This window comes from Schistocerca cancellata, chromosome 5, assembly GCF_023864275.1.
Source record: "Schistocerca cancellata isolate TAMUIC-IGC-003103 chromosome 5, iqSchCanc2.1, whole genome shotgun sequence".
NCBI classification, from domain to species: domain Eukaryota; kingdom Metazoa; phylum Arthropoda; class Insecta; order Orthoptera; family Acrididae; genus Schistocerca; species Schistocerca cancellata.
The window spans coordinates 733,466,455-733,754,812 of NC_064630.1; the positions used below are offsets into that span (position 1 = coordinate 733,466,455).

At 41.0% G+C, this 288,358-nt stretch overlaps 1 protein-coding gene and 1 long non-coding RNA gene across 3 annotated transcripts; one reads left to right on the forward strand and one right to left on the reverse strand.

Annotated features, from left to right (window-relative positions):
* Nucleotides 1-25,787: 25,787 nt before the first annotated feature.
* Nucleotides 25,788-186,266, forward strand: LOC126187326 (integrator complex subunit 7). Its single transcript, XM_049928344.1, is given in 20 exon segments — nt 25,788-25,947; nt 44,014-44,143; nt 67,592-67,715; nt 68,361-68,521; nt 74,998-75,127; nt 92,372-92,488; nt 100,323-100,560; nt 104,675-104,774; nt 108,178-108,374; nt 111,141-111,265; nt 127,816-127,949; nt 132,069-132,270; nt 133,563-133,757; nt 142,735-142,838; nt 143,502-143,588; nt 148,893-149,013; nt 153,889-153,987; nt 165,622-165,822; nt 185,817-186,011; nt 186,013-186,266. Coding segments are annotated over 20 exon segments (2,835 nt in total). The 5' UTR covers nt 25,788-25,856; the 3' UTR covers nt 186,097-186,266.
* LOC126187327 (uncharacterized) lies at nt 135,071-187,871 on the reverse strand. 2 transcript variants are annotated; one of them, XR_007537709.1, is made up of 3 exons: nt 187,396-187,871; nt 187,052-187,312; nt 135,071-136,351 (listed from the first exon to the last, which is right to left on the reverse strand). It is a non-coding gene; the product is annotated as an uncharacterized LOC126187327 (long non-coding RNA). The 2 variants fall into 2 exon arrangements; XR_007537708.1 differs by having other exon boundaries at nt 135,072-136,351; nt 187,052-187,294.
* Between the last annotated feature and the right edge of the window lie 100,487 nt (nt 187,872-288,358).

Consider the following 288,358-nt stretch of genomic DNA (forward strand, 5'->3'; position numbering starts at 1 on the left):
ATGCACATAAGCTTCTATGAACAGCATAGTGAACACATTATTTTAGCCAAGATAGGCACGAATCCCACGCCTACCACAGTTGTGCAAGTTTATATGCCAACTGGCTCCACAGATGATAAAGAGATTGAAGAAATGTATGATGCAATAAAAGAAATTATTCAGATTATTAAGGTGCCGAAATTTCAATAGTCATTGGGGACTGGAATTCGATAGTAGGAACAGGAAGAGAAGGAAAAGTAATAGGAAAAATATGGACTGGGAGTAAGGAATAAAAGAGGAAGCCGACTGGTAGAATTTTGCACAGAGCGTAACCTAGTCATAGCTAACACTCAGTTTATGAATCATGAAAGAAGGTTTTATACATGGAACTGGCTTGGAGACTCTGGAAGGTTTCAGATAGATTATATAATGGCAAGACAGATATTTAGGAACCAGGTTTTAAATAGTAAGACATTTCCAGGGTCAGATGTATGCTCTGACCACAATTTATTGGTTATGAACTGTAGATTAAAATTGAAGAAATTACAAAAAGGCTGGAATTTAAGGAGATGGTACCCAGATAAATTAGAAGAACCAGAGGTTGTAGAGAGTTTCAGAGAAAGCATTAAGGAACGATTGACAAGAACAGGGGAAAGAAATACAGTAGAAGAAGAATGGGTAGTTTTGAGAGATGAAATAGTGAAGGCAGTAGAGGATCAAGTATGTAACAGGCGAGAGCTAGTAGAAATCCTTGGGCAACACAACAGATAATAAATTTAATTGATAAAAGGAGACGCTATAAAAATGCAATAAATGAAGCAGGCAAAAAGGAATACAAACGCCTCAAAAATGAGATCGACAGGAAGTGCAAAATAGATAAGCAGGCTTTGCTAGAGAACAAATACAAGGATATAGAGGCATATTTCATTAAGGGTAAGATAGATACTGCCTACAGGGAAATTAAAGAGACCTTTGAAGAAAAAATAACCACCTGTGTGAATATCAATGCCTTAGATGGGAAACCAGTCATAAGCAAAGAAGGAAAAGCAGGAAGGTGGAAGGAGTATATAGAGGGTCTGTACAAGGGTGATGTACTTGATGACAATATTATGGAAATTGAAGAGGACGTAGATGAAGATGAAATGGGAGATACAGGGAGCGAAAGGCTATTTACAATTTGTACAGAAGCCAGATAGCAGCTATAAGAGTCGAGGGACATCAAAGGGAAGCAGTGGTTGAGAAGGGAGTGAGACAGGGTTGTAGCCTATCCCCAATGTTATTCAATGTGTATATTGAGCAAGCAGTAAGGGAAACAAAAGAAAGATTTGGGGTAAGAATTAAAATCCATGGAGAAGAAACGAAAACTTTGAGGTTTGCTGATTTTGTCATTCCGTCAGTGACAGAAAGGACCTGCAAGAGCAGTTGAACGGAATGGACAGTGTCTCGAAAGGAGGATATAAGATGAACATCAACAAAATCAAAACGAGGATAATGGAATGTAGTCGAATTAAATCGGGTGATGCTGAGGGAATTACATTAGGAAATTAGACACTTAAAGTAGTGAAGGAGTTTTGCTATTTGGGAAGCAAAACAACTGATGATGGACGAAGTAGAGAGGATATAAAATGTAGACTGGCAATGGCATGGAAAGCGTTTCTGAAGAAGAGAAATTTGTTAACATTGAGTATAGATTTAAGTGTCAGGAAGTCGTTTCTGAAAGTATTTGTATGGAGTGTATCCATATATGGAAGTGAAACATGGACGATAAATAGTTTGGACAAGAAGAGAATAGAAGCTTTCAAAATGTGGTGCTACAGAAGAATGCTGAAGATTAGATGGGTAGATTATGTGACTTATGAGGAGGTCCTGAATAGAATTGAGGAGAAGAGGAATTTGTGGCACAACTTGACTAGAAGAAGGGATCGGTGGTAGGACACATTCTGAGGCGTCAAGGGGTCAGAAATTTAGTACCAGAGGAAAGTTTGGAAGGTAAAAATCGTAGAGGGAGACCAAGAGATGAGTACAGTAAGCACATTCAGAAGGATGTGGGTTGCAGTAGTTACTCAGAGATGAAGAATCTTACACAGGATAGAGTAGCATGGAGAGCTGCATCCAACCAGTCTCTGGACTGAAGACACAACAAGTGTATTGAAGTTTGTCGTACTACGTTTGAACACTTACTCTAATTGGAAAAGTAGAGTAGTATACACCGTGAGCCATGGCCACAGTGGTGCATCGAATTGCCCCGTGTATGTTATGTTAGAGGAATACAGCGTTGCAAAAGGGGTTTCCATTTAGAAGTTATGAAATACTGGCCTGTCCTATCCTCGCAGCATGGAGGTGGGGCTACATGTGCAATTGGATATCCAAAGGCCATTGAGTTGCACGTCGTAAGTTACGATTATGTACCCATTTCTATTCCTCTGATTACAGCGTCATCTGTGGTGGAGTGAAGAAAATGCTTCAGACAAAGAGCATGTAGGTATCGTAGTATGCAATAAAAAACGGGTGTCCCCATTGAAGAATTCAAAGTTGCCCCCTCCCCCCCCCCACCTCCCCCCCCCCTCCCAGGGTGGGGTTGTGGTTCTGTCATGCTATCATTGGATGCCCCCTCCGAGACAAATAAATTGGAATTATAGCTTTTTGATCTGATGTGTAGTTTTCGAGATATTTCAATGTCTTCAGTTAAAATGAACACCATTTATTAACAAAATTTGTGGTATTTTTGTATTTTCTGCTCTCTTACTGATAAAGAAATACAGAGACCTGGAAGCAACATGACTGAAAAATATTTCAGAGTGGAAAGGTCAAAGGAAAAATTCTGTAACTTTATGGGGACTTGTATAATTGATTTCATCTATATAAAATAATTGACCAGATTTCTAACAGATAACATTTATTGTACTCACATAAGACAAAACAGAAAACGAATAAGCAGCTGTAACTATGCTGACTGTGGCAAAGATATTTCTGTGTAGTCGTTGATGAGTTCACTCACTTACTGTGGCAGAGTGGATTAGTGATGTCACCACATCACCCAGCCCTCTTTCTTTTAAATGGGAACTCCAATACATGAGGAACTTGCTCTTGATTTGTCTGCTAGGTGTCGTGAAAAGGATTGCTTCTGTGCTGTGGCTGTCACTCTGGTGTCCACTTCTGGTGCCAACTGCCTACAGAAATGTGGAGTGTGATCTCGTGGGTTCAGTAAAGGGGGCACCATCAACGATGTACGATGGTCTAAGCCATACAGTCGAGACTGTCTCGCGTTTACAGTCCTTTTCCTCTAGCAATTACCCTGTAGGGTCCAGAACGCAGCGAAACAGGTGGACACGTCATCCCTGAGCCACATGAAGCACTTTTTTCAGGTCTCTGTGAACGAAAATCCTCTAGTCTCCATGTCTGCCAGGACTGATAGGCTGAATGTTCTTTGTCCTGATGCTGAGTTGTTGTGCAGACTGTGTACGTAGCTCAGGGACAACCGACAGTGCAGATGCTGGGGTGATTAGTTCTCCTATAAACCTTAGCTGTTCACCATAGACCAGCTGTGCGGAAGAACATTGTATGTCCTCTTTCACCATCGTTCTTGATCCGTGTAAGACCAGGGGCAGTGCTTCGGATTACGTGGTGAGGTACACACTAGGGCAGATTTGAGCATGCAATGAAAAACCTTTCCACTATTCTACTCATGTTTGGATGGTAACTTATAGTGCGAAATTGGCCTCAGCCATACAGAAGCAGAAGGTCGTTGAAAAGATAGTCTTATGATGACTTCTGGCCACCTGGTAACACAATGATCGTGAGCAAATAACGTTGCACCTCAGAGTATGTTAGTGAAACTACAGTTTCGACAAGTATACGCGAAAATCTTGCCGACAGCGTGGGAAAGTGAACAGGGGTACAAAGACATATCTGCTGATCTTATTACATTTGCACATCAGGCATACAAATTCCCAAGTGCGACGATCTTTTGGCACTTTGGGCCACACGACTTTGGCAGAAACTAACTTGGCTGTGGGTTGGACTTCAGAATGTGTTAGGTTAATCAGTGCATCGGAAACCTCAAGACGATATTGCTCTGGTATGTAGGGTCATTGCTTCCCTTTTGCTATGTCGCACCAAATTCTGACCAGCATATTCGGGGCAGACACACATCTGAACTGCAACGTTGTTCGCTGCTCCTCTGTTAGACGGTGCTACAGAGGATCCCCTTTTTGTTTCGAGGCTAACTCTGTCCAATGAACGGAGTTTAAACAGGCACAGTTCCAACATAAGCAATCTGTGACAGGGTTGTCTTTTCCTGCTATGTTGTCAGTTGTCAACAGTCCGATGTACTCTACCTGCTTGCACTGACATTGTGAACTCAGATCTGTATCTTACTGAAAAATGGCTACTAACGGTTCGTGGTGTGTAAGAATTGCAAAGCGTTTTCTTTCAATATATGTTTGGAAATTCGATAGCTATATATACAGCAAACCACTCCTGATCAGTAGCACACCATTTTTGCTGTTGTTGAGACTGGCTCTTAGAGAAAGGGGCAAGTGGCTGCCGTTTGCCATCATCTGTTGCAATGCTGCTCCCACTGCTGCTTGGCTCGCATCCACCATAAGTGCCAAGAGGGGTTCAATCTTGGATTTCCCAGCAGCCTTGCCTGTGATAGATGTTTCCTCAGGTCATGGAAAACTGCTTCGGCATCTGAACTCCATGGGATTTTACGATGTTCTGTAATATTTCTGCCAGTAAGTAATGCTGTGAATGGATCTTGAACAGCAGCTGGTTTAGACAAGTGACACCAGTAATAGCTCAGAACGCCTAACAACCTGCAAAGCCCCTTGTAAGTTGTGGGAAGGGGCATCTGTTGTACCGTTCAGGCAATGGTGACAGGCCTGCTGGGCACACCAAGTTTCCCAGAAATGTAACCTCATGTACTCCGAATACACACTTTTCTTCACGCTGTAGTCTTCTAGGTGGCGGAGAAACTGCCACAGGTGTGTGACATTCTGTTCTAATGAAGCAGAAAATACCAGAGTATTGTCCATACAGCAAAATACAGGTGGTAATTCTTGAAGCACGTCGTGCATGACCCTCTGCTGAGGCCAAATGGCATAAAATTATACTCAGACGAACCGAATGATGTGATTACTGCTGTTTTTTATGTCAGATGGTGCCTTGGAAATTTGGGAAACGCCTTGGCACAGTCTGTCACAATGAATATTTTGACGTTGCTGATGGCACTGTTAATATCTCATATATTGGGTACAGGGCAATAGCCCCATATCATATGGGCAGTGAGTGCTTTATATTCTGGACATAGTCTACAGGAATTATTTTTCTTATGAACCACGTGAGTTGGGGAGGCCCACGGACTATCGGGGCCCAATCACAATAACGGGTTTCAGAAGTTAGAAAGTCTCTGTTTGTGCTGTGAGTAGCCTCTCTGGAGCCAGGCATAATTGGCAGAATGCAACAGGTTGACCTTGTGTCATGTGGATGTGGCGTTGAGAATTGTGCGAGCGTTTAGTGGTGGTACAGATTTGCTGAGTAATGGAAAGTCATTAAGTAGATTAAGAAAAATTAGCTCTTCAGAAAACTCTATATTGACCACAGTAGACGAATTGTTGTAACTCACAGGGTTCTTCTTGTGCGATGCACATGTGTGCACTCTGCTATGTTCAGGGTGATACCGTAGAGGCCATAGGCACATTGCATTGAATTTGACTCAACTAGGATGATGCAGTTGGCAATATCCTTTCTGTAGGTACTGGCACCAATCGGCAGTTGATCAGATCAGACATAACTTGAGAGTCACATAAAGAGGTCCACTCCAGTTATGGGACTAGGGACAACTACAACGACTATGCACATTCTGGAATCTCTGTCGTGGTAGTCGTTGATGCCGGTACAAGCGGAAACTTCACATAACCTGCCTGCAATGGGGCCTATCTTTTCATAAGTTTTACAATGGAAAGTCTATTTGTGCAACAATGATGGTATGGATGGTGGCTGGAAGTCTACAAAGTCATAATACGTATAAAGATTGTTCAAGTAGAAGTTCAGGGCCTGCTGATGTGTGTAGAACTATGAGTACATGTGATGTCTTGTCACCCATATTTTACCTGTGAAAATTTTTTGAAATCACAGCTCCAATGACAGTGTGTAATACCCTTTGAGAGCTTCTTTTAGCACAGTGTAACTTTGTAATGGCAAAGTGTCTTCTGTTTCTTCCATCACTTCTAAATCAAGACGTTAGAACACAATATTAAACCTAACAGCGTTATTCAACACCCAACGCTGTTGATATACACATTCAGCCTGCATGTGACGGAGCTGAGGTCACTTTGAGCAGAACTTGGGGAGCTTAGCATTTCCATGTAGCACTAATGTATTCCAACCTTGTGTTTTCATCCATCATTCCATTTTACAGCGAGTTCATGGTTGTGGATAGTGATCCTGGGTCAAGTGATAAGTATTGTTCTCTCTTGATTCAATTTTCTAGTGCTTGTGCGAACAAATCTGTTATTCCTGATGATATGTTTACAGTGTTATTCTTTGTTTTATTTTCTTGGGGCCACCTCTACGGCGACTTGTCTACTATACTTCATCCACATAAAGTAAATGCTGAGTTATCAAACAAATAACATTGATTGTACTCACATAAGATAAAAGAGAAAACAAACAAAAAACTATTAACAACCATAACTATGCCAATGGCAGCAAAGATATTTTTGTACAGTCAGCAATGGTATCACTCACTTACTGCGTAAAGTGGATTACTCATGTCGCCAAAGCTGGTTGATAGCAGACTTCAGAAAGATAATTAAAAATCCCACAATACCCAGAAATAAACTAAACAATTAGCTCATTGGAATACCTATAATTTATTAGAACATACAGAAGTCCAAACATATCTAAGAATGTAAAAATGTTATTTGTAGTTTGTCACAATTGATATATTACAGATTTGATGTACTTTACTTCCTTTCACCAATTTCTCTGCCAGGACAACGAAAATAGCTTCATATGTGTTGGGTAAAATTTCAGACATTACTTGTTTTGAAAATGCGTTAGAAAATTCTACATCTTCCTAACTTCTTGCTGTTGTCAGGAATCTTAACGTTGACATCAGCCCCTTATGTGGAGAGACTGCTGTTCTCATACATATATTTTGCCACATTATACAAGGACCTACAACTGTCAAATAATAATTACTTTCTGTTTTGTCAAAAACGGATATTTACTATTTTGTCGACAACTGATATTTTGAGACAGTAGCTATACACAAAACACAGGTATATTCTTGCAGAGCCACTTTTAGTGACGTTATTTATTCATGTAAATTATCTGTGTTCAAAGCTATCTGCAAATAATTACGCCAGTTGTTGAGTTTGCTCTGCAACTCGTGAACTAAATTTATGTATAAAAACTGCCTCCATTTAAGTAGCTAGTCTCATATCATTTGTATTGCTCTTTCTGCTTCTTACAACTTGTTAGCATTTTTTTTAATTTTGCAATACAAGTTGTGAACACAGATCATAATCGTATTTCTTCCATTATGAGTTCCTGTACAAATTGAATAAGTTTTGAATTTTTAATATCACAGTTGTTTACTTGTCAAATTTATTTTCTACATTTGGAAGTGATTGTCGAGCAGTAGACTGAAATTGTGTTGAGTGAACAGACCATATTTGTGGGGACTAACAGTGTACACAGATATTTACATAGATATCTCTGCAGACTGGTTGTTGTGTGTGGACCAGTCATTAGTCCAGTACCAAATGGTGAAAACTAGACTATGAGATATCCACCATGATTCAAAAAGTCAGAATATAATTTTAGGAACAAGTAATGACGAAGTTCATTAATAGCCAAAGCAAACTTCATAAAGGGTGTTTTTGATAAATTTTATTTGGCAAACTGCTGAGAAGCGGAACAACAGGAAAAGTATTGTCCAAATATTTCAAAACCACTACATTTATTTGTTATCGAAACTGTATAAATATGAATGAATTAAATAATGCTTCCAAGGTGACATATAGAACCAGTCTAACGTTTCCTTCATGTTTTTTTTCCGTTCTAAGTACCAAATAATATGAATATAACAGTATTTTTTTCACCTTCAATAAAATGTGCTTCTGTCTGTTAGTAAAATAAAAACTGTCCACTTTTTTTTAACAATGAAAACTTCTATATATTGATAATTGGTTCTTTGTTGGGGTGCACTTTTGCGACACAACATGGACTTTTTCGCAGCTGCAAGCTTCCAATTGAACAAAACAGTGCTTATTATTGTTTCACTTCCACAGAACGCCAAGGGAGTTCCAGAAATATAAATTGAATTTTGCCCTATGTTTTATCACAAAGAAACCGTAAAATGGATATCTAACCACTGAACTTCAGATCGAAAAATTATGGATTGGCCTTTTCTGAATGCTTCCTACTATCTTTCTCTTACTGAGTGCATGAGGTTATTGACCACACAGGTGGTATGCACATTGGGAAAAAGTTTAACGAACTAAGTTGATTCGGAATGGACAATTATTCACAAAATGCAGCATACTCGTGAATCAGTAAACATTTATCACATATACCATCATGGTTCTATAAGAGTAAACTATTTGTTTTTATATTAATCATCATTATTCAGCGAGGCTTCGATTGTCTAAGGAATACCACTTGCACGCTCATGTTCTAATACACAAAGATTTAAACATTTACACAGTAACAGAAAGTGAAACTCACCATTTTGTAGGAAAGCAGAACCGTTAAAACCGTCTTATGACTCACAGCAGAAAATCAAAACTTGGCCAAGATCACGATGCATGAACTGAATCATGGCCAGATAAAGAATAACTCCAGCCTCACCCGAGTCTAATTAAACAACAGTTAAATCATCACTTGCGAGAACCCCATAACGTTACTAACAAATAGCATTAGAAATTAAAGTCCGTTCCTAATAAGACAATCTGGACTAACTCCCATCAAAAAATCGCTGTGTAATTGCGCACGGAAGTGGCATGCTGTACTCACCTGACCACTGAACTGTGACTGATTAGCCCAGTAAAAATTCCGATCTGCGTCGCCTCAGAGCACAGAGGCTGAAGAAACCTTGGAGGGGGCGAACTGTCGAATCGACAGGACGAATTTTTCAGAAGTACAAGCCACCTCTTCCAAACTGAAGATGGGAGGGACAATGCCTAATTCCCTCCCTCAAACTTTTCCGTCGTTTCAACAGCTAAAATTTGAACTAACATGTCACTTGTGTGCGTGGCTGAAGAAACCAGTCGTGAAGCCGCATATTAGGAAAGCACAGGGAGATAAGTTCCTGCCAGACCAGAGCCTCAAGCCAGCTTCGAAAATTAAACTCACCGTCCATTTCCAGGCTTCTACTGCAACGCTGAACCAAGAGAGTTCACCTGACTTCACCAAAGTTTGTGCTTTTGCAATTGCACTCACATTCGTACATTGTAGCAGTTATCCATGTTTAGGAAAGACAGTTACAGTTACATGGTGTGCTGAATAACAAACATAACAAAAATGAAAATGAAACACACTCAATTCGATTTTGAGCATGTTCTTTCCACTTAGTTTACAAGCCCACTTATCTGTGCTGTTGTAGCCATACAGTCTGCCAGTGCTGCACTCGCAGCACCACGATAGTGGTGGGTATCTGTGATGTGTGGCCATCCAGAACATCGTCTACGTGTGTGACAACGTTCACGTGACCTCTGATACCAGCATCACTGAACAACTGACGCAGGACGTCCAGCTTGTGTGGCAATTCTACGAAAGGACCATCCCGCCAATCTGTTTTCGTTACATCAGTAAATATCTATTTATGACCTTTGAGAAAATGTCAGCAGCACTCGACAGCCAAAAAATTGAAGTCTCTGTTTTGGGAGTGTGCACCGCACCACACTTAATGTATCGACGAAGTTGATTTCTATTTAACCTGAATGGACGAAGATCCGCTTGAGAGGTGAAAGAATAACCTACACTCATGCTCATAAATTAAGGATAATGCTGATACATTGTGAAACAACGCTCTGGCGGGCGGTTTGCGGGTTTAAATCACTTCGGGGTATGACCATGTGGTGCATCTGACCTGCGGTCGTCGCACAGTTGCGCTGGCAGCAGTCCACATACGCAGAGGTGAGTTGGTGCATGTCAAAGTATGGTGCAGCGAATAAATGTGCAGACGTTCTCAGACGTGCTGATGGTGACTGTGTGTTGAAAATGGCTCAAAGAACATATATTGATGAGTTGTGAGGGGTAGAATACTAGGGCGACTGGAGGGTGGTCAAACACAGCAGGTCGTAGCACTGGCCCTCCAAGTGCCACAAAGTGTGATCTCAAGACCAAGATTATGGCAACGATTCCAGCAGACAGAAAACGTGTCCAGGCGCTACAGTACAGGACGTCCACAGTGTACAACACCACAAGAAGACCGATATCTCACCATCAGTGCCCGCACACGGCGACGGAGTACTGAAGGTAGCCTTGCTCGGGACCTTACCGCAGCCACTGGAACTTGTCTCCAGACACACAGTCTACAGACGACTGAACAGACATGGTTTATTCGCCCGGAGACCTGCAAGGTGCATTCCACTGACCCCTAGTCACAGGAGAACCTGTAAAGCCGGGTGTCAATTACAGAGTACATGGTCATTGGAACAGTGATCCCAGGTTATGTTCACGGACGAGTCCAGTTATAGTCTGAACGGTGATTCTCGCTAGGTTTATATCTGACGTGAACCAGGAACCAGATACCAACCCCTTAATGTCCTGGAAAGAGACCTGTATGGAGGTCGTGGTTTGATGGTGTAGGATGGGATTATGATTGGTGCATGTATCCCCCGCATGTCTTTGACAGAGGAACTGTAACAGGTCAGGTTTATCGGGACGTCATTTTACACCAGTATGTCAGCCTTTTCAGGGGTGCTGTGGGTCCCACCTTCCTCCTGATGGATGATAATGCACGGCACCACAAAGCTGCAATCGTGGAGGAGTACCTAGAAACAGAAGAAATCAGGCGAATTTAGTGACCTGCCTGTTCTCCAGACCTAAACCACATCGAGCACATTTGGGATGCTCTCGGTCGATGTATCGCTGCACGTCTTCAAACCCCTACGACACTTCCGGAGCTCCGACAGGCAATGGTGCAAGAATGGGAGGCTATACCCCAGCAGCTGCTCGACCACCTGATCCAGAGTATGCCAACCTGTTGTGCGACCTGTGTAAGTGTGCATGGTGATCATATCCCATTTTGATGTTGGGGTACATGTGCAGGAAACAGTGGCGTTTTGTAGCACATGTGTTTCGGAACGGTTTTTTCAGCTTATCACCAATACTGTGGACTTACAGATATGTGTTGTGTGTTCCCTATGTGCCTATGCTATTAGCGCCAGTTTTGTGTAGTGCCACGTTGTGTGGCACCACAATCTGCAATTATCCTTAATTTTTGAGCATGAGTGTAGTCTCTGTCCCAAACTATCAAATTTAGCGAGAAGAATGTTTTGTGTTCCATACTGAAACTTGATTAGCGGAAGAAATTCCTTTGCGGTTACGAACTTTATCTCGCACGGAAGATTTCGTGTTTGTTATGTGGTCAATTGAATCAATAAAGCAGGTGACGTTATAAAAGATAACAATGTGATTTTTCATTATGGGACCGACAAAAGTTAGTAATTACATTGTTTACCAGTGTAACTCCAAATTGTTTCCAAATTTTCGATATTGTATAAAGCACTTTATTTTCTCTTGTGCATCATGACAATGTCGCTGTTAGACACTCCCACACAGGAATATACGTCTACAGCATAACAGAGCAATGTGCATGTAATTCCATCAGCTGGTGAGAGTATGTTCGGGGGAACATCAGCATGCACACACACAGAGCTGCCAATCAAACACTCGCGACCGCAGCTCGGCGAGTGCATCAGACTGGGCTGCCTCTGCCCTCCCCTCGCCATGGCGCCTGTTTCGACCACAGCCTGCCCGCTTCGAGCGTTCGTACTTGGGAAAGCCGTGACCGAGCGCGGTGGGCTCGACCGAGTATGACAGCACAAAAAACCGTATTTGCAGACCTCTAGCGATGCTAGGATAGAGAAAACATTCGGTGTCAGTGGTGAAAAACAGTACATGTCGGGCACACAGCCTATAAGTTTAAATGAAAAAACAATACAGATAGATGACAGGGAATTGCAGTGCACCAGGTCTACTGAAACTAATCTCCTACAAATCCCAAAAACAGTAAAATTTTCACCCAAAGGTCTGGAGATGTATTGTGAAATAATACAATTTTGCAGTGTACACAGGAGAGTAGGAAACTAACACAGTGCGAGATATAGAGACATTATAAAATCATTTATTATTAGGGAGTCGTTATAGCAATGGTGAAGGTATTGACATTCAGCATAAAAGAGTCAGTAATCAGCACCCTCAGTATACAGAGTAAGTCAGGAGGAAAGGTACATCCTTTGAGGGGTGATACTAGTGGTGATTCTGAACAAAAAGCTCCTAATAAACATATGCCCTTTTCTTAACTGGTTCCGGGTAAACCAGTGAAAACCACTAGGAACGGGAAACTTGTAGCGTCCTCCTTGCTAACCGTTTCAGTAAGCAGTTCACTTGTGCATGGTTCAGTTGTTTACCTTAAGTCTCATTCTGACAGTGCTTGTCGTAGTGTACAGTACTACAGCGTTGCTACGTGAACAACAAATACAGTTTTGTGCAGTACCAATGCCACGGATTTTCACACATGCAGAGTATGCTGACATGGTGTTTGTCTATGGTTTGTCCAATGGGAATTCCAGAGCTGCTGAGAGAGAATACCAACAACGATTTCCGAATCGCAGAGTGCCAGATAGCAGGGTGTTTAGCAGTGTGTTTCACGGATTGCATGACCGTGGTACGCTTCTCAGCGTAAATGTTGTCTCTGAACGTCCCATACAACAAACTCTTAATAGAGTCGAGAACATTCTTGAAGAAGTGGAACGCAACCCTACTACCAGCTCTAAACCAATTGCTGCCCAACTTGGTATTCCACAAACACGATTGATACACACAGTACACGAGCACAGTCTGTATCCCTTATATTGGCAGAGTGTACAACATCTACATGAAGGACATGCTGCCTCCCGGCAAGAATTCTTTCAATGGATCATTGATAATGAGCGATTAATTCCACGTATTCTGTTCACTGATGAGTCAACATTTACCCGCAACGGAATAAACAACACACGCAACTCTCATGTATGGGCAAATGAAAATGTGCACCCTACTGTGGAAACGAATTTTCAACGACGTTTACAGTCAGTGTGTGGTGCGGTATTATTGGTGACCAACTCATCGGTCAAGTTGTTTTAGATAACCATTTTACTTGGACATGGTATCTTGAGTTTCTTCAAAATGTGTTACCAGAATACATGGATGATATCCCTCTGGCACAATGAGCTCTTATGTACTTTCAGCATGACACCACTCCTACACATTCCGTACAGCCAGTGACACAGTATCTCAACACAACGTATCCTGGTCGTTGGATCGGTCGCCTTGGAGTCATGGCTCGGCCACCGAGGTCACCCGATCTTACCCCATTGAATTACTGTTTGTAGGGGTGGCTGAAGAGCGGCGTCTACAAGCGCAGAGTGGACACAAGAGAGGAACTTCTCGCTCTATTTTACATGCTTGTGCCCAGGTAAAGAAATGCAAAACTGAGCTCCGATCGGCGACACAACAGCTGTCTACAAGAGCAGCAACATGCATTGAAGTTGTCAGTGCACTGTTTGAACATCTTCTGTGAGGAAACTTGCACAATTAAACAAACCATAACATAACAGTATCTTAATTTACCATCACCTGCACCGTTCCCGTTCCTAGCTGTTTTCATTGGTTTACCCGGAGATGGTCAAGAAAAGGGAACATGTTTATTAGAACGTTTTTGTTCAGAAGCACCAGTAGTATCACCTGTCAAAGCATATACCTTTCGTCCTGACTCACCCTGTATATACTACAATGACACCCGTGAGATAAAAGATCAGTTACGACTGCTCATGACATCGGTTGCTGCAGTCAATACCACTCATTCGAATGAGGTTGTCTCAGTAATTTCAGGGCTTAGAGAGAGAGGTATTGGGAGGTTACCTTCATCTGTGGCATCTAATAGTCAGGCCTAATAGTTGAGTGGCCTGCCAAGCAAGTGCTTTTATTATTTATACATTAGAAATATTTTCATGATTTATCATAGCCACTGCAACTATGCTTGAAATTAGAGCCCTAGCACCTAACAGTTAAGCTATAATTTATTCACGTCTTTACTTCTTAATGCAACGGAATGGATAATGCATTGACTAATAGCTTCTGCACATTTATCACTACACCCTGGCAAGACCACATTTCCTTTCTGTGGCATGTATTTTAATCAAAGCTTGGGCATACTAGCAAAAAATGGAGCTTATGGTATAATACCTCAACAAAATGGCTACCCACAACTCGATAATCAAGACCACCATTTGTTTCATATATCTCCTCTTTCATTATAACGAATTCTTTCATGTCAAAATTTCTTGCATTACACTTAAACACAATAGTTAAACAAGGGATTCTCCACCCAATGGGCATGACATTACATAAGCATTTTATTATTCTATCGTCTCATAATGTTTCTGTCTGTTGCTACTGTGCACTTTCTGGATTGATAAGGAATCTTTCGCTAAGTTATCCTCTCCCACACTCTTGTAAGCTCATTCATTAGCAACATAACGAATTTACTGACTATTGGGCTGTACTAAGGAAAATAATGTTTGACCCTCCATGTTTGAAACTAATTCACTACTGTCCCATGCAAATCACACAGATTAAATATACAAAATAAATCACATTGGCAGTATAAAACACATCACAAAAACAAAATGTTTGGTTATCTACTTATTCTGCTTTCTGACATCAATCAATAGTCATCCCAGATTCACACATCACTGACCCACGTAATAAATTTCCCTGCCACAAACTCTGGATGATTTATGCACATCTCCCTGTGCAATGCAAACCACATGGTGTTGCTGGGTAGATGGCTGACTCACCTTAATTCTCTCTCAGAGTTTCAGAATATCAAGCCTCACACGAATGTATCACATAATGGAAATTTTGGTATCTTAATTATCTCACACATAGAACCTCAACTGAAAGCTTGGACAAGCACTTCTATTTTTTTATTGTCTCATAGTCGGGTTGAGACCCACACTGTACTCACCACATGGAAATGCTTGTCTTTAATTCAAGTTCTGCACATACAGTGCTGCAACTTAGATTTACACACGCAAGTATTTCATCTTATAATTACAACACGTGGTTCTGAAGAATCCTATGTTCCCCATGAATTTTACCTTCCTATCTTTTTCTGAACAATTCACATGAGCCTCCCATCAAAAGTTTCAGAAAAGAGAAATGGTTATTTTTATCTGCTCTTAAATATTCCACATGCATATCATTTTCATTTAAAATTGTTTTTATGGAGCACACAAAACGCATGTCTTCACACCTCAGGAACCAGTGACAAAGTGCTGAAACATGGCCGTTCATCAGGTCATCCTGGGCTCCCGCTAAAGTGGGGGAGGACCTTGCCACCGTATTGGTCAGCCACATCCCAGGCCCTATAGTGCTCCGGTATAGTTCCTCTCTTCCTCTCTTTGGTTCGGCCAGAGGTGACCAGAGGACTGTCTCAAAGATGATTATAGAATCTACCTTCACTATCTGTGGTCAGCAGACATCCAGCCATTCATTCAATTCACAAACATCACCAAACTGGATATAGGGATCTATTTTAAGAAAGTGCACATCTGAGTAAATAAATAACTTGTCCTTTTTTCCTACATTGGTATCCAGCTTTGGTGTATTAAATAAAATGGTATTATTATACAAAAATGCTGTTCTCACAAGAACAACGAAGTATGTTGTTGCACATATTTTATATGTCGAACAGTACTGTACCCTTTCAGTATAATCGAACGAATGTAGAGACAGTAGTTCAAGAACTGCACAAACCAACATGCAAAACATACTCTCGTAGGAATGCTATGATAAAAATTTGGATGACTTATGACACGCTAATCTTGCAGACATGAGGAAATATTCACATGAGAATAATGGATTCAAATCTGTTTTAATGGTTATTGATACATACCCCAAATTTGCCTGGGCATTATCTGTTAAAACGAAAATCAGGAGAGGAGCCATGGAGCTGTTTGAGCATTTGTTACAGGGATGAATCGATGCCTGGACAGTCTCCAAACTGATCACAGTGGAAAGTTTTACAATAGGTATTTCCAGACCATGACGCAGCAGTGTGGAATACATCACTATTTAACATTCACCAACCTGAAGGCGAGTATCGTGGAACGTCCGAACACAACCTTAAAAGGTCAAATGTGGATGCATTTTAATCTTCGTGGCTCATACAAATGGACAGATATCCTCACAGAAATAATTGCACAGTACAATTGAACGAAACGTAGCACAATAAAAATGAGAGAAATCGCTGTTCATGACAATGAACTCATGGATATCTTGCACCATCATATTAAAATGCTGAATACACATAAACAGAACTTTAATGTGGATGATGTGGTATGTATCTAAAAACACAAGCCAGCATTTGACAAGTCATATTTCCCAAACTGATTGACTGAGGTATTCACGGTTTCTGAAGTGCAGAGAGCAAATCCCAGGACTTACAAGTTAATGGACAGCAATGACATTGAAATTTCTGGATGCTTTTACACAGAGGAAATGTAGAAGAGCTCAGAACCATTTGTTGCATAATAAGATGTCGAGTAAATCGAGCACTAGTTAAATGACTTGGTTTTCTTGCAACACAAAATAGCTGGACTGAAACTGACGATTTACAATATAATGGAGTGCACACAGCACAACCAGCACAGTAGCATAACATGCACAGTAGGAGACAAATTATAGGAAGTGGTTGTATTCTCGACAAACTTCCAGTCGAACTGCACATTCTGGGGTATAATTTCTGCAGACATGGTACAAAGCTTCAAAATGTTTGGTTCATGGTGAAAAGGGGATTAAAGTGCTTGACGAGGAATGTTTGAAACACGACATTGCATATTCCAAGCATGAAGATATTCCAGGACATCAAGCTGCATTTCGAATTTTAGTTGATGACGCCAAGGCAATACATGTGAGAACGGATAATGGTAAAGGGCAGCACCTTGCAGCATGGGTAATTGATAAAACTATGCATGGTAAAACTATGTTGGGTTTGGGTGTGAATTCTAAAACCATGCACTGAAGGAGAAGAAGATAACAATTGAAGAAGAAGCCAGGGCAGGGGTGTTCAAATAACTGTATCATGAGAGTGATGTATGCAGCGAAAAGTGGTCTGAAGCACAAAGGACCGGCTAAAGCACCCTGGGTTCTGTCGATGCCCAAGACATCAGGCGAAATGACCCCCTTCGCTCGCAGGTCCTTTGTCGATGGGTTCACTGGCTGGTGAATCTGGAGAACGTGGAATTGTGAATTTGTATGTTGCTTGGGGATCAGGAACCCACTGGGTGGCATATGTTAAGAAAACTTATTTGGAGACCTGCAGACACCAGAAGATACTTCACTTACAGAAGACATGTGTTCTACAATTTACAAGGCTAGCAAGATTTTAATACTTACTTATGTGGGCATCAGAACATCACAGGCCTCCTAACGTTAACGAAGAAGCATATGTAAAAAGAGGTGCATTAAGCAGACACCTGTCAGTTGAGGTTGACCTGCAATGTCGTCTACGCTGACTTTAAAAAAACGAAAATCAGTATTAAGAGCGAATTACTTCCCATTGACTGATTTAAGCAAGGGAGAGTGGAGGTTTGCGCTGACAGGACTTGAAGCATCCAACAGTATTCCATATATCAAAGAGGCTAACAATAAACTTCATTTGGAAATTAATGGTGGGAAAGAAATTAAGGAAATAGAACCTAGTGCACATGATATTGACGAATTAAATGAAGTTTTAAAGTAGTCTGGAAAAAGGATTGAGCTATGTACAAACATCAATACAATTAAATCTGAAATAAAGACGACGAGAGCAAAGATTGACTTTAACTAGAGAACAGAAAGGTGCAGTAGGACAGCTACTGGGTTTCCCAAAATGATAGGTTTTGTAGTGGGATCCTAATAAATTCTACAGATCCGACCAGTCAGAGGATATACTTCCTCTCAGTACAGTCTGTGTAGAGTCTAAAGTTGCAACAAACTCTTATCTCAACAATAGATTGATTCATACAATTTACGGATTCTTCCCGTCAATATCATCAGAGTATATGGCTTCTGAGACCTGTAGCAGTGCTGTTTACCTCCTAGTAACAGTTCAGACACTAGATTATCTGGAGCTGCATATTGTGGACCAGGATTATCAATTTGTCGTCTTTCGCGGCGAGGAAAACATTGTATGGCTACATCTAAAGCAGAACCAGCAGCGACCTCAAACGTGCAGAGACCCGGAATCATTGGCGGCGACCTTCAACCAGCTGGGACCTATTGGAGGCAGAAGAGAGGATCTTTGTTTTTCCGGACCGGAAGTGAGCTACAGCCAGTCAAGGATCTCAGCAGCCCCCAGCATCCCCGTATTGTCGACAAAGACAGGAAACGAGTAAGGTATAAAACCAACGTGCACAATACACAGCGTGGCACTTCACAAGAAAACAGCAAGGCGACAACACACGCAAACTGCGAGTTTTTTAATCATTTGGTCTGAAACAGGGAAATAACGTCGTTCACTACAACTAGCCTGTTGGAATATCACAAGTGTACCATCATTTTTTTAGTTGTAACAACAGAATAAAAATATCTTCAAGGCGCTATTTATTCCCTTATAAAAATTGGTAGATGTGTTTGTATGTGGATATATATTTTCGGTAGCAAATGCCGATGTTTTGAAATGTTGTTTGGCTCCTCACCACTTTGCCACACAAAACTGATCAAGAACATCCGTTATAAAGTTTGCTTTAGCCATTGATAAATTTTAACGTTGTTAGTTCCTTTAAAGCATCAGTCCTATCCTTCCTAAATATTGTCCAATCCGAGTTCAACATTTCACTACTATGTATGTCTGGTTTCAACCAGCTTTCAGTACCTAAAACAATATCGGCATTACTATTGTTTTGTAACCTCCCCGCAGAGAATAATAATTAAATGAATTTTTCTATGATTGTAACCTCTGAACAAAATTGATCTTAATGTAACCTCTGAACAAAATTGGCTCCGATTTATAGTCTCTGTACGAAGAATGCATTCACACTTAATATTCCCACAAAATTCTTTTCTCATTTAATGTCAAGTTCAAAATAGAAAAATTCCTAAACACCAAAATAATAAAAAAGGTTCTGTAACCTGATAAATTTTATGAGGACAGCAACGCTGATCTTCGGCCCTGTATTCTGAATAAAAAGGCAAAAATTCTTACCTCAATAAAACTGCAATTATATCCGCTCTTAATTACTCATTTTTCGACACAGCTTTGGGCAATGCTGGCGTATATTTTTTTTTTATTATTGGATGCAATGATAATGCATTGGAAATTCTTTAAATTCAAATGAATGCTTTTCTTTAAAAGAGTTGCTTTATATTATAAAATTATTATTGGGGCATTTCTTTGAACAAATTGAATTACAATTAACATACATTATTAAATATGCGCAAGGCTGCTTCTTTACTTTCTACAACAATACTCATCCTCCAGAGCCCTGACCAGAGTCGCGAGCAGAGCACACAGCCGACGCATGCCGACTCCCACAGACTACTACCGACTGACTACTACTACTGCTACCCACTCGCTACTACTACTGTCGACTCGCGCGGTCAAGCACAGACTAGCAACAGCTAACGATAAACTACTCTCTGGTCAGAGATTCTGTCATGCCTCGCCCATCACTGGCAATGTATACATCTTACATAACCCTCCACTGGGGGGGCAAAAATTTGGCAGCGATGGTGAGTCAATTGGACTTGCCATGAGCAACAAATTTTTCTTAACTAAGTTTACAATCACAGAATATATACATATATATAAGTGCAGAACATGAAATAAACTATAGTGCACATGCACTGAGTACAGAACATATCAAGCAAAGACAAAATGTATACACAATGAGTACAAATCACATTAACAAAATGACATAAAGTGCACACGCACTGTAGTTCAAAATATATCAGGAAATCACAAAATGTATAGGCAATGAATAAACATAATGAGTACAAATCATATTGGCAAATGACATAAAGTGCACACGCACTGTAGTTCAGAACATATCAGGAAATGACAAAATGTATACGGAATGAGAACAAATGATACTAACAAATGACAAAAGTGCACACGCACTGTAGTACAGAACACAACAGCAAATCACAAAAATGTATACGGAATGAGTACAAATCATATTAACAAATGACAAAAGTGCACACGCACTGTAGTTCAGAACATATCAGCAAATCACAAAATGTATATGCAATGAATAGAAATCATGTTAACAAATGACAAAAGTGCACATGCACTGAAGTTCAGAACATATCAGCAAATCACAAAATGTATACGGAATGAGTACAAATCATACTAGCAAATGACAAAAGTGCACACGCACTGTATATCCTTTTCTTTACTATTTTACAAGAACTAGGGTAGGAATGGGAAGGATTGCGTCATGGTTGTAGCACTTTAGGTTGCACACAGCTGCACTGAAAGTCCATATCTTTCTACAGAAGCACAACACCAAGTGAGACAGTCTGAAGTTCTTTTCCTTGAAGTATTAATCAGTGTAGCCAAGACACTGAACTGTCGTAGTAATATTCATGTTATCATTTTGGTAGTACATTAGGTACACCAAACAGTGGGACTATTATAACATCTCCATTGCTCAAGGTGGTGGGCAGCATGTCGTGTCAACACCACGTTCTTGTAAGGTACACCAACGTAGAATCAGTGCAAAAACCAAATATAGTGCTCCATGATCATGAGGATAGACAGGACAAACGGATATTGCAGTAATTTCTGGTAATTGGGTCAGAAGGTGAAGGACATTAAGTCACATAGTAGTCTTCATTGAGAATTACACTAGTCTAACAACTGATTTGAGTAATTGGTGGCACTTATCATCCAGTTACTGAACATTTCTGTACCATGTATGTAGTATTGCAGAATAATGTTCATAAATCGTTTGTTTACAGAGAACATTGGCACTCATTGCCCAGCTACAAACCATCAGAAGTCATCATTCAAAACAGGAGCTAATAAATGGCATAGTATTACAGAATAATGTTCATAAATCGTTTGTTTACAGAGAACATTGGCACTCATTGCCTAGCTACAAACCATTAGAAGCCATCATTCAAAACAGGAGCTAATAAATGGCATAATATTACAGAATAGTGTTCATAAATCGTTTGTTTACAGAGAACATTGGCACTCATTGCCCAGCTACAAACCATCAGAAGTCATCATTCAAAACAGGAGCTAATAAATGGCATAGTATTACAGAATAATGTTCATAAATCGTTTGTTTACAGAGAACATTGGCACTCATTGCCTAGCTACAAACCATTAGAAGCCATCATTCAAAACAGGAGCTAATAAATGGCATAATATTACAGAATAATGTTCATAAATCGTTTGTTTACAGAGAGCATTGGCACTCATTGCCCAGCTACAAACCATCAGAAGTCATCATTCAAAACAGGAGCTAATAAATGGCATAGTATTACAGAATAATGTTCATAAATCGTTTGTTTACAGAGAACATTGGCACTCATTGCCTAGCTACAAACCATCAGAAGTCATCATACAAAATAGGAGCTAATAAATGGCATATTATAAAATTGACACTCATTGTCCAGCTACAAACCATCAGAAGTCATCATTCAAAATAAGTTAATTATTGGCATAGGATTTATACATAATTAATCTAATTATAGTAATCATTGGCATCATATGTCATCTTATTACAATAATCAGTGGCATTCATTAGCCAGTTACAAAGCTTTTTTTTGTGCTAGCAATGCATTGTGTTGGGATCGATAATTAATAACAATATTTGCTTTTGAGTTATTGCTGCAAATGAAGATGTGTAACGTCATTCATCATGAGTCACCTATAGCAAGGTTATGAAACAAATAGAGTATATGTGATCACGTTCATAAATGACATAGGTTTAATGAACAACTGCTTATAGCACATTAATTTCATGAATAATTTCTCCTGCAAAATATACAAAAATGGATTATTAAACTGAAAGAAGAAACGCATATTATGCTGAAAAGTAGTGAACTTCGAATTAACAGGTAGTGAAATGTGTATAAAAATATATGTGTTCTCTAGCTGTCCATTCCAAAACCTTCAGTCATTATACTATGCGATATAAGACATACTGTCAAAACGAACTGCAACAAATTCTTAAATAACTACATAGCATTTCTTAACTAACAGTAAATATATAAACTTCATCATTATTCTCATCTACAAAGAAAAAAACTTCATTATCCATATTAACATAACTCCATTATTATCATCACCTGTAAAGAAAAACTACATTCCATATTATCATAACTCTATCATCTAAACTTCAACAATATCCTTATCTGCAAAGAAAAACTTCATTAACCATAGTAGCATACTCTTCATCACTATTCATCATCATTCATTATCATCTGCAAAAAAGTCACTTCATTATTCATTATACAACTATTCCTTATTTCTAGCATATTTCATCACTAAAACTAAGATGTGTAGTTCTGTCTGACAGCCTGCATCAATCGCCTCGTATTGTTAAAGAAAAATTAGTTAAGACTACTATTCTACGATGTGTATAGTATATTCTTGTTAATGCTTGTTAATTCTGATCCATTTACTCTTCCTCACGAGGTATTGCATCTTCTTTCGTTCATTCCGAAGGTGAAATTCCCATGTCTGTTTAATTTATTTTTTTAAATTTTTTTTACACGTTATTGTTTTCGGAAAATGATGAACAAAGATTAATGTCTTGCATTTAAATCATATACCCACTAAATAAAAACTGGTTTATAGTAACATAATTGTGCATACAGCATAGCATGACAGAAAACGTAATATGTCAAAAATATAGACAGTGTTCAGAGGCAAAATTGCAGCAGCAAAAAAAAATGTAAAATAGTCACGATGTTGAGATATCATAAGGCAAAATGTCAAAGTCAACTGGTGTTTGTTATATCTTAAATATTTCATAGTGCATACAAACAAAACAGGAAAACAATCATTCATACATAAAAAATGGAAAATATGCACGGTCTGATGTGTAAGGACAAGAAGAGTGACCTGCTAACCTTACCTTGCCAGGCACTTGCCAAGAAAAAATACGATAATCATCAGTAAGTAGTCACATAAATATAATTGCATAAGTGGTCATAAAAAAATTAGGAAATGGCATTACAGTGTGATAAATCATAAAGTATGTTCATTCAATAAAAGGTTTGATGTTGGAGACGTGGTGGTTCCCTTTGCTTTTACTGGTTCTCAAAGTTTCAACGTGTACTACATTGGGGTGAGAAATGCTGCGAATCCGATATGGACCTGCGTATAGAAGTTCAAATTTACTGCATCTACTCTTTCCTTTGTTGGATAAATAGTGTGTACGTACTAATATCTTCTGTCCAATGTGAAAGTCACGACGTGTACAAACCTGTTTTTTCTGTCTTCTCCGGCGCTCTGCGGCACGTTTGATGTTGTTCAGCGCAATGTCAATTATTTCATGGTGTCGTAGTCGACGAGATGTAGGAAAGGTTACTAATTCTTTAATTTTGTTAGGTGGTTCAACATTTTTCAGTGTAACAGACGGAGATAGCATAGTAGATTCATTTGGTATGGAATTAATTATATCCTTCTACAACAATACTCATCCTCCAGAGTCCTGACCAGAGTCGCGAACAGAGCACACAGCCGACGCATGCCGACTCCCGCAGACTACTACCGACTGACTACTACTACTGCTACCTACTCGCTACTACTACTGTCGACTCGCGCGGTCAAGCGCAGACTAGCAACAGCTAACGATAAACTACTCTCTGGTCAGAGATTCTGTCATGCCTCGCCCATCGCTGGCAATGTATACATCTTACAGTTTATTTCTGAGAGTAACTCGGGGATCTTGCTACAGACACTTTGACAATTTTTTGACATGAGATTTAGCATGTTTAAATCCTTTCAAATGATCTGTTTAGGCGAACTAACAATTTTTACAGTTGGCACACCCACATCAGTGTGATGGCCAATGTTCATCCGAGACAAGAGTGTCGACAGGAGCGCCCCATAGAAGTGTTTAGATTATATTAGATTACATTTACTTTCATTCCAATTGATAGGGCTGCTATTGTTCTCTATGTACATGAATGATTTGGCGGATGTGGTGGGTAGCAATCTGAAATCTGCGGTTGTTTGCCGATCATGCTGTGATGTACGGTGAGGTGTCAAAGTTGAGTGACTGTAAAAAGATACAAGACGACTTAGACAAAATTTCCCATTGGTGTGATGAATGGCAGCTACCTCTAAATGTAGAAAAATGTAATTTAATGCGGATGAGAAGGAGGAACAAACGTGTAATGTTCAGATACATTATTACTAGTGTCCTGCTTGACACAGCGATGTCGTTTAAATATCTGGTTGCTAGATTGCAAAACGATATGAAATGGAACTAGCGTATGAGAATTGTGGTAGGGAAGGCGAACGGTCGACTTCGGTTAATGGGGAGAGTTTTAGGAAACGGTAGTTCACCTCCATATATCATGCTGATACGACCTAACCTTGAGTACTGCTCAAATGTCTGGGATCCGTACCAGGTCGGAATGAAGGAAGAAATGAAGCAATTCAGCGGCGGCCTGCTAGATTTGGTAGCTGTAGGTTCGAACAGGACGCACGGAGATACTTTGGGAACTCACATGAAAGCCTCTAGAGGGAAGGCGACGTTCTTTTCGGGAAACTCTATTGAGAAAATTTAGAGAACCAGCATTTGAAGCTAAGTGCCAAATGATTCTGGTGTCGCCAACATACACTGCGCGTAAGGACTATGGTGATAAGATACGAGAAATTAGGGCTCATACGGAGGGATATAGATAGTTGTTTTTCCCTCCCTCTATTTCCTAGTGGAACAGGAAAGGAAATGACTAGTTGTGATACAGGTACCCTCCGCCTCGCACCATACGGTAGCTTGCGGTATACCTATGTAGATGTAGGAAGTAATTCACGCCCGCAGAAACCCGGCTGCAAATTTTTGAAATACAATACAACGCGTTAAAATATAAACTCGCTGTTACAATATTAGAGTTACATCTACGTCTGTCGTCCTCCTTTCTCGAGTGTGAGCACAGGCTGTGATACGAGAATCTTTATCTGTCAGAAGAGAAATGTGTTTTTCTTTTCTCAATAATGATCTCTCTAATTCTGGTCTGATTAATGTCCTATTACTTTCCTTCTTACTTCATGTGGCAGAGATAAATCATTATTATGACAACTTTGACTTCTCATTCTGCTGAATATTGAGATATATTTTTTCACATAATTTTCCATTTATGGTGTTTAATGAATTAGTAGGACTTTTTTTGTTACTACTCGGAGCTATAGGTTCTTTTGGACAAATTGTGGTGATTTCGTATCGGTTTACACGGTCCGTCTACAGCAACTATTGCCTTTCTGCTTGAAATTTTTGTTTCGGTTCTATTTCTAACTTCCAGTTGTTGGTAAGACTGATTTTGGTCACGTGAACCACTTTTCGCTCAGTTGTGTCAATGTTGCCGGGAGGTGTCTGCTGTTGTGTTTACAACCGTTTGTTTACGTATGTGTATGTGCAATTCGTACTATGATACCTGTTAGGGTTAATTCATTTAACGAAAATGGATTGGGAGAGCCGGAGCAGGATGCAAATACAGCTCTTACAGAACTTGACAAAGGTGAGTTTTATAAATTTTTACGCAAGATTTAAGTAAATCAGTATTCTTCCAGTAAACGTGCAACATCAGCTCCGTTTCTGTTAAAGACGCGATTGTAACAGTACACATGGGGAGCTATGCGCTATACTGCTTTGTAAAACTGTTTTAAAATGAATCTGTATATACACAGATTGGAATAAAATAAAAGCGTCAAAATTATTATAATTATAGTGTAGGTTTTTCATGACAGCAATCCACCCGAATGTACATACTGCCCCTGATCTCTCCGCATTTACTATTTATTTTACATTCACTTTTTGCCGATGGAGAATTTAAGTTTTTAACCCATGTATTGGACATCGAAATCAGCAAATATTTTCATTTTTCCGCTCTATTCTTCAAGGGCCTCACTTGTTCGCTGTTGTGTTATATGGAACAAGACATGTACTACAGACAATGGTAGATTTCAATGCAAAAGATACTAGGAATATAACTTAATATTTTACGTTAAAACAAAACTGTTTTGAAATATTTGGAGGTAGATGTGAGAAGATGCTGTAACTTATGTATCTGTTGTAAGAAGCAGTTGAAAATAGATATATGAAGAGGAGGAAAACAAGTTTACATGCGGTAATCAGATTTCATCAGGTTGCACAGAACAGAGAGCAAATACATATTTCTTTATGTGTTTATATTGTTGAAGAAATTGATCATACTGATTAACGAAAATACATTCTAGAAGTACTCCCATATTCATTCATTCGTATTAGATATATAAAACCGTTATAGGCTTGCAGAAACAATATGCAATGGGAGGTTTTAGTAATTCACTAGAAATGATTGAAACCAAAACGACAAAAATTATATAAAATGAACCAGAAAGATTGCTTACAAAAAATCTGTTTACGAGACAGCAAGCCTCATCTAAAGCAGAAGGAAACAAAAAGGCAAGAGAAAAATGTATGAGATATTCAATGAAATCACCAGAAAATGCACGCAATGAAATAACAACATTGAAGAAATAAGTTAGAGTCAGAAGTGGATATAGCATAATGGATCATTTATGAATCATATTTGAAATTGTAAACTGTTCATTAAAAGTTTTACATCACCTACTTATGCCTATCTACATTGATCTGTGAACATACATGAACTTAGATTCAGGGGGACCAGGGAATATAAGAATAGCCAAAATCTTTTTCGTTTTTCTCAGCTTCAAGTCACCAAACATCACTGTGACCAGTTTTAATTTCATAGTGAGTAACTATCGTATGATTTGAGTATGTTACATAGTAGTAACATGTCAACTGTTCAGTTGACTTCTTAGTTAGCATCAGTGGATTTTAATACTTTAAAACTTGCCAACTGCAGAAAGTAGAGGGCTTAGGGTGGGGGCAAGCTCCTATACAATAGAAAAACATCGTCATCCCAAAACAAATATTACCGGTATCCACAAAATCAAACACAAAAATTCTCAACTTACAGCATAATGTTACAAATATGGAACACACAGGAATTATACATTTCACTTGTGCTATAGCTCAAACAAATATCGAAAAACCAACACACGCAAGTCTAAAACTTGGTACTGCAAATTTCACTTGACCTATATAAAAATGAAGCTGTCAGTACCTAGAACCCAGACACAAGTAAAAATCTTGGTATTGCAGATATTACATAACCTACATAGCTCAAATGAAGCCAATGGTACCAACTGTCCCACCCCCGTTCCCCCTCCTCATACACAAATAAAGAAAAAAAATAACACATTGAAAACCATATAAAACAAAAATATTATTTACCAACCAAAGCAACCTACAAATACAAGTAGGGTGGCTAATCCTCCCCCCTCCACACAAACTGCTACTAATTGATCTCCACTACCACTCAAGGCCCACACCCAGTTCCTCCTATACTTCACACACTCAGTAGACACTTCCCTACAAGGAGAAAACCTGTCCAACAAACTTCACACACACACACACACACACACACACACACACACACACACACACACCCCGAGCGAGGTGGCGCAGTGGTTAGACACTGGACTCACATTCGGGAGGACGATGGTTCAATCCCGCGTCCGGCCATCCTGATATAGGTTTTCCGTGATTTCCCTAAATCGCTCCAGGCAAATGCCGGGATGGTTCCTTTGAAAGGGCACGGCCGACTTCCTTCCCTAATCTGATGAGACCGATGACCTCGCTGTCTGGTCTCCTTATGCATGATAACAGAAATGATACGTAAGTAAAACAATCTTCCTGATGGTCATCCTAGATCTCTTGAACCAAGGCCCTCATCAAATAGAGCGCCAAACTTTGTCACAGCTTTACCACCACATATACAGGTTCCTTGCCCGAGAAGCCAGGACTCTAGTGAACTTTATAATCTCATTACACACATACACCTCATGTAATTGGAAATCAAGCTAAACCCATGCAAAAGCCCTATGGTCTTCGTCATATCTTCATCCAGTGCAATCCGTAGCAAATAACTATTAAAGACCGTGATACTAATCATACCTAATGCATACAAGACTGCATAAACCCCCAAAGCAATAAATCAAAGTGACTCACTAGTGACACAGCACATTCTTCCAATAATAACTTCAAAGGATGGTTGAACGAAGTCAAATGACTGAGTACCATATGAAACCCAAACAACTTCAAACATGAACATCTACCACAAGATCGTCCCTCCAAATGTTAAAGCAAACCAACCACAAACATGACCCACGTAAAAAGACCCATTATTTTTGCTCAATGAACCATAATACAAACATGTTACTGTGAAATGGAATTTTACTGACTTTATAGTAAATCTCACCAGAAAATGAGGCTACATGCTGGCCATTCAGATTTTCCAGCCCCCCCCCCCCCCTCCTCCACACACATCCATGTAATGATTAAATCTTAACACACACATGTTGTTGTTGTCTTCAGTCCTGAGACTGGTTTGATGCAGCTCTCCATGCTACTCAATCCTGTGCAAGCTTCTTCATCTCCCAGTACATACTGCAGCCTACATCCTTCTGAATCTGCTTAGTGTGTTCATCTCTTGGTCTCCCTCTACGATTTTTACCCTCCACGGTGCCCTCCAATACTAAATTGGTGATCCCTTGATGCCTCAGAACATGTCCTACTAACCAATCCCTTCTTCTAGTCAAGTTGTGCCACAAACTCCTCTTCTCCGCAATCCTATTCAATACCTCCTCTTTAGTTATGTGATCTACCCATCTAATCTTCAGCATTCTCCTGTAGCACCACATTTCGAACGCTTATATTATCTTCTTGTCCAAGCTATTTATCATCCATGTTTCACTTCCATACATGGCTACACTCCATACAAATACTTTCAGAAACGGCTTCCTTACATTTAAATCTATACTCGATGTTAACAAATTTCTCTTCTTCAGAAACACTTTCCTTGCCATTGCCAGTCTACATTTTATATCCTCTCTACTTCGACCATCATCAGTTATTTTGCTCCCCAAATAGTGAAACTCCTTTGCCACTTTAAGTGTGCCATTTCCTAATCTAATTCCCTCAACATCACCCAACTTAATTCGACTACATTCCATTATCCTCGTTTTGCTTTTGTTGATGTTCATCTTATACCCTCCTTTCAAGACACTGTCGATTCTGTTCAACTGCTCTTCCAAGTCCTTTGCTGTCTCTGACAGAATTACAATACACATACACACATACAAATCATATTACTAACACACTCAGAGCATCTCCTGTGTAGCAGAAGGAGTTTTCAAGCAGATGTGACTTAAGTTTGTGTAAAATACGTTATATTGCTAGATAGGTGGTAAAAGATTTTTAAGGCTGATTACGTCACTCCCTTCTTTGCCACACCAAGGCTGAGTATGGAAAGTGTAAATCATTTCTCCTTATAATGTTATATTTAGGTGAGTTTTCAGGTTGTGATTGATTGTTGTCAACAAGCTTCATAAGGCGTTAAACATATTGCCAACCATTTGGAAAACTGCCTGCAATAGGTCTAGAGCAGACACTACACGTTATCATTATTTAAAGTTTTTGTGCAACAAATCTTTTTTCTCAGTGAGGAGTTACCCCCTGAATATGACAACATAAGACATTATTATTATTATTATTTTTTTTTTTTTATTATTATTATTTTTTTTTCATCTCGTAGAACTAATAGGATCTGTATCACAAAAGTTGCAGAGCTAAGATATTTAAGGTTATCTGGAACACGACTTCCATTTCAGGTCTTTATCAATATGAACATTTAAGAATTTATAGTACTGTTTCATTTATCTGTTTACCCTAATGCATTATTTACAATGGTGTGATCAGGCCTTGTGCAGTACTGAAGTCCATGTATTGTGTTTTATCTAAATTTGGTGAAAGCTCATTTGCAGGAAACTAGTTATTATTGTTCAAGAAAATTTGATTTGTGTTTTCAATTATTGCCTATTAAAGTTATTCCATTAGCCTTGATTATAACACGTGTCATCACAGAGAGAATGATTTCTTCTTCTTGGATGTGTGTTGGAAAGTCATTTATATATAAGAAGAAAAAGAGCCGACACATTATTGAACCCTATGGTGTACAGTATCCACAAACTGCCTTGTTCTGTCCAAAGTTGGAGACCTGCACTAAGAATATAGGTTTACTTTACCTCCGTTACACAGGTAGCTGCACATAGCAATTTCCTGTGATCAAAGTGTACTGTAAAAGAGGTTTCCTGTCAATGTATCACAAACATTGCCCATCATGATGGTGGTGTAAAACTTTTTTTTTGGGTAGCTTACAGTAGAACCCTGAGAATAAATTACCACTTTGCTGGGAATTCATAGATCTTGAGAATACTTTCAGTTCAATTTAACAACAAAATATGCCCTAACAGCTTTTGAGGAAAGAGCCCTTTATTAAACCTGTGTTACTGATCTGAAGAATATGTAAATCAGTGCCAAAGTGATTAATAGGTTTCACAATCACAGTGTCAAATTCAAAACCAATAGTGAAGACAGACATGGAGATTCCATATGACAAAATTATTCTCAGTAGTCCTAGATGACATTTAATAGCTTGGGGGGGGGGGGGGGGGAAGGGGGAGGAGAAATGCATTTTAATACATCATACTGGAACCACCTTCATTTTATTGAAAACACTGTACTGTTCACCCATAGTGTAGATAAACCTGAACAGCTAATGAATGAACTTTCCTTTTGAAAGTAAGTCAGAAAATCTGTTATAAGACTGGAGTATAATTAAAAACTGAAAACATAACAGTGCAAATAAACAGTGAGGTTGTAAAACCAGTTGAATATTGTGATTGGATTGAAAACAAAAGAAATAAACCATGAATTAAAGATAATGCACAGTGCTTTTGCAAAACTACTTTCCTAAACTAAATTTCCAGGAACTGAATTTGAAGCTTTAAATTACACTTTTTAGCAGTCAAACACTGAACTCAAAAACTGAGGTTGCTTACATACATACATTTATGAAATAATTTTTTTCTGCTTAAGTCACGTTGACTGATATTTATTAACTCAATGTGTTTCAGCAGGATGCTTAATTGTCAATTGCTTTACATTTACATATAATTAATGTGATGTGTGATGAGGTCCAGTACAGTTACACATACATTAATCTGAAGTATGGTGAAGTATACATGTAGCTGTAAAGCACATGACAATCGCAACATGCTGCTGAAACCTGCTGTGCTGATAACTATTTGTAAAAAGTGACTGAAGGAGGAAAAACTATTTCATAAATTTCTAATAAAGTTTCCAACCTCAAGAAAACATGGATAAATTCAAATATACATGCATTATGGCAATTACTAGGAGAAAATGGAAAACAAGTGGGCCAGAGAACAAACTGGACTGGAATATATAATTACAATGTAATGAAAATGGAACTGAAGTGAGAAGGATTTGTGCCAGGTGAATGGATTGTAGGTGGACCAAGTAAAATCTTTGCTGGGTTCCAAGAAATAGAAAAAATTGAGGCAATGGCCAAATGCAATTGGTTTAGAAGGCATTCAGAAGCAGCTTCGATTTAAATAACTGAAGACTGTAGGGCACAGAGAAGTTTAGTAGAGGCGCATAATCGCTAATATCATTGTAGAGCCTTAACAACACTGACAATCTCATGTAAAATACCCATGCCCCACATTCCTTACCATCCAGATGTTTATCTTAATGATTCTCACATGCTTGGATCCTTTAGAGAGCAACTGAGTAAATTTTGAGACAAATAAAACACAAAATATAGAGTTCCTGCATCAAATAAGACAGCTGCCTACATCTTTTGGTACTAGGGGAATAATAGAACTCCAACCACCATGGCAATAATGTGTAGACATTTAGGGGGGAATTCTTTGGAAATCTGAATAGGTTTAGAAAAACTAAATTTATTGCTCAGTTTTTCTTTCTTCTGAAGTCATAAACTAAGCCCCCCCCTTCCGCCTCCGCCTCTCCTCAAGAGGATCACAGTTATTTTTGGAGATGTGTGGCGACCACAGGGTCCTGAGTCATTGTACTACTTGTTCCTTACCAACTGTACTCTCCAACTATACCTTTTCTCTTTTTTCTGACTTTCTAGAAGGGCTTCCTTGTTGACAACTTTGCTTTTCTAAAGGGCAATGACTATGTTTACTTACTTTGCTTTTTCCAGACTTGTTTCCTCACTCATTTCAATAACACACATTTGGTTCCAATTTTTGTCTGTGACCAACACTCATTCCTAATTTTTACATTGTCTGCGGAAGGTTGCCCAATATGGTGTGCATTCCATGTGCTGTGTAATCCCATCGTAAGCATCACTCGGCAGACCAGCACTTTGTCACGGCACGAAGTCAATCTTTGGATAGCAGAGCCACAGGTCATTTATTGCGAATCGTTCGATCATCTTTCCTTCCAGAGACACACCTTGATATCCCACCCTCTCACCTCCTAACCATAGATAAAACTCTTTATGGCAAATAAATGTAAAAGAAGGCAGATGACTAGAAAAACCAAAGGTGAAGGTGGATACAGAATTCCCCACAACATGATGTCGAAATTATACACATTGACATCATTCCTACTCAACAGGTGGTGCAAGCACAGGCCAAAATGGACATCATTCTTTTGTATCCTTTCCAGCACCTCTGCAGAATATGGAAACACCAAAAACACAACACGTTGCCATGCCTAATACAGTGTGGCAAACTTGTTTGTGTTCAAAACAGGTTCTAGTCATCTCAGAATGGATACATAAAGGACATGTATGGTTTTCAAGGGCACGTTATACCATTCTTCGTGCAAAATATCAGCACGGGCCGGTAACAACGATGGAGGTGGATAGTGATCATGCACCCTTCTCAACAAAGGCTCAATAATATTGAAATCTGGTGACTGTGGTGGCCAGGGGAGATGCAGCAATGCATCCTCGTACTCATAAACCAATCCTATACAATGCAATCTGTGTGAAAGGGCCCCTATTTTCTTGGAATGCAGCATTACCATTGAGGAACAAATATTGTGTTACAGAATGGACCTGATCAGCTAAAATGGTCACATAGTACTTGGCAGGTACAAAACCTTATAGAGTAACCATGGAATACTGGGTATGCTCACTGAACCCTGGCCATGTTTCACTCTTGGGATATAATCTCTGCCAGAAGTTGGAAACAATGTGAAACAAGACTCATCGGACTAAATAACTTTGTTCCATTACTACATAGCACATGTTTTATGTGCACACGGTCTGAGGCATCTTGTCATGGTCCTTGTAACTCCCCCTCACCCCCCTTCACCCAACCCCCTAACCCATCAGACCAGAGGTTCGAGTCCTCCTTTGAGCATGGGTGTGTGTGTTTAAATTAGATTAAGTAGTGTGTAAGCAGTTTGGTCCCATAAGACCTAACCAACCAGGTTTTATGCATTTGGCAACATATGCATATAAGCTGTGAGGAATCCAATTCTGCCGGAAAGGAAACAGTGACAGAAAACCAAGGACGGCATAAACACATCTGGTTCCTGTGTCACTTGACAGTGCCAGAAGGACCAGAAATTAAAGACAAGTCGCAGCCAATCTGGCGAAGGATGCGCCCCTGCTCCCAGCGCTTTCTGCCAGAGAAAACATGGTAGAACACCAAAGCATGCGGCGCCAAGCCAGAATGACGCAAAGCAGCAGGAGCATGCAGCGGCGGGTGCAATAACTGCAGGGGCGACCGCTGGGTGTGGCCCTGTAGCAATTCTGCTGGGGTACGGGTGCCGCGTGGCTGGGAGCGATAGGAAGTAAGGAAAGTCCATAGCACACGCTCGTGAGAGTCTGTGGCACACAACTTGTTCATCTGCAACTTAAATATTTGCACAAAGCGTTCAGCCTCGCCGTTCGACTGGGGGTGGAATGGGGCTGAGGTCAGATGGCGAATGCCGTTAGCAGCACGGAACGCTTCAAACTCAGACAACACAAATTGGGGGCCATTGTTGGAGACAATAACTTCAGGAAGGCTCTCAATACAAAAAATAGACGTCAAAGTCCAAATAGTACTGGCAGATGTAATAGAAGACATAGGCACAACAAAAGAGAAGTTTCTGTACGCATCAATAACTATCAACCAGTCGGTGTCCCAGAAAGGACCCACAAAATCAATATGAACGCGATGCAAGGCACAGTAGGAGTCGCCCATGCAAACAAGCCCTGGCGGGAAACAGATTGATGCTCCGCGCAGGAGTCACAATTAGCAAGCAAATTCACAATTTGTTTATCAATACCGACCCAAGTGCAGTGACGAAGTGCTAATTGCTTCGTCCGCACTATACCCCAATGACCAGCATGCAGTAATCGGAGGATTTCCAACTGCAACGAATGAGGTACAACCACACGAGACTGATCATTGTCAGTTCATAACAAAATAACGCTGTTGTGTACAGATGTGTTGTGATGTTGCGCAAAGTAATGTTGAACAAGGGGATCACAAATCTGCATAGCAGACATAGGCCATTGAGTACGAGTATACTGCCAAAGAATCTGCGAAAAAGTATTGGTGGCTGTCGCGGAAGCAATTCAGCGAAAATCCACTGGAAAACCATCAGCTAATCCATTATCCTGCGAATCAATAAACATGCATGACAAGTCGGAAGAATCAAACTCATTGTCAAGACTGATACGGAGGCGAGCCAAAGCATCAGCATTGCCATGCTGGGCCGTAGGCTGAAACAAAATTTCGTAATTGTTGTTAGACAAAAACAAACACCAATGTTGCAACTTCTGTGCAGTATGGGCTGGAACTGTCTTTGACAGGTGAAACAGTGACACAAAGGCTTATGGTCGGTGACCATACAAAAAATCATGAAACTTTGTCACTTCTTATACAATAGCTAAAGCTTCTTTCTAGATTTGAGAATAGTTTTGCTGGGCAGAGTTGAGCAACTTAGACGCAAAAGCGATTGGGCAGTCGATAGAATTATTGCGGTGTGAGAGAACTGCTCTGATACTGTGAGAAGATGCATTGACAGCCAAAACAACTGGTTTGGAGGGCTCAAAAGGAATTTGCACTAGTCTCTGTTACACTTGAGTTCTGCCTGCAAAAGTACAGTAAATAAGGCACACAAATTCTGCAAGTGTTCGTCAGGGGTGCAACCTGATACGACAGTGTCGTCCAGATAATTGGAACAGCCAGGGACAGTGGCACATAACTGCTGCAAGTAAGACTGAAAAATAGCAGGAGCCGAAGCACAACCGAATGAAAGGCAGTGAAACTTGAACAATTCAAGGTGGGTGTTGATCACAAAATAGCGCTGCGGAATTTGAAAGTATGCGTCGCACAAGTCAACTGTGGAAAAGAATTTTCCCACACCAAGCTTATCAAAAATGTCTTCAGGAAATGGTAAGGGAGCGATCACTGTCTCGGGATTTACCATAGACTTAAAGTCAGCACAAATAAGGGGATGACCGTTTGGTTTCTTCTTTTTTAGATCATAACAATACGGTTCTGACACTTCCTCTCCAAGCCCATGTAATAAGTTAACCCATCTGACATAGGACATTCTGCAGCATATTTTTCTATAAATGAAGTCAAAACCTGCTTAGAATGTTATGTCACTATGACACACAAACAGTCACTTGACCTCTCAAAGAGAGAAATTTTATTTTTGAAAGAAAAATTTATGTATATGCAGGGTGGTTATAACGAAACTTTCACTAATTGAGCCAGTGCAGACAGAAAACTATGCACCATATGGATATCCAATTTGATGGGAATGATGTTCAGACTTTGGTCTGCAGGGTTTGCATTGGTAGTAGTATTAGTATGACGACTTACCATTAGACGCCAGCACGTTATGGCAACATTGGGTTGAAACACAAGTAACAATGGGCGTTACGTCAACATGGGTCTGGACAAGGTGTGCAGAGTTTTACTCACGAAGTCTTTTTTTTTTTTTATCCAAACAGCTGCAGTAGTGATGCTGCTCTTTATGGGTATTGGCGCATTAAAGGAATGTGGAGGGGTCCTCTTTCTGCACTGGGGTTGAAGAACATGATTCAGAAGTTCAAATTAAATGACAGTTTGGCCACCAAGATCACCAGATTTGAACCCATCTGATTCTGGCTGGGGGGTTATCAATGGGACACACAACACATTGAGGTTGAAGATGAGCATACCGAGGGAGAAAGCCAACATCCTATCTGAGATGTTTCAGCCCACAGTAGAGCAATATCTAATGTGGTTCCAGGCTTTTGTGGATGCAGATGGTCCTCAAATTGAGCGATGTTTGTAACCTGGAACATAAACATGGTGCACAATTAACAAATGTTACCCTGTCATGCGGAAATTAAAATGTGCTTCTTTTAATGGTTTGGTCATTATTTTTCTTCTGCATGTCCTTAGAAATGTTTCCACAAAGTTTCATTGTTCTATGATCACTCATTTTGTGTGGGGCCCCTCTCAAGTAGCATACATTTAATCATAACCATCTTGTATAATTTGAAGTTCACATAAATTGTAATTACTGCTTTTATTTGTTACAAGGACAACCAAAGGTAATGTTTAATCTCTGAATGATTCAGCCCAGTAATCAGTGATATCATCTACTATGTTACAGTTCAGATCTGATCTGATGGATAATATTGGAAGCTCAGTTTGACCTCTTGTGCATATGTTTACAAGAGACACAATGCACACCTTCAGACAATCTTATGTTAGAAGGCTGCACCATCCACAGGAGTGAAAATGCAGATGGTGAGAGGACCAAGCATGGAGTGGCAGTATTTGTCCACAATACAAGCCACTTAGTACCAATTAGCCTCCCTCACCACATACCTTCAAGCAGTTGACATTCAGATTTACATACTTCTAAGGATGACTGTGCTCCCTGTCGCCCTCTTCAAGAACATGTGGATAGTGGGGCTCTTCAGAACTTCAACCTTGAACTCCCGTGACCTTTTCTAATTCTAGGATATAACGGTGCATATCACACACATTTAGGCTCCATATACTCTTGTCCTAGGGGCCAAGTATGTCAGAAGTTCCTCTTGTCAAATGTATCTGCCTCGCCTATACGTGGAAAGCGACACTTTTAGCTCTGCACTAGAATCGTCCACAGTTTGTCACTTTCCTACCCCACACTTTTTGATACTGTTCTTTGGGAAGTGGCTATGGACTTAAAGCATAGTCACCATTTTTCCATTTGGATCCACCTGTCAGACACATCAGCACCTGCCACCAAGCCACCTGAATAGATCTTCTACAAAGATCGCTGGAGAGTGTACAGCAATGTAGTCCAACATCAATCCATCGTCCCTGGGTGGTAGAACATGTCGCTACCATCATACACAGGCCTCCTAATGCATCTGTCCCGAAGTTGTCAGTTAAACCCAGCAGATAGCTAGTCCCATGGTGGAGCAAGGACTGCCATTTAGCCATCAGGGATATGGAGGTAGCACTACAAACATTTCACTGTATGTATCGGATGATAGTCTTGCAACCTTTCACACTGCTCAGGCAAAAGCCTTTTGTATTGTCAGAGGCAACAAAAAGTAGTCATTGCAGTATTTTTACATTCTGTTAACCATTACACATTATAATCATGTGAGTCAATGAATAGGATCGATGAGAATAGTAATTGGTCAGAATTTGCAATCCAGGCAATAAAGAAAGTGAAGAAATGTTGCCAACTTGCTCGCCAAAACTCTTCTGTTTCTCTGGCATATGGTGTAGCTTTACTTTCCGAAATACCCTCGTATTTTGACAACTTCTTCACTTTCGAAGACCAGACATACCAACAATTAAAGGGAACAGCCATGCATACCAGGATGGCCCCCTCATACGCCAACTTATTTATGGGTCGCATAGAGGAAGCCTTCTTGTTTACCCAGGCCTGCCAACCCAAAGTTTGGTACAGATTTATTGATGACATATTCATTATCTGGGCTCACAGTGAAGAAGAACTCCAGAATTTCCTCTCCAACCTCAACTCCTTTGGTTCCATCAGATTCACCTGGTCCTACTTCAAATCCCATGCCACTTTCCTCGATGTTGACATCTATCTGTCCAATGGTGAGCTTCACACATCCGTCAACATCAAACCCACCAACAAGCAACAGTACCTCCATTATGACAGCTGCCACCCATTCCATATCAAATGGTCCCTTCCCTACAACCTAGGTCTTCGTGGCAAACAAATCGGCTCCCGTCCTGAATCCCTGAACCTTTACACCAACAACGTGAAAACAGCTTTCGCATCCCGCAACTACCCTCCCGACCAGGTACAGAAGCAAATAACCAGAGCCACTTCCTCATCCCCTCAAACCCAGAACCTCCCACAGAAGAACCCCAAAAGTTCCCCACTTGTGACAGGATACTTTCTGGGACTGGATCAGACTCTGACTGTGGCTCTCCAGCAGGGATACAACTTCCTCAAATCCTGCCCTGAAATGAGATCCATCCTTCATGAAATCCTCCCCACTCCACCAAGAGTGTCTTTCCGCTGTCCACCTAACCTTCATAACCTCTTGGTTCATCCCTATGGAATCCCCAAACCACCTTCCCTACCCTCTGGCTCCTACCCTTGTAACCACCCCCGGTGTAAAACCTGTCCCATGCACTCTCCCAACACCACCTACTCCAGTCCTGTAACCCGGAAGGTGTACACAATCAAAGGCAGAGGCACGTGTGAAAGCACCCACGTGATTTAACAACTGACCTGCCTACACTGTGAAGCTTTGTATGTGGGAATGATCAGCAACAAACTGTCCATTCGCATGAATGCACTCAGGCAGACAGTGTTTGTTGGTAATGAGGATCACCCTGTGGCTAAACATGCCTTGGTGCATGGCCAGCACATCTTGGCACAGTGTTACACCGTCCGGGATATCTGGATACTTCCCACTGACGCCAACTTATCAGAACTCCGGAGATGGGAACTTGCCCTTCAATATATCCTCTCTTCCCGTTATCCACCAGGCCTCAACCTCCACTAATTTCAAGTTGCTGCCGCTCATACCTCACCTGTCATTCAACAACATCTTTGCCTTTGTACTTCCGCCTCGACTGACATCTCTGCCCAAACTCTTTGCCTTTACATATGTCTGCTTGTGTCTGTTCATGTACGGATGGATATGTGTGTGTGCGTGTGCGCGCGCGCGAGTGCATACCTGTCCCTTTTTCCCTCTAAGGTAAGTCTTTCCGCTCCCGGGACTGGAATGACTCCTTACCCTCTCCTTTAAAACCCACATCCTTTTGTCTTTCCCTCTCCTTCCCTCTCTCCTGATGAAGCAACCGTGGGTTGCGAAAGCTTGAAGATTGTGTGTGTGTTTGTGTTTGTTATTGTCTCTATCAACATACTAATGCTTTCGTTTGGTAAGTTACAGCGTCCTTGTTTTTAGAAATAATCCAGTTAATAAGATGCAACTGATGTTTTCTAAATAAATGTTCTATTTAAGGATTGCGAGCCATTGTATCTTTACTTGTCAAAATGCCCTCGTACTTTTTTGAAATAACCTTTCATTGTGTACTTATGTTCAAATGGACGTTACTTAACAAAACATACTCATATGTTTAGAACAAGGCAGCAACTTGCAGGACAAAGCTGCAGAGAATGGAGCAGGTGAAATGCGATCAGTGGAATAACTTTCTCACCTACTCCCTAAGTGTTCAATAGACCATTCTTATAGTGTCTCAGAAGACAATGTGGGCCAAAAATGCAAAACACATTTAACTTACTACATCATCAAGTAAAGGAATTATCATTCTTCTGGGTAGCATGCGAGATGGTAATGTTGGGAAATGAACAAGCTGACACGGCAGCAAGGGGCACGTGCTACGAAAGTATTGTACTACTCTGAGTGGATGTGGTTGGGTGGTATTATGTTGTTGTTGAGGAGGAAAGTTATGTATCAGTGGAAGAATGTGTGGCTGGAAGTACAAAATAACAAGTTACAGCTGACGAAGCAAAAAGTCTTGCTGTGTCAAAGATTTCTCCAGTTACACAAAAAGAAGTGGCTTTAACAAAATTGAGAAAAGGTTACTGTCCTCTAACACACAGGCACCACATTTGGTGAGAGCCCAACCATCGTGGTGCTTGTAGTGTACCTGTGTCAGTGCACTACATTTTACCTGATTTGTCTTCATATTGTGGCAAGAGGGCAGCGAAAGATGAAACTGGCACACCACCCTTTTCTCGTCATGGAATCCATTAGGCTTTGATTTTTAAAGGAAGAGGGGATTGATGTGCTTGCTGCTTAGTTCCCTTTAACTGCTCTAATAAATCAGTCTACAAACTGAGTTTAACACGTATCACTGGACTGTTCATGACAAAGAGAAAATGTTAGAATTGAATGTCTCATTGATGGACTTTTTTTTATGACTACTCTGCAGTTCACATTTAAGTGCTTGGCAGAGGGTTCATCGAACCACAATCATACTATCTCTCTACCATTCCACTCCCGAACAGCGTGCGGGAACAACGAACACCTAAACCTTTCTGTTCGAGCTCTGATTTCTCTTATTTTATTTTGATGATCATTCCTACCTATGTAGGTTGAGCTCAACAAAATAATTTCGCATTCGGAAGAGAAAGTTGGTGACTGAAATTTCGTAAATAGATCTTGCCGCGACGAAAAACATCTTTGCTTTAATGACTTCCATCCCAACTCGCGTATCATATCTGTCACACTCTCTCCCCTATTACGTGATAATATAAAACGAGCTGCCCTTTTTTGCACCCTTTCGATGTCCTCCATCAATCCCACCTGGTAAAGATACCACACCTCGCAGCAATATTCTAACAGAGGACGAACGAGTGTAGTGTAAGCTGTCTCTTTAGTGGACTTTTTGCATCTTCTAAGTGTCCTGCCAATGAAATGCAACCTTTTGCTCACCTTCCCCACAATATTATCTATGTGGTCTTTCTAACTGAAGTTGTTTGTAATTTTAACACCCAGGTACTTAGTTGAATTGACAGCCTTGAGAATTGTACTATTTATCGAGTAATCGAATTCCAACAGCTTTCTTTTGGAACTCATGTGGATCACCTCACACTTTTTGTTATTTAGCGTCAACTGCCACCTACCGCACCATACAGCAATCTTTTCTAAATTGCTTTGCAACTGATACTGGTCTTCGGATGACCTCACTAGACGGTAAATTACAGCATCATCTGCGGACAACCTAAGAGAACTGCTCAGATTGTCACCCAGGTCATTTATATAGATGAGGAACAGCAGAGGTCCCAGGACGCTTCCCTGGGGAACACCTGATATCACTTCAGTTTTACTCGATGATTTGCCGTCTATTACTACGAACTGCAAACTTCCTGACGAACTGAGACAATACCCCATAGGCCCGCAGCTTGATTAGTAGTCGCTTGTGAGGAACGGTGTCAAAAGCTTTCCGGAAATCTAGAAATATGGAATCAACTTGAGATCCCCTGTCGATAGTGGCCATTACTTCGTGCGAATAAAGAGCTAGCTGCGTTGCACAAGAATGATGTTTTTTGAAACCATGCTGATTACGTATCAATATATCATTCCCTTCGAGGTGATTCATAATGTGTGAATACAGTTATGCTCCAAAACCCTACTGCAAACCGACGTCAATGATGTAGGTCTGTAGTTCGTTGGATTACTCCTACTACCCTTCTTAAACACTGGTGCGACCTGCACAATTTTCCAATCTGTAGGTACAGATCTATCGGTGAGCGAGCGTTTGTATATGAGTGCTAAGTAGGGAGCTATTGTATCAGCGTAATCTGAAAGGAACCTAATCGGTATACAATCCGGACCTGAAGACTTGCCCGTATCAAGCGATTTGAGTTGCTTCGCAACCCCTAAGGTATCTACTTCTAAGAAACTCGTGCTAGAAGCTGTTCGTGTTTCAAATTCTGGAATATTCCCTTCGTCTTCCCTGGTGAAGGAATTTTGGAAAACTGCGTTCAATAACTCCGCTTTAGCGGCACAATCCTCGGTAACAGTACCATCAGCACTGCACAGCGAAGGTACTGACTGCGTCTTGCCACTTGTGTACTTTACATACGACCAGAATTTCTTCGGATTTTCTATCAAATTTCGAGACAATGTTTCGTTGTGGAACCCATTAACGGCATCTCGCATTGAAGTCCGTGCCATATTTCGCGCATCTGTAAATTTTTGCCAATCTTCGGGATTTCGCGTTCTTCTGAACTTCGCATGCTTTTTCCGTTGCCTCTGCAACAGCGTTCGGACCTGTTTTGTGTACCATGGGGGATCAGTTCCATCTCTTACCAATTTATGAGGTATGAATATCTCAATTGCTGTTGCTACTATATCTTTGAATTTGAGCCACATCTCGTCTACATTTGCATAGTCAGTTCGGAAGGAATGGAGATTGTCTCTTAGGAAGGCTTCTAGTGACGCTTAATCTGCTTTTTTAAATAAAATTTTTTTGCGTTTGTTTCTGGTGGATTCGGAAGAAACGGTATTGAGCCTAGCTATAACGACCTTGTGATCACTAATCCCTGTATCAGTCATGATGCTCTCTATCAGCTCTGCATTGTTTTTGGTTAAAAGGTCAAATGTGTTTTCACAACCATTTACAATTTGAGTGGGTTCGTGGACTAACTGCTTGAAAAAATTTTCGAAGAAAGCATTTAGGACAATCTCGGAAGATGTTTTCTGCCTACCACCGGTTTTGAACAAGTATTTTTGCCAACATATCGAGGGAAGGTTGAAGTCCCCACCAACTATAACCGTATGAGTGGGGAATTTATTTGTTACGAGACTCAAATTTTCTCTGAACTGTTCAGCAACTATATCATCGGAGTCTGGGGGTCGGTAGAAGGAGCCAATTATTAACTTAGTTTGGCTGTTAAGTATAACCTCCCCCCATACCAATTCATGCGGACTATCTACTTCGACTTCACTACAAGATAAACCACTACTGACAGACACAAACACTCCACCACCAATTCTGCCTAATCTATCTTTCCTGAACACTGTCTGCGACTTCGTAAAAATTTCTGCAGAACTTATTTCAGGCTTTAGCCAGCTTTCTGTACCTATAACGATTTCAGCTTCTGTGCTTTCTATTAGTGCTTGAAGCTCAGGGACTTTCCCAGCACAACTACAACAATTTACAACTACAATTCCGACTGTTCCTTGATCCAAGCACGTCCTGTACTTGCCGTGCAGCCATTGAGATTGCAGCTCACCCCGTACTTAGAAAGGATCTAACTCCAATTTGAGAAGAATGGGGAAGTAGTCATCTGCTTTTCAGTGAATCCTCACTACTTTTTTCACTAACGATGTTAGATGAACTAATTATTTTAATTTTCAAATTACAGCCTACATGTATGAAACAGAAAATTGTGACAAGTGTCTGATAATTATTTTCCATCTTCAGCACTCTTCAGAGTTGTTGATTTTATATAGTGCACTTTTAAAAAAGTTCCCCCCCCCCTTGTATAACAGATTTTTCAGTTGTTTCCTTGCATAAATGCTGTCTGCTATTTGTGTGGCAAAATATCTGTTACTTTTCTATCCACATAAATAATAATATGTAAGTAATCAAACACACACAATTATGTAAGAGAATGTTGGTCACTGTGTTTAAAAATTATATATGATCTTTCATTTCAGGATTAAGATCTGGCAGAGTTGGAGAACAATGTGAGGCAATTGTCAGATTCCCAAGGTTATTTGAGAAATACCCATTTCCAATACTGATAAATGCGTCTTTGCTGAAACTTGCAGATTTGTTTCGCATAGGGTAAGTGTTGCTGTCGTCATATTTTGATCAGTTACATTTGTACTATTAAGATATGGTATGAACATATGATAACTGAATAGTATGTTGTGTTTAAAGATATGTATAAAGAAACCATACTCATTGCAAAGAATAAAATTCCCCTCCCCCACCCCCACTGTGGGTCTGTGGGTTAGAATAGGCACGAGGTATTCCTGCCTTTCTTAAGAGATGACTAAAAGGAGTATCATACGTTTCGGCCTTAATGTGATGAACCCCTGTGGGTTTGACCTCCATTTTTCAAAATTTTCCTGAAGAGCGAGCCAATTGGGGAAGGGCGCCTTACGTGGTGCATAGTGTCCATCAAGCACTGAGACCTCTCGAATCCTTCGTCGACGTGGATTTGCACTTCCGCACATTCTCCAGTTGTTGGGTGAGGTCACTCTCCTAGGTGCGTTTTCCTCCATCCTCTGTGCAGTATCGCTTTCTGCGCTGTCGATGATAATGGACTTCTTAGCTCATTTGGGCCTGATACCCAGCACGGTAGCCAGTCCGTTGTGGTGGGGCCACCTTGTACGCTCTTGGTTGTAGCCCCCTGACCACACAGGGATTGCTCTGCTGATACCTGCACCTTTAACTCCCTGCGTATGCCAAGGAGGGGATGCCCATCACCGCGGGGCATTGAGACTCCCGGTAATGGCCATTCTGCCAAGTGGCCTTTGCTGCGGCTGGGTGGCACCCATGGGGAGGGCCCCTGGTCAGAGTGGGTAGCATCAGGGCGGATGACACTCCATGAAGCGGAGTACATCATCTCTTGCTGGTGGTCAAACATCAACAGTCTCTAAGTGGTCAAGGTCTAACTTCATTTGTTAGAAATACAACCCCAAATCATTCCCCCCCACCCCCCTCTGGTCACGCCATGCTAAGGATGGCAGCGTAGCTTATTCACCCCGTTACCTCATATGTGTGAGAATTGATGGGGAATCTTTCTTGTCAATGAAACCTCAGTTTTTTGTGGAGCATTTAGAGGACACGTTTGGGGAGGTGGAGGGCTTGTCCAAAATTGGGTCTGGCTCGGTCTTGATCAAAACAGCATCTTATACCCAGTCGTGGGCACTACTCACCTGTGACAAGCTGGGGGATGTTTCTGTATCCATCATCCCCCACAAGAGCTTAAATATGATCCAGGGTATCATATTTCACAGGGACCTTCTTTTACAGTCTGATGATGAGCTGTACACCGATTTAGAGTGGCGAGGTGTCCATTTCATCCAGCGTGTCCATCGGGGCCCAAGGGATAATCAGGTTGCCACCAGTGCCTTCATCTTGGTCTTCGAGAGTGACACATTATCCGAGAAGGTCAAGGTGATGGTCTACCGCTGTGATGTAAAGTCATATATCCCTCCACTGACGCAGTACTTTAAGTGCTGGAAGTTTGGGTATACCGTATTTACTCGAATCTAAGCCGCACTCGAATCTAAGCCTCACCTGAAAAATGAGACTCGAAATCAAGGAAAAAAATTTTTCCCGAATCTAAGCCGCACCTGAAATTTGAGATTCGAAATTCAAGGGTAGAGAAAAGTTTTAGGCCGCACCTCCAAATCGAAACAAAGTTGGTCCATTGTAATATGAGATACAATTTAGGTCGAATGAATGACGATACAGCTACAGTAGTTTGGTTCGAATCGTAAGCTTAGCAGTTAAGCTTTACCAGGTAGCCATTGCTATGCGTCAGGTGCTCCGTCCATATTTATACGGGTACCCTTCCTTTTTCACGTGCTTCGTCTGGGTTGAATTGATTGCTTATTTTTCTTTGATCTGATAAGTGCCGTTACTTTGTTATAGGTGTTTCGTCACTCTAAGCTGAAAATGCATTATTGTACTGTGTCACGCATTGTTTGTCGCATTCTGATAGTGAGTGTTTACGACCTGTCGCCGCTCGCGACATGGCTTGCTTTTGTATGCGCTACCACCGCTTCCAATTGAAAATAAATAAATAAATAAAAATAAATAAATAAAATCGTCTCATTAGCGAAACAATGGCAAGAGACTGCAATTTGTTGTTACTTACACTGCTGCTTTCTTTGATAATGATCAACAAGAACCAAATAATAGACTGCGTGTGGTAGAAGATGTTGTGAAGGAGAGTTTAGCGAAAATTTTTCTCCGTTTGAATATCTTTCCAGATGCCTCTTTAGTACATTACCTTCTGCACAGAAATTAGAGTCATCTTAGATTTAAAAATCTAGTCAGTTGTCGTGCTTCATTTCTGACTGTATCTCTAATCGGCGTAAGAATAATACTAATATAAACAAGGCATGATATGTATATTCTTCCGCGATTGCTGTTGTCTCACTCTAGTTTCGAAGTTTATTAGGCAGACAGGATTTAAATGAAGTAGCAGCAAACACAAAAGAATACATGGCAAAAAGTTTATATTCGTATTATTCTTATGATGAAGAGAATACTGCATGTGATTCACAATTCATAAAAGTTCCTATTAGCAACCATCTCTTGTCACAGATAGGAAAAAATTCAGAACGTAGAGTTGGTCATATTGACAAACATCCCAAACAGTCTAGCCAGTCGGATTTTCGTAGTACGTTGAAAGGCTGCTACATTCGAAGATGAACAATACGGAATTTGTATTTACTTCGTTGGATAATGTATGAAAATGCAGTGGTCGAAACTCGGGGCGGAGAAAAAAAGCTCGTCCACCACCTTTTTCTTTTTTTTTTAATTTATTTACTGGCGCAGAGGTTTTGGCGCCAGTATTTATCTTTGTGCCTTCAAAGCATGCTTGTGTAGCGCTACATATATTCGACGGCAAAAGTTACTTGTGGCGGCACCTACCAACATTTTACAGAACTTCCGCTTACTTTGCACTCGATTCTAAGCCGCAGGCGGTTTTTTGGATTACAAAAACCGGAAAAAAAGCGCGGCTTAGATTCGAGTAAATACGGTATGTCTTCCCACTGTACTTCCATTGTCACCTGTTGGGATTGTGGGCGCCCTTCACGTCCCAATACTCTCTGTGCCACCCCTACCGTCTGTGTCAACTGCGGAGAGCACCATTCGCCTTGCTCAGCAGACTGCAGGATTCTCCAGGAAGAAAGGAAAATAATGGTATTAAAGACCCTGGGCTGACTGACCTACACTGAGGCTAAGAGAAAATATGAGAGGCTACATCCTATGCATATGACGTCAACCTACGCTGCCGCTACGACAACGGTTCTACCATCTTCCTTTCCATCACATACAGTTGGCTCTCAGAGCTGTCAGACTCCACCTGCCCCCTTCATGGTGGGGGTCACTTCCCTCCCTGTTGCTCCTGCACAACCTACTTCAGGAGCTTCATCCCCCATCTCCGCCCCCCCCCCCCCCCCCCCCCAGCCATTAGGGACGTCAGTCCCCACTTCTCAGATGGAAAAGTGTAAGTCTCCTTTGGCTCCTTTCACCAGGAAGGGATCCCTTGGTTTAATCCCTTCCCAGGTTCCTACCAGTGGCCATCCTGACACCTGGTAGCGGCTGAAGCAACCACAGGTAGCTGGTAGTAGAGCATCACGGTCCTCCTCAGTCCCTGAGAGTGAATCAGTGAAGCCCTCCCAGCTGGACAAACCTAAGGAGCAGTGAGAGAGACCTAAAAAGAAAAAGACCCCCAAGAACCAAGGTGCTGCAGTGGCTCCCACACCACCACTAACTACAAGCTCTGTGTCTGAGGATGAGGTGGAGATTCTGGCATCCGCTGAGGACCTAGATCTCACTGTGCTCTCAGACACAATGGATGTCGACCGCACAGGTACTCATCTGGTGGCAGCAGGTGACCCTGAGGTGTAGACTGCCTCATTGAGTGTTTCATGCCTTCCCAGTCTCACGATCACGTAATCCTCCAGTGGAATTTCAGGGGTTTTTTCCACCACCTGGCTGAGCTACGGCAACTGTTAAGCTTTACATTTGCTGTCTGCATTGCCCTCCAGAAAACCTGTTTCCTGGCAATGAGAACCCCTTCCCTCTGTGGCTATAAGGGATATTACAGGAACCATAGCAACTGTAATAGAGTGTCAGGTGGAGTTTGTGTCTATATCCTGAACTCAGTATGTAGTGAACCTGAGCTCCTTCAGATGTCTCTTGAAGCTGGGGCTGTCAGGATAAGGACAACCCAGGAAATAACTGTCTGCAATATATATCTTCCTCCAGATGGTGCATTACCCCTGAAAGTATTGGCTGCACTGATTGATTGATCAACCCCTAAACCTTTCCTAGTTTTGGGAGACTTTAATGCACATAACCCCTTGTGGTGTGGTGCCATACTTACTGGTCGAGGTAGGGAAGTCAAAAATTTACTGTCACAACTCGACCTCTGCCTCTTATACACAGGTGCCCCCACATATCTCATTGTGGCACATTGCACAGATTCGGCCATTTGTCTTTCAGTTTGCAGTCCTTGCCTTTTCCCATCTGTCCACTGGAGATCACATGACGGTCTGTGTGGTAGTGACCACTTCCCCATCTTCCTGTAACTCCCCGGCATCATGCCCACGGACACCTACCCAGATGGGGTTTAAACAAGGCAGACTGGGAAACCTTCACCTCTGCTATCACCGCCGAGTCTCTCCTACATGGTGCCATCGATGTTGTCATTGAACAGGTCACTATGATTGTTTCTGTGGTGGAAAAAGCAATCCCTTGTTCCTTAGGGTGCCTCCAGCAAAAGACAGTGCCTTGGTGGTTGCCGGAAGTAGCTGAGGCAATTAAGGAGCATCGGCAATCTCTACTGAAACATAAGTGGCACCCTTCCCTAGAGCCTTTGAGCAGCTCCATGCCCATGTACGCCAGCTTATAAAACGACAGAAACAGCAGTGTTGGGAGTGGTATGTGTCGACCATTAGGTGCCATACGTCGCCTACCCAAGTCTGCACGAAGATCAGATGTCTTTTTGGGTACCAGACCTCAACATATATCCCTGGCATTAACATCAATGGCATGTTATCTACTGATGCAAATGGCATTGGACAAGCACTTTGCTGAGCACTACGCTTGAGCCTCTGTGTCTGAGAACTAACCCCCAGTCTTTCGCACCATCAAATGGCGGATGGAAAGGAAAGTCCTCTCGTTCACTACATACCACATTGAACACTATAACACCCCATTTACAGAGTGGGAACTCCTCAGTGCTCTTGCACATTGCCCCGACACAGCTCCTGGGCTGGATTGGATCCACAGTCTGATGATTAAACATCTCTCGTCTGACTACAACCGACATCTCATCATCATCTTCAACCGGATCCGGTGCAATGGCATCTTTCCATCACAATGGTGGGAGAGCACCACCATTCTGGTGCTCAAACCCAGTCAAAATCCACTTGATGTGGATAGCTACTGGCCCATCAGCCCCAACAACTTTCTTTGTAAGCTGCTGGAACATGTGGTGTGTCAGCAGTTTGGTTTGGTCCTGGAGTCACGTGGCCTACTGGCTCCATGTCAGGGTCACTTCTGCCAGGGTCGCTCTATCACTGATAATCTTGTATCCATTGAGTCTGCCATCCAAACAGCCTTTTCCAGACGCTGACATCTGTTTGCCGTCTTTTTTGACTTCCATAAAGCAGACGACATGACTTGGCGACATCATATCCTGGACACATTGTATGAGTGGGGTCTCCGGGGCCCGCTCCCGATTTTTATCAAAAACTTTCTGTCGCTCCATACTTTCTGTGTCCAAGTCTGTACCTCCCATAGTCCCCCCCCCCCCCCCCACATTCAGGAGAATGGCATTCCACAGGGCTCTGTATTGAGTGTCCCTCTATTTTTAGTGGCTATTAACAGTCTAGCAGCAGCTGTAGGGCCGTCGGTTTCACCTTCTCTGTATGCGGATGACTTCTGCATTTCGTACTGCTCTTCCAGTACTGGTGTTGCCGAGTGGTGTCTACAGGGAGCCACTCATAATGTGCAGTCATGGGCTCTAGCCCACGGCTACCAGTTTTCAGCCGCGAAGTCGTGTGTCATTTATTTCTGTCAGCATCGCACTGTTCATCCAGAGTTAGAACCTTACCTTAATGGAGATCCACTCACTGTAGTGGAGACATATCGATTCTTAGTACTGGTTTTTGATGCCCAATTGACTTGGCTACATCACCTTCGTCAGCTTAAGCGGAAGTGCTGGCAGCACCTCAATACCCTGCGCTACCTGAGGAGCACCACCTGGGGTGCAGATCGCTCTATGCTGCTACTGCTCTACAGACCCCTTGTTCAATCTTGCCTTGACTATGGGAGTCTGGTTTATGGTACGGTGGCACCCTCGGCGATGCGTTAACTCAACCCAGTGCACCACTATGGCGTTCACCTAGCAGTGTGAGGTTTTAGAACAAGTCCAGTGACCAGTGTCCTGGTGGAGGCTGGAGTCCCTCCATTGAAGGTTATGCGTGCACGACTGCTCACCAGTTATGTTGCATACATTCATAGTTCTCTTGCACATCCTAATTACCGTCTCCTTTTCCCAACCACGGCGATTCATCTCCCGCATCGGCAGCCGAGATCAGGGCTTATGATTGTGGTTCAGATCCAGACCCTGCTGTCTGAACTGGAGTCTTTCCTGTTATCACCTCTCATTGAGGTCCATTCTCATACACCTCCATGGTGTACACCTAGGCTGCAGATTCTTTTGGACCTTTTGCATGGCCCTAAGGACTCCATTAACCCCTTGGCTCTCCACTATCACATGCTCTCGATTTTCTACATGTACCAGGGCCATGAAGTGGTTTACACTGGCGGCTCAATGGCTGATGGTCACGTAGGCTTTGCGTACATTCATGGAGGACATATTGAACAGCATTCCTTGCCAGATGGCTGCAATGTTTTCAGTACAGAGCTGGTGCTGATATCTCGTGCTCTTGAGCACATCCGCTCATGCCCTGGCGAGTCATTTATCCTGTGTACTGACTCATTGAGTAGCCTACAAGCTATCAACCAGTGCTACCCTTGCCATCCTTTGGTAGCGTCCATTCAGATGTCCATCTATGCCCTGGAATGGTCTTGTCATACAGTGGTGTTTGTGTGGACCCCCAGGACACATTGGAATCCCATGCAATGAACTTGCCGACCGGCTGGTCAAATAGGCTATGCGGAAACTGCTTCTGGAGATGGGCATCACCGAAACTGACCTGTGTTGTGTCTTATGCAGTGGGGTTTTTCGGCTTTGAGAGATGGGTTTGGTGTAACAGTATGCACAACAAACTGTGTGTCATTAAGGAGACTACGAATTTGAGGAAGTCTTCCATGTGGTCCTCTCGCAGGAAATCAGTTGCCCTCTACCGTCTCCGCATTGGCCATACGTGGCTAATGCATGGTTACCTCTTCCGTCGCGAGGACCAACCTCGCAGTCACTGTGGCTCACAAATGACTGTTGTCAACCTCGTGCTTGGCTGTCCACTTTTAATCACTCTGCGGCGAATTTTTAACTTTCCCCAGCACCCTGCTTTTGGTGTTGGGCGACCATGCCTCAACAGCAGCTTTAGTTTTACATTTCATTTGTGAGGGTGTTTTTTTTCATTTGATCTAAGTTTTAGTGCATGTCCTTTGTCCCTTTGTGTCTTCCACCCTAGTGCTTTTAGGGTGGAGGTTTTAATGTGTTGCTGGCTTCTCCTTTTTATTCTCATGGTCAGCCAGCCATGGTAATCTGCTCTCGTGTTTTGATCTCTTCTACATGTTTCTTGCGTCTCTCTGTAGTTTTCTTGTCCGGTTTTGTCCATTTCAGTGTTTGTTGCCCTTCTGTCATTCTTGTGGTTTTCTCCTTCCTTCCAGCTGTGTTTTGTGTCATTAATTTACTCCCACCCTTGTGGAATAATTTTAATCGGAACAAGGGACCAATGACCTAGCAGTTTGGTCCCTCCCCCCTCTTTTAAACCAACCAACCAATCAGAATAAAATAGTGTTACAACTGACACACACACAAACACACACACACACACACACACACACACACACACACACACACACACACAGGCACCAAGAACTGCTAAATCTCTTATGAAAGTAATGAATAGAGATTCCTCCTCCATAAATTAAAAAAGATGTACTGTGCTCTCTCTCTCTCTCTCTCTCTCTCTCTCTCTCTCTCTCTCTCTCTCTCTCTCTCTCTCACACCCCCTCACCCTCCCTCCCCCTCACCACGCCCCTCTCCCTCGGGGGTCCACAACTCATTTGTGGATACGTGTGTGCCAAGCACGGGACCCCGAGCTTGTGCAGCTCTCTTTCCTTTCCAGGCTGCATACCTTCCCATTCCACAACCCCCCCCTCCCCCAGATACTTTCCCCCACCCCCACCCCTGCCACATCACCTTCTCCCTCTCTTTGGGAGTTAGTTTTTGCACCTACCTCCAGAGACGGATGCTTGTGTATGAATGAATGGAGTGGTTTCTCTTCATTTATCTCTACAACGTACAGTATGTCTCCGCTTTCCTTGCTTCTTAGTAGCTCCTTCTCTGCTGCGGTGTTTGAGAATTCTTCTCTTCTTCCTTTTTCTTTGTTCCTCCCTTTTCCTATCTTTCCCCCCTGTGTGTGTCTTACGGCTGACCCACGCTTTCCCATACATAGCCAGTGATAGGATAATGCATAATTCCTCGCCCCGGGTAGACAAGTAGGAGACGTACATACCCCCTAGTAAAGGCCAGGCCCAGGGAGGGGTGATTACCCAGGCTGGTATCTTCTGCCCACAAGAGAAAGCTAGATGAGTCTCAGCCACAGAAAATTCTTCCATCAGTGCCAGAGTTCCTAGTTGTTTCTCAGTCTAGTGAAGGTCAAGACTTCTCAACAGTAAACCCTTTCATTATTCAGAAAGGTGTTGATGCAATTGCAGGTCCTGTAAAGTCTTGTTCCAGGTTATGAAATGGCACCTTGTCATTAGAAACAGACAGTGCCCTCCAGGCACACAAATTGCTTTGATCTACAGTGCTACACACCTTCCACGTCAGGGAGGATGCACACCGTACTTTAAACTCATTGCATGATGTGGTTTATACAGGATCACTCAACAGTTTATCAAAGGAGGAGATTCAAAATTAACTGTCTGATGAGGGAGTAATGGCCGTACATTGAGTAATGAAAAGGATTGTAAAGGACTTGGCACTGACCTGCACTCTCTTGTTGACATCTGTCAGAGTTCAACTTACATCGAACATTAAAGTGAGCTATGAGATAATTTCAGTTCGCCCTTACATCGCCAACCATACATGTTGCTATCAATGACAGAGGTTTAATCATACCCACCAGTCATGTTCCAATCCAGCCAAATGCATTACCTGTGGCAGGGATGCCCATGCGGGTGATTGTCCACCCCCGTCCCCTCGTTGCTTCAACTGTATGGGCGAGCAAGCTGCTTCCTCTAGATTGCCCTGTGTTTAAAGATGAATGAATTATTCAGGAAATCCGAGTGAAGTAAAAGGTGTCTACCATTGCTGCTCATAAGTTAATCGCCAGTAGAAAGCCCATTGTGCTCCCAGTGGGTAAATATAGCATTGTCCTCGCCTCTTCTCGACCTACTAAGGTGGTGGCCATGCAAACTAGCAATCTCACCTTTAGCGCCACGGTTGTCAAATCGGCCAGCCCAAAGATCACCTGTTCAGCCTCCCCACTTTCACCTGCTCACTCTAAGGCTCAACCTTCATCACTCCTGCTAAATCACAGACCCCAGAATTGGACATCCGGACTTACAAAAAAAGAGCCTACTCATGAAGATTTTCTACATCCCCAGACCTCACAACCCTCAACTCCTCCTTCATCTCAACATCCTGCTTCCAAGAAAGCTCGTAAGAAACACAGTTCCTCTCCTTCTCCACCACAAGTGTCTCTTCTACAGCACCACTCAGCAGTAGTCGCCCTTGACCACCTTCCGTGTCGCTGAGACACTTCACCGGCGGCTGATCAACCAGCTGATCACCGGCAGCGGGAGCTGCCCCCAAACAACCTATGGATCAGGATCTTCTGCCTCTGGCTGAATGCCATTCCACACCATCGATCACTGGCTCTCAGCGGTCGCTGAGTTGATGGCAAGCATAGTGAGATTTTTCCCTTTTTTGTCCACCCTATGTCAATTATCCATTGCAATATCTGCAGAATTCACTCTAATCGGTATGAACTGTCGATCCTCTTACGACCTTACTCCCCAATCACGATCTGTCTTCAGGAAACAAAGCCACATTCCCATGATCGCTTTGTCTTCTCTCATTTCCAAACCGTCCAGTTTGATCTCCTCCCTGTTGATGGACGTTCTGGCACACGGGGGCTTACGATTCTTCTCCATGATACTATCCATTATCGCCCAATCCCCTTTCACAGTTCCTGTCAAGTTGTTGCTGTATATCTTTCCTTTTCTGGAGACACCATATCTCTTTGTACCATACAGGGTGGTCCATTGATAGTGACTGTCCCAAATATCTCACAAAGTAAGCATCAAACGAAAAAACTACAAAGAACAAAACTTTTCTAGCTTGAAGGGGGAAACCAGATGGCGCTATGGTTGGCCCGCTAGATGGCGCTGCCATAGGTCAAATGGATATCAACTGTGTTTTTTAAAATAGGAACCCCCATTTTTATTACATATTCATGTAGTACGTAAAGAAATATGTATGTTTTAGTTGGACCACTTTTTTCGCTTTGTGATAGATGGCGCTGTAATAGTCAAACGTATAAGTACGTGGTATCATGTAACACTCCGCCAGTGTGGATGGTATTTGCTTCGTGATACATTACCCATGTTAAAATGTACCGTTTACCAATTGCGGAAAAGGTCGATATCGTGTTGATGTATGGATATTGTGACCAAAATGCCCAGTGGGCATGTGATATGTATGCTGCTCGGTATCCTGGATGACATCATCCAAGTGTCCGGACCGTTCGCTGGATAGTTACATTATTTAAGGAAACAGGAAGTGTTTAGCCACATGTGAAACGCCAACCACGACCTGCAACAAATGATGATGCCCAAGTAGGTGTTTTAGCTGCTGTTGCGGCTAATCCACACATCAGTAGCAGACAAATTGCACGAGAATCAGGAATCTCACAAACGTCGGTGTTGAGAATGCTACATCAACGTTGATTGCACCCGTACCATATTTCTATGCACCAGGAATTGCATGGCAACGACTTTGAACGTCATTTACAGTTCTGCCACTGGGCACGAGAGAAATTACGGGATGATAACAGATTTTTTGCATGCGTTCTATTTAGCGACGAAGCATCATTCACCAACAGCAATAACGTAAACCGGCATAATGTGCACTATTGGGCAACAGAAAATCCACAATGGCTGCGACAAGTGGAACATCAGCGACCTTGGCTGGTTAATGTATGGTGCGGCATTATGGGAGGAAGGATAATTCGCTCCCATTTTATTGATGGCAATCTAAATGGTGCATTGTATGCTGATTTCTTACGTAATGTTCTACCGATGTTACTACAAGATGTTTAACTGCATGACAGGATGGCAATGTACTTCCAACATAATGGATGTCCAGCACATAGCTTACGTGCGGTTGAAGCGGTATTGAATAGCATATTTCATGACAGGTGGATTGGTCGTCAAAGCACCATTACATGGCCCACATGTTCACCCGATCTGACGTCCCCGGATTTCTTTCTGTGGGGAAAGTTGAAGGATATTTGCTATCGTGATCCACCGACAACGCCTGACAGCAAGTGTCAGCGCATTGTCAATGCATGTGCGAACATTACAGAAGGATTGTCGTTACACGTATTACCAAATGCATTGAGGTTGACGGACATCATTTTGTGAGCATTTATTGCATTAATGTGGTATTTACAGGTAATCACACTGTAGCAGCATGCATTCTCAGAAATGTAAGTTAACAAAAGTACATGTATCACATTGGAACAACCGAAATAAAATGTTCAAATGTATCTACGTTCTGTATTTTAATTTAAAAAACCTACTTGTTACCAACTGTTCATCTAAAATTGTGAGCCATATGTTTGTGACTATTACAGTGACATCCATCACAAAGCAAAAAAAGTGGTCCAAGTAAAACATTCATTTTACTTTACGTACTACATGAATATGTAATAAAAATGGGGGTTCCTATTTTTAAAAAAATGCAGTTGATATCCGTTTGACCTATGACAGCGCCATCTAGCTGGCCTACCATAGCGCCATCTGGTTTCCCCCTTCAAGCTAGACAAGTCTCGTTCTTTGTAGTTTTTTATTTGATTCTTATTCTGTGAGATATCTGGCCTTGTCCCGATCAATGGACCACCCTGTATACATTCCATCGACCACACCAATGGCAAGAGCCGATCTCCTTCATCTCCTTGGTCAGCTCCCCTCCCCCTTCCCCCGCCTCCATGCCTCCATTTGCTGGTCACTTGGACCTTTTGGTTGATACTGTTCTGCTAGTTTGGCACTTTGAATGGTTCACTCTTGCTGATACTCACTCAAGTGACCATTTTCCACGTGTCCTTCGTTTACAGCCACAACTGCCATCTGTGTACCCAAGAGGCTGTAAGTTTTCCAAGCCAAATCGACACTTTTTCTCCTCTATAGCAACATTTGATGACTGTCCATTTCCTAGCATCAATGCTGAGGTCACTCATGTTATGGAAGTTATTCTTACAGTTGCGGAATGTTCATTACCTTGTCCCTTCCATTTTCCCCGGCTTCCCTCAGTTCCTTGGTGGAACGAGGTGTGCCATGACACAGTATGCGAGCGGAGACGTGCTCTTCATGTTTTCCGCCATCATCCTACATTGCCCAACTGTTCCCGCTATAAGCAGTTAGGTGTGTGTTGCCGTCACATCATACGTGATAGCAAGAAGGCAAGCTGGGATTTCTTTACCAGCTCCTGTAACACCATCACTCCAATAACTGTAGTTAGGAGTCAAATTTGATGGTTATCCGGCACGTCTAGTTTTTCCCCGGTCTCTGGGCTAACTGTCACGCAAGGTACCTTTGTGGGCCCAGTTGCAATTTCTAACTCATTGGGTCAACACATCACTGAGATTTCGAGCTCTTCTAATTACCCACCAGCCTTTCTCTTGAAGAAACAAGCAGCAGAAGTGTGACTCTTGCTTCTCATCTGAAAATAGCGAAAGCTATAATACCTTTTTTTCTAAACGGGAACTTCAACACGCACTCTGTTCCTCTTGTTCTTCCACCCCAGTACTGGATGGCATCCACGTCCAAATGTTGCTGCATTTATCATGTCGTAGTCTGCGTTATCTCCTTTGCCTTTCTAATCGAATTGGGACTGACAGTACCTTTCCCCGAAGATGGCAGGAAGCTATCATCATTCCTGTTCCGAAACCTGGAAAGGACAAACATCTCTCCCTCTAGCTATCGCCCCATTTCTCTCATGAGTAGTGTCTGTACGGTTTTGGAGCATGTGGTAAATTGCCGTTTAGGCTGGTGGCTGGAGTCCCGAAACCTTTTAACAACTGCCTAATGCGGTTTCCAAAAGCATCGTTCTGCAGTTGACCATCTTGTTGCTGTCTCTACTTATGCCATGAACAATTTGCTCAGGATACGCCAAATGGTAGCTACATTTTTTGATCTGGAGAGGGTATATGGTACCTGTTGGAGGACAGGCATCCTCCGCACTCTGTTCTCCTGGGGCTTTTGAGGTCGGCTCCCCTTTTCATCTGTGAATTCATGACAGAACGCACATTTAAGGTGCAGGTGAACACTACTCTATCCCATACTTTCTCCCAAGAAACCGCCCTGTGGGTCTGGGGGTTAGAATAGGCCCGAGGTATTCCTGCCTGTTGTACGAGGTGACTAAAAGGAGTTTCGCAAGTTTCGGCCTTTAAGTGATGGTCCCCTGTAGGATTTGTCCTCCATTCTTCAAATTTTCCCGAAGAGTGAGCCAGTTGGGGAAGAGCGCCTTACAAGGTGCATCGTGTCCATCGTGCATTGAGATCTTTAGCCTACTTTCTCATCGTCGCATTGCAGTCCTGCCCACTCTCCATCTCTTGGGCGAGGACACCTTCCTGGGAGTGTTTTCCACCATGCACTATGCAGTGTCAATTTCTGTGCCGACAATGACCATGGACTTTTTTGCACCTGGTATCCAGCACGGTAGCCAGTCCATTGTGGTGGGGCCGCCATGTACCCTGTTGGTTGTAGCCCCCTGACCACAAAGGGATCACTCTGCTGATGCTTGTACCGTTAACTCCCCACGTATGCCAAGGAATAGTTGCCCATCCCCCTGGAGCATCGGGACACCCGGCAATGGCCATCCTGCCAGGTGGCCTTTGCTGCGGCTGGGTGGCGCGTGTGGGGAGGGCCCCTGGTTGGAGAGGGTGGCAACAGGGCTGATGACACTCCATGAAGCGTAGTACATCATCTCTTGCTGATGGTCAAACATCAACAGTCTCTAAGCGTCCCCTCCCTGGCCACACCATGGGAAGAACGTCAAGCTAAGGATGGCAGCAGATCTTATTCGCCCCAGTACCTTCTATGTTCAAGAGCTGATGGGAATCATTCATGACGATGAGACCACAGTTTTTTGTTGAGCATGTAGAGGATGTTCAGGGAGGTGGAGGGCTTGTCCAAAATGAGATCTGGGTCAGTCTTGATCAAAACAGCATCCTCTGCCCAGTCACGGGAGTTACTCGCTTGGTACAAGCTAGGGGATATTTCGGTAACCATCTCGCCCCATAAATATGGACCAGGGTATCATATTTCAGAGACCTTCTTTTGCAGTCCGACGATGAGCTACGCACCAATTTAGAGCGGTGAGGTGTGCATTTCGTCCAGCGTGTCCACCAGGGTCCGAAGGATAATCAGGTTGCCACCGGTGCCTTCATCTTGGCCTTTGAGGGTGATACTTTGCCCGAGAAGGTCAAGGTGATGGTCTACCGGTGTGACGTAAAGCCCTATATCCCTCCCCCGATGCGGTGCTTTAAGTGCAGGAAGTTCAGCCATATGTCTTCCAGCGTCACATGCCGAGATTGCGGATGCCCATCACATCCCAGTAATACTCCATGTGCACCCCTCTCATCTGTGTCAGCTGCGGAGAGCACCATTCGCCTTGCTTGCCTGACTGCAGGATTCTCCAGAAAGAAAGGAAAATCATGGAGTACAAGACCCTGGACTGACTGACCTACACTGAGGCTAAGAGAAAATTTGAACACCTGCATCCTATGCATATGACATCATCTTACGCTGCTCTCTACAACAGTTCTGGCACCATCAGCTCCGCCAACCCATGTCACCTCTCAGAGCCAGAAGACTACACCTGCTCCTTTGATGGTGGGGGGCGTTTCCCTCCCTGTTGCTCCTGCATCACCTACTTCAGGAGCAACCTTCCCCCCCCCCCCCACCTCCCCACCCCACCCCACCACCACCACCACCACCACCACCACCACCACCACCATCACCGCCCATCCATCGGGGATGTCCATATCCCAACTTCTAAGCCTGAAGAGGGTAAGTCTTCTTCGGCTTCTCTCGCTAGGAAGGGGTCCATTGGGCACTCCCTTCCCAGGTTTCTTGTAGTGGGAAAGACGACACCCGCCCAGTGGCTGCAGAGCTCAAAAGTAGCTGGTTGTAGGGCTTCACACTCATCGTCAGTCCCGGAGACTGAGCCAGTGAAGTCCTCCCAGCTAGGGAAACCTAAGGAGCAGCGAGAGAAATCCAAAAAGAAAACCCCTAAGACCAAGGAAATTGCGGTGACACCTACACCACCGCTACCTACAAGCTCTGCAACTGAGGATGGAGTGGAGATTTTGGCATCCACTGAGGACCTAGATCTCATCAGACCCTCCGACACAATGGATATAGACTCTTCTTCTTCTTCTTCTTCTTCTTCTTCTTCTTCTTCAGCTCATGATGAGCCTTGGCCTCTTCTACAATTTCCTTCCATTTCTCTCGGTCCTTTGCCAATACTCTCCAGTTTCTATAGCCCATCTCCCTAAGATCTTCGATTATTCTATCTTCCCATCTGGCTCTTGGTCGACCACGTCCTCTCTGCCCTCCTGGCTTTCCTTGTAATATTAATTTTGGTACTTCTGTATCATTCATGTGAGCCACATGTCTCGACCACCTCAGTCTGGATGATTTCACTATCCTTCTGATGGATTGGCCTTTGTATATGATATACAACTCATGGTTGTATCTCCTCCTCCATCTTCCTCTTTCACAGATTGGGCCGATAATTCGTCTAAGTACCTTTCTTTCAAATGCATCCAGTGTTTCAATATCTTTAGTTGTTAATGTTCAGGCTTCAGAGGCATGTGTAAGCCCTGGTCATATAAGTGATTTATACATAGTTAATTTTGTGGTACAAGTCAGGAGTCTTGAGGATAGAAGTCTTGTTAGGGCAAAATAGGCTCTGTTGGCCAGTATTAATCTCTGCTTAATTTCATAGGAGGTATCATTTAGATGTGTAACTGTCGAGCCCAGATACTTGAAATGTTCAACTCTGTCAAATGTATAATTGCCCATTGTTATTGCATTTGGCATATTTTCTCTATGTGCTTTTCCAGCTGCCATATATTTTGTTTTTTGTTCATTAATAATTAACCCCATGTTCCTACTGGCCTGTTCAAGAGCTGTAAATGTCTCTTCCATTGCTTTTTGGGTTCTTGCTATTGTATCTATGTCATCTGTGTAGGCCAGTATCTGCACTGATTTATAGAAGGATCGTTCCCCTATTCAGAAGGTTTGTGTTTCTCATCACCTTCTCCAGGGCGGCATTAAAGAGAAGGCATGCCTATGCATCCCCTCGTCACACTCCATTTTTAATACTCAGTGTGTTGGACATCATTCCCCATATTCTTACACTACCTTGTGTTTCGCTCATTGTCATTCTCACCAACCCTACCAACTTTTTAGAGATTCCCAGTTCATCTAGAGCTTGATATAACTGCTCTCTATTTATGCTATCATAAATTGCTTTGAAATCTATAAAGAGGTGATGCGTGCCAACTCCGTATTCATTTGTTTTTTTCAAGGATTTGTCTTAAGGTGAATATTTGATCTATAGTTGACTTCCCAGGAAGGAATCCGCATTGGTACGGCCCCGTCTCCCTCTGTATGATCGGGAGTATTCTGTCGACTAGTATATTAAAAGAGTATTTTATATCCCAAATTAAGTAGTGTGATCCCTCTGTCATTGTCACACTCCATCTTATCTCCTTTCTTATATATGGGACATATGATATGCTCTTTCCATTGTTGGGGCATTTTCTCCTCTTCCCATATTCTGGTGACCATTTTCAGAAGGCTGTGTTCCAGCTCTCTGCCTCCTTGCTTAAACAGTTCTGCTGGAATACCATCTGTCCCTGTTGCCTTGTTGTTTTTCAATTTCTTCATGGCAGTTTTCACTTCTTCTATATTTGGTGGGGTAGTGTTGTTGTCTGGGTCCTCTTCGCCACTCGTGTTGGTTGGGTTCTCTGGTATAATTATTCTAGGGTTGAGGAGAGTATCAAAATACATGCGCCATCTTTCGCATATTCCCTTCTCTTCACTTATTATATTCCCTGTCTCATCTTTTATTAAGCTTGTTTTGCTACCAAAAGTCTTCTGTGCTGCATTCACCTCTCTATAGAATTTTCTTATTTCAGTTTTGCTTCTCATGAGCTCCATTTCTTTGACACTTGCTTTCATCAATTCTCTCTTTTTTCTTTGGTGAGTCCTCTTTTCAATCCTCTGTTTTTCTTTGTATTCTTCTACTATCCTCCTCGTACAGTGTGATCGCAGTGTCCTCCTATATGCGTTGTTCTTTTCTTCAGTTACTATTTCGCATTCAGTATCAAACCATCATGGTCTTACTTGTCTTATCCCAACTCCAAGTATCTCTATTGCCAATGTCTCCACCATCGTTTTTATCGCTTCCCACTGATCTTCAATATTGTTATATTCTACAGCGTTTTGCAGAATCCGAGTTATCTTCTCCTAATACTGTTCTCTTACTTCCACTGATTCTAAAGTTGTTATATTATATTTCTGTGCCCTGGGTCGGTCTCCTTTCGCTGCATTAGATATCCTTGCCCTCACCTGTGCCCATACCAGAAAATGATCTGTATCTATGTTTGAGCCTCTGAGACTCCTCACGTCCAATAGGTTCGATTTGTGTCTCAGATCTATCAACACATGGTTGATCTAGTTTACTGTGTTTCCATCCGGTGAGTTCTATGTTCGCCTATGAATTTCTTTATGTGGGAACAGTGTTGATCCTGTTACCATATTTCTAGATTCTGCGAACAGTATAAGCCTTGTTCCGTTATCATTACTTGTTGCTTGTTTTCTGTGGGGGCCAATTATTGGTCTATAAATCTGTTCTTTCCCCACCTGAGCGTTTAGGTCTCCAGCTATTATTTTAATATCATGCCCTGGGCACTCATCATATACTCTTTCCAAAGATTCATAGAATACTTCTTTCTCTTCTTCAGATTCTTCTGTTGGTGCATGGGCATTATTATGGAGTAGTTAAAGAATTTCCCCTTTATCCTGAGTGTTGATAATCTTGGACTAATGGGTGTAAACCCTATTACCAAATGCTTTAACTGATGGTGTACAACAAATCCTGTCCCCAGCTGGTGATTTCTTTCACTGCTGCTTCAGAATATATATTCGCCTCATTCTTTTCTAAAACTCCACTCCCTGTCCATCTAATTTCTTGTAGTGCTATTATACTTTGCTTCAGACTCATTATTTGATCCATCATTACTTTCAGTTCTATGCCTTATATTTCTCTTCTTCCTAATTTTCCCTCCTTCATTTACTTGTATTCCATTCTCTTTGTCCTTTTCCATGCCAGGTCCGTCTTCCTTCATCCGTCCAACTTTACTTTGTAGAAGTTTCGCAACAGTTGTTTTGTACAGAGCGGGCTGTCAACCCTGCGTCCAACCCCTCCCAGGGGACGGGTGATTTTTAATCAAGGTTTTCTCCCCTTCTTCCCTTAACCTTTGGAGACCCAACTCCCAACTGCAAGGCAGCAGTTATTGTTTTGCTAGTTTTGGTCTGCCCCAGGTATTTTATTTCCCCGGTGTCCACCATATCTGATGAACATTCCCCAATGGATATATACTTCTCAGGCAATAAATTGGTGGCAGCAAGTGACTCTGAGGCGTAAACTGCATCACTGAATGTTCCATGCCTTCCCAGTCTCACGATGTCATCCTCCAGTGGAATTGCAGCAGTTTTTTCCACCGCCTGGCTGAGCTACGGCAACTGTTAAGCTTTACACCTGCTATCTGCATTGCCCTCCAGGAAACCTGGTTCCCAACAACGTGGACCCCTGCCCTCTGTGGCTATAAGGGATATTACAGGAATTGTAGCGACTTTAATCAAGTGTCAGGTGGAGTTTGCGTTTATGTCCTAAACTCGGTCTGTTGTGAGCATGTGCTCCTTCAAACCCATCTTGAGGCTGTGCCTGTCAGAATAAGGATGACGCAGGTAATAACTGTCTGCAATGTTTATCTTCCTCCAGATGGTGCAGAACCCCTGAATGTATTAGCTGCACTGATTGACCTACTCCCTAAACCTTTCCTACTTCTGGGAGATTTTAATGCCCATTACCCCTTGTGAGGTCGTACCTTGCTCACTGGCCGAGGCAGAGATGTCGAAACTTTACTGTCGCAATTTTACCTCTGCCTCTTAAATACTGGGGCTGCCACACATTTCAGTGTGGCTCATGGTAGTTACTCGGCCATTGATTTATCAATTTGCAGCCCAGGACTTCTCCCATCTATCCACTGGAGAGCACATGACGACCTGTGTGGTAGTGACCACTTCCCCGTCTTCCTGTCACTGCCCCACAGGGTGGGAGCTCCTCAGTGACCTTGCAAATTGCCCCGACACAGCTTCTTGGCCTGATTGCATCCACAGCCAGATGATTAAACATCTTTCATCTGACTACAAGCGACATCATCTCGTCATCTTCAACCGGATCTGGTGCAATGGCGTCTTTCCATCGCAATGGCGGGAGAGCACCATCATTCCACTGCTGAAACCCGGTAAAAACCCACTTGATGTGGATAGCTATTGGCTCATCAGCCTCACCAACATTCTTTGTAAGCTGCTGGAATGTATGGTATGTCGGTGGTTGGGTTGGGTCCTGGAGTCACGTGGCTTGCTGGCTCCATTTCAGGGTGGCTTCCACCTGGGTCGCTCTACCACTGATAATCTTGTGTCCATCGAGTCTGCTATCCGAAAAGCCTTTTCCAGATGGCAACACCTGATTGCCGTCTTTTTTGACTTATGTAAAGCATACGACGTGACTTGGCAACATCATATCATTGCCGCATTGTATGAGTGGGGTCTCTGGGGAGCACTCCAAATTTTTATCCAAAAGTTCCTGTCAGTCCGTATTTTCCATCTCCAAGTTGGTGACTCCCATAGTTCCATCCATATCGAGGAGAATGGAGTCCCGCAGGGCTCTGTGTTGTGTGTCTCTCTATTTTTAGTAGCCATTAATGGTCTAGCAGCAGCTGTCGGGTCCTCCATCTCACCTTCTCTGTATGCAGATGACTTCTGCATTTCGTACTGCTGCTCCAGTACTGTTGTTGCTGAGCGTCGCCCCCAGGGACCCATCCACAAGGCGCAGTCATGGGCTGTAGCCCATGGCTTCCAGTTTTCAGCCGCAAAGTCATGCTGTTCATCCGGAACCGGCACTTTACCTTAATGATGATCCACTCTTTGTAGTGGAGACATATCAATTCCTAGGACTGGTTTTTGTTGCTTGATTGACTTGGCTCCCACATCTTTGTCAGCTTAAGCAGAAGTGCTGGCAGCACCTCAATGCCCTCCATTGCCTGAGCAACACCAATGGGGGTGCAGATCAGTGCATGCTGCTGCAGCAGCTCTACAGAGCCCTTGTCCAATCCCAAATTCACTATGGGAGTGTGATTTATGGTTTGGCAGCACCTTCAGCATTGCATTTACTCAACCCTGTGCTTTTAGGACAAGTCCGGTGACCAGTGTACTGGTGGAGGCTGGTGTCCCTCCACTGCAGATCAGATGTGCGCAACTACTTGCCAGTTACACAACACACATTCGTAGTTACTCTGAGCATCTGAATTACCGTCTCCTTCTCCCGCCCACGGCAGTCCATCTCCCGCATCGGCAGCCCAGATTGGGGCTAACGATTGCGGTTCACGTGCGGTCCCTTCTCTCCGAACTGGAGTCCTTCTCTTTACCACCTCTACTTGCAGTCTGTTTACGTACGCCCTCATGGTGTACACCTCGGCCGCAGCTTCGTCGGGACCTTTTGCATGGCCCTAAGGACTCCGTTAACCCCGCCGCTCTCCGCTGGCACTTCCTCCTGATTTTTTACATGTTCCGGGGCTCTGAAGCGGTTTACACCAATGGCTCAATGACTGATGGTCACGTAGGCTTCACATATGTTCATGGAGGACATATTGAGCAGCACTTCTTGCCTGTTGGCTGCAGTGTTTTCACTGCAGAGCTGGCAGCCATATCTCGTGCTCTTGAGTACATCTGCTCCCACCCTGGTGAGTCATTTCTCGTGTATACTGACTCATTGAGCAGCCTACAAGCTGTCGACCAGTGTTACCCTCGCCACCCTCTGGTAGCGTCCATTCAGGAGTCCATCAATGCCCTGGAACAGTCTCGTCATTCTGTAGTGTTTGTGTGGATCCCAGGACACATTGGAATCCCCGGCAATGAACTTGCTGACAGGCTGGCCAAACAGACGACGCAGAAACCGCTTCTGGAGATAGGCATCTCCGAAGCTGTCCTGTGTTCTGTCTTACACTGCAGGGTTTTCCGGCTTTGGGAGCCGGAATGGTATAACAGCATGCACAACAAACTTTGTGTCATTAAGGAAACTATGAATGTGTGGAAGTCTTCCATGCAGGCCTCTCACAGGGAATCAGTTGTCCTCTGCTGGCTCCACATTGGCCATACATGGCTAACGTATGGTTACCTACTCCGTCGCAAGGACCCACCTCAGTGTTGCTGTGACTTCCAAATGACAGTCGTCCACCTCTTGCTGGACTGCCCACTTTTAGTCGCTCTGCAGCAAACTTTTAACTTTCCCAGCACCCTGCCTTTGGGTTTGTGCGACAATGCCTCCACAGCAGCTTTAGTTTTACGTTTTATCCGTGAGAGTGGGTTTTATACTTCTATGGAGTTTTTAGTGCATGTCCTTTGTCCCTCTGTGTCCTCCACCCTAGTGCTTTTAGGGTGGAGGTTTTAATGTGTTGCAGAGTGGCTGGCTTTTCCTTTTTATTCTCCTGGTTGGCCAGCCACTGTAATCTGCTTTCATGTGTTACTCTCTTCTGTTTATAGTGTGTCTCTGTTGTTTTCTTGTCTTCTTTTGTTCCTTTTAGTGTTCGTTGCCTTCCCTTCATTCTTGCAGCTTTTCCTTTCTGTCTGTTTTGTGTTATATGTTTCGTCCTTTTTATTCTCACACTTGTGGCATTGTTTTATTAGGGACAAGGGACCGATGACCTCGTAGTTTGGTCCCTTCTCCCACTTTTAAACCTACCAACCAACCAACCTAGGTGAAGACTATGCAGGTACCCACATCTGCCTCAGTTACATGGTTCACAAACATTTAGAAAACTTTCGCAAACTTTCACATAAATAATGCTACACACAGACAGTTGGGGTACATACTTTCTGCCCTGGTGTGGGGTGGGGGAGGGGAATACAGCATGGTGACAGGAAGGGAATATGGCCATTCCTTAAATTGACCGTGCTGACCCTTCGCGGATGCATGAGAAAGGCACAAAAAAAGAAGAGAAAAGAAGTAGAGCTTGCTGATTCTCCTTCAATTTCTTGGTATCTTATGCTGCAGATATTAGTAGTTCCCCTTAACAACTCAAGCAATTAATGCCCAACAAAGATATTTGTATTATGACAGCAAACCATGGTGCAACTTGGCATTTTTCTTGGTAACAAATATTGCCAGAGCTGATCGAAGTGACAATTGACAGAGAAAAGACCTAGGACTGACTGCCCACACTGCCATAAACCCAGTCTCTACTAAGATTGTTCTCAGCTTCTCCCTCAGTCACTACCTGATCCTATCATTATTGTTGAACTCATTATATGAGTAGAACATGGCTGACAACATCAATAGACAAGAAACAGTGGAAAAGTATGTATTTTGAAAGTGTAAATGTAGAGAATGTATGAATGTTCAACATGTGGTTGAATCTGAGTCTTCGCTGTGAAAGCTGTTGCTGTCTTAAAGTTTCTGTCGTAGACCATGATGTCATCTACAGCTGTCAAGTGTAAGTTCTAGCTGAACACCTGCGACCTAAGACAAAAGATTGATGTATTATCTATTGTAGGAAATTTTTCAGTATAGCTGAAACTTTATGCATAAATCTCTCAATTCCACAAAAAGTGGGTAAGGTGCCAGCAGTTTTCAAATACCCTTTTACTTAAACCCACATGTAGAGTTTTCCATTACCCATGTCCTATACTATACTACAGTATACTGTAGTATCGAAGATCAATGCTGTAATTCATTTGTCATGTAACTTTTTTCAGGAACAACTTTCTCCGTGTGTGGGTGCTGCAAGTCTGTCAGCAGAGTGAGAAGCATCTTGACAAGATACTAAATGTTGATGAATTTGTTCGACGAATCTACAGTGTCATACACTCAAATGACCCAGTAAGTACTGTATGCTAGCTGTAGTGGATGTGAATTGCTTAATATGTCATATGGGGAAAAATAAACAAGTAATTTGGAATGCAATGGACTGCTGTCTCATGTCATTGTTTTCTGTTTTCTTTTTTGTGGTGGAGGATTGGATTTATAAAAGGTATTGCACAGTTTCATTTGTTTTTATTTTAAAACCTTGTCACAGCTTGTGTCACTGTTTATTTGAGTAAACATTTGTTGTAAAGCATACTTCTCACCCCTAAAACAAGCAGTCACGTGATCTCTCTCTCTCTCTCTCTCTCTCTCTCTCTCTCTCTCTCTCTCTCATACACACACACACACACACACACACACACACACACACACATACTCTTTCAGTGGACATTAGGATTGTGATGATACTTCAATAACATCATCTCTCACTTGTTCCGATGTGATCTATTGGCATCTAGCCTGCCTCCCAAAGATACTACTTGTGCCATTAAAGAGGTAGGAGTAAATTGAAGCTCTGGAAAACAGAAAAGTATCAATTTTATCTTACATCAAAGTGGTAAAAATGACCAGCCAGTGAAGTTGTCATCCTACTGATCCATCAGATTTCAAGTTTAATCTCTGGATAAGCTACTGAAACCGTCTGTAATCACCTACTTACAGGTTGCACGAGCGCTGACGTTGCGAACACTTGGCAGTGTGGCAGGCATCATCCCAGAACGACAACAAGTTCACCACAGTATACGCCGCAGCCTTGATTCTCATGACACTGTGGAAGTGGAGGCAGCTATTTATGCTGCCATGCAGTTTGCTGCACAGTCAAAGTAAGTCAGGATACAGAAAGCGAGTGTACGGTATACATATGTAAAGCTCTCATAAAACCACCTTTTATGTAAAAATGGTTTGTAATAAATGAGAAAACTTACTTTTATTCATTTTGAATGCTGACACTGAAATACTGTAGCAGACTAGTATAGATTTGAAAGAACAAAAGCCTCATATCAGTCAATTTTTTGTGCAAAACCTGATGTGCTTTTATAATTAAATTTTTTTGTGTTGGTTATGTACTGTCATGAGTTGTAAGTAGTTTATGTTGATATAGAGCAATAATTATTGGCAGGTTTACTGTTATGATTGACTGCATATAATTGTTGGGTGTTGTAATGTGCTAAATGTGCATTCACAAGCAGCAGGGTGGAATCATTTTTTTAATAGAGATTTCTGGTGGTTTATGTAAGTAATCCCTTCTGGCTAGTGCAACTGTGATGACTTTCTGGTCTCAGCCCGCCTTATAAACTGAACTTTTAACTCTATAACCATTACATTTCTGTACAAATATCTAATGTGAATTTTGATATAAACACAATGTCCAAGTTTTTTATTTAAATACTTTAAAATATTCCAAAGTGGAAATTGGTCATATTGCTTTCTTTGTTCCTCTCTGTGGTGCAAATCTGCTTATCTTCTCAGTCCTCACCATCAGTTGTGTCGTGGTAATCAACAAATACATTTTAAAAAAGGAGAAGACACACCATGAAGGAATTACTCAAATGGGATGAAATTCTGTAGATGCGATGTGCATGCACGTACAAACAAATGATTACATTTCCAAAAAAATTGGTTGATTTATTCAAGAGAAAGAGCTTTACATATTGAGCACGTCAGTAACCTACTGGTCCACCTCTGGCCTTTATGCGAGCTGTTATTCAACTTGGCATCGATTGATAGACTTGTATGATCTATTGAGGGATATTGTGCCAAATTCTATTCCATTGGCTTGCTAGATTGTCAAAGCCCTGAGTTGGTTGGAAAGTCCTGCCTGTAGTGCTCCAAACATTCTCTGTTGGTGGCAGTGGGGTGGGGGGGGGGGGGGGGGGGGGGGGGATCCAGCAACCTTGCTGGTCAAGGTAGGGTGTAGAAAGTATGAAGACAAGCAGTAGAAATTCTTGTTGTGTGCAGGTGGGCTTTATCTTGCTGAAATGTAAGCCCAGGATGGCTTTCCATAAAGGCTAACAAGACAGGGCATAGAATATCATTGATGTACTGCTGCACTGTAAGAGTGTTGCATATGACAACTTCAGGAAATCTGCTGTGAAATAAATGACAGCCTAGACTGTCACTCCTGATTGTCAGGCCTTACAGCGGACGACAGTCAGGTTGGTCTCCCATTGCTGTCCAGGGCGACTCCAGACATATCTTTGCTGTTCATCAGGGCTCAATTTGAAGCAAGACTCGTCACTAAAGAGAATTCTACTCCAGTGAATGAAATTCCCAGCAAAAGATGTGTCTGGAGATGCCCCAGACAGCAATAAGATACCAATGTGAATATTACCCACTGTGTGGCCCGACACCCAGGACTGATGGTCTGTGCTGGATCAGTTTACTTGTCATCCTTGGCACCCTTACAGCACAATATGCTATGCCTCTTTTTGTTGCCCCAGATGGCAAGCTCTCCTGGGCTCAGCAAGATAATGCATGCCCACACACACAGTGAGAGTTTCTACTGCTTGTCTTCATGCTTGACAGACCCTACTTGGGCCAGCAAGGCACCGGATTTCTCCTCAATTGAGAACATTTGGAACATAAAGGGCAGGGCCCTCCAACTGTCCCGGGATTTTGACAATCTAACATGCCAATCGTACAGAATTTGGGACACAATATCCCTCAGGAGAACATGCAACAACTCTGTCAGTCAGTGCTAAGATGAATAACTACTGGACCAATGCGTTATTGACTTGCTCAATTTGTGAAGCTCTTTCTCTTGAATAAACCATCCAATTTTTCTGAAATTGTTTGTCTGTACATGTTCATTACTTGTATCGATTTCCATTCCATTTGGGTTATTCCTTTGCAGTGCATCCCCAAGACACTATCCAAATTGAAACCCTGCCTGGAACAGTTCTGTCTTCCGTCACAGCAGGACCCACCTCCTCTTCCTCAAAATCACCCTCTCCAAACTTTCCAGGAATTTCTGACTTCCAGCCTTGCCTCTCAATCCTTCTTAAAAAACCTTAATCCTACTCCCAACATCACCACTGCTGAAGCCCAGGCTATCCGTGATCTGAAGGCTGACCGATCCATCGTCATTCTTCCGGCGGACAAGGGTTCCATGACCGTGGTACTTGATCGTCGGGAGTATGTGGCTGAGGGACTGCGTCAGCTTTCAGACAACACCACATTGCCAAGGTAATCCCATTCCTGATGTCCAGGAGGAGCTTCAAGGAATCCTCAGAACCTTAGGCCCCCTACAAAACCTTTCACCTGACTCCATCAACCTCCTGACCCCACCGACAACCCCCCACCCCTACCTTCTACCTTCTTCCTAAAATTCACAAACCCAATCTCCCCCCCCCCCCCCCCTCATTGTAGCTGGTTACCAAGCCCCCACAGGACGTATCTCTGCCTACGTAGATCAACACCTACAACCCATTACATGCAGTCTCCCATCCTTCATCAAAGACACCAACCACTTTCTCGAACGCCTGGAATCCATACCCAATCTGTCACCCCCGGAAACCATCCTTGTAACCATTGATGCCACTTCCTTATACACAAATATTCCACACGTCCAGGGCCTCGCTGCGATGGAGCACTTCCTTTCACGCCGATCACCTGCCACCCTACCTAAAACCTCTTTCCTCATTACCTTAGCCAGCTTCATCCTGACCCACAACTTCTTCACTTTTGAAGGCCAGACATACCAACAATTAAAGGGAACAGCCATGGGTACAAGGATGGCCCCCTCGTATGCCAACCTATTCATGGGTCACTTAGAGGAAGCCTTCTTGGTTACCCAGGCCTGCCAACCCAAAGTTTGGTACAGATTTATTGATGACATCTTCATGCTCTGGACTCACAGTGAAGAAGAACTCCAGAATTTCCTCTCCAACCTCAACTCCTTTGGTTCCATCAGATTCACCTGCTCCTACTCCAAATCCCATGCCACTTTCCTTGACGTTGACCTCCATCTGTCCAATGGCCAGCTTCACACGTCAGTCACATCAAACCTACCAACAAGCAACAGTACCTCCATTATGACAGCTGCCATCCATTCCACATCAAACGGTCCCTTCCCTACAGCCTAGGTCTTTGTGGCAAACGAATCTTCTCCAGTCCAGAATCCCTGAACCATTACACCAACAATCTGAAAACAGCTTTCGCATCCCGCAACTACCCTCCTGACCTGGTACAGAAGCAAATAACCAGAGCCACTTCCTCATCCCCTCAAGCCCAGAACCTCCCACAGAAGAACCACAAAAGTGCCCCACTTGTGACAGGATACTTTCCGGGACTGGATCAGACTCTGAATGTGGCTCTCCAGCAGGGATATGACTTCCTCAAATCCTGCCCTGAAATGAGATCCATCCTTCATGAAATCCTCCCCACTCCACCAAGAGTGTCTTTCCGCCGTCCACCTAACTTTCATAACCTCTTAGTTCATCCCTATGAAATCCCCAAACCACCTTCCCTACCCTCTGGCTCCTACCCTTGTAACCGTCCCCGGTGTAAAACCTGTCCCATGCACCCTCCCACCTCCACCTACCCCAGTCCTGTAACCCGGAAGGTGTACACAATCAAAGGCAGAGCCACTTGTGAAAGCACCCACGTGATTTACCAACTGACCTGCGTACACTGTGAAGCTTTCTATGTGGGAATGACCAGCAACAAACTGTCCATTCGCATGAGTGGACACAGGCAGACAGTGTTTGTTGGTAATGAGGATCACCCTGTGGCTAAACATGCCTTGGTGCACGGCCAGCACATCTTGGCACAGTGTTACACCGTCCGGGTTATCTGGATACTTCCCACTAACACCAACCTGTCAGAACTCCGGAGATGGGAACTTGCCCTTCAGTATATCCTCTCTTCTCGTTATCCACCAGGCCTCAACCTCCACTAATTTCAAGTTGCCGCCGCTCATACCTCACCTGTCATTCAACATCTTTGCCTCTGTACTTCCGCCTCGACTGACATCTCTGCCCAAACTCTTTGCCTTTACATATTTCTGCTTGTGTCTGTATATGTGCGGATGGATATGTGTGTGTGTGCGCGCGAGTGTATACCTGTCCTTTTTTCCCCCTAAGGTAAGTCTTTCCGCTCCCAGGATTGGAATGACTCCTTACCCTCTCCCTTAAAACCCACATCCTTTCATCTTTCCCTCTCTTTCCCTCTTTCCTGATGAAGCAACCGTTGGTTGGGAAAGCTTGAATTTTTTGTGTATGTTTGTGTTTGTTTGTGTGTATATCGACCTGCCAGCGCTTTCGTTTGGTAAGTCACATCATCTTTGTTTTTAGAGATATCTTGTATTGAGTAGATACGCTGTTCCAACCTGAACTTCTTTTACCTCATGCACTAAATGTATACAGCAGAAAATCAATGTAAAAACAAAAAGAATTTTCTGTGACAGCAAAAAGAAAATCATTATCACTGTCAGCTTTTAAACCAATTCTTCTGCTGGCCAGTTCAGTTGTACGAGGGTCACTCCAAAAGAAAGGCACACTATTTTTTTTTAAATCCATCTTTTATTCTACATGTTTGAAAGTTTTACAGTGTGTAGATACATCCTTTAGGAACAATATTTTAATTTCTCTACATAATTTCCATCCCTCTCAACTTCCTTATGCCATCTTGGAACTAGCGCCTGTATACCCACACGGTAAAATTCTGGACCAACCTGTGGGAGCCACTATTCAGCAGCGTGCATAAGGGAGTCATCATCTTCAAACCTTGTTCCATAAAGAGTGTCTTTCAGTTTCCCAAAGAGATGATAATCACATGGAGCTAGGTCAGGACTGTAAGGCGGGTGTTTCAGTGTTGCGCATCCGAATTTTGTGATCGCTTCCATGGTTTTTTGACCGACATGTGGCCCTGCATTGTTGTGCAACAGCAAAACATCCTGCTTTTGCTGATGTGGTCAAACAAGACTCAGTCGAGCTTGAAGTTTCTTGTGTCATCACATATGCATCAGAATTTATGGTGGTTCCACTAGGCATGATGTCCACAAGCAAGAGTCCTTCGGAATCGAAAAACACTGTAGCCATAACTTTTCCAGCAGAAGGTGTGGTTTTGAATTTTTTTTCTTGGGTGAATTTGCATGATACCACTCCATTGATTGCCTCTTCATCTCTGGTGAAAAATGATGGAGCCATGTTTCATCACCTGTCACAATTCTTCCAAGAAATTTATCTCCACCATTCTCGTACTGTTTCAAAAGTTCGCTGCATACCGTTTTTCTTGTTTCTTTGTGAGCCACTGTCAACATCCTGGGAACCCACCTGGCACAAATCTTTTTTAACGCCAACACTTTCAGTATTCTGAAAACACTGCCTTCCCCTATCCCAACGTAGCATGACAATTCGTTCACTGTGATGCGTCTGTCAGCATTCACCAATTCGTTAACTCTCTGCACATTGTCTGGAGTGTGTGCAGTACAGGGCCTGCCGCTGCAAGGACAATCCTCAATATTGCCGTGCCCGCTTTCATCACATAACCTGCTTGCCCTCTACTAACTGTACTGCGATCAACAGCAGCATCTCCATACACCTTTTTCAACCTCTTGTGGATGTTTCCCACTGTCTAGTTTCCACAGCACAGGAATTCTATGACAGCACGTTGCTTCTGATGAACGTCAAGTGTAGCAGCCATGCAGCCATCTTGAAGACATGCTGTGACGGCGCCACTCACAGGAACAGGTTGAACTTAGTTTGAAAACAAGCAGGAAGGATGTATCTACACAGTGTAAAACTTTCAGACATGCAGAATGAAAACTGTATTTTTACAGAAATAGTGTGCATTGCTTTTGGAGTGACCCTCGTACTTTGTTGAGTTTATATGTTATGTATTCAGATCACTGATGATAACTTATAAAGGAGTCAGTTCTGATTATGATGCCATTTTTTGACCCCAGGCTGAAAGATGCAATAAAGGGATATCATTTATATAATTGTCATACAGTATAAAGTCAGTGCATTTCTCCCAGAACTGGAAAATGAATTGAAATAGATCCAACACAGCTCCAACCATTGAATAAAAGTTGTAATGGAAATCAAAGAGAAATTGATACAAGTAATGTTTATTTTCAATTTGCAGAACTAAAAATAACTATAGACAAGATAACCCAGATATCACTTTGCAAATAAATTGGCAAAACTGAGATAAATTAAGATAACTGATAGTGGAATTGAATGTCTTATAAGATTTACATGTTGCATGTTTTTGATTTCTACAGTTTGTAAGTTAATACATTTGAATGTTTACTTGCTTACGTATGAGAATTTAATTCTTTTTTTTAATTTTGCAGAACATTTGCACTGAGCATGTGCAACAAGATCTCTGACATGATCCGGGGTTTAGCTACACCAGCCAACATGAAGCTGCAGTTGATCCCCATTTTGCAACACATGCACCACGACACACACTCAGCCGCTCTTGTAAGTAATGTACTTGTAGATAATTGCTATTTATTTTCTGTAAATAAAACCTTTTGTTAAAATAGTCCACTAGTCTATAATTTAATTCTTCAAGCTGGCAGTTCCTGCAAAATCTCCTAGCCTGCTGGGATATTTTACACTGCTGGCTGGTAGCGGAATAGAGCTCTAGTGCAAAAACTATTCATTGAAAATATATGGAATGTCTGTGAATTGTTAACATCAGATCTTTATTATGTCTCAATTATATATGATTATTTAAAATGATTGTGCAGTGTAGGATACTTTGAAGATATCTTCAAAACAAATGTCTACACCACATTTTTTTCCCCACAGTCTGAAATGTCTCTTCTTTTGCTCTTGATAAATAATAAGTTCATGATGTACTGAAAGATTTATTGAGCTTCTAAATATTTTCATGTATGACTTACCTTTTTTGCTTTCCACAAGGAGAGTTCGTAGTTCCTGATTTCTTCCAACTCACTCACTTCGTGATAAAGAACCTTCAGTGTAGTGTATGTTAGTTTGTGCTAGTGGTAGAGGTAAACTGTGAAATTGTAGTGATTTGGGCTTTTGCTGCAATCACTATTGTTCCAAAAGGCATTAAATCTATTGTTACATTGAATAAATAATCATACTGGGCTTGTAATAAGATACATAAAGTGTCTTACTTATTCTGTATTGGTGCTCTCGTAATGTGTCTCTTTTGCAAAACAAAATGCAATTACTCATTTCATTGTCCAGTTATCAGGAGTGTGATGTAGTACAAGAAACAAGAGTATTATTTAAAATTGTTCACATACTTATGTCAGGTTCTCTTTGAATAATTTTTTAAGATTTTGACTTCATATTACGGAGTATGGCTTACATAATAATAGACTTTATTTGCTAAAATACTCCATTTAAGCCCTGCAAACACTGAAAGAAATTTCTCTTTTTGTAGTAAAACAGCTGTTAACTTCTGTAAAAAAATTTTACTTGCTAAAGTTTCATAAAATTCAACTGTGTTTGTGTCTTTGACAAAATATGAATTCTTTTTTTTATTAGAGACATTGTTATTTTATGAAGACTAGAGCATTCACTTCTCAGGTCCCAGTAAGCTCTGCTTTTGGAGAAGGAAGAAAATTGGTGTCATTAATTAGAGAGAAAAGCAGTCATCATGGTGAAATGAAATGTGGAAAGAAAATTGTAATGTAGTGTTAATTAATTGCAGCCTGCTTCCATGACTGAGTGGTCAGGCGACTGACTGCCACACGGATGATCTGGGTTCAATTCCTGATACTGTCAGGGATTTCTTCTTTGTGGGAGGACTGGAATGAGCTGCACTCATCCTCTTGAGGGCGTTTGGGCAGCTACTTGATTGAGTAGTAGTGGTTCCAGGTCATGAAAACTGACAACAGCTGTGAGAGCGATATGCTCAGCCCCTGCTCCTCCATACCACATCCAGTGACGCCATTGGCAAAGAATGACACAGTGGTCAGTTGTTACCATTCGGCCTGTTGACAGAATTGACTTTTACATTACTAATTAACTGCAGGAGTGTTGTCCATAGAGAGCGCCCAGAACTAATCTAATTTATAACCACTAGTAATGCTCATGTTTTACTAGAGACAGAAATTTGGTTGGCATCAGATGTTAATAGTAGTGAAATTTTAAATTCTGATTGGATTGAATATTACTAAGAAAGGCTAAACATTGCTGGTGGGGTCACGGTTTTAGCTGTAAATAATATAATAATATTTATTGATGTTAGGACAGATTCTAGATGTGAAATGATTGAGCAGAGGTAAGTTTGAAAGACAGATAAAACATGGTTCTTTGATACTTTTACAGATCTTCTGCCTCAGAAGTAGTGCATTCCATTTGCATACATAATCCCCAAGTCACCGTATAGCGCTTGGCGGAGGTTTCTTTGTACCAATGCTAGTCATTCTCTTTTCTGTTCCACTCACGATTTGAATGCAGGGAAAATGAATGTCTACATGTTTCATTATGAGTCCCATCTTCTCATATCTTGTATCTGTAGTTCGTAGGTGAAATGTACTTTGCTGGCAGTAGAATAATTTTATAGTGGGCCACAGATGCTGATTCTCTGACATTTCTCTATAGTGTTTTGTGAACAGAACATCGTCTTCTTTCCAGGGAGTCCCATTTGAGTTCAAAGAGCATTTTTATAATACTGTAATGTTGATCAAATCCCCTGGTAACAAATCTAGCAGCATGCTTTGATGTATTCCTTTAATGTGACCTGGTGGGGATACCAAGCACTTGAGCAGTACTCAATAGTGGGACACACTAATATTCTATCATCATATGCTTTATGAATGAGTTACAGTTTCCAAGAATTCTCTCAATTTACAGAAATTGACTGTTTTCCTTCCCTATCACAGACCTTTGGTGCTCATTCCATTTCATATCACTTTGCAACATTACACCTAGATATTTAATCGGTGTGACTATTTCAGACAGCACACACAAATACTGTATTCAAACATTACACAGTTATATTTCCTACTCATCTGCATTAACCTACATTTTCTAAATATCAGATAAGACATCTCCCCACTACATATTCATACATTTAGTGCAATCTGCCATTCATCACACCAAATAGAAATTTTGTCAAGCCATCCTGTATCCTCCTACAGTCATTCAGCGAAAACGCTTGCTGCAATGGCATCAGCAAACAGTTGCAGATTGCTACTCACCCTATCTGCATATCATTTATATACAACAATGAAAATAATTTTTGATAGTATAATGTAACTGGGTAGATAAAAAAATCTGCTCACCAAGCGACGGCAGGATAACACACACACAGGTTTAACTTACGCAAGCTTTTGGAGCCAGTGGCTGCTTCTTACAGCAGAAGAGTTGAAGGATCAGTAGGGGGGGGGGGGGGGGGTTTGAAGGAAAAGAACTGGAGAGGTTTAGGAAAAGGGGTACATATCCATCTTTTGATATGCAGCTCCTTGTATTGGCCGTGTTTGCAGTTAAAAATTTTTGGATGAGAGGCCCGCCAGTTATGCAAAACACCGTTTTTCTCAGTACCCAAACATTTTTTGGCACCATTGTTCCATCATCAGTGGGTTTTTATTTTTTTTATTTATTCTGCAATGTGAACATTTTGTTAAATGATTATAAAATTATGTGCATTTTTACTTCAAACAACAGATCATTTCTTTTTGTTAATGCCTTTACATTTGGTGTACCTGTCGTAATTAACACAAAAGTGATCCAGAAAGTTCATGCTCACAAAGACTGTGTGGTCTGCACAGACTTTTCTTTTTTTCTTTAATTGAATCTTTCTACTGTTCACAAATTGCTCCACTTTGTAAACTTTTTATGGTAAATAAGGTCATAGAAGCATGGTCTTTGCCGAACGTACTTCTGACCAAGAAGCAATTCTGGTAGCTGAAGTGAAAGGCTTTTGTTAATCATGCCTTTTGCATTCTTGTGCTAGTATTTCCATAGGAACCTCATCCCCTAACACATATTTCTTTATATCTAACCAAGAAGTGAAATATCTATTTTTGTGGATTTACATTTAAAATGTTTCTAATATAAAGAAATATTTTCTTAAAAATTTTCATCTCCTATTTTACCGACTTTAGCGGATGAATCTCCAAAAGTGCAGAAACACATATTTTTATATTTCTGATTGAGAAACCAAATACCAATTTTTTAAATTCCAGCTTCAAAATTGCGTTAATAGTGGTATGTTTTCAAAAAGCCTTTCATCTCCAATTTCACCCCGTTAGGATTGTAATTTCAAATTACCTCTTCTTAAGTGACTCTTACGGTATAAAATCCACATCCTCTCCAAATCTCGAGTTTCTGTCCTTAGCAGTTTGGGCTGAGTGATGATGAGTCAGTGAATCAGTCTGGTCCTATTCCACGCCCTTAGGAGTTGAGGTTCCAAAAACAGCGAAACACTCTTTTTTCCTAACAGAGAATCCAAATATCAACTGCCACAAATATAGTTTCTAAAATGCTTTCACAATGAAATATATTCATAACATTTCACCACCATCACCCCTCCCCTATTTCACATCCTTAGGGGTTGAGTATCCAAAAACAAGTGAAATGTTTTTTTTTATTATTATTATTATTTTCCTTAACAGAGAGGGCAAACACAAATTTTCATAGTTTTATCTTCAAATGCTTGCATAATGAAATATTTCCATAAAAACTTTCATCCCCTATTTCACTCCCTTAGGGGTCGAATCCCCCAAAATACTGAGTCACTCATTTTTTATTTTTAACCAAGAAGTCAGATAACAATTTTAATAGAGCTAACAATATTATGAAAACGATAGGTACTACTCACCATAAAGCAGAGATGCTGAGTCGCAGATAGGCTCAATTAAATGACTGCCACAAAATAAGCTTTTGACCAACAATGCCTTGGTCAAAAATAGATCACACACACACACACACACACACACACACACACAGTGTGGCTTCAGCTTTCAGCTGCCAGAGACTGCAGTAATGTGTGTGTGAGTTGTGTTTGCATATGAATGTGTGTGTGTGTGTGTGTGTGTGTGTGTGTGTGTGAACCGTTTTTGACAAAGGCATTGTCGGCCAATACCTATTTTCAGCACTCTAGCTTTAAAAATACTTTAGCAGTTCGTTAGTAATGACTTATTTTCAAAAGACTTTCACTCACTGTTTTACCCCCATAGGGCTTAAATTTCAAAAGATGCTGAAGCACATATACTAATTTTTGTAGATCTATCTTGATAGAGAGATGTTTTCAAAACACCTTTCATCCTGTTTTACTCTCTTAGGTGTGAAATTTTGAAGAGTACCTTCGTAAATGATGCCTACAGTATAAGATCAACATCCTCTGCAAATTTTATGTTTCTATCCTTAGTGGTTTGGACTGGATGATGATGAGTCAGTGAGTCAGTCTGTTGAGACATTGCCTTTTATATAGAGAGACAAGAACTGTCCTATTACACTTCTCTGGAGCAATCCTAATGGTACCTTCATGACTTGTGAGCTCTCACTGTACAGGAGAGTGTACTGGGTTCTATTACTAAAGAAATATTCAATCTAATTTCATATCTGAGAACCCATTTCACACATTCAGACCTTTGTTAATAGTTTGCAGTGGGACACTGTGTCAAACACTTCCTAGAAATATAGGCATGTGGAATCTGCCTGTTGCCCTTCATCAATGATTAGCAGGATATTGTGTGAGGAAGGGACACTGTGTTCTGCATGAATGAGCAGTGCTGATGGAACAATTCAGGAAACACTTAGAGGTAGTTATCTGTAAATTTCCTGGTCATGTAGTAATATTAGGGAAGATTTCTACTTTTCAGCTCTAGACTTGGAGATTCAAGTGATTAAGCCAACTAATAGGGACAAGGAATCATGTGCAGTTGTTCTAAATGCAGTATCAGAAAATTATCTTGAGCAGATAATCAGAGAATCAATTTGTGAGGATAACATCTTAGATCTCCTGGTTAAAAAGAGGTCCAAACTTTTTGATTTGCTTGATATGGAACCGGGAATCACTAACCATAATGTCATTGTATGTCACTGACTACATGTGTAAATAGGAATGGAAAAGTTGAAGAGCATTAAGCACTGTATATTAGTCATGTATGTGCCAAGCAAAATTGTGAGGGATTTGAAAGACCACCATGATCTGGCAGCCATGTTAGAAAATTGCTCCATAAGCAAATTGAGATTCGAAGTAGATTTTGATGTAACCAAAGCCTTATAGACAAACAAAAACTGAGCAAAGCGAAAATTCAATGAGAATATTCTGTCTACCAATGTAATATAAAACCCTAAGAAGTTTCAGTCAATGAGTAAATGGACCAAAGCCATTTGTACAGATGCTCAGTAACATAATGGTATGGAACTAGGGTATGAGAAAGAGAAGGCCAAAACTGTAAGTTCCTTTTTCCAGAATTGTTTTGCTGAGGATTGTGCTACAGGTCCAACATTCAATTCTCATACGAACAATAAAATATGAAATATTGAATTAAGTGACATTCGGAATAGAACATTAAATAAATGCACTCAATGGAAGAAATGTGATTGAACCTGATGGGATACTTATACTGATCTACATAGAATGTGCAAAATATCTTGCTCCTCTGCTAGCAACAATCTACCAGAAATCAATAGTAAAATGAAATGTTCAAATTGATTGAAAAGATGTGCAGATGATTGCTATTTTTGCACCAAACAGTTGTATACAGCTGTATGGTATGTTGCTGAAATCAATCTTTTAAAATATAGGAACATGTTTTATTCTCATATATTATGACCTAGTTTGGCAAAAAATATTTGTTTTAATCAACATGGATTCCTCAAACAGTGATCGTGTAGAACTCAGCTCACTCTTGAAGGCCAGTAGAGCCAGGAGACAGTAGATATTTGTGTCAGGTTGATGCTGTATTCCTTGAATTAAGAAATACATGTGATAAAGTTCCATACTGTTGCTTGATGAGAAACAATCATTGTGTGAAATCTAGCTCACTCTGTCCATCCAATAGACTCAGAAGGTTCATCAGGCGCAGATTACACAAACATATGGAATATCAGACCAGTTTTTTGGTTGGGTTGATGAGTTCCTAGCAAATAGAACACAGCACAACGTCCTTCATGGAGAGAAAGCTTCAGATTTAAAGTGACTTTGGCATACCTCACAGGAGTGTTATAGGAGCGTTTCTGTTCCCAATGTACACAGGGTGAGTCAGCTAAGTTATAACACTCCTTGTATCTCCCCAGCCATAATAGATACAAAGATGGTGTTTAGACAGTGAATTGCAAGGACAGGGTCTACTCGAATACATCACATTTCATGTTTGTGCTATTTCTTATTACAGAAATACGAGGCCATCTCTCTTTTTTTTTTTTTTTTTTTTTTTTTTTTTTTTTTTTTTTTTTTTTTTTTTTTTTTTTTTTTTTTTAGATGGAGCCCTATGTTAAATTTTAGCGTAACATGGTGGGCTTAAAAAGACGGTTTCAAATATGTGTATATCATAATATTCAGACGAATAGTTTTACAGCCTTTCCTGTTGTGTAGAGTACGTGGTAAATGTCGCGAGTCCGTCCTTACAAAAACACGCCCATTTACCTGACAATAGTAATACGTACTGCTATATTTTGTATAAAAATTAACTGATGATGTCACACAAATATTATTTGATAACTGTGATACCAAAATAGTAGACAACATACAGTATTAACCCTTTAACTGCTCTGGATGTGTTAACGCATGCGCCTTTGTATCTGTCCCTGTGTGCTCTGAACGTGTTTACGCATGCCACCAGTCCTTCTACTTGGTACTCTGAATGTGTCTACAAGGGACAGGTACAAAGACGCATGCATTAACATGTCCAGAGCAGTTAAAGGGTTAAAATACTACAAGATGTTAATACATTTTAGGTAACAGAAATACAAATGTAAATGAGGAGGCTCTTTTGGTCACAATTATTTCATACATATTTGTTTGTTGTTTGAAAATATTTACTATTGATCACAATACGAAGCAAATACACACAAAGATGCAAAATACATACTTACATGATACAAAACTTCACTGAAGCATGTGCTCAAAATGCTTCCCCTCTGCTGCAATGCACGTTTGTAGTTGCCATTCGAATGATTTGTGAATGGCTGCAAGGGTGTCACGTAAGATATCAATGCACACTTTGATGATACGTTGCTTCATATCGTCTGGCGTAATTGGTATTTAAGCATACACTTTCTGTTCTATTGCTCCCCACAGAAAAAAACCAAGAGGGGTCAAATCAGGAGACCGGGCTGGCCACTTCACTTCAGCACATTGTCCTATCCAACAGTCTGGGAACTTTTCATTTAACAGCTCTGTAGCCACAAGGGAAGAGTGAGCAGGACAGCCATCTTGTTGGAACCACATGCACTGACATGTAGTTAGTGATACCTCTTCCAGCAAAATGGGCAGAACGTTTCGCAGGAACTGTGCATTGTTATTGCCATTTAGTATACCCAAAATGACGTACTGTCCCACAATGACATTTCCAACGATTCCGCATCACGCGTTAACACTCCATGGTTGCTGATGCTATACCTATCGAAGCCAATGAGGGTTCTCTATTGACCAGTAATGCATATTATGCAAATTCACATTACCATGGTTGGTGAAAGTCGCTTCATCAGTAGAAAGCACCCGTTGAAAAAATGTTGGATCATTTTGTAGGTGCTGCAGAGCAAACCAGCAAAATTCCTGGCACCTTTTGAAATCCACACTGGAGAGTGCTTGATGTAATGAGAGATGAAACAGGTGAAATCTATGCCAGTGCAATATGCGTAGAACACTTCTCTGACTTATACCACGTTCCGAGGCGACATGTTGCGACAAAACAGTAGGGTTGTTATGTGCCAACGCTAGAACGCCCTCTTCATGTACCTCGCCAGTTGCATTTTTCTGCCTTGTGCTCTGTATGGCGTTCCATGATCCCAATTCAAGTAGTTTCATGCAAATACATGCAAGAAGCTGGCACTTAGGATGCTTATGATCAGGATACAGCTCTCCACATCACTTTATTGCTCTAACAGCATTTCTTCTGCTTTCACCACAAGAAGCATATGTAACTTTACTTTGTTGTCGTACGTGTCTGCTCCAAGAAACTGTGACAGAAATGAGAGGTCTCATTACCCCAGCAGCACAATTATAACCTTCTCTCCAGCTACCTCATGCGTCACCTTTTGGTGTTATCGAGAAACAGGAAAACAACACCTTCCCTGATAAGTTCCTCAGTGGTCAACAGGAAAGGTCGCATTGGACAACGCTGCTTCGAAGGACGAATACGATACGGGAACATACGTTTGTCTCAAAAACTATTCGCCTAAATATTATGATATACACATATTTGAAACCATCTTTTTAAGCCCATCATGTTATGCAAAAATTTAACATAGAGTTCCATTAAAAAAAACAAAGATGGCCTCTTATCTCTGTAATGAAAAATAGCACAAACGTGAAATGTGATGTATTCAAGTAGCCCCTGTACCTGCAATTCACTGTCCAAACGGCATCTTTGTATCTATTATGGTTGGGGAGGTCCAAGGGGTGTTATGACTTAGCTGCTGTACCTTGTATAAACGACCGTGTGGATAAAATTGAAACCTGCATGAGGTTGATCATGGTGCTGCTTTTGTATATGGAGAAGTTGCAATGCTAGAAAATTGTAACATACTGCAGGAAGATAATCACAGGATGCAGGCTTGTTGTTGGGGTTGGCAATTTACCCTCAACATAAACAAATATAAATTTTTTGCACATAAGTGACTGGAAGTCTCTATCAATCAATCACTGTAAGCAGTCACATCCATTAAATTTCTGAGTGTCTGCATCATCATCATCATCATCATCATCATCATTTAACAGTTGCAGTTTGCTGGGTACTGGTAATGAGCCTCTTCCACTTCATCCTATCCAAATACACCTGTTCACGGAGAACATCATCCGCTGTCCGTCCTCTGGTCACTAGATCAGCTTTAATCAAGTCCATCCATCGGGTTTGAGGTCTTCCTTGAGCTCTTTTCCCATTCACCTGTCTTTCCAAATTTATTTCGGTTGTTCTAGTTGGTTCCATTCTCATCACATGCCTGTACCATTGAAGCCTAGATGTGCCAGTTTGATCTAATAGGGATGTCTTTATTCCAGCTTCTTTCCTCACCACTTCATTCCTTAACTTGTCTGGATGGTGGATCTAAGAAATTTCATATCTGATGCTTGCAGTCTTGATGGTTCTCTTTTTGTGAGGGTACATATTTCAAAACCATAGGTCAATATTGATATGAAATAGCTATTAAACATCACCAGTCTGGCCAGTTTTGGAATCAAGTCATCCCATAAAAGTGATCTTATTTGGTATAATTCAGATCCTTTTTGCACTCTGTTGGTGACACTTGCTGATTGTCCATCTCTGTTGACTGCAATCACCACTGTCTTGGTCTTGCTGATGTTGAGGTTATATTTTCGGAACTGAGATTTCCATCATCGAGTCTGATCTGTACTGCCTCTTCAGTTTCACCTCATATCATGATGTCATCAGCAAAGACAAATGCATTCAGTCCACCTGACTTCTCCTTGACATTCTTCATTATAGCATCCATAACAGGGGGGACAGTGCACTTCCTTGCTGAACTCCACTCTTGGTCTCAAACCATCATGATACCAAGAGTGGAGTTCAGCAAGGAAGTACACTGTTCTGAGTGTCTGCATATGGAACAGTTTAAATTAGAGTGACCACATGCCAGACTGAGATTCATTTAAAGAATCCTCTGGAAGTATATTTCACCTTGAAAGAGGAACCTTAAAAAGATCTCATTTAGCCATTATTTGAGGATTGTTTATCAGTCTGAGACGTTTACCAAATAGCAGAAAATAGAGAAGGTCCAAAAAAGGTCATTGATTGGCGACTCCATGTTGTCTTGTGCACTACGACCAGGTAACAGGTATACTTGAAAAAAGAGACAGCATTGGTCGTATATTTTTCTATTGCAAAATCGATTTTCTGTCACTGAGTGACCATCTTCAGTGCTATATTGTATAACAAATTGGGATGCACTGTTGTTACTAGGCTTATGGCAATCACATAGACTGAGCAGTCTGTATGATTGCCGTAAGCCTAGTAACAACAGTGCATCCCAATTTGTTATACAATATAGCACTGAAGATGGTCACTCAGTGACAGAAAATCGATTTTGCAATAGAAAAATATACGACCAATGCTGTCTCTTTTTTCAAGCAATGCATTTCATCGCACATTCATTTAGTAAGTGCAGAAGAGTCATGGAGATGCTTATTCAATTACACAGACAGATGCAACAAGAGATATGTTGTGCATCATCATGTGGTTTTCTGTTTAAATTCTGTCAACTTATGTTCCTTTGATGTATATCTTGTGAAAAGACCATTAAGGTAAAATTGGAGAGATTCAAGCTTGCATGGAGGTCTGTCAGAATTACTTCTTCCCACACACAATTTGTGACTGGAATAGCAAGATGGGTAAGTCACAGCCAAAGTATCCTCTGTCACACACCATGAGGTGACCTGTGGAGTATAGATTTAAATGTAAATTAGAGAACACATTACATTAGCAAGAAAGTTCTACAAAAATAATTGAAATATGTTCTTAGAGAATCCAAATTATAAGCTGGAAAATGACACTCTGACAGACTGCAAGTAATACCATTACATGTTTAAGACACCTATTAAAATATTTCCATCTAGCAGCATACTCTGCAGACCACTGTGAGGTTCATGATGGAGGGAACTTAGCATGGTATCACACTCTTGGATTTCTTGCTTTTCCAATTGTGAATGGATTCTAGAAGGAATAACTGCTTAATGCCTCTTTGATGATTATCTCTGCCCTTTTTTATATCCTGTATTAGCCCTATCTTATGTAGGTTTGATATTCTAGCAGTCAACCTTGTTGCCTAATCAGTTTATTTGTTAGTTACTACCAAAGTTGTCATTTTCACAATATTAGAGTTTTCAGTCAAGACTACTTCTAGTTTATTGACATTTCCCAGGGGTCTCATAATGTTTGATGAAATATTGATATGCACTGAATTCTACTTTTTCTGTAGCCACTGAACAAGCTCCAAACAGAGAACTCTTGTAAGAAAGGATACTTGTTAGCCTCATTCATAGTACGAAGGCCCTACCCCTCGTACCCAGTTAGAACATTCGTTAGGTCAGTCCTACTCACTACCCTCCCATTAATCAGTTCAAGCAGCCTCCCCTAAGCAGACTTATTAATGTGTAAGCAACACCTTATAAACCTATGTCTACCTGTTGTCAAGGATGATATCAGTCCAACATCAAGAGTACTAGCCTTTGTTTCAACAGTGGATGAAAGAAAGAACACCTGCTGTAGGTTTTTGCCACAATGTGTTTATGAATTTGTCTGCTGCCACTAGGTAAGAAAGAATCTTTCTGCCTGACAAAAAAAAGTGAAGCCCCCAGAAGACGTGGTCTGATGTCAATGTAACTTCATACATGTATACACCATCAGCAGATATGTAAATGATTAGAATTGCAATTCTTTGCAACAGCTAGAATGGCCACCAGAGTGCATTAGTGTTGTCTGGTAGGGTATACAATGAGCATGAACAGTATTGGATGTTGAGTGATCACTGTGAGGAACAGGGAGATAGTGCATATTCATATGAGACAGTGTTATCATCATGTCACAGAGTTTGAAAGGTGCTTCATAATCGGTCTTCGTTTGGCCAGCTGGTCGAATTGCCAGTATCCAGAGTTGTAGGGTATTCGGGTGTGACAGTGATCTGATTTTTGACTTTGTGGAAATGTGAGGGCAGCATACTGATTGTCAACCGTGACGTCTGAGTGCTACAAGGGAAGATCGCCAAAGTGTGCGCTGAGCCTGTCATCTAAGAACAAGTAACAGATACCAAATTAGCTAATTACTGTCCCATGGGTAGATTGCCATTATCACCACAACAAACACAGCTGCATTTTGAATCGTGCTGTGACTGGGAAGTGTGGACTGCTGATAAATGACACTACATTGTGTTCAGCAATGAATTGTGATTCTGCGCCATAACACGTGACCATCCTTGGTAAGTATGGCAGCAATCTAGGGTGAGGTCCTACTCTTCCAACATTTTGGAGATGCAGCTGCATGCCCTCGGGAAAAATTTCTACGGAATCCAAACTGATTATCCCCGAGGTCGGCTTCTACCAGTTTTTCCATTCATATGTAAAGAATTCGCGTTTGTATTTTGCAGCTGTGACTTATTAAACTGATAGTTCGGTAATTTTCACATCTGTCAAGGAAACGTAGTAGGTAAATATGGATTGGGAGTAAGAAATGAAAGAGGATGCCGTGTGGTAGAATTTTGTACTGAGCATAACTTAATCATAGCTAACACTTGGTTCAAGAATCACGAAAGAAGGTTGTGTATGTGGAAGAATCCTGGAGATACTAGAAGGTATCAGATAGATTATATGATGGTAAGACAGAGATTTAGGAACCAGGTTTTAAATTGTAAGACATTTCCAGGGGCAGATGTGGACTCTGACCACAATCTGTTGGTTATGACCTGTAGATTAAAACTGAAGAAACTGCTAAAAGGTGGGAATTTAAGGAGATGGGACCTGGATAAACTGAAAGAACCAGAGGTTGTACAGAGTTTCAGGGAGAGCATAAGGGAACAATTGACAGGAATGGGGGAAAGAAATACAGCTGAAGAAGAGTGGGTAGCTGTGAGAGATGAAGTGGTGAAGGCAGCAAAGGATCAAGTAGGTAAAAAGACGAGGGCTAGTAGAAATCCTTGGGTAACAGAAGATATATTGAATTTATTTGATGAGAAGAGAAAATATGAAAATGCAGTAATTGAAACAGGGAAAAAGGCATACAAATGTCTCAAAACTGAGATCAACAGGAAGTGCAAAATGGCTAAGCAGGGATGGCTAGAAGACAAATGTAAGGATTTAGAGGCTTATCTCACTAGGGGTAAGATAATACTGCCTACAGGAAAATTTAAGAGACCTTTGGAGAAAAGAGAACCACTTGTATGAATACCAAGAGCTCAGATGTAAATCCAGTTCTATGCAAAGAAGGAAAAGCAGAAAGGTGGAAGGAGTATATAGAGGGTCTATACAAGGGCGATGTACTTGAGGACAATATTATGGAAATGGAAGAGGATGCAGATGAAGATGGAATGGGAGATATGATACTGTTTGAAGAGTTTGACAGAACACTGAAAGGTCTAAGTCAAAACAAGGCCCCGGTAGTAGACAACATTCCATTAGAATTACTGACAGCCTTGGGAGAGCCAGCCCTGACAAAACTCTACCATCCGGTGAGCAAGCTGTATGAGACAGGCGAGATACCCTCAGACTTCAAGAAGAATATAATAATTCAAATCCCAAAGGAAGCAAGTGTTGACAGATGTGAAAATTACTGAACTATCAGTTTAATAAGTCACGGCTGCAAAACACTAATGCGAATTCTTTACAGATGAATGGAAAAACTGGTAGAAGCCGACATCGAGGACGATCGATGTTGGAACACCTGAGGCAATACTGACCCTACAATTTATCTTAGAAGATAGATTAAGGAAAGGTGAACCTACATTTTTAGCATTTGTAGAGAAAGCTTTGACAACGTTGACTGGAATACTCTCTCTCAAATTGTGAAGGTGTCAGGGGTGAAATACAGGGAGGGAAAGGCTATTTACTATTTGTACAGAAACCAGATGGCAGTTATAAGAGTCGAGGGGCATGAAAGGGAAGCAGTGGTTGGGAAGGGAGTGAGACAGGGTTGTAGCCTCTCCCCAATGTTATTCAATCTGTATATTGAGCAAGCAGTAAAAGAAACAATAGAAAAATTTGGAGTAGGTATTAAAATCCATGGAGAAGAAATAAAAACTCTGAGGTTCGCCAATAACATTGAATTCCGTCAGAGACAGCAAAGAACTTGGAAGAGCAGTTGAACGGAATGGACAGTGTCTTGAAAGGAGGATATAAGATGAACATCAACAATAGCAAAACAAGGATAATGGAATGTAGTCGAGTTAACACGGGTGATGCTGAGGGAATTAGATTAGGAAATGAGACACTTAAAGTAGTAAAGGAGTTTTGCTATTTGGGGAGCAAAATAACTGATGATGGTCGAAGTAGAGAAGATATAAAATGTAGACTGGCAATGGCAAGCAAAGCGTTTCTGAAGAAGAGAAATTTGTTAACATCGAGTATTGATTTAAGTGTCAGGAAGTCATTTCTGAAAGTATTTGTATGGAGTGTAGCCATGTATGGAAGTGAAACATGGACGATAAATAGTTTGGACAGGAAGAGAATAGAAGCTTTCGAAATGTGGTGCTACAGAAGAATGCTGAAGATTAGATGGGTAGATCACATTACTAATGAGGAGGTATTGAATAGAATTGTGGTGGAGTTTGTGGCACAACTTGACTAGAAGAAGGGATCAGTTGGTAGGACAGGTTCTGAGGCATCAAGGGATCACCAATTTAATACTGGAGGGCAGTGTGGAGGGTAAAAATCATAGAGGGAGACCGAGAGATGAATACACTAAACAGATTCAGAAGGATGTAGGTTGCAGTAAGTACTGAGAGATGAAGAAGCGTGCAGAGGATAGGGTAGAATGGAGAGCTGCATCAAACCAGTTTCAGGACTGAAGACCACAACACCACCTTGGGTTTATTTATCAATTGTCATTTTTTATCTGTAGTTCATTGTTGTTATTTGAATTTATGTAGTGCCATTTTGTCTTTTGGAGATACTGAGTCGATCAGTGGATGCTGGAAAATGGAGAGCCAGATGGAACATTTCCAACACAGTCTTCCGTTTGAATTCAGTAGAGGGGTGATTGCTGTGGAGGCAGCCAGAAACAGTTGCATCATGTATGAGGATAATGCTGTTGGGCAGAGCACAACGAGAAAATGGTTTTCTCATTTTAAGGAAGATTGTTCTGATATTAATGACTCCCCCTGTTGAGGAAGACCTTTGGAGTTTATTGATTATACACATCAGTCCACAATGATTCATGTGATTGTACACAAGAAATGACAAATGTGATGAACTGAGATCATTCCACCATTGTGTGACATTTGCATGCAATGGGGAAGGTTCAGAGATTGGTTTATGGATATTGTATATTTTAAGCCAAAATCACAAAAATCTGTGGGTGACCATATGTGCATCTCTGCTTATTCGTCATCTATTGGCTTGTGAACAACTCCGACCATTCCTATCCTGTATCGTTACTTGTGAAGAGAAATGGTGTCTTTATGCTAACATAAAGAAAAGAAAGGATTGGTTGATCCCAAAGAAAGTAGCAGCTCCCAATACAAAGACCTACATGCATCCACAAAAGATAATTTTATGCATCTGGTGGAACAGCAACAGTGTGGTATACTATAAATTGCCTCCTTGAGGTAGCTTTCACTACCGACATTCATTGTCAACAAACTGAGACCTCTTACAGATGCAGCCCAAGAACAGTGACCAAGAAGACTGCGTGAAGTGATGCTACTCCATGATAACTCCCACCCACATTCTGGTAGACTGACAAAAAACATCATACAGCATTTTAGTTGGGAAGTCATTCCACACCCACCTTATTCACCTGATCTTGCACCCTCTGATTTTCATCTTTTCCACTCTCTATCGACAAAACCATATAATTTCTACAGTCATGGAACTGAAAAGTTATCCCAATGTTGACAGAGCATTGTAAATAGTGAAGGAGAATATATTACTGATGACTAAAGTCTCTATTATGTGTAAGTCTCTATTATGTGTATGTGTTGTGTTTATTAAGCTGATGGAAAAATCCTATGTGCTTGTATACCAACACAATACTTCAGGTCATGGCTGATAGTGATCGATGGAAATCTGAAGCCGTAATGATATAACACTGATATCCCGCGTCTTCATGTGTTACCTCTCACTTTTTTCTGCAAGACAAAACTCATCCATACATGGCACATGTCTCTGTGAACTGTCTATATCATGTTGAGGTACTGACATGGTCAGCAAGGTCCTGAAATCTGTCCCTGATAGAACATGTGTGACACCAGCTTGGATGTAAACTCTGATATCCTGGATACTGGCACTGGGACAAAGACCAGTTACAGCAGCTGTGGACCAGCTTGCCTCAGGAGAGGATGCAACAGCTTTATGACTCCCTACGCACACAGCAGAATCAGGTGTGCATCCAGGCCAAAAGTAGTATAACAACAGACTTATGAGCGAGCTCATACTGTCAAGTTCTTTGTAAACTTGGCTGCATTTTGTAATTATTGAAATAACATCACACCCCTCTCAACCTATGAAGTTTCATTTTGTTTTCTCATCCCTTTCTGGCAGATTCCATTTTTTTTTTGCCAGGCAGTGAATATAAGAATTGGGCACATCTCTTAGATGGTTCATTTCCATGTGCTGGTCCCCTACTACAAAGTACATGAAACACTGAGTGATTGTTGAATATATTTCTCATTGTTTGTAAACATTATTTATTCCTAGCCAAAACTCATCCATAGAGGTGGGGAAGATGTGTAGAAGAAATTTTTTTGTCTTACTTGTAAGATAAAAATCTAGAAAACTTTTTGTATTACTTGATAGGAGATCAATGAGTATGGTTGGCATACATATATATATGTTTAACTTTTTGTGTAACAGCAATCACTTCTCATCCCAGTCAAGCAAAATTGCGCATAATTTCTATGTTCTAGGTTCGACAGCTTTGTACTGAGCTACTCCCTAGTTACCCGGCACAGGAGTTTGTGTCAGTAACATTGAAGACACTTACTCAACTGGCAGCAGCAACTCTGGTTGACATACCCAGTCAGGTCAGTCAGATTATTTGGTAGCACAAGAAACTAGAAGGTGCAGCTGTTATGAACAGGTTTCTTTTCTTTCTTTTTCCATTGATATTAAGATAACCAAAAACAGAACTTGACTTGGATAGGGACATAGTAGGAAACTAACTGTGGCTTTGTTGAAGAAAGTGTCCATACTTTTAATGTACATGATGGAAAGCAAATGGGGCTCCACATAAACCATTCATGCAGTCCTGAGTTCTTAGCTGTATTTTATAATACGGGGTATGTCCACAGCCGGCCAGTGTAGCCGAGCGGTTCTAGGCACTTCAGCCTGGAACCGCCCGACCGCTACAGTCACAGGTTCAAATCCTGCTTCGGGCATGGATGTGTGTGATGTCCTTAGGTTAGTTAGGTTTAAGTAGCTCTAAGTTCTAGGGGACTGATGACCTCAGATGTTAAGTCCCATAGTGCTCAAGCCATTTGAAGCCATTTGGTATGTCCACAAAGTAAGTTCCATTTGGTTATATAAAACAAACATGTACAGATACAGAACAAATATTTATTGTACAAAAATCTACAACTGTTAAACTACTTTTCTACATAGCTTCCGGAATTTTGTAGGTACTTGTCACAGTGTGGCACAAGTTTTTGTATGCTTTCTTCATAGAAGGTTGCGTCTATGCAGTCAACCATATGGTAATGTGTTCTTTCAGCTCGTGATCATCGTTGAAGTGTTGACCATAAAGGTCAGATTTTAGGTGTAAGAAGAGATGAAAGTCGTTATGAGCAAGGTCCGGGCTGTATGGAGGATGATCAAATGTGTCCCAGTGAAATTACCGTAAGAGTTGTTTGGTCACATTCACCGTGTGAGGTCGGGCATTATTATGCAAAAAAACAACACCTTTTGACAGTAATCCATGGCACTTGTTCTACACTGCGCGGTGTAATTTCTTAATGGTCTTTCAGTAACCATGTGCGTTGATTGTTTGGCCTCATGGAAAGAAATCAATCGGCAAAATGCCTTTTCTGTCCCAAAAAATGGTGCACATGACTTTTTGAGGTGTCAAGATTTGCTTAGGCTTAACCTTTGTTAGGGATGAAGTGTGCCTCCATTACATTGATTGCCTTTTTGTTTCAGGGGTGTCGTACGATACCCAGCTTTCATCCCCCATGACTATCCGAGAAAGAAAACCATCACCTTCTTCATTGTACCGTGTCAAAAACTGAAGTGCACTGATCATCTGTTGTTTTCTGTGTTGTTCAGTAAGAATTTTGGGTACACAATGTGAGCAAAGTTTTCAAAATTTCAGTTTTTCAGTAACAATTTCATGAATTAGTGATCGTGAGATTTGCGGAACTTCCATAGCAAGGGCACTAAGTGTAAACTTACAGTTGTGCTTAATCTTCTCTTCAGTTGTGTGAACCAATTCATCAATAACCACAGGCAGGCATCCACTTCGTTCTTCATTGTGCACTTGATCATGTCCTTCATTGAACAGTCTGACCCATCTTATAACCATTGAATCACTCATAGCATTTTGTCCTTAAACCTTGCAGATATGCCGATGAATTTCCTTTGGTTTAATTTTCTTTGCATTTAGAAAATGAATCACAGATCTGATTTCACACATAGTGGCATTTCCGTTATAAAGAAGCACTACAAAGCACACATCGGCAGCAGCAATCTGAAAATGTCGTACATGTCTTCTCCATGAGTTAGAGTAACTGCCGCACAACCTCATAACTGCGATTGTAGCGCTGCCGCCAATAGAAGTAGAAACAGAACTTACTTTGTGGACGACCCTCATATTATGCATCTAGCAACTAACAGCCAAATCCAAAAGCATCAACTAACATTAAGAGCTTCTTAAGAGTGTAGTTTTCCTGCTCAGTAACAACAAAAATACTTACTTACAGAGATCATAATATTTTAAGATGTGCTTAATTTAATTGACAGTGGTGAATTCAGAACAAAAATACTTATAGAGATAGTAATATTTTAATATCTGCTTAATGTAATTGACATTGGTGAATTCGGCTGTGAACTAAGTAAAGTTGGCCACTTACCTCATGAGCAGAGGGTTAAGTATTATAGTCACTGCGGTGTTGGAGGATATGAGAGGGGTAATGTTTTCTTATTTGTTTTCCAGTACACACAACTCATGGTCGTGTGTGACTGGAACCAATCAGCTGCTACAGTATAAATTTTGACATGGGAGTAACATGGATTTATAAATGCTCATTACAGTGACAGTCATCTTCAAATGTGATACTTATTTCTAACAATGCAGTGCATGGAGAAAACTGACATTTAGATCAGTTATCAAACTTCTGCGATGGTGTCTCATGTTCAGTAGAGCATTGAAAAATAATTGTAAATACTGTTATTAATCAAAGTCATTTGTGTACATAGTAAGACCAACACTACTTCACCAAGCAACTATAGTGTCACAACTGTTAGATCGCTGATGGTGGCAGAAATGTGAAACCAGACCACAGTCAACATGAAGTGTTCTACATGGTGCTTACATGTAGTGATCAGTACTTTGTGTCCACTAGCAAACTTTTTTTGTGTCTAACTGGCATTTGTAAGTGCTCTTCAAGGTGTAGGAACAAAGACTTGTGAGGTCGAGGTTTTATTTCACATTTTCCCTGGGTACTTACTATCATGTAAATGGCTTAGCACATGTAGATGTTTATTGCTACTGTAGCCTGATTAAAATTAGATTATACTTAACTGTTAGTGCACATGTTGCCTGATATCTGACTGGACCAGTCATATCTTACAGTCTGGTGTACAAACTCTGCATGGTTGCCATCTGTCTGACATGCACTGTGTTGTTACAGTCAGTGCCCTGTGATATGTAGCAATGCAGGTCATCCCTTTCTTTGCAATCAGGTGCAAAGCAATTTTCATCGCACTGTAATGACAGTACTGTCTCATGTGATAGTCAAAGATTCTGCATCTAGAAGACGCAATTAGGATTGCATGCAGTTGAATAGAAGCAAATATGGATGATATGGCTAAGAAAGTACATCACAAAGCACATTAAGTAAAAAAAATTATATTTAAATTTACTTTGCTGGTTTAGAAAATAAAGGTACAGGTTCAAGAACAAACCTGTAATTGCTTTTACGTAGTCATTCATATATGAAGGATACAGGAAAAGAAGGGCCTTCTCACCATTTTGTCATTTCCACGTGTAACTGTTTGAGCCATGTTGCTGTGGTAAATAAGGCCATGTCATTATTTTCCATTGAGTTTTTTCCATTGAGCATTGCTGATTGTGACCATACCACCAAATTTAAATTCAGGCTTTTTCCTTCCACCTTTTTCTTTGTTTTTCTGCTTTTATTTAACTTAAAATTCATTAATCTGTTATGAAAAGCACTTTTGCAACTTTTTAAAATGATCTAAGACAATATTGAAATATACAGTGAAACCTTGCTTTTAAACTTTTCAAGGGACTGCAAAAGAATGGCGTAAAATGTGGGGAATAAATTTTTACCTTGTTGTGTGTGTGTGTGTGTGTGTGTGTGTGTGTGTGTGTGTGTGTGTGTGTGTGTGTGTGTGTGGTTACCTGAATTTTGTACTATATTTACCTACTGACAAAACAGGAACTGGTTAACTGTCCGGGAAGTAGAAACGTATGACTTAGTTTCGTTCATCATCATCCATGTTTTTGGAAAGCCTGAAATTGTGTCATTCATTATTTAAATAACAAAACACTGCATCAGTTACGTATTTTTTCATGCTTAGTTAGACTCCTTCTGTGAATATACTCCTATTGTCAAATTTACATAAGTATTTTGTGTGATGTCTGCATATATGCTTTTCTGCATCTCTTGCGATGTGGTCTTTTTGAGGTTATAAGGTACTGTGCCCCCTCCATGTGTGAAACATCACAAGAAATAATTATCTAAATATTTGCACTTGACAACGAGAATAATTTTTTCAAGACATGTTTTGCTAAGCATGAAAAAGTACTTAACTGGTTTAGTGTTTCATTATTTAAACAAGAAACATTTGAGCAATGCAAAGATGTTCACTAACAGTACAAGTGGCCAGGCAAGAAAAAATGTGAAATGTGCTTTTGAGCTGTCAATACAAGCGCAACAGTCACAAAGTTGCTCATGTGCTGTAGAGACTGAAAACTGTTGTGATGATACATTATTCCCATAAACGTAGTCACTATGTTTATATGAGGCTCCCAACACTGTATTTTATAAACCGATTTCACAGTACCATTTCTGGTTGCTGATGTAGACATGACAAAATTTATTCTGGAAATCCATTTCAAGCTGCCAGTTTACCATTTCCACAACCGATTTTCACTCCCATGTAAATGGATAACCAGTTTTGAAATGTGCTTGGATTGTCAGGTTACATCTTGTTCTTAAAATATTCAGTTAATATGGATGGGGTGAGTTATTGTGCGTTGAAGGAGAATCAGAAATATTGGACTGGACATCAAACTGTCTACCTCTAATATTTAAGTGAAGAGAAATATCGACTGCGCTGGCTAAATGTAAACATGACAGTGAAAATCGGTTTCTTTTGAGTAGCGCGTTCTTGTTTTAGGAAACTGCTTAACATTCATAAGCATTGCTTAAAGGGCAACGTCATGCCTGGATCATTTTATGCCAATTACATCAGTTTTTTTCTCCACGAACAGTGTTTCATAAAGCGTAAATTGTGGGAAATTATAGGTATGTTAACACAAAATCAGGTGCGAATTAACATTGTGGAAAGAGGAAATTTGACAGGAGTGATAAAAAGTGTCACAAATGGCAGGAAACCGTTAATTCCAGGAAAGTAAAAGCAAGGTTATACTAAATGAGAGTTGGTCCGTCCTGTAATTTTTGCACTTTTGGTTTCTTTCATTACCTTTTCTAGCTTGAAGATTCTAATCTCATTTTTGTGAAGAACTAAATGAAACTTCCTGACAGATTAAAACTGTGTGCTGGTCCAAGACTCAAACTTGAGTCCTTTGCCTTTGGTGGGAAAGTGCTCAACCAGCTGAGCTATCCAAGCACGACTCACGACCTGTCCTCACAGATTCACTTCCACCAGTACCTCATCTCCTACCTTTCAAACTTCATAGAAGCTCTCTGCGAAACTGGCAAGACTAGCACTCCTGAAAGAAAGGGTATTGCAGAGTCATAGCTTAGCCACAGCTTAGGGGTGTTTCCAGAATGAAATTGCTGGAGTGTGCACTGATAAGGAGTGCCAGTCTTGCAAGTTTCTCAGGAGAGCTTCTGTGAAATTTGGAAGGTAGGAGATGAGATACTGGCGGAAGTAAAACTGTGAGGATGGGTCATGAGTCATGCATGAGTAGATCAGTCGGTAGAGCACTTCCCCATGAAAGGCAAAGGTCCCGAGTTTGAGTCTCAGTCCACACAGTTTTGATCAGTGAGGAAGTTCCATATCAGTGCACATACTGATGCAGAGTGAAAATGTCATTCAAGAACTAAATGATGTGCGAGGTATCTTTCCTCATTTGTTGTACAACAGCAGGGCTCTTAACATTAAAAGACTGCTCACACTGACAGGACCGGAGTTTGAATCCCTGTCACAAAAACTTGTTAACACTGCAGGTGTATGTAGAAAGAGTACATAGGGAGAGGTCCACGAGAAAAACACCAAGAACCTAAGCAGTGAATGGAGAGTAAGTACAGTATATTCCTAAATAACTAGGTCTGCACTTTTTTCTAAAATATTCAAACTGACACTCATGTCTGAAGTTTGTTTTGATTCAGTATTTAATTCAATGAAACCTGTAGTTCATTGATTTACAATTAAATCAGACTGTACAGATACGTCAAAATGTAACTCCCTTGTTACATTTACAATAGTCAACTCTAATTTGGATATTTGATTATTTATTTCTACTGCTCTTTCCAAGAATCAATAATATGTTGATCAATTTTCTGGTTAGTTACTTGTAATTCTTTAAATTCCACTCCATGGACCTGAAAATTACATTTTAAATTGACATTGGTAATATCTAGCTTCCCTTTTAGTCCAGTGAATCTAACTCTTTTCACGTCTACATTCACATTAGTAGTATCCAGTCTAGCCCTCAGTTCATCTCTTTGAGCATCTGCCTCTCTTTTAGGTCAGCAATAGCCTTCTACAACTCTTCCATTTTACTGCTTCTTGCTGGCATACATTTACAAAATACCCAGTTCAAAAGAAATCTCCTCTCACTAGCAGCAGTCAGTGTACGTGTTGCTAAACAAATGGTTTTAACCCACATACATTTTTAACTACCTCACGGCATACACAACCATCATAAAAAAAACCTCCTATTTAACACAGTTCACCAAAAACGTGGTTGCATAGCTTGCTGTATCACAATGCTGACTGAAAACCGATTTGCTGTACTCATTGAGCTGTGTTGTTGATAGGTGCGCAGCTGACATTGCTGCTACCCAGTGTTGTGGTATAGCTTTGGAGTTGACGAAACAGTCATAGCCCTTTGCAGTTTTGGCCACCAGTCTTCCAAGTTGTATACTTTATAAATTCTTGTAATTGTTGTCAATTAATTTGACTAATATTCGTTGACCTATTATTTCTTCTCATATGTCTTAATTTGTAGTGCTAGTTTTCCTGGCACTTCATCGTAATATTCTGTTGTTGACAATATATCGATCCTGGATTTTCCATTATTCTGTTGTTGACTTGGTTGTCAATGATAGCAGCAATAATTTCCAGTAAATCTTTGGGTAAAATCATAAATTTCTTCAATAATCCATTTTTTGGATATTGCTGTTATACACAATTTAATTTACTTCCAGCAGAATTTGTTCTGGGTCCTCTCAATAGGGCACCACAATATGATTTTAATCATAATACTTTTTCCAATTAACAGCCTTCTCTTTTGAATATTTTAAATACATACTTTGAGCCCAGTATGTGTTTCCAACACTTTAACTCTTCTCAAAAGCAACTCTTGGTTCACTTAGATTGGGTTATCAACTTTTAATGTTGAGGCCGTGTGGAATGTGACATCTCGCTGTCGTGAACAGTGGACTGGTGCAGTATTATGAGTAGATGGGGTAAATGTTAACGAAAGGAGGAAGCACAAACAGCAGTCAGAAGGTTCAAAGTAATGAAGTGTCCTGGAATAGTCTTCATAAAGCTTTGGCCAGTTTGTGGTAATTACTTAGTGACAGCACTCAGTGCAACAAGCTAGGAATAATTCAGATGTAACACTGCTGCTGGTATGATAGACATATGATATACATGTAATTGCATGGAAAAGAAGGGGTAAGGGCATGCCGCCATCTTTTACCTCACAGATATCGACAACACTTCCATCCTATTGAGGACACTGTGCATTTCAGCCAACATAATGGCACTTCATATGATAATAATGTCATAGAACGATAGACTTATAACTATTGATCTTGTGTAAATATTGGCACTATATTTTTACTTTATTCCACAAAGTAACTATTACTGTGGATATCTCCATCTTCTCCAACTTCTGTCAAAGTGTCTTCTACGTTTTCAGCTTCTTCAACCAATCACCAAAAGTAAAAATGTTCATATATGGTAAGGCGGTAAAGGATGCTATGCAAAACTGACTCCTTCATCAACCCAGGAGTTTTTCATTTACTTTGAAAGTATTGGGAATGGGATCTGTGATTGATATCAGTGGCAATTATGTATTGTTTTACTTGCTTTGAAAGCATTGATAGTGGAGCAGTAATTAATATCAGTGGCAATTATGTGTTGTTTTAATGTTACATAATAACTATTGTTATAATATCCTGTAACTAAAGTAATATTTTGTGTGTGTAACTGTAGTCTCCTTTTCATGTAAACTTATCTTACACCAACACTCATTCACAGGTGACTCTGCTTCTGGAGTACCTGCGCGAGGATCCACGCTGGGCAGTGAAGGCACAGGTAGTGCGCGATCTTCGTGCTCTGGCTCAGGTTGGCGCACACTTGTGGCCTGCAGGTGCCGTGGAAGCTCTGCTGGAGGTGGCAGATACGACACCTTACGAGCTACTGCTGTCTCGCATCCTTGACATTCTGCTGGTGCTTGCTCAGTCCGCTGCCACTTGCCAAGCACAGTTGGGATCAGGTTATTACTTCATGAAAAATTCCATACACTGTACTGTTCCTATGTTAAAAACTGATCAGTTTCAGCCACCTAATAATACCATACAATTTTGTCTCCAGCAATTGGGCATGTTTTTTGTAGTAGGCCTACAGCCCCAAAGTAATCAAATTGTCAGGTCATCTTTCACTCAAGGGTAGTAATCCGCAATATGTTTGCTAACTTGGAACACTTTTTTCTGATTTTTATTGGTTCTGTCAGTTAGGGCATGTCTGTATGTGAATTGTTCTGGATGCTGCAATTACACTGAGAAACTTATGAAAACATTTAAATATATTACACTTAATTACTGCGTTGTCTCAATAGAGTGTTAAAAGCTTACAATCAGTCAGAGTTGCTGTGCTGTCCCTATACACTGAGGTGACAAAAGTCATGGGATAGCGATATGCACAATTACAGGTGGCACTGGTATCACATACACAAGGTATGAAAGGGCAGTGCATTGGTGGAGCTGTCATTTGTACATCAGGTAACGGTTTCCGAAATGATTATGGCCGCATGATGGGAATTAATGGACTCTGAATGTGGAATGGTATTTGGGGCTGGACGCAATATTCTGTCAAGAGTGTGCCAAGAATACCAAATTTCAGGCATTGCCTCTCACCATAGACAACGCAGAGGCCAGTGGCTTTCAGTTAATGACCGAGAGCAGCGGCGTTTGTGTAGAATTATCAGTGCTCACAGACATGGAACACTGCATGAAATAACCACATAAATCAATGTGAGACAAACGATAAACATATCCATTAGGACAGTGTGGCAAAATTTGGCATTTATGGAGTGTAGCAGCCGATGACCAATGCAGATACCTTTGCTAACAGCACGACATCATGTGCAACACCTCTCCAGGGCTTGTGACCATACCTGCTGGGCCCTTGATGACTGGAAAACCATGGTGTGATCATATGAGTCTGGATTTCAGTTGATAATAGCTGATGGTAGGGTTTGAGTGTGGCATAGACCACACAAAGTGAGGGACCTCATTTGTCAACAAGGCACTTTGCAAGCTGGTGGTAGCTCCATTATGGTGTAAGCTGTATTTACATGGACTGGAGTATGTCCTCAGGTCCAGCAGAACTGTTCATTAACTGGAAATGGTTTATGTTTGGCTACTTGGACACCGTTTGCAGTCATTCATGGACTTCATGTTCCCAAACAATGATAGAACTTTTATGAGTGACAATGCACCTTGTCACCAAGCCATTGTTGTTCGTGATTGGTTTGTGGAACATTCTGGACAATTTGACCAAATGATTTGGGTTCCCAGATTGCCTGACATGAATCCCATTGAACATTCATGAGACATAATCGAGATGTCAGTTTGTGCACAAAATCCTGCACTGTCAACACTTTCATAATTGTGGATAGCTATACAGGCATCATGGCTCAATGTTTCTGCAGGTGATGTCCTGTGACTTGTTGAGTCCATGCCACATCAAGTTGGTGCACTACGTCAGACAGTAGGAGGTCCGACACGGTATTAGGAGGTATCCCATGACTTTTGCAGCTCAGTGTATTTCTGAAGATTGTATGGTAAAGCAACAGTGCTTCAACATACAAAATTATTTTTCCTTTGTGTTTACCATTATCATGTTGTATTGGATTGAGTTTTACCCTTGGTTGATCTTTGGACTTATGTTCCCCTACTCTGACTAATTATTATTTAAGTTAGTGGTTTGTGATTGTTCAGTTCTTAAGTACGTCTAAATCACTAACTTCAGTATGTGAATCTGTACCAATTTTCTACTTATTTTGGATGATTCATAATATTTCAAGTCTTTCTCACATTACAGTTTTCAGTTAGTATGGATGTTATGAAATTTAAGGTAATTAAATTGATGAGCACATGCCATCAGTGCAATGCATGAAACTTTTCAGTAAATCTAGATCACAACAATTATCATAACTTTTCAAACAGTATACAAAGCCAATTTCACAACTATTGATAAAATACACAAAACAAAAATTGTACTGTTTCAGGCAATACAAAAATTATCATGCAGAGTCAGTGTATTACAGCATTATCTAGAAAGCTGTGTGAACAAGACAGCATACAATAGTTTTCACATCAAATCATCACAATTTTCTCATCATAAGTTAACATTCTGAATGCCATACAAAATGTGCATATTGATATAGGTACCGTGTGCTGCCTGTTGGTAGTGTGCATGTTTGAGCAGCTTACAATCCCAATTGCTAATTAATGCAATAAATTCCAAAATCAAAAACAGCAGTCAAGGTAAAAGTTACATCAACCCGTAAGCAAAAGCCTTTAGAATTTGATAAAAATAACAACTTGTTGACATTTGCAACAAGACAGCAAAGTTATAGAACAATATATGGAGCGTGCAGAAATAAACAGTACTGGGTCTAATATAATGAGGTTCATCAAAATATGCTGAAGGCATATAATGTAAAGTCAATTGGAACAATAGCATATAAAAGTAATGGGCACAAAGTTTAACAGTGGTAGGAGTTCGTTACAACCACTCAATATCATCATCTTTTTTATCAGGCTATGCAACTTGGCTCAGACTAGACCTACTAAATATCCAGTTGTGCACATGAGTCAATCTTTAAGGAAACGTCAAAGTTTTATGGCCATATACTATGTCACATTTCTCTGCTGCATCAATCTCTAGGGTGTGGCAGCTCAGTGGAGATTTCAGAAAGCAACAAGGCTTGATCCAGTCTGGCCAAGATTGTATTCAGTCATCCTCTTAATAATTATGTAGTGAGAATTATGAAAGCTACTGAAGTTTCACCATCAGTTTCTCAAGGATACTGAAAAATCAACATTGCTCTGTCAATATGTGCTGCTGTGTTCTAATTATAAAAATTTTTCAGTCTATAACTGCAACTTCCACACCATGATTAGGAAATTAATGCTGAGGCAAATGATTTGTAAAGGAATCCAGTTACTATGTTTTACTCGCCATTGACACTTACCTTCATAAATTTATTTCACATTCAGAATCTCTGATAACCTCACTAGATGTACTTCAATTCTTGAAGACAATATATAAGCCACCACCATTAGCATCCAGTCTATCCATGTGATACACATTCCAATGGGAACTTATAATTTCACTTCTGGTTTCAGCCAGCTTTTAGTTCCTTGTATTGTGTGAATATTATTGTCCTTAATAAGTAAGACTACTTCCAGGATGTTTCTGCACCTTAACTTAAACCATATTAACTCTTTCTCTTTGGGCCCTAAAAGGATGACAGTTTCCATTCTGTACATAATCCTGCTGATCTACTTACTTCTTGCGCTTTGGTCTGTAATTAGTAATTGGTCTTAGGGAAGAGTGTGTCTAACCTACAAAACTCACATGTGCATAACACCCATACTCTGTCACTTGAATAACTGTTCCTGTGTATAGTTCTTGCCTGACCTGTTAAGGAGAGTAACGTAATTCTCCATATGATAGTTGAAATTGAGATTCTGAATTGTATCCAAGACTCTGGTTGAAGCACACCAGACCTTAGAGAAGATGCAATATGTAGCTGGCAGCACTTAATAACCACCAACAGATGAAGCACACAGATGAGATCCCCTCACCTGGGAACTATGCTGAATACACACAAGCAGTGCAAGTACCACAAAGGACTAGGGCAGACACTGTGCGATAACCACTGTGGTTGGACGCTGTAGGAAATTTGAAGGACAGAATTAGTAGTGCTGGTGCCAGAGTTGTACTTTGAGCAAGACCACAGATGCCTTCATCCATCGTCCCTTCTGAACTGAGTTGCTATTCCTACTTTGCTAATTATGCTGTTGATCAGTTTATCAACATTTGACAAACAAAAGCATTTGCTTTCAGCATGCATTTAACAGCTGTATCTGTAAGACATGTTAAACCATTATGATATGAACCTAACTAGTTGCGCTAACTTCAAATTCATATAAAGTTGTCACAAAAATAGTTGACTGTATAGAACATTTTAATTGTTTCATTAGTTGTAATCCATATTAGGGGTTCACATGTTCTTTAGTTACTGCAAGACCTAGTTGTTTATTTGAATGTTTTTGATAAAATGAAAAGTCACTGAGTCAGAATCATTGATTTTTCAGATTCACCTCTGATGTCACTTTGCGAGCGTAGCAGCTATTCAGCAAATCCAACAGTAGCTGCCAAGGCTGTGCAGGTGATGACTGATGTCGTGTGTTACTGGTTCGTTTGCACCATAATTGCTTCCTTGAAAATGTACTATTTTGTTACAGTGACATGAGGTACCATACTAGAATCCGCATATGACTTTGCCAATGTAAATGTAATAGTCTTCTCTGGCAAATTAAATTTTGTATATAGGATATTTTGCTCACAAGAGCAAATCAAAAAATCATACTGTATTTCCAGCCACAGTGTTTCATGCAGTACCCCAAGATTTTTAATGGCCCTGTAATAAATCACTTGCTGAAAATGTTTCTCTTAAGATACAGTTCTTTTTTTTTTTTTCATTTGCCTGCCTGGAAGGATGTAGTGGAAAATGAGATATTTGTTGCTTACCTCATACATTGTAGACTTTCATTGAAGTTGAAAGCCTTTGGCTGGGATAATAAATGGCACAAAATGTATATGCTCTGCCATTTTCAGGATTCAAAATATATTAATGACAATTGTTATCTTGTCAGTCTGTTGCTTTTATGTGTTGTACAGTGCAGCATATTAAATAAGTTGGAAAAAAAAGAAAGGTAAAAGAAGCAAAGGAATTACCAAAGATTGTTTCGAACCACGCTTATCCATCTACAACTGTGTTGGAGTTCCGTGACAGATGCACTGAGCTATTTACACATCAGGTTAGGTTTGCTGTTTTGAGGCATTTATTACCATATTTTACGAGCTGTAAGAAGCTACAGACTATAAGAGGCACCTTAATTTTTAAGCAACTTTTTTAAAAGTGACATTTTTACTATTTTTGTTATTAGACTGCAAAGCCAGAAAAAAAAAAATCATCTCAGGTTACAAAACCGCACTGACCTTTGAAGTTCCTGAAAATTGTCATCTTCCTTCTTCTTCCTTTTCTTCTTCTTCTTCTTCTTCCTCTTTGTCAACATTGTTGTCCTCTTCATATATAGTATCGTCTACATTGTCATCAAGAGTGTTACTTATGCTGCACTTCTTGAAAAATTTAACAATAATGTCTTCTCTCACTCAAGACCACTACTGTTTTATACACTGACACACGTGTTTGATTATAGGTTGGTTTAAACCTTCCTTTGGCGTGAATTCATGTTGGGTTTCATCCATCATCCATTTTTCCCATTCGTCTCTCATGTACACTTTAAATAGTTTAGGTATCAAGACATCAAGAGGTTGCAATTGTGAAGTAAGTCCTCCCAGAATAACAGCAAGTTCTGTATTTCCCTGTCTCAATTTCCCTTTCACAAAAGTTTTCAAATGGCTACTAAACTGATCTAGCACAAGAAGAGAACTCTTCATGTCACACTCTGTTAATCCATAAATCATACCAGCCTCATCCATCCAAATGTTGTCATGCATATGAAAAACACTACCTGGTGGCATTTCAGAAGGTTTTTGCATTGTTTTGTGCTTGAAAATGATCATTGGATTAAGTTTAATTCTGTCGACACAACATGGAAGGATAAAGGTGGTGTACGTTTTTTCATGTCCGCTTGTTTTTATAGTTACAGTTTTAGCACCTTCCATGGCAACAGTTCCGTCACTCGGCACATCAAATGTCACAGGAGTTTGTCCACATTAGCTATTTGGCTTAGTTCCACAATGGTTTTCTTTCAGTGTTGAATTATAAAGTGATGGAAAGATAATATTTTCTCTTCATTCTCTTGTAGCATTTTCTGAGATGCTTTGGTTTTCGTTCGCATGTTAAGCCCATGACATTTCATAAACCTGTAGCACCAATCAACTCCACCTTTAAAGTCTGTTAAGTTCTACTGTAGCACTAGCTTACAGGCATGTATTTGAATAGTTTTTGTATTAATTGCCATGCCATTTTGACGGTGTCCTTGAATCCATTTCAGTATGTCATCTTCTAGTTTTGACCATTTTCCATTCAGTCCTCTATTTGGACATCTAGTCTTCCTCATTTTTTCCAGTTCTTCTTTACTATTCCGCCAATTTCAAATGGTTTTTTTTTCTGTTGATGGAGGGCCTAAACACTGTTGTTTTTTTCCTATGATCTTACACATATGTATTAGTTTCAATTTATGGACCACATCATACGAATACCTTGTATTTATTTTCCATCACGGAACTAGCTTCTACCAAAAATATTGTACTGTTACCGATAACAAAAATCACTTTCAGTTCACGTTCACTGCCACCATATGCTTCAATGACACATTGTAGGCTAGACAGCATTCTAGATTTGTGATGGCAGGATGCGAGGGAGACAGTGTTAGCAAGCTTGTGAGTCCCCCCAACTCATGTTCATTGTATCAGTGCACTGCAGTTGCCAGTTGAATCAAATGTTACCAGATAGAGAGAGGTTTCCTGCGGCATCGAATATATGGCCATTTTTAAAACTGGCGGGAATTTTAAATAAGACACTGTACTTTTTACATTAATTTCAAGTTTAAAATGCACATGAATTTTGGAGGCAGTTTGTTGAAGGAAAAAGTGAGTCTTATAGTCCATAAATTATGGTAGCCTTGTTCATACTCGACATCACTATGGTGAATGCCTTTGCGAGTGGTAGATAGAGATGATTTACTTGTATGGTGTTAGTTTACTCTTGTTCTGAAATCCAAGAAGGTACATTTCATCCAATGATACTGACAATAACTAGTTTTCTTCATTGTTATTAAGGGTATTGAGCATGCTGTGTAGAATAAATGGCTCCCATGTAATTTGGTGCCAACATTAAATTTCATTTTCGGCTATTTTTTGTACTGCCAAGTATTAATGTAGAAAATAAAAACTTATGCTCAGATACTGTCAAATGAAAGCAAAGACAGTTCTGATTTATAGCATGACTATGTTTTTAGTATTTTATTTTTGTGAGTAGTCTACAGCTCTTTAGGTCATTTCACCCAACCTCGTATCCAAGCCTCTCGAACCGTGTATAAATCTTCCAAACTTCTTCACTGCATATCCTCCTCCATTCTACACAGGGTCTTAATCTTTTTCTCCTGTATGAAGTTTGCCACCACAGTATTTCTTTCAGCATTGCTCATCCCTTAATCGTTTCACATGCCTATATCATTTTAAATGCCAATTTTCCACCTCTTCAGTGATGTACATGGGGGTTTTTATTCATTTCCAGATTTCTTTGTTTGGGAGTTTTTGTTGCCTTTAAACTCCACAGCACCACAAAAACTCTGTTTGCACTCCTTCAAGTCTTCTTCCATTTTGTTTTGACTACGTTAATGAACGACAATTACCTGAGCTAACACAAATAATGAGTTTACTTTTTTAAATGTCTGTGTTAAACAGCACCAGTTAATATGTCACATTTCTTAACTTAGTGTCTTAAAGTCATGGAAAATAATTAGTGTTATGTGTGAGTGTTTTGAAATAAGTATTGCCATACAGTGCACAATCACACCACTGACCAAAAAGGAAGTACGGCATTAACAGATTTTTAATGTTTCAGCTCACGAGAAGATGTTGCCCATGATGTGTATCGTACTGTGGACACTGTCGAGCTGTTGTTCCTAGTTGTCGCTCCCACTGAAGACTGCAGCAGGCAACTGTCCACGTGTCTTCGTTGCGCTGTCTCTCTTTGTCGGCACCGTTCAGATTTGGTTCCACGTTTTGTTCAGTTACTAGGTGCACAACTTGTTGCTCAAGGTAAGTAACACTTCAAATATGAATTTGAGATTAGGAATTGGTTATGGAACAGCTTAGACTGCAGTGTAGAATTAAGTTCAGTAGAATTTCTGCCAGATAATCTGTAGTTGTTCATGTAATTCTTCCTCCTCTCCTGCTACTCTCTAAATATGTGCTGTTGAATAGTCCACCTGAAAGATTTTGGAATTTCTGTGATCTAATCAGTTGTAGTGTTTCTGGATTAGATGTGCAGTGGCTGCTTATTGTCTAATCTGTCACTGAAAAATACAATAATATGCAACTATTTGAAGCTGTGGAGGGAATTCTCTTTTTCACAAGCACCATATTGTTCAGTCAACTATCAGCATTAGAGTTTAAGTGTAAACACTACCATAAAGATATTTTATGATTTCCGGTTGGATATAAATACAAATTGTAGACTTGACAGATTGTTTGTGGCATTTGCACATTATTTCCTTTCTGAGGACATGGTGTTTTTTTGAGTGTGAACATGGAAAAATAATCTCTCAGAATTAAAAGAAATTCATGTTCATTACGCTCAATTGACAGACACAATGGGAGATAAATATCTATTAACTCTTCATTGGTGAGAATCCGAGTATGTACTACCTGGTGGAGAGTGTTTGCATGGCTGTAACCTGGCCACATACTTACTAGGTGAATTCTTGCAAATAAAACTGTATTGAACTCCCATCTGTTGGTAATGGGCAAAACTACTTCATCAGCTAAAAGTGGGAATATCTGTGCAAATGTACCATTAAGATCTTTGCTGGGAAGTGGGTTAGTTGGAAGAAATCAGAAACTATGAACTGTCCTCTTAGTGGACAAAAATAAATGTATAACAGAAAAAATGAAAATATTTAGAAGACTACTAAATATTTCAGTGCACAGTGTATTGATTGTTTATCATGTCACTGAAAAGTGAAAAGAAGATGCACATATAAATTCCAGACTGTGTCTTGTACAGAAGCGCATAGAAAGAAACTGCAGTGTAGAACTTTGTTTCAAAGTATACCACACTGAAAGTTTGTTTTAAGTGATCATTTGTCTTTAATGTAATATGTTCTATTCCTATGCTAAAATTTCATTAATTATGTGCAAATAATTCCTGCATTAAAGCAATTTAAATAAAATGATCTTTTCCTTTACTATCTGGTAATGTAAACTACCACCAGGAGGCTAGATACACACTTGGAAACTGTTGGCTGGAAGGGTTAATAGCAATTTCACAGTCCAGTCACATTAAAGTGACCACCTTTTGCAGCATGGACCACTGCAAACATGCACAAAGAGTGTCAGTGAGGTTCTGGAAGGTACAGATGTGGAGCCATGCTGAAGGCAGTGCCGTGGCAGGCTGTGCAATGTTTCTCGGTGGAGGATCGTTGGCACATACAGCCCAATCGAGGTGATCTCATAGATTCTTAATTGGTTTTAAATGTGGCTGGGGAATAAGGTAAACTCATCCTGGTGCTCTTGGAACCACCCTCGTACACTGTGATCTTTGTGATACATTGCGTTGTTCTGCTGGTAGATGATTGTTGAAGGGTGTTTTCTTTCAGGCAGTTCATGCCATACACACCAACGGCCATCTGTCTGATAGAGATAAACATGATTACTCTGGAAAGGCCACTCGTCGCCATTCAGCAATGTCCAGTTGCAGTATTGGCATGCAAATTGCAGCCTTCATTGCCTGTAAAGCAGTCAGCATTTGTGCATGAACCAGGAGTGTGCTGTGGAGGCCCATACACAGCAACATTTGCTGAATGGCCACTGGGGGGAGACTGTTGGTAGCCCTTTGGTTCATCTTTGCAGCCATTATTCACTCCTGTCGTCTGTGACCAATGGATCATCTCAACTGCCTCTTTAATGGTTTTGGATAGCGCTATTTTGCCATGCACGGTATACTTTAACCACAATGGCACAAGAACAATTTACAAACTTAGTCATTTCACTAATGCTTCTTCACTTAGCCTGAAAGCCAATGACCATGCCCATTTGGGAATCAGATAAGTTGCTCTGTTTCTGCATTACAACAATGACTGTGCTATTTTCTGCATAACAGTTGACTTTGTGAAGCACAACTGGCACTGGAAACAATTGACAAGATAGGTTGGGAGATCTTACGTTATCCTTATTTTAGCCATGGCTTACCCCTTTACACTTTTATCTGTTTCATCCAGTGAAAGAAGCTTTGCATGACATCAAGTTCATTGTCAACAAAACTGCAAAGAAAAAAGTACAAAACTTGCTTTGAGATTGAGGTACAAAATTTTTACTGAGAGACTCATAAGAAGATGGCAAAAGTGTATAGAAATTAGTTGGGATTCCATGGAACAACAGAGAAAAAGCAATGTTGACTTAAATGAATCATTTTTATTGTACAACTGTTTGTTTAATTACTGAATGACTTCATCTTTTAAAAGAACATTTGAAATGATAGAACTGCTGGGTGATGAACTTACTGCCTTGCCTCTGTGTGCTTGGTAAATTATGCCGTTCCATCTCTTCAGCAAAACTTTGAAAATAATAAAAGAAACATTCAAGAAACTTCATAATTTATGAAGCCATAACTCCTACCAGAATAGTGTACCAGCTGATAAGGTTCTGCACAGCAATTATTTGATTCTGTAATACGTTTGTTCTTTTACAAAGTGAGAATTAATAAACTGAGAAAGGGTAGGGATCCATGAGAGCGAGATAGTGGTAGCCAATACTACATTTTGTGCCACAACAGCACATTTCAGTTGCCATTGTTTTGGATTGCAGATCTCCACCGTGTGCTGCTGTGTGAAGCACTTGGTGCTATTGGGGGCTTCCAGGCAGGAGCACTTGTTCCCATCCTGCCAGATTTGTTGCAGCTGTTGCAGTCATGTCAAGGTTCTCGTGAAAAGGTATAGTAGCTTGTAGAAGATACAGATCTTTTTATCTAAACTTGTGGTTGATTTTTCAGGTCAGGCTGAACATAAGGCATTAGTGTTCTTGTAAATGAGGGACCTAAGTAAGATACAGGCACATGAACCTAAATTTTGTAGAAACACAAGTGGGAGTAATATTAATGAACAAAATAAAAATTGAAGAGCTCAAGGAGAAGGCAAAGGAAGTTTCCTTATACGAGAGGATGGACTCTTGAAGTGTAAGTGGTACAGACATGTTATAGGATACCAAGAAATGTGCATGGATTGAGGCTCCAAGGTGAAAGCCCATGAGGAGTACCAAAGGATATTTGGATAAAAGTAATGGAAGAGAGTATTTGGAGAAAAGGATAGGACTGGAAGAGGATAGTGGCAGAGCAGTAGTGGGAGGATAGAGGAAAATGGAGAGGCTTGTGTATGAAACAGAATTGACCAGTGTCTGGAAACTGTTTCTGCTTATTATTTTTATTGTTATTACTGTTACTATTCTTATTATCTTTATTATTTTTACTATTGGTTTGACCCAATGAGAACTGTATGATATAACTTACGTCTTCTTTCTTTTCTCCTTTCATTCCAGTGGTTTCTTTGTTCTTTCTGATTTGTGTCCTCCCCATCCATACTGTGCCTGTCAATCTTTTTTCCCCCTCCTGAAAGCCCTTGAAACATTTTACTTTGGCCCTGAACTTTTCTCCTATTTCTTTCACCATTATTCCCATTTCCCTCAAGTCTGCTTTAACTTCTTTGATTCACACCATTGATGTTTTTGCATTTCTTTAAAAAAAGTTAAAAACTATTTTTGTTAATCATTTTTTTATCTATCCTTTTTAGGTGTCCATAGAATACAACTCTTCTTTCCCTCATTGTGCCTAATATTGGTTCTATTCTTTCATAATCTTAATTGTTAGTTCAAACAATGGAAAGTCCATGTTGGAATAATTACATTATAGGAAAAGGATAGATTGCTACTAACCCATATAGCGGAGATGTTGAGGTGCTGATAGGCACAACAAAAAGACTACTAAATACATAAACTTTCGGCCAGAAGACCTCCTTCTTAAATAGACAACATGCATGCACACACATTCACACAAACACAGTTCCCACACACATGACTGCTGTCTCTGGCTGCCCCAGAAATAAGAGACAGCAGTCACGTATGTGTAAACTGGGTTTACATGAATGTGTATGTTGTTTATTTCAGAATAATTCCTTGTGACTGAAAGCTTACTTGTTTAGTAGTCTTTTTGATGTGCCTGTCCATGACTCAACATCTCCACTATATGGTGATTATCAATCTGTACTTTTCATATTTATTAGTTCAACAGTATGAAAAGGATATATCGCTTTTGCCATAAAGATAACACGTTGAGCTGCAGACAGGCATGACGAAAAGGCTGTTACACATTTGAGCTTTCAGCCAAAGCCTTCTTCAGTTAGGAAAATACACACATTTTCACATAAGCATGCACACCTTGTGCACATTTGATCACTATCTCCGTCCACTCTGGCTAGAATGTGCCTGTTTCACATTGAACAGAAGCAGCAATCTGGAATGGGGTGGGGAAGGGGAGGGATGTGGGGCAAAAGTCAGTGCTGCCTGGCAGAGTGCACAAGGACTTGATGGTGGCTGGACAAGCCTGCCTGGTGTAGTGTTTGGAGGCTGTAGTAGGAAGTGGGGAAGGGGTGGGGGGGGGGGGACAGAAATGGAGGAGAGCAGAGAAGGGGAAAAGACTATAGGTTGAGGCTGGGATGATTTTGGGAATGGATAATGTGTTATAAGGATAACTCGCATCTGCACACTTCTGAAAAGCCTATGGTGGAAGGGAGGACCAAGATGACCTGTGCTGTGAAGCAGCCACTGAAATCTAGGATGTTGTGTTCATGGTGGTCCACTGTGCTCTTTACCACAGCTGCCATGACTTCCAAACCAAAAAATCCCTCCCATGCAGACTGGTCTCCTGGGGACAACGTTTCTGCACTGACGAGAATTCCCTCGCCCAGTAAACTGGAGGGAAATCTGTGTGCGGACTAGCTCTGGAGAATAGTGCCAGTCTGTGAGGCCTTTGTGAGACACAAAGGCCTTCACAGACAGGCACTATTCCCCAGGGCTAGTCTGCACACAGATTTCTCGTGCCATATCCCCAGTTACACCCAATCATCCAACCACCACCAAGAATCAGCAAAGGATTGCCCCCTTTGTCACCCAGTATCATTTCTGATTGGAACAACTGGATTACGTCCTTTGTCAGGGCTTTGATGATATATCATTGTGTCCTGAAATGAGGGATATCCTACCAAAGATTCTTCCTGCCCCTCCTAACATTGTGTTCCATTGCCCACCCAATCTCCACAACATCCTAGTCCATCCCTATGCCATGCCTCATCCCAACCCTTTCCCACAGGCATCTTATCCCTGTGAAAGACCCAGGTGCAAGTCTTGCCTAATCCACCCATCTAGCACTTCCTGTTCCAACCCTGTCACAGGCTTATCCTGCTCTATCAGATGCCAGACCACTTGTGAAAGCAGCCATGTTATATACTAGCTCTGCTACAGTCATCACGCCACTTTTTATATTAGTATGACTACCAACCAACTGTCCACAAGGATGAATGATCACTGCCAAGCTATGGCCTAGAGCAAAATAAACCATTCTGTGGCACAACTTGCAGTTGAGCATAACTTGCTTTATGTTGCTTCACAACCTGGGCCATCAGGACCCCTCCCATCCACCACTAGCTTTTCTGAACTGTGCAGATGGGAGTTATCCTTACAACACATTCTCCGCTCTTGAAACCACCCCGGCCTCAACCTATGGTCCCCATACCCTCCACCCAATAGTTACTGCCCCCTCTGTCCAATCACCTCTTTTCAATTCAAGTTTCCTCACTGTCCTTGGGCACCACTCTCTGCCAAGGCAACCATTGGCATTTTCCACTTTTCTGCTCCCTCCTCCCACCCCAACCCCCCATTCCCTCTCCCTCTTTCCATCAAAGCACAAAGCATCCCAACAATGTAGCTGGTACCTTCATCCTGCCACCATGCCACCGTCTAGCCCCTGCATGCTCCGCCAGGTAGCACTGATCCCCTGCCCTCCCTCTATGGCCACCACGCCATGCACTGCCATCCCTCCTCCTCCAAAGTTCCAGATTGCTGCTGCCATTGAAAATGTGTGCTTGAGGTATGCTTGCTTGGGTGAATGTGTGTGTGTTTTTCTTTCTGAAGACATCTTTGGCAGAAAGCTCAAATGTGTAACAGTTTTTTCATCGTGCCTGTCTGCAGCTCAACTTGTAATCTTTACTGTGAGCAACAATATATCTTTTTTAGAGTACTGTTGATATTCCATCCTGAACTTTCCACAGTTTCATTATTACTTCTTAATTTCCATTTCCCATTGTCATATGTTGGTTCCAAGATTTTCCTGATTATTTTCCTTTCTTTCTTTTCTACTTCACCCAATTGTTTGGCTGTATTTAACGAAAGGCATTCTACAGCATAAAGAGATTCTGGCCTAAAGACAATGTTGTAGTGCCAGAGGCTTACATTTAGGGAAACAGATTTCTTGTTATACAGGTTTTCTGCTAATTGAAAAGCCACTTCTATTTTCTTGCACTTGCTAATTTGGTTTCCTTATCCAAAGCATTTGGTTTGATTATGTAGGTATTTAAATTTTGTAGGCATTACTTTCACATGGCATTATTTCTGATCCCTTATATTTGTTGATTTTGAACCAGTTTTTGACTTTTTGGCCCATTGTTGGTAAATAATTGACTAGTGTCCACAAGTGACACTAGCACAGTCTAATACAGACAGTCATGACTCTTCTGTCCATTTTTTTTATATGCTATGACAGCAGTGCACCAAGTGGTCATTAAGCTACACGGTTAACTGTAATATCCAATGAAAGTGAACAGTATCATTTTCATTGATTTGTAACATGGTTTGTACGAGAGGTACTGTATGTAGTGCAATAAATTGTAACAGTAACAAAAAGAAGACACAAATTTATCATTACACAAGTTTCCTAAGGACCACAGGAGATATGAAACAGCAAATACAGGAATGTTTAGATACAGTTTTCTTGTGAGATACAGACATTTACTGAAGGATAACATTTCTTTTTAATAACAAGAACTAGATATTAAATAGCAGAAGACATGATGAATTGCTGGAAGAGAACATATATCTACCCAATAACATCAAGTTTTGTGCATTACACTTCAAAAGAAATCAGGTTATTGATGCATAAAATACGAAACTACTATTGAATGCAGTACAAGATAAGCCACCACAACCCTCACTGAAGAGAATACTATCATACAGGCGTGGTAATAAAATGACAGAAGAGAAAATTTTGTCCTCTCTCAAAAGAAACCAATTCCGCAATTGTTGCTGCATCAGAGTCACAAATTTCAGAATTTTTACATATTCGTTGTCTTCCAAAGAAGTAATTATATCAAACAAATATTCATCAATTAGCAAGTCAAGTGTAGTGCAACAGTGAGCAAATCTTCAGACTTTGCGCAAAATTGTTACATGTCAAAAAAAGTGCCAACTTTAAGAACACTCAGCCAACTTTAAGAACACTCAGCAACAGAAAGACAGGCTTCTTACAAATTCTCTCATCTTCAGTGGGATAAATTGCAAACATATGCAATTTTGAGACCATTTCTTCATGAAGAAATTGTAGTTTGTGTCATTTATTACATTCACTCAGATCTCTTGAGATTCTACAAACATTTGAGGTGTAAAAATACAATAAAGATTTAGTAAATTAAGTAGAAAACAAAGAGACATTAATTTTATGACGTGTATGTTGATAAGTACTGAATGGCTTCTTGCCGTTAGGGTCATTATTGTGTCTTCAACCGTCTGACAGAGACAACTTTCACAGCACTGAGTTTTGTGACTGTATGTGTTAGGCTGTGACACCAGTGTGTAGAAAAGCAAACATTATAAACGAAGATACTTTCAGCACACACAGAATCTTTGGTCATGGCATTAGGTATGAAATTTCAAATAGTGTGCTCATCACTCTTGTTATGCATCAAGCATTTTAAATTACACATTAAATTACAATTTACAATATGGATTTTATTAAGTGTGGTACATAATCCTCCCATACCATACTAAAGATTGTGAGGAAAACAAAGTAATATATAACACAGTTCTGTTGTGATCCAGATTTGTGGATAGGAATGTGATCATTGGGACTGGGGTCTGAGAATATGTAACTGAGTAACTGGAAGATGTTAAGCTTAAAAGTAGGGATGTGTTTAGATGTAACTGACCTTTGAGAACCAGGTGGAGGTTTTGAGGTACATGCGTATTTACTCCAAATGCTTGTGACGGACTAAGTTTTTTTATTTTTGGGCTATATGTAGTACTTCAGTGTGGGCACTGTATCTGTAACCTTCCTTCAGTACATGCTCAGAAAATGTGGAATTTGACATACATGACCTCCAGCTGTGTTTTTGCTCATTCAAGTTGCTGCAACCCTGCTAGTTTGATTAATATATGAGGGTCATGGTGGAGCAACAGTTCCTACTGCTTTCACAAGCTCCTTGCAGAACAGTCACACATTTCTTCCACGTTGAACTGCAATCTTTACATAAGAGCACTATTCAAGTCGAGCAACATTCATCCTGAATGGCTGTTCACCTTACACTCTAGTCTCTCTTCACGTTGTGTTCTCCTGGAAAGGACAGCCATCGAGCGTCGCGTCACGTTACTGTAGATTCTTGGGGGAGACTCCTGATACCATGGAATGTGCATGGTGTGTAATTACCATTGTGCATTGTTGTTGTGGCATGGACTGGGCAGTTTTTTTTAGGTTAGAAGGCCTCGGGAAAGTACGGGGTGGGCTGCAATCTCAAAGGGTGCATGGCAAATACAGGACGTGCTTGGATCAAGGAACAGTCAGAATTGTAGTTGTAAATTGTTGTAGTTGTGCTGGAAAAGTCCCTGAGCTTCAAGCTTGGATCAAGGAACATCCGGAATTGTAGTTGTAAATTGTTGTAGTTGTGCTGGAAAAGTCCCTGAGCTTCAAGCTTGTATCAAGGAACATCCGGAATTGTAGTTGTTTTGCTGGGAAAGTCCCTGAGCTTCAAGCACTAATAGAAAGCACAGAAGCTGAAATCGTTATAGGTACAGAAAGCTGGCTAAAGCCTGAATAAGTTCTGCAGAAATTTTTACGAAGTCTCAGATGGTGTTCAGGAAAGATAGATTAGGCAGAATTGGTGGTGGGGTGTTTGTGTCTGTCAGTAGTGGTTTATCTTGTAGTGAAGTCGAAGTAGATAGTCCGCACGAATTGGTATGGGGGGAGGTTATACTTAACAGCCGAACTAAGTTAATAATTGGCTCCTTCTACCAACCCCCAAACTCCGATGATATAGTTGCTGAACAGTTCAGAGAAAATTTGAGTCTCAGTTGGTGGGGACTTCAACCTTCCCTCGATATGTTGGCAAAAATACTTGTTCAAAACAGGTGGTAGGCAGAAAACATCTTCCGAGATTGTCCTAAATGCTTTCTCCGAAAATTATTTCGAGCAGTTAGTCCACAAACCCATGCGAATTGTAAATGGTTGCGAAAACACACTTGACCTTTTAGCCACAAACAATCCAGAGCTAATAGAGAGCATCATGACTGATACAGGGATTAGTGATCACAAGGTTGTTGTAGCTAGGCTCAATACCGTTTCTTCCAAATCCACCAGAAACAAACGCAAAATAATTTTATTTAAAAAAGCGGATTAAGCGTCACTAGAAGCCTTCCAAAGAGACAATCTTCATTCCTTCCGAACTGACTATGCAAATGTAGACGAGATGTGGCTCAAATTCAAAGATATAGTAGCAACAGCAATTGAGAGATTCATACCTCATAAATTGGTGAGATGTGTAACTGATCCCCCATGGTACACAAAACAGGTCCAAACGCTGCTGCAGAGGCAACAGAAAAAGCATGCGAAGTTCAGAAGAACGCGAAATCCCGAAGATTGGCAAAAATTTACAGATGCGCGAAATTTGGCACGGACTTCAATGCGAGATGCCTTTAATAGGTTCCACAATGAAACATTGTCTCGAAATTTGGTAGAAAATCTGAAGAAATTCTGGTCGTATGTAAAGTACCCAAGCGGCAAGATGCAGTCAATACCTTCGCTGCGCAGTGCTGATGGTACTGTTACCAATGACTGTGCCGCTAAAATGGAGTTATTGAACTCAGTTTTCCAAAATTCCTTCACCAGGGAAGACGAATGGAATATTCCAGAATTTGAAACACGAACAGCTGCTAGCATGAGTTTTTTAGAAGTAGATACCTTAGGGGTTGCAAAGCAACTCAAATCTCTTGATAAGGACAAGTCTTCAGGTCCAGATTGTATACCGATTAGGTTCCTTTCAGATTATGCTGATACAATAGCTCCCTACTTAGCAATCATATACAACCGCTCGCTCACCGATAGATCTGTACCTACAGATTGGAAAATTGTGCAGGTCGCACCAGTGTTCAAGATCGGTAGTAGGAGTAATCCATCGACCTACAGACCTATATCATTGATGTCGGTTTGCAGTAGGGTTTTGGAGCATATACTGTATTCAAACATTATGAATCACCTCGAAGGGAACAATCTATTGATACGTAATCAGCATGGTTTCAGAAAACATCGTTTTTGTGCAACGCAGCTAGCTCTTTATTCGCACGAAGTAATGGCCACTATCGACAGGGGATCTCAAGTTGATCCCGTATTTCTAGATTTCCGGAAAGCTTTTGACACCGTTCCTCCCAAGTGACTTCTAATCAATCTGCGGGCCTATGGGGTATCGTCTCAGTTGTGTGACTGGATTCGTGATTTCCTGTCAGGAAGGTCACAGTTCGTAGTAATAGATGGCAAATCATCGAGTAAAACTGAAGTGATATCCGCTGTTCCCCAGGGAAGCATCCTGGGACCTCCGCTGTTCCTGATCTATATAAATGACCTGGGTGACAATCTGAGCAGCTCTCTTAGATTGTTCGCAGATGATGCTGTAATTTACCGTCTAGTAAGGTCATCCGAAGACCAGTATCAGTTGCAAAGCAATTTAGAAAAGATTGCTGTATGGTGTGGCAGGTGGCAGTTGAGTTGATCCACATGAGTTCCAAAAGAAATCCGTTGGAATTTGATTACTCGATAAATAGTACAATTCTCAAGGCTGTCAATTCAACTAAGTACCTGGGTGTTAAAATTACGAACAACTTCAGTTGGAAAGACCACATAGATAATATTGTGGGGAAGGTGAGCCAAAGGTTGCATTTCATTGGCAGGACACATAGAAGATGCAACAAGTCCACTAAAGAGACAGCTTACACTACACTCGTTCGTCCTCTGTTAGAATATTGCTGCGCGGTGTGGGATCTTTACCAGGTGGGATTGACGGAGGACATCGAAAGGGTGCAAAAAAGGGCAGCTCGTTTTGTATTATCACGTAATAGGGGAGAGAGTGTGGCAGATATGATACGCGAGTTGGGATGGAAGTCATTAAAGCAAAGACTTTTTATTCGCGGTGAGATCTATTTACGAAATTTCAGTCACTAACTTTCTCTTCTGAATGCGAAAATATTTTGTTGAGCCCAACCTAAATAGCTAGGAATGATCATCAAAATAAAATAAGAGAAATCAGAGCTTGAACAGAAAGGTTTAGGTGTTCGTTTTTCGCGCGCACTGTTCGGGAGTGGAATGGTAGAGAGATAGTATGATTGTGGTACAATGAACCCTCTGCCAAGCACTTAAATGTGAATTGCAGAGTAATCATGTAGATGTAGATGTAGATGTAGATGTAGAAAACACATTTGAAATGACAAAATTTGTTTCATCTTTTTTCTTGTGCCATATCTTTATGGCAGCATGTGTGTTCATCTGTCTCTCTGCATGTAATGTATACATATGAACTAACCTCCCATTTGCATATTTCAGAAATTTTTAATTTGTTACAGTCGGTGCAGGTGATTGATTGTAAACACCACTGTTACTTAATAAATCTTTTTTATCCATGTTACTGACTAGGATTTGAGCTGTGATACCTCTTAGATAAAATGAAGTTTTAATGTTGCAAGATTTGAGAGTTTTGGCTCATTTGTTGTATGGCTTTTCTAAATATGGGATAATACACCAGTTTATTTTAATTATGACTTTTGCTGCAGAAGGGGCATAAATGAAGGGCAAGATCTTTGTTTGTTTGTTTTGTGGAATGTTATCAACTACATCAGCACTATAACAGCCAATTTCACTCAAGTCGGAGTCTTCTATGTGGCAACGTCGGGCAGTTGCCAAATATGCAGCCAGTTATCCAGAATGGACACAAGAACAAATCACTTATATTATTCTGATTTAAATAGCTGTGAATGCAGTTTTAATAATTGTCATAAACTGTAATACACGAAAACAGAACATGGTGCAGAAGTCAATTATATGGTAGGAGGAGTGGGAAGCACATTAATTATTGCAATTCTATGATTAACAGAACTGTGCATGAATAAATAACTATTACTCTTCCAATTTAAATGTCCAAAAGTGGAAGAAAACTTATTACACATAAAAACAAAATATTGTGCAGCTGTATAGGATGGCATGATCAGTATGTACTTACATGTTAAAAAATAAGTTTTCCACACCAATAAATGCAAAAGATGACAGTAACTTGCTATTATGCATTAAATTAAATAACCATCAAGTGGATTTTAACTTCATTGCCCAGTTGTTTTATTCATTAGAATTTCAATGAAACCTTCCTCAGTACTTACTGGAGAAAGCAGTAACATTTGTATTTTGATGATGAAAAAAAGCAGCATACCTTTGATGAGTTATTTTGACAGGTTTCCTGGTGTCTGTAAATGCAATTGCAGTTACTCAAAACATAGGCTCACAAATTAGGGAATAAAGGAAAAGGAGTCATATGAATTCAACTGTCCTTTAAGTAACTGCATTGAAAGCTTTGTGATAGGAAAAATTTCATATAATGTGGTTTGAAATTAGTATAAACTTTATGCTTTTCTTGTACCACACTTTCAAATTAGAATCAGATACACAAAAGCAAACCATGAAATTACTTGGATACAGAGTTTCAGCACAAATAAAACCCAACTGTGTAACTGAATTTTTATTTTCTTTGGAATACATCAAGCTTCCTCGCGCTTTATTTGCTACCTTTTTTGACTGTACTTTATCATTCTTTTTGTTTAGTATAATTATTAGAAACTGTATTGGTCATATCTTCATATATGTCAGTTAAAGCATCACCACACAAACACATATGAAGAAAGAAGTTTAAATTGATAAGAAAGAAGTTTAAATTGATGTCTGACAAAACTATACTTTTCAAAATGAACTGTAGAACCTGCTTTCAGTTACAAATTTTTAAGAAGTGTGATTCATAGGACTCTAATATCAATACACAAACAATACTCCAAGTCAGGTAGCATAATTGTTGAGGATGAAAGAAAAGTAACTCTTATTAAGAATGTCTAAATGAAGGCTTCACGTGACTTTATTACTGCAGCTGCACATGTTTCACAAAACCTTTTTCGTAAAGTCTTTTGTGTGACATTCCCACAAATATAAACAAAAACAGGATTGTTTTTAGTTTATCATTTTTATTCATTACTTGGACAAATGAAGCTTCAGATTCTGGGTCTACTAGAAAAATGCAGTCATCCAATCAATGCAATTCCAAAATCATCATCCAAACTGTGGTAGTTGAGAGAAATGCTTCCATAATGTGAAGATCATAAATCAAGTAATATTTTAACATGAGTCATTATTATTATATCTTTCAGATTGTAAAATGTGAGTAATGAGATGTGATAATTTGCTCCAGATAGTTGTCTGTACAATCCAAATCTTGCTCCACAGTTTTCAGTCTGTAACTTTCGAGTCAGAAAATACCGAATTTTGTAATTATTAAAACATAATTGAGTAATACAAAGAAGAACTCCATTAGCATGGTAAAAAGCTTTTTGTGTTTCTCATGAAAGTGATGAACCCTTTACATTTAATGAGTGAAATCTGCTTAATCAACATTCAAAACTTTCCAAAAGCTGTAGACTAGAATCATTACAAGCGAACCCGTGAACTGGGATTCTCGCATTCACTGCCTCCCACCAATCTGTAATAATTTGTGCTAACTGGTCTATACCCTCCTTCTGCACTTCGAAACAAATCAAAGCAGCAGCAGGTATGTTTTGAAAAACATTGTTTACCAACACAAATGAATTACAGACATTGACTGCAAGCAGGCATTGATTGAATGCTTCAGAGCGATCTGTTCATTTCTTGAGGGTAATTTTGTGTGTGTGAATATGTTCTTGAAGAGATCAAAACATATTCAAGCAGGCATTGATTGAACACTTCAGAGTGATCTGTTCATTTCTTGAGGGTAATTTCGTGTGTGTAAGTATAATCTTGAAGAGATCGAAGCATATTCACACACACAAAATTACCCTCAAGAAATTCTAAATGAAGAGACTGATTTGAAACACAAACATTCTATAGAAAATTTTATTGAAATTGTCTTCCCAAACATGAGATGAATAGAAAAAAAAATCTACAAACATCTGACAGATCATGTCAATCATGAAATTCAAAATAACCACTGAAGCACATACATTTGAGAATAAAATAAAATTGGGAAATTGTCATAAACCTCACTCACTACATCACTATCTGGCATAACCAGTTAACAAAAAACAGTTGGATTAAATTACATATGAGCATAGAACCAAATAAACACGAATCATATAAGCAATATAATACAGCTGGTAAGAACAAAGATATGGCCTACCGAATACTATGGAAACAAACAGCCTGTAACTGTATAACATTGCTGACTCAACTATCAGTATAGCTGTCAAGTAAAGTCTTTATAAAATAAGCTATCATAATTCAAAAGCTTCAGAAATAACTGCTCCAGCTAAAGTTTAACACTACTATAACTCTACTAAAACCAAAGGAGCAAACTTATACAATAGTGACAGCAAATATGACAGCGATATTATACGAATATCAAGACCACCAGATGTATGTCGCAAAGTGTAATTCTATTCCATAATACATTAAACTGTCTACTTCAAAATCAGAAATTTTGCAAAGATAACTAGAAGATGGCAATCAAGCCGAAACAGGCCTTTGCAATATGATATAATTGACTACAGCAGTGTCTTGGTCTCATAATGTATAATGTCATTATAAATATTAGTAGAACACAGCTTGATTGTTTTTCAAGCTTATGTGTGAAACTGTTCTATCAAGAAGTGACAGAAGAATCCAAAAATATAAAATGAAGATGTCTTGGAGTACTTGTACAGTTTTCTCTCTTTTCTTAGTTACAATACTGTCTGGCCTCTTAACTGCTGACATGTAATGTCTATCCAAAATAGATTTGTGATTTGTTTTCCTCATATGCATATTATTTCTACAATCTTGATTTCATTGTATCTTCTCACATCAATATATTACATTAATACTTGCTCCATAGATCATGAATACAACATTTTGTAATTATGTGGACTTTGTTAGTGTAACACAAGTTTTCTTTACATAGTATAATTAAGTAGGAGGAGTTGTCATTCAGAAATTCTTTTAATTTGTTTTTAAATGTTGGTTGGCTATCTGCCAGACTTTTAAAGCTATTTGGCAAATGACCAATGATTTTTGTGGCTGCGTCTTTCATCCCTTTCTATGCCAAAGTCAGATTTAACCCAGAATAGTGAAGATCATCCTTTCTTCTAGTGTTGTAGCTGTGCACTTCACTATTATTTTTGAATTGGGATGAGTTATTAATAATAAATTTCATAAGTGAATACATATATTGCAAAGGTACTGTGAATATCCTGAGTTCCTTAAATAAATGTCTGCAAGGTGATCTTGGGTGGGCTCCAGCTAGAATTCTGATTACACACTTTTGTGAAATGAGTATTTTTTCTCTTAATGATGAAGTACCCCAAAATATGATGCCATATGAAAGCAGTGAATGAAAATAGGCATAGTAGGCTAATTTACTGAAATGTTTATCACCAAAATTTGCAATAACCCTAGTAGCGTAAGAAGCTGAATCTAACTGTTTTACCAGATCATCATTGTGTTTCATCCAATTCAATTTCTCATGAATGCACGCACCCTGAAGTTTTGAATATTCTGCCTTAGCAACAGACTTATGTTCAAAGTCAATATTTATCAATGGTGTTACACCATTTGCTGTACAGAATTGTGTGTACTGTGTTTTCTCAAAATTTTGTGAGAGTCCGCTTAATAATTTTCTGAGAGACATTATTCACAATTTCCTCAGCTGATTCTTGTTTGTTGGGTATGATTACCATGCTTTTTTGTGCCAACTGCAGTTCAGTGTGCTGTTGGAAAATTCTTGTGATAAGCTGGTCTGTGCGCAATAGGCGTATTCCCACCCTGAACACCAGGTGAAATGATGTGTCTGCTCCAAAGGGACATGTTGCACAGCCTGAAAATATTCACTCGAAACTCACCTCTCTCACCCCTATTACTTGTTCAGCTGTGCAATTACAGGGCAAGTTATATTTCAAACACAATACTTTTTGAAACATACTCCTAACAAATCCTGAGGATTGTCTACTTACTCATCATCATCATCATCATCATCATCTTCTTCTTCTTCTTCTTCTTCTTCTCTAACTTGGTAACTGTCACTGTTCCATGCTAGCATCTCATACAGCCAACTCTGGATCTGTTTTTTCATTGTTTTTTCTCTGTCCTTGTCCTCATTTTTCCCCGCAGTTAATGCATCCCTCCTCCCTTTGCCTCCAGGCTCACTGTGAGCTTCATGCAGCTACCCTGCCAACTGTGTGTGTGTGAGTGTGTGTGTGTGTGTGTGTGTTATTTGTGATCTATGAACAAGTATTAATGTAATGTAATTATGTGAGAAGATACAATGAAAACAAGATAGGAGAAATAATATCCATATGAGAAAAACAAATCACAAAATCATTCTGTGGTTTTTCTGATGTTTCATCAGCAAGAGTGGCTAGCATTGATAAAGATTCACCCTTGGTTATTGGTTGTGGACCATACTCCACCACCAGCAAAGGATGTTGAGTCTTTGTCAGTGCTAGCTACTTGTGGTAGCAACATGTCAGAAAAACTACTAAAGGATCATCAACCAAAAACTTGAGATATGTGAGAACAAGCAACTTGTCAAGAAGTGCCTGTGAAGACTTCAACAGTTTTAAACTGTGATTAACTTGATGTGTACAGTTTTTTACAGACAGTTTTTACACACTGAAAACAGCAACAAAGATATTACTTCTACTGCTAGCATCACATTTAAATGACCACATTTCTGTATCAAAGAAATGTGTTCCATAGAACACCAACATCTATAATCACTTCTTTGTCAGTGAGAAATTAAATCTTCTTCCTTTCCTCCCTGTAGAAGAGATGCTTAAATACAGCTAACATTATCACTTGGGATTAATAAGGGATTTTTGTAATTATGTTTTGAAGGTACAGGAATTTCCAGTTTGTTATTGAACGTTTTAGGCCAGAAAGTAAACCCAAGGTAAGGAGGCAAAGTCTTTATGACTCTCCCCCGCCACCCTCCCCTGCGTGTGTGTCAGTGCCTGTCTGTCAGAGTTTTATATTACCAACATGTACCATTGTGATATAAAGTTCCTGATAAGTGAATGTAAGCATTCCAGTATATTTGAAGATAACTCTGCAAGATGTGCAACATTCTCTCTCTCTCTCTTCTCAGAAGAAGTGGACAGTGTTAAATTCTTGGGATTACAGCTTGATAATAAATTCAACTGGGAGGAGCACACCACAGAACTGCTGAAGCATCTTAACAAATCTCTGTTTGCAATGCGAATTTTGTCAGACATAGGGGATATAAAAATGAAAAAGCTGGCGTACTATGCTTACTTTCATTCCATAATATCATATGGGATTATTTTTTGGGGTAATTCATCAAGCCAAGCTAAAGTTTTCCGGGCATAAAAATGTGCAGTAAGAGTTATATGTGGTGTGAACTCAAGAACATCCTGCAGAAGCCTGTTTAGGGAACTAGGGATACTAACTATTGCTTCCCAATATATTTATTCCTTAATGAAATTTGTCATTAAAAATATATCACTTTTTCAAACCAACAGCTCAATTCATGGACTCAATACTAAAAATAAGAATAATCTTCACAAGGATTTAAAGTCACTTAGTCTTGTACAAAAAGGTGTGCATTATTCAGGAACACACATTTTCAATAACTTGCCAGCAGCCATAAAAAGCTTAACAACCAATGAAATTCAGTTTAAGAGAAGCCTAAAGGATTTATTGGTGGCCAACTCCTCCTACTCCATTGATGACTTTCTCAGTAAAACCAACTGATTTGTATATAAGTACAATGTAACTTCTGCACAATTTCAGTGCAGTAATGTGTTCATTGAAAATGTGTGTGTGTGTGTGTGTGTGTGTGTGTGTGTGTGTGTGTGTGTGTGTGTGAGTACAATCTAACTTCTGCACCATTTCAGTGCAGTAATGTGTTCATTGTAAATAAGTATTATAGTAGTTGTATTACATGTTTATTACCTTATAAATAAATAAAAAACTATTTTATTTTAAATTCAGTGCATTAGTATTTGTAAGATGACTCTTTCATATAGTGTTAATTAAAAAATGACGATCATTCCACTTGGGACCTGTGGAATGGTACATTAGCTTATTTGTTTTAGTTGTAAATATTTGTCATGTATTGTTGTTCTTCTGACATTTTCCACATCCTGAAGGGCCTCCTCACTACGGATCAATTGGAATGAAAGTAAATCTAATCTAATCTAATCTAATCTAATCAGGTAAATAATTTATTTACTGTGGCTGCATTGTCCAACAGAGTAATTTCATGAGCTAACATTGAGGGTGAGAATGTTAAATGAACTCGCACTCTTGCTTTTAAGTCATCATATTGAGACTTATTTCTAAATGTAAAACTTTGTGTGCTGATTAATTTATGTTGCTTCCCTTCTAGTTTGATGTCTATAACACTGTAAATTATTCTGTGCCCACACTTAAATAAAAAATTAAACAGATGTCACAAATTGAAGAAATACCTGCAAGACAAAGTTTCCTCATTGAAATAAACTATGATAGAGATGCTGATGGAATGACAGTTGGACTACTAACAATGTAAAGTTTAGTACCAGATGCCGAGCTTTTAGAATAAAAAATATGTATTAAAATATTATAATATGAGATAAAGGTGTTTCTCTCTGTGGTGTGTGCTAGGTGTGTTTCTTGTTACAGGTAGCTTCCTTGGTGTTTATTCAGCTGTTTTTAGATGTTACTTAGGTATCCCTTTTGGTCCTAAGAACAGCGATTATTTGTGTAGTATGTTTAAAAAATATCATGCTGTTATGTCACTCTTAGTTAACTTTTATAATATTTCATTTTGCCTCTTTTTATCATAGCTTTTTATGTCTATCTACTATGGAAGGACAACATTATAACTTTTCCACTGTAACCAGGTTACTATATTGTTCACAGGTAATGCTTTGCACACTAATATTCCAGACAATGTTAACATATGAGTGGCCACTCGAGATACGAAAAGCAGTTGAGGCAGTTTCAGAGAAAGCTGATCTGTGGGCAAATTACAGGATAGCTCGATCTGCCGCCAGGTTAGTGATCCCTGCAAAGCTTTTGTTCTCACTTCCCATGTGTTCAATTTGTGTTGTCCTTGACATTAATATCTTTCGGATTTGTCCTTATATTTCATGTGTAAATTGTATGGGATGGTGATCACTAACTAAGGGCACACACTTTTCATCTGGGTAGTCAGTAAGAGTCAAAGAGAGAGAGAGAGAGAGAGAGAGAGAGAGAGAGAGAAAGAGAGAGAGAGAGAGAGAGTGGTGTAGATGACTAGACCTGAAGAAAAAGCAAAATGCAGATGAGACAGTAAAATAAATTAATAAACAAGCAAGACAAAACAAAACAAAATGACAGCAGGAGCCATAGTAAGAGTGGAAGGGAGCAGCATATACAGGAACCACCAACAAACTTCAGATGCATGAACAATCTTAGCAGTAATAGTAGTAGAAGATGGAATTACAATCAAGCCTTCAAAATAAGTGAAAGGATCCAGGAGAGCTGCAAGTCTTATAGCTTCAGTCCACCTATCTCCATTTGCTTCTGTGCATCGGAGGCTGTGAAAAAAAAGCATACAGCCAATGCAAGAAGTTCAGGAACAATCTAACAGTACAGGATTTAAGATGCAAGTGAAGTCTGTGGGAAGTGACTACCAAATAATGTGAATTATTAAGACAAGTGGAGGACTAAGTGATTGGTTTAGATTCTATGGGAAATGATATTGGGTAAAGCAGATCATTGGATAATGGTTGGAGATAGTTTTAATTATACAGTTGAGAGTATCAGGCACACTGCTGAGACTATTCCTTATACTAATGTGAAGATTGTGTCATACTTTGAGTGGTATGATAACCTTACAATTAACCCTTATGTGTAACACGTTAATTAGAGCTTGAAAATTTATCCAGGGGAGAAGGATGTTTACATATGATTGTGACTGATGCACAGCTCCTCACTTGGTTGTAACATACACGGCATGTTTTGTATCAAAATACTTTAGGTAAGAGGTGGCTCCCACATTTCCAGAGGCATCCAATCCAGTGAAAGCAGTATGCATCCCATACTAGTGATTTGTTGTTTATTCCCTGGGTCTTTTTATGATATATTCATCCAAAAGACAAGAGTTGAAGAATAAATATAGTTACAGTTGAAACAGCTATTAGCGAAACAAAATATAGCAGCTAGTACAAAGCCATGGATGTTAAAGAAAGTACATGTAGTGTCTTCCATCAGAACATCTAAAGTCTAGTTAATAAAAAGGCTGGACTTCTCATATACATACAGGAAAATGAAAGGATGGTTTGAATTTTAACTGATTTATTGTGACAGTTAGGGAATCTTGTGGAAATCACGGAAGCTGCATGAATTCATCTTGATGGATCATACTTCTCTTGAACCAATAAGAAGAAAGGGGAACTAGCTACATATGCAAAAATTGAGTAAAATCCCAAGCCCTTCAGTTTAATGGTAAATGTGTTGAACAGCTCTTTGAATGAAGTGCCACCGTACTTGTAGTGGTTCAGGAAACACACAAGGTTGTGGTACAGACAGTTCAGAGGTCACCAGTAGAATATACCTGAGAATTCAAAAAGCATCTAGGGACAATTTTAATAAGATTTTTGTTCCTGGAGACATGTAGAGTTGTTGATGTTGATTTATTTATTATTTGCCACAGTAAAATTCCCTTAAAAGATTGGAAAGCGCAATGCAACAACCTGACAGTTTGTTTTTAGACCCAACGACCTTCACTGATGTAGACATAAAACCAGTAGTCAATGTTTTATATGACTATAATGATCAAATGTTAACAATAAAATATACTGATTAATTATCTAAAGATCATAGGAGGAAAGTACTGTGTAACGGAATCAAAGTATTGTATCACAGAATCATAAATGGTGGCTTGACCTTGGTGTATAGAGTGAAACTAAGGGAAGAGTGTGGGGAATATATTACTAAGTGGACAGGTTTGAACATTATTTTCCTCTGAAATAAACAAGGGATTAATGTATCTTGTGCTACAAAGAGAAAGCATTTCTTAATCAAAGGACAAGCCATTGTCAAGAGTTGAAACTCCATAGCCACCAGCATTGTAAAATCCTCTGGTTTGCTATCAAAAAAGTGATATATGTGCACTACACTCAAAAAATTAAAAGTTCAAACGATAAGGCAAAAGCAGCTTGGAACAGCATTAAATGAGAAACATACAAAAATTGTGATCCTAATTAAATTGAGCTTCCAGAAATGGTGTTATATTGAAATTGTTGGCCACCAAATTTTTCTACTTCCTCGGCGACAGCAAATATTCCACTGACTGATAAATGACAAAAATATAGATGCAGGCACTGCATGAACAAACAACAGACATTAGCATCATAAAATTATGAGACAGACTGATGAGGTGAAACTGGTAATATGCGAAACACACATACAGAATTATCCTAGCCTTTGGAACTACTACTTCTTTCCTCAGAAGGAAAGAAGGACAGATTTGGGGAAGATAAAAAAAAAAAAAAGAGCAGTTCACTCAGACCTTCGGACAAGACTAAACTCACCAGTTTTCATGTAGAGTTTGCCTCCTTATCGACACTCATGTTCTCTGGTGCAAACATATTCAACAAGCTCACATTTAACATAATGCAAGGAAGTGGATATTCCAACCAAGTAGAAGGAAAATTTTAAAAAATTGTCAACATGGTAAGTAGCAGTGCTCATCATAAAGCTGTATCCCCCCCCCCCTTCCCCCCCTCTTGCCTTATTCCATATCTTCATAGAATTGGTGTGTTCATCTGGATTTGGCAGTGTTAGTCCTGGAGGGAGTGGGTTCAGATTCTGTCACCAACCTGGGAAATTGTGTGCCTCATCTGTTCATGTGTAGTGTTACCCATGTGAAAGTATGAGAATGTTATTTGAAATGTTTGTGAATCTTATAACTGAGGAGGGGCTTTGATACTAGCCTGATATTCACCTGAGTCAGATGTGGGAAACCACATAAAATCCACATCCAGGCTGGTTGGCAAACTAGCCCTTGTCATTAATGCCCCACATGGATTCAGTCTGGGCCCAGCAAGCTCGCTGAATTCCAGATGCAGCTTGCTAGCGCATGTTGCCAACTAATGGGTCTTGTTAATTTGTATGAGAAGCTCTAATGTATTGCGAACATGACGATATATTTACAGATAACTATTTTCTTTGCAAAATACTAATGTGATCCAGTAAATATCAAGCTAAAACATCACATACTTAATTTAACTGAGGAACATGTGACTTTTTAATAGTAAATGCCTTCTTTCCAATTGATTAAATTTAGCTTGCATAAGCATGAATAGTGTTAAATGATACAGCTACAGTTAATTGTTAATACATATACATAAAATTAAGTTTTCTTATGATTCGCTTGTCTTTTGATAACATTTACCTTGATTCATTCCACATCCCTGAAAGTCATCCTACTTGACAGGGTAATGGAACATGAAATTTGAATGAACAAATGTATGACTGAATGAGTAGCTGATATAGTATAAATTTATTCATCCAGAGATCATCTTTGCAATGGTTATTTTATATGTTGGTATAGTAAAAAGAGAAAACAGTTAAATATTAACTAATTCAGGCACACTGGCATGTAGTTACGTAGATATCTAATTTAACAAGAACATGTACATCGTGCACAGTGTTTTTTTTTTTATTTTATTTTTATATTTTATGCAGGTGGTGTCCCAAGCTCATAAATATTTGAAGAAAGTAATTTTATGTAATTCCAAGAGCTACTGATAAAACAAACCTCTTTTACCAGTTACGCTGGAAAAAAACTTAAGGTGGTATTACATTGTTTTATGTGCCAATGTTGCATCACTGTTACTGTGGCTTCAGTAATAAGAACACATTTATAGAAAGTCAGAAAGATAACTGATGTTACAAACTAGATGAATTATTGTAAAGGGAGCCTACGAGGATGGAGCTTTACATGCACTAAAACTCCGGGCAGATATACCAAATCATTCTTTCAAAGATTGTCAGTAGAGTTTGGGCTCACCCTGGTTTTACTCCAAGGGAAGACAGACATATTTAACTTTGATTACGATGGCAAAGCAGTATTTATATTTAAAGTTTTAATATTCATTTGTAACAGGCAGTCTAATGTTACACAGATATGGTCACCATGCTGTAGCAGCCAACATCTTCGGTCGCCTCCAGGAAAATGTGGCATCAGAGCAACTGCACTTCTGGCTTGTATCTTTGGAGGCACTGTGCCGTGGTGAGACCGCTCTGCAGGGTGGGCAGTTGCCTGGGACTGTGCAGAGGATCGAGACAGCTGTCACTCACTGCTGTAAAGCTACCGCAGCTCTCAAAGTGAGTAATATCCACAAAATTTGTAACTGACAGCAACAACAGTTTTACATTATACCAATATTTGTGAATTTAGCAACGATGGAAAAAAAGTCATTTCTTAAATATTGGCATTGTTCTGAATGTTGCTATTAGTGTGAATATTAATCAATTATCATACAAACCTAGAACTGATAAAAAGTCTTACTACAAAACTTGACAGATTTTGCTTCAGTTGTGTTCTCACTGTTCTGTTTTTCATCTTTTTTTTTTATTTCTGCTAATAACCACTTCTCTCCATATTGTGACTGTTGCATATAATTTACAAAAAGGGCAAACTCAGTTTAAATAAACTGAACATTTAAATAAGAGAAACAAGAGAGATGTTTTGTTGTCCTTAGATTTATTCATTTTGTGTGAAAATTGCTATGTGGCCCTATAACCATCCTACCCTCTGTTCGCAATGTTCTGTGCACATGGATTAAGGAAACTAGAAAATACTTGTATCGGCTCTTGATCTCATATTTTGTAGAGAAGAAAAGTATTCCTTTCACCATCACACCGAACACTTAAATTACATGACAATGTTATGAAAAGGATAGTTGCTACTCACCATATAGTGGAGATGCTGTGTCATGGACAGGCATAACAAAAAGACTGCCAAACAAAGCTTTCGGCTTGTGGACTGAAAGTTCATGAACTGTGTAGCTCCAAAATATTATCCCATACGTAATCAAGGAATGAAATAACATGAAGTAAATGAGTTTACGCATGTCATTGGTGCTAAGTGTGGACAGTTTCTGATTTTATAGGTGGCAGCATTTAGCTTTTGTGGGAGGCCATAAGTGTCTGCATAGTAAATATCAGTGCAAAGAATTGTGTGTAAGAAATTGGTATGCCATATGTTTTATTGCCCTTAAGTGTCAACATACTAGCTGTAAACCAAAAGTTATTTCTCTCCAGAGCATAATATATTCAGTTCCTGTTTCAAACAATCAACAGCTTGCTTGTATCATAAAAAAAAAAAAAAAAAAAAAGTGGAGTTGTATTTTACAATTGGAGGCAAGTCATTAATGTAAATCAAAAAAAGAAACAGAAATAATATGGATCTTTGAGAAACTTTCCAATTGACAGTATTTTATTGCTTGCTGTCTTGTTTCTTATTATGTGAAAATGTATAAATATCTTTTGCTTCCTGCTATTAAGATAAGGCTGAAACCACCTGACTACCTTACCTTCAGTTAATTTGTGTTTCAAATGTGAAAAGAGACATGCAAAGACGTAAGTTAAGAGTTTGTATTTTGTGTGTAAAACAGGCTGCAAGCACGCCTGCGCACTCACTGCAGTTTGCAACTGACTACACGCGGCTGCGTGGAGAGTTCCTGCAGTGCCTCGCACAACTAGCACACGCCTGCCACAGCCTGTGTACTGCACCACCACCCGCCGTAGCGTCTTCTGTAGCTGAGAGCAGCCGCGACCCACTGCAGCGGTTTGGCCATATCACAGCCCAGGTGACACTGTGAATTCAAACTTTGTGCACCCAGTTAGGTGTCATAATGTCACACCTCTAGAATTCTATTGGAAATTTCTGTACTACCTGCCACTCCCACTTGCACACAGCATGTCCGTGCCATTCCCCTCCGCATGCGCGCGCGCATGCACACGCGCCACACGCGCGCCCACACACACACACACACACACACACACACACACACACACACACTCTCTCTAAACTAAATTATCCCAGCTGGACATATTGTCGTGAAACTGCAGCCTGACTGGTGTGAAGGATTTTGTCAGATATATTGACCAGTGGCACATTCACATCTCATTTCCTGCCAGTCACTACCTTATTTCCCTTCAACCCCTCCTTCCTCCTTGTTTCAACACTCACTCCTCCAGTATAAACTCTCACCCCTTGGGATGCATTGACAATGTGTGGGAACAGTGTAGCCGTGTGCGTGTGCGTGCGTGTTTGTGTGCGTGTGTGTGGACATGCTTATTTCAGCTGTTAACTTCAAGGCACATTGTCTGAAAGCTTAGCAATAATTTCAATGCAATTTGTGTACTGGACCGTTGCTCAATGCTTCAGTTTATGGTGAATGGTTTCATTTAATCCTTCTATTTTTCTGAATGTGCATTACGTATATTTATTTGACATAGAAATGTATAACCTGAATTACATTTACTTAAGATTCTTCCAGAGAAACTCATTCTGGTACTTGCTATTTCTGTAACTTGTTTTGTGCGTTGTTCCTCATACTTAAACTTATTCTCTCTCTCTCTCTCTCTCTCTCTCTTTTGGGTGATTTTTTCTGGAGTTGATTGTTAGCAGTATCATTAAGTAGTAATAGAGCTTTGTACCTACTTACAAATACTTAACATTTGTTTACCTCAAGTGTCGGCTTGCAGTCCCTGCTCCAAGTATCGCTCCTCTGCTGGTCTTCCCACATTTTGTAACAATTTCCTGGCATTTCAACATCCCTCTATATACAACCATGTTGTCTATGAACAGTCATGGCAAATTTGATGTTATCCACTATATCTTACCGACATCTTGACATCTAACATGAGCTGCCTCCAGACACTGGTCACCATATCATCAAGCAAATTTCAGCTACGGAGACTTAAGTATCAGTGCTCACCATTCTGCTAATGGAAGTACTACTACCACCACCTGTACCATTAAACTTACGTCTCAACCAACCCAAAGTGCCAGACAAATAGTGACAGTGAACTCTTCCCTGAAGACAGAATCACCCTTTGTACTTATGAAGAAACAAAGATCTTGCAGTATTTACTGATGTTCACAAAGATTTAATTAAACTACATAAATAGAGGCCTTCTGTTATTAAATGACAAGATTATAAATAGAATGGTTATTATTTGTTGAAATACAAAGTTGTCCAGTAATTATCTGACTTTTGACAGGGAAATATATAGGGTGTCCATAAAGTCCCTTTACAACTTCAAAATTTTATTACAATGGCAGTTTTGAAGTATTTTGACAACATGTCCTTTATTGTAATCAGTGTTTATAAAAGTTTTTTTTTACAGTGTTTAGTAGACCTCTATATGGGCGTCTTTAGTTACATGAAGCACATCAAGATGGTACTCGATTTCTTGTCATGTTCGCTGTAGCATAGCGTCATCAATGGTGGCAATGGCATTACGAATCCTTTGCTTCAAGTCAGCAATGTCCCATATCTGTGTTTGATAAATGATATCTTTTACATACCCCCAATAAAAAAGTGCAAGGGAGTGACATCTGGCAAACACGGTGGCCAAGGAATTGGTCCATCCCTCCCAATCCATCTGCCTGGAAATGTTTCATTGAGGAACCAATGAACATGCAGTTCCCAATGTGGTAGTGCACCATCTTGCTGGAAAATGATAGATGGTTGTAAGTCAATCAGTTGTGGTGCTACATATTCGGTCAGAAGGTTGAGGTAACCATCTGCAGTAATTGTTGACTCGTTGAAGAAAAATGGACCAATTATTTGGTTGCACATGATTCCACACCACACATTCACTTTTGCACTATCCCAGTGAAGCTCCCTAGTCACATAGGGGTATTCAGATCCCCAGATTCTCACATTGTGTATGTTTAATGTCCCAGAATCATGAAAAGTTGCCTTGTCACTGAAAGGCATTCAAGCATGTTGAGTGCAAACTGTGTCCATTTTGGGCTTGTCATTTGACTCAATTGTCTGTAGCAGTTGCACTTTTTAAGCATACAACCGTAAGTTCTTGTGGAGGACCTTATGCACAGTTGAACGTGGTAGGTGCAACAGTCTGGCAGCAGTGCGGATGGACTTTGTAGGTGAATGAGTGAAGACATTTAAAACATGATCACTGTTTTCCTTGGATATTCTTGGTCGCCCACTCCTCCCTTTGCCCAACATTGTCTCTGTCTCCATAAATTTTTTGTGCCATGCACGAATTGAAGAGTGCGATGGTGCATCTCTTCCATACTTCGTTCTGAAGTTTCGTCGAGTCTGAACATCCAATCTGATTTTGTCTCAATAAACCAGGTCACACATTGTGCCTTCTCTTGAGGAGTTGCCATTTTATAGAGTTTCAGTACCTTCCATCAACAGAGTATCTGAAACACAAAATTTTAGTACATATAAAAACTTTAGTAAACAGTGATTACAATACAAGAAATTTTGTTAAAATATTTCAAAAACTGCCACTGTAATAAAATTTTGAAGTTGTAAAGGAACTTTTTGGACACCCTGTACATCCCATACATGAAACTGCTAAAACTGTAATCCCCTCCAAACTAAACTGCCGGTGCTTCAGACGTCCTTCAACTCAGGAGCACCTGCAGGGGGTAAGGAAGAGGGGTAGGAGGGGGGTGGGGTACAGAGAGAGAGAGAGAGAGAGAGAGAGAGAGAGAGAGAGAGAGAGAGATGCAATTGGGTCAGTTGCCTCTAGTGAGAATTTATTTAGTTTACGAATATGAGAAAATATTTGTAACTGCAAGATCTGGTTTTTACGACTAGTGTAGAGTGAGTTATAAAATGAACTAGAGGAATGAAAAACGTCATGGTAGGTTGGCATTGAAATTAAAAAAGGATGATTAATTTTAAATTGCTATGTTTTTCTTTAAATTTTTTGATGTACAAAAATTGTATAACCATATTAGAGCTATTGCAGTGTTGTCACTCAGTATGAGGAAGTTCTGAGAGAGAGAATGTCAGTTGTTGAGCAACATGTGCTTTCAGCTAGAAAGTCTTTCAACATTTACTGAAACAATTGTAGCTGCAGTTTGATATTTTTTTATTTTAGAAACAAATCTAAAAAATGGATACGTGACACACATTGATATTTCACAAATTGACATTATATTAGGTGAAATACGGATACTAAATGTCAATACTTTTGTTTCAGTATCCATGCCAAGTAGCAAATGTAATTAATTTTTTTGAATCATCAGCCTTCTGACTAGTTTGATGTGGTTTGCCTTGAATTTCTCTCCTGTGGAAACCTCTTCATCTCAGAGTTGCATTTGCACCCTACATCTACAGTTATTTGCGGGATGTATTCCAATCTATGTCTTCCTGTGCAGTTTTTACCCTCTACAGCTGCTTCTAGTACCCTGGAGGTTATTCTCCAGTGTCTTAACATGGCCTACCATCTAGTCCCTTCTTCATATCAGTGTTTTCCATGTTTGTTTCTTCACTGATTCTGTGGAGAACCTCCTGATTCCATATTGTATCAGTCCACCTAATTTTCAACATTCTTCGGTAGCACCATATCTCAAACACTTTGATTCACTTCTGTTCCAGTTTTTCCATTGTCTATGATTCAGTATCATACAATGCTGTGCTCCAAACATACATTCTCAGATATTTGTTCCTCAAATGAAGACCTTTGTTTGGTACCAGTAGACTTCTCTTGGCAAGGAATGTTCTCTTTTCCTGTGCTAACCTGCTTTTTATGTCCTCCTTGCTTTGTTTATCATGGGTTATTGTACTGCTAGATGTAATAAGTATGGGACTAACTCCTTTGTCAGATGTACACAAAATACAGATAAGCATACAAACCTTTGTCAGATGTACGCAAAATACAAATAAGCATACAAAACACACACACACACACACACACACACACACACACACACACACACACACACAAAGGCCACTGTCCTACGGTGTGGCTGGTAATATGTAGCAATCTTCTTTCTGTGTGCCCTGTCTGCCAATCGACGCCTCCTCTTTGTGGTGAGTAGCAGTCTACTGTATTTCACTCTGTTGTTAAGCAAGTCACTATTATTTTTCTTTCTTTTCTACATATAGTAGCCACTTCCCCCAATTGTTTTAGAAATTCTGATGGAATGCCACCCATCGCTTCTGCTGTATTTGATCTCGAATTTTCCAGAGCTCTTCTAAATTATGGCTTTTACTGGATTTCATACGTCTTCCATATTAACTCTTAATTTCTTCTTCTATCAGACAAGTCCTCCCCCTTCATACAGACCTTCAGAGTACTCTTTCCTCCTATCCATTCTCTCCTCTGACTTTAACAAAATAAGTCTTAATTTCTTCTTCTATCACATCAACAGACAAGTCTTCCCCCTTCATACAGACCTTCAGAGTACTGTTTCCTCCTATCCACTCTCTCCTCTGAGTTTAACAGTGGAATTCCCATTGAACTCTTAATGTCACCACTCTTGATTTTATTTTCACTGAAAGTTGTTTTGACTTTTCTATATTCTGAATCTGTTCTTCTAACACCTATTTCTTTTTTGATTTCTTTTCATTTTTCTTGCAGCCACTTCACCTCAGCTGCCCTGCACTTCCTATTTATTTCATTCCTGATGCATTTGTACTGCTGCATTCCTGTCTTCCCCAGAACATTTTTGTACTTTATACTTTCATTGAACAATTGAAGTATTTCTTCTGTTACCCAAGCTCTCTTCACAGTTACTTTCCTTGTACCTATGTTTGTCTGCCCAACATCTATGATTGCCCTTTTTAGGGATACGCACTCCTCTTCATCTGAACTGCCTGCTTTGGTAAACCTTACAACAGTATCCATATTCTTAGCTAACTTCAAACGCATGTCATCATTTCTTAGTACTTCAGTATCCCCCTTCCTTCCACACTTACTGTTCTGGGTGATGCTCTTAAACTCCAGTCCACTGTTTATCATTACTATATTATGATCTGAGTCTATACCTGCTCCTGGGTATGCCTTACAATCCAGTATCTGATTTTGGAATCTCTGCCTGATTATGATATAAGACAGCTGGAAGCTTCCCGTGCCTCTGGGTCTCTTCCAAGTATACCTCCCCCTCTCGTGATTCTTGGAACAAGAGTATTCGCTATTACCATCTGAAATTTGTTGTGGTACTCAATTAGTCTTTCTCCTCTCTTATTCCTAATGCCAAGCCCATATTCTCCTATAACCATTTCTTCTATTCCTTTCCCTACAACTGGATTCCAGCCTCCCATGATCGATTTTCATCTTGTTGGTGTTGGTTCTCTGTTGAATTTTATAAGAACAACCCTATTGCTGAGCAATTCACAATAGCTCACTCTCTGTCTTTGTTTCATATTCATGATGAATCTTACTCCCATTGTACCATTTTCTGCTGTTGTTAATATTACTGTATATTCGTCTGACCTGAAATCCTAATTTTCTTTTCATTTCACTTCACTGACCCCCTCCCCACTTTATATGGGTTAAGTCTTTGCATTTCCCTTTACACATTTTTCTTGCTCTCCTACTACATTCAGACCTCTGACATTCCCTGCTTCGACTATTAGAATGTTATCCCTTTGTTGGTTATTCAAGCTCTTTCTCATAGTCACGTCCCCCTTGGCAGTTCCCTCCAGGAGAACCGAATGGGGGACTAATCCTTGCTAATGGAGAGATCATTGAGACACTTTTTCAGTTAAAGGTGACATGTCCTGTGGATGTACCATAAGTGTCTTTAATACAGTGATTTACATTGCCCTCTATATCCTCATGCTGTTGATCATCACTGATTCTTCCAGCCTGTAGGGGCTGCTTCCCACTCCAAAGGCAAGAGGGTACCCTGAACCTCTGTCCACTCCTCTGCTCTTTTATAAAAGGCTATGGGCAGAAGAATGACGACTTCTTATGCCAGGAGTCTTCAGCTGCCTTTTGCTGATGCTTTTTATTCAGGATTTAAGCCATGGCTGGGTTTGAACCAGGGATCCTTCAAGTTTTGAATACTAATAAAAGAAGCTATCCCCAAACTATGGGTGCAATAGGAATTTTCAAGGAGCAAGTCCTACCCATTCATCCGCCTCCAGCATTAAGACTGAATGACTGTTTCATAAATGAATGTTAAACACACATATAAAAACTAAAGTAAAGTCTTAAAAATGACTTCATCCCTGAAAAATTTAATTCTCATTTCTATACCCAGAATATTGGGGATTTCAGTTATTATGAATGACGAATAGCTCATAATGAACAAAAGATTGCATGTCAGTAAATTCCAGGCATTACTATTAAAGTATGACAAAATGACATGAAGCAGCCATTCAACTGAGCGACAACACTACTTACATATGTACATATACTGTCTCATTAAGAAGAACAGCAATGGTGAGAGTTCTGCCTTGGAATTCTACCTTCCTTGCGAACAAAAAATCACTCTCCCATTTCCCACGTCACTTGGTTGCAAATACTCACAAACCTCAAATGACTATTGCCAGTTGGCATTTACTTCAATATAACACACCAGGTTATGGCATTAACAATCCAAACATTGATAGGTATGGCATGAAGGCAATGATAAGTGCCAGATGGTTAGTGAGAGAATGACGACTTGGATGTGATGGGCTGAAATGGTAATGATGTGGATATGAGTGGTTCTCAGTCCCTTAGCAACCTCAAGAGCTGCCCATGTTTCCAAGCTTTGTTTCTGTCTCAGGTCCTGACGTTCCTGATTTGCTGGTTTCGAAACATATGACAGGAAAGATAAAAATGGATTGCCAATATATTGTGTTGCTGTAGGAAAGGTGTGTGCCAGCGTCATGAGCAACTCAGTAAATTTAATGAAGTATAGGGCTTGTAACACTTGCCGCAGGGATGTGTTCTGTAGCACTTGCAGATTCCTTACATTATATGAAGCAGTATAGGCCCACTTGGATACATGTGTACTTCAAAATAAGGTGATATCATTTGAAACAATCTTCTCAGTTAATACACAGTGTAATTGTGGGAGACTCTTGGTTAGTGTCTTCAACAAAGTTTTCAGTTTAATGAAAGTAAATTTGGCCACCTTTACAGATTGCATACAGTGACCTCCCATCCCCCCCCCCCCCCTTGCCCCCCTCCCAGTCAGACTGTGTGTGTGTGTGTGTGTGTGTGTGTGTGTGTGTGTGTGTGTATCTCCTCTTACGCTATCCTTTAAATAGTGCATTTAAATTTGAAAACAAGAAGAAGACTGAAGGAGCCACATCTGGAGAGTAAGGAGCTGTGCAAAAACTTGGCTCTACACTTTTTTTGAATCAGCAGATATGAATGAGGGTGAAGTGCAGTTGTGATGCAAATACCAGTCTCTTTACTTTGTATAGTTGTAGTCATTAGAGCTAAACTTGCTCGTACAGCTGATGATGGAGTTGATAATTCTCTTTTGTTATTGTTTCTCCTTCCAATACCCAGGTATAGAAGAAGATACTTATATAATTGAATAGCTAAAAATTAATTGAAAAAGCTACTCACCAAGTGGCACATCACTCAAAAAACCCCAGTTAGGGGAAAACTGTTGGATGGGATGAAAAAGAAAGTATTGCCTTGTCACATCATCTGATAGGTCTCTGGTCTGGGGCATTGGGTGACTTTGTGATAAGTAATGTCTTTCCTTCTTGTCTCATCCAAAAAGTCTCCCCTGATGCAAATAGGGTGACTTTTCCATAATACCATAACACTCCACATCTCCTACACCTCACCAGTTTAACATAAAAGTAATATACCAGCATTCTTCTATATTATTGCATTAGGAAATAGCATATAAATTTGAATAGAGCAACACAAATGTTTAGAAATTTAATAAACAGACCTTGAAAACAATATTATTAAAATGCCATACATATGGGACAAATAACCCAGAATTTGAATAACTGCACAGGTTATTCTGTTTCTGTTTTGATGACTGGTGTCTGGCGTAAAGAACTGGCAGATGTTAGAGATAGAGGAATTAGCGTTAATTTTTGCATTCTCTTTTGTAAACTCAGTATTAACATGTTCCCTTAAATGGGTATAATAATTTGTCTACCACACTTGCCATTTCTATTTGTGCAACCACCTATTTCAATGTTTTCTAAACTTATGTATATAAAGTAACTGATTTCTTCCATGACTAATGCTCTTGTTTAGTAGTTTATTATCTGTATAAAATAGCCAAAACAATAGTGTGGCTCCTTGCGGCCTGTTTAAGAGGAAAAATTTATTTAAATAACTCACAATGCATCTTGCAGTGATTATGATCATTCTCTCTCTCTCTCTCTCTCTCTTTTCCTTCCTCTCTTCCCCTTTTTTTTTTCTTTTTTCCCTTCGAAAAGAATCCCATTGTTGAATCAGGACTCATTTTGTACTTCAGGAAGTTCAGCTGAGTTGTTGTTTCCATTTTATTCTCAATATTTCAGCAACGGAACTAGTCGTCTTCTGGTTGGAGCCCATGCAGCAAGAGCACATAACAGCACAACTCACAGCACTTAAGAAGACTACTGTGTCGTTCATCAAAATGTTGTGCGTAAAATGGAAACAGCTCAGCTGAACATCCAGAAGTACTCCATCAATCAGTCACACCGAGAACACATGAGATAGCACTCATTGTAATGAATTTAATTGGAGTGATATTTAATGTTTCACATTTTGTCTGTAATGTTAATCCTTCCTCACCTTGTGGTTTTCAATTGAAGTAAAACTTATTTGTAAATTTATTTACCAGTGCGTCAATACAGCTACTAATTCTGGATTTCTCTATTTTTTTCATGGCAGCTGCGTAAGTGTGTGAAAGACTTTCGCTTATGTGGTGAAATGTACTGGAAGCTCTACCAGTCTGCTTTTGATGCTGATCCTGCATCTCTCGCAAATATTCAAATGTATCCTTCTGGAAGACTTTTCAATGGATTTGGCTGCATGAGAATTAGCATATGAAAAAGGGAAAAATAAATAGCCCAGCTGAACTTACTAATACCAGATGTTAATTGTGTCACATAAAATGATGATGATGTGGCGTGTCGCTTTGTATGTGCACAAACAGAAAGATAATGGACTACTGACAATATTTCTCATGTGTCTGTATTAGTTTTTGGACTGTGGGTTGTGCTGACAGACCAGACCGACCTACAGCGTAGCCCTAGTCACAATTAGGTTGAAATGTGACAGTTTTGTTGTGAATTGATGCCAATAAATGTGAATACAAAGTTTTAGATGTAACTTACTGTTTTGAGGGATGTCCTGAGATATAGTTAGGGTGAAGGGTTGCAGCTTGATTCTGAATTGGTGAGGTGATATTGAATTCTTCAGTTAATCCTAAAATGTTCACTTAGTGGACATCATATCTACAACTTCCCTTGTTTATGATTTTTTTGACACTCTGTTTTTATCACTATTTTAGGTGCTTATCTTTGTTATACACTTTCTATGATTGTATTGTAAAAAGTTCACCATTCAAGAAATCTTTTGGTTAAAAGGTGTAACTAATAACTATCTTCTTTGTGTTCTCTTTAGCAATGCTCCTATTTCTCCTTAATGAATTACAGCTTGCAGCAGATGTGTGTGTTGATGGCACACACTTTGGAAAGAGTGTCACAAGCAACCTATCAAGAAGACCCTGTGCTTGACTTCAGGTCAGTACTTACATTGTAACTGTTCTTGCAATGTTACTTCATGTCTAAGTTTGCACATACTGTCTTGTGGCAGCCTGTAATTGGTATCCAGTGTTCAGTGTGATTTGGACAGTTGCTGCATGCAGCTGCAAGTTGGACGCTGTCATGTGGTAAGTGCAAAAGTAGCTGTGATCATGGCTGTGCCGACTGTTGAATCCCAGTGACTGTGAGGTGCAAGGTCTTGAATATTTTCTGCAGATGGAATATGTTAGACCCTGTGATGTTCACTGCAGACTTGTTACTATTTATGGGAAAGCCAGCATCCAAAAGTGGTGCACGATTTCTAACAATGGCAGAACAGATGTTTATGATGAAAAGAAATCTTGGCAACCCTCCATCATCACTGATGCACTGAAACAAAAGATGCATTGGATCATTCAAGAGAATTCATGATTCTCAATTAGAGATGTACATGAGCAATATCAAGCAGTGTATTGTTGAATTGTGCTTAAAATTGTCACTCAGCACTTAGGGTACCACATAATTTGTGCATGGTGGGTGCCATGTGTGCTCACGGATGACCAGAAAACTGCTTGAGTGGGTGCTGCATTAGCATTGCTAGAGCATTACGAAAAGGTGAGCAACACATTCATCGACCAGATGGTTACAGGAAATGAAACACGTGGATTACTCATAATACTGCACCCCCACCCCCCTCCCCACCCCGAATGAAGTGACGGTCTATGGATTGGCGTCATGCTAAGTTGCCACAGAGGCCATGAAAGATCAAAAAAACTGCATGAACTCAAAAACTGATGGCCTCTGTATTCTGGTGCGTACTCATCAATATCGTGCCCCGTAACACAACAGTCAATAGTGATACGAGGTGCATTCAAGTTCTAAGGCCTCCGATTTTTTTTCTAATTAACTACTCACCCGAAATCGATGAAACTGGCGTTACTTCTCGACGTAATCGCCCTGCAGACGTACACATTTTTCACAACGCTGACGCCATGATTCCATGGCAGCGGTGAAGGCTTCTTTAGGAGTCTGTTTTGACCACTGGAAAATCGCTGAGGCAATAGCAGCACGGCTGGTGAATGTGCGGCCACGGAGAGTGTCTTTCATTGTTGGAAAAAGCCAAAAGTCACTAGGAGCCAGGTCAGGTGAGTAGGGAGCATGAGGAATCACTTCAAAGTTGTTATCACGAAGAAACTGTTGCGTAACGTTAGCTCGATGTGCGGGTGCGTTGTCTTGGTGAAACAGCACACGCACAGCCCTTCCTGGACGTTTTTGTTGCAGTGCAGGAAGGAATTTGTTTTTCAAAACATTTTCGTAGGATGCACCTGTTAGCGTAGTGCCCTTTGGAACGCAATGGGTAAGGATTGCGCCCTCACTGTCCCAGAACATGGACACCATCATTTTTTCAGCACTGGCGGTTACCCGAAATTTTTTTGGTGGCGATGAATCTGTGTACTTCCTTTGAGCTGACTGGCGCTTTGTTTCTGGATTGAAAAATGGCATCCACATCTCATCCATTGTCACAACCGACGAAAAGAAAGTCCCATTCGTGCTGTTGTTGTGCGTCGACATTGCTTGGCAACATGCCACACCGGCAGCCATGTGGTCATCCGTCAGCATTCGTGGCACCCACCTGGATGACACTTTCCCCATTTTCAGGTCATCATGCAGGATTGTGTGCACAGAACCCACAGAAATGCCAACTCTGGAGGCAATCTGTTCAACAGTCATTTGGCGATCCCCCAAAACAATTCACTCCACTTTCTCGATCATGTCGTCAGACCGGCTTGTGCGAGCCCAAGGTTGTTTCGGTTTGTTGTCACACTATGTTCTGCCTTCATGAAACTGTCGCACCCACGAACGCACTTTCGACACATCCATAACTCCATCACCACATGTATCCTTCAACTGTCGATGAATTTAAATTGGTTTCACACCACGCAAATTCAGAAAACGAATGATTGCACGCTCTTCAAGTAAGGAAAACGTCGCCATTTTAAGTATTTAAAACAGTTCTCATTCTCACCGCTGGTGGTAAAATTCCATCTGCCGTATGGTGCTGCCATCTCTGGAACGTATTGACAATGAACGCGGCCTCGTTTTAGAACAATGCACATGTTTCTATCTCTTTCCAGTCCGGAGAAAAAAATCAGAGGCCTTAGAACTTGAATGCACCTCGTAAATTCTGTGCTAGCCTCAAACATCTTTATCTGACTGTACAGAACTGCCAAAGAGGCATGCTCTCACATGGAATTGTTCTGTTGCATGACAATGCATGTCTAGATACTGCCGAGCAGCTACAAGCCTGGCTGCGTTAGAAATTCTGGTGGGACGCCTTCAAGCATTCTCCCTACAGTCTAGACCTGGGTCTGTCAAACTTTTTCCTGTTTCCAAACATAAAGGATCATTTTCCTAGAAAATACTTTACAAATGATGAAGACGTGGAGGATGCTGTTGTGACCTGGTTAAGTAGCCAGTCAGCCACATGATATGAAGAGGGTGTACATAAACTCGTGCCAAGGTAAGACAAGTACCTTAATATATAAGGTGGCTGTGTGGAAAAAAAGAAAAAGTAAGTGATAAACAATGTATATTGAGCTTCTGCATTATTATTAAAGAATATCTTGATAATGGTAAAACGTTCTTTATTTTCTGGATGGCTCTCTTAAAAATGAATATGCTCTTATTTGAGCAGTAGACTAGAATTTTTATGTTCTCTAATTTTTTCTTTGCAATTAGTACTTTTTTACTGTATAAATAATCTTTTGGCACATTGCATTTTGAAACTTCCTGGCAGATTAAAACTGTGTGCCCGACCGAGACTCGAACTCGGGACCTTTGCCTTTCGCGGGCAAGTGCTCTACCATCTGAGCTACCGAAGCAGGACTCACGCCCAGTACTCACAGCTTTACTTCTGCCAGTATCTCGTCTCCTACCTTCCAAACTTTACAGAAGCTCTTCTGCGAACCTTGCAGAACTAGCACTCCTGAAAGAAAGGATACTGCGGAGACATGGCTTAGCCACAGCCTGGGGGATGTTTCCAGAATGAGATTTTCACTCTGCAGCGGAGTGTGCGCTGATATGAAACTTCCTGGCAGATTAAATACTAGTCTCGGTCGGGCTCACAGTTTTAATCTGCCAGGAAGTTTCAAGTATAAGTATGGTACGAATGTTACATTGCATACACAAATTCTGTGATAAGTTGATATATTAGACTAAAAATAGTTGCAGAAATAAATAATAATATTATTAAAACAGTAGCTTTGGTGACCGTGATTTTGTTTCTTAAATTACAAATGGTTCAAGAAAAATGGTATGTCATTTAGAATCAAGCAGCAAATGAGTGTTACAGCTGTAATACAAACTTTACTACAATTAATAACATGCTAGATATACAGAAAAGTGATAATTCTTCCTGTTAATTGCAGGTAAACAGTGTTTAATCTTTGTGGCCAGTTGAGGCTGTGAGACAAAGTGAGACTAGAGCCAAGATATCTGCATTTCAAAGACGGCGTGCTAATGTTCCTGAAACCCAAGCACTTCTCATGAACCAAAGCTCCAATGTGCCACTTGCTTTCCCATGTGTTTTTATTTGTACTTTTCTGTTTAATTGATCAGAAAAATAATAAAATGATTAGATACTCCGCAAAGAAGAAACTATGATAATCAAGAGAGACCTATAGTTGTGATATATTTGTGAAACTTCAGTCACTTATTTGTATCACTGTTAGAAATATCTCACAAAAATCCTCCTCCCCCTCCCCTTTGTCTGGGTGGTTTGGCCTTCTATGATACCTCTAAATTGGTGATACTTAATTTAAATACTAAGTAAAGCATTGGAGGGTATGGTATACTGATAGTTTCAGGAATAAAAATGTTAAAATGCTTACAATAGGAACACACATGATATCACACACACACACACACACACACACACACACACACACACACACACTCACACTCACACTCTTGTACAGCTACTGTTTGCTGGCTGAATACACACTGTGGATTGTGTAAGCTACAGTGACATTCTAGATGGCACTAAATAGCAAGTATATCTGGACATTCATCTAGCAATGACTGAATTCACATTGGTGCGGTGAGGGTTCCCGAGCTAAGCATTGTCTCAGTGAACATTGTTAACCACTATATGTGAGTATTACTCACTACAGAAAAGTGAGACAAGCAAGACAATAACCTCAGTTTACTTTGTAATGCTTTAAATGTTTTATTTCGTTCTGCTATTCGTTCAGAGGGTATACCTTTTTCTCACATCATCTTTAAGGTAGATGCTTGTAACCATATAGGCTCAATTATATATCATAATTATGTTTTGCAAAGCTTAGTTAGGAAGTGTGTGCAAATATCCATCAGTGAAAGTCTCATCCCCAGGTAGTTCAGCTAGTAGTGGAGATGGTGAGAATCAGTGATGCATTGTGGACTTAAAATACTGATTCAAGTGAAGAATTAGATTTGGCTTTTGAATAAAAACTAGGGTATTGCCCTCGGGTTTGAAGATATGGATTCAGTGAACCCCAGCATCTGTAGTTTGTTGACTACTTCCTTGTCTGGTGACTTTAAAAGTGAATGGTATAGGATGAGCACAGCAAACTTTGGCTGCAGCCATTTGTTTTAAGGTTATAAGTGCTTTATCAACTGTTACATAACGTTATTCCAGCAATATGCGCAGTTTACACGTGTACAACAAAATGATGCACTGCTGTACTTCTTTAATGAAGTCTGGGACTACCCCAAGGATAGATTACAAGGTCACTGGACAGATTAAGCTGGTCCTACCACATAGTCAACTCATTCCCTGAACGTGACAGCCTTTGATTTTTATGCATGTGGATTTATCAAGGATACAGTTTTCTTACACCATCATGAACAGCTACAGTCACTGAGTCCTGAACAAGAATTTGTCACAGACAAAATAGTTAAATCTGATATGCTGCAACAACTTAGGGAGAATCTGTAACCCAAGGACTTTATGAATTTTGCAAGATGATGTAGTGTTAACAAACTCTTTGCACTGTCACATTAAATTTATGTAAAATTCCAAAGTCATGGAAGCACACCATTCTTTCTGCTATTGCACTGGCTCCTCTTGTGTCAGACGTATCACATTTAAGCTTTTGTGAATGACATGGCTGAATAGACTGTTATGGAGATGAACAGCATGCTGCCTGTCATTGGATCTCTTTCATAAAAAGTATGTTTTCAAATACGGTGTTACAGTTAACAGAAATATCTGTTTTTTTATATCTAGCAATATTTTTGTCATGCATTTTCAACTGCTTTCAGTGATAGCATATATCAGCAGAGTAACCTGGAAACACAGCAACTGGTAAAGCGTTGTCAGCAGGCGAGTGCTTTAGCCCAGCAGTTACCACAAGCAGAAGGGCCTAAAGTAATCAGCCACCAGGCAAGTTTGGATTTGTTTTGCGTATCCACTTCACTACATGTTACTTACATTTTTGGTAAACTATTGATGTAGTGCTTAGATATTTGCTTCAGTCACTGTTGGATCAAGCCACTGTAGACTTCTCAGCATATAATTAGCACATTTTACATGGTAATGATAAGTCCTGATGCACGTAAACAAGCCTGAGAAATTCCTTGCATTGTACCAGCAAAATACACTGTGCTAGAACTGTATCTCAACTGATGTGGGGAGTTGTGTTGGGTAGAGTGGTGAGGGGAGAAAGAGGGTGGGGAGTGGGAGAGATGGTGGTGGTGGACAGGCAGCAGGTGCATGGGATAGGAATGCAAAACAAGCACATGCACCTGAGAATTGATGCAGTGCACGATCACAGTGATGTGAAGGAATGGATTCAGAGGGGAGGCAGAATAGAGGAAGAGAAGACAGTGGCAAAGAGGTTGTGGGTGTAGAGTAAGTGAAATCAAAGTCGTGGGGTAGCGGTAGAGGTGGACGTGGAGCATACAGCTAGCAGAGATTGAATCTAGGAGGATTACGGGATCAGAGGATGTGTAGAAAATAGCCTTGCGAGGAGGGGGGAATCCAGATGTCACGGTCTGCGAAGAAGCCATCGAAGTCAAGCACGTTGTGTTCAGCAGCATGTTCTGACACTGGGTGGTCAACTCTGCTCTTGGCCACAGGTGGGCTGTGGCCATTCAAGTGAACAGACAGCTGGTTGTTTGCCACACACTGCAGAAATTGCAGCATAACTGGTATGTGACATGACTGTTTTCACATGTGATGCTGTCTCTGATAGGATAAGATAAGCCTCAGTTGGGAACGGAGTAGGATGTGCTGGGTGGGTGTGTCGAACAAGTCTTGCACGTGAGTCTTTCACAGGAGTATGACTCATGTGGCACATGGCACCTTAAAAAAGGCATGTACATGGACAGTAAAAGATGTTCCAAGAATGAAGAAATCAGTCGAAAAGAGAATCTGAAATAGAAAAAGGCAGTTATTCAAGATAAAGCTTGAGTTTCAAACTAACAGCAATTGGAATATGGTAAAATAAGCCATATTAAACAGAACTATCGACATATATCTCTGAGTGTATGTCAGCATTTACAATGAAATTTTGTTAAGAGAAATAATTGAAAACAGTAGTAGATTCAATAATAATTATTATAATTATAATAACATTAACTGGATAGTCCTCACATTTCACCAGTTTCAGAGGCTGATGGCAGAGTAACCAGTAATAAAGAAAAAAGTGTAGAAGCATTCAAAAATTTACTTAAATGTTTGTATAGTTCAAGAAGAGAATCCTGGATACAGGTACATGAAAGACATGACTTTCTGGAAGTCATTCCAGTTAAGGTGCATAGAGCCATTTGAGCTATTAGGAAAGGAACAATGCCTATAGATGACGGCATTTCAATAGAAATTGTTAAAACTGGGTGAAAAATAATACAACAGAAAGTAGAGGAAAACAATTCCCCAAAACTGGAACAATCCTGTAATTGCACTGTAACACAATAAACAATACATAAGAAAGTAGTGATCTATTAGCCTTCTCTCCGTGATGTACAGGATATTCAGCAAAATTATTACCAATATATAGAAAAAGTATTTTGTTTAAACAGTGGAAAGTCCAGGATGGAATAACAATAATATTATGAAAAGGATATATAGAGGAAATACTGAGCCGCAGAGACACAGTGAAAAGACGCTATAGATTTAAGCTTTTGGCCAAAATATCTTCTTCTGAAGGAGGCAACACATTGAGCACCAAACCCTCCTTTTCAAAACTTTTAGTTTAATCAGTCAAAGCTAATAGCTGGCGTTAGAAATGGATACAGGTGCAACAGACCATTGCAAGTCATAAATGAAGTATAAAGTAAAGCAATGGATATGAATACCACGTTGTTGAGGTTACTTAGATTATGAAAAGTTTTATCTCAGTTTCTACAATAACAGCAACAACCCTTGTGAAGCAAGACTGAATGATATACACCTTAATGCTGCAGTGTCCATTACACTTCATTAGGATATTGGGAAAATTAAAACTAATAGAAGGAGTAGGCGTGCTTACAAAACTATTCTCAGCAGTCCTACAGGGTGTTTGCTAGTCCTTCAACTGGGGAAATGGAGAAGTAATGTATATACGAGGGCCGTTCAGAAAGTAACCTCCGGGGAGAAGTAATGTATATACGAGGGCCGTTCAGAAAGTAACCTCCGGTTGATTTAAAAAAATACACCAAGTTAAATAAAAATATTTTAATATATACATCTTACAACTACATCTTTGCACTATTTTTCTACATAGTCTCCATAGCGATTGAGGCACTTATCGTATCTCTTCACAAGCTTTGAAATTCCTTCTGCATAAAAATCACCCGCTTGTGCCTGGAGCCAGCCTGTGACCGCATCTTTGAGCTCTTCGTCGTCATCAAACCGCTGTGACCCGAGCCATTTCTTCAAATGCGTGAAGAGGTGATAATCACTTGGCGCCAGGTCTGGGCTGTAAGGTGGATGGTTGATAACGTCCCACTTGAAGGACTCAAGAAGGGCCGTTGTTCTGCGAGCAGAGTGAGGACGGGCGTTATCGTGCAAAAAAACGATACCGGAAGTCAGCATACCACGGCGTTTGTTCTGTGTAGCCCATCGTAACATTTTTATTGTTTCACAGTACACGTCTTGATTAATGGTCGTACCACGTTCCATGAATTCAACCAACAACACCCCTTTGGCATCCCAAAACACCGTTGCCATCAGTTTTCTGGCAGAAAAATCTTGCGAGGCTTTTCTTGGTTTGGTAGGCGAATTTGAATGTGCCCACATCTTTGATTGTTCTTTTGTCTCAGGGTTCACGTACTTAATCCAGGTTTCGTCACCGGTCACGATTCTGTTTAACAATGGTTCTCCTTCGTCCTCATAACGTGACAGAAAGTCTAATGCAGAGGCCATTCTTTGAGTTTTGTGGTGGTCGGTAAGAATTTTGGGCACCCATCGTGCACAGAACTTACGGTAACCCAATCTTGCTGTCACTATCTCGTACAAGAGAGTCTTAGAAATCTGTGGAAAACCAGTAGACAACTCCGACATTGAGAAACGTCGATTTTCACGAACTTTTGCATCAACTGTCTGAACGAGTTCATCAGTCTCCAATGATGGTCTACCACTCATCTCTTCATCATGAACGTTTTCTCGTCCACGTTTAAATAAACGTACCCATTCACGGACAACTCCTTCACTCATAACTCTTGGTCCGTACACGGCACAAAGCTCACGATGAATAGCTGCTGCAGAATATCCTTTGGCTGTAAAAAACCTTATGACAGCACGCACTTCACATTTGGCGGGGTTTTCTATTGCAGCACACATTTCAAACTGCCACAAAAACTAAACTAGCGCAGGTACGACGTTCACTCGACCACGGCTTGATGCCGACTGACCTGTTGAGTGCGTGAATACACAGATGGCGTCGCTACTCCCCCCACAACCCGCACTGTGACCGATCGGAGGTTACTTTCTGAACCGCCCTCGTAAATGAAACATATCAGAAAAACTTTCATTTTGCTGAAGACATTGTATCTTTGCTTTTAGCACAGATAAAGCTCAGTTCTGAGTGGAAGAATGTAATAGAGGAAGTTTGAGAGAAGGCATGAAATAAATTTCAATAAGATAAAAATAATGTATGATCAGCATAACAAGAAGAAAATAATAAAAATTAGCAATAAATTTGATCTGTATTAAACGCAGTTGAAGAAGAGTAGAAATGAGACAGTGTTTTTATTAAACTCAGTATAGTTTTAAAAATCAAAATTCCACTGTCAAATTAAGATTCCTGTGACTCTGAAATGGTATAGTGTATAACCCATTTCTACTTATGGCAGTAAGACATGGACTTTCGATGTTAAAACCATTCAAAAATTTGTTACTGCTCAATGAGCAATGAAGAAAAAAAAAAGATAAGTGGACCAATGAAGAAATTAGAGAGAATATTGTAAGTATGACTGAAATGGAAGTGGGTAAGACTTGTCACCAGGTGAACAATGGTAGTAATGACTGAAACGAGAATAAATAAGACATGCCACCTGGTGAACAGATTGATCAAGAAATATGTTTAAGGGACTCCAGGACATAAGAAAAGACAAAGACCACAACCTGATGTAAAGTGTCACAATCAAAACAGAAGGCAGAAAGATAATATTCAAGTAGACCTTGCCTCCATGTCTAAGGTACCATGTCTTGGTACCAGGTACCAAGTTCTTCAAGAAGCTACCATCTAAAAGGAGGTACCGCTCAATGTGTAGTCAAGGCTTTTAGCAGTATGTAGGCATAGGAGCAAGATTGAAAACAGTGCCGAGCTTTTCTTCAGCATTAACAAATACAAAACATAATGCAAATGGCACGCATTCTGCTGCATTGTGGGTACCTCCTTCTTTTCCTTGATCATTACCGACATAAGTATTAAGCTGCCAACAGAAGATAAACTGCAGCTATTTTATGTAGCTGAGGTAGCAGCAGCTTTGTTTTTCCCCAATTAGTAACTCTCTTGCTAATGTACTAGGCTACATATCAGTGGAAGAAGAAAAAAACGATGCTAAGCAGTATGGTGACAGTTCATTATCAATACAAATTACAGATTAAGTTGTATCTTGCTCTTACACATCCCAGCAGGTTTTCGTCCTTGGTGGGGCCAATAGAGCACAATGGATTAATTGCATTATTAATTAATCAATCAGTTAATCAAAAAGTCACTCAGTACGTATGCTATTTTCGTGTCAGACCAAGAACTGTTCAACTTGCACTGTAAGATGTATTTCAGATCCAGTCTTCACTACTTACACGTAGTTATATGTGTCTTTTTATTTGCAGCATGTGGAGATTCTTCTGCGTCAGGTAGAAGTGCTGTCTCAGACACCACTTTATATTCCACGGTTTTTCTTCCAAGTGTTGCAGTCTACTAGTGTGAAGGTATGTGGATTAATTTGTCACTTGAATTATTAAGTATATTTCTTGTAGCATTTCAGACTGATTTTTTAACCTAATTACTATTATAAAATGTTGACACTGTTTAACACTACGCATATTTATGGTCATTAGTATATAAGTAAAAATTGTACTACATCTATGTGGATATGTTAGTGTTTTATAAATTCATCCCTTTAATTTCTGGTATCTATTATTGTTACTTTAAAGTCAGTATAATGTTTTCTATGACAATGTATGGGTTAATAAGGAATATGGTTATCCCTAACTGCCATATATGTTTGGCAGTAATATGACATACAAAAGCTCAGTTGGCAGTCTGTACAATTCTATGTTGTGTGTTTAGCTAACTGCTCTGTGCTATTGATATACAATTTGAGTGAGACTGCAACTCCTGAGGCAGCTGTAAACTCTGCAGGCATGAAATTTTTCAGAGTTGTAGACCATATCATGCTGTAAAATGATGTACCGAAGTTTGATATATCCTGATGAGAAGTACTTGTAGTAGTGGCTGAAACATTGGTGCATCATTTTACAATATGACTAAGTCTATAGCCCAGCAAATGTTATGTAAATTTATTCTAGCTATGAAAACCTAAGAACTTACATCACTACTTGCCATAAAGACGAAATGTAGAGTTGCAGGCAGGCACAAAGAAAATACCGTTACACGTTTAACTTCCAGGTGTTCAGAGCAGATGTATCAATCACGTGTGCATGAACTGCTTATAGATGTTGACTCTGAAATTATTGGTATATCGGAGCACCACTTAAATAATTTGACAATTCAGAGGCTTCCTTTACTACCAAGATACAGATTAGCTGCCCCTTTTTTTTTTTCAAGGATTTTCTTGCGGAGTGGGGGATTGGTCATGTATGTAAAAAATCCATTTGAGTCCATAGACATATCACGGCACAGCACCGAACAGATATTTGAATGTTGTGATGGGGCAGTTGAATTTAGTGAAACTAAACTTCTAATTGTTGATATTTGTAGGTCCCCTAACTCTGACTTCAGCATTTATGCTCAGGCTAGAGAGGTTTCTTGATTTACTTTATAGGAAGTACGAGAAATTAGTTATATGTGGTGACTTCTTTATTGATTTTGTATGTGATGGTCCAAGAAAAAGGATGTTGATCTCCTACATTCATATGACCTAATGCAGACTGTGTTTTTTCAACTAGGATGCATGGGAACAGTAGCACAGCTATAGACAATACTTTTATTCATTCTTCAATACTAGATGGGCATTGTTAGTAAATGGGTGAATGCTCTTTCAGACCATGATGCACAAATTTTAACACTAAAAGGTTTTTGTACTCAACCAAATGTCACATATAATAACAAACTTTGTAGGGAAGTTAATCCAACAGCAATAGAGAGTTTTTTAAACCTCGTCAAGGAACACGAGTGGCAGGCTGTTATAGTGCCGATAACATAGATGACAAATATAATGATTTCCTTAACACATTTCTCATGCTCTTTGAGAGTTGCTTTCAATTAGAATGTTGTAAATGGGGTACTAGCAGGAAAAGGCAGCCCGGATGGTTGACTGGTGGGATAAGGATATCATGTAGTACAAAGCGGGGAATTATATCAAAATGTTAGAAGTAGTCACAATTGAGGTATAGTAGCCCATTACAAACAGTACTGTAAGGTGCTTAAAAATGTTATTAGGCAAAGAGTATGTGGTATGCAATTAGAATAGCTAATTCACAGGATAAAATTAAAAGCATATGGTCAGTTACGAAGAAGTGTCTGGTCAGCAGCACAAGGTCGACGATATAAAGTCAGTTTGTAGTAAAAATATTTCTGTTAGTGATGAATCAGATATATGTACAGTATTTACAATCATTTTCTGAGTATTGATGGTGAATTAAATGAAAATTTAGTTTCCAGAGGGAATCATTAAACTCTCTTGGCAAATGCCTTTCCAAGATTGATGACTGAAATACTCCTCTGTGATACAGACAAGGGAAAGATTGAGTCAATAATTAAATCACTGAAGACTAAGGACTCTCATAGATATGATGGCATGCCTAGCAGAATATTAAAGTACTGTGTTGCACATGTAAGCCCTGTACTTAGCCATATTTGTAATTTTTTCCTTTAAGAAAGGTCAGTTTCCCGAATGATTAAAGTACACAGTATTAAAGCTGCTTTATGGAAAGGGAGAAAAGTTATTGAAAAGGGTGTGTCTGTAAGGATATTCAAGCATTTTATATCACATAATTTGCTATCAAATGTACAATTTGGCTTCAGAAGTGGTTTAACAACTATTCTATCTTTTTACTGTGAGGTACTGGATGGATTAAACAAAAGGTTCCGAACACTCGGCATATTTTTTGATTTAACTAAGGCGTTTGATTGTGTTGATCACAAAATATTGCTCCAGAAGCTGGACCATCACGGAATACCGGGAGTAGCTCACAATTGGTTCACCTCTTACTTTAGCAACAGACAGCAAAATGTCATTATTCGTAGTGTCGAGAATGGCTGTGATGTGGGATCTGTATAGGGCACGGTCATATGGGTGGTGCCCCACGGATCAGTGTTGGGGCCACTCATGTTCCTTATTTATATAAATGATGTGCCCTCTAGTATAACAGGTAATTCTAAAATATTTCTGTTTGCTGATGACAGTTGTGTGCAACATTGACTCTGTTTCAAATAGTGCAGTTCATGGCAGAAGTCCATGACTTGTAGAAAATAAATTAACACTAAATCACATTAAGACTCAGATTTAAAGTTTCTGACACACAATTCAACAAAATCGGACATTTTTATTTCACAGAATGGGCATACAGATAGTGAAACTAAACAGTTCAAATCTCTGGGTGTTCAGAAAGATAGTAAACTGTCATGGAAAGCCCACATTCAGGATCTTGTTCAAATACTTAATGCTGCCATGTTCACTGTTTCAAACAGCATCTGAAGGGAGTGATTGTTCGACACGAAAATTAGTCTAATTTGCTTATTTTCATTCGCTTAGTCATATGGTATTTGTTATAACGTTAAGTTTAACACACATATTTCAGAATGACACAACACATATAAGTCACAGAGTAAGTTGACAAGCAAGACATGTGTACACGTTAGCATTCGAATGAGCACTGAGTCCCAGTCTAGCGGCCGCTGCTCGGCTGGCCGCTTAGGTGGCACAGCTGCTGCATGGCTGGCAGACAGCGCCGCACGTAGAGGACGCGTGTAATTGCACAGCGGCGCTTTGAATCATCGGCGAGTCACAACACTTTTCCCCTATTTGAAATTGTTGCACTGGTCCTGATGGAGGTGTCCTGGAGATGGCTAACGTCCATAGGCGTTGTTTGACTCGCCGTAAAGTCTCGAGAAGGCGGCTTCCCGTACGGACGGAAGTGTCCCCGATGATAACGGGCCAAGATGACAGGAGACGTAGGGGTCGAATCTGCTGGGGCCCCATGCACCAATCTGCCCATTGCGGCAAGTCCAGTTGATATAACAGGAGACATGGGTGATGTGTCGGTGTCCGTTGGAGGAGGAGGCGAGTAGATTGGTTCTGACACAGGATTGTCATCCGGTTCCTACATGGGCACGTCTCCTGGTGGCATCTGTTCTTGTGCTGGCATCGGGATGACGGTGAGAGGGCTGCGTTGTGAGTATTGAGAGATGCCAAGATCCCGAGCGTCAGGTAGAGCCGAAGGTGGTGTAGCGGCATTCGGAACAGGCGTTGCCGGCACACGAGGCCGAAGCTGGTTCGAATGACGCACTGCAACACCCGTGTCCATCTGGATTTCATACAGGCGTTGGCCACGGTGTCGTAAGATGCAGCCCGGACTCCATTTTGGCCACCTGCCATATCCCCGTACCCAGACGAGGTTGTCGGCGGTAAACCGGCCAAGTGAAGGCACCCGCAGCCGTGAGGTGGAAGGCCACAGAAGATGAAGTAGCGTGCGGGGCTGTCAGTCATGTAAGAGCTCAGCCAGGCTGTGGTCGCCCTTGGGGGTGAAATGGTAAGACGCCAGAAACTGGAGAAGCGCATCATCAGCAGCAGAAGAAGTCAGAAGTTTCCAAATTTGAGCCTTAAATGTGCGGACCAGTCGTTCAGCCTCACCGTTTGATTGTGGATGGAACAACGGGGCCGTGACATGCATAACGCCGTGATGAGCACAAAAAAATCCGCAAATTCGATAGAGGCAAATTGCGGACCATTATCAGTAACAAGAGTAGAGGGGAGGCCTTCCAAAGAAAAAATGCGGGCGAGAGCACTGGTGGTTGCCGTGGTGGTAGGCGACGTGCAATGGACAATGAAAGGAAAGTTAGAGTAGGCGTTAATTACGAGGAGCCAATAAGTACCTAAAAAGGGTCCCGCAAAGTCAGCATGAATGCACTCCCAGGGCGTCTCAGGCGAAGGCCACGGTGACAAAGAAGACTTTGGGGCAGCGGCCTGTGATGCACAAGGGCCGCAGGCAGCGACCATGTGTTCAATTTCAGAGTCGATGCCAGGCCAGTACACATGACGGCGCGCCAGACATTTTGTGCGAGACACACCCCAGTGCCCTTGGTGAAGGAGGCGCAGGACCAAAGCATGCAAAGACGCAGGTACCACAACACGTGGCGAAGCATTGTCAGTGGAGAGGATAACACCATCCCTAGCCGTGAGGCGGTAGCGCAAAGCGGACGGGCGATCTGGCCAACCCTTCTGAATACAGCGTAAAACCCAGGAGAGGGTAGGGTCAGAACCCGTAGCAGCCCCCAGCCTGTCCCCAGTGATGCCAAACCCGTCCACAACCCGCTGCTCGGCAACATCCAGGTGGAAAAACAAAAGTTTGTCGCTATCAGATGCCAGATCAGGATCCATGGGAAGGTGAGACAGAGCATCAGCATTTGCATGTTGAGCTGTTGGCCGGAAATGAATCTCATAATTGAAATGAGACAAGTAAAGAGCCCAACGCTGGAGGCGATGTGCAGCCTTGTCGGGAAGTGACGTTAATGGATGAAACAAGGAAACAAGTGGTTTGTGATCCGTAACAAGATGAAATTTTGAGCCATAGAGAAAAACACCAAACTTATGAAGAGCATAAATAATGGCCAAAGCTTCTTTTTCAATTTGAGAATACTTTTGTTGGGCATCCGTGAGCGTTTTGGAGGCATAAGCAATGGGTTGTTCAGAACCGTCAGAAAAACGGTGCGCAAGGACTGCACCGACCCCGTATTGAGAGGAGTCTGTGGCAAGAACAAGATGTTGGCCAGGTCGATAAGTAGCCAGGCATGGGACCTGTTTCAGCATAGTCTTCAGTTTCTGGAAAGCCGCATCGCATGATGCGGACCAGTGAAAAGGCACGTTTTTATGCAACAGGCGATGCAACGGCTGAGCCACCGAAGCCGCAGACGGTAAAAACTTGTGATAGTATGCTATTTTCCCCAAGAAGGCCTACAGTTCCTTAACAGATGTAGGGCGAGGAAGGGCATCGATTGCAGCGACAGTTTTCTGAAGCAGACGAATACCCTCCCGAGAGAGTTGAAACCCCAAGTACGTGATAGATGCCTGAAAAATTGTGATTTCTGAAGATTACACTTAAGACTGGCAGTCTGTAAGACATGAAAAAGTGTGCGGAGATTTTGAAGATGTTCTTCAGTGGTGGAGCCAGTGACAACAATGTCGTCCATGTAATTGATACACCCAGGGACAGGGAGCAATAATTTTTCCAAGAATCGCTGAAAGAGAGCAGGGGCGCTAGCAACCCCGAATGGCAATCGTTGGTATTGATAGAGGCTGAAAGGCGTGTTAAGGACCAGAAACTGCCAGGAAACAGTGTCGAGAGGAAGTTGATGATAAGCTTCTGACAGGTCAATTTTAGAAAAATACTGGCCTCCAGCAAGTTTAGTAAACAGTTCTTCAGGACGGGGCATTGGGTAAGTGTCAATGAGGCATTGAGCATTTACAGTGGCTTTGAAATCACCACAGAGATGAATATCACCATTTGGCTTAGCAACGACAACGACAGGAGAGGACCACTCATTGGAAGTGACAGGAAGCAAGACCCCTGAAGTAGTGAGACGATCCAGCTCCCGTTTTACCTGATCACGAAGGGCCACAGGAATGGGCCGAGCCCGAAAAAACTTAGGCCGAGCAGTGGGTTTGAGCGTGATATGAGCTTCAAAGTCGTTTGCACGGCCTAAAACAGGAGAAAAAAGGGACGAAAATGTCGTCGACAAGGAATCCAATTGGGCATAAGGAATAGCATCAGAGACGATATTGACTGAGTCATCTATGGGGAATCCAAAAACACGAAAGGCATCGAAACCAAAAAGATTCTCTGCGTTATTCTGTTCGACCACAAATATGGGAACAGTGCGAACGACGGATTTGTAAGATATCTCAGCATTAAACTGTCCCAAGAGAGAAATCTTCTGTTTATTGTACGTCCGTAATTGCCTAGTGACAGATGACAGGATTGGAGAACCCAACTGAAGACACGTCTGAGAATTAATTATAGTGGCAGCAGAACCGGTATCCACCTGCATGCGAACATCTTGACCCAGGATTTGGACAGTGAGGAATAATTTCCCTGAAAGGGAAGAAGTGCAATTGACAGACAACACTGAATCAGAATCAGCGTCCTGTTCATGAACATCATGATGCGTCCTGTCATGAACATCATGATGCGGTCGGATTTGCAAACGGAAGACACATGACCTTTCTTTTTGCAATTGTGACACACAGCCCAACGTTGGGGACAATCCTCGCGTGAATGTTTCGTAAAACACCGCGGACATGAAGGAAGTTGCCGGGGGTTTTGCTACAGTTTCTTAGCGGGTTGTTTATAGTTAGGCCGAGGCTGCGCGTGGGAGTGCATTGCGGCCACGTCAGCCGGCGGGGACGCGCCGCACACGTCGTCAACAGCGCACAGAGGTTGTATTTCCCCGACATCACCCCACGCCTCTATTTGCGCCCCAGCGGTGTGAGGAATTTCAAAAGACTGCGCAATGGAGAGAACTTCATCTAGAGTCGGATTTCCCAACTGAAGGGCAAGATATCTAACCAGCTGTTGAGTAGGAGCCCCAATGGCACTTACTATCAGTCTCAATGGGACATTGGGCTTGTGTAGCTTAGGTAACCCATACAGTCTAGGAGGGTAAGCTTCAGTTTTGCAAAGGTATCTTTTATCTTCTGTAGGTATGCTTCTTTGTTGCAACCGTATATAGGTAAAACTGATACTCATATTAAAAATTCCATGAATTTTATCGAAAAACTGAGGGAGATCACAGTTAGTCCAAGTGACATCCTTGTCAGTTTCGATGTAGTATCCCTGTTCACCATGGTCCCTGTTGACGAAGCTCTTTCCTACATAGCTGATATGGTTCCTACTGATATAATAGATTTGTTTCGACATTGTCTATCCTCGACTTATTTTCAATATAACAACGAGTTTTATGAACAAATTGATGGGGTGGCCATGGGTAGCCCTCTAAGCCCTGCTATTGCTTATGTATTTATGGAATTTTTCGAACAACAGGTGCTGCAGTCGGCCAAAAAAAGCCCTTTGAAATGGCATCGATACGTGGATGACACCTTTGTGATATGGAATCATGCTGAAGAGGAACTATGTGAGTTTTTGGTGCACATAAACTGTTTCAATCCAAGGATACAATTCACCATGGAGAAAGAGAGTAATGGACAACTAAACTGTTTGGATGTATTGGTTATTAAACGGGCAGATGGTACTTTAGGGCACAAGGTATATAGGAAAGACACACACACCGATCGTTACCTACATAAGAATTCGAATCATCATCCTAGGCAGAAGAGAGGAGTCATAAAAACTTTAGTGGACAGAGCTAATAACATCTGTGAGCCAATTTACTTGCAAGATAAATTAAGCCATTTGCGAACAGCCTTCAAGAGAAATGGGTACACTGACAAGGAAATAGATCGAGCACTCCACCATAGAAGAAAAGTGTCCGAAAATACACGACAACAACAACCGTCGGCTGGAAAAGTTTTTCTTCCATTTATTCGCAACATCACAGACTGTATTGGTAAACATTTGGCCAAGTTTCAAGTGGAGACAATCTTTCGACCTACCAAGAAAATTAGTGAAAGTTTAAGATTGGTGAAAGACGCACGACACCCTTTAGCTACCCCAGGTGTGTATAAAATTCTGTGTAGCTGTGGCATGGTTTATATTGGAACAACTAAAAGGAGTGTTAATACCTGCCTAATGGAACACAAATGGAACTGTAGATTGGGACAGATTGAGAAATCAGCTGTAGCGGAACACGTTTTCAGAGACGGTGATCTCGAAATAAAATTTAGTGAGGCAAACGTGATAGCTAGGACCTCACATTATTATACTCGCATGTATAGAGAAGCTACAGAGATCTACAAGCATGGAAATAATTTTAATAGAAAAGAAGAAGGATTAAAACTAGACAAGATATGGCGTTCGACCACCAGCGCCTAGCAGCCAGTCACCGACTCACCTCAGAAGATGTTGCCCGCAGCCGTCAACGAAACATCAGGAAGGAGAAGAAGTTTTATATATGGACCATGGCAATTCAGCCTGGAAGTTTTAATTAATGATTAGAAAAACTTGTCTGGATTTTCCTTCAGCTTGCTGTGTAGGAGCACAAACTTCCCCTTTGTGGAGCTCTCACTTGATATTGGGCTTGTCCAGTACTTTTCCTTATGTCATCATCGCCAAAGCTTATGAACAACTATCATAACCACATAATGAAAGGACCACATTCTTATTTAATGAAATTCCACTTGTAATTGATACTAACTGCACACAGTAATTGTTGCTGCAACTAACAGCAACACACTTGTGATGGAATTTCTCTTGGTTTCACACTGCATTAGGAAAGCACTTGTGTGGTCAGCACCAACACTGCTGCATGTGTTCCATGAACACGGGGCCAATCACTGCATGAGAAACATGGTTGTGTGGCTGTAGCCTGTGGTACAATTATACTACAGAGGGCGAAAAAGCATTGGAAGCACTTCATTGTATGTTTAGAGGCTTGAAAGGAAATCAACAGTTCTTCAGTGGCACACTCATTTTATTGTGTGGTGGTTGCCAACTAAACTTACCAGTTATACCATATTCAGCAACTGCTGATGGACTTAATGCATTTCTCAAATCATCAGTTTTATGGCAACAGCTACCCAAAATTGACTTTGAAGATCAATACACATGTACAAGTACAATATGATGCATCTGCTGAACTTTTCACAAAACATTTGTTGGATACTGGGCATGGGAAAATGGCACTCTATGGATCCACACTATATATCGCATGCCAATAAACTTCTGTGAAATCACAGCTACCACATATTAATCAATTCGAAAAGTTTTCCCAAATATTGCACAGAACTTCAAAAATCATCACTGACTCCATGCACAAGCTATATTATTAGCCAGACACAATGATGTCAGTGTCATCAATTTCATTCAAAACAAAATACCAGGCAAAGCATCAATATACCAGTCCATAAATACTGTAGGGAACTGAGATGAGTTTGTCAGTTATCCAACTGAATTCTTGAATTCACTTAATTTGCCAGGCATGTAGTCATAAATTTTAACACTGAGGTTTGGTGTGGCTATTATTCTTCTACAAAACATAAATGCGATGATACCATGCTGTTAATAAAAAAGATAATGAATGTCGTTGAAGCTAAAATTTTAAACGGTAAATTTACAAGGGAAGATGTACTGTTGCCATGCACCCCAATGATTTCAACCTGTCCCATTGACAGCTGTATGTGGCCTGCTCACATGTTGGAAAATCTTCCAATTTATTCATGTCTGCACCAGATGGAAAAACAAAAAAAGTATTGTTTGTTCAAAAGTATTTCAATAAATAGAATTTAAATACACTCATTTTCTTTCTTTAGTGGGCATTTGCAGCACTTGCAGAGTACTTGCTAGTATAAAATAGAAATGAGACAACCAAGTAGTACAACAGTTCATTGATGGACTAAGCTATTCTCACTTTTTCAAGTTTCAGATGATGAGTTGTGTACAGGACAACTTTTTGAGTTTTCAGGCTGACATGTACTCAAGCACTCAACTTGTCAGTTACTAAAACTGGTAGTTTCATTTATAGATACAGTCTGATTATCTATCAGTATACTAACTATTTACAACTATAATGTCATTGTGCTAAGTGAAGCTAATAGAACAGTAAGTTACTGGCATGTGACAATGCTAGTCACTGGTACTATTGAAAGGCAATTGGAACTGAACTAACTTGTCATAAAACTCAAAAAGTTAACAATTAGTTAACTCTTAGGTTTATTAGTGTGCAAGCAACCCAAGGATAGTACAACATATAATATAGTGTACCATATATAGTACAGCTATCATTAAACATTAAGTGGAAACTAGGACCGCCTGTCTTGGTCCTTACATAATGACCTGACAGCTGTGTGTTGCACAAGTGGCAGTCAAGCTTCGTGCTTACACAGGTACCCAGAGAAATCACATTGTGTGTGTGTGTGTGTGTGTGTGTGTGTGTGTGTGTGTGTGTGTGTACATTTCTTTAATAATTCTGACAAGGGAAACTCCCCATCAACCCCCCACTCCCTACACAAACACACACGCACACAGAGTTTTAGTGGTAAAATGCCCCAGTGGCTAGCCCATTAAAAACTGAGCACAGATCAGGCATGGAAACAGGAAGAAGATGTACTAAACTGTGAAAAAAGAAGCAAAATGCAAACAGTGAATAGTCAAAGCTCAAGATGTGCAATGTTGAGCAATTTGCAAGAATCGTGCCATCATGGTTGTGTGGTCGTGGTCTTGGACTACAAAGGGGGAGATCCATGTTCAAATCTCCCTCGTGCCGCTTCATGAAATTATGAGCTTTCCATCCAGTCATTGATGTGTCTGTTCTCCTACTGCAGTCAAACTGTACATTGGTTAGAGAATATGAGTCATGTGGTAAGAACATATTATTGTTGCAAATAAATGTGATGAATAGTGGGAGCAGGCGAGATGCCATATAGATCTCTCACAGAAGTGAAAACAACAAATAAACAATTGTGAAATAAGTTACAGCAATGGAATTCAAAAGTCAAAACTTCCAAAATGGAACATAGGAGTCATAACATGTGGTACTTGTGTGGAACAAATAGGAGGTATGTACGTCTGGAGGTCCCTTCCTTACACCTTACAATTGCAAAGGGACGTTACGCCACACCATAGACAAAAATTTGAACACAGTGAACAGACTCATTAATGAACTGATAGAGTTCATAATTTTGTGTGTGTGTGTGTGTGTGGAGGGGGGGAATCAAAAAAAAGAAGAGAGAGGGCCACGAAGTAGGTTTGAACACAGATCTCTCACATTGCAATCCTACACCATGATCACAGAGTCACGACACCACAGTTAATAAAACGTGTCCTTTGGAGCATATCTTCAGCTTGTATCATTCACTGTTTCGATTTTGTTTCTTTTTACGCAGTTCAGTACACCTTCTTCCAGTTTTCATGCTTGATCTACGTTCAGTTTTTGACGTGCAATCCACTCAGCCATCTTACCACTAAATCTGAGGAAATATGATGGGGAGTTACCTTGTGAGTGCAGAGCAGAAGACCGCTGTAAACATGGTTATTAACTATCCATTCCAGCTGGCCATTTCCCCACAACCACGAGTACCTGGTGAACCGATTGCAGTGCAGAGTGGATCACAGCTGGCTGTTAAAGTTGAAGGTGTGATTTTACATGGACGCCGTTGGGCGGGGCGTTTCCGGCAGACAGCTGCAGTTACTGTTACTGTCTCTTGCCAGCTACAGCAGCCACGAACAGCACAGCTCCAACCAGATACCAAAGTAAGAAATATTTTTAAAGGTTTCTTTTAAAAAAAAAAATTAGTTTCTGCCATACACAGTGATTCTTTGCCAAAATTTACATCTTAGCCTCTAAAATATTACTGAGAAAAGTTCATTCAGATTGTGAACATGTTTCTTGACAATTTTCCTGCTGTTATGTATATCATTTTTGTCACCTTGGAAATAATCTGTATGTTGTATGGCCATGGTTGGCTGATAGCAGGATGTGGGCATCTGGGCTGTAAGCCTCATTTTGGCAGAAATTCAGACCTAATTTGATTTGCAGATTCAAAAGCATCTATCGTATTCTGTAACGGGCACAGATCTGTTGCACTCTATGGCGAAAGAGGGCTGCCATAGCCAGACTGAGGAGGATATTGTCCAAAGGAGGAGGAGCTGTCCAGTCAGTAGGAGAGATGGCAGGCAAGAAGCCGTCCCAGTGGTACTGGGGCACTCTCACCAGCCCACTCCCTGTCCCCACATGGCCATTTCAAGCCCCTTTATTAGCTGTTCCAGGTGCACTTCGTGCATCCCTCAGTCATTAATGCCTTTCCCTGTCGGCAGTACCCGCTGTGGGAATACTGAGCGATGCTGGGTGCACATTGGATAACATCCAGCTGCATCAATGCGGGCAGGCTCAGCCACTGTTTCATCATAAGACCAAGTATAAAATAACATTTTGAAAAATTTATCTCTCAGTCCGTCCATTAATCCCTCAGTCTGATTGCTCACCACACACAATTCTTCCCCCTTACATAGGAACCCAGTTACGGGTGTTAATTTTATATTAGCAAGTATTATAGACAGCTATTTACAATTTGTACAGGTTTATAAGGGTCGAGGGACATGAAAGGGAAGCAGTGGTTGGGAAGGGAGTGAGACAGGGTTGTAGCCTCTCCCCGATGTTATTCAATCTGTATATTGAGCAAGCAGTAAAGGAAACAAAAGAAAAATTCGGAGTAGGTATTAAAATCCATGGAGAAGAAATAAAAACGCTGAGGTTCGCCGATGACATTGTAATTCTGTCAGAGACAGCAAAGGACTTGGAAGAGCACTTGAACGGAATGGATGGTGTCTTGAAGGAAGGATATAAGATGAACATCAACAAAAGCAAAACGAGGATAATGGAATGTAGTCGAATTAAGTCAGGTGATGTTGAGGGTATTAGATTAGGAAATGAGACACTTAAAGTAGTAAAGGAGTTTTGCTATTTGGGGAGCAAAATAACTGATGATGGTCGAAGTAGAGAGGATATAAAATGTAGACTGGCAATGGCAAGGAAAGCGTTTCTGAAGAAGAGAAATTTGTTAACATCGAGTATAGATTTAAGCGTCAGGACGTCATTTCTGAAAGTATTTGTATGGAGTGTAGCCATGTATGGAAGTGAAACATGGACGGTAAATAGTTTGGACAAGAAGATAATAGAAGCTTTTGAAATGTGGTGCTACAGAAGAATGCTGAAGATTAGATGGGTAGATCACATAACTAATGAGGAAGTATTGAATAGGATTGGGGAGAAGAGAAGTTTGTGGCACAACTTGACCAGAAGAAGGGATCGGTTGGTAGGACATGTTCTGAGGCATCAAGGGATCACCAATTTAGTATTGGAGGGCAGCGTGGAGAGTAAAAATCGTAGGGGGAGACCAAGAGATGAATACACTAAGCATATTCAGAAGGATGTAGGTTGCAGTAGGTACTGGGAGATGAAGAAGCTTGCACAGGATAGAGTAGCATGGAGAGCTGCATCAAACCAGTCTCAGGACTGAAGACCACAACAACAACAACATTAAACAAATGGCAAAAGGAACAAAGGTTATAATAATTTTCAGTTTAAGTAAATTTCATACAAATGTAGGGTGGCCATGTAAACAAGACAAAAGTAGAGAGAAAGTGGCTCTTTGTTTTGGTTTGTTTTACTGATAGTTTAAGTAGGTTTCTTGCAAAAGTAAGTTTGCCCATGTAAATAAGACAATAATAAAGAGAAAGCGGTTTTTTATTTTGGTTTGTTTTGCTGATGTTTTGCCATCAAAACGATGGCAGCATCAGGTTAGTGATGAAGGAAGGAGCAGAGGTGACAGTGTGATGGCAGGTAAAGGGTATCAGCTGGGCACTGGCTCTTCATTAAATAGAATCAGTGATGGGTTCTTATAGTGGATGTTGGCTAACTGATGGTACAGGAACGTCGTATTTCCCAAGTAGATGGTTTGTGCATTAATCCACTCACAATCAGAAATTAAAATTGTCGCATCATAAGCTAAGTGAATTAGGAAACGCTGGGAGAGGGGGTATTGAAATTACTGACCATTACTGATGGGGTGCTGACTGGTTAGGAAGACCAGAAGCGAAAACAGGAGAAGGTGATATTCCCATTGGAAACCTCTGAATTGTGTCCTTGAGTGTATACATGTGATATTTGTTTGTGTTGTGTATGGATGGGGTCACTACATCTTATTTGAAGCAACATAACATCCAGCGTGTACGTGAACATTTGGGTCTCTGTTTAATACCAAGACAACAGAGGGTAGATGGAGCATAGTATGAACAGAATCAGAAGGAAATACTATGACCACCTTTGTGTCTTTGTGATCGCCCATAACACCATGCTGGGTGCACTCCCCCGGGAAGTAGAGATGGGCAAAACTGTTCTTTTCAGAGATTGGATCAGAACTGTTCACTCCCTGAAATGAATTAGCTCTTTTTCATGACTCACCACTCATTTACAATATAAAATAAATGGAAGGCACATTGCCCTTTAAACTTGGTTTATTCCAGTACTATACCTGTATTTTGATCTTATTTGATCCTATTTTGAAGTAACACAGATAATGAGTAAGAATTTTGTATTGTTTATTGAAATTTCCACGATATGACAAAGTTTTTGATTATTGATTTATTTTGCACTATCGTGGTTTTTTGGGTGATCGGAAAATGTTGTAACTTGAGATTTACATTAACAATATATTTGGCTATAACGTATTAAAATTTCATTAACCTCATACAAATACATCACAAGCCATATATTTTTAAAGTGAACGTTTCCTTTCGAAGACGCCTAAAATCGCAAAATCCGTACCAGAATAAGAAAAAAAATATATAAATTTGACTGTAAAACGAAAGTGCTGCATATAGCCTTACGCAGAATAAAACAAGGAAAATATTGGTGTATCACATTTTGCGATACGTTTATCGGTTCGCTCGTAATTAAAGCGTAAATTCGAGTGTCTATAATAAAAATCCTATAGTAAGAGGAGTCATCAGGAACCTAATCTAATCAGTTTAAACAAATAAAAATAAAATAAAAACAATTGATGTATACATAACATAATAATGTAATATACATAGCGGCATTACTACGAAGAACAATATCCAGTGGGGACGAACTCCGATGCAGAGGCGCTGAGTCGAGCAGGTCGAGCCGCGAGCTGTATTACTGCGTGAGCTGAGACTGCAGAGACCACAGTGACACCTGAGTCGCTTTGCTCGACGCTCTGGCTAGAGTCGAGACGGTGGGGCGAGCGTTGAGCGGGCGAGTTCCGAGGGAGGGGGTAGCGGTGAACTCACCCGCTCCAAGACAAATAGTTCGTTCCCTTGCGAGCGGGTTTTTGCAAGTAGTTCCTATGTTATCCGCTAGGTGGCTCTCTGTCCTGTTGCTCGCATCAACTGCCCAGAGGGCAGGACGTGCGACTGAAACGATCGCCGACAGAGTGTGATGCGAAGTTACGCTGCGCCAGACACTGCGCGGCAGACGACGCACAGAGACGCCACGGCATATGTGAAACACAAAATCCAATGGGGCACTGCACAATGCAGGCAGCCAAGGTAGAAGCAGGGCAGAGGCCGGCGCTGGCTGTGTTGTGTGGCGTGCACTGTGCTGTGACCAGCAGAGGCGCTGCTGATATGCTCCGTCTCTCTCTCTCTCTCTCTCTCTCTCTCTCTCTCTCTCTCTCTCTGCCGTGGGAAACGTTTGGAGCTACCGTTCTTTTTTTCTGAATCACTGATTGTTCACTCCTTTGAAAGATTGAACTCTATGAATTAGTTCAAGAGCGGATCCCCCATCTCTACCGGGAAGACAAAATACCAGTCGACAATCTCATAGCTGCTTAATGTGGGTAGTACCAGTCATATCGACTAGCCCGTTCCACAGATGTTGAAGTGTTTATCTAATTTGTGAAACATGTGAATGGAATACCAACATTCATGTTGCACCTCTCTTTCTTTAACTGCTTGAGCTGTGGTGAAAAGAGTGCAAAACTAGGTGACTTGGTGTGGGCAAAGATGAAGGGGTTATCAGTATCCATTGTGTTCCATGATTGTTCGAACACTTACCGATTGATTATTTATACACCATTTTATTTCACAGAAAAGTATTGGCATTGCTTACTGGTGTGATTAACTAGAGGGGTGCTGTTCATTCCATGCAATAAACTTCCAGTGAATGACTACTGGATACTGTAACAAGGGAGGAATGATGCCTCAATATTACTTGGCTGGAGAAAGCAGGATAGAATCAGTACTGTTGGAGTGACTTAGTCCAGAGTAACATGAACAAGCATCTCCTCAACCAAATGAAGAACAGAGCAGAGTTGATGGCACAGTGGTAGGGTAAGAGATAACAAAGAAGGGTTCAAAAAAGTAACTGCAACAGCATGCGAATGCAAAAACCCACCCGAGTTTCACCAGCAGTATGGGTGGCCGTACGTCGTGTCTTGTCAGTAGGTAAAGAAATATGTCATGCAATAGTAATATGCATTCACTTTCTTAACCGTGGGCATAAACAGGCACTCCTGCACATGTTGATGAGAAAATCCCATGTTAATAGGGACTGACGTAGTTCTCACTCGGTTCCAGCCGCTTGCAGCTTGTTGTAAAATTATTCTACGAAGAATCAGCATGTCAAAATGCACCCTGTGCTGGTATTTGTGCCCCCTGGATATCCGTGTCTAGTGCTTCACACTCAATATATTATCAGTTGTTAGTGTGTCCCTTTATTACTGTCATGGTAAACTGAGTAGAGTTTTCACAGTTATATTCAACCTTCATTCATAAAACAGCTCAACCAAATGTGGACAACAGTAACTACTGCTAAGTTTTGCAATAGGTCATATACCACTGAACTGACAATGGTGTATGTGGCGTGGCCATGGTTGGATGGTACCAGGAAAAGAGCAACTGGGCTATGAAGATAATTTTGGCAAAATTTCAGAAGCAACAGTTTGCATATTTAATAGTGGAGTTTTATTGGCTCCAAACGTATTCTCTAAGGGGCACAGACATGTTTCACTCTTTGACGACAGAGGGCTGCCACAGCCAGACTGAGGGACATACTGCCCAGGAGAAAGAACTGGGAATGCATCCAGTCAGGAGGAGAGTTGGCAGGTAAGAGGCCGTTCCAGTGGTGCCAGGGAGCTCTTGCCAGTCCGCTCCACACTCCTTCCACTGGCTGGTCATGGGGCACTTTGCGTGTCTCTCAGTCATCAATGCATTTGGAATAGCATCCCCTGTTACGGTATTCATTGTGGGGAAGCTAGGAAAGCTACACATGTAAACTGAGTGTGGAGCTAGGTGCACATCAAGTAACATCTGGTACCACACCAGCCCAGGCCCAACCACTGTTTCATCATAAAATGAAGTAAAAAATTAAATTTCGAAAAAGTTATCCCTCAATCCTTCCATTAATGGGAAGACTGACTGCTCAGTGTCTCTGCCCATTTATCTTCATAAATTCTTCTATTTATAAAACAGCACATCACATTTCTTTTTCCGTTGATAACTTTGCCTGCTGTAAGAACTGCCTTTTCTGAAATGACAGTACAGTTTGGAGTTCATATTTCTTCTAGAGAGTCCATCTCCAAGAAACTGCTTTTATGTAAATAAATCTCTCACGCCTTTTGTAGGCTCCTTAAGCAGACAAATTTACACTCTTCTGACAAAAGACACAAAATCAGCTACCACATATCAGGTAAACAAAACTCATATTTAATGCTACAATAATATTATCTTTCCTCTCCTTATAGGCTATTATTGCAACACTGAATCACAGATGTTCTCCTGTGTAAAAATCTCATCAGCCAATGACAGACAGTGGCCACAATAGCAACATGACCACATAATTTCTGTATTTCTCGTATATATTTGACCCCACACTCAGAATTATTAGTTTGCTCATCAACTTAATTCTAGGAACAAGTTCATACAAAAGTATACTTTGTGCACATGGTGCCCACACCTCATAAATTTTAGAAAGAAAGTAATATTTATGTACCACCAAGGACTATTAATAAACATATTTTTAGTTGCTGATAGTTTTAATTGAAATAATTATCACCAGGCAACATAAAATTGTTGTAGCAGCTTATATGGTATCACTGTTACTATGGTGTCATTAATAAAAGTAAAATACGAGGGTTGCCCAGTAAATAATGCCCCATATTTTTTTTCTCCAGAAGTATTTATTCCACAACAATCAAATTTACATATGTGAAAGACTGATGTTTTGTCTACTTGCTTTATTTTTCCACATAATCTCCTTCAAGTTCGACGGCCTTTTTCCAGCGAGACACAAGAGCGTGTATTCCCTGCCGGTAAAAATCTGTACTCTGCCTACGGAGCCAGGTTGTCACTTCGTGAATCACTTCTTCGTCATCGGCAAAACGTCTTCCACGAATGAAATTCTTCATTGGCCCAAACAAGTGAAAGTCTGAAGGAGCCAAATCGGGGCTGTAGGGTGGATGGGGTAACACTATCCAACCCAGTTTCGCGATGTGTTCACAAGTCCTCAAACTTGTGTGAGGACGAGCGTTATCATGCACACACTTTTGAGTATCCAAGCTGATTGATAATCACATCCACACTTCCTTTGCTTACTGACAACTCCAGTGCCAATTGTCGAGTCGTAATGCGTCGATCCCGTCGAATGAGAACATCAGCCCGCTGCAACATGTCAGGCGTGACAGCCGTGGGAGGCCTTCCCGACCGCGGCAAATCTCGGAGCTCCGCAGCACCGCCCTCTGATGCTTTCACCCTCTGTGCCCAGCGACCAACAGTACTCCTATCGACTGCAGATGTTCCGTAGACTTTGCACAAGCGTTTATGAATATTGCCCACGGTTTCTTCCTCTGCTACGAGAAATTCAATCACTGCACGTTGTTTATGACGGATGTCACCTGCAGACGCCATTTTAGAACATTCCTACACCACCGCTCTCTGTCGGAGGAAATTGAAACTTTGCATACACACGCGGGAAACTTCAAATAACTCGCACCTAAAGTGTCACATTTCTAATATTTTTTATTTCGGAGAAAAAAAATATGGGGCATTATTTACTGGGCAACCCTCGTAATTAGAAGTCATCCTGCATCACTGTCATATTTCTACTACAGAGTAATCTTGTGCATGGCAAATTTCTAGGCTTCCTGCTGATGTGTGAGGAGAGCAGAAATGAGTTGCACATTGATACTACTGCCTAGTGCTACATATGCGTACCATGAAGTTAAGTGGTAAGGATTCGAATATCAGACTTGCAGTTTGTAGATTTTAAACAAGCTTTTGATAGTTATAAAAGCAGAAGGAGCAAAATATGGACTTATTCTAAATTAAAACAAGACATAATACATGGTACTGTCCAAGTCTAAAGCTAGAAAAACACCATATGACAAGACAACCTCTAATAAAAGTATAGTTTACTATCTAGGTATCATTGTAACCAGTGATAATAACATGGGACCATGTATTTTGGCATTATGTTCCATTATCTCAAACCAAGTTTGTGTCTGGGTGGCATAAATGGAGGAGTCTGTAATTGCAGACATGGTGTGGATGAACTGGTTGGTTGGTTGGTTTGGGGAAGGAGACCAGACAGCGTGGTCATCGGTCTCATCGGATTAGGGAAGGATGGGGAAGGAAGTCGGCCGTGCCCTTTCAGAGGAACCATCCCGGCATTGGCCTGGAGTGATTTAGGGAAATCATGGAAAACCTAAATCAGGATGGCTGGACGCGGGATTGAACCGCCGTCCTCCCGAATGCGAGTCCAGTGTCTAACCACTGCGCCACCTCGCTCGGTATGGATGAACTGCTGGATCTGGCTGATGAGTAGTTCATTGCTTTGAACTGTCCTTGCATCATGGATGAATTCATTGGTACTGTTAAAGTTCCTTAGTCTGATATAATCACACCCTCAGTCCTTATGGAAAAATTCACTGCACCAAATTCACTAGCCACAAAGCCTGTGTTCACAGTTCTGTTATAGAGTTTGCCATTATATATTGTTGCAACATGGAAGAATTTGCTTGAGCTGACAGAGTTTTTGAGTTTGATTTATCATCACCTGCTGCTTCAGCAGAATTGTTCTCTGCACTGTGGTGAGGAGTGTTGCAGCATTAGTACCATCTTCAAGGCAGTGCAAAGGGTTCATGTTCAAATTCAGTGGAAGAGCAAGTTCCAGAACCTGCATGTGATTGCGGAGTTTGTTGATCTTGTCAGTGATGTGGAATAGCTTGTTAGCATTGTCCATTATCTCAGCATGTATTTAGCCGTTTGTCAGAGATATTAGTTTGAGAAAAGCACAAAAGTTCTTAATTAGGGTAACCAATTATGTGGTTAGGTCGACAGTCCACATTAATGAAGGTATGTAACCTTTAAGCATACAGAATTAACTTTATATTTTCATAAATATTTATTCTCATAAATATGTACAAGCATGTGTGGTCAAAAAAAAAAAAAAAAAAAAAAAAAAAAAAAAAAAAAAAAAAAAAAACAGAATTTACAAATTAAGGCCAAGATAAAAAAAAAAGTATCACAGATGTCAGATGTACATATTGATATTCTCACGACACACAAGCACAAGGTGCACCAGTGCCACAACAGTGTGTCAGTTTTAGCTGAGTGTGTTTTAGATTCAGACAAATAAACAGATGCTAGTTCACCTGAAGAATTGCACTCTATTTTAACAGAAAGTGTCGTGAACATGGTACACATTTTACAATGCTGTGAACTGTCCAAGCTAAAGCCAAAATATTAGGGAGGAGTTCTTAATGTATTATCTGGGTTGGTGGTATCTTATTTTAGCCTTTCCTCCATCATTCTATTCAATTTTTAAGGTTTCAGAACAATGACCACATTTTCAGTTTGAGTGATAGTACCAATAAATCGGTATTATTGAGTGAGAATGGGAAAGACTGCAGTTTTATGCCATTTTGTACGTTATACCTTTGTAACTTTTATAAGCTTACGATTGAGTGCCCTAAACTATCTCTCTCTCTGTCTCTCTCTCTATCTATCTCTTCTTCCCCCCCCCCCCCCAACCCTCCCTCCCTCTCTCTCCCTCCCCCTCCCTAACCCTCTCTCTAAACACACACACATACACTACTGCAAAATCATACTGAAAACCTTTTAGAAGTTGGAAAACATGGTGTGAACTTGGGTGCTATTATCTACTGCCTTACAGATCTTGTGGATGAAACTAACAATCCAAGTTTACATCATTAATGCTTGCAGGATCCATATTGACATTTGCAACTTCCAAAAGTGTGGTATGCGAGAATATAATGTGTTGAATCATTCTACAACAGAATAACATCATTGATACAGTCCTACAGTTACATACATCTGTTGGACAATCCTCCTCCTTGATAGAGGAAATGACTTTCACCATTTCTCAATATTGTGTTACTACAGTTATCTACGTAAACTGCTGTTAGTGGGGCAGCAAATAACTTTGTATAATGTATATAAAATCAAAAAGGTATCCCATCAAACCCTGTTATTTATTAATTGTATGATGAAAACTAATACACGTATGAAGAATTTGTGAGCAAATGTGCATAATCGCAAGCTCATACAATCTCCATATCTAGTTTTGTAATCCATTTATCCAATGTGTTGTGAATGTCCTTTATTGTTTTTTTGTATGCTCAAAAACCAACAATGTGGTGGACTGACTTTAAGGATGCACCAGTCACAATTTGCAAAACCAGTCCATCCCCACTTATGCAGTAGATAACCAAATCTGCCGCATCCAGTTTGAATCCGGTTCAGAGTTGTCCACTGATTGTGGGGGAGATCAAATCCATGTATCTGCATGGAAAAGTTCTCAACCAGATGTTTGTTGACTACTAATGGCTGCCTCCAGTGTGCCCACATCCACAATTTGCAGAACCAGCCCATCTCCACTTGGGCAGGAGGTAACCACATCTTCCCTGTCCGGTTCGAATCCAGATGATGATCCTCCACTGAAGTCTAGGGAGATTGAATCCTTGTATCTCAATGGAAAGGTTCTCAACTACAAATTTGTTGCGTACTGATGGCTCTCGGTGGTGTTTCCTTGAATCATTGACACTGATAGAGGGCCCAACAATGTTGATTGCTGTGCACCATGACAGTTGTCTTGATTTCAAGCATTGGTGTTATACTGGAGCAATATATTGATGAATGGGTGATGCTAAGAAAGCAACAGTGATAAGATGAGGCTGAACACTCTGAAAAGTCAAAGACATACAAAATGTTGGAAGGTCCTTTTCATTTCATATAATTAAACCCAGTGGTATTTTCTATGTTGAGAAATTTTAGTTAATTTTTTGTTTTCTTGATTAGTTTCTGAAGACACAATTCAGTATTTTATCCTGGTATTTGTATTTCCTTTTGAGACCATATCATTAGTGAGTAACTGGATGGACAACTTTATTCAAGACCAAGCTTTTTCTTTGCCATGGAAGAAGGACAAAAAATTCAAAATATAGAATTGATTATCTGCTCTTTGTATGTGCACCTCTTCAAGACCCACAGTTCACATCTTTGTGAGTGGTTACCCGTCCGAATCATTTGTAGAATATATCTACTAGTTTCTGGGGAAGGACATTTATCACTTACTTCTAGTTTACTTAGTATTTTTATCTTTAATAACACATATTGCAGCTATAAAAGTATAAACCACACTTTACATGCATCACAGTTATCCAAGATAAATTTTGCAATATCTGTGTGTTCTTTCAAGAATTTTGACCAAACAGTTGTGTCAAAAAAATTTACAGCATACAGAAGCAGTAATTAATGAATGTATAGTCATTGACTTGCTAAATTATTCATTCACAAACTGGGGTAGGTGCAGAAAAAAATATTTGAGTTGTGCTCAAAGTAGAGCAGCTTTTCATGGGTATTTTGTTTCCTTTTACAGCTTCACTACCACATTAAAATTCTCTCGATTCTCATTAGGTATTTGAGACTAATCAGTATTTCCGTGCATCAAGAATGGCTGGTTTCATTGTGTTTGCCATGTTAAATATGCCCACAATTTGTCACATCACTTTACTACACTGTACTCTCTATTTCCTTCCTTCTGGTGTCCTTCCATAGGCCACACTTCTAAATCAACGAAAATAAAAAAAAGGTCATGTTGTTAGTTTTAATACACTCCTGGAAATTGAAATAAGAACACCGTGAATTCATTGTCCCAGGAAGGGGGAAACTTTATTGACACATTCCTGGGGTCAGATACATAACATGATCACACTGACAGAACCACAGGCACATAGACACAGGCAACAGAGCATGCACAATGTCGGCACTAGTACAGTGTATATCCACCTTTCGCAGCAATGCAGGCTGCTATTCTCCCATGGAGACGATCGTAGAGATGCTGGATGTAGTCCTGTGGAACAGCTTGCCATGCCATTTCCACCTGGTGCGTCAGTTGGACCAGCGTTCGTGCTGGACGTGCAGACCGCGTGAGACGACGCTTCATCCAGTCCCAAACATGCTCAATGGGGGACAGATCCGGAGATCTTGCTGGCCAGGGTAGTTGACTTACACCTTCTAGAGCACGTTGGGTGGCACAGGATACATGCGGACGTGCATTGTCCTGTTGGAACAGCAAGTTCCCTTGCCGGTCTAGGAATGGTAGAACGATGGGTTCGATGACGGTTTGGATGTACCGTGCACTATTCAGTGTCCCCTCGACGATCACCAGTGGTGTACGGCCAGTGTAGGAGATCGCTCCCCACACCATGATGCCGGGTGTTGGCCCTGTGTGCCTCGGTCGTATGCAGTCCTGATTGTGGCGCTCACCTGCACGGCGCCAAACACGCATACGACCATCATTGGCACCAAGGCAGAAGCGACTCTCATCGCTGAAGACGACACGTCTCCATTCGTCCCTCCATTCATGCCTGTCGCGACACCACTGGAGGCGGGCTGCACGATGTTGGGGCGTGAGCGGAAGACGGCCTAACGGTGTGCGGGACCGTAGCCCAGCTTCATGGAGACGGTTGCGAATGGTCCTCGCCGATGCCCCAGGAGCAACAGTGTCCCTAATGTGCTGGGAAGTGGCGGTGCGGTCCCCTACGGCACTGTGTAGGATCCTACGGTCTTGGCGTGCATCCGTGCGTCGCTGCGGTCCGGTCCCAGGTCGACGGGCACGTGCACCTTCCGCCAACCACTGGCGACAACATCGATGTACTGTGGAGACCTCACGCCCCACGTGTTGAGCAATTCGGCGGTACGTCCACCCGGCCTCCCGCATGCCCACTATACGCCCTCGCTCAAAGTCCGTCAACTGCACATACGGTTCACGTCCACGCTGTCGCGGCATGCTACCAGTGTTAAAGACTGCGATGGAGCTCCGTATGCCACGGCAAACTGGCTGACACTGACGGCGGCGGTGCACAAATGCTGCGCAGCTAGCGCCATTCGACGGCCAACACCGCGGTTCCTGGTGTGTCCGCTGTGCCGTGCGTGTGATCATTGCTTGTACAGCCCTCTCGCAGTGTCCGGAGCAAGTATGGTGGGTCTGACACACCGGTGTCAATGTGTTCTTTTTTCCATTTCCAGGAGTGTATTTGGCATGACAGATCCAAAGTTACATTGGTGTCCAAATTAAAGCAACAAATAGAATTTTTACAAGGTAGTGTTTATTTTGCCACAAAACAGTATTAACAAGTGATAGTAAAGTAGAAATAATGTGAAGAATACAGAATGTAAACAACTGCAACATGCATAATGCCAGACAAAAATGTTCTGCATTTTTTCCAACTTAACTGATTTGCACACACATACAGACAACTGGTTAAAAACTGCAGTATGGGGTGTGACCATCTCTGGCAGCAATACAGGCCTGACAATGATGGGGCATGCTGTGAATGATATCATCAGTCTCGTGTTGATGCTATAACACCCATTCTTTCTGCAGAGCTGCTCGCAAGTCTTGGAGACTGGTTGGTTGATGGCGAAATGGTGCAACGTGTCTCCCTTGTGCATCCCAGATGTGCTCTATGAGGTTGAGCATTATCGACCATCAACACAAAGTCTGGGCCCACACCACCTCATAACAACCACACATGAGGTTCCAAGATCTCGTTATGGTATCTGACAGCAGTTAAACCTTGCCAATTCACCCGTACAATTTCATGAAGAGGTGTTTGAGTAGTCAACATAATTCCTGCCCCCATCATTAGTGATCCTCCTTGATATCGGTCTCTTTTCACAATGTTTGGGTCCTGAAATCATGTTCATCATTCCCTCTAGACGTGAATACATTGAGAATTACTCTCCAGACCAAATCGGGACTCATCTGTGGAAAGAACATTGGCCCACTCTTCAACCATCCAGGTAGCATGTTGACGACTCCGCTCTAGATGTACCTTTCTGGGAAGACACATCAGAGGCACACATACAACAGGTCTCTGATGGTAAAGGCCACTCTGCCGAAGCCTTCTGTACTCTGTTTGCCTTGATATAACATGTCCAGTGGATGCTGCAAACTCAGAAGCCAGCTGCTGTGCAGTACTAATGCAGTACCGTCGTGCCCTTACAGCCAAATAAAGGTCCTCTCTTTCTGATGTCACTCGTGCTCAGCCCTGCCCTGGTCTTCGGGATACAGTTTTAGTCCCAATAACTGTCGCCACATCTGAGGAACAACAGAATGAGTCACATAAACCAAAGGGCCACATCAGTTCGCAAATGTCCTGCTTCCATTTCTCCTATAGCTGTCCACCACACAGAGAGTCTGGTAGGCATCTTCTCTGTGTCATACTGCATCATTTGTGACTGTGTACACAGTAATTGTGGATGTGGGACTACCTGGCAAACACATCCTGTTTGATAGGTGCCCTGTTGTCCTCATTTGCGTTGTTGTCCATTGACCGGAATGCCATCTTCCATGCAGAACACAATCGTTCAGACATCTGTTGACAGTTTGTATGATTATATCATGAATGAGACACAGGATGGGGAAATAACAGTTTGTTGCTGTAATTGTGGACATCAATGTACTTATAGCACCACTATCATTTCACTCCTTTTCTCTTCCATTCTCAGATAGTGTGTGCAAAGACTAACTGTTGATAAGCTTCTACTTTCACTGATTTTTCACCCATCGTGTTAGTGGGAGGAAGTAATATGCTGCTTGACTCTACTTGTATCATCCGTTCTCAGAACTTGAATAGTAAACTTCTTCATGATGTACAATGCCTCTCTTGTAACTCCTGCCACTAGAGTTTGATGAGCATCTCTGTAACATACACTTGCTAAATAAACCTGTGGTGAAACGTGGTACTCGTATTTTATACCACTCTGTACTGATGCCCTTAGATATTATACAGTTTTTACTGTTTCTAATGTACAAAAACAGTAATGGGTCTTTCTGTCTATTTACATGCAGTATGTGTTTCACTACAGTTTTCTGGCACTGCAGTTTTTCTATATTCAACAGCATAACCTGCAAACAGCCTCAAAGAGCTTTCTATGTTACCTGCCAGATTTTATACAATAACAGCTCTGTAACACCTTCTTGGGATACTCCACAGGTTACTGATATATTTGCCATACAATTATGTAGTTTGGATTGCTCAGCTGATTATCTTGTGATGTCTATGTGCAGGTGGATAACATGCTATTTTGTTACTTCCAACTGAGACACAACCTTTTAGTCCTTTTTTGTCTTGTTATCATTGTAATGGAATCTGTTCCGTGTCTTGTATTGAAAGTTCCTTCTCCTTTATTCAGGTAATAAAATTTGTTCTCCCCAAACTGTAATAACTTGATTACAGTCTATGCAACATGCATCATTAAGAACACAAAAATGGTCTGGTATTCCATAAGCTTGTATTTTGTTCACTAGGGGCTGTGCAGAGTTCATGGAAGAATAGAGTAAGCTGAATTTCAAACGATCTTTGTGGAATCTATGCTGATGCCTGTTGAGGTTTTTAGTCTCTAAAAAGGTATTAACATACAAGAATAAATTGTGCTCCACAATTTTACACCAGATTGATACCAGTGATATAGGCCTGTAATTTTCTGCACCTGTTTATCAACCGTTCTTGAAATGGGGATGACCTGCATCTTTTTCAAACCAGTTGGAACTCTACTTGCACAAGCAAACTACAGAAACTATTGCTAGAAGAGGAGCATTTTCCTTTGCATAAACTGTATCGAATTATCTTTACTGTATAGAATCATATCTCATCGTGCCCAGTTGTTGATCCTCTGTTGCCCGATTTCAGTTGATTTCCTCTTTAGCAATTACCTCAGTGTCTTATCAGTTTGATATATGTGTGATGTTTGGAAGAAAGAATAGTGTTATGATTTTTTCAGTGTAACTATTTCAAAGTTCAAATGCAGTATTTCTGGAGTCATGCCTTGTTCCCTTAGTCAGTCGAGCAATTGCCTGTGGCAGGCAGAGGCTCTAGTTCTGATCCCAGTCCAGTATGCAGTTTTAATCTAATAGTGAGTTTCATTGCTTCATTGTCTAAGGTGCAGACTAGAGTTTTGTGTTCTGAAGTAAAATCTCCATTAACTCCCTATTATACATGAACCAACCCTTCCATCCATTCACTCGTTCCACCCCAGCAGGATCCCTCCTCTCTTTTGCCCCAGTTCATTCCTCCCTTACTCCAGTCCATGTTCTTCCTACTCCTCACATGTCATGATTTCAATTTAAGCCTCAATAATAGGAAACAATAGTAACTGTAACTCTCTCTCTCTCTCTCTCTCTCTCTCTCTCTCTCTCTCTCTCTCTGTGTGTGTGTGTGTGTGTGTGTGTGTGTGTGTGTGTGTGTGTGTGTGTGTGTGAATTCCTGCTTTGTGTTTCCCATGCCCATATTCTGTTTGGTCGCTTCTGGAAAAAATTGTTAAGAACGTGCATGTGTGTGGCAAATTCTGCTACTTCATCTTCATACAGACTCCGCAAGCCACCATATTGGACATGGTGGATGGTACAACGTACCACTAGTAGTCATTTCCTTTCTTGTTCTGCATGCAAAGAGAGCAAGGGAAAAATGACTGTCATGATATCCGGCATCCAAATTACTGGTACCTAGGTGTGAGCACAGATATAACTCTGTGTGTCCTGTGTCCGGAAGTCAGTGTGTGATTTCTCCCAGCATACTGCGCCCCATATTCTTTCACCCACGCTGGAATATCAGTTTTTCAGGAACTTGTAAACATCAGTATAGCCTTCGGCAACCCTGCCCATAGTATACTTTTATTTTTTCCAATTTTGGTGATACTTGTTTCCAGTTTTGGTACTATTTTTTGCCAAGTTCAGTCCTGTGTTTGATGTCACCTCACAGTTTGTTACACAGCACATGAAAAATAATTTTAAAATTATACTTGGACCTTAGTCTTGAGAAGAAAAACAAAATGCAATTTCAACATTCAGTAATTATCAGTTACGAATACTGATATCCACAGATTTATAATATTTTCTATATGAGAACATGACATTTTGTAAAAATCGGTGCTTCTGTGTTATTTGCTGATAACTGTGAAATTTACCTGTCGTTACTTATAGGTACTAACAGTATGTATGGAAAGGACTTGAGATCTACTCTGATTTCGTTTCCTTAACCCTCACAAAAAAATAGTTGAAGATTCATCCTCCATTCTGTATTATGTTTATTTTTAATACTTTTGGATTAAAAGAGACCACAGACCAAAAAGCAGAAGCATTGAGTTGATTTGTTGAAGGGCACACACAAAAGAAAGAAAAATGCTAGCTTTTGAAGTTACCCATTCTCAAGCAAAAGTAAAACACACACACACACACCCACACACACACACCTATGCCCATACATGGTGCCAATACTGTATTTCGGCAGGGGGACTGGTTGTCGTGGGGATAGTGTTGAGCCGAACGAGTGGAGGGAGAGGGAGGCAGGAGGTAGGGAGAGTGACTGGGGCTGGGTGGCTTGTGGCTTGGGGTAAGGCAGTTGGTAAGCCAGCTAGGAATGCAGGAGGGAGGGGTGGTAGATACATGGGCTAGCCATGTAAGCACGATTGTAGGGGCCAGTGGAGAGTGGCGCATACTGAAGGTGATGTGGGGATGTAAATTGGAAAGGGGTGACAGGCCAGAGGAATGGGAAACTGGTGGTTGGAGACCACTAACTTTCAGTGGAAGAAAGGACAGCCATACACAATCTGAAAACAGATCCTGACCTAATCATCTTCCCTGTAGACAAAGGCTCCTTCAATGTCATGTTGAGTCACAGTGACTGTTTGACAGAAGGCCTCTGCCAACTGTCCAATTCCTCCACCTGCCAGAGTGATACCATCCCCTAAGTCCAACATAACCTCCAATCCCTACTGAAATCCATAGGCCCTTCCCAGATCCTCTCTTCCGATCCATTTCCCTCCTCACCGAAACAACACCCCGCACACCCACTTTGTACATGCTCTCCAAAATCCACAAACCGAACAATCCTGGATGGCCCATTGTAGCTGAGTATTGTGCTTCCACTGAAAGAATTTCCAGTCTTGTTGACCAAGACCTCCAACCAATTGCCCGAAACTTAACCTCCCACTTCAATGATACTAACCACTTCCTTTACCAACTTCCTACCATTCCCACTTATTTACATCCTGGATCCCTACTCATCACTGTAGATGCCAGGTTCCTATACATGAACATCCTTCATGCCCATGGCCTTGCTGGTATTGAACTCTACATTCCCTAAGTTTCCAAACCCACCACCTCTTTCCTAATGTACCTTACCAACTATATTCTGACCCACAATTACTTTTCCTTTGAAGGGAAGTTATACAAACAAATCTGCAGCACAGCCATGTACACCCGCGTCGCATCTTCCCATGTGAACCTTTTTATGGCCACCTAGGGGAAACCTTCCTAGCCTACCAAAACTCCCAACCCGTAGTGTGGTTAAGGCTTGTTGGTGGTATCGCCATGATCTGGACTGATGGCCAAGGTAACCTATCCACATTCCTTCACGATGTTAACCTCTTTTCCTAGTCCATCCCTATGCCACTCTCACTCCCAGCCGCTTACCTCAGGGATATGACCCTGTGACAGATCATGGTGCAAGACCAGCTCATTTCATCCCCCCCCCCCCCCCCCCAAGCACCTCCTACCTGCAGTCCTCTCATAGGCTTATCCAATTGCATCAGAGCATGGACCTCCTGTGAAAGCTGTCATGTCATACACCAACTCTGCAGCAAACATTGTACAGATTTTTATGTTAGTATGATTACCAACCATCTGCCCACTAGGATCAATGGACACCTCCAGGCTGCTGCCAAGAAAAAAATTTACCACATTTCAGTGGCTGCTGCACACCTTGGGCCATCTGGATCCTACCCTCCAACTCCATTTCCCTGAACTACACAGATGAGAGTTATCCTTGCAACACATCCTCCACTCCTGTAACCAGCGTGTCCTCAACCCCAGGTAACCCGCTGTCCCCGCATCCTCCGTCCAACAGTTCCCCCTTCCTCCGTCTTGTCACACCTTCCCAATTCATGTCCGTACATCACCTTCATTTGTGTGCTGCTCTTCACTGGCCCCTGCAGTCATGCTTCACATGCCTAGCACATATAGCTGCCATGGCGCCCTCCTGTATTCCTAAGTGGAAAACCGAGTGCTTTCATCCGAACCAGTAGCCACCCACCCCCAGTCCCTCTCCCTGCCTTCCCACCTCCCCCTCCATCTACCCACCCCAAATAACACTAACTGCACTGCAATGAAAGGTTTCTTTCTTTTGTGTGTGCACATCAACAACTCATGCTTCTGACTTTTGGTGAGTGGTCTCCTTTAATCCAAAAATATTTACAGTCTGCAAGAACTTTCCTACAACATTTAGGTTTACATTTAGATATATGTGGGAAAGTAATCATAGGAGACGGAAAAATTATACACATACTTAATAGTTTTCAACAGAGTTGCTGCTTTTATGATTGGAAGCAAAGGTACAGCACAAATAAAGACAAAACCCTAACTCAAGCAACAAAAATTAAGTTTTTGAGAGGAATGCTAGCATATATTTTGCTGAACAAAAAAGAGAGAATTTCGTATAAGCAAAGAACTACTTCTTAGTAAAATAAAAGCAAACAAAAGATAATAAGAACATTAGAAAAGTAATTTTGAGTGTTATAGGAAACCAGCAGAACTGTTAAGTATGTCTCAAAAGCCGAAATTGCTGTAGGAAGACTGAGAAAAAAATTGATGCTGGAACATCCTTGATTATGAGCAGAAGATGTAATGGCTGGTTGTCTGAAACTGGGTTTTCATTTCACCTAAGACAGGCAACAGGGCTATCCAAGGCACAGTATCAAAAGAGATCCCAACTCATATAGCAGGGAAGAGAATTTTGTCAAGTGTCACTCCCAAAGTTAGAGATGCCAAACCGATGGATAAATGATTCTAAGGAAACTGAAGCTATCAAAGGAAACTCCATGATATGGGTAACGTAATGATCAGATTAAATTTAATATTTTCTCCCCTTTCTAGCTTAGGTCTGTGGTCATTTTATTTATGAGAATTTTTATCTGTGTCTTGTTGATATTTTCAGTTCCTCACTGTTAACATTCATATCCTGCCCCCCTCCCTCCCCACTTTTTTTTATGTACACTTCTGCAGTTTTGGTTGATTTGCATTTACACTGTAGTAGTAACAATAATATGTGCATTCATTGTTGTTTTGGTAAAATATAGACATATACATGTTCCAAAAAACATTTTAAAAATCTGAATCGAACATCAATGCACTTCTGTTCCAGATGGGAGAGGCTGCAGGTGGGTCTGTACTGACACAGACCGTTTCACCACATCGTGATTATTTTACAGCACAGTTCCTCCTAGCGTTTCCTGTCGGGGGTCAGTACATGTTGCTTGTAGAGGCAGCAGTTCTTGATGAGCGAGGTGACATTTGGCGCACCGGTCCACGTGCGTCAATGGCAGTAAAAGCTCATGAAGGAACCGACACAAAGGCGGCTGCCACACCGTCAGGGAGCCGATTTCATGCATCGGGAGCACAACGCTTCTGAACTGTCTAACTAGTGAGATGAATGTATTGATCATCTGGCAAATAATTGACTGAGCAAGTGTCAGAAAAATGAATAATGTATCTCGTTTTAAAGTGAGTTGTGGAACTGCTGTTAAAATAAGGAAACATCAAGTCGTTGTAATGACGGCTAAGATTGCGAATAAATATAAAGTACACATTCGTATTCATTTGCTTATTCAATGTACAAGCGAAACACGGATAAAATACTTCATAGCCGTTGCATTTTATAGTTTCGTCTTCGACCACTTTGTCAGAATCACAAAATTCTGCCTGTGCCGGCACCTATTGTACAAGAGCGCCGATTTTTCTGATGTAGGTGCCAGGACATTTGATAGAGAAGACAACATTTTTAGTTGCACCCAAAAACAAATATAACATAGAATTGGTGCCAGATAAACTACTTATTACAATTTATCATCTCCTTCTACGCTTTTGGTCCACAACAAGTCTACACTTTCCTGAACGGAAGCGATGAACCCCGTTTATGCAACCTGTTTTACACGACACATGAAGATATACGTGGAAGAGAAACACTTTTAGTACACTGAGATGTGGTAGAGGGCAGGCAAATCGCGTCGCTCCGTTGTTCGTCGTAAAATATTTGATGAAATAATCGCGCGAGAAATCAAAATAACGTGTGTATTTGCATTGAATAACGGGAAAGTGAATGAAGGTCTGTTTCATTTTATTTGTATTGCCTTATTCAGTTTGTGAAATCAGTTTAAGTCGGGAGAAAGCATCCGTATTTGCTATATATACAATACGTTTTCTTGTAGATTGCTTTCATACCGTTATAAGTAAACAAACTGTATTTACTGTATTAAGATAGTTAATCAGCATAGAATGCAATAAAAGTTCTTATTACATATAACACATGACAATATAAGTTATAATGAAGTACTCAGCATATAAAACTTTCTATAACCTCACTTATTGTATGTCACGTACCTAATCAGCAAAATTCGATAGAATCCAATTCTGTAACACAATACAGGCGTGGTATAAGTTCGATTTATTTATTCCATTGTTCCCGTTTCGAATAATTACCGTTAGATGATTAGGATCTTTACATCAGTGTTACGATAGTAATCATTCGCAGGTCTCCGACCAGAAGTTATGTACGTGAGATGCCGTCAAGCACATCTCGTTCCAAAGTGTCTCAGGGTTCGCCGAGGCTGGCGGTGCCCATGTCTGAGAGGCAACAGATGGCTTTATTAATGCAAATGACATCTGATGGTCAAGGAGGTACGTCTGTAAAATATAGCTTTAAAACAGAAGTTGGGTTCACTAACCACACATTGTTCTCTTCTTATATCTCCACAAAACATCGATTAAGAGATGCACCACAAGAGAAGTCTGACCTTAATTACTCCTAATTTATATTGAAAATTGAACAGTTGACTGGTGACATGCGTCAGTTGACACTGTTTAGCGGCGCATGTAAATGGCGCTTACGTACAGTGCTGACAATATCTTGTGCGTCGTTTGCAGTTGTCCAGAAAGTAAACAGAGAAAGGCAAATTGGAATAAACTAGCAATAAAACATAAGCAGATTGTTTAAGTTAGAATGTTATGTACTGTCAAACCATGATGCACTTGGACATTATTCAGATAGTAAGCCGTACGTTGTCTTGTCACTGTTCTGCTTCCGCGCTACTTGTCGCTCGGGGACGGATCTTCACAAGATCAGGAACCGCTCGCGTACTGGCAGCCTTGTGATGGATACATGCAATAATCCGTCATATATGCCTTTACGATCAACGGGGAGAAGGGGAGTCTTCAAAGAAAACTAAATCACAATAAAGAGGAAAAAGCTGCGTTTACGGCTTCATCAAACCAGAAATATGAATATTCTATTATTTAGTTGTATTTGAAGCAGTTCATAGAAAGGCATTATCTGAAACGCATCTGCGCACTTTGCAAAATAAAATTGCGGGGTTATATCGAACTAACTATCCACAAGAAAGATTTTCGTGGTTAGTTACTGCTAGCTTTCTTTGCTTTGTAACTTCTTCCCAACATTATTTGCTGGTAATTAATGTGCTAATTAATTACTGGAAATAAGTTTCATGCCTGAGTTATTTTCGTCAACCAATATTTAAACCGTTAATGTGGAATCTGTCCATCCCAAGCTTGTTACTATAAACTTCACGCAAGTTTATGTTGATAGCAAGTGTTTCGTTCATTTTTGAGCGATATGTTTGGTTTCCAGACTAAAATGTTATGGCTATAACCTCACCCACAAAGTTTGTCATGATATGTGTCATTTTATTTCTGTTGTATTTTCCAGCTTGAGTAACTACTATATAATATAAACAGTGCAAAAGATTATTAGCGAATTCAGTGGAAACAAGGAAGAAATATTTGAGGAACTGGAATCTGCTATAATAGGCCTAAACATCATCTTACAAAAGAAAAAAAATGCCTATCTTCCTTTTACACTCACCCATTTTATCTTTGGTAGAATATATGTAGAGGTAATTATGTACTGAAAGAATAACAGTTATGTTATTGATATGAAAGCACAATAGTGGCACCACATACTGCCATGCAAAATGAGGGAAACAGATAAGGAGAGAAAACAATATGCTTTAAAGAAGAGGGAAGCATCAGAGAATTGTAGGGAGACTTCATTGGTCAATGAATGATCTCATGCATAACAATTGAAACTGTTGTTTTTAAACATTCAAGTTTACATGTAAACATGTTGTGCACTTGGCTGCTGCAGAGAAAAAGCCTATATTATGGGGCTGGTCCAGAAGTTATGCAGTAATGACACAAGTTTAGGTAAACGAGAAGCTAGCATTTCCAATCCATTCAACATCATGCAAGCATACAGAAGGTGTCCGGTTTGTTAGCACTTATTTTCATTTTTGTAAGGATACTGTAATATCCTGTCTCTGTAAAAACCATCCATCAACCAAATTTTTTTTTATTTTTATTCTTTTTACTACACACATTATGCTGGCCATCAATTAGAGATTTCAGAAAGAGCAACTAAATTTTGATAGATTGGAATATAAGGAATTTGGTGACATAACTAGTGGCGAAATTGTGGTATTTGGCATATGTGTAATGAAAGCAAATAATGCCACTTCAGTTAGCGATCTGCCCAAATTGCATTAAAGTGACAGATGCTCAAGAATAATTCAAAGCTGACTAGCTTAGATAAAGACAGATAACAGTTATTCTTTGTTACGAGAACTTACTAGCCATATCCATAAAACAAGGGAACGGCAGCCACTCACAGCAGATTTATGCGTAGAGTGCTGAAACGTGGAACAGAAAACAGCATTCACACTATCTTTTGAGCACTAGCTCTTTGTTTGGGAGACACTTGCCATGACACAGGAGTTTGTGTGTAGGTGTATGTGTGATTGTATGTGTGAATGCCTGTGCACTTGAGCTAGAAAAAAAGCTATTGCTCGAAAACTAGTGTGAATGCTGTTTTCTGTTACATGTTTCTGAGCTCCATGCATTGATCTGCTATAGGCGAGTAGTTGCCTTTCCCTTACTTTATGTATTGCTTCTTCCAGGAACTTACATTACTGTTATCAAATTTAAATCCACATTCTTTAATTATTTAAAACAGAAGCAAGCTCAACTGCTCTATACCATCCAGTGAGGTGATGTGGTTGGACTTCACATCTGATAATGACGTGTGTTATGTTTGTGCTTGAATGTGTGTACAGGATTAATATCAGATAAAAAAACCAATATCCCAAAAGAAATAAATAGACTGGCAATAAATAGGGTACTACTTGTACATATAGTTTGAATTGTTCTTTGAAGCATTTTGCCCAGATTTACTGTTGTCTTTCCTTATCCTCTCTTGACACCGATCACTGTTCTGACACATCTGTTCTAGAAGAGATACTTTTAATTTGTGTTATACAAACAGATAGTTTCAGAAATAATTAGAAGGAAAAGGTGCAAATTTTTGTTGCTTGTGTTTTCACTAAGAGGAATTTTTCATACAGACTTAAAGATCATTGTATTCCTTTATTTACTGCTTTCTACACTCTAAACAGTTATGTAACATTTTTAATCTACAAAAAAAGGAAACATTGTTCTGTAATTTTTGGTCTTCTGTAATTGGAATTTAAGGTGGTGCAAAAAATCTGAGATTATTTTATCTCCAACACATATTTAGTATTTAAAGATTAGTATGTATACAATGATAATGATGAAGGGCTACTTCTGTACAATGAATTTCTGCCTCTCTTCATCTTATCACATCTGTTTTGAGCTTGAAAACTTCACCAAGAACATAATTTAACAGTGAATCACATAACACATATCTGTTTATGGAATTAGAGTATCCCAGATGTTTGCTGTATGTGGTATCTTGTGTGTAATCATGTGAAAGCCATTACTTATTGAGTTTAAAATGATTTATAAGAAGTTTCCATCAGTGATTTAGATACTGGTTGTTAGATTTGACTAGAATGCTAGGTTTTTGATCTGGTTTAGATGTATGATATGCAGTTTATCAACTTCTCTATCAGAGAAACAAACATCATGAAAATTTATTTTTGTTGGAAAACAATTGTTGACAAAATGCCTTTTGATCTAGATCAAACAAGTTAACTTGACAGTGAGTACTGGTTTGATTAATACTAGGTGAAAATTTAATATTTACATTTTTTTGAATCATCAGTGATTAAGTAAAAATCTTAACCGTGATTCTGAAAGTTGTATTGCATTTATTTTACCTTGTCATCTAGAACTCTCTGATGATATGTATGTTTCTAGTAATGTCATAATTTTATAGACAGGAAGATTGTGTGGATAAGGTGACATTGTGGAAAAAGAGTTCTATATTAAATTTCCTGGTAGATTATAACTTTCTGCCGACTGAAACTCACAAATGCAAGACATTTGCCTTTTTTGGCCAAGTGCACTAATAACTGATACACCCAAGCATCCAGGCATGACTCATGATGCGCAGTCCGAGGCGCCTTGCCACGGTTCACGCGGCTCATCCCGTCGGAGGTTCAAGTCCTCCCTCAGGCATTCGTTGTGATGTTCTTAGTGTAAGTTAGTTTAAGTTACACTGAGTAGTGTGTAAGCCTAGGGACCAATGACCTCAGTAGTTTAGTCCCATAGGAACTTATCACCACATGACTCATGACCCATCCTCACATCTTTACTTCCACCAATACCTCATATCCTACCTTCCAAACTTCACAGCAGCTCTCCTGCAAGACTTGCACTCCTGAAAGAAAGGATATTGTGGAGACATGGCTTAGACACAGCCTGAAGAATGTTTGCTGAATGAGATGTTCTTGCTGCAGGAAGTTTTATATCAACACACGTTCCACTGCAGAGTGAATATCTCATTCCGGTAAGTCCATTATTGTTTACAGTACATGCTGAAAGGCTGACTCATAGGATATTGGAAAGTTCTAGGTGGAATAAAACAGTGGAAGGAACAAAGACAACCAGTCACTACATAGTTAAGACATTAAGTGGTAAACATTCACATGAACAACATTAAACTCAGTTAAGCTCCATCTCCCTCTCTCCCCCCTTCCCCCTCCCCCTCTCTCCCTCTTGCCACCCTCCCTTCCCCCTCCCCCTCTCTCCCTCTTGCCACCCACCCTTCCCCCTTCCCACCCTCCCCAACTCCCCCCTTCCCTCTTCCCACCCTCCCCAACTCCCCCCTTCCCTCTTCCCACCCTCCCCAACTCCTCCCTTCCCTCTTCCCACCCTCCTCCAATCTCCCTCTCTCTACCTGTCTGTCTGTCTGTCTGTCTAGTGTACGAACATTAACAGCACAACATTCTAATGTGCAGCAACAGTGGGTGTGGAACAGTAATGTGAGGGCACAATAAATGAAACCATATTTTGTTTTCTGATTTACTCTTAAGCCTAATGATTGGAGAGAATGTGGAGTGTTAAGTTTGTGAATGAGACAACCCAATATCTTAGCAATGAAATAGATATTAAAGGGAATAAGCATCAGCAAATTAATTGATAGGTGAAATTTTTCCAAGATCAAAGTCAAAATTGAAGTGATGGGTATTTGCTTTTCAATAAGTCTCTTCTAGTTTTTGGATTTTTGAAAACAACAATTGTGTAATATACATCAAAATTGGAACAAGAGGAGAGGTGCAGTGGTTAGCACACTGGGCCCACATTCAGGAGGGAGGGATGGGGGGGAGGGGCAGACTAAGATTTAAATCTGCATCTGGCCATCCTGATTTAGGTTTTCTGAAATATAGAGATGCTTCCTTTGAAAGAGCACGGCAAATTTCCTTTCCCCATCCTTGAAACAATACAAGTTTGTGCTCTGCCTCTAATGCCCTAGACGCCAATGGGACATTAAACCCTAGTCTTCCTTCCCTTTTTTTCCCAAAAATTGTACTTCTTTTGTAACTCATTTGTCTGATTACTGCAGCTTCACTTTTCAACATTGTCAATTCTATAATTCTCCTTTAATCATAATGAGTATTAGTATTTTCTTATCTTTTGACTTCTAATAAATAAAATTATTCTTCTTTTTCCAAATCTCATTGAATGTTTAATGGAATACATAAGTACATATATCTGGTTTGAGCAGTTGTCATACTTATGCTAACCTAACAAACAACTTTATATAAAAATTTCTTTGTTCTTAATTTATGTTGTTAACTTGCTCATCTATGGTTTTATGTGGTAATAAGAGTACTCTAAGGTCTTCTTTGGCACTCCATACAGCATTGAAGGCTCCGTGCAGCACTTGCTGTGACTGGGAGATTTCTGCAGTCTTACTCCTGTCCCATGGCACACAAGGAGTACCTCAAACAAAATACCAAACTAATATTTAAACACACAGAGAATATCATTTACAAATAATAACAAGTTTTATTATTATAACAGTTAACAGTAAAATGAGTTTTAACAAGCGTGCTGATATGTAGGTGACAAAGATACAGAAGATTTCACACTTGTAATGTTTATGAGAAAACTCCTGGATTAGATTCACATGAGTTCTGTATGCTCACAGTATGCACACATTCTCATCCAAACTGGTATTTTGTCTTTTGTGAGGTGTATGAAAGAGTTCATTTGAGCTGCTCCAGAGACATATGGCAGTTAAATCATTACTTCTCTCAGGTTTTTACAGAGATGGAGGTTCCCATTGTTGATGATGAATGGCAAAATGTGCCTCAACAATTTATCAGTAAGTGCATTTAATATGTGACACACAAGTGAGCAGTGTTTATCATTTGCAATATCCGAAATAATGATACTAGGAGATCCAGAAACATACACAAGTGGATCAGAGAACAGAGGAAGTGGAGTACTTAATTATGACTGCAGTGATAATTAAATGAAAGTGGCAAGATGTGCAACCGAATTAATGGAAGGTGAGTAGATGACACTAAAACATGTTGGAGCAAATTGGATATGTATAGCTGTAGACCATATTACATGAAAAAGTCTACAGATGGCTTTTATCTGGCTGTAGATACCGTGTGCCTTATTGAGAACAGATCTGTTATAATTTTTGTATTAATTATCTGAAAGTTTTTTCTTTAATATTGAAGCATGACTTTAGTCTTCATATTCTGTTTGCAAAACCTAATATTTAGTGTATAACTACAAGCCAGTTTCAACTTTGGAGAAGATTTTCAAGTGAAATCCATGAGAAATACGCTGCGTAACAGGTCCACAAAATTTAAAACTTTAAATGACAAAATATTGTTTACAGAAACTAGTTTAAGTACTTCATACACAAGACACCGATTTACTTTCATGTGCACAAACTGCATATGAGTGTCAGTAAAATAGAGAAATAGCTGAAATCTTTAAAATTTAACAGGGCACAATGGAACACAGAATTTGTGCCTGTGTTAGTCCCTCTTTTCATCATAATATACTGTGCCAAGTGGTTGTAAGAATGTACAGGTCACACCTTGCTACAAGAAGAGCAGTGGAAGTGATCCACAGAACTACCATTGAAAATCCTTGACTTTCATTTGTTGTAGTATCTTATAACATATTCTAAGCTCAAATGTAATGAGGCATCTTAAATAGAATGACGATCTCTATACCAACCAGCACGGATTCTGGAAAAGTAGTAAATGCGCGACAGAAATCGCACTTTTCTCATATGACATCCTGAAAACAATGGATCAAGACAGTCAGGTTCAGGCACTGTTTTCCTACTTCCAGAAAGGCACACATATGCTTCTTATCGAACATACTATGATATAGGTATAAAGTGAAATTTGTGTGGGTTGAGATTTTTTGGTGGGAAGGATGTAGCATGTTTTATCGAATGGGGAGTCATCGACAGATTTAGAAGTAACTACCATTGTTACCCAGGAAAATGTGCTGGGACCGTGCTGTTCATTGTGTATGTTAATGACAAGAGACCGGAAATTTAGGGATTATAAGTTGTTACAATAGGTAGGCAAAAAGGCACTATAAACAGCTCAAATAGGCAGTGTTGCAAAAACTTCCATATTTATTTACAAGATTGCACAATCCAGATAATCACACAATCAAGCATATTGATGTCAACACTGTGTTGTGTTATATTTTTAGACTAACAATAGAGTTTTACACAAAATTTTAATTGCATTTGACAGAAAAATGAAAATGCTGCTTGAAAGCCTATGCATTACATTGCCCAATTGTCTTATTATTTGTGATTGATAATCATATGCTTTTTAAAAATTTTCTGGAATTTCCTCTGTCTGGGAAAATGGCCTTAGAAAATATGTGGAGGTAACTGGAGCAAATATAAAACTTAAGGTACTGTAGGGTCCATTTCTACTGGAATAAATGGCACCTGGTAGAAGTTTTGAAATGTTTCCAAGTTTGTCAAGATCAAGATTTTTTGGAAACAACATTTTACACTTTTCCCTGACTAATGAACCCCTTTTTCCTGGTATCCTCTCCAATCTTCACATCATTCACAAATTTCTTTGACTTTGGCAAAGGCTGCTCTGCTTCTTGAAGCTGGTAGATCACATGTAGCAGAAAAGTGAACTAGACTGCAATGAAAGTTAAGTCATTTCTTCTTCCAACGATTTGAGATGTTTCTTTGATGCTATAATTGATGATATTCATCCTCCAGAACAATGACTACCTTAGCTATAGTAGAGACAGTTAAAGTGTACCAAACTGGTGTTGAAACCAGTCTTCCCATCTTGTTATGATAGATTGAAGGGGTAGACTTATATCTGGCACAGTGTCTTTAAATCTGAGTTCTTTATGGGGCTTTCACAAAGATCTTTGTAATATTGAAAATCAGATTGTCAGCATCCAAAAACAAGTTCTGTATCTCTTCTGACATCCTGTAAAAACTACGTGCTACGCATGTCATGTGATGACTGTTTGGAAATAGCACTTCTACAGTTATCCCAATCTTTAATGTGTGGTACAATGTCTGTGATGAAAAATAATATATTGTATTGAATTTCTGCAGGCTGCATTGACTGTATTGACCTGATAAATAACTGTACAATAGTTGGATTGTTAATTTTTTTCCAGACACTGTTGTAAGCAGGAATGCTTTTATTGATGCACCTTCTGAATGTTTTAATGATCAAACAATGACATTAGCAATAAAAATATCCATAGAACCAGTTGACTCATTGATTGTAAACAGATAATATCCCCCCCACCATTCTCATCGTGACATTCACTTCAGTAACGTTTTCACAAACTTGACTCATTGGGCACAGATTTGTCCGCATACTTATCCAAAAACTGTCTTAATATAGGATTTCATAGTCTCCACTGAAGGATTCCAGCATCAATAAAAGCTTTATGTAAGCTGAATGAAAGCTGTGATTTTCAAATCGATGCTGCTATAGCTGTTGAAAACAAACATGTCATCTTCCCGGTAATCTTGGAAAGTGCATTTTTGTGTTTGGTTGGGTTGATAGGAAAATATTTCTTTTCATAATTCACCGACTGCTCACATAATGTAACTTTGCAATTTATTGTATAAAGGAACACTGAAATTTGGCACGCTACTAGCTAATTCGCACAAGTGTCACAATGAAACCTGAAAGAACAAGAAATTTAGGACAATAGCAAAACAGTATTTCAGCTCCGGCACTGAATGTTGCTTTTGAAGGAAGTATTATCTGATATGAAGCCAAGCAAACACAAACAGTAATTAAAACCCATTCTTTGTGTTATCTCCTTTTACAGGGACAACAGAGGCATTTATTTCAACAATTAGGCATATCTTTCAACAGTTGGGCATTTGTTTCAACTAATAGTCATTTATTTCAACAATTAGACATTTGTATTACAAAACAGCAGCAAAAGGCAACATAAAACTGTGATGTTTCAATCAGAAAGATGTAAATCACATAGATTCACACTCAAAGCTTTCGGCCGTTAAGGACTTCATCTGCGGCGACTCGGTGGGGGTAAGGAGGGGGGGAATAGTATGGTGGGGGAGGCAGATAGTCAACTGCTGTAAATTAATCAGAGGGCAGGGGAGAGGGGGGGGGGGGGAGTAGTGGAAAAGGGGAGAAATACCATCATTCCCCAAATCCCTCAACATACAAACTAACCTTACATCAGCAGAAAGAACCACTGTCCACCATCTAAAAACTAATCGCAACCTTATAATCCTACCTGCGTATAAAGGCTCCACCACTGTTGTTTTGAACTGCAATGATTACATGGCAGAAGGACTCCACCAGCTGTCAGATACTTCCACCTACAAACCTTGCCACAGTGACTCAATTCCAGAAATGCAGCAGGATCTCCAGTCACTTTTCAGATCCATAGGCCGATCCCAGAACCTCTCCCTGAAGTCCATCTCTCTACTCCCCCCTGCCATTCCCCACACCTTCTACATGCTTCCTAAAGTCCATAAACCTAACCACCCAGGATGCCCCATTGTGGCTGGTTACTCTGCCCCCACTGAGAGAATCTTTGCTCTCGTAGACCAACACCTTCAACCTATTACTCGGAAGCTACCCTTCTAGAGAAAAGATACACACCATTTCCTCCACCGACTCTCCACAGTTCCTGTCCCTTTACCACACAGTGCCCTGCTCACCACTATTGATGCCACCTCCCTGTACACTAACATTCCTAATGCCCACGAGCTTACCACTATTGAACACCACTTTTCCCAATGTCCTACAGATTCCAGACCAACAACCTCCTTCCTAGTCGCCATGATCAACTATATCCTCACCCACAATTACTTCTCCTTTGAAGGCATTACCTATAAACAAATCCGGGGTACAGCTATAGGCATCTGCATGGCATCGTCCTATGGCAACCTATGCATGGGCCATCTGGGGGAATCCTTCCTAAAAACCCAGAATCCTAAACCCCTCACCTGGTCCAGATTCATTAATGACATCTTTGCTATTTGGATTGAAGGTGAGGACACCCTATCCACATTCCTCTGGACCTCAACAAGTTCTCCCTCATTTGCTTCACCTTGTCCTACTCAACCCATCAAACCACCTTCCTAGATGTTGACCTCACCCCAAAGATGGCTATATCAGTACCTCTGTCCATATCAAAGCTACTAACCACCAGCAGTATCTCCACTTTGACAGCTGCCACCCGTTCCATATCAACAAGTCCCTTCCATACAGCCAGCCTAGCCACCGGTGGTTGTTTCATCTGCAGCGACGAGCAGTCCCTCTCGAAATATGCTGAGGGTATCACTGAAGCCTTCACTGACTGTAATTATCCTCCCAACCTTGTACAAAAACAAATCTCCCGTGCCTTATCCTTCCAGCCTCCCACCACCTCCCAAACTCCACCGTCCAGCCACAGAGGAGCATTCCCCTCGTAACTCAGTACCACCCAGGACTGGAGCAACTTAATTACATTCTCCGCCAGGGTTATGTTTACCTCTTGTGCCCTGAAATGAGAAATATCCCACTATCCTTCGCACCCCTCTCACAGTGGTATTCCGCTGTCCACCGAACCTACACAGTACACGTGTCCATCTTTACAGAACCCCTGCTTCCAACCCATTACCTTATGGCTCATACCCCTGTAATAGACTTAGATACAAGACCTGTCCCATACATCCTACCACCTCCACCTACTCCAGTCTGGTCACCAACATTACCTATCCCATCAAAGGCAGGGCTACCTTCTTGTAATCTACAAGCTAAGCTACAACCACTGTGCTGCTTTCTATGTAGGCACGACAACCAACAAGCTGTCTGTCCGCATGAATGGCCACTGACAAACTGTGGCCAAGAAACAAGTGAGCCACGCTGTTGCTGAACATGCTGCCAAAAATGATATCCTTCATTTCAGTGTCTGCTTCACAGCATGTGCCATATGGATCCTTCCTACCAACACCAGGTTTTCTGAGTTGCACAGGTGGGAACTTTCCTTGCAATACATCCTGTGTTCCCTAACCATCCTGGCCTCAGCCTTCGTTAGTCACTGTCCTCACCCATCCAGCCTCTTCCCTGTCCCCATTCCAGCACTACACAGCCATCAGTCTACTTCTCCCCCCCCCCTCCCCACCTCCTCTCCCCTGCCCTCTTTCTAAACTGCAGTACTTCACTGTCTGGCACCCCCACCATACTATCCCTCCCCGCCCCAACCTCCTCCTTCACCTCACCCAGTTGCCATTCACATAATGCACTGGTGGTGCTGCTTGCAGTGTGGTTTCAGTTGCCTGAGACTGCGGTCGTGTGTGCGTGTGTGTGTGTGTGTGTGTGTGTGTGTGTGTGTTTTGTGTGTTGTTGACAAAGGCCTTAACGACCGAAAGCTTAAATTGTAAGAGTCTTTTTGTTGTGCCTATCTGTGGCTCAGCATCTCTGCTATATGGTGAATAGCAGCTTTCCTTTTCATAATATTGTTACATTCCATCCTGGACTTTCCATTGTTAGATTCACACTCAAATTGAAGATGGCATTTAGCTAAAGTTCCTGTGTCGTTAATGACCTGACAGACACTATTAATATTAACCTCAGACTTTTTGCAGATGATGTGGATATCTACAATGCACTGTCTGATAAAAAGCTGCACAAAATACACTGCCTGACAAAAAGAAAAGTGAAGCAGAGTAGGTAATGAAATGAAACTTCACAGCTTGAGAGCATACATGATGAGATATCAGTGATTACAAAATCAAGTCAAATTTACAAAGAACTTGGCATATGAGCCTACTTATCAGTACGACATTACATTCTCTCTGGTCTGGATTCATGCACTGATTCGGTTGGGAGGGGTGTCATAAAACTGATGTATCCTCTCTTGAAGTAACTTGTTATAACTTGCCTTGATAACTTGGACGCTCTCTGTGGAATGGAGTTGAGGGCAGATCTGATTCCACATTATAGAGGCAGTTCATAGAGACAAGTGCCATGTGTGGACAAATATTGTCCTGTTGAAAAACAGTAGCACAGTATTGTCACATGAGATGTAACACATGAGACCACAGGGTATGTGTGAGAGACCATTGTGCTGTCCGAGTTCCCTCAGTCACCACCAACCCTGACCTGAAGTCAGGCCTGATGGGTTCCCACACCATGACGCCAGGAGTAATGGTGCTGGCCTCTCCAGAACACTGGAATAACAGGGCTTCTCCCCAGGTCACCACCATACTCACTGACGATGGTCGTCTGGAATAGTGCAGAACTGTGATTCAATACTGAACGCAGTTCGACACCATTCATCAGTAGTCTATCTTTCCTGGTTACGGCACCTTTCCAAACACAGCTGTTCGTGTTGGCATATTGATAGCAGCCTATGAATGGGGTCAGGAATTTCCCTATCCCACTGCTGCTGATCCCCCCGACCAAGGGTGCAGAAGGGCACAGAATGTTGCATAGTGCTTGTGCTGGTCAGATGTGTTCTACTGGCTACTTGACGATGAATATGGCTGTCTTCACATTCCCGTGCAGACCAACCTCAGGCTACTGTCACATTTGAATGCCAAACAAATATGTGTAATGCATGTTTCGATCAACTGGCCCAAGGGCAATCCACAATGAGGCCCCTTTCAAAATCTGTCTAGTATCGGCAACACTATCTGCCAAGAGTATGCAGCATCTCCATGTCCTTCACAGTGATCATTCAACATCTGACACTGTCCACACCTCTTACATGCTCTAACAAGCCCATTAACAATGCTAAACATGAACAACATTAATACACTCTGATGGCCGTTCTACCAGCCACAGAGAAATTCAGTTCTAAATCGTTTACATACCTGTTGATTGTTTGTACATGTACAAAGTTCCATTGACAATCAACCATATCTTTGGGCGCTTTCCTTTGACGGGAACTAAATTCAATCAGATTTTGTTAAGTCTCAAAATGGTGACAAGATTGTAACATTTTGCTCTTCGCAAAATGTAAAAAATGTAGAACCAACCAATGGAAAGAACTGGTTGGTACACCACATTGTTATGAAAAGGGTAGATGACACATTGAGTTGCAGACAGTCACAGCAAAAAAACTTTTACATATTGAGCCATCAGAAAAACTTTCTTCAGAAAAAGAAAACATAAACAGATTCACACCAGCAAGCACACTTCATGCACACATGGCTGCCATCTCCGGCCAGTATGGCTTTCAGTCTGACCATTGCGGCTTGAGATAGCAATCATGTATGCATGATATGTGCTTGCTTCTGTGTATTTTCTTTTCTGAAGAAAGCATTGGCCAAAAGTTCAATGGCAAAAGCCTTTTCATTGTGCCTGTCTGCAAATCAATGTGTCATCTTTACGATGAATAGTAATCTGTGCTTTTCATAAAAATGTAGAATCCTACGACTATAATATCAATGTGTCGATTGGTCAGCTCATACAAATACCTGAGTGTAACAGTTTGTAGGCATATGATACAGCACTGTCATGTAGGCTCAGGTATAGTTAAAGAAGGTGGCAGACTTTGCTTCATTGGTAGAATACTAGGGATGCTACAAAGGAGCTACCGTACAAAACACTTGTGTCACCAATGCTAGAATTTTGCTAAAGTGTATGGGACACTGCCAAATAGGACAAACAAAGGATATTGAATGTGTTACAAAGAAGGGCAGCATGAGTGATTTGACCCACAAGATAGTATCAAGGAGATGTTGAAGAAAGCGATCTGGCAAAAGCTTGAAATTAGATGCAAACTATACCATGAAAGTCTACTTAGTAAGTTTCAAGAACCAGCTTAAATGGTGAATTTAGGAATATGCTACAACGGGCTGTGTATTGTTCCTGTAGGGATTGCAAAGACAAGATTAGACTAATTACAGTGCATACATAGGTGTTTTTAAAATCATTCTTCCTAAGCTCCATACATGAATGGAACAGGAAAAGGCCCCAATAACTGGTCCAGAGAGAGGTACCATTTGGCATGCTGTATATGTAAGCAAGTGACATGATCATTTCAAGTATGAGAACACTTCTATGTGGAGTCAAAGAACATCTGTTGGTTATTATTAGTATACTATTGCTTAACAGGTAAGGTAATTCCTTTTACTTTGTAGATAATATAAACGGATAGATAAAAACTTTACTCACCAAGTGGTGGCAGGAGAACACACACACAAAAGGATTTAAATTTTACAAGCTTCCGGAGCCAGTGAAGATTCAGTAGTACCTGGAAAATATGTTTTCTCCAAGTAACAAAGAATTACTTAAGTTTGATTGATCATTTCCAGAAGTTTTTCTTTCATGGTGCTGTTTGTCTTATCTCACAAGTGGAACTGTGATGAAATTTGGACATTAATGTGTTGTTCACAGTATGAACCTTATAATGTACACGAGGATTCAGGAAGCACATTTCTAAAGTATATACTTTCTAAAATTTCATAGAGTTATGGGTGTATTGTCTTGAAGTGAATAATGTGTTGCCCCTGTCCACTGCAATCAGTAACCTGTTGAAATCAACACACACTTGGCTATAAATTTTTTCACAGTTATTTTGGTGGTTTATTTTCAGCCGAAATGTGTATGGTCAGCACATTATTATTATTATTATTATTATTTTCGATTATTCCCATTTAAGAGAGCGTTTGAACTTGAATTCCTTTATGATGATTGTTTATGTTTCTTCTGAGCCCAAATTTTCTTCATGTGTTCACTGTGTTGTTTCTTTCGCTCCGCTGTCCATTTGCATCCTGGTCTCTTCTGTGTGGTGGTGTCAAATTTATGTTTTTTGATGATGTTCCTGAATTCAGTTCTATTTTCTGCATCGTTTACTGTTATGTGTGCTTGTCTGAGGTCTTCTTCAACTTCTTTTATCCATTTTGTTTTTCCCCTGCCTGAGTTGATGACTTTAAGAATTCGCTTTGAAATTCTGTTTTCATTCATCCTGTGGATATGTCCGTAGAACTGCATTCTTCTTTTCCTTATTGTATCTGTAATCTTGTCTGTGTATTTATATAATTCTGATGTTGGTCTCTTCTTCCAGATTCCTTGCTCTTGTATCGGGCCAAAAATTTTCCTGAGAGTTTTCCTTTCTTGTTTCTCTATTTCTTTGATTTTAGTTTGCCCACCTATTTGTGTTGTTTCAGATGCATACAGTGCCTCCGGAAGTACAACAGTGCTGTAGTGCCTCAATTTTGCGTTAATGGATATGGACTTTTTGTTATAATAGTTCCACGTGAGTTTATATGCTTTCTGTAGTTTTTTTATTCTTTCCTCATTGGCCTTTAGGTTGATCCCTGATGGCTGGATGATTTCTCCCAGGTACTTAAAATGTGGTACTTGTACGATTTTCCCATGGGTTGTCACAATAGGCAATTTGTCTTGTGGCACTCTTTCTATTTACTGGGTTTTCTCATATGAGATTTGCAGGCCAGTTCTTTGTGCAATTTCGTGTAACTTCTCTATGGCGTTAGTGGCTTCTTTTCTATTATTTGTGAGGATTGCAAGGTCATCCGCAAAAGCTAAACACTTCACATTGAATCTATTATCTTTTCTGATGCCAATTTGGATTCCTTTGACTTCTTTTTCCCATGTCCTGATAATTTTTCAAGAATGATATTAAAGAGTTATGGTGAAAGTCCGTCACCCTGTCGCACTCCAGTTTGGATTTCAAATGGTTCCGAGATCTCCCCCATAAATTTAACCTTGGAGACTGTGTCAGTTAATGAATTCTTCCAGCGTCTTGCAGAGCGCTGCTCTGTCTATTGAGTTGTAGGCCTTTTTACAATCTACAAAAGTGACCACTGTGTTTCGGGTGTTTCTCATCTGGAGAATCATTTTCAGATTCCACATCTGCTCTATGCATGATCGTCCCTTGCGAAAACCAGCCTGGTATTCTCCTATTTGTGGGTCAGCTTGTTCTTCTAATCTATTCATGAGAACTTTTGATAGGATTTTATATGTGACTGTTACGAGTGAGATACCCCTGTAATTATTTGGTTCAGTTTTGTCCCCTTTTTTGTGGAGTGGATGGATGAGTGCGCATTTCCATTCAGAAGGGATCTGTTCTGTTTCCCAAATGTTTTATATCTTGTTGTGAATTTTTCCTGTTAATCTTTCATCATTTAGTTTCCATAGTTCTGCAATAATTCCATCTTCTCCTGGGGCTCTATTGTTTTTCAGTATTATTATTATTCCCAAACTACTTTGAAGCTCTCATAGTGTTGGCTGAGCTAAATTTGATTCCTTGTACTGTACCTTCAGTTGTTTCATACTTTTCATGCCCATGTCAACAGCACCTGTAGCATTTGGTGTTCTTCCATGCACATACTGGATTTATGGACTAATTGTCAACATTTAATTATGTTAATTATATTGAGCTTGTGGAGAGTGGTCTCTGGGATTTGGAAAGAAGGCAGTGATGTAGTGATGTAGATTTTATTGAAGTAAATTTAATGTAATAAAATATTGTATATGGTGCCAACATTAATTAAAAAACCTATAAAAGTAGACTTTTCTGTTGAAAATATTCTTCAGTGGAATAGAAGTTGACCAACAGGAAGTTTTTTAGTTTAGTTTTATCATATAGTGTGTCTTCTTCCAAAAATGTTCTACGTCTTAATATACATGTACTACACAAGCCACTGTACAGTGTGTGGCATTGTTTACTTCATACAAATGTTTATTTTCTGTCCTATTCCTCTCGCGTATTAAGTAATGGGAACAATTAATCTGTATGGCTCTGTACACCCTAATCTCTCATTGTTGTTGTTGTGGTCTTCAGTCCTGAGACTGGTTTGATGCAGCTCTCCATGCTACTCTAACCTGTGCAAGCTTCTTCATCTCCCAGTACCTACTGCAACCTACATCCTTCTGAATCTGCTTAGTGTATTCATCTCTTCGTCTCCCTCTACGATTTTTACCCTCCACGCTACCCTCCAATACTAAATTGGTGATCCCTTGATGCCTCAACACATGTCCTACCAACCGATCCCTTCTTCTAGTCAAGTTGTGCCACAAACGTCTCTTCTCCCCAATCCTATTCAATACTTCCTCATTAGTTATGTGATCTACCCATCTAATCTTCAGCATTCTTCTGTAGCACCACATTTCGAAAGCTTCTATTCTCTTCTTGTCCAAACTATTTATCGTCCATGTTTCACTTCAATACATGGCTACACTCCATACAAATACTTTCAGAAATTACTTCCTGACACTTAATTCTATATTCGATGTCAACAAATTTCTCTACTTCAGAAACGCTTTCCTTGCCATTGCCAGTCTACATTTTATATCCTCTCTACTTCGACCATCATCAGATATTTTGCTCCCAAAATAGCAAAATTCCTTTACTACTTTAAGTGTCTCATTTCCTAATCTAATTCCCTCAGCAACACCCGACTTAATTCAATTACATTCCATTATCTCTCGTATCATTTTCAAATATTTCCTAAGCAATATATGCATTGGTAGCAGCAAAATTGTCGCACAGTCTTCCTTTTATGCTTACTACAGTTTTATACAACAGGATTGTGCTAGAACAACTTTGTATTTCATTCCAAGATAGCTGTTCAGGTTTCTCGACCAGCTGTGTTAGCTTTCGTGTGGACTCTGTCGACCTGCTACAGTCGTATGTGTCGACCTGTGAATTTGTTTTGTATATGCTGTTATGCGTATTTGATAAGGGCTCCAAACATCAGAGCAGTACTGTAAAAATGGTAGCACTACCGTTTTGTACGTGATTGCCTTTACAGGTGAACTGACCAAAACCACTTCCAACAAATTAACAAACCCTAATATTGATTTAATTTACTCATCTGCTCTGTCCTAGCTTCATACTATTAGCCCCTAATATTTAAATTATGTGGCACGCTTCATCTGTTCACCAAAAAACTTCCCCCAGTGTTCTGTCACTGTACAGCATATCTTCCTCAAATAATCTACCACAATTACTATATCACTTTGCATCAGTATAAATAAACGAAATCTCATATGAACCTAGTTTTTCGATCACTCAGACTAAATGTTTTTATGGCAAATATTTGATTTTAGAGAGAATAATCCATTTGAAAGAACAAAAGGAAATTTTTATTAGTGCGGGATTTTAGAATGAGAGCTGTCCTGAACTTTCCTCAAAGATATAAAAATGACCTTACTCTTTTACTTTTTGTCATCTTCAGTTGAAATGCTGTTATTGTAAATATATTGCATCTGGAATGACAATAACACATACCACAAGGCATTATTTCCTCTAAAAGAAGTTTTGAGGAGGTAATCCTTTTTATCAATATCCAGAATTAACCAATCTTTAATTCTTGTCACAAAAGATTATGCAAAGCAATTCAAAATGGATGTAATGATTACAAATCGCTAAAGCTCGGTAATGCGTAGTTATACATATCAATAAGATTTTCAGAGAATGTAAAAGAAAGTTCATAACTCTTCGTCACATATACAACATCTAAGCAATAATCCATTTTGCTTCTTTTATTCTGAAGGCTATGTGGGGATCATCAATGTGAGCATATTAGAAATGAGTATTTGGAGTTCCGGATGTTGGCCAAAGGAGGTACTTAGACAAGGTTCTCCTCCTGGTATTAGTAGATTTCTGCTTGCTGTAGCAATCACTTCAACCTCTTCAATGGTTGAAATGATCGCTATACCAAGCAGAAATCTGCTAATACCAGTATCGGAAGGCTAGTGACTGTTTTGACCTGAACCAAGGTGGAATCTTCTAATATGTCGGTCAGGGGCCTGAAGATGGTGTAGTAAATTGCCGAAACTGGTATCCAAATAAAATAAGTTTGGAAACTAGATGGCTGAAAGTTGTTTGATTTGACATCTTACAGAAAACTGTACCATCCACAATTACATCATTAGAGCATTCATGTACCTGGTTGCTGCTACTTGTTGCTTCATTGTTCTGTATAGGTTTGATGGAATAAGTATCATGTGTGTGCTTACTATTGTGCTACTCGACAGAGTGGCAGTAAGGTACTAATTGCACCCGAAAGAGAGAGACGGTGGTATGAACTTCGCGCTACTTGATATTCCGTCAAGTAGAGTGTTGGTACAACCAACTCCACTAAATGAAAACGTAGGCTACATGCAAACTGCATGTTCATGTGAAGTCCCCTTCTAGCGATTCAGTCGTGGACGATGAAGATGGCTGTTCTGTTGTGTATTCGCCGTTTGGTGGTGTTAGATTTTGAATGCCATCAGTAACATGCATTGTACAGTATTCACTAATCACACAGTTTTTATAACATAATGTATTTACCTCCACTCTACGAAAGGAACTACTGCAAAATCACAAATAATTTTTTGTGTTCTTACAAGGCTAAATGTATTGTCATCATTAATGTAAACTGTTCGTAGGATTCGATTAATTCAGACGGCACAACATTGAATGGTACCGTTGTTTTGTTGTATCATCTGACAATGACATTTTCCCAGCAGGCATTCAGCATGCAATGTGAAATTAAAAAGTCTCTTGTAAATAAACAGCTATCTATTTGGACTCTGCTGCTCTTCATAAAAATCCAGTTTTACAACTGTGTCCTGCCTGCACGTCACCCTTTTAAAATGATTATATCACAGCCAGTTTTCTTTCTTTTCAAGTTGTACCTTTGCATAGTCACAGAAAAATACTTACATGTTTTCACGGCACCGGAAAACCAGCTGCCTCGTAGTAACTTTCGGTACATGACCACTAAAGAGTACAACCGTGGTCACGAATACAGTTTCCTAATAAGGTTTTACTATACTCCAGAACAGTGCCACGGCACACGAATGTACAAACGTGGCGTTGGTGTCTCGTTCTCAAACCGTGAACAGCAGTTATGGGACAACCGACTGGTTTAACCAAGGTTTTTACGACCCGTTGGCAAGTCAATTGTTTTTTTTTTTTTTCGTTCAGTCATTTTTTTAGTCGATTGAAACTAGTCTGTGATCATGTCAGTTGTATGAAACTGTCGACACACACTCCGGATTTGAATGGTTTCACTTGATATGAGACAAGAGACGGACACAATTCTCTGACTTTTACGACAGTTACATGAATGTTTTCACTCAGTTTCTGGGTTTGAGTGATTTCATTTACATACTTTTTCACCCTCTTCGGCTATTCATGAACCATGGCAAGGGTTGCCAAAATGTTGAAAAACAGATAACGTACCTCATTTCAAGGAGAGGCGAATAAAAAAGTAATTTCTAAAAATGAAGTAACACCTCAACAAAGGTATGGAATATAGTAGACCCATTGGGGTTTGTACAATACCTTATCAACAAAAAAAACATAATTCCTTCTGAAAACAAGAACTATTTTTATTACAAAAATCATTATAAAACAAAGCAGGCTAAGTGTACGTCTTGAAAACAAAAATAGTGACGATCTTTATCTCATGATTATGATGATTATCAGTCTTTAGTATTGAGTACGTCCTCCCCGCACACGGATGAGTTCTTCCACACTGCGAGGCATGCTCTGGTTGAGACCGTATAGTTTATCTTACGATGTGCGGTCCCATTCCTCAGTGGCAGCTGCAGGGAAATCCTGAAGATTGTTTGTGGATTCGGATGCTGTGCAGTGGCCACCTTCAACAGGTCCCATGCATGCTCAGTTGCATTCATGTTTGAGGACTGTGCTGGCCAGTACATTCGGCTGATGTTGTATCTTTGAAGATACCGATATACTGCCAGAGTACGGTGCGGTCATGCGTTGTTGTAGACTAGGATATAGTTGTCACCGACTTCACATCTGTACGGCCTTAATCGTTTGTAGGACTTCTTGGAGGTGTCAGGGGGCAGTCAAACTGCGGTAGATGGGAATTAGAGGGGTCCGCCGTCTCATGATTATTGCCGCCCAGAACATTACAACCTGCAAACGGATGAACTTCCTGGACGTGTCGGCGTCCCTTATGTCGTCTAGCACCTCTCCAAACCCTAACATGTCTAGTCGCAAACCGATTCTAGTCTTGTCAGCAAACATGACATTTCTCCGGTCTGCAATGGTCCAATATTGGTGTGCAAGAGCTCAGGTCCTTCGATTGCATTGGTTCCGTTGGTCAGTTCAAAACTTGTCATTGGTCTTCTGGAAGGAAGACCACCCCGACGCAATCTTCTACGCAGGTGTTTGGTCTGAGATACGAATCTCTGTTGCCTGGGAGAAGTCATTTCCAATTTTTCTTGCAGTTCATGTTGGGCACCTACGAGTCGACTGTTGGAGGAAACGATCCTGCATTGGTGGCGTTATACGAGGACGACCACAGCAAGGTGTATCGTTCACATTTCTCATCCCCCTGTACTTTCTCCACACCTTGGACACACCACTTTGGGTAACATGTAACCGAGCAGCAACATCTTGTTGTGTATGACATGCTGGAAGTTAAGCCGCTATCCTGACTCTATCAGAGTGTTGTATGTCTCTATGTGGCATGTTACTGCAGTGATGAGCACAGACTGAATGAAGCAGTTGTTGATAATGCACTGCTAGCGGTTTGTCACTGCGGAAGCGGTATGTTTGCGTTACTGGGAAACGTTCACAACGCATACCCGGAGTGAACACCGTCCAGTATTTTTTTTAATGTATGGGTTCTAAATGGATAATGCATGAATTGCCTAGACCAATGAGTATCGTAGACTACATTGTACCATAGTATTCCAAAATTTTGTTGAGCCTGAAATTTTAAAAATTATGTATTTATTTACTTAAATAAGAATTTTACATTCGTTTTTGAATGGTTTTAAGAGGTTACTAACGGGTGCTACGTTGTCACTCAGTGTACAACAGCGCACGGTACCAATATGTTCCAAGAAGCCGCATGCGAAAATATAATTTCTCAGTGGGTCATACCTCGGATTCTGTGGATCACAGAGAAAAGGTGTTGTGGATAACACTTGGGCTAGCAACCATTTGTATACCTATCGGAAGAGCCGGCATGCTAATATAATTGCCTCGAATTCCGCGGCCAGAGTCAGTTGACATAAAAGTTCTCTGAGTGCCATAAAGTAAAAAAAGAAAACAAAAAGCCTTTACTGAAGAAACTGACATTTCGACCACTTCTGCAGTGGCCCCCTCCTAGGTCTACCGGTTGTGAATACCCCGAAGGAGGCCATTGTAACCGTGGCCGAATTGTCGATTTCTCTAGTATAGTTTTCCTTTATATTATGACGCGGTACCATACTCAGAAACTTTTATGTCATCTGGCATGCTGTAGCTATAATATAGCACTGGATCGAAACTGAAACCTTTCGCACTTCCTCCAGCCCAATCAAACTGAGCAAATCGTAACAGAATGAACACTTTTAAAATATGTCCAGCGGCGAACGCACGGCTCACTGGACCACTGCTCCATGGCAACTGAAACTGCCTCGAATAACGTTGAGGACACCGCGCTCCGCACGACTGCCATACTGTGCACGAACGAAAGCCGTCAGGTATTTCTGCCGCTCCCTGTAAAACTACCATTTGTTCTTTGGCGGTTCTTGAGCAAATATCGATAAAACCATCGTTTCAGGGTACCGGTACCTAAGGTACTAATTGTTGGGGGATGGCCACTTCTAACTTTTTTCGATATTACTATCCGTTACCAAGATCGAGAGGTTCAGAGTCACCGCACATACGCAGAAAACAACGAAAACTGGTTTTTAACCATTTTTCCACCGTCGGCCGCAATTATCTAAGTAACTGTCCATAGCAAATGGCTCAAACTTCAACTGTACATTCTTTAGACTTTTATCTAGAAACACTGTTTTCCCGTTTTCGAAAATCTTTGACCATTATCAAGATACACTCGAAAAAAAACATAATTTTTGGGTCCAAAAAGTATCAATTATTGTACTGGCAGCTTTTATAATTGCTATTCATGGCATCATCATCAACTCTTCGTCTTTCATACTTGAAAGTTAGTGACCCATCGCACCATACTGTTAATAGTTTGTCTCCATCTTTCCCAGTCTTCTGTATCTCGGTGTAGCAGACCCCATGTTTGGTGTGTCTTCCCTTTCAACTGGTCCATCCGTCGTCTTGATGGACTTCCCTGCAGTCTTTGCCCGTCGATTTTGGCTATGATGATCATCGTTTCCAAGTGACAGAACAATTGCAGGATCCTCTGAAACAAATACTGAACAAACTATTCATCACCCTGAGTTATTGAAGGATTGATTTGTTGGTCCGTTTGTCCATCCATAATGTTGTCAGCAACCTCCTATATATGTCCACATTTCAAACGCATCAATTCTTTTGCTGCTCCCTTCAGTTATTGTCCACGTTGCAGCAACATAAAAGAAAACTGGAAACACCAGGGATTTCAGCACTTTCAATTTAGTATGTCTAGTTAGGGCGCAGTCTTTCCAAATCACTGTCAACTTCGGTGCAGCATCTCTACCCAGAACAATAATTTGTACGTCGTATTTCCTCTTTCTGAACCACTTAGCCCAGGTAGGAAAAGTGATCAACTTCGTATTCTGATAGTATGTCAGTAGCTGGTAGTGACTGACCTCTGTCAGTTTAATTATTTGGTCTTTTTCTTGTTAACTGACAGTCCAGAATTCTCATTTTCTCTATTAACTTTATCCAGTAGTTCCTTCATTTCCACTTGTGATTCTGCGCTCAGTGTTGTGTCATCAGCAAGTCTTAAATTACTGATTCTTCGGGCTCTTATTCGGATCCTATCCGTCAAGCTGTAACATATTCTCCATAGATGTTAAATGGAACCGGTGACAGAATGCACCCCTGTCTAATTCCTTTACATACATGGTTAAAGAAGGTTTGAAATGGTTTAATCTGGTCTGATTATTGCCTGACTATCAGAGTAGATATATCTGATAAGGGAAAGTCCTCAGACGTTCATGGATGACATTTAGAAGAATCTTGCTGGCATATGAAATTAGTGAAATGGTTCTGTAGTTCTCACAACACTGTAAGTTTCAATTCTTAATGAAACGGACACCATCATGGCCCAGTCGTCTATCCATGTTCGTTATCCCATGTGCTGTTATGTATTTCATGCGTGATTTGCAAACTCATATCTCCAGATGTTTTCATCACTTCAGCAGTAGTAAGATCAGGTCCAGGTGCATTTTATTTTTGAACTTAGCTATAGCGTATCGGACTATTTCTTTTAAGATGTTAGCTTCCTTCTTTACTAGAATGTTTGCATGATCAAGTTTTCCATGTTTATCTCTGTACAACTCGTTGCAGTGTGTTTTCTACTGATCAGCAGCTAGTTCTATGTTGGTTAGACATGTGCCATCTTCTTCATCTTCTGTAACCATGTTCTTGGTTTGAAATATCTTGTTTGGTTCTGTGTTTTTTGAGTATGCAGCAGATCTCATTGGAATCCCGTAATTTCTCAGTTCTCTTACGTTTCGTTCATAAAATTATTCGTCTCTCTTTGGCAGCTTCTTTGCATTGACGCCCATAACTTGGGGTACTGCAGAGTTTCCAGTACTCCTCTCATCTTCCGTACCTTTCTGTCCTTTATGATTGATAGTTTCATTAGTAGGCCATTTATTTTCATTATTCACTTTTTTTGCTATCCTTAACTACGTCCTCATCAATTTTAACTAATGCATGTTTCAAGAAATTCCAGTTCTCCGCAGCTGTATTATCTGACTGATCGGTCGAAAGTACTGTATTTCACTCGACTACTAAAAATTTCAATTTCAGCCTTTTGCTCTTGTCTTCTTGTTTTGGAGGTATCCCTTTACCTTTCTACAGTTCCATTCATAGTTCTAAACATAGATGCTGATGGTCAAAACTACAGTCGGCGTAAGAAAGAGTCTTAAATGTTTTTAGCGAACGGTGTCCATCGTAACCAATCAAAGAATACTTAACCTCATTAATTGTAAGTTCTACCTGGTGAGGTACAGGTGTAAAGTCTTCGTGGATGGTGTTAGAAACAGGTGCTGGTAATAAACTTATTTTCATGACAGATCTGAATCAGTCGATCTCCACGATCATTTCTTTTGCCCAAACACTGACAGCCAAGTACTTCGTTTTTTAAGAGTCTCATTTCCGTACCGTAGCATTAAAATCCCCTTGCACGATGGTAACTTTCTTTTTGGGTATTGGCGCAAGGAAGTTGGAAAGAGACTCATAAAATGCTTCTAAATCTTCGTCATCAGCTGCTGAAGTTGATGCGTATGCCTGTACGCATTTAAATTTCAAGGTCTAGTGCTAAATTTCGCTAGTATTATTCCGTCGTTGACAGGCATGTTTTCAGTCACTGCGGCATTCCATCACTTGCGTACTAACAAAGCAACGCCGTTCGTGGAATATCTGATGTGCCAGGAAAATATAATCTATTGCCATTAGCTTTTACGAAGTGCCCGCTGCATTTCCAGTGAATCTCTGCTAATCTTACAATACCGGTTTTAGATCGCTGGTGTTGCCTTTCCACATACTTCAATTGTTCAGCCTGGTGTAATCATTGTACATTCCAAGTCGAAATAGAACATGGGGGTGGTTTCCCGTTGTCTTCCCCTGTCTGTTGGAAATGTAAAGGAATAATCATGGTAAACCATCGAAATCCTTCAATATGTGTAATATTAATTGTAATATACAGCTGAATTTTCTCCCTCCTTAGTTCCTACGCAGTGAAACAGATGCCCCATTTTTTAATTCTATGCAGATTACCTGTCATAACGGCTTCCACGGTAACAAAAATTAGATTTTCATCATTTCATGTAATTAATGACCGCATTTAAAAATTTAAACTGCTGTCATAATCTACTCATGAAGAAGTATAATCTGCTCATGGAGAGGTACACTATGTGATCAAAAGTATCCGGACATCTGGCTGAAAAGACTTACATGTTCGTGGCGCCCTCCTTCAGTTATCCTGGAATTCAATACGGTGTTGGCCCAACCTTAGCGTTGATGACAGCTTCCACTCCCGCAGGCATACGTTCAATCAGGTGCTGGAAGGTTTCTTGGGGAATGGCAGCCCATTCTTCACGGAGTGCTGTACTGAGGAGAGGTATTGATGTCAGTCGGTGAGGCCTGGCACGAAGTCGGCGTTCCAAAAAATCCCAAAGTTGTTCTATAAGATGCAGGTCAGGACTCTGTGCAGGCCAGACCATTACAGGAATGTTATTGTCGTGTAACTACTCCGCTGCAGGCCGTGCATTATGAACAGGTGCTCGATCGTGTTGAAAGATGCAATCGCCATTCCCAAATTGCTCTTCAACAGTGGGAACCAAGAAGGTGCTTAAAACAACAATGTAGGCCTGTCTGTGACAGTGCCACGCAAAACAACAAGGGTTGCAAGCCCCGGCCATGAAAAACACGACCACAACACACCACCACCGCCTCCGAATTTAACTGTTGGCACTACACACGCTGGCAGATTACGTTCACCGGGAATTCGCCATATCCACACCCGACCACCGAATCGCCACATTGTGTACCGTGATTCGTCACTCCACACAACGTGTTTCCACTTGCACGAAGCGAGGCGTCGTTTGGCATTTACCGGCGTGATGTGTGGGTTATGGAGCAGCTGCTCGACCATGAAAACCAAGTTTCCTCACCTCCCGCCTAACTGTCATAGTACGTGCAGTGGATCCTGATGCAGTTTGGAATACCTAAGTGATGGTCTAGATAGCTGTCTGTCTATTACACATTACGACCCTCTTCAACTGGCGGCGGTCTCTTGTCAGTCAACAGACGAGGTTGGGCTGTACACTTTTGTACTGTATGTGTCCCTTCAGGTTTCCACTTCACTATCACATGGAAAACAGTGGACCTAGGGACGTTTAGGAGTGTGGAAATCTCGCGTACAGGCGTACGACACAAGTGACACCCAATCACCTGACCACGTTCGAAGTCCGTGAGTTCCGCGGAGTGCCCCATTCTGCTCTCTCACGACGTCTTAATGACTACTGAGGTCGCTGATATGGAGTATCTGGCAGTAGGTGGCAGCACAATGCACCTAATATGAAAAACGTAGGTTTTTGGGGTGTCCGGATACTTTTGATCACATAGTGTGTGGTCTTACGTTACAAGAATAGCACATACGGGAGTATTAAGCTTAGTAATTGTGTGTATGTCTTGAGGCAGCGCAGCTCAAGGCCTGCGTATAATCCGGACTATATTCATCCAGTACTTGAGAATGAGACTACTTAGCGACTTTAGAAATAGAATAGACTTAGAAATAAATTTCGAACATCTGAAGCTGTTTTATACATGGGAGATCGATTCTTAAAAGAATCAGCGGCAGGTCTAACTGGTCCTTACTATAGCCCTTTGATTTCAACAGATCCCTCATTTAACTGCGACAGTCTGTCTTAAAATAACGTAGTACAGCTGATTAGTTATGCAGTCACAGGTACTAAAGCGCTACTCGCTCCCAAAAGCAAGGACATAGGCTTCCTGCAAGCAGTCAATCGTCTATCGTATTACGTTCGTTTTCGCCGAGCATGTACATTGGACGGACGCATGTACATTGGGCCATTTTCATCGTCGGAGAAGTGCTACAGTAGATATATTTTGCTGATCGGAGATCCTCCCTGTGTCTTGCAGTGCTGCAGAAACAACTACCAGCTGAAGAATTATGCAGAGGAACGATTTGCGACTCTCGAAGTGAAGTTTCTCCCAATGGCTTAGAAACAAATAATTCATTCTTAATATTTTCTTGAGGTGAAAGTTAAGTTTACAATGTAACAAACGCCTAGTTTATCGTGTTTTCATCCACTTGATCTGCATCGAAGAGAAATGACATATTTCAAATCCTTCACAATTGTAATATCAGAATTTTCCAAGATTTTTTGTAACAGCTCACGTAAGATCGTGATTGCGGGCACTAGTACCGAATCCACATTTCCATTCTTTTACGTGCTTTTTGAGGAAATGCAAACAAAAATATTTCAAAAAACTTTAATGCTTAGTCCTCCTCAGTTTGTAAATATTTGTCAAAGGACATCTTACAGACAGCATGAAATGGATTTAAAATGATTGCCAGCCAAAGCGGTATTCGAATGTAAAACCATGCCAGTGGCATCTTATACAGAGGACAATGAAAAGTTCAATGCATATCGATATTTACATCATATCAATTGTGTATGTAACAATAGAAACGTGAGTTTACTTACAGATTCTGTATTTCTGTAACAGTGACTTGCTTGTTAATTATACATTCTGTGTGATGTTCAAATCTATATTCATCTAGAAAGCATGGAACCAAGTGGATATTTAAATTAGAATTTAAATAGGTATGTGGCTGTATACTTTCTAGATGAACATCGATTTGAACATCACGAATAGTTTATAATTAACACAAACATCATTGATATATAGAGTGTAACGGGTATAAGTGCAGATATTTCTGTTGGTGACTGACAAGGAGACGGCACGACCGTGGGGTCGCGGATTTGTCCGAAATTTTGTGTGGTGAAAGAGGACCCCTAACACCTCAAGTGGTTAAAATATTAGGACGCACTACTCGGAAAATCCCGGGAAAAATCAATCCAAAGTTTATTAGGTGCCTTACAAGTATAAAATGTTAGTCCAGTGCCGACCCGCCGTCTGGGCTACATGGTTAGCGCTCGGATCCTTACGCCAGGGGTCTCAGGTTCGATTCCTTCTCCGGCAGTTTTTTCTTCTGTTGCTTGCAAAATTTCAGTGCATTGTTACAGAAGAATCGTGTAATTAATTCCCGGGAAGATTGTATAAAAATTCATTCTATAATTCACCGTCAATTATCGTCACCAATATTCCGAGACATGATTCAATATGCCCGGTTTGCCTCAAAATTATCAGAAACTCAAAACATTTTCGTAAATGTTAATGGGGCATGTTTTTGTACAGATTTATTGCAAACGCCCTGTGACTGAAAAAAAATCCGCCTTTATATGTTGCGCAAGATGTTGCAAAAATTGCTTTGTTTTTACGATAATTACCACTGCGTTTCTTGTTTATAATTATTATATGTATAAAAACTAAATGTTTCCCAATCGACTTTGTTATTCTGATTAAAAGCCCAATGTTTCCCCTCATATAATTTACAATTAAAAATGGAAAACCCTCCGCCATGAATTGTGTTGTTGGACAAAAAGAAAATAATTTTTATTCAATAATGTAACTAATTTGTTAAAGATAATGTAGGTTTGGGAAACTTTCTGAATAATTGGTAGAATAACAAAAGAAAATGAAACAGATGAAAAAAAGTGCCGGTGAAGGAATCGAACCCGAGACCTCTGGCGTAAGACTCCGAGGTCCAAACATCTAGGCCAGACGGCGGCTCGGCAATGGACTAACATTTTATACTCATAAGGTACCTAAGAAACTTTGGATCGATTTTTCCCGAGTAGTACGTCTTAATATTTTAACCACGTGAGGTGTTAAGAGGTCCTCTTTCACCACACAAAATTTCGGACAAATCCCCGACCCCACGGTCGTGCCGTCTCCTTGTGAGAGTGATGTACTGAACAACATTATACCAAACTTTGCGCCATCTGCACACTAAAATTGTGCCTATTACAAGTCGTATGTTTTTAGATTGCTTGTACCTCCAAGTATGTGTGGCAAGAACAAGCCATTAATGATTATTTTCCTCTAAGCAGGAGGTCAGGTGTTGGATGGACGTGTGCACCCAAATGATTAGTCTGTACTGACAGGCGTAGTAGTGCAGTTATGACTATGCAAAAAACATCAGGCTGTGACATGTTTGTGGGAAGACTCTTCGACACAGCGGAAAAAAACAATCAACACACTGATGATGTGTCACAATGATGATGTGTGTACTTATTAAGGTACCACATATGAAAGTATTTGCACTTGTATCTGTAAAACCATGTCTACATAACATGTAAGTAAACTTATGTTTCTGCTGCTATGTCGTAGATTCGATGTGGATAAAATTGTTTGTTGTCTTCTGTATAACATGCCACTAACAGTGGGTTGTACACTCGAATACCTGTATGGCTAGTCAACATTTAAATACAGCTCGTGGTGTTTACATGATAGCCTTTAACAAAGATATTTCAGTATTTCTCCCAGTAGAATTATTTTGTTCCAAAAATTCATACCCAGGTGTTTCGCTTAACATTGCTTGATGATTGTGCAGTTGTATCTATGAATTTCGAAGTTTCGGTGCCGATTACATTGTGTCATTTTAGGTAGAGGCCCCCGTCCGTCTCTTTTTTTTCCATCCTAGCTAAGATGCAAATGCTCCAGCAAATATTACCTGCTTCAACCGTGATATGATGCAAGCTATAGGACTTTCATGTTTGTGTAGATATAGTGTGATTAAATTTTCTCAAATGGTGCCAGAATATTTTTATTGATACAAACAGGTGAAAAGTGGATTGAGGTAAATACTCTCTTCTTATGTCGAGAAAGCGCGAAATACGATGATCGAGACGCATCCAGGTTAGCGAAAAGAGAGTAACAAATCCCAAACAGGCAATTTTAATTTCCAGCGGAACAATCAGGGCACCCAAGCGCATAAACTGTAGAAGTCGACCCTATCTCATCCAAGTTTCCGCAACGAAACTCGTCTCGAAACCTGGCAGAAAATACCAAAGAGATTCTGGTCATATGTAAAGTATGCCAGCGCCAAAGACACAGTCAGTGTCTTCTCTGCGCGAATAACAAGGGAAATACTATCGATATCAGTGCTGTTAAAGCAGAGTTGCTAAACACAGCCTTCCGAAATTCCTCCACCAAAGAAGACGAAGTAAATGTTCCAGAATCCGAATCAAGAACAGCTGCCAACATGAGTAACTTAAAAGCAGACATCCTCGGAGTAGTGAACACAAGCGGCTTGTATTCAAATTGCGTGCTTACGGAATATTGTCTCAGTAATGTGACTGGATTCGTGATTTCCTGTTAGAGAGGTCACATTCCGCAGTAATTGAAGGAAGGTCATCGAGTAAAACAGAAGTGATTTCTGGCGTTCCCCAAGGTAGTGTTATAGGCCCTTCGCTGTTCCTTACGTACATAAACGATTTAAGAGACAATCTGAGCGGCATCTTAGGTTGTTTGCAGATGATGCTGTCGTTTATCATCCAGTAAAGTCATCAGAAGATCAAAACAAATTGCAAAACGTTTTAGAAAAGATATCTGTATTGTGCGGAAATTGGCAATTGTGACCCTAAATAATGAAAAGTGTGAGGTCGTTCACTTGAGTGCTAAAAGAAATTCCTTAAATTTCGGTTACACGATACATCAGTCAAATCTAAAAAAGGCTGTAAATTCAGCTAAATACCTAGGAATTTCAATTATGAATATTTTTTATTGGAAAGAACACACAGAAAATGTTGTGGGGGGAAGGCGAACCAAATACAGGGTTTTATTAGAACACTTAGAAGATACAACATACCTACTAAAGAGACTGCCTAACAACGCCTGTCCGTCCTCTTTTGGAGCACTGCTACTTGTTGTGTTATCCTTACCAGATAGGATTAACGGAGTTCACCGAGAAAATTCTGTGATGGGGAGCACGTTTTGTATTATCGAGAAATAGGGGAGAGAGTGTCACTGACATGATACATGATTTGGGGTGGACATCACTAAAACAAAGGCGTTTTTCATTGCGGCGTAATCTTCTCACGAAATTTCGGTCACGAACATTGTCCTCCGAAAGCGAAAACATTTTGTTGACGCCGACCTACATAGGGAGAAACGATCATCATAATAAAATAAGGGGAATCAGAACTCTCACGGAAAGGTATAGGTGTCCGTTTTGAAAGATATAGGTGTCCGTTTTTTTCCGCACGCTGTTCGAGATTGGAATAATAAAGAATTATTGCGAAGGTGGTTCGATGAAATCTCTGCCAGGCAGTTAAGTGTAATGTGCAGAGTATCCATGTAGATGTAGATGTAGATGAAGGTACCGTAGCGCAACCAATAACTGGAGAACTGTCGACGATGTCCCTGACGTTACGGTACGTATTGCATCACGTGACTGTGACGTCCAAGCAGGGGCACGCGTGTTGGCACGTGGCTCGAGTGCCGTCTCTCGATGCTGTTCGTGAGAAGCGTAAAAAAAATCTGGCACTCGAGTTCTCAGTGAGATCGCAAAGCCAAGCAGTACTTCTCCCGTGTCCATCGCACCTCCGTGAAGGGAATGAGTAGGACAAGGCAGTGTCTCCCTGTAGGGGCCGTACATCACTGCAGCATATGACTAAATACGAAGACATTTAAGCAGTAATTCTTCCCTCGCCCCGTAAGCTAACAAAACGGGAAAAACCCCAAATGGGAATACCCTCTCTCATGCAGTTTACAGTGGTTTAACAGGATAGTGAGGACAATATTTATATTGCCATATTTTTCACTCGAAGGAGCGTAGAGGGCTGAGATACGGCCTATTAAAGAGTAGTGGCTCTATTCAGCTAATTATCAGTCAGGCTGATAGTGAGGCAGATGGAGGATCCCAATTGGGAATAAATTAGAGGGGCTTGCTAGGTCCGGCATTCGCCTTACAACCAACGGAAACCTCCCGAAAACCTTGGTAGGAACCGGAGGATTGGGACCATATTAATTTGTTCCTGGGACATCGTCATTCATTGAGGACGTTGACCCGGCCAAAAATTGAAATGTTGTGTAAGTGAATGTACTGTATGTTGTATGTGCATGTATGCGTTTCTGAACACAGTGAAGTGTTGTGCGTGACGACATCCTTGTTGCGTTTATTCCTATTTAACGAGCATTGGGCAGCGAGGAGACAAATGTGTGACTGAACACACAAGTGACATCGAGAATATGTGCAACTGTCCACATCCAGTTGTCGATAATCAGCTGAAGGGAAGTACATGGGAGTAATCCAAAATGCTATGTAACAGCTAGCGTATGTAAAAAGTGTCAGGTTACTGAAATGATTTCGTGACTAAATGAAAGATGACACTGGTTGCATTAAAATAACCAGAGTGGTTGAAATTTTTAACCAGCAGCTTCAAATGCCGCCGTCATAGAAGTAAAGTACTTGATGTCCCCTTGTTTGGGAGTTTTTGCCCGGAGCCACTTCGAACTGCAGTGCGTGAAAGTCACATTACATCGCTCTCTGGTGAATGTTAAAGAAGTACTTTATATACACTGCGACCTCATGCATGAATGCGATTTGGATTGTCATATTTACATACCAGCTACTGGAAACGATAGCATCAGCGTGTGATATGAGGAGCTGAAACTATTTGAAACATACACAAATGCACGCTGTGTTGAATTCCATTACTAGACTTATCTTGGTGCTACACTTTTCGATGGTAACCTTGTAGTCAACTGACCAGTCAGGATACTTTAATACTGATATTCTGTGGGCTGCTTGTTGCTAACGTTTCGATCCTGGCGTTCTAAGAGTATTTATTTCATAATGGAAGTTTATGTGGCAGTTAAAGAGTTTCGTCTGGTGTATATTTCCCCTTCTGATTTACCTGTTGCTAGTGGATCCAAAAGTTCTTCCTGTTGAGGTGCACGTTTTCTCACACCATAAACAGGAAAGTTTAATTCCAAAACTTCACAGATTCTCGTCATATTGCACTTAGCCACCACGTTCAAGTCAGATAACTACAAAACGTCGCACAGACTGATTTGGCTGTAGAGATATGCCACTCTCAAATGTAGATATGTAGTTTCCTTTTACATTCGTCGCTGAACATTATTTCTACTTGTTAAAGATGTATACAGGGTAATTCAAAAGCCATGGCCCATTGGTTTACATTGGTGATTCAGCAGTCTTGGCTCAAAGGACAAAGTCTTATTCAGGCATAGGACAGGAACGATCATTTCTTCTAATGCAGGCTCTTTGCTTTCCTTATTTTGAGAAGCTATAGTATGGACCAAAACAACGAAAAAAAATTCGACTAAACTTAGTCTCTAAAGTGCATGCCTTAAGAGCTATGAGCATTTGTTCACCTTTGCTATTGTGAAACATCTCTTCTACTGAACAAGCGCTCATAGTTCTTAGATATGCATTTTAGAGCCCATTGCTAGACAATTTTTTATTGTTTGGTCCGTACTACTCTTTCCAAATTACGGATAGCAAAAATCTTCACAGTGTCAAAGATGAAAAAGTGCTAATATTTCCTAAGGTAGCATTTTAGATCACATGTTTACTAGACTTCTTAACTTTAAATGATCATCCCTATCGTATCCGTGAATACAACTAAGACTATTGAATCTCCAATAGAGACCTTGTACTTTGGGACATGACTTTTGAATCACCCTGTGTAATTGGTAGCAATAATAAAATTAAAACTATACCACACTGAGATTGATTAGCTGTATGACTTGGCATCAGAAGGTGAGGGACGTATTAAGAAACATATTGGGAAAGTAAGGTCCGATTACGCGCGAAATGGAAACCACTGTGAAAATCCGACGGAATTTTGCACATATGTGTTGGGCAGTGTCTTTTGTGCGCCTGTCGATCGCTTCACGTCGCTCTTTTCAGTTCAGAGCGCAAAGTGGTCACGTAGAAATACCTAAAACAACAGTGTCTCCCGCCAAGTATGTGGATCTGGTGAGAAATTTTGCCTGAAACTATTCAGCCGCATAACCTGAATGTTATGCATTTCTTTCTTCAAGACAATTTTCAGCCGCATACTGCAGGGGCAGTGAAGACCCTCCTGCAGCGTTTTGGATGGGAAGTGTTTGATCACCCGCAAAACAGCCCTTAATTGGCTCCCTCCGTTGTTTATCTCTGCTCACTTGAACCGCTGGCTACGAAGACAACATTTTGGCACAAACTGCGAAAGGCAGATCAGCGTTGAGAACTGGTGGAAAACACAGGTGGATTCTTTCGTTGACGAGGGTACTGGAAAGTTTGTACAACGCCACGACAAATGTGTAAGTCGGAGCGGCGACTATTTAGAGAGGTAGCTGGAAGGTGTGGCTAACTGTAGCGAATAAAAAATTTTTGTTTTACACTGCGGTTTTCGTTTCACGACCGATCGGACCTTACTTTCCGAACAGCCCTCGTAAATTCCACTTCACTGAAATAGCCTGAACCTCTTTGTCTAAAATACAGCTTTTAATTAACTTGGATGTCTCAGACATCTTACAAATCATGAGATGTGATACAATTTAACCTCAGTTCCTATGCAACATATTTCAAATGGAGAACTGAATTAACGAAAGTAAATATGCGGACACAACAATATTTTTTTACGAACTCCTCAGTTTTTTAATTCTTTTAATTTACAATTGTAATTAGTGTAATAATGCCTTGCAGAGTATTTTACGCGTGCGTTTCAGTCTGGAGCCGCGTGACCGCTATGGTCGCAGGTTCGAATCCTGGCTCGGGCATGGATGTGTGTGATGTCCTTAGGTTGGTTAGGTTTAAGTAGTTCTAAGTTCTAGGGGACTGACGACCAAAGATGTTAAGTCCCATAGTGCTCTCAGCAGTTAAGTCGTATAGTGCTCAGAGCCATTTGAACCCATAGTGCTCAGGGCCATTTTAGAGTATTTTACGTTTTCACCAAAATTGCAAGCCAAGTAGTGGGAAACACTGATTCACTTTCTGTCAATAGTGAATCATATGTGAAAGTTATATCCTCCGTAGCCGAGGTCGCTAACACACTCCTGTACGGTGGCGCTCGACTCGGAGGTAAGCCGGTTCGAATCCTGGTGGTCGATCAAATTTTTCACTACCAGTATTTGGCCGGCAACAGGAGGAGAGTTTCTGATCACCGGACTCTGCGCCAATGCCCTAGGTTAAATTCCAAACCTACCCACAGTGTCTAGTGAAGTGACTTCATGTGACACTGTCGATGGTGACTGGTGACACGTCCGTTAAACTCGGCTGCCGCCTTGGCGCTTTTCCAGAGGAGTAGGCTATGATCCCGCACTGGGTTTCACCCTCTCGCTTCCCTCATCATCTCCAACAAGATCATGACACTACACAACACTACACTTACATATACACACCACTACAGTCACCTACACTTAATAGCGCTCATATTTCGCGGTGGAAAGGTGCTTGCAGGTGCGAAGGATAGAGGAAGCCTTTCCAATTAGGCGGCTGAACCTGTCATTCGGGGTCTCTCAGCCATTCATGCCACACGACTTTAACTTTGACTTTAATCCCTTAATTAGCGTTATCATTGGTCTTCCAGTTCTTTATTACTGTGATAGAAGACATTCACCGAATCTTCGATATTCCAGACGGAACACAGCAACCCTGATCGACATTCCCTGACCTCCCACCCTTCAAGGACACTTCCCCCTCCCCTCTCACCGGTGACATCTATATGAGTGTAATACACTAATATTGTTTTATATTGAGCAAGAAGTAAAGAAAACAAAAGAAAAGTTCGGAGTAGGTATTAAAATCCATGGAGAAGAAATAAAAACTTTGAGGTTCGCCGATGACATTGTAATTCTGTCAGAGGCAGTGGTCAGAGGCAGCGAAGGACTTGGAAGAGTAGTTGAACGGAATTGACAGTGTCTTAAAAGGAGGGTGTAAGATGAACATCAACAAAAGCAAAACGAGGATAATGGAATGTAGTCGAATTAAATCGGGTGATGCTGAGGGAATTAGATTAGGAAATGAGGCACTTAAAGTAGTAAAGGAGTTTTGCTATTTGGGGAGCAACATGACTGATGATGGTCGAAGTAGAGAGGATATAAAATGTAGACTGGCAATGGCAAGGAAAGCATTTCTGAAGAAGAGAAATTTGTTAACATCGAGTATAGATTTAAGTGTCAGGAAGTCGTTTCTGAAAGTATTTGTATGGAGTGTAGCTATGTATGGAAGTGAAACATGGACGATAAATAGTTTAGACAAGAGGAGAATAGAAGCTTTTGAAATGTGGTGCTACAGAAGAATGCTGAAGATTAGGTGGGTAGATCACATAACTAATGAGGAGGTATTGACCAGAATTGGGGAGAAGAGGAGTTTGTGGCACAACTTGACTACAAGAAGGGATCGGTTGGTAGGACATGTTCTGAAGCATCAAGGGATCATCATTTTAGTACTGGAGGACAGCGTGGAGGGTAAAAATCGTAGAGGGAGACCAAGAGATGAACACACTAAGCAGATTCAGAAGGATGTAGGTTGCAGTAAGTACTGGGAGATGAAGAACCTTGCACAGGATAGAGTAGCATGGAGAGCTGCATCAAACCAGTATCAGGACTGAAGACCACCACAACAACAAGTACACTAATATTGTAGTATTTGTGTCCCTACATTAGTGTAGCATGATAGACGCTATTGTGATTTTTAGAAACTGAAGTTACTGAACTGTATTTATTTCTGTGCTTCGACGAAGGGATGTCAGAACTCCATATATTCCAGTGTTTATTGTCGTTGTGCCTTTTTCCTTCTTGTATTTAATAAGTGTGTTTTTGTGTGCATTAAACTCTGTTATTCGTGGACTAATTGAAGTAGATTCTGCACTAACAAGGAGGCATTGTTTAGGTTGTGTCACCGGATGTCGTTACCTGTCCGAAAAAACATCTAATGAACAACCTGTAACACCGGGTATCTGACCAAATGTGACCTACCAGCCTCCCTCACCGCCCTTTATGTTTCTATGTCTACACGATGAATGTTGGAGGCACCACTATAATTTCTTCTTGCCTGTTGCATTCGTAAATTATAACGTAGGAACAACAACTCTAATTAACCCCTTTGTGAGCGGTTGTTTTGCTGATATTCTCGTTGTAGTCATTTCGCGGGACATGTGGGAAGACGTAATGTGGTGTCGTATATCCTCTGAATTTCAACTGTAAACCTCTTCGCGATGCACAACAGCCCTCTTGCAGTGCGTATCACTGGAGTTTCAATGAGGATCTCCGTATCGTTGCCGCGCTTACTAAACGATCCTTCGACGATACACGCCGTGGTTTGTCGGATCTTCTCTGTCTCTTCTATTAACCCAACTTGGTAAGTGTTCCACACTGATTATTAACACTTAAGAATCGATCATACAAATGTTTTGTAAGCCACAGCTTTGATGGATGAAGGGGGTGATCGGACAATAATGGATCCTTTCACCTATTTTTATGCAATAAATTACATTTATGTACATTCACGGTCAACTGTCACACCAACCACAGATCCTCTGCAAAGCCGCCGCGTGGTCTAGGGCGTCTTGTCACGGTTCTCACGGCCCCCCGTCTGAGGTTCGAGCCCGTCCTCCGGCAGGGCTGTGTGTGTTGTCCTTAGCGTAAGTTAGTTTAACTTAGATTAATTAGTGTGTAAGCCTAGGGACCAATGACCATAGCAGTTTGGTCCCATAGAACCTTACCACAAATTTCCAAATTTTTTCCTCTGCAGATCTTACTGCCTTTAGCTTCAGACTTCTTACGGTGCAACCTTCTCGTGGACAGCAGCATAGTTTGCGAACAAACTCGTGGAGGTTCCAACGTTAGCCATGAGGTCCGTTGTATATAATTCTCTTCTGAGTGAATACCATAGCATCGATAAATTTGAATTCCACTTTATTCAGCGCTACTAGTTTCGGACGTGACCCATTTAAAAGCGTCTCTATAGCAACAATTTGAAAAACGCGTGTCGTGCGTATTTGTGGGTAGCACGTCGAGATGCACAAATACGCATAGCACGCGATTTTTTTTTTACGGGACATATTATAAAAACACTGGAATAAAAGAAATGCAGAATAGAGTATTTTGAAATATCCCCTTTAAACAGTAACGGCCCTATAACAATCCCCTGGGGTACTCTCGAAATTACCTTTGAACATATTGATTTCGTTCCGTTTAGAGCAACAAGTTGAGTTCTGGCTGCTACGAAGTCCAGAATTCAGTCACAAATCTGGATCGATACGTGGTAAGCTCGTACTTTCAGCACCAAACGACAGTGCGGAACAATAGGGACTGCCGTCCTAAAGTCAAGGAACACTGGCAACGTTGGCGCTGTTGTCTTCGACGTTGTGAACGAACGGTGCATGGTAATCTCCGTTGCAGAACGCATGTTAATTTTCTCAAGGAAATTTTCCTTCTACATACAGATGATATTGCGTGAATAATAAACATGTTCCCCTAATTAGACCGACCGTACTTGAAAACGGGAATGAGCGCGGGGTTTTTCCCCCCTCTGACCAATTGGTACCCGTCGTTGTTTCAGCTATGTTCGATATTCTGCTGCTAGAAGGGGTACTATTTCTTCAGCACAATCTCCGTAGAATGTCATATGTATCTCTAGCTGCCTTTCCACAGTTCAGTGACTAATTGATTTTCAATCCCGCAGTCACTTGTCTCAATATCTGCCATTTTGGCTGATTGAAAGAAGGAACCGTATTACGAAATTCCGTGGGCAAAAGTTTTCGCAAAACCTAATTCATTATTTCAGCCTTCTATCTGTCACCTTCGTGCCAATGGCACCATTGTCACTAAGCGAATGAACTGAGATATTGATGCCGCTAACTGGTTTCATGTACGGCCAAAACTTCTTATAATATTGAGTCAGATCGATTGGCAAAATTTGTTTTTCTAATTCACTGAAGGGTTCTCGCATTGCTCTCCTGACAGTAGTTTTGTTTTCGTTCGGAATTCGTTTGTGAACTGGGTTTTGATTTCGCTTAAGTATGTGATGAATCCCTCTTTGATTTCGTAGTAATTTTCTAGCACGACTATTGAAGCGCGGTTGGCCTTTCCAATCCTCAAACTTGCCCGGATGTACTACTCTAAGGTGTTTTGTAAGTGCATTTGAATTTGTCGACTTGTGTTCCACATCTTTATCTTGAGAGCTGAACATTTGATGCAGACTACTCAGATACGCAGCATTTTTTTGTACCTTTCTTAACGTTCCCTGTAACAGCTGTACTCGTAGTTAGTGATGCCCCTCTCTGCGTTAACTGACTGGAAACGTTCTTATGGTGATTAGTTAGATTGAGGTCTGAAACGTTCCCGTTCGACTCGGTACTGTATCTGCTTGTCCCTGGCACCAGTTTCACTCGCATGACTCACCTATTTTATAGCTGGCACTTGAGGTCTCCCCCTATTACAGCAGCGTGGTCAGGAACGTTACTCAGGATTTTCTTCAATTTTCCTCTGATGCGCCCTGCCACAGCAGCTCCTGAAGCAGGTGGTCTATAATAGCATCCGACTGCCATATTTGACCCATCTTTGTGCTTACGATCATCAAGTTTATTTCACATTCGGAACGCTTTCACTAAATCTTTCAATACATTTTCCCTTCCCACACGTTTTTACTTGCCTCTTCCAGGCATTTTGCTCCAAACAGATGTGTTTCACTCACGTGACACAGTCAACTAGCCTGTATACGTTGATTATTGCGGTTTGAGTAGGCGCGAAGATAAAAACTCGGAAAAATGACATCACCGCGACGGAATGCGGGTGTGCTGGAAGCAAGCGGGTACCACGATTATGAAAGATGACCGCTCAAGACATAGCTCAACAGCTGTGGAACAGCCTGTGTTACGTTGAGAGAGAGAGAGAGAGAGAGAGAGAGAGAGAGAGAGAGAGAGAGAGAGAGAGAGAGAGTGAGAGTGAGGGAGGGAGGGAGGGAGGGAGGGAGACAACTTCGTGCTTTCACTGTAGCGCCATGACGCGACCCGACCCGTATATCAGTAACTGGTTCACAGCTCCTGACCTGTTTTTTTCTCTTATCAGTTGTTGGACCAAGAGTTCTTGCATTTGTACAAGTGGTTATCGGGAAGACACCCACTTCTATAACTTTAAAACTGCGTTTGCGTTACTGTCTCGTGCCCATCATGGATAAGATAACCGCCGTGTCTCTAGTGACTGCGTAGCGGCGTGGCTTTTCCATCTCCCAGAGTACAATAAGACTGCTGCTTTGCATTTGCATCCAGTGTAAATGATGAAGACTATTATTACTCTATGTTATTGTTCTGGTACCTACCTCTTTGAGTACCTTTAACGCACTGACTTCGAAACAAAGATGTGAGCGAAATACCGAAAGAATCCACACGCCGCATTAGTCTGTCGGCCATTGGTCCAGCGTTCCAGTTAGCCTGAGTCTGATTTTTAGACAGGTCCAAAATTAATAAAATTAATGGTGTCACAGAGAAACAGTAGTAAGTGAAGCTATCATCATCCCGAAGGTTGTTTTGAACACCACATACTTTTTGTAGGCATGCTTCCAATGGAAGCTATATGCCATTGCCTTCCTCCTCCCTTTACACTGAGGCACGTACAGTTTAGTGGACATCGAACCATTGTTGGACCGGATATTTTACACATTGAAACAATCGTTGCCGCAGTAACAGAATGTGAGCTGCCTGGCAACGAACTAATATGCACCAATCTCATACAAGCTATAGTGTCTCAGTTAAGAACATTGCGATTTTTCAGCACACTTTTTCAGTAAGTTTGAGTTTTAATTTATAAGACTGTGTATTTACAACCATCACAATAATAATTGACATAATGACTGAAATGATCGTAGAGAAAATTCAAATGGCTCTGAGCACTATTGGACTTAACATCTGTCGTCATCAGTCCCCTAGAAGTTAGAACTACTTAAAACTAACTAACCTGGGGACTGGAATTAAAATCCATGGAGAAGAAATAAAAACTTTGAGGTTCGCCGATGACATTGTAATTCCGTCAGAGACAGCAAAGGACCTGGAAGAGCAGCTGAACGGAAAGGACAGTGTCTTGAAAGGAAGATACAAGATGAACATCAACAAAAACCAAAACTAGGATAATGGAATGTAGTCGAATTAAATCGGGTGATGCTGAAGGGATTAGATTAGGAAATGAAACACTTAAAGTAGTGAAGGAGTTTTGCTATTTTGGGAGCAAAATAACTGATGATGGTCGAAGTAGAGAGGATATAAAATAAAGCAAGGAAAGCGTTTCTGAAGAAGAGAAATTTGTTAACACCGAGTATAGATTTAAGTCAGGAAGTCGTTTCTGAAAGTATTTGTATGGAATGTAGCCCTGTATGGAAGTGAAACGTTGACGATAAATAGTTTGGACAAGAAGAGAATAGAAGCTTTCGAAATGTGGTGCTACAGAAGAATGCTGAAGATTAGATGGGTATGTCACATAACTAATAAGGAGTCATTGAATAGAATTGGGGAGAAGAGGAGTTTGTGGCACAACTTGACTACAAGAAGGGATCGGTTGGTAGGGCATATTCTGAGGCATCTAGGGATCACCAATTTAGTAATGGAGGGCAGCGTGGAGGGTAAAAGTCGTAGAGGGAGACCAAGAAATGAATACACTAAACAGATTCAGAAGGATGTAGGTTGCAGCAGGTACTGGGAGATTAAGAACCTTGCACAGGATAGAGTAGCATGGAGAGCTGCATCAAACCAGTCTCAGGACTGAAGACCACAACAACAACAACCTAAGGACATCACACACATCCATGCCCGAGGCATCATTCGAACCACCGACCGTAGCGGTCGCGCGGTTCCAGACCGAAGCGCCTAGAACCGCTCGGCCACAACGGCCGGCTCGTAGAGAAAAAATCTCTCTCTCTCTCTCTCTCTCTCTCTCTCTCTCTGTCTGTCTGTCTGTCTGTGTGTGTGTGTGTGTGTGTGTGTGTGTGTGTGTTCCGTGCTATTGATGTACTAGAAATAAGCTTTGTAATTGATACGTTAAAATTGTTCAAATATTTGAAATATTGTCATTAATACGCACAGATAACGTCTACCTTGTAAATAAGAGACTTTTGCATCCGTTTTCCTCTACGCGCCGCAAAACTGATTCTGATTTACGTGTTTGTTCGCCCCGATAGAGCAGTTCTGTGTGTGTCTCATTCCTGTGGTGACACGGTTTTTCTTGTAACAGCCTTGACTGTACTTTAGAAGTCTGTCATTATAGAAATCCTTCAGGACGGTGCATGAACTAAGTGCCATTGCTGCCAGCAATATCCATCAGTTTCTTCATTCTCCTCCCATGACAGTTGAATTTTTCCAATCGAGTGATCATATTTACTCTACGTCTTCCTTCCAGAGGTTTATAAAATTAAGTGTTAATATTTCATTGTTTCGTGGCCACCTTGTCTGCCTTTTCGTTATCATGTGCTTTTGTCCGAATTATAACGACACTCTGTGGTACAAAAAAACATTGCCGTGGACGGGGCGGAGCTTATGTAATAAGCATTTCGGCGTGTATTGCGCAACCCATTGCTAGTTCAGCGCCGCCTATGTTGTCGATCTGGCTAGCTCTGTTCATCTGCCGTGATTGTTTCTGATAGTGCTGTTTTGCTCTTGTTTCCTTTTTTAGGATGGCAAGTTTGAGTGAACAACGTGCAGTCGTGAAATTTTGTTTTCTACTCGGTGAAAATGCTGCTGAAACTGTTTTAATGTTGATAACAGCTTACCAAGAGGACGTTATGGGAAAAACTCAAGTGTACGAGTGGTTTGCTCGGTTTAAAAATGGCGATATGTCGACTAATGACAAACCTCGTTCTGGACGTCCATCAACTGACCGAATTGACGAAATTATTGCAGAAAATTCGAGAGCTCGTCACCACAGACTGTCGACAGAAAGTTGACCAACTGTCAGAGATTAGTGCGATATCTTGGAGCTCAGTTCAGGCAATTTGTGTTCACGAAATCGCACTCGTGCACACACAGCCACCTTTGTTGGACAATTTTTGACTAAAAATGGTATGGTTCCGCTACACCACACACCTCATTGCCTGACCTGGCTCCATACAACTTTTTCTTGTTTCCACACGTGAAAAAGGACATGGAAGGACACACATTTGACAACATTTAAGGAAGCAAGAAATAAACGATGGAGGAGCTGTGAGCCGTTTCTAAAGACGGCTACAAAAATTTTTGTTATGATGAAGGAGCTGTCAGCCATTTCTAAAGACGATTACAAAATTTATTTCGAACAGTGGAAGCAGTGGTGGGACAAATGTATTAGTTGTAATGGAGAGTATTTTGAATGGGATAATGTTATTTTGCAAACAATTTGAAACTATGTAGCTTTCAAAAAATAATTCCGTTGTTTTGGGTAGGTTGGTCTCACTCTGGATAAGTCGTCAGAGAACGTGCACAATAATACGTAGAATTAAATGCTACACTGTAGCGGAATCGTCATGTATTCAAAGCTGAAGCATACTGGCGAGAAGTACGAGGGGCTTTCAGTAAGTAATGGAATACATTTTGTTCTCGGCCAATACTGGTTGAAAAAATGCGGAATTTGTTGGGAGGACATTGTGAAGTATTCCCTCTTCAGCTCGTATGTCGGCGCTATACGTAGTCATCAAAATGGCGTCTGTAATGGAGGTGCATTGTAAGTAGAGAGTTGTGATCGAGTTTCTTTCGACGGAAAACCAGATCATTGCGCTTGCGGAATGTCTATAAAGACCTAGCAGTGAACAAAAGCACAGTGCGTTGTTGGGCGAGGCGTTTTGTCGTCATCGCAGTAAGTGTCGCAAACCTGTCCGATCTCCCGTGTACCGGGCGGTGGCACACAAGTGTGACACATGCAGTGTGGGAACGTGCGGACACACTCACTCGAGGTGATCAGTGGGTCACAATCAAACACCTCGCTGCTCAGTTGGACTTCTCTGTTGGTAGTGCTGACACACTCAAATGTGTGTGACCACAGAGTTCCTCGCCGCCTAATAGAAAACCGTAAAGAGAAACGAAGGACCATCTTTACGAAATTGATTGCGTGTTATAAGTCTGATCGTGACAATGTTTTTTCGGACATCGTTACAAGTGATGAATCATGGGCTCGTTACTTTGAACTGGAAACAAAAGGGCTATCGATGGAGTGGTGTCATACTATCTGTCCTCCAATGAAAAAGTTCAGACCAGCACCCATCTGCAGGTAAAGTCATGGCGATGGTCTTCTGAGGCTCTGAAGGAGTTATTCTGTTTGATGTCCTCCCTCATGATGCAACAATCAACTCTGAAGTGCATTACTCTGCCCTCAGGAAATTGAAGAGACGGCTTCAGCATGTTCGTCGTCACAAAAATGCAAATGGACTTTTCCATCTCCATGAAAATGCAAGGCCTCACAAGTCTGCACACCTGAAAGGAGCTCACAAAACTTCACTGAACTATTCTTCGTCATCCACCCTACGTCCCGTATCTCGCAGCTTCCGAATTCCATCTGTTTGGCCCCATGAAGGATGCACTCCACGGAAGTTAGTAAGTGGATGTTATTGATGCAGCATGACTCTGTCATCGACCAGTGGAGTGGTACCATGTGAGCTTACAGGCCCTTCCAGTTGGATGACGTTAAGGCTGTCGCATTGAATGGAGATTATATGTAAAAATAGGCTTTTGTTGGAATCCTAAATAAAATCAATCTCCTTTCAGAAAATAAAGTGTGGCATTACTTATTGAACGTCCCTTATACCTACTTCTAGCAGTAGAATTTCTGCACCACTACTATTGTCAATATACGCTTAATTTCGATGTTTTTGGTGCTAATTTCTGATCACTAGACATAGTATTTTCAGATTGTTTAATGCATTGATGGGATTATCTTCGGTGAGCTGCATATGCTTGAATATGAATTTGGCAGTGGTTATCTCTGCCATAAATATAATTTAGTTCCCAATATTTCTCCAAGCAACGTACTAACTGGTTTTTGGTTTTGAAGTTGATTTGGACACATCACATGAGCGGTCTAATGATTTCAAAAAAACTTTTAGCTGCTGAAACAATTACGGATCGCATCATTACCTGTGGTAAATTAATCTCTGTTATACAACTGGCGGTTGTTGTTGTTGTTCTTGTTGTCTTCAGTCCTGAGACTGGTTTGATGCAGCTCTCCATGCTACTCTATCCTGTGCAAGCTGCTTCATCTCCCAGTAAATATTGCAGCCTACGTCCTTCTGAATCTGCTTAGTGTATTCATCTCTTGGTCTCTCTCTACGAGTTTTACCGTGCACGCTACCCTCCAGTACTAAATTGGTGATCCCTTGATGCCTCAGAATATGTCCTACCAACCGATCCCTTCTTCTAGTCAAGTTGTGCCACAAGCTCCTCTTCTCCCCAATTCTATTCAATACCTTCTCATTAGTTATGTGATCTACCCATCTAATCTTCAGCATTCTTCTGTAGCACCACATTTCGAAAGCTTCTATTCTTTTCTTGTCTAAACTGTTTATCGTCCATGTTTCCCTTCCATACATCGCTACACTTCCTGACACTTAAATGTATACTCAATGTTAACAAATTTCTCTTCTTCAGAAATGCTTTCCTTGCCATTGCCAGTCTGCATTTTATATCCTCTCTACTTCGACCATCATCAGTCATGTTGCTCCCCAAATAGCAAAACTCCTTTACTACTTTCAGTGTCTCATTTCCTAATCTAATTCCCTCAGCATCACCCGACTTAATTCGACTACATTCCATTATCCTCATTATCTTTTTGTTGATGTTCATCTTATACCCTCCTTTCAAGACACTGTCCATTCCGTTCAACTGCTCTTCCAAGTCCTTTGCTGTCTCTGGATTTTAATACCTACTCCGAACTTTTCTTTTGTTTCCTTTGCTGCTTGCTCAATATACAGATTGAATAGCATCGGGGAGAGGCGACAACCCTGTCTCACTCCCTTCCCTTTCATGTCCCTCGACTCTTATAACTGCCACCTGGTTTCTGTAGAAATAGTAAATAGCCTTTCGCTTCCTGTATTTTATCGCTGCCACCTTCAGAATTTGGAAGAGAATATTCCAGTCAACATTGCCAAAACTTTCTCTAAGTCTACAAATGCTAGAAACGTAGCTTTGCCTTTCCTTAATCTTGCTTCGTCGTAGGGTCAGTTTTGCCTCACGTGTTCCAACATTTCTACGGAATCCAAACTGATCTTCCCCGAGGTCGGCTTCTACCAGTTTTTCCATTCGTCTGTAAGGAATTCGCGTTAGTATTTTGCAGGTGTGACTTATTAAACTCATAGTTGGGTAATTTTCACATCTGTCAACACCTGCTTTCTTTGGGATTGGAATTATTATATTCTTCTTGAAGTCTGAGGGAATTTCGCCTGTCTCATACATCTTGCTCACCAGATGGTATAGTTTTGTCAGGACTGGCTCTCCCAAGGCTACAGTAATTCTAATGGAATGTTGTCTACTCTCGGGGCCTTGGTTCGACTTAGGTCTTTCAGTCCTTTGTCAAACTCTTCACGCAGTATCGTATCTCCAATTTCATCTTCATCTACATCCTCTTCCATTTCCATAATATTGTCCTCAAGTACATTGCCCTTGTATAGACCCTCTATATACTCCTTCCACCTTTCTGCTTTCCCTTCTTTGCTTAGAACTGGTTTTCCATCTGAGTTCTTGATATTCATGCAAGTGGTTCTCTTTTCTCTAAAGGTCTCTTTAATTTTTCTGTAGGCAGTATATATCTTACCCCTAGTGAGATAAGCCTCTACATCCTTGCATTTGTCCTCTAGCCATCCCTGCTTAGCGGTTTTGCACTTCCTGTCGATCTCATTTTTGAGACATTTGTATTCCTTTTTGCCTTCTTCACTTACTGCATTTTTGTATTTTCTCCTTTCATCAATTAAATTCAGTATCTCTTCTGTTACCCAAGGATTTCTACTAGCCCTCGTCTTTTTACCTACTTGATCCTCTGCTGCCTTCACTATTTCATTCCTCAAAGCTACCCATTCTTCTTCTACTGTATTTCTTTCGCCCATTCCTGTCAATTGTTCCGTTATTCTCTCCGTGAAACTCTGTACAACCTCTGGTTTAGTCAGTTTATCCAGGTCCCATCTCCTTAAATTCCCACCTTTTTGCAGTTTCTTCAGTTTTAATCTACAGTTCATAACCAATAGATTGTGGTCAGAGTCCACATCTGCCCCTGGAAATGTCTTACAATTTAAAATCCGGTTCCTTAATCTCTGTCTTACCATTACATAATCTATCTGAAACCTTCTAGTAACTCCAGGGTTCTTCCATGTATACAACCTTCTTTCATGATTCTTGAACCAAATGTTAGCTATGATTAAGTTATGCTGTGTGCAAAATTCTACCAGGCAGTTTCTCTTTCATTTCTTACCCCCAACCCACATTCACCTACTATGTTTCCTTCTCTTCCTTTTCCTACTGTCGAATTCCAGTCACCCATGACTATTAAATTTTCGTCTCCCTTATCTCATCGTACATTTCATGAATTCAGTTGGCATATAAACTTGTACTACTGTAGTACGCCTGGGCTTCATGTTTATCGTGGCCACAATAATGCGTTCACTATACTGTTTGTAGTAGCTTACCCGCACTCCTATTTTTTTTATTCATTATTAAACGTACTCCGGCATTACCCCTATTTGATTTTGTATTTATAACCCTGTGTTCACCTGACCAAAAGTCTTGTTCCTCCTGCCACCGAACTTCACTAATTCCCACTATATGTAACTTTAACGTATCCTTTTCCTTTTTTAAATTTTCTAACCTACCTGCCCGATTAAGGGATCTGACATTCCACGCTCCGGTCCGTAGAACGCCAGTTTTCTTTCTCCTGATAACGACTGGCTGTAACTTCAGTGAAAGATCAGGTAACGGGTTGCACGAAATATGAAACTAGGTTTCAGTATGTGGGAACCATGGAGCTCCAAGTGAAGTTCATCAGATATGAGGAAGAATGGCATTGCGGCATAGTTACTTCCGGTAGCTGTCAGGCAGTAACACCCGTGCACACACATTAATTTTGAAATGTCGGCTGTGCACGTGAATGAAGCGAAGAGGAATTGCCGCCCGCCTGCATTGTGTGAACAAAACGATTATGGTTTGAACAATGAAAAATTACGCTTTGTACACGTTTCATTCGACACTGCTGCCGCGCAGTTTTTATTCTTTTAATGTGCAGTCATTTATGCAGCGACCTTCGCAAACGAAGCATAGAACTGGAAAAGATCGAATTGCGCAACTTTCCTCGCAAACTGGCTATTCAACACAGATGTTGCTAGTTCTCCCATCAGGTGAAGGAATATCTTGAAAATGCTGAAGTGTCATGTACTGAAGTTAGTACTGACGTTAGAAAAAAAATTGTACAAATATTTTTCCCAGGCATTTCTTTTTCCCATTAGTATGTAAAAGCTGTTAATTTTTAGTTGGCGTACATTAACATCATTTTACCGGTAATGGATTATTGAATACTTTGACGGTAACTTTTGTTCCTGTTGAAGCATCCAGTCAATATTTAGGTTTTGAAAAGTAATATTCTCCAGCTTAAAATGTTGTAACACCAGCTTCTCACGGTGTGTGTGGTTTAACATAGCAAATAAAAGATTTGTCACTTGCTCTCATTTCCTGGAAAGATTAACACAATACAGTTAACAATCTGCAACAACAAACAGGAACCGAAGACAATAATAGAATTTTACATAATCTACTTGTATCGCGTTTATCCAGTTTTTAACTTAATTTTTATGCTCTTTGAATCACAGTAACCTCCATTATTGTTACTTCTATGTGCCCCTTACTACAGATTTAATTTACGTAAGTAATATGAAATATGCTTTTCGTTTTAAAGAGTCCAGACAATGTGTACATAATTATCAGCTATATGGAATTTCTTACACAAACTCCGTACATGTGTGTAAACACAGCAGCTATTTTAATTACGTAAGGCACTGTACATACTAGTCATTAAAAAATACAGTGAAATTTTGTTCTATGGTGTTTACAAGTTATTATTATACAGTGTATCTCATTTATCGTGATCACTCCAAATAACTTTTCGTCCACAAGGTAAAAAGAAAAAAAAAATCGTCTAGCAAATGATGTTTGGCTTGCAGGGGATATTAACCAGGATGATTGCTTTTCTTGTAACTTTGTTCGTTACGAAGATATGAACAGCAGTAGGCCTTTCTTAAATAGCATCCTTTTTTTTTGTGATCCACTTCCTCTGCTCAAGACCCATTCAAAAACGTATCACACTGTTCATACACATAAACATGCCTTTATTAAAACATAACACAAATACACGGTCCAGTCACATTCATGTGATCTTCGTCATTAACGTGCCAATAATCATTCATAGACGGCAGGTGGCGGCACTAGCAGCGGAGGGTATATATAGCGCGCGCGCGGGGGGGAGGAGGGGGGGGGCAGTAAACAGTGCATCGACGTTAATCAGCAAACAGAGCGATTTATCTGACGTCCGAAAGGGCATGATCATTGTCTTTCGAGGCAAGGGTAGAAGCATTTCTGAAATGGCAAAGTTTGTTCGCGTACTGCGTGGTTAACCCTCTAATGGCTTCACTGTCGAAAAGAGGACGACAGTATCGGTTCTTCGGCCTTAACCTTGAGGTGTTGCAGCAGGCTTGCTTTTACTTAAAAATGCCCATGTTGTAAATTTTACAACGCGCACCTGCTCGTATGACAACTTCAGTTACGCCTGCCTGAAGGTTAAAGTATACCTTGCACGGCAAAATGGCACTATTCAAACCCGGCCCCGGGGCAACCGTAGTGCAGGACGGTCCGTAGATGACAGGCGTGAACGATGGCTGCGGAGATGTGTAGGGGCGAATTCACTAGCAACTGACCGCCCAGATATACCAAGGGGCTACCAACAGTGTCTCCACGACGACCGTTCAGCGAACGGTGATGCGTATGGACCCCCTCAGCAGGCGACTGGTTCACGCACCCATACTGACTGCTATTGACCTGTGATATGCAAAAAATAACATAACATGAAAAGAGAAAATAAATCGCGGCCACTTTCATAATACTCGGTCGCCTTGATATGATAAGAATAACTAATAACATTTCACAGGTCAAAAAAATGTATGCCCAACGATTGTGCGAGCAGTAGACCGCGCCAATCGCTCTGCTCACTTTCCTGTCACGAAGTACTTCATTTTTCACTACAGTTCGTTAGACTTGCGACAGTCACACGCAGGGGGTAGGGAGGGGGGGGGGGGAGAAGAATTCCAGCTTCCCGCGCGAAACTGTCAACTAAGGCTACCTCTTGTGACGTCAACGCGGAGAGACGGCAGCAAACCAGCCATCGTCCGCTAGCCGCATTTCGTGTGCGGGTGGTGTTGTAATTTCTATTTTTCTACCCAACATTGAATTGCCGATGAAATAAATAAGAGCAGTCGTAATTAAAAAAAAAAAAAAAATGTTCAAATCGCTCTGAGCACTATGGGACTTAACATCTGAGATTATCAGTCCCCTAGACTTAGAGCTACTTAAACCTAACTAACCTAAGGGCATCACACACATCCATGCCCGAGGCAGGATTCGAACCCGCGACCTTTGCAGCAGCGCGGTTCCAGACTGAAGCGCCTAGAACCGCTCGTCCACAACGGCCCGCAGTCGTAATTGCGCCTTTGATAAATGCAACATCACTGCCAGTAAAACTCGACTTGTTATACATCATTGTTTGCCAAGAAAACTTAATTGTCCAGCACATGTGGGTATATTGGTGTAAATGAGTGAATAAAATAAATGTTTGTAATGCAAGGATATCGTCATAAAATTTCCTACCCGAGGATTACATGTGAAAGGAGAATAATTAGGTATTATGTCTGCTTCCAAATGAGACAAAGAGGCTGAACGCTGTCCTTCCGCAGAAAATACATACTGAGACATACTCAGATTGCTGTAACAAATTCTAGTAATGCAGGATATAAGGTGACGAATTAATTTCTTAACTACGTTAAAGAGGCATTAACTAACACTTTAGCCGGCCGGAGTGGCCGAGCGGTTCTAGGCGCTACAGTCTGGAACCGCGCGACCGCTACGGTCGCAGGTTCGAATCCTGCCTCTGGCATGGATGTGTGTGATGTCCTTAGTTTAGTTAGGTTTAAGTAGTTCTAAGTTCTAGGGGACTGATGACCACAGCAGTTAAGTCCCATAGTGCTTAGAACCATTTGAACAATTTTTTAACACTTTCCTTAGTTATACCTCTTTTTTGTGTGTCCTCCGTGAACGTTATATATTTCGTTTTGCCACGTTACTGACTATATGCTATTGAGAATCTATAAATGCAAAGGGTACTAGGGAAGTTTTGCAGTACAGCTTTATTCATTTAATTTTTCAGCTACATTGAAAACACCTTTGCATCGTCCGAAACCAATCCCTAAACCAGTTCGCCCCAGTTTCAGCAGGGAGTAAGGATTCGTTGTCCGAAGCCCTCAGGAGATCCTCATCACTTTAAAACTGCACTCCTTTCAGCTTCATTTTCAAGTGCGGGAACAGTTCAAAGTCACAAGGAGCAAGGTCTGGACCGTAAGGAGGGTGCTCAAGAAGTTTCAGTCCTGTACCCCGCAAATGTTTGGTGCATGCCTTGGCGCGGTGAGCTGGAGCGTTGTCGTGATGGAGGAACTAAGTGCCCATTCTTGACTTGGGTCACCGTTTCTTCAAAGATTGGATGATTTTGGGCAGGCACTGCTCATTGTACCACTTAGCTGTGACTTGTCTTCTGTGTGTCCAAAACAACACTCTCCACAATTCCGCTCGATTTGGAGGGGGGGAGAAAGCTATCATTATCGTCTTTAGTGATCGGGATTTCCTGACAGCTACGAGTGTGTCGTCATCTTCAGAGACCCAAACTTTGTTTTGAGTCTTAGTCGGAACCTCATAGTAGTACAGCCAAGCCTCGTCACCTGTCACGATGTTATTCACATACTGAGATTGTCCCTTAGAAAACTTCTTTAACATCTCCCAGCACAAAGTCACACGTCGTGTAATCTGCTCTTCCGTCAGTCTATGCGGTATCCAGAGACAACAAGTTTCCTTACTTGTAAATGATCATGCAGAATAGTACAGGTATCCTCTATCTGGTTATAGATCAGTCGCCTGTCTTCGTCCAGCGTTTTCCTAACAGCACCAATGTTTTCCTACGTTACTGATGCTCGTGACCTTCCCGTTCTCTCAGCGTCCTCCAGAGTGAAATTTTCTCTTTGGAATTTCCTGTGCCACCTGAATATAGTTGTACGATGTGGACCCACATTACCGACTGCTAGAGTCATTTCTTCAAAGCACTGGTCTTTGTTTAAACCAAGCACGAAGTTGTACTGCAAAACCGCGCGAATCTCACTGCGTGACCACGATCACACTTTGAACTAACCCTGCTTGTGAACGACTGCGCCCACAGACTTGGCACAGCGGCTACAATGCAGATATGAAGCATTCTCACAAGGGAACCTCCCCATCGCACCCCCCTCAGATTTAGCTATAAGTTGGCACAGTGGATAGGCCTTGAAAAACTGAACACAGATCAATCGAGAAAACAGGAAGAAGTTGTGTGGAACTATGAAAAAAATAAACAAAATATACAAACTGAGTAGTCCATGTGTAACATAGGGAACATCAAGGATACTGTGAGTTCAGGAGCGCCGTGGTCCCGTGGTTAGCGTGAGCAACTGCGGAACGAGAGGTCCTTGGTTCAAGTCTTCCCTCGAGTGAAAAGTATACTTTCTTTATTTTGTCAAAGTTATGATCTGTCCGTTCGTTCATTGACGTCTCTGTTCACCGTAATAAGTTTAGTGTCAGTGTTTTGCAACCGCACCGCAAAACCGTGCGATTAGTAGACGAAAGGACGTGCCTCTCCAGTGGGAACCGAAAACGTTTGATCGCAAGGTCATAGGTCAACCGATTCCTCCACAGGAAAACACGTCTGATATATTCTATACGACACTGGTGACGGCGTGTGCGTCACATGACAGGAATATGTTGTCGACCCACCTAACTTGTACACTTGGCGAATAGGTAAAAAGGTTCTTCTACCTTGCTCGATTTAGGTTTTCTTGTGGATGTGATAATCACTCCCAAAAAAGTGATGAAAACATAAGACTTTGTCACATAAACTGCAACAAATGAATGCTACAGTTTCACAGTCACACAGTTTTCCCTGTGCTCTGTCAAAACAACTGTTTTCAACGTTTTCAAGTTTTTTCGTGTGTAGACCGTGAAATCCTGCATACGTCCAAGCAAATCTGAACATGTCCTGGAATTTTGGAGAGCGAAGTTGATTATGTGTGAGTGCCTGAACTCTGATAATTGTCTGAAAATAAAAAATTAAACTTTTCACTCGAGGGAAGAATTGAACCAAGGACCTCTCGTTCCGCAGCTACTCACGCTAACCACGGGACCACGGCGCTCCTGAACGCACACTGCCCTGAATGTTGTATATCGTTCGCATGGACTACTTAGTTTGTATATTTTGCTTATTTTTTTCATAGTTCCACACAACTTCTTCCTGTTTTCTCGATTGATCTGTGTTCAGTTTTTCAGGGCCTATCCACTGTGCCAACTTATAACTAAATCGGAGGGGAGTCCGATGGGGAGGTTCCCTTGTCAGAACACAGCAGCAATCAGCCTCCGGTGACTTATTGTTGCGTCGTATTGCAGAACTTTCCTAGTACACTTTGTACCTTGTTATTGTTTACCTTTACTTGTAGGACGTCACAGATAGTGACCATCACTTCGTATTTGTTAGGCTTGTTAGTTACCAGAATGAAGTTAACCCTGCGGCGGAGTGTGCGCTTATATGAAACTTCCTGGCATATTAAAACTGTGCGCCCGACAGGGACTCTTCTAGGGGTATGATTCCTGCTCTGGGTGCAGGAGATCCCGGGTTCAAATCCCAGCTGAGCCCTTGAATTTTTAAACATAACATGGGACAATGCTTTACTCGGCCCAGTGCTCTAGGAAGGTAGGAGGTGAGGTACTGTTAGAAGTAAGGCTACGAGTTATAGAGTGGCATCTGCTCTGTTGGACATGTCCAGAAAAGCAGACACAAAGTTTCAACTCTCACTGTTTGACTGTAGCAGTGCTCTGTGCTGCTGGAAGTTATTATTTCTGTCTTATCTCTTTCCCCTTCCATTTCCTTTCTATTCCTTTTACCTAACTTTTTCATGTAAACCTGTGAGAGCGGGTGGTTAGTCGTGCATGGATACCTTGGTCGGTAAATCAAAGGCAAAGGTCCCAGGGTTCAATCCCAGTCCGTCATACATTCTAATCTGCCAGGAAGTTAAATGACAGTTACCGTTTATAGTTTCAAAACATTTTGCAACTGCGAACATTCGTCATGTTTAAGCAAATATCACAAACGAGAATGATATATAATCGAAATTGCATTCGCACATCACATTACCTTCCTGGAATGCTAAAACAGTTGCTCTTCTTGCAACAACCGTAGACAAACAAATTTCCAAAAATCGTCATAAAATTTTCTCAGGTTTCTAAACAGTGATCGTATACGCTTCTCAGGGAAGGTTTGCCGTCTTCGAGATAACTGGAATTTAACACATGTTCTTTAGTAACTCAGTAAAAATAATTCAGTTTTCTTTAGCAAATATTCCACAACTTGCGCAATGCGCCGCAAAAGTAACCGTACACTTTGGGACCTACTTCCAGTAATATTCAGATACATCACCGAAATACGAAACGGAATTGAAGGATCATCCTTATGTGATTCCTCAGATCTTGTATTGTCTTCTTTGTCTCAATCAGTACCTGTTGTAAAACGAGTCATTTGTCTAGTAAATGGTTTCTTAGCAATTTCAGTAATAAACACAGTACAGACAATCCTTACTGCCCTTCACGATCTACAGGGGTTGAAAAACACTTTCCATTTGTAGGTTGCCCAAGCTACTTCCTTACATCTAAATTGTTTGCTCTCATGTCGTAACAAAAGGTACATAGCATAGTCCAGCTCCTTCTAGTTCTTCTTGTTATCCTTTCTAAGAGATCACTAGTCATCGTGACGACGCCGTAAAACATTGGCTGGCAACCCTGTGCCAAATAAGTTTACGGTCATCGTCAGCGAAGTATTTCATCAGCAGATGTAACTTAACCGTCTATGAATATTCTTTTCATCGAAGTTAAGAACAGAAACGTTATCGAACATTTGAAACAGATGTGCTCCAGTTCTAATTAACATTGTTTTATTTTTTACTATACTCAAGTCTCTTCGTTGGAGCGTCGAAAAGGGCTGGGTGTATGATACTTTTGTCTCCTCAACTAAATGTGTGCTTTGGGAGAAACCGCTTTTAATGTAAGTACCTAAGTCGCCTATTTTGTGTTTCGACAGAAGCATTTTTCCGCTGGTTCCCTTCTTTTCCCTGCCGCGGCGTGATGTGCTGCTTATATATAAAACGAATTCTGTAGATGAGTAGCGTTTTGACAGGTTATTTATATTCTTCGACACGTTTACATACGTTGACACATTTAACAAATATTTGCGAATAATATAAGCTTAACACAAAATAGTTTGCTTTACATTTTTTTTCTGGATACTTTGTTACTCGATCGCAATTCATCGTAAATGCCCGAGTGAATGATTTGTATTTGAAATGTTGTTAGAAATATTTTACTGAATTTGCAGTCTTTTCAGTTTTACATAATTTTTGCAGTCATTTTAAGTTCTTTTCAAGCGTGTTAAAACCATTTTAGCATATTTTTGTCACTGCAGTACCACTTTGGGTATATTTGTGTACGCGCGAACTGCACACTATAGAGAGACAGCGCGTCATAACATTTTATTGATGAAATATGCTGACAAAAAAAAAAAAAAAAAAAGTTTGGTGACCCTGGAACCCTTGCGGTGACCATAGAATCCTTGACATGTGTTCACTACGACAGTTAAAACTAACATTCTACGTAACTAAGTGCGGTGACTTTGAACCTCTGGATCCCGGTAACAGGTAATGATATCGAAAAAAGTTTCAAGAGTGCCCGAGAGCATCAGCTCAAGAACATGTGGTTAAGCTTACGACGATTTGCACACAGTTGGTACCTTTGGGATCGGGACCCAAATATTATGGTTTTTCAGGGTTTCCTCAGGAACCGACCATGAACAAATGGTGTTTTTATAAGCTGCCTAAGACCCACCGTAGGCTACACTTAATGCAAAAGAGCCAACTTATTTGCTCAGTTTGCATGGGCTAGAGGAAGTGTGTAATGTTTAAATTTGACCCTGTACTGTAGGATAGCTACAGTATGCCGTTTCTTCCGATAGGTATACAACTGGTCGCTAGGCTAGGGGCTATCCAAAACAGATACCCCTTATCTCTGTGTTCAACAGAGCCCGAGATATGACCACCAGAAAAAACATTATTTCACGTGCGGCTTTTTGGAAATATCGGTACCGTGCACTGCCTAGCATGGAACGATGAAGCGTTGTGAACTTGCTGATTACACCAGTATTTGTTTTAAAATGTACCGTAGCTAAAAAGTATGATTGTTATCGATACGAAAAGTAACGCAGAAAGAACATCACGATAACTGCTTAGCGCTACAGAGAACTGAAGTTGGCGGTACTGCTATGTCCCGGAGCCCGGGCTGTGTCACCAGTGACATCCGGAGGCGCTGACTACTGCTAACCTACTAGCGGTGCGTGGTCTCCCTAACAAAGCTATCCCTATAGTTAACCGAGCTAAAGAGCTCTTTTTTGTGAGAATTTTTCTTCGCCTCACACAAGCAGGCACTTTGTCTGAAAATACGCTGTCATAATTTCCTTCGAACTGCCCTGTAATTACCAATTAAGGTACAAGGTATCTACTGCAGCAAGAAATTAAAAGATTTCAGACTCGGGAATTACTAAGTAACGCCGCAGTTGAAACACATACAGAGGCATAGAGAAGTATTCAAATATAAGGATCTGCAGTTTTAATGTTGAATTAATGGGCGTACATCTACATCTGCATGGATACTCTGCAAATCACGTTTAAGTGCCTGGCAGACATAAAAAGCGGAATTATTTATTATTCAGTAGTTGCGAGATCGTGTGTTTCAAACACATACACAGACCACGAATGATAAAAGTACGTGTGTATTATTCGACGTGTGGTTACCTGTAACAACGTTGCGTTACCGTGCCACGCAAGTATTCATACATGCTGTATGATACAGCAGTAAACACAGTGTACATCGGAAATGTTGACGTTCGTACCTTCAGAGATCCTAATTCGTGTCTGCTGTCGTACAGCACACAAGCAAGTTCAGCTACGAGTGCCCACAAGCCACATGGGGAGGAAAGTAAAAGAGGCTACCATAGAGGAGAGATCTATCATCTTACCTATGCATGAGCAAAACAAGAAATCATGTCATACGTAAAAAAAACTGCGGAAGTTGTACACAGAAATCGGTCCATTATGTGGCGTGCCATCCAATGCCGTAAAGCGCGGAATAACTAGAAATAATTCTTATTTCCAGCAAGACAACGATCCTAAGTATACCTCTGAAGTTGGTAGGTTACACATCTGCAACACACCACATACAATCAAAACACACTACAATCACCCGACTCGAACCCAGTCGAGAACATCTGGCAAGAACTTGAAAACAGGACCAGGAAACAACACTTCGCAAGTAAAACCAGGCTGAAAGACATTATTCTGAAAGAATGGATAATATTGATACAGACGTAACCGGCACGCACGAACATTACATACCGAGTCGTTTGCCGGCATTTGTTTGTTTGAAAACTTATGTCGAGCTTTTGGGAGAACATGTTTCAGTTTTCATTACGAAAATTTGTGTATGTTTACTGTAAGTAAATATAAGTAACATTAAAAATGAAATAAAGGTGTGTTCAAAACGTAGAAGTATTTATTTATTTTACTGCGTACGTTTAGTAGTTAAACGTTTTCTTTTAGGAGCAGACAGTTAACATTTGAATTCTTCTGTGCGCCGCTGTATCTCTAAACGATATCGAACTTTGTTCAGAGGTATTTAAACACAAATCCCAAGATGATGATTTTTGCACAATACTTCGAGCAAAATTAAACGCAAGTCGCCAATTTTTACTTTCCAATAACACCGCCATTTTGTAGCGAAGGGTATCGCTGTAGAAGAAGATTTTGGAGAGACATATATCCAAACCTGTTCTTCATTAATGCGAAGAGTGTAAAGCAGTCAATAGAAATTCCAAAATGGAATAATGAAATGAACTGATATTTAACAGACGTTAGGCATCAGACGGTGGAAAATAATTTTAGAGGAATAACATCATACGTTTTGTGGAATAGAGTTTAACGAATTTTCGAGCAGCTGGCAAAAGATCCTTCGACTGAACGAATTACCAGACATCTTATCACATGCATTAGATTCAAACCCGATAGTTCCCCGTAACGTCAGAGTCTGTATTGTGAACATCACCTGAGTCTATTTCGTTGTTAATGGTATGTTGCGTAACCAGTTGTTTGCAAGGCGTTATAAAATCACATTACAAAAAAAAAGTTAATGCTAGTACTAGGCTTTTGGTTCTTTTATGCCAACGGTGCAAGGTCTGTTCAACAAATGGCCAATTTTTTCACGACGAATCATCCTGTCTCTGCCATTAGATGACCAAACGTTGCTGATCGGAGGTGTCAAAGCGTATCATTTTGCATCTAGCCCTCCTGAGGTACGAAAAAGTATCTATCGAAGTAAGTGAGGTGCACGTGTGAGATTTATTGCTGCTGGAGCGAAGGATTAGATACTCACATTATGGATGCCCAGACGTTGAAATCAGGTCACTTAGCGCCATGTAGAAATGACAGGAGGGGTTATTAACTATAGTCGTTCAGCGAAGGATTTTCAAACAGTGAATACGAATTTGTAGATATACTATTTTAAAGCTTCAAGTTCTTTCTGTGTTGCTTGTTTAGTTAAATATTATAGGTCGAGGGCGTAGTGCGGTCGAATAGTATGGTCGGAATGTGAGGCGGTGTGAGGTCGGGCACGTGCTGTCTGCCCCGTGGCGCCGCTCGATAAGACGGATCACGGGGAGATCCGGCAACGCTGCGCCCGCGGCAGCCGCCCGTCGGGCTTGTGCTGTGCTTTCCTCTCCTCTGGCTCTACATAAGTTCCCAGCTGGAACTGGGATTGCCAGACACTCAGACAGGAAAGTACCGCCATAGGCACGGCCTGAAGCCACCTCACTGACACTCACGTCCCCCCCTCACATAAAACGAGAAACGAAGGGCACGTCAGCGAGGACCGGAAAGGTCTACATCTACAATTATGTATTCTAGTGTGCGTGTATGTGTAAGGGGAGGGGGGGGGGTGAGCATGTACTAGGGATTCTTCCCGTTCCATTCACGAATGTAGCGTGGGAACTATGCTTGCCTGCTTTCGTCTGTGCCAGCTGTTATTACGTTTATTTCACCTTCAGGGATAAAAAAAAAACATCCCAACGTTTGGTAAATGAAGTATAACATATTTATGAACACAGTAAATGGGCATCAAATGTTACTGAAACTGCACTGCAGAACCTAAAGTGATGACGTGTAGAAGTCAATGGAAGTGGACAAAGTTGCAATAGATAATTGACTGTGTCCTTACCAAAGAAACCGTTCGCCTGGTGTAATTCAGATAAATAACGGATCTGGATGAACGGAGGGGAATTCGAATGCCACTACTTCAGTGTAAAAGTTCAGTGCAGTTTACATCGCATCACCTTCCTTTACAGTGTACGGCAGTATTTAATACTGGGTATGCTCTGCTGACATGATAATCAGTGCCTAATGAGCAGAGGAAGCAGTTACGGAATCAGGATTACAACGAAAGGTAGCCAAATGTAACGCACAAATCACAGAACATTCAGAATGGAAGGCTCCGCCCAGACTTGAGCTACGCTCTTCACGTCCATGCAAAGCTCCGTCAGTGCGACTGTATTACTGGGAGAGAAAAATTTGAAAAAAAGAGAGAGACGACGAGAATGTCGTAGGAAAATACTTGTTATATTTCTTTGCACAGTTCTCTTGGCAACTCTCCGCTTCCCAAGCACGCATTGGAGTGAGGAAGTACAGTGGAGGACCGGAGTTTAAATCCTCGTTCGGTGGGAAAGTTGCTTTGAGAAGAACACGGCCGATTTCGTTCCCCATCCTTGTACTGCCGATATTTGCTCAGTCTCCAATGGCCTCGTTTTCAGTTTTTTTAAGTATATTTTTCACCAAAAGCCATCAGTTTGACTGCATAATGCGAACTTCGCTCTTCCTGATTGTTCACTCAGTGTCACTATGTACTGAGAGGTAGAGTAACGCATCAATGCTGAACTGGTGTCTGAAGCAGTCACTATTTACGGTATCTGAAGTCCGAGCACTGCGCAAGTGCGAAGCTGCACTCTCATTTCTGTTTCAGAGAGAGAACAGCAAACGTGTGAGTATATGTAGTTTTGTAAAAATTCCGGGTAAATAGGTTGACAGATCGGTGGAAGAGAGGATCTACCACCTCCAAAAAGCTCTGTTCCTGGTAGCATTGTGCTGCAAAAAAAGGTTCGGGTTGGTTACCGCTATCCTTCCTTGTACGTATCAAACCTTGCCCTAATATTTGCCATTTATCTAACATAATTTTTATTTTATGCTTTGATGCTAATTTCCCAACCGACAGAACCACAGTGAAATTATGTCAGTTGAGAACGCCAAATTTTCCTACCACCGAGGAAGCGCACTGTAAATGAACGTGGATTGGTTATTTGGACCACATTACACTGAGGTGACAAAAGTCATAGGATACCTCCTAATATCGTGTCGGATCTCTTTTTGCCCGGCGTTGAGCAGCTACTCGACATGGCATGGACTCAACAAGTCGTTGGAAATCTCATCAGAAATACTGAGCCATGTTGCCTCTAAAGCAGTCCTTAATTGAGAAAGTGTTGCCGGTGCAGCACTTTGTGCACGAACTAATGTCTCGATTATGCTCAAAATGGCTCTGAGCACTATCGGACTTAACATCTGTGGTCATCAGTCCCCTCTCGATTATGCCCTATAGATGTTCGATGGGATTCATGTCAGGCAATCTGGGTGGCCAAACCATTCGTTCGATTTGTTCAGAATGGTTTTTCAAACCAGTCCGATGATGTGGAAAATTGTCATCCACAAAAATTCCATAGTTGGTTGGGAACCTGAAGTCCATGAATGGCTGGAAATGGCCTCCAAGTATAGGGACATAACCTTTTCCAGCCGATGATCGGTTCAGTCGAACCAGAGAACCAAGTCCATGTCATTTAAGCACAGCCCATACCATAATGGAGCAACCACCATCTTCCACAGTGCCTTGATGATAACTTGGGTCCATGGCTTCGTGGAATCTGCTCCGGGCTCGAACCCTACCATTCGCTCTTACCAACTAAAATCGGAACTCATCTGACCAGGCCACAGTTTTCCAGTCGTCTAGGGTCCAACCGATACGGTCAGAGCCTAGCAGAGGCGCCGCAGACAACGGCGTGCTGTTAGCAAATCACTCGCGTCGGTCGTTGCTGCCATTGCCCATTAACGCCAAATTTCACCGCACTGCCCCAACAGAAACGTTCGTCGCATGCCCCACATTAATTTCTGGTATGATTTCTTGCATTGTTGCGTATCTTTCAGCACTGACAACTCAGTGCACATGCCGCTATATTGGTCGTTAGTCACCGCGTTGTCCACGGTGAGAGGTAATGCCTGAAATTTTTTATTCTCAGTACACTCTTGACACTGTTGATCGCAGAATATTTGAATTCCCAAATAGTTTCCGAACTGGCATGTCCCATGCGTCTAACTCCAACTGCCATTCCGGGTTCAAATTATGTTAATTCCGTCGTCAGGCCATTATCACGTCTGAAACCGTTTCACATGACTCACTTGAGTACAAATGACAGCTCCGCCAAAGCACTGCCCTTGTACACCTTGTGTACGCGATGCTGCCGCTGTCTGTATATGTGCATATCGCCATCCCACGGCTTTTTACACCTAAATGTACAAGCCTGTTGAACAACTTGTTGGCTCAATACGGCATCATGTCCCAACACAGATAAAGACAATGGTCGTCGTCCACCGTATGCGACCAATTCGGCTAGCTGATGGGGATTGCAGCCATTGAAATGGGACTGGTCTACTGTTGTCGTGTGCTTATCTGAATGAGTTTCATATTTAACTTAGGAATAACTACAAGCTTTCTGAACGAGACTAAGCCACTGTGAAATAATGGGAAAAAACACCATTGTTGCTCTCTTACCCGTATGCCCTGACGCGAATGACTAGAAAATTAATTTCTATGCGGTTTTTTTTTTTTAAAGTACTTACAACTTGTAAACATAATATTCGAATGGCTTGGATTTTCTATCCTAATATTCTTGTGATCAATGCGCCCCACACAATTTGAAAACTGCCTTTCTTCCAAAAATCTTCTAGTATTGGTTTCACGTCAAGTTCTTTCAGGAAATATATATGCAAGTGTTCAAATAATCCCAAGCTGCGTAGCTGTGTCCCGTTACTTTTCTTCAATCTGTAACGTCCCATATTCAAAATGAATTGAGCAGTGCCGTGAATGAAGAATGAACAACAAACATACGTTCCATCTGCTGTTTCAGTGATAATATTAATGTGGAGGTTCTCGGGAGTTTTGTCGCTTGTTGTCAATGAAAGTTGCAACATGTCTTTGTATATTGTTCTCAACTGTTTAGCAATGTGCGTGGAAAGCTGATCCTGACGCGTCGAACCCAGTTGTTAGAAAAACACAAGGAAGGGTCAGATACATACAGGGTGTTTCAGAAATACTCTTGTAAACTTTAGGGACAGGTTTCGTACGCCAAAACAAGAAAAATATATCTAGTGACTATAGGCTCTAAATGCATCCCTTAAGAGCTAAGAACACTTGTTCATCTTCGATACTGCGAAACATATTTCTTTTTACTGCAAGCTCTTAGCTTTCCATATTTTAGGAGGAGGCAGTATGGGCCAAAAAAGAAAAACGTTTCGACTAAACATAAGCTATAAAGTGCATACCCAAAGAGCTATGAGCACTTGTTCATATTCGGTACTGTGATACACATCTCTTCTACTGAAGTAGTCCTCTTACCTCATTTGGTGTGGCCTTTAGAGCCCATGTCTACTGGATATTTTTTTCTTGTTGTGGCCCATAGTACCGCCTCCCAAAATACGTATAGCCAATAGCGTGCAGCAGAAGAGATGTGTTTCATAGTATCGAAGATGAACAATTACTCATCTCTTATCGTATGCATTTTTAGATCCCATGGTTACTAGATATGTTTTTCATGTTTTGGAGTAAGGAACATGTCCCCAACGTTAGTAAAAGAATTTTTGAAACACCGTGTATAACTACTGTTACATTACAATAGACAAAGATAAGTGGAAATTATTCGCTAACAACTGTGTTATGAAGGAAGTCATTGATTGCCAGTTCTTATTGAGCGTCCCGCCATATTCAGTGATCAGCCCTATCCACAGTAAAATCTTAGCGAGCAATAAACTGTATCAAGTTCTTAACGATGAAAAATAAAGAGACATGTCCACCACAATGCACTATCTACCTTTCGCGCCGTCTGGGAGAGCTTTGTTTGGTCAAAAAAAGCAGTCTTGTTGTGATGTGCACAGCTTTCGTATCTGACCTACGATCAAAATGCAAGAAACGTCCACTTCCATGGTCAAAGTGAAACCAGAGTTACGTGCACCACGCTACAGACAACAACAGTAAAACCTCTTAAAACAAATCTCCAAGTTCCATTTGTGTGCCACAACGAGCTCTGAATTTTTAAGCTATTTTGCACCAATGGTTTGGAAGTATTATTTAACAGCTCATACAGCTTTTCATTCGTGCTCATTAAATATTTTGTGGCAAACTATGCGTGCAGATCACACCAGTGATGAAGTCAGGTGATCCGCAGGAGGTACTGTGTCTCTGAAATTCGACCATTTCGTTACTGAGTCTGAAGAACTATAAGAACTTACGGTAATATCTCCATAGCCTACAACTATTAGTCGGAAAATGAATCCCCGTCCAACTTAAGTTGGGTATAACATTGGGCTAGCTTGCTGACTCAGTACCACCTTCGATGTCACTAGAATCCTTAAATTTCTGTGAAAGAAGGTTGTATACGTGATAGAGACTTCACAGGAAGTACAAAATGGCAAAGCAGAAATGGCTCGACGAGAAATGCAAGCCTGTAGAAGCATGATTGACTATACAGGTGCGGACAGGTGTGAATGTCGCAAATACAACAGTTTAGTAAGTTGTGGTTGCAAAATCTTCATGTGGCTGCTTCACAACCATGCTTGGGTCTTCGCCTTCATAACAATTTCGTTCCAATTTGCCTTCTCGTTTACGTTACTTCTCCATCCTTCTTCATTCCTAGGGCTCTGACGATTTCTTCCATGTCGTTTAGCCATCGCTTACGTGGTCTTCCTTTTAATCTTCTTCATATTGGTTTCCATTGAGAGACCTTCTTTGTAGTTCTTCTGTCTTCCATCGTTAGGACATGCCCCAGTCAGGCTATTCTTTTACTTTTAATTAGCCTTACAATAACAGCTTCTCGTATGAGACGATCCAATTCATAATTGATCCTTGCTCCCCAGGTACACACATTATTTCGTAGCCGTCCATAAATTTTCCATAGTGTTCTTCTTTCAAATATTCTGAGTTTTGTTCGTCAGTGCTTGTTTGCGTCCATGTTTCACATCCACGTGTAACCACTGGTCTAATCGTAACTGTAATCGAATAATTCACAGAAGACTGAAAAACTGCTAGAAACCAACCTCGGGGAAGATCAGTGTGGATTCAGAAGAAACGAACGAACACGCGAGGCAATACTGATCCTATGACTCATGTGAGAAGATAGACTAAAGAAATGCAAATATACGTTTTTAACATTTGTAGATTGGAGAAAACTTTCGACAGTGTTGACTCGAATACACTCTTCGAAATTTTGAAGGTAACAAGAATAAAATACAGAGAAGGAAAGGCTACCTACAACTTTTACAGAAATCAGACAGCAGTTGTGAGTCGAAGGACGTTTTAAAGTGAACCATTAATTGAGAAGGTAGTAAGACTGGATACTTCCTATAGCCTCTCTCCAGTATTATTTAATCTGTACTTAAGCAGACAGTAAAGGAAACAAGGAAGGAATTTGGTAACGGAATTAAAGTTCTTGGAAAAGAATGAAAACATTGAAGTTCGCCAATAACATCGTGATTAAGTGTTAGGAAGTCTTCTGTGAAGGTGTTTAATCGGACTGTAGCCCTGTGCTGAAGTAAAACATCTGCGACAAACACTTAATGAGGAGGCGCTGAATCGAATTTGGGAAAACATATTTATGCCACAATCTGACTAAAAGGAGGGATCAGTTGACAGAATACATTCTGATATACGAAGGATTCGTCAATTTGGTCATAAAGGGAAGTAAGGGGGGAGGGTTAAAATTGTAGAGGGAGACCAGTGCTTGAATACATTTAACAGAATCGAGTTGATATGCGAGAGGATGCTGAAAAATCCATGGCATTATTAAAAAAAATGCTGTTATGGGTTTGAAAAAATTTACACAACATGTTTCCCCTTGAGCCCTGCACATATATGACTTCTTTGGACCAGCTTCTTTAACCCACACAAAAAAGACTTCGATTTAGCTGCAAATCACTCTTTCGAGTAGCCTTTCTGGCATCATTACTGTTCAAAAATCGTCATATTTCTTGAGGTTTGGGTACAAATAATTATCTGAGGGGGCCAAATCAGGTGCCAATTTTCGCTGCGTGATGGCCGCCTTGTGAGAAGGGGCATGGTCTTGCAGAAACAAGATTTGTTTTTCAGCTGTCCTCGACTTTTGAAGACCAGTTGTCCCTTCATTTTGTCAGGAAGTTCAGCATAGTACTTTGTCGCAATGGCTTTAGCATTTTGTAAGTAGCTGATAAGCAGGATTCGATCTTTATCCGCAAAGTCGGATGTGAGCAACCTGTCTGCTGATCTTTCTGTTTTGTGATGATTTGGATGTGCAGAATCACTGTGTCTCCATTCTTTGGATTGTTCTTTGATCTCTAGACCAGAAGTTTATGTCCATGTTTCATCCGCTGTGACGAGACGATCCAAAAGCCCACAGGATCCCGTCGGACCTGGACCAGAATAGAGTGTGAAGCAACCACTCGTTCACACTTTTGACCTGCATTGAGTCATTTGGGAACCCATTTGGCTGAGAGCCTATTCATGTCGAGAAACTTATGAATAATCTTTTTAGCAGCTATACGCCGATCGTCCAGGGATCAAGGAATGAACAGCATCCACGGGTTCCGGAACTGTGACTTGAGTTGGCTTTCCAGGACGCTCTACATCTTGAGTGCTGAAATGCCCTGTTTTAAATGCAGATATCAAATTTTTGGTAGTACCGTAGGAAGGGCAGTTGCCTCCCAATGTACCAGACATATCAGCATAAACTTGTTTGGCCATGTTCCCTTTTTGGCCATTTTTTTAAGGTGTTCAATCAAAGTACGGTTCTCTTTCACAGTGAATTCCCTGTCGTCTTGCGCCATGTTCTCTTCAAACCTGCACAGAAAAATAAAAACCAATGTTACTGCTATGGAATTACTATCACATGTAATTTAATGAACAACGTTTAATGTCAAAACGTCGTAATGAATCGACATCAGTTTTAACTGGGAAAAGCCAGGAACTTATCGGCATCCCATCGTAAGTTGCAGCAGTCATGCTGAGATGCAGAGACTCGCACAGGATAGACAAGCGAGGAGACATGCACCAAACCGCCGACCGGGGTGGCTGAGCCGTTATAGGCGCTACAGTCAGGAACCGCGCGACCGCTACGGTCGCAGGTTCGAATCCTGCCTCGGGTATGGATGTGTGTGATATCCTTAGGTTAAAGTAGTTCTAAGTTCTAGGGGGACTGATGACCTCAGAAGTCAAGTCCCATAGTGCTCAGAGCCGTTTGAACCATGCACCAAGTCAGCCGTAATACTCAAGACCACAATAATAGCAACTAAGAGAGCGTGCTGAAAAGTAATGCCTTCGATTTTTTATCTGAAAACTTGTAAAGCTTTTTAAATAAAACTAATGTTATTAACATTATACACCTTTATTCTTCCCGCCTACGTAATTATTTCTCAATATGGTCCCCGTGGCGACGAACACATTTCTCCTACCGAGAGTCCAGTTTGTTGATACCGTCACTGCAGAATCTTTGACTTCGTTACTGAGTCACAACTTCACCTCTGCACGAACAGCTTCATCACTGTGGAAGTGAAATCCTCGAAAACTTTCTTCATGTTGTGGAATCATGAAAACCGGATGGGACCGCTTCGGGATTGTGTGGCGGATGATGACGGCAGTGAACCAAAGGCGTCGGACTGTTTCAGATGTCGCCACGCTCGTGTCTATCTGGCATTGCCATCCTGAAGGAGAAGTTGCTCCATGTGTGGACGAAGTCTTCGAATTCGTACTATCAGTTTTCTGTCAGTTCCCGCGGTATCCTAGCAGAGTTTTTGGTGGTGCCTTTAGGCATTTATTCCAGATGCACCATACCTTGAAAATCCTAGAACACTGTGAGCATGACTTTACCTGTTGATGGGTAGCATGGTCCTTAAATGTTTTGGCGTTGGTGATCTTTTGTGGCGGAACTCCATGTATGCTGTCGTTATTTTCGGGGTCAAAATGGTGAACCCAGCTTTCATCTTCTCTGACTATTGTTAAGGAACCCATCACCCTGACGCTCTAAACACAGAAGAAATTGTTGACAGATGTCCAATCTCCTCTGTTTCATGTCAGGAGTGAGCATTTGAGGTACACACTGTGCACACAGTTTTCTGTACTGCAGTTCTGCAATGATGGCCATCGTCATATGCCACACGTACATGAGAGCTGTGTCTGTGTTGTCTGACGATTTTCTCCGATGGGTTCGTCAACCCGCTTCCGACGAGTTTCCGTACGCAGTCGTCCACTCCGAGCTCTGTCACACACGTTGAGATTAGCATCATTTCCGTCATTACGAGCACGAACAACCCTGTGTTGCACATTACTGATGGAGGTACAATCATTACTGTTCACAGGTTTCATTCTTCCAAGTGGGTTCGTCAACCCGCTTCCGACGAGTTTCCGTACGCAGTCGTCCACTCCGAGCTCTGTGACACACGTTGAGATTAGCATCACCATTTCCGTCATTACGAGCACGAACAACCCTGTGTTGCACATTACTGATGGAGGTACAATCATTACTCTTCACAGGTTTCATTCTTCCAAGGATTTCAATTCGAGGAAGTTTTCTGCGGCTAGAAACTCGATTACAGCATGTTTCTCGTGTACCTACACATGAGGTTCGTAACAACACTTTTTTTTCTGAAAGCAAATTGGTTTTATTCAGGGTTCCAATACACCTTATCATTCCCAACTCTTTTGGCTACAACCCCATTTTTCAAGATAATCTCCCTTCAATGCGACGGCCTTACGTCACCTTGCTGGAAGGGCCTGTATGCCCGCTTGGTACTACTCTACTTGTCGACATCGGAGCCAAGCTCTGGTTGTATCAGTAACCGCCCCATCATCGACATACTGCTTCCCACGGAGTGCATCCTGTTTTGGGCCAAACGGAAGGTGCGAGATACGGGCTGTACGGTGGATGAGGAAGAACAGTCCAATGACGTTCTGTGAGCTCCTCTCGGATGCCGGGCTTTTGTGAGACCTTGCGTTTGAAGGAGAAGTTCGTTTGCATTTTTGTGAGACGAACATACTGAATTAGTTACTTCAATTTGACGGTAGGCCAGTGCACTTCAGAGTTGGTCGGTGCACCACGAGGGACAATATCAAACAGAATAACACTTTTCTTTGGAGGACAGGTGGTGTGACGCCGCTCCATTGATTGCCGTTTTCTTTCCGGTTCGAAGTGATGAACCCTTGTTTCATCGCCCGTGACGATATCCAACAACAATCGTCACGCTCAGCCTCGTAACGCGCAAGCAGTTGCTCACAGATGGTCCTTTGGTGCTATTTATGGTCTTGTGTTAGGCGGTGAGGAAGCCAGCCGACACACACTTTTGAATCACCCAATTGGCGGACGAGTGTGTCAGCACTACCAACAAAGACGTCCATGTGAGCCACGAAGTGTTTGATAATTGTGGTGTCACCGCCAGACACCACACTTGCTAGGTGGTAGCCTTTAAATCGGCCGCGGTCCGTTAGTATACGTCGGACCCGCGTGTCGCCACTGTCAGTGACTGCAGACCGAGCGCCGCCACACGGCAGGTCTAGTCTAGAGAGACTCCCTAGCACTCGCCCCCAGTTGTACCGCCGACTTTGCTAGCGATGGTTCACTGTCTACATACGCTCTCATTTGCAGAGATGACAGTTTAGCATAGCCTTCAACTACGTCAATTGCTACGACCTAGCAAGGCGCCATATTCTTCAAGAATGGCTCTGAGCACTATGGGACTTAACATCTATGGTCATCAGTCCCCTAGAACTTAGAACTACTTAAACCTAACTAACCTAAGGACAGCACACAACACCCAGCCATCACGAGGCAGAGAAAATCCCTGACCCCGCCGGGAATCGAACCCGGGAACCCGGGCGTGGGAAGCGAGAACGCTACCGCACGACCACGAGATGCGGGCTCTTCAAGAATGTATTCTGAACAGATAATATTGTGAATCATGTACTGTCAAGAGCGACGTTCATCATTAATGGATTAAAGTTAAGTATCAAACTAATTACGTCCGCTCTCTGAATTCTAATTCCTTGTCATGTTCCAGACCTCACGTCAGTATAGTTCTTCCCTCCTCACGCCAGCCTGCGTGAGCTAAAACGCGTGCATTTCGGCCTCCACTAGTAACACGGTGTTGGCTCTTCTGCCAACACAAAAATAATGATCCGCTGATCTGCTCGAATGAGTACCCGCACGTTCTAACATTGCAGGAATCACAGCTGTGTCGGCCGTGCGACACGGGTGATCGGATAGCGTTGCGGTACCGTGTTGCGATGGTAACAAGACGCCTCGCCCAACGACTCGCCCGTGTTTTTGTTCAATGCCAGGTCTCCGCAGAGATTCTGCAATCGCCTATGAATATCTGCGATGCTCCGGAACCCCATCAAAAGAAACTCAGTGACAGTTCTCTGCTTGGAATACACCACCGTTCCAGACGTCGTTTTGAAGATTTAGTATAGCGGCGCCACCAATCTGACCTTAATGAAACTAGAGGGGTCGAAAGGGGCGTGTTCCACGATGTCCCACAACAAATTCCACATTTTTTCAACCGAATTTGGCCAATAAAAATGTTTTGAATAAGACATATTATCACAGCCTACAGTAGTGGTAATATGCAAGACATGTAATACCTCAACCGGAACTGAGAACAGAATTATAAATCCGGTCTCATTACCTTTCAGCACGCCCTCGTATTTAAATTACCGTGGTTGGCGTTCACTATCATGTATAATTTTTTAAAGGATATCAAGTTCGCCGTGGACTGTGGAGATTATGTATTTCACAACTGCAACTTCGGGCTTAAGGTCATTATCTAGCGATACAGCAAAAAGGCTGACATTTACACGTCTCGGAAGATTTTTAAACTCTGACATTTTTTGAAGCAAAACCTTTTGTAGTACCCCTTAATAATGGCCTTAAGCCGGACATTGCAAGTATGACAGCGGCGAATACGATATCCTAAACTATGAAGTACTGGCCACTGTCTCATTGTCCAGTATAGTGACGACAGGCTGGCGGCCGGCGATGTGCCCCTTGTAAAGGCTCCACAGGTAACTGTATGTATGACAAGGATGCATGATCAACCTTTTTGCGCAAGTGTGCTTGAGCCTATGTGGGGCAAATTTGCTCAAGCATCAGGACTTTACAAGCTGCTTGATGGAATTTCAATTATGCAAGCTGGTTTGATCAGTCTTACCGTCTGCATGCTTCAAATGTTCAAATGTGTGTGAAATCTTAACTGCTAAGGTCATCAGTCCCTAAGCTTACACACTACTTAACCTAAATTATCCTAAGGACAAACACACACCCCCATGCCGACAAACACACACACCCATGCCCGAGGGAGGACTCGAACCTCCGCCGGGACCAGCCGCACAGTCCATGACTGCAGCGCCCTAGGCCGCTCGGCTAATCCCGCGCGGCTGCATGCTTCAACGTGTGTACCCAGATTATGAACTCTTGTACAAGACGTGATGTGAGACGGTTCCCGAATCGATCATATTGAGCAATCTGAAAAATATCGACCAGGATTGCTAGAAAACTATACGTACTTACGAATGTCAATGGAATGTGTAATCGAAAGAGTACCGCAACAAAGCAAAGAGGAGCACTACGTACGTTCTTGCTAAATGTAAAGTTCTGCAGCAAAGATGTAGTAATCAAAAAGATAAATTCTCTAAGATTAAACTACCGAAGGGAAAAGAAAAAAATGGGGAGTAGTATAAATCAGGAGCTGCAGCAGATCAAATACACAAACCAGTGTTGTCTTCCTTTCATATTTAAGTTATCTGAATGAGCAGGAGACACCCAGAATCTCTGCAAATAATTTAGAATAGACAGAGGTGAGCGAGATAGATCAAGTGGAATATTTCCAGCGATAGGCATTTGTAATGGTAACATACTGAAATTCTCCGATTTTGTGCCATCATGGATTATGCCGTGTTCCATGTCCTCTCAGTCGAGAGAAGCACGTGACTCCAGTGGACATTATGTGAAGCAACCTTGCTGCCATATCTTATGAATACGGTTTACATCCTAATTTGTAGCAGTGGGAAAATTCTTAAAGCGTACTGTCAAAATTCCAAAATCATTCTCAGTAATGCATCGAACAGTTCATAATCGGTAGTTGTAGATTTTTTCCTATGTAGTTCAAGTCAGTCTGAATGGTTTTAGCATATCACTCTCTGAAGAATAACATTTGCTAATTTTCGAGAGCTGCTCACGATTTTCGTCTCTCTTGAAATGTTCAATGGCTTGCTTTGTAGTCTCTTAAAAAAAATGTTGCATTCTGAAGAATGCTTTCATACGATACTCTGTCCTTTATGCCGAAACCGAAGAGAATAAATCTATAAACGGATCAGCTATGGTAAGTAGGATGATACTGTAAGTTTATAATTAAAATAAAATGAATCGCTGCCAGCTGGAGGAATTATGTCCACATGTTTTGCATCAATGCAACCAAGATAATGCAGAAAATTCCACCTCTTTTCAGTATCATCCATCTGGACTAATGAATGTCTGTATAAGAATCTGAAAAGAGAAAAATCCTAACGTTCAAAATATTATCTAAAAATTGCATGTGAACTTCATATTAACAAGTATGTTATTCTTACTGTACTGTTGTTAAATCATATTTGCTGAATGGAACTACAAATACAAGCCCGTAGAAGTTTATGCAGCTGCTAGTACTGAGGAGTCTACTGGGCCAACTACAAATAGGTCTAAAGATGACGGCTTTTTATTCTTATTATTTCCTGTAATAGACGTAGAAATCGAAGAGAAGGCTGAAAATATTTGACTCAGTTTGGAGACACACACACTCAAAATATTAAATAGGCAAATAAATGAACACTTCGTCCACCATTCGCTGCTTTTCTCGAAAAGTGGTAAGTGGTTTTTGAAACTCTGCTCAAAAATCATGTTGTGATCGGGGATCATGCCATTATTGGTCATTACGGATAGTCACTGCTAAAGGATGGGAACTGAGTGTGAAGAACTCTATTTTTCGTGTTAATTTGTCCGTTTTCAAGAGCTACAAACAGATAAAGGCATATTATATAGACACAGGCACCAGATCAGCTACTTTCTGTTTTCATTGTATACTATGAATGAATAATTGTCATTAAGTTTTTAATTCATTACTCTTATGCCGGCCGGTGTGGCCGAGCGGTTCTGGGCGCTTCAGTCTGGAACCGCGCGACCGCTACGGTCGCAGGTTCGAATCCTGCCTCGGGCACATATGTATGTGATGTCCTTAGTTAAGTTTAAGTAGTTCTAAGTTCTAGGGGACTGATGACCTTAGATGTTAAGTCCCATAGTGTTCAGAGCCATTTGAACTATTACTGTTACGATAATTGCCTTCTTATTATTTCATAGAAATGGCAGACATATCTTTAATCTTTTAAAGCAAATGAAGCATTGTACTTATATTACTACGTCACTTCGTAAAAAAAATTTCCAGATTAGGTATTCTGCAATACAACGGATGTCTGGTGACGACAGCGAGAAACTACCGAGCAGACAAAGGTGGGGCACGTCTTTCACACTGCACGTACACACAGCAACAGGGACGTTATTGTCCCAGCAGTGGCGTACCAATTCTTATGCTACGTGTGTGTTCCTCGTTTCTGTCGGCATTGTTATTAAAATAGCACTGATCACTTTTTCCATTTTATTTAATAACACAAAACTTCAAACCAATTCATATTTTACGAATAAAAATTACTACTTTTATTTAAAAAAAAGTTTATTTAAAAACAAAACAAAAATTAGCACTGCTGCTATGGCTAATTGGTATTTCGGTTTTTTCGGTTACTAGTAAAAAATTAAAAAACAAACTCCTGTTATAACCGAGATCGAATACCGAAAAATACTGGTTATTCAGAATTGATATATCGGTAGCGGTTTTAATCGGTCGGTTATTCCCATCCCTATTGCAGTGGATGTGGTTCTGTATTGTTCCAGGAGGGCGAAAAGGGTAATTTTTTATTGTGTTTTGTCATACATCATTCACGATTGGGGATGAGAAAAACGATTTGCTTGTTCGCCGCTGTCCGGTTTGTTAATAATCCGGTCTTTCCTACCCTGTACATAGGAGGCTGAAAGGTTTCTTAGTTTGGACCCTGAAAGCGTTTCTTGGAATTTTCTAAACACGTTTTCCGATATTTATGAACATTTCTGTTTTACTCTTCCTGTACTCTAAGCAAGCTTGAGAACATTCGCGCCGACTTTCTGTGCATACACTTTATCTCCTGTGTTAAACCGATCTAATAATGCTCCCTAACGATTATATTTCAGTATGGACCGTATACAGTTTTTGTTATTAATTTTATTTGTAGTTTCCCGATTTCCAACAGTAAATCGAAACCTGCCTTTTGATTTGTCTGCAGCTAAGCCCATGTGCTCGCTCCCTCTCATATATCTACACTTCGTTATTCCAGATATTTGTGACATGAGCGCCGGCCGCGGTGGTCTAGCGATTCTGGCGCTGCAGTCCGGAACCGCGGGACTGCTACGGTCGCAGGTTCGAATCCTGCCTCGGGCATGGGTGTGTGTGATGTCCTTAGGTTAGTTAGGTTTAAGTAGTTCTGAGTTCTGGGGGACTGATGACCTCAGATGTTGAGTCCCATAGTGCTCAGAGCCATTTGAACCATTTTTTGTGACATGAGTGACTAGTATAATCATTTAGTCAAAAGGCTACTACATTTTCACGCTTCGTGAAGTGCATAAGTAGATAATCTTTGTAAGAGAGTGATATTTTCTCACATTGAATACTGCGGCAATTTTTATCAGACAGTCCTCGTAGGTAATCGCTTATCTGGGATTACAGTCAACAGTGTCTTCTAGACTATTAATACATAACGTGATTGATAATGGTCTAATAACGCTTCCGATGGTGACGCGAGCTTGTACTGTGGTGTATGTGGTGTTTGACTCTCAAACAAGGATAACGAGATAATTCTAATATTCTGGAAATCTTGGTAGATTATCGTTCTAACGCAAACTACTCGAAAGAATTTTGTACCCTCTTCAATCTGCCAACGTGTCTAGGTTTAGAATCCAACGGAAAAGCGAATGACAGACTCATATGGAACTAAAGGAATAACTTTCCTATGAAACAAAAACGAAACACTAACGAAAATAGAATGGTTTGTTCCAAAGTACACATCTTTGTGATCAATAACTGATGCTGGGTAAAAATCAATAATGCTCTGCATCACCGCTTCTTGGGTTTCCAAGGCGTGTTGTCGACAAGGTGGTCAAAACTTCGCTGCTCTTGGCTGTCCACGCTTCTATGGCAGCCTTCCTGTGGGTAACACAGAATGCGACGATACGCGTCAAGTTTCAGTTGGTCCCAATCATACTGAGCCGGGCTCACATCAAGAGATCTAGATCTAGATCTACATACATACATACATACATACATACATACATACTTCGCAAACCACAGTACGCTGCGTGGCGGGTGATACCCTGTACCACAACTAATCATTTCCTTTCCTGTTCTACTCGCAAACAGAGCGAGAGAGAAACGACTGTCTATATGTCCCCGTATGCACCAAATTTTTCGTATCTTATTTTTGTGGTCTTTACGCGAAGTGTATGCTGGTGGCAGTAGAATCGTTCGGCAGTCAGCTTCAAGTGCCGGTTCTCTAAATTTTCTCAATAGTGTTCCTCGAAAACAACGTATCCTTCCTTCCAGGGATTCCCGTTTGAGTTCCCGAATCTACTCTGTAACACTTGCGTGTTGTTAGATCTTACTAGTAACAAATTCAGCAGCACGCCTCTGAACTGCTTCGATATATACCATTAATCGGACATGGACCAGATCCCAAACACTCGAGCGGTACTCAGGAATAGGTCGTGCTAATGTCCTGTGTGCGGTCTCCTTTACAAATGATCCACACGTTCCTAAAATTCTCCCAACAAGCTGAAGACAACCATTCGCCTTCCCTACCGCAATCCTTACGAGCTCGTTCCATTTCATGTTGCTTTGCGGCGTTACACCCAGACATTTAAACGACGTGACTGTGTCAAGTAGGATTCTACTGATGCTGTAACCGTACGTTATGGGCTTGTTTGGTAATCATTTGCATTAACTTAGATTTTTACGTATCTAAAGCTAGCTGCGATTTGTCTAAGTCATCTTGTATTATCCTACAGTCACTCACCTTACCGTGCACCACAGCATCATTAGCAAACAACCGCAGATTGCTGTCCACCCTGACCGCCATATCATTTATGGTGTCGTGGTTCCAAAGATGGACCTCGCCGTGGACGTCGTGGCCGGCCGGGGTGGCCGAGAGGTTCTAGGCGCTACAGTCTGGAACCGAGCGACCGATACGGTCGCAAGTTCGAATCCTGCCTCGGGCATGGATGTGTGTGATGTCCTTACGTTAGTTAAGTTTAAGTAGTTCTAAGTTCTAGGGGACTGATGACCTCAGCAGTTAAGTCCCATAGTGCTCAGAGCCATTTGAACCATGGACGTCGGGAGTGAAGTTGCGCATCATGCAGCACACAGTTTGAGTCGTAACACGACGTCCTGTGGCTGCACGAAAAGCATTATTCAACATAGTGGCATTGCTGTCAGGGTTCCTCCGAGCCATAATCCGTAGGTAGCGGTCATCCACTGCAGTAGAAGCCCTTGGGCGGCCTGAGCGAGGCATGTCATCGTAAGTTCCTGTCTCTCTGTATCACATCCATGTCCGAACAACATCGCTTTGGTTCACTCAGACGCCTGGACACTTCCCTTGTTTAAAGCCTTTCCTGGCACAGAGTAACAATGCGGACGCAATCGAACCGCGGTATTGACCACCTAGGCATTGTTGAACTGCGGACAACACGAGCCGTGTACCTCCTTCCTGGTGGAATGACTGGAACTGATCGGCTGTGGGACCCCTGCCGTCTAATAGGCGCTGCTCAAGCATGGTTGTTTACATCTTTGGGCGGGTTAATGATATCTCTGAACTGTCAAAGGGACTGTGTCTGTGAGACAGTATCGACAGTCACCGTCTATCTTCAGGAGTTCTGGGAACTGGGTGGTGATGCAAAACTTTTTTGATGTGTGTATGTAGAAAATGGCAGCTGGGATATCGTACTCCCCAGGGGCACTCCTGACGACCATTTTCTGTGATGAACAGTCGCCGTCGAGGACAATATATTGAATTCTATTACTTAAGATGCCTCAGGTTATTCCACTGGGCAGAATACAGCCGCTTGGAGGAACGTGTGTTCATAAATTATCATCCAGAAAGACGAACCCATCACCGAAATTACGATTGGAGAGCTGGACACAAGGTTGTTGGATGCTGTCCTGATGCTGCACAATTCTCAAATTACCATCGATAGCTCTTAGAGGCGTCGGCAGTCCGTACTCGATACCGGCCAATAGTGTAACTGTCCCATCTAGTTGTTGAACTCTTCGAACTACATACTTGATACATGTTTGGATACTTTACTAATAATACAGTCTTCCATGACGACCAGCAGGCGTCAGTCAAATCCAGCATTCCGACGCCGTTGATCGCTTTCTCGCCTTCTTAGCCCACTACACTACTTGTAGGAGTGTACTTTCGTTTGTAAGGACGCACAGAGGACAAATTGATCCCATGGAGATGTCTACGTTCTATTTGGATCGACACAGGCCTCCCAGTTGCCACCAAAAAGGCAGCGAGTAGGTCTGTTACATTCTCCTTCGTGTATTTTCGGGCTATACTCTTGGTCCTTAGACTACCGGTTTCGGTCAGCAGTGAGCGTCTTTAGATCTGCAACAAAACATGGGAATGGAAATACAACTTGTGGACAGATTATATCGTAATAAAATATGTTATAACGAAAAATTATTACATTCATGAATGCAGAAACTTGCGTTTAAAACATGACGTGGCATAGTAAAGCCATATTGGCATCGTCACAAAATGTACACAGTATCAGCTTATCATCGTGGCACATTATTAAAATAAGGTGTAAACAAGGTCACAGTGCCGGCGGAATCATGCTGTCAATAGCGCTTCTGCAGTGCAGTAGCCACAACATATATCGAGCAGCCAGAACATTACTGCCACCGACCTACTACTGATATAAACCCGTCCAGGCGAGAGTAGCGTCACCTGTCGAGGAATGACTGCTAGCCAGACACATGAACGGTGCAGTGAGTGTGTTGTCCCGTTTGTAGAACGGGGAAGGCGTGCGATCTGTCTTGAGTTTGACGGAGGGCAAACTGTGGTGGCCTGGAGGCTCGGCACGAGCATTTCGGAAACTGCACGACTTGTCGGGTGTTTGAAGAATACTGTGGCGAGTGAAACCAATGTGAAACCACGTCCAGACGTCGTGGAGCCCAGCCACCCCTCATTATAGATGTCAGACGTCGTAGGCTGGTTAGACTGGTAAAATAGGACAGGCGGCGAACTCTGGCGGAACTAACATTAGACTTTAATGCTGGGTGTGGTGTCACCGCCAGACACCACACTTGCTAGGTGGTAGCCTTTAAATCGGCCGCGGTCCGTTAGTATACGTCGGACCCGCGTGTCGCCACTATCAGTGATTGCAGACCGAGCGCCGCCACACGGCAGGTCTAGTCTAGAGAGACTCCCTAGCACTCGCCCCCAGTTGTACAGCCGACTTTGCTAGCGATGGTTCACTGACTACATACGCTCTCATTTGCAGAGACGACTGTTTAGCATAGCCTTCAGCTACGTCATTTGCTATATTCAGTTACTTCAAGAATGTATTCTGAACAGATAATATTGTGACTCGTGTACCGTCAAGAGCGACGTTCATCATTAATGGATTAAAGTTAAGTATCAAACTAATTACGTCCGCTTTCTGAATTCTAATTCCTTGTCATGTTCCAGATCTCACGTCAGTATAATCCTTCCGTCCTCACGCCAGCCTGCGTGAGCTAAAACGCGTGCATTTTGGCCTTCTCTAATAACACGGTGTTGGCTCTTCTGCCAACACAACACTGGGCAAAGTACAAGTGTGTCTGAACACACAGTGCACTGAACACTCCGAACGATGGGCCGTGCGGCAGACGACCCATGCATGGGCCAATGTTAACACCAAGACCGCGGCAACTACTACTGAAATGGACACGTCACCATCGGCACTGAATGTTGGTGCTGTGGCAGGAGCGTTGCATAGTCTGACGAATCCTGATAACCTTCTTCATAATGCCGATGGGAGGGCGCGAATCCGTTGTCTTCCAGGGGAACAGATCTTTGACACCTTCTCTGCGAGACGGAGACAAGTGGCTGCTTTGGGTAACAGTCACGTGGGCACCCATTGGTCCAGTGGTGCTAGCGAAAGGCACAATGACGACCAATGAGTATACTGATTGTGACCACGTACACCCCTTCATGATGATGGTGCTTTTCAACAAGATAATGCGCCATATTACACAGCCACGACACGTCGCCGCTGTTATCCGTGTCAAAGATGGACCTACCGGCTACTGGTAGGTGGTCATAATGTTCTGGATGATCAATGTTTCTTAGTGCCGTAAGCTCCTTAGGTCATATTCGTCAGTTATAGAATTGTACAGTATGCAATACATGAAGAGTATAGTAGGTAAAGTGGATTCGCCGTATGTACAACTTGTTACAGTCTAAAAAAATAAAAACACGAATGTAGTCTTCATTTATTGCATACTGTTCAAAAAGAAAAAAAATTGACGAAATTGTATTGACTTACACTAGCAACATATAAGGAGCTTAACGGCATAAACACATGGTGTGCCTACTGTACCGTTTGTTATGAACAGTAGCGCAATCGGCAGTATGATTCCGCCTTCACTGTGGCTTAGTTTACACCATATTTTAAATATGTGCAATAACGCTGAGCTGATTTTGTGACGATGCCAGTACGGCTTTATTATATTAGGACATGTTATAAAATTCGCACATCAAAAAAGGTTTTCCATCACCTCGGTTCCGAGAGTTCCAAAACCTGCACAGAAAATTGGAATAGAGATAAATATAAAAATCATTTCCGCCCTTTTTATTGCTCATGAAAATCACACATTGCATGTTGTACCACCATACAGCGAGACCTTCAGAGGTGGTCGTCCAGATTGCTGTACACACTGGTACCTCTAATACCCAGTAGCACTTCCTCTTGCATTGATGGATGCCTGTATTCGTCGTGGCATACTAGCCACAAGTTCATCAAGGCATCCATTCCACAACAGCGATACGGCGTAGATCCCTCAGAGTAGTTGGTGGGTCAAGTCGTCCATAAACAGCCCTTTTCAATCTAGCCCAGGCATGTCCGACAGTGTTCATGTCTAGAGAACATGCTGGCCACTCTAGTCGAACGATGATGTTATCCTGAAGGAAGTCATTCATAAGATGTGCACGATGGGGGCGCGAATGCCTCGCCAATATGCTGCCGATATGGTTGCACTGTCGGTCGGAGGATGACATTCACGTGTCGTTGTGCCGTTACGGCGCCTTCCATGACCACCAGCGGCGTACGTCGGCCCCACATAATGCCACCCCAAATATTAGTGAACCTCCACCTTGCTGCGCTCGCTGCACAGTGTGTCTAAGGCGTTAAGCCTGACCGGGTTGCCCCCAAACACATCTCCAACGATTGTCTGGTTGAAGGCATATACGACACTCATCGGTGAAGAGAACGTGATGCCAATCCTGAGCGGTCCATTCAGCACGTTGTTGGGCCCATCTGTACCGCGCTGCATGGTGTCGTGGTTGCAAAGATGGACCTCGCCATGGGCGTCGGGGCTGAAGTTACGCATCATGCAGCCTATTGCGCACAGTTTGAGTCGTAACACGACGTCCTGTGACTGCTCGAAAAGCATTATTCAACATGGTGGCGTTGCGGTCAGGGATCCTCCGAGCCATAATCCGTAGGTAGCGGTCATCCAATGCAGGCATTTCATCGACAGTTCCTGTCTCTCTGCATCTCTTCCATGTCCGAACAACATAGATTTGGATCACTCCGAGACGCCTGGACACTTCCCTTGTTGAAAGCCCTTCCTGGCGCAAAGTAACAATGCGGACGCGATCGAACCGCAGTATTGACCGCCTAGGCGTGGTTGAACTACAGACAACAGGAGCCGTGTACCTCCTTCCTGGTGGAATGACGAACTGATCAGCCTATCGGACCCCCTCCGTCTAATAGGTGCTGCTCATGCATGGTTGTTTACATCTTTGGGCTGGTTTAGCGACATCTCTGAACAGTCAAAGGGATTGTGTCTGTGATACAACATCCACAGTCAGCGTCTATCTTCAGGAGTTCTGGGAACGGGGGTGATGTAGGTATGCAGCGTCATATTTTAAGCGCACGTTTCCACACCAATGAAGTAATAATTTTTCGTTATGGCATATTTTATTGTTTTAAGACGTAATGTGTCCACTAGCTACACTTCGTTTTACATGTTTTGGTGCAGATCTGAAGATGGTCATTGCTGACCGGAACCGGTAACCTAAGGACCAGGAGTTTTGTGATTATTGGCAGAAATAAAAGACATTTATGGTACACTTACTGATTCAGTGTTTTAATTCGCAGCCATGTCGCAGCTTGCATAAGATATATGTGGAATTTCTTTCCTCGTCATTATCTTACTCGAAGGCTGAACGCCTTAGACACACTGTTCTGTCTATAATGATCTCATCGTCTTCCTTCCTTTATAAAAGCAGAAGTTTACTATCTGGTATCAACGTGGAATTTTCCATATGGTATCAACGTGGAATTTTCCGGCTGAATTTCCCTACTTATGTGTACGCAATGCCTCTTCCTCTAGACTCCACTTTGACCTCTACCACATCGTTAACAGGGATATTGCAACCTACTGACTCGAGAGGTATACTAAAAAGTGGTTATAATTAAACTTCGTCCGCAGCTCGTGGTCGAGTGGTAGCGTTCTCGCTTCCCACGCCCGGATTCCCGGGTTCGATTCCCGGCGGGGTCAGGGATTTTCTCTGCCTCGTGATGACTGGGTGTTGTGTGATGTCCTTAGGTTAGTTAGGTTTAAGTAGTTCTAAGTTCTAGGGGACTGATGACCATAGATGTTAAGTCCCATAGTGCTCAAAGCCATTTGAACCATTTTGAATTAAACTTCACGTCTCGAGGCATGCTAGACGGGAAGACTGTGCTCCTTGCGTTGTTAGGAGTGTTGCTGTCATTACTTACTATTGGTCACTGGTAGTAATAAGACATAGGGCTGAAACACAAGCTTCAGTATGCATTACCGTTACAGACAGAGTACATGGGTCTGGGCAGGGCCTTGTTTTTATCAAAACAATAGCAATAGTCCTGCTGCTCTTCGCGAGTATCGACGCAATAAAGGAATATGGAGAGGCCCTCTTTCCGCACCTGGGTTGAAGAACGCGATTCGGAAATTTAGGGAATTGATCCTGGGATTGGCCGACGGCCAACTGCGCCACAAATTGGTTAAGGTACTGTTGCTATGGCCGAGGAATGCTGGGCGCAATGTGCGATCTTCCAGCAGTGCTCGCACGACCTGTGGCACGACAGCTGAACATTCAATGGTTTGCCGTTCGAAAAGTGCTACGAACAGTTGTGAAATGGTATCTCTAAAAATTTTCAGGCTGCCGTGGATGCAGATGGTCGTCTTATTGAGCAACGTATGGTCACCTGGAACGTTGGCATGGTTCACAATTAACGAGTGTTACACTCTCATGTGGAAATTAAAACGTGTTTCTTCAACTTTTATTCGTCATTCCTCTTTCGCATGCCCTTACAAAGCTTTCAACAAAGTTTCATTGTCCCGCGATCACTCGCCTTTTCGCGAGGGCCCTCTCAAGTAACGAAAGTTTTAAGTCCTCTACTACGGAACGTGGGTAGCCAAGATTTATGTCAAGGTGGCTTTATGACAGTCTGGAAGACATTCCCATGACGTCCTCCAGAAGCTGACTGCTGCTATACAGTCAGAATGTTTGATCACAATCGGCACAAAGGACACACAAACGTTCTTTGTTTCACTTATTTTCTTTTTTATTTCGTTATGTGGCCTTCAGCTTAGATGCACTATTTACCCATCAACAATTACAAAGATACAGTTTTTAACAAATAAATGTACAAATTACTTAAGATCGATATCGTTCAAGAAAATTTTGTTACTTAAACTCTATATCATATGAAATAATGTTTTGGGGGAACTCATTTTAAAGCACAAAATATATATTAGTGTAAAAGTGAGTCGTCTTGGTCAAACATGGTCAGAATATCCTTAGGCCTATACTTGTCAACCCAGGGACGCTACAGTGACATCAGATAACGTTTAGACATTTGAATGAAATTTGTCGTATGAACTCATTTATCACTGTATCCATTAACTGATCATAAAACATAAGAGCGATCTTCGTTGCGAGAACATCTTCATGGGCTGTTTAGATAGATGTTTAGCTTTGTAACAAGCACTTTCAGTAGCCACCCACAAGAACCTATTACTGTTAGTGACAAACTAGAAATTGAGAGATTTTTGCCCATGCAGACTACTGCCAATAACTGTAGGAATAAATGGTTCAAATGGCTCTGAGCTCTATGGGACTTAACATCTGAGGTCATCAGAACTTAGAACTACTTCAACCGAAGTAACCTAAGGACATCACACACATCCATGCCTGAGGCAGGATTCGAACCTGCGACCGTAGCGGTCGCGCGGTTCCAGGCTGAAGCGCTTACAGCCGCTGAGCCACACCGACCGGCACTGTAGGAATACGTGAGGTCCAGTCAATAAGTTATGAGGCTAATTAAACGAATAGTAAGAAGGCACTTCAGGTTCGTATGGCTGATTATATTAAAAGTAAAAGGGGCTAAAATGAATTGATCACGTTAAACTTCTCACATAAACAGGGTCCAGGATAGTTTACCTGATTCAGTCATCGTGAACAAGGTTTTATATTGTTTTCCCGAACGATTCCAAGTGAGTGGTCGCTATTACGACATTATAATTCTGTATTTTAGTTTCCTTTTTTCGTCTTCAAAGAAGTTTTGGTTTGTTATGGTTTATTGTAGGATGCAACCAGGGAAAAGAACGAACTGACTTTTTCAAGTGGGTATAGCACAGTGGACCATCTGCAGACTGTTATCAAAACTACAGAAACAAAAACGATTATCAGCTGCCACATAAAGTGTAGTTGATAGGGAAAGCGTTTGACTTTACCACAATAAAATGTGTTGTCAACATAGTGTACAACCTACCTACATCCATTTTTAAGACTATATACAACATGGCTGCAGTTCCCATTAGATTACAGCATGAGAGTGAAAACGTTAGAAAGAAAAGAAGTAGGTGAGAGAACTCAGTTTCGCCAGAACTATTCTGCAGTCGGAAAGTAATTAAACGTCGATGAAGAAGTACGCAAAACGTATCTAACTAAGCCATCTACCATTTGAAAATGACATTTTTTTCTTGTTTGCATCGGATACAGAAGAACTTCAGCAAAGGAGGGAGGAACTGTACAGGTAGTTATGAGAGTACACATGAAGGTTAATTACAGTAAGACGAAATTACTATGCAGAGTGTTGACACGAAAATAGTAAGGACGAGTGATGAAGTTAAGTGAACAGTTGACGATTGTATGTCTTTAGGACAACTGAAAATAGTAGTCAGATGGACAATTAAAGAAATAAACAGTGTCTAAAAAGTAGTTTGAGTTCATATGGGAAACTGAATGCTATGTTCAGAAGGTAATTCCCAATGCGCCTTAAATAGGTCTACAACCAGTATACACTGACAATGCGAACTTACGGAAGTGAAACATGGACGTCAAATGCTCAAATAGTTGAAACACTCAGGCTTGTCTAGCGAATAATGAAAAGGAGCATGTTGGCTATAGTAAAAAAATCGCAAAGAAAAGACAGAAGTTTACTGATAGGAATTGTTACGAAGCTGAAACGGAGATGGACTTATAACGAGATTAAATACGGGGGGGGGGGGGGGGGGGGAGATACAAAAGAGAGGATTCGATATTTGATTTCTCGTGATAAGGAAGGGCCTGGAGCAGTGGTTCCCGATCTGTCGGCAATTATCCCCAGAGGTGTAACATGAAATTTTTGAGGGGTAAAAACTGAAAACAATTCGATTCTGTTTCAGTCACGAAATTAAATTACTTTCAAATATGATTCACATTACCACAATTTTATAAGACTAATATTGATTATATAAGTTATCAATAATTACTGTTTCTCAGTTAGTAACATTAATGCTGTGGAGGTTACAGGTTCCTCACATAGTCCATCCACTACAAACATAATTATATTGTGCTTTGTCCCGAACATCGCTGATGATAAAAGTGAGGCATATACGTAAGAAATGCTAAATATCTCAAGAAAAGGTCTTCTCCATGTTGTAGATAGTACCCAAAGCAGTCCAGAAATTGCTTCACTACTCGCTTCGAAGCTGATTAATTAATAGACAGCACGACATAGCTGTAACTACATAAGGGCTACTATAATGCTGTACACAGTTTTATTGTTATTAGAATTGTTAGACACAAAGCATTAACAGCCTGAAGTCGTCCAGTTTCTGCCAGTTGAGAAGTAAGAAGTGGGGGGAGTGCAGCAACAGTAAGTATAGTGCACACGTCTGAACTTGTTTGACTAAGAAAGAATGGGTACCACTGACCTAGAGTATGGCCTAATGGAAGGTGAACTGATGACATAAAGAATCAAGGAAGACAAACTTGTGTGTGAACTGTTCAAGATTGTACTGTGTGGAGAGGTGTGGAACAGACCTGTATCCAGAAGTGGATGATAAATGAATGGTGGTGATGTGTCATGACACAAATGAAACTGGAATAAAAATAAACAAATAATATAGTAAAGTGTACGATTAGTAGCAGATCGAATAACGCCAGTCGCTACCTATGGCAGGAGTTGTAGCCCTGGGAACGCGTCCTAACAGTTGTGCCCATAGGCGTGGCGTCCGCTGCAATCAGCCAAGTAGTCGGACAAGCACGCCCGCAAATCGCTGGCTGACAGCGCCTGTGTACTGCGCATGCGCCAAGACTCAACGGTGACCTTGCCGCTTGTGGCGGTGCGTGGCGCAATTTCCACTGCATTCCGTAGCGGCAAAGCCTGTCCTGTCACCAAGTTAACTTACGAAAGACAACTGGTAACATATTTAAAAGGAGCGAAGCCTTCATTCAAATCTATAAAGCGAATAAAAAGATAACTACCATAGGGTATCCAAAGTACAAACACTTCTCCGCGAAAGTCTGTTTGGCAACCGACACGTATTAAGACATTCAGTACGATATGAATGTCATTAAATTAGAAACAGTGCGTGTGTTTCGAGCAATTCGGAGTCTTATCTCTCAGGTTGTACTCGAGGCGATAATAATTGCCAGATACAAATATTAATCGGTTCTATTCTCAGCACATTGTGACAGACGAGATTGTGTGCGATTGAAAACACGGATGTGTCTATTTATGCCCAATATCCCCACCACATTGAGCCAAAGGCATTAGTGATTACTGTCGTCGAGGTTTACTATTGAGGAATGAACCTTGTAACAGTGGGAAATACAGTGAAGTGTCAAAAGTCATGGAATAGCGATATGCATATATACAGATGGCGGTAGTTTCTTGTACACGCGATATGAAATTGCAATATAATTGGTGGAGCAGTCACTAAAGTGAAAAGGTTTCCTATGTGATTATGGCTGCACGACGGAAATTAATAGACTTTGAATGCGGAATAGTAATTAGAGCTAGACGTGTGGGACATTACGTTTCGGAAGTCGTCAGGGAATTCAATATCCCGAGATCAACAGTGTCAAGACCTTGCGAAGAACAAGCATTAGCTCTCAACACGGACAACGCAGTAGCCGGCGGCCGTCATTTAACGATGGAGAGCAGCGGCGTTTGCGCAGAGTTGTCAGTGTTAACAGTAAAGCGTTACTGCTTGAAATAACCGTAGAAATCAATGTGGAACACGACAAACGTGTCCGCTAGGACAATACGGCGAAATTTGGCATTAATGGGCTATGGCAGCAGACGGCCCTCGCTAGCACGACGTCGCCTGCAGCGTCTCTCCTGGGCTCGTGACCATAGCGACTGTAAAACCGAGGCCAGATCAGACGCGTCCCGATTTCCGTTGGTAAGAGCCAATGGTAGTGTTCGAGTGTAGCGCAGATTCCACGAAACCATGGACCCAACAAAAAAATGGCTCTGAGCACTATGGGACTTAACATCTGAGGTCATCAGTCCCCTAGACTTAGAACTACTTAAACCTAACTAACCTAATGACATCACACACACCCATGCCCGAGGCAGGATTCGAACCTGCGACCGTAGCAATCCCGCGGTTCCGGACTGCAGCGCCAGAACCGCTAGACCACCGCGGCCGGCGGACCCAACATGTCAACAAGGCAATATGGAAGCTGGTAGTGGCTCCATAATGGTGTGGGCTGTGTTTACATGGAACGTGCTGAGTTATCTTGTTCAACTGAACCGATTATTGATTGAAAATGGTTATTTTCGGCTACTTGGGGACCATTTGAAGCCATTCGTGGACTTCATGTTCCCAAACAACAATGTCATGTCACCGGGCCACAGTTGATCGCGGTTGGTTCGAAGAACATTCTGAACAGTTCGATAGCGAATGATTTGGCCACCCAGATCGCCCTCGTGCATACCCTCGAACATCTATGGGTCGTAATCGAGAGATCAGTTCGTGCAAAAAATCCTGCACCACAACACTTTTGCAAGAGGCAGCATGGCTCAATATTTCTGTAGGGGACTGTCAGCGACTTGTCGAGTCCGTGCCGCGTCGAGTTGTTGCACTACGCCGGGCATAGGAGATGCGGCACGATATTGGGAGGTATCTCATAACTTCTGTTACCTCAGTGTATTACAGCGTGCTCATAATAGTCTGGACTAATGTGCGATATAATAGTGAGCACTTGTAAGGGGAATGCTGAATGAACGACGTGACCAAAGAACCCAACCTGATACATACTTTTTTGGGGGGAAGGAAGGCTAACTTCCATATCTGTGTTATCAATAGAAGGATGATTCCCAGACTGTATGTTGGATTATAGTGTGCTATTTAACCTCCAATAACCATAATGAAACTTGGGGAGCAGACGGAACAAACTCCTGTCGCTGAGGATCGGTTCAAATGGCTCTGAGCACTATGGGACTTCTGAGGTCATCAGTCCCGTAGAACTTAGAACTACTTAAGGACATCACACACATCCATGCCCGAGGCAGGATTCGAACCTGCGACCGTAGCGGTTGCGCAGTTCCAGACTGAAGCGCCTAGAACCGCTTGGCCACTCCGGCCGGCGCTGAGAATTGGAAATCCGCTGTTTCTGCCGGTGCTTACCCTCCTACACTTTGAAAGCTCCACTACTGTATAAGCTCCTCCCCGATGCACACTGCATAGACGAGTTACGCCTCGAAGATTTCCAAGTGGATTGTACATCACCTGCAAGCACGTCCACCCTACGTAGCGAGAAGATAGTTACGCGATGACGATACGTAAAGCATAAGACGGTCGTTCATCCGGGCGGTATTCGCCCCACAGTATTGCACCAAATAATACCACATAATACCCTTTCTCACGGAAATATTCGATAGCTCCGAGATTGGGAAGGATACCAGAGTCCTGCAAAACAAAAAGCGTGTTTGTGATTGAAAAGACCAAAGGCCGGACCGGGTGTATAAATCTTACAGGCGTGAACGTCTTTTGTGTGACCGTTTGCGTCAGTATACAGCGTGTATCGTAGGCCTAATTAAGAGCGAAAACTGACACGGGTGATAGCAGAAGCATAAACGTTACAGTAAACATGGGTCCGATAAGGAAACACTTGTGTGATAACTGCGAACGAGTGTATGAGCCGCCGCTGACGTCAGTACGAAATATTGGATTTGAAATGCAAACTATTAGATTATGTCCCCATCTGACTGGGCTCATACTTCACCCAGAGCCCTGAGGCACAGGCACATTTTGCTACTGATGTAAGAAAGCATTTAAGACGTCAATATGCTCCAAAATACATAGGGCGCACCGCACCCGAGCGCCGGCTCCAACGAGGCAGCGAAGGCTGCCTGCACGAACCACCATTCAGCAAATTATTTATTTGTACTCAAACGTAATGTACTACTAATTCCATTTTGTATACCTCTAATTACGAAGGGCGTTTCCACAACTAATGCAACACATCTTTTTTCCTCGGCCACTTTTGGTTGAAAAAATGCGGAATTATTGTGCGCTGTCTGGGAATATTCTCGCTTCAGCTCCTATAGTTTCATGAAGATTCGATAGGTGGCGGCGCTATATGCAAACTTAAAAAGGCATATGCAACGGAGGTGCGTTCGAAGCAGAGAGGTTTCATTGAGTTTCTTTTGGCGGAAGACCAGAGCGTCGCAGATATTCATAGGGGCTTGCAAAATGTCTACGGAGACCTGGTAGTAACAAAAGCACGTTGAGTCGTTGGGCGATGGGTCTGTAATCGTCGCAACAGCGTCGCACAAACTTGTCCCATCCCCCGCGTACCGGCCGGGCCCACACAGTTGTGATTCTTGCAACGTTAGAACATGCGGACACTGATTCGAGGTGATCTACGAATCAGAATCAAATACCTCGCTGCACAAGGGGACTGGGACTCTGAAGGGTTTATTGTGTTTGAAGTCCTCCCTCACCGTGCAACACTCTGAAGTGTATTGTGCTACCCTCAGGAAATTGAAGAAACGACTTCAGCGTGTTCGTCGCCACAAAAATGCAAACAAACTTCTCCTTCTCCATGACAATAAAAAAAACCTCATACCAGTTGCACACACGAGATAACCTCACCAAACTTCATTGGACTGTTTTCCTGATCTACCCTTATCTCGCACTTTCCATCTGTCTCAACGAAGGATGCACCCCGCGGGCTGCAGTACGTGTATGAGGTGGATGTTATTGATGCAGCAAGACTTTGGCCCTGAAGTCGACCAATAGAGTGGCACCGTGCAGTTATACAGGCCCGTCCTGTAACGTGGCGTAAGTCCGTCGCATTGAACGGATATTATGTTGAAAAATGGGGTTTTATAGCCAAAAGAGTGAGGAGTATAATGGTGTATTGAAATCCCTGAATAAAACAACCAATCTGCTTTCAGAAAAAAATGTATTGCATTACTTATTGAGCGCCCCTCCTAATTCTGATGCTGGAAGTACCTGTATTATTTATTGGATATAACTTCCAGCTGTGTGCGGCTGATGTAGTAAACGACGTTATGAAGCGGGTCAGCGGCGCCGGCATTTCAGTATCTCCAAATTTATCGACGGGACCAGAATTCTACCTAACATAACCAATCACAATAGCACGCAATGGAAGATCTGTTTCTAAATTAAGAATTGTAAAATATTACCTCAGGTCCATGTTGTCGCAAACTAGTCTAACCAATTTATCTTTGGTAAGTACTGAACACGATAGCCATATCAAAATTAGTGACATTTCCAAGGATTTTGCGTATACTATAGCTCGGAAAATAGATTTTCTATAAATATTTTTATAAATGGAATAGCTAGTGTTATGTTTTAGTGTTGTATCTGTGATAATAAATGATTTTACGAAAAGTGTTTTTTTTTTTCTTTTTTTCTTTTTTTTTTTAATTCTGGAGCAACGGTAATATCACAATAGATGTCTGAATACCAGGATTGGATTAGGGAGTCAACCTAACTTCAATATCAGAATGGTGTGCAAGGAATCGTCGCAGCCCACTAGACGAGGGTCCGCAGTGTTAGGGCCTTCAAGGTCATCTGACTAACTTTCTTTGTGTGGTCATCTCAGACGTGAAGAGTACAGCACTCCCACTGAAGAACTGGAGCAGCAAGTTGTAAATTATTGTCAACATATACGAGACGATCCGTAGTTGCCTGAAAGAATCCGTAACACACTGCAGGGACAAGAGTAATATTTATCCAAATAAGAGGCCGATACGTGGAACGCACTGTAAACAGGTGCATGTCTACGGTAAATTGTAACACATAACGTTCTAAAGTAGTATTCTGTCTATTGATTTAAATAATAATGTTGCAGGCTTTCGAAAACCATCGATTACGATGCATGAAATCAAATTGTATTCCTTGTTGAAGGTAGGTAATGGGTGTGGCTTGAGCACAGTTAGATTGGACCTTTATTGAAAAGTTTACGAGTCAGAAACATCTGAACTAACTACGACAGAATGTCATACTGAAGTCAACGATGACTCGTAACAACGCATTCGCTGTTATCTCGCAATCGGCTCATTTTCGGACCCATGCTTACTAGAGCGTTTATGCATCATCTATGGTATACTTAAACCCGTGTAGATTTTTGCTGTTGATTGAGTCGTTTATTTCAGAAATCAGTCAAGCGTCAAAACAAAAAAAAAATGAGTTAATGGTGGCAGACAAACATATAATGGTGTGGCATTGTTTAATTTTGTGTTTAGATCAGAAACAAGTCACAGAACTGCTTGGTTTCTTTCTGCGGTAAGCTGCAGGGGTATTTTGTGTTTTAATGTTGCATCTTGTCAGTTGGTATTGTTGCTCCGAATCCAGAATAGTCAGTAATGTTCATAGTTTTGTGATAACTGATTGAAGATTATTTTGTGATTAGTGCAGTGTTTTCATAATAATAACAGTAAGTCTGTATCATAGTGAAAAAATGGCTCTGAGCACTATGGAATTTAACAGCTGAGGTCATCAGTCCCCTAGAACTTAGAGCTACTTAAACCTAACTAACCTAAGGACATCACACACATCCATGCCCGAGGCAAAATTCGAACCTGCGACCGTAGCGGTCACGCGGTCCCAGACTGACGCGCCTAGAACCGCTCGGCCACTCCGGCCGGCGGTATAAAAGTGAGATGCCTGTAAGATCGATAGACAAATCTCAGTCTGAAAGGAAGTTAGGAGTACCAAACGAAAAAACTTAAACATTATAGTACTCGCTATCAAAGAGGAAAAGTAGAAGGTTAAGTCTCGTACTCTGGCACGGAAGTATCTCAGAAAACCAAGCCCAACGTTCTCATTTGTAAGTGCAATGCAAAATGCTATTTAAACATTAACGAGGACATCAAAAATGAAACAAGGAGTTATTTTCATTTTTTGTCAAAACTCTCGAGATACATATTTTCCGATTTCGGTTGCAGTTACTGAAGTTAAGTATAAACAGGCAAAACAAGGAGATTTTTACTCAGAAATAAACAGTTTTTTGACAACTGCTGTGATATATGCCACAAACAGAAGTGACCCCAATCAGCTACAATTTATTTTGCCTGTTGCCATCGATGCAACACGCACTTGAGGAGATCTGAGAATCTTGGTCCATCCAAGGCGATTTAAGATAATTTGTTACCATGTGATCTTCCTGGTAAAAACCAGATGACATTTACTTCAGCCCATCATGCCCTATGTCAAAATGATCAAACTTCCTGGCAGATTTGAGCAGTATGGTTTCAGAGGACATGCATCATTATTTTCTCTCGATGTCTTTAAACTTAGCGAAAAGATCGATGATATGCTTGCTTGATCGAACACAGACATTGGAATTATTGTGATGTAAGAATTCAGTGGCGACTCTGGGCCAAATTTGCTCGTATACGAACTTGGAAAGTGCAAGCGTTAGTGTGGGTTGCCTACACGTGGGAACAGTTTTATCAGTGACAGCATCATTCTTATCAGTGTCAAATTACGCCCCAATCCCCTCCCCTCCTCCCGTCTCCAACCAATCACAGCAAAGTATTAAAAAGGTACGTAAAAATGGTACCAAGGTATATTATTTCTATTAGTTCATCTTTTTCTGCCCGTCTTCTCGTCTCCCCTGTCTGTACATATCCTCCTGCTCCTCTCTCTGTCCATCTGCTCCCTCTCTCTCTGATGGTCCATCTCATTTTCTTTCCTTTCTCTGTCCATCTCCTCTTCCCCCCTGCCTCTGTCCATTTCCCACTCTTCCCTTTCTCTCTCAATTTCCTACTCTTCCTTTCTGTGTCCTTTTCCTACTCTTTCCTTCCTCTGTCCATTTCCTACTCTTTCCTTCCTCTGTCCATTTCCTACTCTTTCCTTCCTCTGTCCATCTCCTCTTCCCTCCACCCCCCAACCTCTCTGTCCATCTGCTCTCCCCCCTTCCCCTGTGCCTTCCCCCCTCTGTCCTTTCCGCCCATTTTCTTCTCCCCCTCTCTCCATCTCCTTCTCCCTCCTCTCTATGTCCACCTCCTCCTCCCCCATTTCTCTCCACACGGTCACCGCTGTCTTTGCAGCTTAAGGTCTATTCTTATTTGCGACGTGATTTATCTTACTTAATACATGCGAGACGGTGCGCGACTCTCACTGGTGCGTAGCCACTTCCCGAGTGAGACTGCAGCGCCGTCTCGAAAGGGTTAAACCGAGCTAGATGGCGCAGTGTTTAGCACACTGGATTCGCATTCGGAAGTATGACCGTTCAAACCCACGTCCGACCATTCAGATTCAGGTTTTCCGTGATTTCCCTAAATAGCTCTAGGCAAATGCCGGGATAATTCCTTTCCAAGGACACGGCCCATTAGCGTCCCCGTCCTTGTTACAATCCGAGCTTGTGCTTCGTCGATAATGACCTCGATGTCGACGGGACCTGAAACCCAGTATTCCTTCCTCCCTTCGAAATTGTTAAGAATCACCTTCATCGTTATTGTCGAAATCTCTTGAAAACACTGCCACATTGCGCTTCTTTACAGGTCTAGCGATGTCAGTGTTTGTGGAATCGTCCTCTGAACAATAAAAACATTAAATCACACAGTCATCCGGGTCCTCATTTTCATCAGAAACATCTGAACAGTCATCATTAGAAACCTCCGAAAGTATTTCAGAATCGTTCATTTCCTTCCGTTTTCTGAATAGGACCATCTCTAAAAGCAGAAGGAACTTCAAGACGAAAATAGTAACTATTTTAAATATCAAAATACAACCAAAATAAGCAGAAAATACATGAAGGTAATCAAATTTTATACATTGACTACTGGTGTAAGTACCTAAATAGACGAGGTATTTAAAATGTATTACACCAGTCGGCCTCTACAGACAGCATGTAGAAAACACGAGTTATTTCGAGATCCGCCCGTAACGGATGGCGAACGAAATACGAGTGTACTTGGGATCCGTCCGCAATGTGTTAAAATCTGGTTGTCGTAATACAAGCAATGTCCTTAATAGTGATAGCACTTTGGACTACGACAATGAGAACTGCTTAACGCAGATTGAGAATCCGAGTTCTGTGCCCGTGGACAAGTGGGCAATATTCTAAAATAACTGATTCGGGGCGTTTGAGAAAATGTCGTGTCCTAAAACTTTATTTGGCTGGAAGTACTAAAAATTTATTGCATCTCAAACGTTTCATAATTGAGTGGATAATGTTTTTTGTTCAGATATTTTTCCCCTCTTTTATCGCAGAATGTGGTATTTCTTTTTTGTGACTGGTGTATTTGGGTCCATATATGAAGTATTCATCAACTTACGTTCAGTATAGGATGATCCTGTTTTTCAGAGTCTACTAGAATCGGTCTACCGTGTAAAAGTGATTATAGTTTCAGCTAGCACTGAAGGGTCTTCTTTGCCCATAGACAAATGGAAAACTACTGCTGCGATTTAAACTGTACTCGAGAGAAACAGGGTTAGGGAATTGGATACGGATGCTGGTCACGCACGCTGCAACATATTTTCTTTGTGCTGTGTGTTGGAATTGTAGTTCGTTAAAATCAGTACGAGGAAGCAACAGAGAAAAGATTATGGATTATTTCAGCAATGATTACATTCGCGACGGGTGAATAAGAGCTCCGAAATCGCCCGCCGTTACAAGGAAGCAAGTATTTTGCGATACTCAACTTCTTTCATTTGTGGCATCATCTCTTTTATGTAGTATACTGCACCATCGGTGAGAAATATTCATTTTCTATTTTCTTGCAAACTTCTGAGAGACCATTTGTGTAAAACAGGACGTGAGTAACTGTCACGTACTGTTCTGCACTTCTGAACAGTTTTTCTTCGAATGGTTTTAAAACTTCACTCATTTCTTTGCTTGATGTTTATTCCACCAGTGATAAAACTAGAATATCTTTGTTTATTAGCGCTACAGTTGTTTTCAAAGCATATCTGTGATTTTTATAACTTTGAAGCTTGTGATAAATGGAGTTCCATCTCGGCGGAGTATCTTTAATGATCTTTTTTGGTCTCAGACCAAGATTCTTCTATGGTTCAGCAAATGCTTCCGTACCTGACGTATAGCGCTTGCAATAAGCAACCACAGTGCTTTTCTTTTTCTGTCAGCAGCTTAGCTTGTTTCAAAGCACTTAGTACAATGAGATTGAGCAAAACAGTTAAAATGTGTCCACTCAAGTGCATTTATTATCGCATTTTTTATGTTCTCCGCGTTATCAGTGGTTACAGCCAAAACCATATCTAAAAGGTTGAACTTCTCAGTAATCTCCTTAATGTTTTCCGCCAAATGAACGTTGGTATGAGAACTCTCCATCGATGAACACTGTAGTAAAACTCAGTGAAGCTCAAAATCCTCAGTTATGAAAAGTGCTTTCACAGCTACATAACTTTCTGATTTTGTCCATTATAATTGGTTTTGTGAAAGCCTACGATCGTGAAAACAATTGGTTTATTTATAAATAACTTTATTGATACCAGATAATTACAAAACTTTCATTATTTTTTGACTTCCATGTATGTGTGACGTCAAGCAGACGCTTTCAAATTGCCTTTGTGCTTGGCAAACAATATGCTGTATTCAAATTCTCGACAAAAGCGATAAAACCTTCGTCTTCTTCAACAGAAAGCGTGTAAAGATATTTCGAATGTCTTTTAAACAAGCTTATTTGGCTTCTTTCTCAGTGTTTCGCTAATTTATTTTGGTTGTGGTGAAAATGAAGCCTGATTGCCAGACCTACAGATTAGCTTCGCAGTTTGAATTTTTGAGGAATATGCCATAGGCTCATGTGACGCGTACGTAATCAGTAATGTTCGTAGAATAGTTTTGAGCCTATTGATAATCTTGTCCTAAACAGCACTTGTAGTTGATGATGGAGCCGCTGCGCTTTTCGTTGAATTCAATCGCTTATTATTAAAAGGAGATAAGTCCACAAAAACTGAAGATGCAGATTTAGTTGGTATGGTTGAGACACAGATGTGTCGACCTGGAATTAAAGTGCAAGACCGTCATTGCCTTCCTGATTGTAAAGAGCACATTTAAATCCGCAGTTGTATATAAAACGGGACAACTATAGACTGTCACATTTTAGAAATAAATTTATGGCAGGCCTGAAATCATGCTGAACCAATCGGTGATTTTGGCTGAAAACTTTGATTCACTATTCCACGTATAATATTAAGAAGGGCAGCTCACAGTTTCAAATAATGACGGAAGAAAAACAAGAAAACTAAAGAAAAGGAAAATTTATTAATTTTTATAATTCTTTGGGTTTTTAATTTTGAGGAACACAACATCAAAACAGATGGAGGTACGTTTTATTGTTGTCATGATGGCCAACGTAAGAAAGGTCCTAAACAACAGTGCGCCTGTCTGTACATTGAGTACATTGTCCCCAAAAGAAAACTCCAGTTGTCCAGCAGTGCATGCAGGCAGATTTGACAAAATGTACCACTATTTCCCCACTGATGAACACACTCATCAACCATCTGACCTCGTGAAAAGGAAGTTACGAATGTACGACTGAGTACTTATCCCAAGTCAGTATATGTCACTAATCACCCAATCCAGCCGCCTTGGTGGCTTTAAGGTTTATGCAAAAAAACAAGAGAAATAGTAGATTTTATAACATAATGGATTCCTTTATACAAAAACGTCGTCATCTGAGCTGAAACGATGGAAAGAGACACTAGAAAACAAGACAAAGTATCTTTTGTACCCTATTAGTTTCTGTACTACGAGTGCAGTTCAGAAAGCAAAAGGTAGATAGTTGCTAAGTCTTCTATTGAAGGACTCTAATCCATACCTTTATATTAGCAAAAACTGTGACATATTTTCCCAACAAGAACATTGGACTTCCTGAAACAGAAGGATATGATGGAAATATTCCCATAAAGAAGAAGAAGAAGATGGATAGTATTGAGAAAGTACTGAAGTATGTTACAGGCAGACAGTATCAAGTTTTTATAATCAGCTGAAGACGTAGTCTACAGCAGAAGTCGACGAAGATCACCGAAAAGTGACTAGAACGAATCATTTTTTGTAACATATTTGTATTAATTTTTAATGACTTTAGGATAGTTTTATAAACAGAGTTATAAAGATGGTATTCAACATGTTCAGTGGGTTAGGTTCAAAAGCATTTCGAAACAGTGTTATTTGGTTATCGTTTTAATGTACTTGATATCATGATTATGTGCGATAATTTCTCTGTAGGCTCCAGACGGACATATATACTTTACATTACACTTATTACCCTCGAAATACTATAAGTTTTTACTCTTATGTAATTTTAATGAGTGCCTTAAAATATATTTGCTTTCTCATTTATTGCTATAAGGGAAAAAATAATGTGCTAAAGATCACCATAGCAGCTACAAATAGTTTTCAAATTAGGTAAAGTAGCGTTACCTATTACAGAAAATGAATTGTTTCACACAACAGAAAGAAATGAGGCAAAACATGCAGCAGCGTAGCTTAGTGATCGATGTAAAAACCTGTTATTTTTGGCAGTCAGACGTTGAAAGTGTCATAATTTAGGTAACAAAATAAGCTGTCCAACCTCCTTGGAGTTGAGTAATAAAAAGTTCCTGCTAACTGTAGGTGACGTACTTGGATGAAAAGAAACATTTGATATCAACTCCGGCTTTTGTTCGTCACTCCGTAGTTTTTGTGTCTTCCCGTGACCCTCATGTTCTAACAAATGAGCTGGAGGCAGTGCAATCCGGATTTCCAAAGTCGGGATCAATTTATCAACTATGTGACATGCTATGTGTGGAAGGACGATATTAGCAGAATTAATATTGTGACTTTATCAGTAGTGAATATGTATTTAATTTCATGATGATGCCGTATTTACTCGAATCTAAGTCGCATTCGAATCTAAGCCGCACCTGAAAAATGAGACTCGAAATAAAGTGGGGGGGGGGGGGGGGGGAATTCCCGAATCTAAGCCGCACCTGAAATTTGAGACTCGAAATTCAAGGGGAGAGAAAAGTTTTAGGCCGCACCTCCAAATTGAAACAAAGTTGGTCCATTGTAATATGAGACACAATTTAGGTAGAATGAAAGACGATACAGCTACAGTAGTTTGGTTCGAGTCGTAAGCTTAGCAGTTAAGCTTTACCAGGTAGCCATTGCTATGCGTCAGGCGCTCCGTCCATATTTATACGGGTACCCTTCCTTTTTCACGTGCTTCGTCTAGTTTGAATCGATTGCTTATTTTGCTTTGATCTGCTAAGTGCCGTTTTCTTTGTTATACGTGTTTACGTCACTCTAAGCTGAAATGCATTACTGTACTGTAGCATGCACTGTTTGTCGCATTCTGATAGTGCGTGTTTACGGCCCGTCGCCGCTCGCGGCATGGCTTGCTTTTGTGCGCGTTACCGCCACTTACAATAAAAAAAAAAGAGAGGAATCGTCTCATTAGCGAAACAATGACAGGAGACTGCTATTTGTTGTTACTTACACTGCTGCTTTCTTTGATAATGATCAACAAGAACCAAATAATAGACTACGTATGATAGAACATGTTCTGAACGAGAGTTAGGCGAAAATTTTTCTCCGTTTGAAAATCTTTGCGGCCGATTCTGTAGTACATCAAATTCTGCACAGAAATTAGTCATCTTAGATTTAAAAATCTAGTCAGTTGCCGTGCTTCATTTCTGACTGTATCACTATTAGGCATAAGAATAATACGAATATAAACATGACACGATACGTATATTCTTCTGCGTTTGCTGTTGTCTCACTGTAGTTTCGTAGTTTATTAGGCAGACAGGATTTAAATGAGATAGCAGCAAACACGAAAGAATACATCGCAAAATGTTTATATTCATATTATTCTTATGGTGAAGAGAATACTGCATGTGATTCACATTTCATCAGGTTCCTATTAGCCACCATCTCTTCTCACAGGTAGGAAAAAATTCAGAACGTAGAGTTGGCCATATTGACAAACATCCCTAACAGTCTTGCCAGTTGGATTTTCATAGCACATTGAAATTCTGCTACATTCGAAGATGAACAATACGGAATTTGTACTTACTTAGTTGGATATGAAAATGCAGTGGTAGAAACTCGGGGCGGAGAAAAAAAAAATTGGCTTGCACCTTTTTTAAAATTTATTTACTGACGCAGAGGTTTTGGCGCCAGTATTTACCTTTGTGCCTACAAAGTATGCCTGTGTAGCGCTAAATATATTCGACGGCAGAAGTTAGTTGTGGCGGCACCTACCAATATTTTTCTGAACTTCCGCTTGCTTTGCACTCGATTCTAAGCCGCAGGTGGTTTTTTGGATTACAAAAAGTGTGGCTTAGATTCGAGTAAATACGGTATACACTGACGGAAAAAATTGCAACACCAAAAAAATAAAGTAGATTAATGAAATTTCGGTAAAACATTTGTCTAGGTAACATTTTTAAGTAATTGACAAGCTGATGTGAGCGCGAAATAAGCCATTGCAAATGTGAAATGCCCGTACATTAACAGCGAGTGTAACCGCCAGAATGTTGAATGCAAGCATGCAAAAGTGGGCGCATGGTGTTTGTTGTACACGTGCCGGATATCGGTTTGTGAGATGGAGTTCCATGCCTGTTGCACCTGGTCAGTCAACAAAGGGACAGTTAATACTATTTGCTGATGACTCTGATGTTGTCGTCCGATGATGTCCCATATGTACTCGATTGGGAATAGTGACTGAACGGGCCAAGGCAACATGTCGACATTCTGTAGAACATGTAGGGTTACAACAGCGGTGTGTGCGCGAGCGTTATCCAGTTCGGAAACACACCAAACTGAAAAATTTGTATTTGCAGTCTTGGTGATAACCACGAGAGTACTCCTGGTTATACGAAATCGCACTTCAGACCATAAATCCAGGTGTAGGTCCAGTGTGTCTAGCATACAGACAGGTTGGGGAGGCCCTCAACTGATCTCCTAACCATCGTACGGCCATCGCTGGGATCGAGGCAGGACCAGCTTTTATCAGAAAACGCAACGGACCTAACTCTGCCCTCCAATTAGCTCTCGCTTCACACCACCGAAGTCCCAAATGGCGGTGGTTTGTGGTCAGTGAAATGCACATTACAGAGCGTCTGGCTCGGAACTGTCCTTGAAGTAACCGATCTGTAACAGTTCGTTGTGTCACTGTAATGCCTACTACTTGTCAAACTGCTGCTGCAAATTCTGTACGATGCGCCAGAACCATACACCGAACACCCTCTCGGTAGAGCCACGTGGCTGTCCGGAGCCCAGTCTTCTTACGACCGTATATGCTCGTGATCAGCGCTGCCAGGAATCATGTACAGTGGCTACATTCCTCCAAATTCTTTCGGCAGTCTCTCAGAAGGAATATCCAGCTTCTCGTAGGCCTGTTAAACGAACTCGTTCAAACTCAATGAGGTGTTGATAATGGCGTCTTCGTCGTCTTAAAGGCATCATTGACTAACATCAACTCATAGTGTCCAATCTCAGAGTTAACTAACACTCACGACCGTTACCGTGTGTGTTTTAAACATACCTGATTTGCATCCTCTTGTGGTGCTAGTAACACCACTGTTACTGA